Genomic DNA, 288,358 nt, shown 5'->3' on the forward strand with positions numbered 1-288,358 from the left:
TTCAAGACACACATGGTCATTTAAGGGTCCAGGAGATGGTTCTTGTTCTGGTTCTTCATTCTGAACATCCTCATTCAAATATTCAATATGAACCTGAGGATGGGTTTGGGTTAGTATCTTCCAAAACTAAAGATGAATGTCCTGGTAGACTAAGGAAGAGATAAAAAAGGTAAGGTAGGTGGTAGGTCCAGTAGGTTATGTTGGTTGGGCTAACCCCCCATCATTAGGGTTGTGAATAGTTTGTGCAGGTAATTGTGGACAAGGAGGGGATGATGTGGATGCATATTCATCTAATGAGGTAGATTTCGTGGGTGGCTGTATTATGGCTTGTTGGAGGCCTCCATAAGTATAGTTTCTCCAACCTCATTGTCAAAGTTGGCTTGAAGGATGAGGATACATCCATGGTTTTGTTGGTAGACACCATGGCTAAGAAGCATATTGCACATAAGGGTTACTCCAATAAGAATTATAACTTTTGAGACTAGTCCTAAATCATACAATGGGTTTTTTTTTCCATGATATTTCCTAAGCCATGAGATATAGTTATTATGGTTATTATGCTTCCTCATAAACAACTTTCAAAATAGGTGGAGATGGGAAGCTATTTGTGGCATGTTCTTTACTACATATGGCACACACACCTCAATATTATCCAAGGGACATTCCTTTGGTGGGTGTTTTCTTCTTCCTTTCAAGTAAATGATGGCCAAGGATAGCTCTATTTCTCCCCTCTTCTTCATATACAGTGTATCCAATTGGGATCCCAGGTAACCAAGTATGCTAGTTTTGAAGTTTGCAATCATGTTCTCAATCTCCTCTCTTGTCACCCCACTACCAGTAGCTTTCCTAATTTTTTTAGTATGTCTCTAGCTACATTGTAAGGAAATTCATAGACAACTCTGCCTTCCATAAAATTGAGGATCTCAGTATAATCATCCTACATTCCTTTTAGAAATAGGATATGCAATGTCTTGGGAGTTAGGTTTCCTTATCTTTCTCTATTTAGATTGTAGTTGAACCTATCAACATAGTATTTGAGGATTTATTTCTCATTTTGGGTCATTCAAAATACCAATTCCATTCTTTGCTTGTCCTTACAATAGTCTTAGTACTTTTCTAGGAATTTCTACGATGTTTGGTCCCACACACAGATGATACCCTAGATGAGGCTCAGGAAATAGTGCAGTGCTACATGATTGAGGGTGGAAGGGAATAAACTTAAGTTTCGAGAATCTAAAACATAGTCATAGATTGAAAAAATTAGATTAAACTTGAAAAAAAAGGTATCAAGATCTTCCTTAGAAATATCGGAAGTTGGGAAGAGATTAAAGAGGAATGTTTTTCATCTTTGTCTCTTATTCTAAATCAAGAATAGGAAAATCAAAGGTAGTCACTTCCTCTTTGACTTCATGGTCCATCTATATTTGAGGCTTCTCTTCCTTCTCTAAATGTGCTTTAGGAGATTTAAAAAAAAAGTCATCTCCTCGGATTGGAGTTTCTCACTGGTTAGATCCTTAGAAAACAATTTTTTTGTTAGTGTGAAGGACAAGGTTTGTGTCGCCTTGATCTTCTAACTAGACACTTCAAGCTTCTTTTTGGCAGGAGAGATGGTTGTGAGAGTTAAGTAATCTGGTTTCTTGTGCTCTTTCTCATTTTGAGACTGTCCTTCAATGTTATTTTATTGGGTATTTTTGGTAAATCTACCTTATTGATCTCTAGTTATAGGCATGAAATATTAAAAATACATTTTATCTTAAGGTAATAAATTTATTATGTTATCTACTAAAAAAGAAAATAAATATTTTATGCTAAAATAAAATCAAAGACAAAAACCAGGTAGTAAAACAATGACTATAATAGTTGATTGTACTATTGAAAGTTCCTTAGAAATGAAACAAAAGATTAAGGCATTTCAATTAATTTTATAATTTTGTAGAAACAAAACTAAAAGTGTGTTGATTTAGTTGTCAATTTGAGGTTCATTTGGAAGTTGCAAACTGCCATGCACCATTTGTGCTAGTACAATTTGAAGTTGTAGCAACCCAATTGAGTTTCACAAAACAAGATATTGTGATGCTTTCAAAAGTCAACAAAGAAAATATAATTGCAATCCAATCCACACTTGAAAGAATATAAAGAGTGCACTTGCACTAAAGTAAATGTCACACTTGCAAGAATTGGATATCACACTTGCAAAAAATAAATCACACAGGCATCTAAGATGACTTGTTCTAGCATTAAGATGATCTCGGTTACTATAACAGAAATGTAGTTATGGCCCCGAGGGTTAGTTCAATTGGTCAAGCTCTTATTGCTAAAGTACCTCACCATTGGGAGGTCATGGGTTCAATTCTCCTTAACACCCCTAGGGTTAGGCTCTGTTAGTTTGGAAAGCGGGATATGATCCTTCGGGTTAATATTCCTCAATATTCCTTAAAAAAAACAAAAATGTAGTTACACGTGCAATATGATGCAATCACTCAAAATTATTCAAACCACACCCTACTCATAAAATAATTGGGGCTACACTTCAATCCTACAAACATAATTCAATAAAAACAAAAGTAATTATAATTCTTCAAAAGAAAAAGAGTAAATTGGTGTCAGTTTGGAGCTATAACAAAAACCTAAGTCATATTATGTTGTATAAGTCCCAATGATTAGTTCATAACATTAAATAAAAATAAGTCTACACCATAGTTTTGCAGCAGTAGAATTAACAGAGTTGTAGCAATGGACCTACATTACATAATTACAACAATGTAAATGGTCAAAGTTGTATCAATGTGAGTGCTAGCATAACAACAATCAAAATTTAGAGTTGTAGCAATTATAAGGAAAAAAATCAAACTCAGAGTTACAAAAAAGAAATATTAGAGTTACAACAAAATATAGCTAACAAGGTTATAAAAAATTATTTATTAAAGGAATTGCTAGAAATAAAAGAAATACAAAAACATAATATAGCTACTTTAGAAAGTATAGACAATACCTGCTAAGGAGGGGGGACTACCTCCATAGACGAAGCACTAGTTAGGAAAATAGTATGACACTAGGTACTCGTCACAGCATTGACTAAACAGGAATGAAAAATGAATTTTATTACAAAACACTGGAATTACAACAAAAGACTTAGTTTAGACTTAGCTAGCTTAGCTTCCCCAACTTTTAGCTGAAAGAGAGCATTGGTTTTATACATCATATGTTAACCATAGAAGTTGATGGAAAATCATGAATATCAGGTTATTCCATCATGCTATATTAGCTTTTAAAGAAATAGAAAGAATTAAGAACATCTTGACTCATTGATCAATTGTATGATATGTGGCGACCAATTCATTCACTCCCTTTTTAGCACCTATTCACCATTTCCATTTTACCGCATGAGGAGATTGGTTACTTGACTACCTAGATGGACCAAAAATGAAATTTATTTATTTGAATATTTTGTTATTAAAACTGGCGTGAAGTTGTAGCAACATCCATATGGTGTGGGTATCAACAACATTCATATGGTGTGGGTTGTAACAACAACCATATGGTGCATATTGTGGCAATGTTTAGACTTGTAGTAAATGAGAGTTGAAGCATTAAAGCAGTGAGAGTTGTAGCAACAATGAGATAAAGAGTTGTAGCAATAGGAAATTAACAGTCATAGCAACATGGAGTTGCAACAGTAACATCAACCTAGAGTTGTAACATGAGTAATAGTAGTATAACGTCCATATAGGGAATAAAATAAAAAGTAATAGAAAAAATGGTTACAGTGCTATTCTCATTTCGTGGCTAGAGGCATTACTAGAAATCAAAAAAATGAAAAAATCGTTAGGAATCCGAGTTACAAAGGATCAAGGGGGTATGTATATGCCCCAAAAGGTGATTGGAATGCACTAGCTAGTGGTTAGAATGGACTATCAGGTTGTCAGTGAATGTTACAGTATGGTATATGGCTAGGAGGAATGTCTGAGGTCTGCAGCGATTTGGTGACAATAAAATATAAGTATTTACATTCTATGATTATTTATTTTTTGTTTCAATAATCCATGTCTTTTTATGAATTGCATGTGAATTTCAATTTAAGGTTTTGAATTGTGAAAATATATTCTTGTATATGAGTTAATACATTTTTGAATACATTCAAACATGCATAACACCCATACATGGAATAAACTAAAAAGGGATTTTCCTAGAAAAATGGGTTACAATGGTAACAGGCAGAGTGATATCCCTCTTTTGGTGGCTTGAGGTATTAATAGAAGTAAAACAAATGATACAATCATGAGGAAGCCAAGTTATAGAGGGTCATGAGGATATGGATATGCCCGAGCACATGGTTGGAATTGTCAAGCCAGGAGGTGACTCCCTAAATGAAATTTGTTTATTCATTTAGATTTCTCATAGTTATATACATGAGGGACTGACTCTTGGGTTTCATATCCCGATGACTCTTCCTTTTCCATTATTTATTATTTACACTATTTACAAATGTTCACCCAATCCCCGTGATTAGGTGTCAACATTCCCCCCTTAATCCAAAGGGATGTTGGTGAGTCCAAGCATCGTTCTGAATCTTTCAAGATTTTCTTGTCCAAGTGCTTTGGTGAATATGTCTGCAATCTACTCATTAGTGGAACAATGGCATAGATGGATTGTCTTGGCCTCAACATGATGTCGAATCAGATCATATTTTGTATTGATGTGCTTCGTTCGATCATGGAACTTTGGGTTCTTGGCCAACTTTATTGCAGAGGTGTTGTCAATCATGAGTGTCGTCAAATGTACTTGTTTTACCTGCAAATATTCCAAGATTTTCCTGAGCCACACAATTTCTTTTGTTGCCTTAGCTACTGCCACATATTCTACCTTCGTTGTGGAATCTACTAGAACTGATTTTTTGTGTGATCTCCAGGAGAGAGCTCCTAATCCAAGGCTCATAGCATAACCAGAAGTAGATACCCGAGTTTCTTTGTCTCCATCAATGTCTGAATTAGAGTATCCAATTAAGTTGAAGTCACCCACCTGTGTATACTTGAGTCCAAAGTCTTGAGTTCCCTTCAAGTACTTTAGAACTCTTTTTGCAACAGACCAATGTCGCTCGCAAGGCTTTTGCATAAACCTCGAGAGATTTCCAACAACAAACAAAATGTCTGGTCTGGTAGTAGTCATGTAGTTGAGACTTCTTACAAGATATCCATACTTTGTTGCATTCTCAAATTCTTTTCCTTCAATGGATGTGAGCTTTAAGTTTTGTTCCATTGGATTATTTAGAGGATTGCATTCAACCATGCCAAACCTGTTCAACAAATCTCCAATGTACTTCTTTTGAGAAAGGAATATAGACTTTGGATGTTGAGTTACTTCAATACAAAGATAGTAATGAACATAGACCAAATCATTCATTTCAAAACATTTCCTCGATTCCTTCTTTATGGATGCAATGTAGATCTCATTATTCCCTATCATCAAAATATCATCTACATATACTACAAGATATACAATTGTTTTTCCAACTTTCTTGAAAAACAAAGTTGCATCATCAAGATCATAATGTTTAAAATTGAGTTTCAGAAGATGCTTAGTTAATTTTTCATACCAAACTCGCGGTGCTTGCTTGAGGTGATACACGGATTTCACAAGTTTGCATACTTTATGTTCATATCCTTTCACAACAAATCCTTTAGGTTGGAACATAAAAACATTCTCTTTTAGATCTCCATTCAAGAAAGAAGATTTTACATCCATTTGATGGACTTTCCAATCGTTCTGAGCTGCTAGGGAAAAGAGTGTCCAGACGGTAGCCCATTTTGCTGTAGGGTAAAAGTATCCTCATAATCAACACCTTCCTTCTGTGTAAAATCTTTTGCCACAAGCCTGGCTTTGTGCTTGTCAAGTGAGCCATCAACTTTATACTTGTCCTTGTAGACCCAAGTGAGCCATCAACTTTATACTTGTTCTTGTAGACCCACTTGTAGCCAATTGGTTTGGTTCCTAATGAAGGATCAACCAGCTTCCAAATTCCATTCTTTATCAAGGCATCATACTCCTTTTGCATCGATTCTTTTCATTCATCATGAGAAGCGACTTATTTGAAGGAATTTGGTTCAAAATATGTAGACAAATTCAGCACACAATCATAAGAAACATCCACATCAACAAGTGAATCGAAATCATTTACATCACCTCCATTTTTCCTTGTTGAATTTCTTGTTCCTATCCTTCCAACCTCATCAGGATGAACACTTTCAAGTGTCTTTGTCAACCACTTTGGGAGACCTTTATGAGATGGTCCAGGCTGCTCAGTTGATTGAGTTGGGACTGAATCAAGATTGAGTCTCACAATTCTATCAATCACATCTCTCAGAGTATCATAAGTGGTTGGAGTTTCATGTGGGGGAGAGACTGCTTTAGAAGAATATTCCATAGATTGATCCACTATAGCAATCCCCCCTTCAATATGTGGAATCTAATTATCAAATTATTGAAATAATTTTGCATTTGTTAATCTAAGTCTCTGGCCAATAAACTGTTCCCGTGGAAAAAGTTGTATAACCTGAGGATGAAAGATGGAGAGTGACAGAGCATTTGAACGCATTTAATACAGTGATAAGTCAGTTATTATCTATTGATATTAAAATTTCAGATGAAGATAAGTGCATCAGTTTGTTGTGTTCTCTACCAGAATCATGGGATAGTCTGGTTATTGCAATAGGTAGCAATGCATATGCCTTGCAGTTTGATGAAATAGTCTCATCCTTGTTGATGGAGGACATGAGACGGAAAAATATGGAGAGCGAGAATGGTAATGCCTTGTCTATGCAAGGAAGGTCCTAGAACAGAAACAAAAATAAGTCATCAAGTGGGAGATCTAAATCTAGAGAGAGATCTAAATCTCCAGGAAAACCTATAAAGGTGGTGTTCTAGAAATGCAGAAAGGAAGGGCACTACAAAAGGGATTGTAAATCTAAAGCTCCTGATAAAGGAAAGGGATCTGATGATGCCCCTTTTGCAGAGGCAAAAACCACCTCAGATGAAGGTGGGGATAAGCACTTGGCTTATTCAAATACACATGTAGATCATGAGGCATGGTTGATTGACTCAGGTGCATCCTTTCACTTCACTCCCCATAGAGAGTGGTTCTGCGAGTATGAGAAATATGATGGTGGTGATGTCTTCTTGGGGGATGACAGGAAGGCTAGAATCATTGGTCGCGGAAAAGTAAAGTTGAAGTTGCAAGGTGGAAGGGTTAGAACACTTCCAGGTGTTCTGCATATTCTTGCATTAGCCAAAAATCTGATTTTTGTAAGCAAGTTGGATGATGCAGGTGTAAAAACAGTGTTCGAGAAGAATATCTGCAATATGGTTCAGGGGGCACTGGTATTGACACAGGGATTTTGAATTGGAACTCTGTACAAGCTGCAAGGTAACACTGTTGTTGATGGGTGCAACAGTTCTTCTGTGGTTCCTGAAAGTGGAGTAGAAAATCTAGTGATCTTTGGAGAGAAGACCATATTGTGGCATCAAAGGCTTGGACATAATTGAGAGAAGGGCCTTCGAATACTTCATGGTAAAGGCATGGTATAAGGTATGAGTAATAGCTCTCTGGATTTTTATTTTTGTGAAAATTGTGTATATGGGAAGCAGAATTGGGTGAGTTTCCCCTCTGGTGGTAAGAGGGTGAAACATATATTATAACTTGTGCATAGTGATGTGTTTGGACCTGTGAAGTTTCCATCACTGGGTAAGTCTGTTGGCATTATGATGCATGTGTTGTACTTGATGGCAACCCTCTCATAGAAGATCATCTCACTTGTATACATTTAGATGAATCTACAAAAGAAATATCAGATGTGATAGAGTGCATGGGCTACCGGACAGCACAAAGGGATCAGATGACAGTTCACAAGTAAGCTTTGCCATCAAGTCCAAAGGGGGAGATTGTTGGCATTATGGCTAAAGTGTTGTCCTTGATGGCAACCCATTCAGGTGATAGATCACAGTATCTCAAGTCAGCAGCAGAGATTGATGATCAGCTATCAAATATTGAAGAAAATAAGGGGTACGCAGGTACACCTTACAGAAGGTGCGTACACGCAGGCCGGTGTTACATAAAGTGCATACATACCCGCAGCTATCCTGTTCAGGAGGTGCGTACCCCAGTTCACTTACTTCAAGGCAGAGAAAATCACACGTGGGGTTTCTTATGTTTAACCCTTGGTATTTAGCCGACGGTATTGTGTTATTATGGTTTTGGCCCGTGGTATTGATCCATGATTTGAGGAAGAGCTTGCCTATATAAAGCAAAGGAGATCATTTGGCTTAGATATGCTTTTGGGTTGAACATCTTATGAGAGCTAGATCTGAAATATTATGATCTCTTGGGAGTAATGTCTAGATCTAAATAAGGCGAATCTACTGATGGATCGATATCTCTTCGGCGCATGATCAGATCTGTAGATCTGACTGTCTGGGTCATTCTTGAAGTCTTGAAATTATCTATACCCGAAGGTATGCAGGTACAGTGAAAGAAAAGAGCCGAGATACGCAGGCACAGAAGCGTCGCAGGTGCGTAGATACGCATGACCAGAAGCGCTGCAGCTACGGAGGTGCACAGGCAATTCATTGGACACAGAGCGCAGGTACGTGGGAAGTCTTTGAGGCACAGTGTGTGGGTACGTAGGTGCTCAGTTGGGAACAGTGCGTACTGTACGCAGGCATTACATGGGTGAAGCTGCGTACTTCTCTTGAAATATATTTAGCTTTCCATGTTTATCATTGTTGTGTTCTGGGTTTTGAAGTGATGTCTGGTTTCTGATATTATGACAGTATTCTGAGAAGTGATGGAGTTTGTTTCAGTTTTTGATAGATGAATGGATCGGGTTCATAATGACTTATCTTCATGTGATCTGATGGACTAGATCTGGTTGATGACTCACTTGTATATGTATGGATCTAGTGCTTGGGTAATTCAGAAGCTTGTTTATGTTGTTGTTGGGTCCAGTATGAAAATTGGATGAAATGTGGCCTTTCAGATTATGTGTTGTGCTTCAGTGTATCCAGTCTGAAAATTGATGAAACATGGTACCTGGAGGAGAGAATATTGTAGGTCAGCACCTACGTACTAGTATCTAAGCTAGTAAAAGAGCTAAAGGAAATATTTTGAGCATTGTAGCAGGTAGCAGCCTGCGTACTAGTAAATGGATCGGCTAGTACAAGAGCAAAGGGGGTTGTAGCTCCCGTGCTGGTATAAGACTGCACCAGTACAAAATATCGTAAAAGGTTTTTCTTATTAAAGAAGATTGAGATGACTTGGAGCAGGTGGTTTTCTCCCGCATTGGGTTTCCACCTTATATCATGGTGTTCATGTGTGTGCCTTATGTGTGATGATCTATTCTATGTTACTGCATTTGTTAACTGATAATATGGTTGATAATGTTCTAATGCACTCATTAAATATCAATTAACATAATCATAAGAAGTTGTGGAAGTAGCATATATGAATCAGAGTTTGGAAATGAAAATTTTTATAAATGTGATAATACTGATTCACCCCCCCTTTCAGTATTATTTCCAACAAAGTCTGTGTACTATGTATCATTTATAGATGACTTTTCAAGGAATACATGGAGATATTTCCTTAAGAAGAAATCTGAAGTCTTTGACAAGTTTAATGAATTTAAGGCTCTAGTGGAAAACTAGACAGAGAAGAAGATAAAGGTGTTGAGGACAGATAACGGTGGAGATCTTTGCAGTAAGGAATTTAAAGAATTATGTAATATGTGTGATATAGCATGGCAGAAGACTACTCCATACACACCTGAGAAAAATGGAGTTGCAGAAAGAATGAACAAGACATTGATGGAAAGGGCAAGAAGCATGCTCAGTGGTGTCGGGTTAGGACAAGAAATTTGGGTAGAGGCAATGGAGACAACATGTTACTTGGTCAACAGATCACCTTCATCAGCATTGGAGGATAAGACTCCAAAAGAGGTATGGACTCGTACGAAACCCTCTCTTTCACATCTGAGGGTATTTAGATGTGATGCATATGTACATGTTCCAAAGGAGAAACAAACCAAGTTGGATAGTAAGTATAAAAGGTGCATCTTTATTAGGTATAAGGATGGTTTAAAGGGTTATAAGCTTTGGAATCCAGTAACAAGGAAGGTTGTGTACAACTGAGATGTGGTGTTCAGATAGGTAAAAAATGTTATTAGAAATGAATTCCAACCAAAGGAACCTGAGAAGATAGAGTTTAAGCTTAAGGAGGAAGAATCAGACTCTACAATAGAGGAGGAATCAGAAGATGAAGAGCCACAAACTTTGGGTGTGAGAAGATCAGTTCGAGAAAGAAGGAAGCAGTAGATTCAGAGGATGGAAAAATCTGGAAAGAGGCCATGGTTGATGAAATGGCATCTTTGCAAAAAAATGAGGCTTGGGATCTGGTGGAGCTGTCGGATGGAAGTAAACTCATTGGCAGCAAATGGGTGTTCAAGAGGAAGACAAATGCAGAAGGAAAGGTGGAGAAATACAAAGCTTGGTTGGTAGAAAAAGGTTATTCCCAGGTGTCAGGAATTGATTTTGGTGATATTTTTTCTCATGTTGCCAAGGTAACTTCTATTAGATTACTTTTGTCTGTTGCTGTTGCTTTTTATTTTGAGGTAGAACAAATGGATGTTAAGAAAACATTTATTCACGGGGATCTAGAAGAGGAGATATACATGAAGCAACCTAAAGGCTTTGCATTGAAGGGTAAGAAAGAACTGGTGTGCAAGTTAAAGAAGTCTCTCTATGGGTTAAAACAGTCACCAAGGATGTGGTATCAGAAATTTGATACATTTATATAGGGACTTGGCTTCACCAGAAGCAAAGCAGATCATTGTGTGTATTTTAAATTAATTGGTGACCATGTTATTTGTCTAGTCTTGTATGTGGATGATATGTTGCTGGTTGGAAATGAAAAAAAAATTAGGATTTGAAGAGCCATTTGTCCTCCAAATTCAACATGAAAGATCTTGGTGCTGCAAACTATATTTTGGGCATGGAAATTAAAAGAGATTGGACAAAGATGAAGCTTTGGTTAAACCAGAGCAAGCATGTCGAGACAATATGGAAGATGTTTAACATGCAGGATAGTAAACCAATGAAGGTTCCTATTCTTGTAGGTGTAAAGTTATCTGTTGAACAGTGTCCCAAGACACAAGAAGAGGAAGAGGACATGTCCCGTGTTTCATATGCAAGTGTAGTCGGTAGCCTGATGTATGCGATGGTCTGTACTAGACCAGACATTGCACATGCAGTGGGAGTATTGAGCAGCTTTATGTCAAAACTAGGGAAGGAGCACTGGACAACAGTGAAGCGGGTTTTCAGGTATTTGTGTGGCACTAGTTATTATGGTTTGTGCTACCAAAGAAGACCAGGATTGGACAGAGTGTTGGATATTCATGGAATTGTTGATGTAGACTGGGCTGGAGATCTGGATCAGAGAAGATCTACAAGTGGGTATGTGTTTAACCTATTTGAAGGTGCAGTCAGTTGGATGAGTAAGAAACAATCTGTAGGTGCACTATCAACTACAAAGGCAGAATACATGGCAACGATTCATGCAAGCAAGGAAGCAGTTTGGTTTCAGAGATTGTGTTCAAGTATGGGGTTAGTACAGGGAGCTATAAGGATAGACTGTGATAGCCAAACTGAAATTTTCTTGGCAAAGAACGCTGCATGTCATTCAAAGACAAAGCACATTGATGTTCAATATCACTTTGTGAGGGATATGATAGAATACAAAAGGGTGTTGCTGGTAAAGGTGGACACTTTGAAGAATACTGTAGATGCATTGACAAAATCCGTGAGCTCTGAGAAGTTCTCTTGGTGTAGAGAAACAATAAGCGTTGCAGGGCTAGATAAATGACTATGCTCTCTTGTGGCCCCCTGTGGAAAGAAAACAACAAGTGGGAGAATGTTGGGTTGTGTTATATTCTTTCCACGACTAGCCCACCTAGTTAATCGGGGGGTTAGAAGGGGGGCAGAGCTCCCCCTTCGTTGTGTCGATTGCATAGCGGGGGGAGTCACACGGGGTTTTCGATCCATGGTATTGGATGCTTTGGCATGTCTAAATATGTATTGTAACATTGAAAGGAAAATAATGAAAAATCAAGCTGGTAGTCCCGGTTTTGGTATCTAGGGGAAAATATTTGTGTATATGTGTTTTATGTGTTATGATCTTGCATTGTTTATTTTCTGTGTTTTTAGAATTTGTATGCAGGTATGAAGGTGGTTGTGCGAAGCTAGCTGTTTAGAGGCATCGTGTGTGGAGTTTCGAATGTTAATTAAGGGCGTTATTGAGTGCAGAAGTAGATGTGTAGATAAAGTTGTGCATAGGTTGTTGTGCATGTGAAAGTTTTATGCTAAAGTTTTTTTCAAAGTTTACTAAGATAATAAATACAAAATTATATTTTTTAATTGTAATTTAGGAACATATTTCACAACATATAATCATTAATTAATATTAGCTTTGAAGCTAGTTGTTTAGAGGTTTTGTGTGCAAAGTTTTTAAAGTCAATTAAGGTCATTATTGGGCACATAAGTAGTTGTGTGAGAGAAGTTTTGGGGAGGTTTTTGTGCTCGTGCAAAAGTTATGTTAAAGTTTTGTGCAAAGTTTAATAAGATAATAAATATACAAATATATACTTTTAATAATTTTTTAGCTATGTATTTCAAAATGGATAATAATTAATAAATATCAGTTGCGAATGTCAATGGCTGAGGGCGTTATTGATTGTAGAAGTAGTTGTGCAAAGATGGTTGTGAATTTGTGGAGGTTGTGCGGAGAATAAATGCATGTGTGGAATGAGGGAAGTACAAAGGGGTCTTTTAATTGTAATGCATTTTGATATTATTTTTATTATTAATAGATTTTTATGATGCGGAAGTACATACAATGAAAACTTGAAATATTTTTGCACAAAATGGACTGTACTGTTCAGAAGTGGTGTGTGTAGAGAACAAATGCTTCCCACCCATGATATTTGGGTCCCACATTTATTAATATCAATTTCAAATGTCAATGACTAACAAACTAGAGTTGGTGAATTGAATGTTGAGATGAATTGTGTTTATGTGTAGGTCTATTTTCTATTAATCAGATAGTGGACATCGAGACAATGAAAAATATGGACAGTGGTTTTATCTTTGTACCATGTTTCAAACGAAAAATAGTCGTAGGTGCTGATTGCTAGGGAAAAGAGACTGCAAATAATTGATATAGCTAGTATAGTTAGAGGAGAAATGCTACTTGTAGTGATAAAGAAAACAATGGGGCATGTAGCATTTTCTCTTTACAAATTGCATTTAATATCTTGGAGTATTCTGTGAGCTTCTATTGACTTACATAAACTATTATCTACAAAGTTCTGCTTAAACGATAGCACTAGTGCAAAGATACAGATGTTGTATAATACTACAAGCTTCTAAATTGATTTATGTTTTCCATTTTTTCTATTCGCATTTGGAAATAATGCAAGTTTTTGGTTCACCATGCTTTTCTCTATAATACTCTGCAAGTTATGGTTAACGTTTTTTTGCAAGAATGAAAGTAGTTGTGCAAAGGTGGTTGTGTGAAGCTAGCGGCTAAGAGGTATCATGTGTGGGGTTTAAAATGTCAATGAATAATCAAAGGGAATTATCGAGTGCAGAATTTGTTATGTCAACGAAGTTGTGTGGAGGTGGTTACATAGATGGGGGTGATAAATAAATTGTGTTCTTTGTCTTTCTTAATTATTATTTAGGAATGTTTTTTGCAAGTACAAAAGTCGATTTGTGAAGGTGGTTGTGCATAGGTATCTTCTTATTAATGACTGATCAAAGGGTGTTATTGAGTGCGGAAGTAGTAGTGCGAAGGTGGTTTCATAAACGGGGGTGCTAATTAAACTATGCATTGTGCGGTAAAATGAATGTGCTAAAGGCTTTGCATTTTTTAATTATTATTTAGGAATGTTTCTTGCAAGTACAGAAGTAGATGTGTGAAGGTAGATGCTCAGAGGTATCATGTGAGAGGTTTCAAATGTAAATGATTGATCAAAGCGTGCTATTTAGTGCAAAAGTGGTTGTGTGAACGAATTTGTGTGGATGTGGTTATGCGTGTGCAGATTTTATGTGAAGGTTTTGTGCAAAGTTTGTTGGGATAATAAATATACAAATACATATTTCAATTGTTATTTAGGGATGTGTTTCACAATATATAATCATTAACTAATTTAGTTTCCTTTGTGTAGAGGACAAATTATGTGTGGGAGAGGTGGGGTCCTTTTAATAGTGAATCTTGTGATACTGATGAAAAAATGTGGTAATTGGTACAGTTTCATTGTAAGATATGTTCACTATGCAGGAGATGAAGTATGTGCGAGAGGACCAGGGTCTTTTATGTAGATGGGGGTGCTAAATAAACTATGTTTTCAATCCATGTGAAGGAAAAGTGTTGTGCAGTAAAATGAATGTGCATAAGGCTTTATCATTTTTAGTTGTTATTTAGGAATATTTTCACCACTGTGGAGATAGTTGTACAAAGGTGGTTGTGCAAAGCGAGTTGTTGATGTGATTGTAGTACAATGTTATGTTAATGCTCTGTTAAATGATATGAGAATTCATGTGGTTTCAGGTTAGGCTTTGTATTTTTTTATTATGATTTTTCAGGAACATTTTTTGAAACTACAAAAGTGGCTATGCGAAGTGGTTGTGCGAAGATGGGCGCTCAGGGGTATCATGTGTGCAGTTTCAAATGTCAATGACTGATCAAAGGGAGTTATTGGGTGTAGAAGTAGTTGTGCAGAGTTGGTTGTGCATGTGGGGATGTTATGAAATTTTTTTGTGCAAAGCTTGCTAGGATAATAAATAACAAATTTAGTTTTTAATTCTTATTTAGGGATGTATTTCACAACATATAATCATGAATTAATATTGGTTTTGACTGTCAATGACATAAAGCGTTATTGAGTGTGGAAGTATTTGTGCGGCTGAAGTTGTGCTGAGATGATTGTGCATGTGTAAAGGTCACCGGAGAACAAATTCAAGTGTAGAATTTGTGCAGAATGAGGAAAGTGTAGAGGGATATTTTAATTGTGATGCATTTTGATATTATTTTTATTATTATTAAATTCTTCGGGATGTGAAAGTACATACAATGAAATCTTGAAATCATTTTACACACAATGGACTATGTTGTTCGGAGATAGCGTGTTCGAAGAATAAATGCTTGTTGCCCATGATATTTGGGACCCACATTTATTAATATCAGTTTCAATTGTCAATGATTGATGGAATGGTCATTGTCGAGTCTTGATGTGGTTTTGCGTAGATGCACTTACTTTGCTGCTTTGCATATATGCATTTGTGCTATGTTCAAAGTGTATGAACATTATGTTTTTAGATTTGATGTTTTCATGCTTATGTGGTTTTATGAATGCATGAGTAGATGTGTACTCGGTGAATTGAATACTGATATGACTTGTATATATCTTCAATTTTTTTTCTATTAATCAAAGGATAAACATCGAGATGATGAAAAATCAAGATGGCAGTTTTATATTTGTAGCGTGTTTCAGATGCAAAATAGTGGCAGACAGTGATTTCTAAGGAAACAAGACTACAAATATTTGAAATAACTAGCATAGTAAGGGGAAAAATCTATTTGCAGTGATAGAAAGAAAAATGGGGTATGTAGCATTTTCCCGTTTGCAAATTGCATTTAAGAGATTGGAGTATTGTCTAAGCTTCTATTTCCTTACATAAAATGTTATTTGTAAATCTGAGCTTGGACGATAACATTAGTGCAAGGATATAAAAGTTGTGCAATACTGCAAGCTTCTAAACCAATTTTCTTGTTCGCTTTTGGAAATATTTTGATTTTTGGTTCATTAAGCTTTTCTCTATAATACTATGCAGTTTTCTATAAGCTTTGGTTTGATTTACGATACTGTGAGAAATGATTGTGTCAAGTTATTCATAAATCAATTTTGGTTCGGTATTACAAAGTAGTGGGGAATAGCTTTGAATTCAATCCATCATATAAGGTAATTTTTGTATTTGTGGTATTATTGATAGTTTTACGAGTTTCAACTTTTAGTTATTAAATTATCTTGTCAATTTTAAAAAACAAAGACTTTAAAATTAAATGTGTCTGTGCAGAATAAGGTTTGCACTGCATCGTAAATGTGTGTCAAATTTTGCAAGAAATAGTTGTGTCAGGTTATTTGTAAATCAAATTTGGTTTGGTTTTACAAAGTAGTGGGACTAATCAATTCAAATTTTCATGGACAATAGCTGAATGTAGGTTCCAAATTCACCCATAAAGTTTTCTTTCATCGGAATCCGACGATTTTTTTTGCAAAAAATATTTTCATAGGAGTGTTTTAATTGTTTTTTCGATGGTGTAAATGTTTTCAACACCATCAAAAACTCCTTGGAAACCCAAAATATTGAAGCCTAATATCTTTAACCAAGATTTCACAAAATTTCTACTAGATTTTAGCAAAAATCATGGCGGAAATTCCACTATTTTCTAGGTGAATTTGTAGCATATTTAGACTACTCTATATGTCCTTCACACTTTACTATTTGTAGATAATATTGATGGTGTTCTCTATGGAGGATACTAGATAGCTGTTACTAGAATCTCTAACAAAATTTCCGGTTAGAGTGCAATGTTTTGGATAGATTTTTAGGTCTTCAAAATTGATTGGAAAAACAAAGGAAATTAGAGCATGTTGCTGAAAAATATGGCGGTGATTTTTTGTAGTTTGAGGTTACAATTATCAATTTTCATCATCTTGGGTGTTAATTGGATATATTAACAAACAAAAAAATAGTTTGTAGTAATTTTTGGTGCTCTTGCCAAATTTTTTGGATGGGGTTTTTGATGGTGCTAAATCAATTTCCACTATTACGAAAAATGATCAGGGTAAATGGAATTTTTTTTCATGTAGATGAACTTACCGGTTCGATAGAAAATGTCTATTATTTTGTTTCTTAAGGTGCGTATATCAATGATCTTGAAGCGAGAGCAAAGTGTGTAGTAAATGCACATGATGCTTTTGTAATTTCAATTTTTTTTCCTATTATTGTCCATAAATCTTGGTTTTACTGTCTTTAATTACTATTTACTCAGAGCACTATGTGCAATGTAGAAATTCCTTGTAGATTCAAACTGCTAATTGTAATTTACTAAAACAATATACTTGAATCTACTCTACTTATCAGCGAAAACAATCAAATGATCACAAAATCACGAAGCATACAAGAGAAAGAATTTAATCAATGCATTACACAATGATTTCCTGTGGAAATCCACAGCTAAAAGCCCCCACTATATGCATATTTCGTTAGTTAGAAAATATGAGAAGATTGCAATGCCTTGGTCAAGCCTGAGCAACCTCTGCACTATCTCTATCTATTTCACTGCTTCCTAGACAAGACCAGGACAACAATTAACGAAATTTATGCTTGCTCAAGTCCCTATTTCCTTGCTATGTTTCCTTGGGAATTATCCGCTATTAATTAGGGAAATTCCTCAATTGGAATTACGCAATACTCATAGGCCTTCCCTAGATTGCATGCATCACAAGTACAATTCAAATGATTATACAACTGATAGTACATTGTCCCTGAACTCCAATATAAACTGGGTAACTCTCATATATGACATGCATGACTTATTTATGAGTGAATCATCAGTTAACTGGTTGATCACATGAAGCAACACCCCACTGTTTGACTACCTACTAGTTCCTCCATCAGTTGGAACTAGTTTAACTAACTTTAACTCAGTTAAACTGAATTAATTAATTACAACTCAAAATAAACTCAACCAGGGCTCCTATAATGTAGGATACACTCTACATTACTCAAGTTAGACCCTCAAATAGAATTAATTGAGCCAACTAAGTCAAATTAGATTTGTTAACTAATACAAGATGTCATGTGATGTGGAATTACAATTTTATTCCCAATTTAATTCAAGGACAAAATTAAATTAGGATTTTCTTATTGCATTTTCAACACTCCCTCTCAAAAATAAAGAGATTATTTGCTACCTTGATCCTGCCTCTATGGAACTCAAATTTTCCTCCTGAAAATTCCTTAGTCAAGATGTATGCATCCTCTTCCTCTATAGGAATATACTCCAACAACATGATTTTCCTCTACACACATTCTTGTAGATGGTGATACTCAATGTCGATATGCTTGGAATGATCATGAAAAAATGGATCCTTAGCAAGTTTGATACAACTCTGATTGTCACAGTGAATCACTGTAGGATCCATCTGCTGAACAAATAACCCAACAATGATCTACCTCATCGAGATAGCCTCACAAGATGCTCAAATAGCAACCATGTATTCTTCTTTTTCTAAACTAAGTGCAACTGATCTTTGCTTCCTTCTGTACCAAGAAAATATTGCTGACCCAATACTGAAGATTCCCCTGATGTGCTCTTCCTATCTGATGGAATCCCTACCCAATCTACATCTTTTAAGCCTTGAAGCTTCACTCCCTTTTTCCATCTGTACCGAATACCAAACTGAGTGGTGCCTCTGAGGTATCTCAACACAAGTTTAGATGCCTTTTAATAGAGTTTGGTTAGCTTAACCATCGCTTGACTAAGCTGGTTAACTGAAAAACATATGCATGGTCGTGTGTTCACAAAAGACATAAGTGAACCCAAAAGTTTCCTATCAATAATAGTCTCCAATACTTCACCTGAAGTAGCATCTTCCTTCCTCCAATTCCCTGCTAGAGGAGTCTCCATGGGTTTTCTTCTCTCCATGTGGAACTTCTTTAATATCTCATTGGCATACTTGCCCTAAGAGACAGGCAATTCCTCATCTCCTTTCCATACTTCCATACCAACGAAATAATGCATGAGACCAGGTCCTTCATCTTGAATTCTCTTGTAAGATCATCTTTGTAAGATTTAACAAAATTCTCATGACCTATTAGAACTAAATCATCACCATATAATACTATAATCAACAATTTACCTTCAACCACAATATGGTAAAGGTTTGCACTTTCTTCACATTTGGTTAAGCCCAACTTGGTGAAATAATTGTCAATCTTGGTGTACGAAGCACGAGGTGCTTGTTTCAATCCATACAACACTCACTTGAGTCTGCATACATGTGGCTCTCTGTTGAAGGTCCCAAATCCTTTGGGGCACTCAATTTACACCTCTTCCTCAATCTGTCCATTGAGGAATGATGTATTCACATCCATTTGATGTATCTTCCATCCCATCTGCATTGAAAGTGATAGAATAGATATGATTGAAGAGTGCGTTGCTACCGGAGAAAAGGTCTCCTCCTAATCAATTCCATCCAACTAAGAGAACCCTATGGCCACAAATATGGCCTTGTGTTTCTCCACACTCCCATATGCTACCTGATTTACCTTGTAAAGCCATTTAGACTCACCACTATCTTGTTTACTGGTCTTGGGACTATTTTCCAAACATTGTTTCTTATAATGGAGTCATACTCCTCAACCATGGAATCAACCCATATTGGTTACTAAACTGCTTCCTTGAATGAGGATGGCACAATATCTACACTCTCTTTCATCAGAGCCATGTAGCTAGTGTACCAATCTGGTGACTTCCTTTTCCTGTGTTGTGATGTGGGTGCTCCCACATTCTCTCTAGCATCATGCATTAATCTATCAGCCAGTCTGGTGTGCTTCCTTCCATCTCTGGAAGTCTCTACATGAGTGGGTTCTTCCACTCTCTACTCCTTTACATGTGGCTGCTCCACATCATCTTGAGGTTCTTCCTTTGGAGACAAAATCTCCTCATCTGCATGTAACTAAAGCTCCCTCTCAAAGGTACATCTCATGTCCTTCTCACTTCACATCTTTACGAACCACCGTCATCCTATGAGATGGCAGGTACAATCAATAATTGTGAGGTGTATCAGTACCCCACAAGTGTGCCCAACTCAGTTGTTGGTTCTAGCTTTTTCCTTGCCTCCTTGGTAACATGACAGTAAAATGATGAACAAAAGATATTGAAGTGTGCCACATCTGGTTTCTTACTTGAAAAATATTCTCTTGGTGTACTCATCTTGAGAATCTGATGAGGCCTCCTATTTTGCACATATACAACTATGTTGCATGCTTCAACCAACAAGTGCAATGGTAGGCCTTGATCATGTAATATTTCTTGTGAAACTACCACAATACTTCTATTCTTCCTTTCATCAACCCCATTCTACTATGGGTTATGGGGTGCTATTAACTACCATCAAATGCCTTTTGATGCACAAAGTTTCTTGAATTCATTCGACACATATTCTCCACTACTATCACTCCTGAGAGCCTTCACTTTCCTGCTAGTGTCTTTCTCAACAATTGTTTTAAATTCAAAAAATGTAGAGAATGTTTGATCTTTCTTCTGCATGAAGAAAATCTAGCACTTACGTGAGAAATCATCTACAAATATTACATAATACCTGTGCTTGGCTATGGAGGCTTTCGAGAATGGTCCACAAATATTTGAGTGAACTCTTTCAAGGATCGCTTGTGCTTGATTGTCCTTATCATGAAAGGTGGATTTGGTTACATACTTCTCCAATGTACATCTTTTGCATATATATCTCTACTCTAGTGCACTTTTGGGAAGTCTTGTAGAAATATGATGTATCATCTTCAAAGCTCTGTTTTGAAAGTGACCCAATATTCTATGCCACAACTCACCAATATCTCAGCTCTACAACTTCTTTTCTTTTGTGCTCAAGGCATCACAAACTTCTACATCTAATTTGTAGAGGTTCTTCATCCGAACCCCAATCCTATTCACTTGTCTTGAGGCTCTGTGACAAAGGAAATATGTTCCTTTGCTAAATATCACATTGTAGTCATGATCCTCCAACATAGCAATTGAAACTAAATTCTTCTTCAGACCCAGAACATACATGACATATTTTATTGTGAGAGTAGAACCAGACTCCCTCTAAAATGTAACAGTACTGGTGCTAGTTGCACTATACCTTCCATCATATCCCATTTCGATGTGCATCTGGAGGTCCTTCTCATTCAAGTCACTGAAGAATTTTTGTTTCCGGTCATGTGGAATGAGGATCCACTATCCAAAAGCCACACACTACCCATCACCGATTTCACCATGAAAACAATGAGGGTGAAATCCAACTCGAACTGTTAAGCAAGAGCTTCACCTGCCACTCCTCTTGAGAGCTTCTTGTTGAAATTCTTGCGTGCACACTTCATGGCATAATGTCCTAGCTCATAACAATGAAAACATTTAATCTTCAAAAAGTCATTCTTTTTGCCACCCTGATTAGAATCTGATTTGGAATGGGATGAATTCCCTTGTCCTTTATTTGCCTTTCCATCTAAAGCATAATTTTCCTTATCATCATGCTTGGATGAGGATTTATATCTAGTGTTCCGCCAAATCTCTTCTCGCACCAAGTTTGACCACAAACAGTCCCACTCTCATAGGTTCTGCCTCCCATTTATTAAATCTTGGTAGCTATTCTAGCTGTTGGGAAGGCTTAGAAGAGCCAGGTTGACTAGATCATCTTCAACAATTGTAACACCAACACTTCCAAGCTCATCTAGAAATTGGGTGAACTTGACCAAGTAATTTGGTATAATGTCACCCTTCTCCATCTTGATTTTCTTGAGCTTGTCCTTCAGTGCCATATGTAGAAAATCTGTGATAGGTTAACCTGATAATGAAATATAAATCAAAGCATAATTCTATAACCTACTTCTACTATCAACTTGTGGAAGCTTAAGGATTGAGCTGAACAGTATAACCAAAAGAAGAAGAATCAATGGCACAATACACATGAAAATACTTTGGGGAAAGTCTCAGATAAAAACCCCACACTATTGTATTATCATACATGGTGGAAATACGTAGGAATTATACAAAGCCTTAGCTATCAGAGCTAGCCAACTCTTAGTACAATCCTCACAGATACTCACAGGAAATCGTGGCTTCTCTCTAGCCTTTCTCTCTACCCTCGAAGCTCCTATTTCCTTTCGTTGTTCCTTGTGGATGATTAGCCTATTACCAAGTGGAAAACAAGCCTTCAAAACTTTGCAATCCTCAAGGATGAATCCTTGACTGCATGCACAAGTTTTCTCCATGAGAAAACACATGCAACTGATATTACACTGTCCTTGAACATTAATCTCATCTGGGTCTTTCTCAGAATAGACATGCATGAGTTTTTGATGAGGGCATCTTTAGTTAGCTGCAGTAGCACTAGTTGAGTGGATTATTGCATCAATTAACTGTTAACTCCCTATTAGTTCCTCAAACAGTTTGGAACTAATTTAACTGGACTTAACTTAGTAAACTAAGTTAGCTAATTACAACTCAAATATAACTCAATCTTATCTCCTTAATTTAAGGGATAAATCTTGCATGACTTCAGAAAGACTTCTAACTTGAAATTCTCCAACTAATTAATTTAAAATAAATTAATTAATTATTTCCAAGTAGCTGTTAAGACTAAATTCGATTTTAATTCACAATTTAATTCAAAGACAAATTTAAATGGAATATTCTTTTTGCCATATTTCAACATCATCTTCCTATGGTCATTTCTATTTTGAAACAGGTTTGTCAACACCTTCCACATTGCATATGGAGTCTCCTTACCATGGAGGTTCGAGACAATATGATCTTGAACTCATTTTAAGATAATCCTTCTTGCCTTTGCAACACATATTCTCCACTCTGCCAGATCTTGATCATTAGTTGTTGGAGGCTTAGGAATATATTTGTCTATGAATTCCTTAAGCCCATTGTCTTCCAACACTACCTTCATCTTGTCCTTCCAAGAAATATAGTTCAAACTACCCTCAAGGGAATATTTGAGTCTCAATTCATAGAACAACATCATGCTGAATCTGACGAATGATACTGCAAATTCGATTTCACTTGCAAAAGAGAAACTTGTATTATCCTCTTATAGAGTGATTTATGCTCTCATACCATGTAGAAATTCCTTGTAGATTCAAACTACTAATTAAAATTTACTAAAACAATAGACTTGAATCTTCTCTACTCATCAATAGAAACTATTAAATGATTTTCAAATCACAAAGCATATGAGAGAAATAATTTAACTTCAACACATTACACAATGATTTCCTAGGGAAAACCACAACTAAAAACCCTTGCTATTTGTATATTGCATTAGTCATAAAATATGAGAAGATTACAATGCCTTGCTCAAGCCCGAGAAACCTCTGCACTATCTCTATATGTCTTACTACCTCGTAGACAAGCCCAGGCCAATGCTTAACCAAATTTATGCTTTCCCAAGTCCCTATTTCCTTGGTAATTAGCCCCTATTAATTAGGGAAATTCCTCAATTGGAATTTTGCAATCCTCATGGGCCTTCCTCTCACTACATGCACCACCCGTACAATTCATATGATTATACAACTGATATCACACTGTCCCTGAACTCCAATCTCAGCTAGGTAACTCTTAGATATGACATGTATGAGTTATTTATGAGTAATCATCAGTTAACTGGTTGATCACATGAAGCAACTCCCCATTGTTTGACAACCTACTAGTTCCTCCATCAGTTGGAACTAGTTTAACTGACTTTAACTTAGTTAATCTGAATTAATTATTTACAACTCAAAATAAACTCAACCAAGGCTCCTATAATGTAGGAGACACTCTACTTGACTCAAGATAGACCCTCAACTCAAATTAACTAAGCCAACTAAGACAAATTAACTTAGTTAACTAATACAATTTGTCATGTGATGTGGAATTACAATTTTATTCCCAATTTAATTAAAGGTAAAAAATAAATTAGGATTTTCTTGTTGCATTTTCAACATGTAACAATTTTTTACACGATTCATAGTAATAGTAATAGTCAGAATTTGTGGAGAAAATGAGAAATTGTACAGTGGAATGAGATTTGAATACATTATTCATTGATAACATTTTTATTCCTGCGCCGCAAACGAATAATCCAAGGAAATAAGCAAGGGAAAGAGGTTGTTTGAAGTGATATGGTTAACTCACTTGATGAGATTGATGATAGCTTTAACTAGTTGAGAACTTATGAGTGATATCTGAATTTTCCAATAGAACAAAAAACAGGTGACAAGATTTGGAGCACTGGGTTGGAGAATGTTGGGTGTGTTCCAGAGGTATTTGATTTCAAAGAAATTGTTTATCTCTATGCAAATAATTTTGATTTCAGAAATAGGGAAATTAAGCTAGGAGTAATAAAGGTTTCTCGAAATCCTAATGTATTCATATTTTTTTTATTCAAGTTACCGAAACCAAACAAGCGTTTAGAATTGTCTGTTGCAGATAGTTTCCTAGATGCAAAAGGGTGCGCAATTGACATTGTGCAGGAATTCATTTTCACAAGTTTTTTGGTTCCTTCTGATCTATCTCTTTAAAATATTTCTTTGATTAAGAAACCATTTAGGGATTTCGATTGGCTATTTTCCCATGTAGCAGCGATAAAAATTACATCACATGTCCCAAAATACATTTTCTATGTGTTTTGTGAGGCATACAAAAAAAAATGTATGTTCGATTAGGCATGTGTCATTTTAAAGTAATTGGCTTTTTAGTTACATATATTACCCAGGAATAATGGGTTCCTTATGATGTCATATCTGATAGCCCCTCTCGTGTCAAGGCATGTGTTGGACAAGTTTCTCTGTTGTTGGCATTATCGCTTAGTTTTTTTGGTTGGCATTGATGTCAACCTAGTAGCATTGGTATTGGAGGTTGCATTGGTGTTCGTTGGCATTGATGTCAACCTGGTAGTATTTGATTGTATATGCATATTGGTTGCAAACTTTAGCTTGATGGTTGCAGATGTTAGTGCAGGTTGCTGGTTGGTGTGTGGATTCCTTGGCGGTTTATGGATCTACTACACCTAGTTGATAGTATTGGAGACTGTTAAGCCATGCTTATGGTACTTGGTGTATGTATGGATGGTTTTCAACTTGTATAATTAGTTTCCACGTCTGTCATTGATGGTTCTAGATGTTGGAGTAGCTGTGGTGAAGTTTAATGGCTTGAGCATTGGATCAACTAATGGATGGAATTCAAGTCAATCTAGTTTGATATGTGATGATGATGGAGTTGTTACAGTGGATTGCTGGAGTATTGCAGATGCTATAGTGGCTTCCTAAGGTCTATTTGATGTTGATCAAGCTTTGGAAGAAGTTTGGTCAAGTTCTGAGTTTATTTGAGTGGTTTTTAATCATCCTTTGACACAGTCGCATGGAGCCAAGCCTATGGAAGAGCTGAAAAGCTCTAGTCACTAGCTTGCAGGCCTATGGGAGTGACTAAGGAGTTCCAATCACACAAATACTGTGTTGTGGGAGAGGCTATGGTTTTTCACGATAATTCCTCCACATTCCACGCGCTCATCAGGTGTTTATTTTTTTCCGACATATCTTGTTTGGGACTCTTCATGTAAAGGTTAGAAAGAGGTTATTGTGCTTCTAGATGATGGTTGAAGGAGAATATTCAATAGTAAATGAAGATAGTGGCTAGATTGAGTCAAGAAGAAATGAACCAAACCATTTCCAACATATGAAGAAAGACCCACTACATAATTGGAATTTAATTTTTCATAATATTACAAATAGATGGAGATCATGAGTATATTTGGTTGGTTCACTTGAGAAGAAAATGTGATGGTTGTGTGAGCTTGGATAGTGTGAGAAAGTGAATATTGGTGTGCATACTATGTAGGAATTTATGCAGAATATATTCAACAGATCATAGATCACAATGGTAGAAGATGAAAACAAAATTATGTTTCAGCCAAGTTCTTATGCAGTAGTATGGTAAAAGAGTAGGAAAGATTGTAGATCATTTCCTTCATGATTTCTTATCATGTTTTGATCATTTTATATTCTAAATTTACTGCATGTATTGTTGATGGATTTTCGCAGAGAATGTGTGAGTTGTCCATATTTGTCTCAGAGAGATCATTACATTATTTTGAGCCTATATTGTTAGAGTTGTTTTGTTGTTATAGTTAAGCGATTCCGATTGAATTCAGTCTGAGATATTGTGAAACAAGGGTCATATAAACGAGTGGGTTGGGTGCTCCGGCGAAGACAATATTGAGAACAAATTTCTTCATAAGTCAAATGGGTGTTGGGAAAGGTTTGTTGATCAGATGAGTTCTAGTAGAGTTGTAGATGAGGATCATGGTTCTTTCTCATAGTAGCCATTTATATACTACATGTATTTGAATTCCTTGATGATGAATACAATTATTTGAGCAGTGCAACAACAGTAGGGTGATTTTTTTTCCCAGTGAAGGGTTGTCCACCATAAAAACATTGTGTTCTCTTGTGCAAGTTTTCCGTGATTATCTATTATGGTTCTCATGTGTTGATGTATGAGTTAATCTACTAATGTGTTAATGATGATTGTGTTGTAGTCATTGAAAAGGTTTTTAAAAGCTAAGAAACACAATCACTACTAATTTACCCACCCCAATAGTGAATAATTTCCAATAATTGGTCTGAGAGCAGGGATCTCTCCGTGAAGATTGATTGCTTGAGAGAAGATCATGAGACATCAAGGATATTTTGTTACAGATAGAGTTCCTATTCTCCATGGACCAAATTATGCACTATGGAAGTTGAGATTGGAAGCATACTTTATTTTTCTTGATGAGGATGTTTTTTTCTCATTAGAATATAATACGTATGATGAATCGAATGAGAAGGCCAAGAAGATCATTTTGAAGACCCTATTATATCACGATGTTTCTATTGTAAAACACTGTAAAACTGCAAAAGAGATTATGGAAAATGTGCATAGTATGTATGGAAGAGAAGGATTTCAAGATTCAATTTTTTTTGAAGAACCCCATTTCATTCTTGAAGAGAATGATAAAGAAGGTTCCAATTCTTAGTTGTAGTAGATCCAATTTTCTCTCAAGGAGATAGTGGGAGCATCCATGAGAGTAATGATATGCCCATTATTGGTCTAAAAGGACAACATGATGAAGTAATTAAGGAAAATGATAGATTATCAAATCAACTAAAAGATTCTGAGGCATATTGTGCAAGATTAGAAGCTGAACTAGCCTCTTTGAGATGTGAGCTTGAAAAAGTGAAAAATCAGCTATCTCAATATCAAAAATTGGAAAAAAGCACTAGAATTTTGGATGAGATTCTTATCAGTTAAACATCTCCTCTTATCCAAATCAAATTGGGTTTCGAAGGAGAATCATTGCTAATGAAGGAGAAGGAGAAAGCATAGGAGAATCATGTAGCAGAAAATCATAAGCATATAAAAAATGAAGTCAAGCAAAGGACTAGGAAGCGCCATCAACAGATACATGCAAATAACATTCACTACATGTAGCACCTCAGAAAAAAAGGAAGCAACCAAGATTTTATGGTCCCAGAATCTACAATAAAAGGTATCAAAGTTTGTTTTACGATTATTTCTTTTCTTGCAATAGTTTTTGACCTAGAGCAATGGAATGCAAATAATTGGTAAGAAAACAAAGATTGATGTTGAGGAATGAAAAAAAAGGTAGAGTTTTTACTAATGTTGAATGTTTCAAGTGTGGTAACCTTGGCCATAAGGAATTAGCTTGCAGATCTCGTATATCAAAGCCTACAAAAGGTGTATCCCATCCATTAAATACAAGGAAAGTATGGAGGATAAAATACGAGATACAAAGAACTAATCCTCCAAAGGTATTCAAGAAATCACCTCATTATTTGTTAAAGGGGAAAAGAATAGAAAAGTATCGACATGCCAGTGGGTAGCCACACAAGATATGGAGAAGAAAGGAGTAGCAAATCACTCCCACTAAAAACTGACGGTTGCATGGTCTCAGTGGGAGTATATGGTATCATTATGGATTGCATGAAAATCATTAAAATTGCCGCCATATTGGAAAGTTTGAATTAGAATTATGTTGCAATGGTTATGATTTTGTAGCATTGACAATTGTTTGTTGCAGGATATTAATAGAGATGGAAAATGTGCATGGGGAGCATCTCACATGCTTTTATTTTCTAGTGTTTTATTGATGGCATCATAGTCCATGAGATTGTTTGGAGGAGGTTGCTATGTTTCTCATGATTATACATTTATCTAACCTTGGCTATTGTAGGAGCTATTATAATCCGAGGAGAACTTCTTTGAGTTTATATGGCTTATTTGATTCTCCATAGTTTTATGTCAGTTACATGCAATTGATTATTTCTAGGTTGATGGTGTTTATTCTCCATATGCATGCCTATGAGTTTTATGTTGCTACTAATGTTATCTTTGCTAAAGTGAGATTAGGAGGAGAGATGACACATGTTTAGGGGAAGCACTTTATATGCTTCCAATTTTTTATGGCATTATGGCTCCTTGGAGGAGTTTTTTATGCATCTCATGCTATGTGCTCATCCATTGCAAATGTTTATGTTTTGATTATGCATGGATTATATGTTGCATATATGATTTGACATGTTTTTAGCTTGTATCATGCATTTTGAGTTGATGATTTTATGGATGTGTCTATGCCATGAATACTAGTATGTTGATGGTACATGATGCTTATATTTTTTAGTATTGTTGTTGATGTAATGTTGTTACTATCAGTTTTTTCTTATCTTGTAGAGGTTCATGCTCCATGTGATGGTTATTGTTGCTACCATGTATAGATATAGAGAGCTGATATATTAGGATGATTAATGTTATATGTTGCTTCCTGCTGCAAATAGTGCACATATGTTTGACATGTTATTGTTGTTATCATGTTGATGTGTTGGGTGGTGCATCATGAATGATGTAAGATGATGGTCATATTTGTTGCTGCAAGTTCATGGGATATAGTTATGTTGTTGCTATAGATTGGAGCTTTATGTTGCTCAGTTGATGTCATGGTTATATGTTATTATTACTCACTATTTCCTATCTCATGATGATCGGTTACTACTGCTATCAGTTAATTTGATTCTAGATGATGGCTCTATCTTATGCACTTGGATGGTTTTATGCATGATGAGATTTATATTACTGATCATTCATCATCTTGTTTGTTGGATAAAATGTTTTAGTGTTGGTCAAGGAGCATATTTGTGTATATCTTAGGGAGAGGCATAAGTATCATGTTTTGGTCATAAGTGTTGATCATGTAACAACCACATGCTTCATATTGTACCTCATCAGTTTCAGTCATGTATCTTGTTTATGAAGCCATGTAATCAAGTGTTCATGTCATTGAGTTCATATTGTCATGAGTTGGTGACAGGAAGGTTATGATTCATGACAAGTTGGTGTCGTTATGGTTTGTTACAACCATATTTGGGCTATTGTATATCATGTCATAATCACTTTTATAGCCTTGTATCTTACTATACAACCATGTACTACATTGTATGGTATAGCATTGGTCATGGTCATGTTAGAGAGAGAGTCTTGATATCTAGTACTCAATTATGAGGGAAACCATATGGGATGATGGGTGTTAAATTAGTCATATTTTATAGTCATTCCCTTGGTTCTTTAGGTGTAGCCTTCAACTAGAAGGCATTGATTACGGGATGATGATGCTCAAGGGGAGCATATCCAAGATTCTATTGTTGATCAGACATAGTTTTTTATTGTTGCCGCTACACTATGTTGTTGTTGGTTTGGATGAGGTTGATATGGTTGTTACTATTGAGTCGAGTGATGTTGCTGCTCACATTAGATGTTGCTGATGGTTATGCTATGATGTTGCTACTCATGGTATTTTTTTCTATTTCTCATGATGTTGTTGAGTTGTATGCTACTGCTACTAGATGATAGTGGAGTTCATGGAGAGTTTGATGTTGTTGCTTCAGGAGAGAGAGATATATTCCTATTTTTTGATATCATGATACTATGAGGATTGTTGTTTCATGTTGATGCATTATGATCGGAACTTGCTAATGTATATGATGTGATGATATGCTTGCTAGTCATGATATGTTGTTCCCCACACTATGTCTATGGTTATGGTCGTTGTTGTTTGTTGAGACATAACTAGTGTCCAGGGGGAGTAGTGTCTATCTAGCTATGACTATTTGGATGTGGTCAACTGTTTTCCATTGATATAAAAGGGGGAGTGAATGAGGAGTTTTTTAGAGGCCAATTGGTTGGTTTAGTTGGGGTTGCAATCAATGCCAAAGGGGGATTTTGTTGGCATTGAGGTAAACGTAGTAGCATTGGTATTGGAGGTTGCATTAGTGTTGGTTGGAATTGATGTCAACTTGGTAGTTTGTGTTTGTATATGCATATTGTTGCAGACCTTAGCTTGACTGTTGAATATGTTAGTATAGGTTGTTGGTTGGTGTGTGGATGCCTTGACAAGTTATGGAACTACTACACCTAGTTGACTATATTGGAGTTTGTAATGTCATGCTTATGGTCCTTTGTGTATCTATGGATGGTTTTCAACTTGTATAATCAATTTCAGGGCCTATCATTGATGGTTGAAGATGTTGGAGTAGATGTGCTGAATTTTAATGGCTTGAGTGTTGGAGAAACTGATGGATCGAATTAAGGTCAACCTGGTTTGACATGTGATGATGATGGATTTGTTACAGTGGATTTATGGAGTATTACGAAGGCTATAGTAGCTTCCTAAGGTCTATCTAATGTTGATTAATCTCTGGAAGAAGTTTGGTCAAGTTCTGAGTTGATTTGAGTGGTTTTAAGTCATCCTCTACCACATTCACATGGAGCCAAGCCTGTGGGAGTGGCTAAAAAGCTCTAGTTGCTGGATTGCAAGTATATGGGAGTGAATGAGGAGTTCCAGTCACATAAACCTTGTGTTTTGGGAGTGGCTGAGGTTTTTCATAATAATTCATCTACATTCCTTGCATTCATTAGGTGTTTTTTGTTTTTGTTTTCAACATATCTTGTTTGGGACTCTTCATGTAAAGGTTAGAAAAAGGTTATTGTAATTCTAGATGATGGTTGAAAGAGAACATTCAATACTAAATTAAGTTAGTCACTATATTAAGTCAAGAAGAAATGAACCAAACCACTTCCAACATATGAACATAGCTCCACTATAGAGTTGGAATTAATTATTCAAAATATTACAAATAGATGGAGATCATGAGTCTATTAGGTTGGTTCGCTTGAGAAGAAAATGTGATGGTTGTGTGAGCTTGAAGAGTGTGAGAAAGTGCATAGTGGTGTCTGCATACTGTGTATGATTTTATGCAAAATATCTTTAGCATATCATAGTGGTAGAAGATGGAAAACAAATTATGTTTCAGCCAAGTTCTTATGTAGTAGTATGGAAAAAGAGTAGGAAGGATTGTAGATAATTTACTTCATGCTTTCTTATCATGTTTTCATTAGATTATCTTCTATATTTTCTCCATGTATTGTAGATGGATTGTCACAAATATTGTGTGAGTTATGCAAATTTTTCTCAGTGAGATCATTATATTATTTTGAGCCTAAATTGCTAGAGTTGTTGTGTTTTTCTAGTTGAGAGATTCAGATTGAATCCAATCTGAAATATTGTGAAATGATGGTCACATAGAAGAGTGGGGTGGATGCTCTAGCGAAGACAATATTGAGAACACATTTATTCATATGTCCAATAGGTGTTGGGCAAGGCTTGTTGATCAGGTGGGTGTCTATAGAGTCATAGATGAGTATCATAGTTCTCTCTCATAGTAACCATTTATATACTCTATGTAATTGAATTTCTTGATGATGAATATAATTATTTGAGCAACGCATCAGTAGTAGGGTGGTTTTCTTTTCCCGATGAAGGGTTTTCCACCAGAAAAATATTGTGTTCTCTTGTGCAAGGTTTCCTTGATTATCTCTTATGGTTCTCATGTGTTGATGTATGAGTTAGTCTACTAATGGGTTAATGATCATTGTGTAGTAGTAATTAAAAACAGTTTTAAATGTTAAGAAACACAATCACTACCAATTCATCCTCCCTCTCAATAGTGAATACATTTCCAACACCTGTAATCCTATATTCAAGTTTACCAAGGAACCAATGCAGTTTTGGTAAGCTATATTGCAGAAGCATGAAGCTTATTTAAATTTTTATTTAATTCAAGATGTGTTTGTGAGACAACTGTATAGCATGGTAATTGGACAAGAGCCTTCTCGAATATCTATAGAGGCTGAGGTTTTTTTACTTCGTAAGGGGGAATTTGAGGAAATAGAAAGCAATATGGTTATACAAATTTATGGATTTGAAGATAGATTATTGATTTTGTCAATATTTTTTCTAGATAGGTATTTTGTTACTAAAGTTTTTATGAAATATCGCCATTGGCTATCTATATTTGAATAGAAAAAGAAGAGACAATTTATTTCTTTTATGTTTACTGTTGGAAAACTGACTGTGAAGAATACAACTCACGCTCTTGTTTTTGAAAAGTCTTTGGATTCTTTCAACTAAAGTGAACCTGAAGCTATTAAAGGCTTTGATAGAGGAATAATTTTCATTTACCACCTTGGGTTTATGAGGTCCGGGAACTTGTTTCCAAGAAGTAGAGATAAGGGTGAGCAAAGTCATAATGTTGATAAAAAACTCTAGTATATGTTGGACAGGTTGCTCATAAAGAGATCATCGCAATGGGAGAAATACCTAAGGAAAGTGGCACAAACCCTAAGGGGTAATCTCAATCTTGCAAACGCAGTACTGGTGTGACTTCATCTACTAGGAAGAAAAGAAAACTAAGTACTAGAAGTGAAAAACTGGGTCCAACAGGCTATCAGGTAGCGGGGTTGACGAAGGGAATCCTTATAGAGTAACTCTAGAAAGAGCACATACTATTGAATAATTTAGATCCAAGAGTGCGCCTGAAGTCAAAAGTATTGAAGAAATGATGTAAATAGAACTTGATAACGTTGTAATACCTTATTGTATTAGTCATTATTTGTAAGAAAGTAAGAGAATAATGGAGGAAATTGTTGAATAGGACATTAGTTTTGATGAGCGTTTTGTCACAATGGATGATGAAAATTATGACAGAGGCGGTAAGATATTGAATATTGGAAGAATACAATTTTTCAACAGAAAGGTTATTGATAAAAAAGAATTGAATGCTAATATATCTTTGGTTGCAATGCCTAGGTTGATGAAATTTCATCAAGCTAGTGGTGAAGCACATGTAGATTTTGTTGGTCGATGACAAGCAGAAAATCAAAAGCTACAGGGAAAAATAAAATAGGTGGAAAATTATCTAAGCGCAGGTCCTTTGTTGAAGACTCCATTGGAAATTCCTGGTAGATGTAATAGGTTCGAGAAACCTGACAATATTCTGAGTGTAATGAAATTGTATATCATTAATAATATATCCAAAAGATTGTGAATCATTGAGATTGCATGGAAAGTTTCTTTTGATCTTCGAAATTTAAAGCAGAGAACGAGGTCTTCTATCAAATTGATCAAAAGTGAGCTAGAGGGAGATAGAGAATTCGTGAACAATGACCTATTACCTTTTGGTCAGAAGCTTGATTCACTGTTTGAACTAGAAAGAGATAAACAAGGATTTCCTGATGCTGATCAGGTGAATTAGATCAAGCTTGCATGATCTGGGAAAATTAGAACACCATAAGAGATTATTTCTTAGAGTGGAGAAATAGAAAATTGAAAATCAGATGCATATCTCAAGGCGATAGTGATTATTCAGAATTTAAATGGTACACTTATTACATATGAATATGTATTAATTGCAAAGGGGAAGATCATGGTTCATTTGGAGAATTTGAAACATTCACAGGTTACATAGTTCAATGATATAATTGATTTTAGTGTAGAGGAAATTAGCAAATGGCTAATTACTTTTTCTTTTGTTAACTATGAGTGCTCTACCTCGGTTTTTCAATTGCAACAAGAAGAAAAAGAAATTGAGGAGGATATATTCAATGAACGTGTTAAGCGGGACATTACCATTGCTCTGATGAAATAATTCATCGATGCTAAAGTGAAGGAAGCCTGATTGCAAGAGATAGTTGAGAGATGAAGAATATAATACTTTGCTTTTGCATTTTGCAAGTGTTTTAATGCATTGGAACATTTGTTTTTGATGTCAAATGATTTTACTTGTTAGATATTATGTGTGCATTATGATGGAATATTCTAATTCCTAAATGCAATTCCTCATTATCTATTACAGATGACTTCTGGAGATTGCAGTTGATGGGATTGCAATCAAAACTATCATTAAGACACCTTTGTGAATGCAATATTGAGATTTTCATAAGTGCTTTATGCAACAAATCCTATTTCCTGGACCATGGGTTTGTTATTGTAACTTATTTGAATTTTGATTACGGTTTTTTCTATGTTTGCTAATTATGTAAACAATTGTGAGATAACATTTGACACGGGATGTTGTATGGACCTGAGTCCTAGAACATTATACAAAAAATAATAATTGAACAACAATTTACCAATATTTTATTTGCTCTTTTATATATTATCTAGTGTTCTGTAATGATTAATAATTAAAATTATTTTTTTACCCATTATTTAAATAATTCTTAGATTATGTTTTACATGTGAAGTTGTATCTATTGCACCTTACATTACTAGCATTTTGAATATGAATAAAATTCATTATGCTAATAACTAATGATGGTTGTTGGGGTAGAAAGTGTTACTATTCTCTTGCAGTCGTATTTATTTATGAATGCATGTAGAAAAGCGAAAATGACACACATCAATGTTTCATTGTACACGGTTTCCATTATGTCGGAATTAGGACAAGAGTTTCCATAATGCAGGGGAAGCTATCTCGAGTGAAATATTAACACAACAACGTATGATGATAATAATAAACAAGTTACATAGTAGTGAGTACCTGCAGCCTAATTTAAATATAGCTAAATTAAAGTAATAAATAAAATGAGGATTTGGCAAAATGGAATCCTATATAAGTGTATGCAGAAACCCAAATTAGAAGAAAAAGAGGTAAAATTGGAAAATAAGAGATTAGGAAAAAAAGGGGCTATTCAGTTGTTCAAAATATTCATCAAAAAATTATTAAATGGTTATTGGGTTATTAACCATACAATCTAAAAAATAATGCTAATAACATTGAATAAATGTTTGAGAAACTTTAATATGAATATATGTGACATAGACATTTTTCTTAATTTTATAAATTAAAGCCCAAAACAAAACTAGCTTCAATTTTAGCAAAATTCCTAATTATATTGGATTTAATTTTTTGTTGTTATATGAAGTTTAAGTAATTTTTAAATGGTTATTAATTGTGTAAATTTAAAAACTAACATATTATACAAAGTTTATATTCTAGGTTGTAATTTGTGCATTTTATTTCATTGTAATTTTTATATCTATGTTTTCTATTTATTTATTTATTTATTTTTGGATATATATTTTTAGTCAATTTTGTCTAAATTTTAGTAATAATTTGTTGAAATGGTAAATTTAAGTTATATAGTTTTTATCATTCAAAAGTTTCAATTTTCTTGGAGTTAAATTTATTTTTGCATTAAAAATGCAATTTAAATAACTAAAAATTATAATTAAATTATCATACCATAGAAAATTGTGTTACCAAATTTCTATTAAAAACATAAAAAACATAAAAGAATTAGACTGTATTTCTGTCTTTTCATAAAATTCAATTTTATAAAAATGAAATTAACTGAAATTGCGCATTTTTAGTAGGGAAACATACTCAACCATTTTGAAAATTTAAAAAATGTAAACATTATGTCATTTATAAATCTATTATTACATAGGACTACATTATTATTTCAACCTAAATGTAAGTTAAATTGTGGTCCATTATTTTAATCCGGGCAAAAATATGTGAAACGATCTACCTGAGGTTGGTTACATTGTATGTACGACGGATAATAGAGTAGTACAATGTAAATGAATGAATCGTCAAAAAAGATAAGCCATATTTGTTTCTCTTTTAAGGAAGGGATTTAGAACTATCGATACTAGAGTAGTGCATTGTAAATGAAAGAATCCTAAAAAAAATAAGGCATTAGTTGTATTTGTCTCTCTTTTAAGGAAGGGATATAGATGATGGCGGATGGCAAGTGTTAGTATTTGGAAATTACCATAAACTGACAAAATGATAGTTTCGAGTCTTTGACAAATATTTCCAGTTATGACATTGTTGTAGTATTAAAGAAACATGATCCGTGTTGCTAATCTAAGCCTAGATATTTTTCAACCTCTTCAAGGTGAGAATTAGTTAACTAACGGGGGTGATGCCAACACCTAAGGAATCAGGGAGACAATATGTGTGGTTGGAAACTCAACTATAAAGTAGGGTATATTTTTAGGTGCAAATTATTTAAATTTAGTTAATAAACATATAAAAAAATGATACTTACAACAAACTCTATAGAACCATAATATTTCATAACTTTATATTTAGAATTAGTGAATAAAAACATAAAAATTTAATACTTACCATAAACTCTCTTTATATACATAAACTCTCTTTATATATATATGTGTGTAACACCCAAAGACAATGAATTACATGAGGTGATTTGAACTGATTAATTTTCATAAGAATTAGGGAACAAGTTAATAATAAGTACATTTGTTTTGTTAATTAAGTTGTTAATAGTACATGATTATGTTTGGAAATCATGGAAGGAACCAAAACAAATTTCCTAACCACTAGACAATTAAGGAGGAAAACAATTACTCTTGCTCCTTGAGAGAAAGGGGTTGGGCGGTGGTGGGGTAAGGAAAAAAAACACACAGGACAAGTTAAGGAGGAAAACAATTACTCCTACTCCTTGAGAGAAAGGGGTTGGGCGGAGGTGGGGTAAGGAAAAAAAACACACAGTACAAGTGGAAGAGGAGAGAGAGAGTAATCATAACCCAAAGAATTCTTGAGCTGGAAATTGAGCCAGTGGAATATTTGAGGAAACTTCCCATATCGCCCTGAACTTGACTGTGTAGTCTCGACATTTAGAGGGAAAGCCTGTAATCTATTAAACTATCTAGGGTAAGGAAACTCGGGGGGAGCTTGGGCGTTATTTCTAGATTCATGATTGGGTGGACTGGTACCCTCAGTGATTTCTATCATCAAAATTAGAGCATATCTCAGATAATTATTTTCATTGCACTATGATTATTTCAGACATGTGTTTATGTTGTTAATGCTTGCAGTAAATAAGAATATTGTTGCAATACGATTGCAATATGTTGGTTATTTATTAAGAATAGGGAAGATTCCTGAAAATAATTATTATGATGGAAATTCTATTATAAAACAGAGTTGTTTGGTCACTGTATAGTTGCATGGTTTAGAAAGATGGTTGCAAGTAAAGATTGCATGATTTGAAAAGATTGTTGTATGTTAAGTTGCATAATTTAGAAAGATTGATGTAAGTCAAGAGTGCTTGATTTAAGAGAACACTGGAAATGATGGATTCTGAAATTGTTATGGTAACTATGAATGCATCTAGGGTTAACAACTGTTAAAAGCTAATGACCCAGAACCTACTGGAAGATTAAACCTATGAAGGATTGCTCAATTCTGATGCTTTACCTAAGAAAATAAAAGAACAAAAACAAAAACAAAGAAATTCCTAAATTACCGGTTCATGAATTCTGGAGGCTCGGTATAACATTTGTTGAATTTGTCTTTAAAAATTATATAAAGAAAACTCTAGATTTCTGGGTAACCTAACCCAAACTGAGAACTATCAATCAACTGGTTTGACGAGTTATAAAGAATAGTTTGAAGTAATTTAAAAAAAAAAGAAATGGTGATTCAAATCAGTACCCAAGCCATGCTAGACTGTAAGCATGCAGTATGAAAATGAAAACACAATATATATATATATATATATATATATATATATATATACATCTATATACACATCATAAATGTAGTTGCAACAATCACTTTCACATTAAAGTGGTAAATAATAGACAAAACCCGATGCTAGGAGATAATACTTGGGTGAAACATAAAATAAAAAAACATTTCATTGTTGTTCCGATGTCATAGACATAACTGTTGTGAATTAGTTACAAACGGTTCCAACAGTTAAGAGAAATTAAATAAAAAAGGGTAACCCTGACCCGAGAGATGGAGCACAGCACCAGAAATCCGACAGCACTGATAACGATATTGCTAGCAACACTTACATGCCTCAAGCACAAGCCTACTGCCCTAGGAAGCACTTGAGTTAAGAAAAACTGAAGAGCACCTGTATATGAGAAAGTGCGCAAACCAGGAAACATTACTCATGTCGCTGCATGAGCTACCAAATACCTGAGTAGGCTCTACCTGCAAAAAAAAAACCAAGCTTAGTAGATAGCTGAGGAATGGGATTTCTTAAAATAGGAATTGTATGGAAGTCTTACTAGTGGGATGAAAACTTCGTACCGCAAACAATCTTGACACCTATAATGTAACCTATGACAATCGTGAGTAAGTGTTATGGCAGGTAAATCCAAAATAGAAAATAAAAGACCGATTACCTGAAATAAGAACCTTACCTCAAAATTGGCAAGGGTTTCCCGGTTGTCCATCTCTGTAAGATAACTAGAATTGACTCAGACCCAAGGAACCCCTGTTTTAATAATTCCTCTGGAGTTGAAGTCATGGTAGGGAACTACTTAAGGGAGCCCCATGACAGAGACAGAACCCAACAGTAGTCGTAGAGCATAATGAAACTCAAAAACCCTCCTCTGTCACTCGTTAACTAGAACCTAGTTTTTGAAGAGTGAAATGGGGAGAAAAACCGAGATTGGGATGGGAAAAGTAGTTTCCAATACCCCCGGTACCCTCATATCGAACTTGAGAGTAGATGGATAGCCCGATGAGGAACAAGTGTGGGAAGAGGACGATAGCTGGAACATGCAAGATCACACAAGATGATGTTGGGTATGTGGTGGTTGCGTGGAGGTGAGCCATCCATTCCCTTGATCCAAGCTGGCACCTTGGAGTGGGTGATCCATTAATGACTGATTACTCCAGATAACCAAAGCATACTACATTCTATGATGTGAATGTAATTTAAGATTACCATATAAATAATCAAATCCTCCGTATGAATGAATAAATCTCCACAACACTCGATGAAAAAGTAAATTTAAGTACTGAAGACGCATTATTAATTATTAGAGAATGGTCATGAATTTATATAGTTGGTAAATCCATATGCCAATATGTAAAAAAAATATTTGTCGGTTAGTGATACTATGGTTATCTGTGACAAGTGGTATCAGAGCCTAGTGTTCAACACTATGGCCTAACAAGGTAAACTAATTATCAATATTGTTACTATGCATAAAGGAAGAGAGAAAAAAAAAAGAAAAAAGATGCGCAATGGAACCGAACCACGAGCAAAGGGCCATGTACCATATATAGAAACAAACCCAGAAATGTGGGTATAGCTCAGAGAGGAGTCTCAACAAGCAAATGCAACATTTTTGGAGACAGTGCAGCAGCTGCGAGTAGAAATGAACAACCTTAGGGATGATAATGAAAGACTCCGAAAGGAACAAGAGAAGATTTTAAAAACTCTATCATATCGACAAAATCATCGGGTACCCAACCCTAGTGCAGGAAATGGGGGCTCCACAGAGATAACTCATGATGAGGAGTACCATGAGGAATTAGAACAGGGACATAACGATGAATAAATAAGGTTAGGTAATGCCTCCTTTGGCATAGGTCCCAAGAAGTAGAAAATCAAACTGCAAGGAGAATTTAAGAAGATAAGGCATCCAGTGTATGATGGAGAGGTTGAGGAAGTTGTAGAGGTCTGTCTAATTAAAATGAATAAATATTTTCAAGTATATGAATATGATGATAACATGAAAGCTCAATTGCTATTTTTTAGCTATATGGAAAGGCCACCCTGTGGTGGGAAGAGGTCAAAGCTGTCTGGGCAGTTAACGATCCAAAGGTCACATGGAACGAATTCTAGAAGTGCTTCAAAGAAAAATATTTAACTGAACGCTTCTACGATGAGAAGTTAAGAGAGTTTCATGATTTAAGGTGGGGGCTGCTGAACATTGATGAGTTTATCACTAAATTTATGTCCATGCTAAGGTACATTCCGTACCTTAGGGAGGAATAAGCCAAGATACAACATTTTATCAGCAGCTTGCCTATGTTTATGACGGGAAAAATAGAGTTTGATTACCCAAAAACTATGGATGAAGCCATTTGAAAGGCCTGAATTTGTTACCAATAGATGTGTTAGAGCCTAGATTTGTCTCAGGCTGAAAAGACAAGGTTCTAGGTCCACATCAAACCATGCTCAGCCTCGTAGCAAGCCCTACAAGGACAGGAGAGGGCTCTCTCCGGGTCAATCTCGGCAAAAGGTAATCGATGAGGCTCGAGATGACTAAATTGGCAATTGATATTAGGCTAGGTATGAAGTACAAGGAGTTTGAAGTTGAATTTTGAGGTTTTTGTTGAATCAAAAGGAAAGGCAATTTTGGGTGCGGGGATGAGACACAGTTTCTACAGAGGTCTACTTGGGGCAAGGTAGGCGATTGTCTTGATGCTTTTAAAGAAAATGAATGGCTAGATCTGACTGGTGAGAAGCTAAGGAGAGCAAGAAGCTTTCAAGGATTCTCCTTAAACAGATGAAAACATGAAAAAACAAACAAATTCAAAGGCAGAGCATAACAATCTATGGATTCTACCTTAACACTTCATTTGTTCAATTGCAGAAGATGAGAGAAGGAAGATGATACACATAAAAACTTAAAAATACTGAAAGAAGCACACCATTAACACATAAAGCCACATGGATCCCAAATAGTGCTGCAAAACCCTCGTCTTTCCTTTGCCAAAAATGCAGAAGTGAATGTACAATAGAGTGTCAAGCTTTTCCTAAGAGTCCAACCATGAAAATGACTTAGAAATTACATAATATAGGCAAGCCAACCTATTCCCTTGCCTCTAGGGGTTGAGCTCATCATTCTAGGAGCTGTTTCAACCAATTCTAAACAAAGCACTACAATCTAGGCAATCAAAACAACTTGCCTCTATAAGGTAGGAAACTGATTCATTCATTAAATGTTCACTCTTTGGTGAATGAATCTTCTAGAACAAGTAACTAAGTACCAAAATTACATCATGTTCAGTCAATTACATCAAGTGAAGTAAAAAATTACATCCTAAAGAAAAACTAGTCAAACTGGCCGAATTTCTAAGTTGAAAGATGAAAAATTGGGCAAAAAATCTATATGCGTTGCACTGATTTCTATATACATCGCACTACTTTGCTGTTGATTTTGAGGCACTTTCTGAAGTCAAAATTGAGCTCAGGTTGGCTTGTTGGAAATCCCTACCTGTCTACTTTCCAACCCCAGTGGAATTTTCCAATTTGGTGTCCATTTGCCCCTCCAAACGTGCATTCACCCAAGACTGCTTCCTGTGTGTCAAAATAGGGGCAGTGAGGTCATTTTTTTGCATGTTTTTTGACCTTTTGGTAACCCAGAACTTCCCCAAATTTCTTGTCCAAGTACCAAAATTCATGATTTCTCATGACAAATTGAAAACTGCAAGCCATTTTTAATTTGGAGCTCCCAATCCTAAGCGTCGTGCAAGGTGCGTGACGCATATAGGGAAAAAGCCTGTTTTTTGTGCCAAAAATTTCAAAATTGACAAAATTGTCTCCAAATTTCTTGAAATTTGGGCTGGGGGTCCCCAATCAAGTACCATGCTCAGCTAAAGAGGCTTCGGTCAAGATTTGGAGTCGATCGTGCACTTTTTGCTTTTTTTTTCTTTTTGATTGCCTTCTTCAATTTCGCCTTTAGATTCCTTATCCGTGCCTCACAGACCTTGTTCTGCGCCATGTAGTGGAAAGCCATGTGTCTCAGCAATACTTTGTCCCTATCGGCCCTGTTCAGCAGTCCCTTTGACCTCATATCATTCATGTCACTTTGTAGAGTGCCTAGCAAACGTTTTTGCCCCCTTCGATTCAAGGATCTTGACTGAGATATCACTTTGATTTGAAGGTTGATAATTAATCTGCTTTGGAATACCTTGATCATAAATTTTGTGGCCCAAGTAATTAATATTCTGAGAATGGCAACCCAATATCTGAGGAAAAATTTGACTAGAGGCAGAAGACTGTACCTGGCCTAAAGGCTGTCCTTGAAAAATGAGTGTGCATGTTGTGTGAATTGAGTAAGAAATTGGTTATTACTCTGTGACTGCCCCTGACTAGCTAACTCTACATGTGAACCAGATGGAGATTGCATTTGATTGCCTGATTGTGTTTGCATCAAGCTTTGATTTCGTGCCTCAAACTGATTTCTTAGCTGTACATGCAATTGATTTGTGGCTAAAGGTGCCTTTGTCAACAATGGATAATTTCCTTGAAGAACAGAGGATGGTTTTTGATTAAAATTGATTTCCTTGCTTCATTGGCAGACACAGCCTTGATGTCATTTTTGGATATGGGGAATAAGGGGTTTAAGGAATAGTATTTAGATTTTGGGATAACGATTAGGGTTTAGGAATGTGTAACTAGGGTTTGGGAATTTGCATGTGAAATTTTGAGAAATGAGATTTGGGATATGGGATTAGTGAACTTTTTAGGGATATGTGAGTTTAGGGATAGGGAAATCAAGAGAAAAATGGAATAAGGGAGTGGTGACGGAATAAAGGATGGACTTGGTAAAAAAACAATAGTTTGAAACCCTAAGCAGCAATTTGCTTTGAGAAATTTCAAAGGTAGGGTTTGGTTTCTTTTGAACACTCACCATACACCAACACCATCAAACCACCATCAAATTTGGATAAAAAGCAATAACAGAGGGTTAACCTACTTGAACAAGTGATGATCCACAGGTTTTAGGCGATTTGGAGCAAGTTTGTGAAGTTTTTGATGGTGCGGCGCATATGGAAAGCGTGGCGCATATGGAAAGCACAGTGCATATAGCTTCATTTCTCAGTGCAAAAATACACTGGCGTGGTGCATATGGAAGGCGCGACGCATATAGCCTGTGCATAGCACCATTTTGTAGCAGACTTTTGGAGGCCTTCTCGGTGTCAAAATTGAGCTCAGGATAGCTCGTTGGAAAGGTCTCTGAGTCTACTTTCCAACCCAATTGGAAATTTTCAATTTGGAGTTCATTGTCTTTGTAAAAAATCAAATCTCCCTATACTAGTCAAAATGTGCCAAATGAGGCTGCCCAAAGGCAGAGTGCTGTTACAGTCAACTTTTGAATTCCTTCCTCAAATCCAAATTGAGCTCATGATAGCTCATGGGAAATATATTTGTGTCTAGTTATCATTTGACTCATCAAAAAAGTCATTTGGCCAACCAAGCTAGGAGAAAACTTGATTTTACCAAGGTCACTCCAGAGGTGCATTCAATTCTCTTGAGGCAATGGTATTTTTGACATTTCTCTAAAACCATGACACTTGTGTAAAAAGTGAAGGATTTTTTTCTTCCTTGGCCTGTTTTGGACAAAAACCTCTCTCAGTTTTCCCAAATTCATCTTTGATTGCTCAGAAAAATCATTTGAGTAAAACCTACCCCGTTGTGTGGAACTAGAGATTTGACGAAATGAAGCGAAACAAAGGGGATAAGGGGATCCTAAATTCTTGAGAAAATTTTGGGAAGTAGGGAGGGATGTTACGAAGTAGGGGAAAGTGGAATCTCAGAGATTTAGTTGGGGGAAGGGGTCCAAAAGGGAAAAACACAGGCCCAACCTAGAAAATTGCCAGGTTGTAGCAAGAAACTAGGGTTTGTGCGAAAATGAGGAATTTGGGGGATCTCAGTGATGGGAAGTCTTTAATAAGGTACATGAAGGATAGGGGAAGGTGTATGAACATCTGGATACAAGTTTTGCTAATGATTTGACCATTCAAGAGAAATTGCCTTCAAAACCCTAGGAGAGGGAAATGAACCTTGCCACGTGCAACTGAAGCATGAACAAGGTGTAAAATGACCCAATTTAACCTGACATGATAAAGACAACCCTTTGAATGATGATACACTAAGCTGAATGATGACATAGACTAACATTTGGGAAACTTTGAAAGGAGTGAAAGCAAACCCTAGACCTAATGCCTAGTGACCAAATTTTGCTTGAGACTCACTGAAATGACAAAATTTGACCTTGATACTCTGAGACCACTTTCTAAGAGCATATTTGATCATTGGAAGAAGGCTGGAATGACTGACACTAACATTGGCTCCAATGGGGATGACAGCTCCTTGGAGGTGCCAAGAATAGCAGATCTTTGGGAGAGCTAGACAGTGCCTTTGTCCATTGGGCTATGGAGTCCATTATTTCCGCAAATGACACAAGAATTTGACTCATTTATTGACTGAAACCTCACTCAAGCTGACACAATTATGAAACCAACATGACTGAAAACTGACTCACAAATGACTCACGACTGACTTAACTAAAACAAGAACTTACAAAGCTTATTGAAGGGCAGCAATCCATCTAGATTTCAAATCATGATGACAACCACCTGCATACTAATGAGATATGTACAATCATGTGTAATGAGATTTCCAATGTAACCAATCCAGCAGATGGCTACATACCAAATTTCTGCTCTCACTTTTCTCGAGCAGACGGAATGATGAACCTGTAGGCAACTCAAAATAACCACTGAAACCAAAGCTTATGATAATGAACCAGGCAATATTTATCTTTTCTAATGCTTGCAGAAGAACGCCGAAGGGATCTTGAAAATCCTAAAGCACTGGCTTATCTTGAGATCCAGCTGCAAAAATACAAGTACTCCCTCCATTTTGATCTGAAAGAACAATTGATTTCCGAGGGATAGGAATGCACAGAGAGGTATGTGCTTCTGCCATCTGAGTGTTAGCTGTAGGTTCCTTGACCATGAGAAATCCTGGCATATTGTCTCTCTTAAACCAATATTCCTCAACTTCATAGTCTAGGTTATTTGTAAACAAAAAACAATCTTCAAGATTATCAAACATGATAGCCTTATCATCTTTGTGAAAGAAAATATTATCTGTTTGCTGATCTATAAAACTAATTACAAGACTGTTATCATTTTCAAAAGAGGAAGAAGTTTCACCAACAATTTCTTGACCATGTGTGCACTGCAAATCCGCTTTAGCTTGGGCTGTAACATGACCTTTCAAGAGTTGATCTATCTCATCTTCACACAAAGGAGATAATGCTTTTTGTTTTCTTTTGCTCAAACAGTAATTGTCTTCATATGAAATGGCAATCAAATTATCATTTATCACTGAATTATTGAAAGAAGACTTATCACTTACTCGAAAAAAGATCTCATTCTGTTTTTCATGAACTGACTGGATTACCTCCTCATGAAGGCTGTGTTCTAATGAACTGAGAACAATCTCAATGGCAGAGCTCTCCTTCATGGTATTTAGCACAAGGTATTCTTGATCGTCAGTATCTGAATCTAGATCTGAAATAGCTGTCTTGATTTTATCACCTTCTGAAATCAAAACTTGACTTTCCTGCATATCGTCTTCTTCTATGGACAGATCTGAAACAAAACCTTCACTTTCATTATTTTCCATTGTACAAAGATCTTGATCCTGCTGCAAAGTTTCCTGAGCATCTTGATGGGAATCCTCTAGGTTCTCTTCATGTTACTAAAATGGATTCTTGTACAGAGCCTCCATGATTTCTCCGTCCATCAATTCATTATCCCCATAAAAATTCTCAAGATTTTCAATAAAACTATGAACATGGCTACAACAGTTCTGAACTAAAATCAAGGATGGATAATATTATTTATACTTTTCAAAGAACATGGTATGAAAATCCTTTAAACAGTAAATAGAAGCAGATGGAAAACTTTCATACCAAGATCAGGCTTCATTTTCCAGAGTAGCCATAAACATCTTCATCAAGCAGTCTTCAGGAAAGTCAATATTTAATTTATGCACATGAATGTGAAATTTCACCAGATGAAGAGCAACGTCATTACCATCCACATTTATGAACATAGGAAAATTCTTTGACCAATCTACCTTAGGCATTTTATTTGGAAAACCTGGAATGTGATCTCGGCTCATGGGAGCGTATCTTCTTGCAACCCGATCCATCTTGAAAAGCTCAATGCTACTAATCTTCCTGCAATGTAGTCACCATGAAGCATTGATCTCTGGATTTTTCAGTGAATGAATTCGCCAAGTGAATGATTTCAGCCTTCCGGTGTCTGATTGTTGTCCACCATCAACAATCAGATCGAAACTTGATACAGGTACTGGGGCAATTAACAAGTTAGATGTCACGTTTACAAGCTAGACCAGAGATTGACTGAAGCAGCGTTTATCTACTTCCGCTAATGCAAAGCAAAAGCGTTTCGAAGGCTACCTGGAATAACTTCAGGCTCTGTCTGTAGCTTATGAAACAAATGAAATCAACAAGCAAACCATTTTTCTTCCCCAGTATGGTCGCCACTATGTTAGAGCCTAGATTTGTCTCAGGCTGAAAAGACAAGGTTCTACGTCCACATCAAACCACGCTCAACCTCGTAGCTAGCCCTACGAGGACAGGAGAGGGCTCTCTCCTAGTCAATCTCGGCAAAAGGTAATTGATGAGGCTTGAGATGACTAAATTGGAAATGATATTAGGCTAGGTATGAAGTACAAGGAGTTTGAAGTTGATTTTTGAGGTTTTTATTGAATCAAAAGGAAAGGAAATTTTGGGTGCAGGGATGAGACACAGTTTCTACAGAGGTCTACTTGGGGCAAGGTTAGTGATTGTCTTGATGCTTTTAAAGAAAATGAATGGCTAGATCTGACTAATGAGAAGCTAAGGAGAGCAAGAAGCTTTCAAGGATTCTCCTTAAACAGATAAAAACATGAAAAATCAAACAAATTCAAAGCAGAGCATAACAATCTATGGATTCTACCTTAACACTTCATTTTTTCAATTGCAGAAGATGAGAGAAGGAAGATGATACACATAACAACTTACAAATATTGAAAGAAGCACACAATCAACACATAAAGCCACATGGATCCCAAACAGTGCTGCAAAACCCTGGTCTTTCCTTTGCCAAAAATGTAGAAGTGAATGTACAATAGAGTGTCAAGATTTTCCTAAGAGTCCAACCATGAAAATGACTTAGAAATTACATAATATAGGCAAGCCAACCTATTACCTTGCCTCTAGGGGTCGAGCTCATCATTCTAGGAGCTATTTCAACCAATTCTAAACAAAGCACTACATTCTAGGCAGTCAAAACAACTTGCCTCTATAAGGAAGGAAACTGATTCATTCATTAAATTTTCACTCTTTGGTGAATGAATCTTCTAGAGCAAGTAACTAAGTGCCAAAATTACATCATGTTCAGTCAATTACATCAAGAGAAGTCAAAAATTACATCCCAAAGCAAAACTAGTCAAACTGGCCGAATTTCGGAGCTGAAAGATGAAAAATTGGGCAAAAAATCTATATGCGCCGCGCTGATTTCTATATGCGTCGTGCTACTTTGCTGCTGATTTTTAGGCACTTTCTGAAGTCCAAATGCAGCTCATGATAGTTCATTGGAAATCTATTTGTGTCTAGTTATCATTTGACTCATCAATCAAGTCATTTGGCCAACAAAACTAGGAGAAAACTTGATTTTCCCAAGGTCACTTCAGAGGTGCATTCAGTTCTCCTGAGGCAACGGTATTTTTGACATTTCTCTAAAACCATGACACTTGTGTAAAATGTGAAGGAGTTTTTTCTTCCTTGGCCTGTTTTGGAAAAAATCCTCTCTCAGGTTTCCCAAATTCATCTTTGATTGCTTAGAAACATCATTTGAGTAAAACCTACCCCGATGTGTGGAACAGGAGATTTGACGAAATGAAGAGAAACAAAGGGGATAAGGGGCTCCTAAATTCTTGAGAAACTTTTGGGAAGTAGGGAGGGGTGTTAGGAAGTAGGGGAAAGTGGAATCTGAGAGATTGAGTGAGGGGAAGGGGTCCAAAAGGGCAAAACACAGGCCCAACCTAGAAAATTGCCAGGTTGTAGCAAGAAACTAGGGTTTGTGCGAAAATGAGGAATTTGGGGGATCTTAGTGATGGGAAGTGTTTAATAAGGTACAAGAAGGATAGGGGAAGGTGTATGAACATCTGGATACAAGTTTTGCTAATGATTTGACCATTCAAGAGAAATTGCCTTCAAAACCCTAGGAGAGGGAAATGAACCTTGCCTATGCGCAACTGAAGCATAAACAAGGTGTAAAATGACCCAATGGAACCTGACATGATAAAGACAACCCTTTGAATGATGATACACTCACCTGAACAATGACATAGACTGAAATTTGGGCAACTTTGAAAGGAGTGAAAGCAAACCCTACACCTAATGCCTAGTGACCAAATTTTGCTTGAAGACTCACTGAAATGACAAAATTTGACCTTGACACTCTGAGACCACTTTGTAAGAGCATATTTGATCACTAGAAGAAGGCTGGAATGAGTGACACTAACAAGATGAAACAAAAGGGAGAAGGTAACAAGGGGGGCTGAATAAAAAGGGGCAAAAGAACACGTAGAACTTTCGAGGAATGAGATTTCTTAACGTCAAGAATACGAATCAGAAAATGCAGACAAAAGTGGCTGGGAGGAATCAATAGAGAATGGGACAACAGGTTGAAAAAAAACAATTAGAGGTAATAAGTCGATTAGAGGTCAGTCGACAGCCGAAACCCCCTCTGTGTGGGGAGCCTCATTATTTCGAAAACTTCCCTTATCGTGGTCATATGGAGTAGGTCACTTACATTCAAGAAGCCTCTACGGTTGGGGATATAGCCAGAAATATTCCACAGATTAAAGCAACCTTGGACGATGGCCAGGGTGAATATCAACCTACGATGATAGAGATGGAAGGTAAGTTATCTAAACATTCTATTTCCATTTTACTTTATCTAGGTGCAAGCTTCAGCTACATTATCCCGAAATTGGTAGAATTAAGTAGCTTACCAAAGATAAAATTTAAAATCCCTTGGCTGGTGCAACTGGCTACTAGGGCCAAGCGAAGGGTTGCTACTAAAGTGGTAAATTTCTCCTTAGAAGCAGCCAGGCAGCAAATCATAGTTGATTTGAATATTCTGCCTTTGGGTGCATATGATATACTGGTTGGAATGGACTGACTAAAATAACATTGGTTGATAGTGGACTGCAAAGAGAAAACTATGAGCTTCCATGGAGAGAGCGGTGAGAGGCAAGAAATTCAAGGAATTAAGAAAGATGTTAAATTACGAGCTATCACTTCTAATCAGCTAGGAAAGTGCATCCAAAAAGGCTACCACATTTATGCAGTGCAGGTGGGTATACAAATTCTAAGGACAAAATAACCAATCTCGGAGATATATCCATAATTCAGGAATTTTCTTATGTATTTCCAGAAGAAATACCTGGGCTACCACCTAAGAGAAACATTGACTTCACCACATATTTAATTCCCGGTGCAAGCCCAGTGTCTAGAATTCCATATCGTATGACTGTGCCTAAATTATCAAAACTTAAAATGCAGTTACAAGAAATACTTGACAAAGGGTACATACGCCCAAGTGTGTCACCTTGGGGAGTCCCTGTATTATTTATGCACAAAAAGGATGGGACACTACAGTTGTGCATCGATTACAGACAATTAAATAAGCTAACCATTAAGAATAAATATCCGCTGCCTAGGATTGATGATATGTTTGATCAAGTTAAGGGGGCCAAGGTGTTTTCAAAAATTGACTTAAGATCAGGCTATCATCAAATATGAATTAAGGAGGAATATATTTGCAAGACAACATTTAGGACTCAGTATGGGCATTATGAATTCGTAGTGCTACCCTTTTTTCTTACCAATGTCCCTGCCACATTTATGAGCTCGATCAATGGTATATTTCATCCTTATTTAGACAATTTTGTCCTAAAATTTATTGATGATATTATCAGATACTCCAAAAGTGTGGAGGACCATGAAAATCATTTGAGAATTGTGTTGCAAAAGTTGCGGAAAATCAATTATATGCTAAATACAGTAAGTGTGACTTCTATCAAAATCAGATCCAATATCTAGGCCTTGTCATTTTAGCAGAAGGAATTGCAGTTCACCTTGAAAAGATCAAAACCATCTTGGAATGGCCTGTTCCCAAGAATGTTTCCGATATTCAATATTTCATGGGGTTCGTTGGATACTAACATTAATTTATTGAAGGATTTTCCAAAATTTCTTACCCAATTACCTCCCTACAAAGGAAGGGAAAGGTTTTCAAGTGGACAACAGAGTGTCAACAAAGCTTTGAATGTCGGAAATAGTTATTGACTTCTACTCCTATTTTAAGTGTAGCAGACTCGGAAAAAGAGTTCATTGTTTGCATGGATGCATTTCAGAAAGGTGTCCGAGGAGGTACTGATGCAAGATGGGAAATTCATAGCCTATGAATCCCACAAACTAAAGGACCATGAGAAACTATATTATACTTATGATTTGGAACTCACTGCAGTAGTTCATGCCTTGAAGGTATGGCGGCATTATTTGTTGGGTAAGAACTTTTTTCTAATGACGAATCATAGTAGTTTAACGAATTTTTTTACCCAGCCACATCTAAATGCTCGTCAAGCAAGATGCACTGCTTTCTTGAGTGAATTCAAATTTGATATTAAACATCTTAAAGGCAAGGAGAACCGAGTGGTTGATGCGTTGAGTAGGAAATTATATTGTATATATGAAGTCCAATACAGTAGAGTGGAATCAAAATTCTTAGAGAAAGTGGAAGATGCTGCCCACAATGACCTTGAATATACGTTTTTATGGAAACAAGCTAATCAAGCATAGAAATTGGGAAAACAATCTTATTATGGTTTAAACAATGAAGTATTTCTAAATTTTAAGGGAAGAATATATGTTCCTAACCAGAATTATGCTAAACAATTTATGTTAGATGAATTTCAAAGGAGCCTGTATGCTGCCCATCTTAGGTATCATAAACTGTTTTCTGAAAATATTTTTTTTTTCTTTTGGCCTGGAATGAGGAGAGACATCACTGAATATTTGGAAAAATGCTTGGAATGCCAACAAGTTAAGGCAGAAACCAGCACCCCACTAGGTTTCTCCATTCTCTCCTCATTCCGGAATGGAAATGGGATACTATTACACTGGATTTTATAACAGGATTGCGCAAAACCAAAAAATTGCATGACTCCATCATGGTCATGGTGGACAAGTTAAGTAAGACAGCTCACTTTATACCTGTGAAATCCACGTATAAAACAATTGAAATTGCTGATATTTTTATGAAAGAGATATTTCGACTTCATGGTATACCACGAGTGGTGATCTCTGATAGGGATGTGAAATTTACCTTTGCATTTTGGAAAGCTCTATTCACGAGTTTGGGGACCCAAATTCAATTTAGCATTGGATATCATCCACAAACCGATGGACAGACTAAACGGGTGAATCAAGTGTTGGAGGATGTGTTAAGAATGTACTTAATGCAACAACCAACAAAGTGGGAGGTGTATCTCCACTTAATTTAATTTTCTTATAATAATGGATACCATGAATCTCTGGGAATGAGCCCCTTTGTGGTATTGTATGAGAGGAAATGTAGAGTACCTACCAACTAGAATAATCCCAAGGATAAGTTTATATTAAGACCCAACATGCTCGCAGAAATGGAGTAAAGAATTAAAAAGGTGCGTCAGATTCTAAAGGCTACCAAAGACAGGCAAAAGATTTATGCAAACAAGAAGAGAACCTACCAAGAATTCTAGGTGGGAGACCATGTCTATTTACGAATTAAGCCTAAAAGAAGCACCCACTATGGGGCAATTGCACTAAATTGGCACCTAGATATTGTGGGCCCTTCCAAATTCTGGAGCGGATTGGACCAGTAGCTTACCGACTATCCCTACTTTCCCACATTAGGATGCATGATGTGTTCCATGTCTCATTATTAAAAATATATGTCTATGACCCTAGGCATGTGATTAGTTGGCATGATATGCAAGTAAATCACACAATGAATTAAATTACAAAATAAAAACATTGCCAATGTGATTTATATATATATACCATCAACATTTTGGTACAGGTCGAACTAAACAGACAGCTGTTGATAGAACCACTTAAAATCCTAGATCAGAGATAAACATTTCTATAGAGGTGAGTTATCGCCCAGGTTAAAGTGCAATGGAAGCACTTCAGCCCAGATGAAGCTACCTGGGAGGATAAATAATTTATGCGTCAAGCATATCCAAACTTGATTGAATAGTTTGAAACAAACATCGAGCACGATGTTTCGTCTGAGAGGGGGAAAATGTAACACCCAGAACCTATGAGTTACATGAGGTGATTTGAACTGATTAATTTTCATAAGAATTATGGAACAAATTAATAATAAGTACATTTGTTTTGTTAATTAAGTTGTTAATAATACATGACTCTGTTTGGAAATCATGGAAGCAACCAAAACAGATTTGCTAACCACCAGACACTTAAGGAGGAAAATAGTTACTCCTGCTCCTTTCGAGAAAGTGTGGGGGGGGGGGGAAGGAAAAAAAACACACAGGCTGCTATGGAAGAGGAAAGAGAGAGTACTCACAACCTAAAGAATTCTTGAGCTGGACATTGAGTGAGTGGATTCTTCAGAGAAACTTCCCTTATTTCCCTGAACTGGACTGTGTAGTCTCAAGGTTTAGAGGGAAAGCCTATAATCTCTTAACTGTCTGGGGAAAGGAAGCTCGAGGGGAGTCTAGATGTTATTACCAAACTCGTGGTTGGGTGGACTAGTACTCTTAGTGATTTCTACCATCAGAGTTAGAGCGTATCTTAGATAAGTATTTGCATATCATAGTGATTATTTCAGACATGTGTTTATGCTGTTAATGGTTACAGTAAATAAGAATTTCATTCAGTACCATCAAAATACATTGGTTATTTATTAAAAATAGGGAATATTCCTAAAAATAATAATTATGATGGAAATTATGTTATAAAACAGAGTTGTTTGGTCACTGTACAGTTGCATGATTTGAAAAGATTGATGTAAGTTAAGTTTCAATGTTTAGAAAGATGGTTGCAAGTAAAGATTACATGATTTGAAAATATTGTTGTAAGCTAAATTGCGTAATTTAGAAATATTGTTGTAAGTAAAGAGTGCTTGATTTAAAAGAATACTGGAAATGATGGATTCTGGAATTGTTATGATAACTATGAATGCATCTAGGGTTAATAATTGTTGGAAGCTAATGACCCAGAACTTGCTGGAGGAGTAAACTTGTGAACTATTGCTCAATCCGAGGCTTTACCTAAGAAAATAAAAGAAAAAAAACAGAAAAATAAAGAAATTCCTAAAGTACCAATTCATGAATTCTGGAGGCTCGGTATAACATTTGTTGAATTTGTCTTTAAAAATATATATAAATAAAAATCTAGATTTATGTGTAACCTAATCCAAACTCAAAACTATCAATCAATTTGTTTGACGAGTTATAAAGAACAATTCAGAGTAATTTTTTTAGAAAGGAATTGTGATTCAAATCAGTACCCAAGCCACACTAGACAGTAAGCATGCAGTATGAATATGGAAACATAAAATATATATATGAATATATAACATCGATATACACATCATAGATGTAGCTTCAACAACCAATTTCACATTAAAGTGGTAACTAATAGACAAAACCCGGTGCTAGGAGATAGTACTTGGTTGAAACATAAAATAAAACAAGATTTCATTGTTTTTCCAATGTCAGACATAAATGCTGCAAATTAGTTACAAACGGTTCCAACAGTTAAGAGAAATTAAATACAAAAGGGTAACCCTGACCTGAGAGGTGGAGCACAACACCAGAAATCTGACAACACTGAGAACAATCTTGCTAGCAACACCTATGTGCCTTAAGCACAAGCCTACTACCCTAGGAAGCACTTGAGTTAAGAAAAATCGAAGAGCACCTATATATGAGCAAGTGCACAAACCAGGAAACATCACCGTGTTGCTGCACGAGCTACCAAATACCTAAGTAGGCTCTACCTGTAAAAAAAAAAACCAAGGCTAGTAGATAGTTGAGGAATGGGATTTCTTAAAATAGGAATTGTCTAGAGGTCTTACCAGTGGGATGAAAACTCTGTATCGCAAACAATCTTGAGAACTGTAATGCAACCAATACGACAACCGTGCGTAAGTATTATGGAAGGTAAATCCAAAATAGAAAATAAAAGAGCCATTAACTAAAATAAGAACCTTGTCTCAAATTGACAAGGGTTTCCTGATTGTCCATCTCTACAAGATAACTGGAATTGACTCGGACCCAGGGAACCCCTGTTTTAGTAATTCCTCTAGAGCTGGAGTCATGTCAAGAAACTACTTAAGGGAGCCCCACGGCATAGACATTACCCAACAATAGCCATAGAGCATAATGAAACTCAAAAACCCTCCTCTGTCGCTCGTTAACCAAAACCTAATCTCCGCAGAGTGAAATCTAGTGCAAAACCGAGATTGAGATGGGAAAAGTAGTTTCCAAAACCCTTGGTACCCTCGAATGGAATCCTGAGAGCAGATGGATGGCCCGATGAGGAACAAGTGTGGGAAGAGGATGACAACTGGAACATGCAAATCGCACAAGACGATGTTGCGTATGTGGTGGTTGCGTGGAGGTGAGCCGTCTGGTCTCTTGATCCAAGCTGCCAGCTCGAAGTGGGTGATCCATTAATGACCGATTACTCTAGATAACCAAGGCATACTGCATTATATGCTGTGAATTTAATTTAAGATTCCCATATAAATAATTAAATCCTCTGTATGAATGAATAAAGCTCCACACCCCTCGACGAAAAAGTAAATTTAAGTATTGAAGATGCATGATTAATTATCAGAGAATGGTCATGAATTTATATAGTTGGTAAATCCATATGCCAATATGTAAAAAACATTATTTGTCGGTTATTGATAGTATGGCTATCTGTGACAGTATGCTATGCATAAGTTGAAAATTAAATTAAAAATAATATAAATTATATCAAAGAAGCATCCTATATATATTTATATGTATATTTTATAAGAATTTAATATATCATACAAATATATTAGAATTTTGAGAAATTTAATCTCTAATAAATTTGTATTTAAAATAAATCTATACTAATTATATATTAAACATTAAAAAACAAATCATATTCATTTTCCCAATTTAAAAAAATATTATATAAAATAAATTTTAAAACCTGCGTTTTGCTATTTTGATGAAAATGATAATAAGAACTCATTTACATGTTATTTGAAAAACCTTGTTTATTTATTATTTTATTTAAAGAAAGGTAGGTAGGACTTTATTGTTTAAATATCACTTGTGTGATACATATTTAATAATATGTATATCCCTTCTTTGTCTTCTTTCTTTTTTTCATAATCATTTAGTTGAAAATTGATTATATGATAAATGCATAGTATTTTATGTCAATTTGATTAGTTGCGAGATACGTTGGACATTATCAGTAAAATAATATAATATATTTAACTTTAATTGTAATAAAATTGTGTATAACAACATTCTAGCCATATTTAATAAACTGAGAGCTCAAATGAACCTGTGGTCATATTTAATAAACCCAAATTTCAAATAAATTCGTATTTATGTCAAATTAATATAGTGTCATTCCTCGCATCAGTCTACCATCGTGAACTTTGTTATTTATAATGCTAAAGACATTGAATGCAAACAATGTTGAATCAAAGAGTATAAGTGTATCCTCCAAGAGGGTGTAATGATTCCATTTCATCAATCGTTCAGTAAAACAATGACATGTAGCATGGAGTTGTGGGTCTACTGGTGATGTCATTTGATGTCGTGCACATGTCTCCATCAATTTGTTGTTTGAGGAAAATTTTAGAAAATTATATATTACAGAGCAATGGAACACATAAAATATTGCAGAAATATAAACACAGAAAACGCATAAAACAAGAGAGACACGGATATACGTGGTTAACCCAGTTTGGGCTACATCAATGGAGAAATAGCCAGTCCTTCTTTTATTATATTATCTAGCAAACTGAAGAGATGCAACCTACAACAGATCCATTGTAACACCCTCTTCGCTCTCAATCTCCTTTCTCTTCCTCACTCAGAATACAGATCTACATAGACGCAATACAATTCCCTCATATATAGTGAGGGGTTCCCTTCTAGGGAAAAAACCCTAAACTAAACATAACTTCTACCATCAAATCATCTGCCTAATGAATGGCACAGATTGAATAGAAATTACTAGACTTTTACAAGGCAATTTTACATCTATTTTTAGCTTTGGGGGCACTGCCCCCGGACCCCCTAGCCAGGGGGGATTTACCCCCCCGAACCCTCGCGGGGGGGACAAGTCCCCCGCGCACACCCCCACCCCTCCCGCGTGGAGGGGTTTATAGTTTTCCTGGGGTATACATCCAGCTGAAACCTTTGAATACAGAAGATAATCAGGCTCCACACCCAACAATCTCCCACTTGGAGACTGATTAAAGCAACTCCACCGCTACTTCACTTGCTAGACAATGATTCCACTTTGGACCTTGTTGCTTCTCATCTTCTTCATCAAACTTGAAGACCAATTGAAACTGAGTAGATTCTCAGTTTGTCCCTAGTGACAACTTTTGTTAACATATCTGCAAGATTCAGGCTAGTGTGTATCTTTTCCAGCTTCAACTGTCCATCTTCCAACGTTGACCGTATGAAATGGTACTTGAGATGTATATGCTTAGTCTCAGAATGAAATGTAGAGTTCTTTGCAAGATGTATGGCACTTTGGCTATCACTGTATAACCTGCCCAACTCTTGCTTCTTACCCAATTCATCCAGAAACCTTTGTAACCAAATCATTTCTTTACTAGCCTCTGTAGTAGCAACATACTCTGCTTCTATTGCTGAAATTCGAACAACACTTTGGATTTTTGAAACCCAACTAACAGTTCTTCCACCTATAGTAAATACATATCCTGTAGTGATCCTCTTGTTATCTCTATCACCTGCCATATCTGCATCAACATATCTTTGTAGAGAAATGTTTGAACCACCAAAGCATAATGCTTGATTTGTGATACCTCTCAAATACCTGAGAATCCACTTCACTGCCATCCAATGTTCTTTTCTTGGATTGTTCATGTACCTACTTACAACTCCCACTGCATGTGCAATATCAAGCCTTGTGCAGACCATTGCATACATTAAGCTTCCAACTGCTGATGCATATGGAACTTTAGACATATGAGCCATTCTTCCTGAGTATTGGGACATGCTTCCTTACTTAATTTGAAATGGCTAGCCAAAGGTATACTAACTAGTTTTGCATTCTGCATATTAAACCTTTTCAACACCTTTTCTATGTACTCACTTTGAGACAATGTTAATTTGCGATTCTTCCTGTCTCTAGTTATTCTCATACCAAGGATTTGTTTCGCAGCACCCATATCCTTCATTGCAAATGAGTTTGCTAATTTTCTTTTGAGCACATTTATTTCCTGCATGTTAGAACCTGCAAAAAGCATGTCATTTACATACAATAACAATATAATATAGCTGCCATCATTTTACCTTTTGAGATAAACACAATGACTAGAGTGACATCTAATATAACCTTGTTCAGACATAAACCTGTCAAATTTTAGATACCACTGTCTTAGAGCCTGTTTTAAGCCATACAAGCTCTTCTTCAATCTGCACACTAGTTTCTCCTTCCCTTTTACCTCATATCCTTGTGGCTGCCACATATATATCTCTTCCTCCAAATCCCCATGGAGAAAGGTTGTCTTTACATCTAACTGCTCAAGATGCAAATCTTCAACTGCTACTAGACTTAAAATAGTTCTGATTGAAGTCATTTTAACAACAGGAGAAAATATTTCATCAAAATCAGTAGCTTTCTTATGTCCAAACCCCTTCACTACATGTCTAGCTTTGTACCTCTGTTTTCCTCCATCTTCTTCCTTCAGCGTGTAAACCCATTTATTCTGCAATGTTGTTTTACCTACAAGCAACCTGACTAAGTCCCAAGTCTGATTATGTGCTAAGGATTCCATCTCTTCTTTCATGGCTTGCTCCCACTTCTTCCTGGTTTCTACCTGCACTGCTTCTTCATAGCATTCTGGTTCACCAGAATTAGTCAACAATACATAATATAATGAAGGAGAGTATCATTCAAGGAGTCTACTTATCCTGGTAGATCTTCTAACACCACTTTCAGAAGTTTGAAGTGCTTGTTTCTGTTGTGGTTGTTGTTCTGGTTGTTGATCATTATGATTTTCAGGGACCATCACTTTTCCTGTGATATTGTCAAGCACTGTGTATTCTCTTTTTTTTTTTCTTGCCTCTTTTCTACAACTGATTCTTATACAAGACCTTTTCATTGAATATTACATCTCCGCTCCTAATGATTTTGTGATTTTCATAATAATATAAGTGATAACCAATCATTAACACCATATCCAATAAAGGTACATTTCTTTGATTTTGCCTCAAGCTTTGTTCTATTTTCTTTGTTAATGTGGACAAAAGCTTCACAACCAAAAGTCTTTAAAAATGAGTAGTTTACCTTTTTACCTGTCCATGCCTCCTCTGGAATACCACCATTCAAGGAACTTGAAGGCCCTCTGTTTATTAGATAAACAACAGTATCTACAGCTTCTGCCCAAAATTGTAAAGGCAATCCTGCATGCAATCTCATGCACCTTGCACGCTCCATGATTGTCATGTTCATCCTTTCTGACACGCCATTTTCTTGTGGTGTTCCTAGAACTATCTTCTCTCTACGAATTCCATTCTTTGAACAGTACCTATCAAACTCTTTGCTACAATATTCACCTCCATTGTCTGATCTGAGACACTTCAACCTCTTTCTTGTCTCATTTTCAACCAAAGCTTTCCATTTCTTGAAAGTATCAAATACATTAGATTTATTTTGAATACAATAAATCCAAGTTTTTCTGGTTGCATCATTGATAAAAGTAACATAATAACGAGAGCCACCAAGAGACGATACCTGAGCATGTCCCCATACTTTTGTATGCACAAGCTCTAATTTTTCGCTCTTCTTTTCTTTCCTAACTCTAAGGAATCTGACTCTCTTTTGTTTTCCATAAACACAATTCTCACAAAATTTTAAATCAACAAGCTTCAAACCTGGCAACAAATTTCTTGAGTGAAGAATCTGCATCCCCTTGTCACTAATGTGCCTGAGCCTATGATGCCACAATGCTGTATCTTCTCCTATAGAGGTTAAAGCATTAACAGAATTAGAAATACCATTGCATAAATACAATGTACCAACCTTTTCTCCTTTCTCTCTTACCAGAGATCCTTTAGTGACCTTCCAGGTTTTATCTGTGAAAGTACTTACGCAACCTTCACCTCCCAACTACCTATTGAAATTAAATTTTTCTTCAGATCTGGAACATGCCTTACCTTCTTCAATAGCCACTGATTTCCATTTTGCTGTTTTATGAAAAATGTACCCATTCCAACGATTTTACAGGGTTTATCATCACCCAAACGGACTTGTCCAAAATCTCCTTGAACATAGTCATGAAAATATTTCTTATCAGGTGTGGCATGGAATGAGGCCCCTAAATCTACCACCCAGGAATCAGTAATATTTTTGAAAGAAAGAATCAAAGCATCTTGTAACACCTCACCTGTCACATTTGCTTCATGATTGCTTTCTTGCTGTGCATCTCCTTCTTTTCCCTTCCGAGATCTACAATCTTTCTTTAGGTGTCCTTTCTTTCCCCATTTCTAGCACACTATCCCAATCTGGACTTGGATCTACCTTTTGTTGACTTACTGCGATATCTTGGGCTCTTTCATCTTTCCATTTTTCTTCCCCTAGTCTCTACAGTCAAAGCATTACCTGATGTCTCACCGGAGCTTTTCCGTCGCATTTCCTCACTAAGGATTGCACCGACAACATCATCAAACTTTAAAGTACTAGATCCAGAGATAGAGTTACTAATGGCCATAACTAAACCATTCCAACTTTCTAGCAATGAGCACAGAAATAACAGAGCCCTAACTTCATCATCAAAATTTACCCCTACAGAACTTAACTGACTTGTAATTGTATTAAAATCATTTAAATGGTCTGCAACAGATCCACCTTCTGACATCTTCATATTAAATAAATGTTTCATAAGAAATACCTTATTTGAGGCTGAGGGTTTTTCATATAGTTTGGCCAATGCCGACATTAAACCTTGTGTTGTCGTTTCCTTTGAAATATTAAATGCTACCGATGCCGCTAGGCATAGCCATATTGTTCCAAGTGCCTTTCTGTCCAGAATATCCCATTATGTGCTTTTCATACTTGTCAGCTTCTTTGTCTTTCCACTCAATGGTAGGTACAGATCTCTCTGATACAGATAATCTTCCATCTGCATCTTCCACAACTGGTAGTTTTGGCCGTTGAATTTTTCGACCCTAAACCTACCATCTTCCGCCATTACTCCCACTCGAACAGGAACCCTTCTCTCCTGCGAGTTTATCAGCCAAATAGACCTTTGGCTCTGATACCAGTTGTTAGAAAATTATATATTACAGAGCAATGAAACACATAAAATATTGCAGAAATATAAACACATAAAATGCATAAAACAAGAGAGACACAGATATACGTGGTTCACCCAGTTTGGGCTACATCCATGGAGAAACAGCTAGTCCTTCTTTTATTATATTATCCAACAAACTGAAGAGATACAACCTACAACAGATCCGCTGTAACACCCTCTTCGCTCTCAATCTCCTCTCTCTTCCTCACTCAGAATACAGATCTACATAGACGTAATACAATTCCCTCACATATAGTGAGGGGTTTCCTTCTAGGGAAAAAACCCTAAACTAAACATAACTTCTACCGTCAGATCATTCGCCTAATGAATGGCCCAGATTGACTAGAAATTACTAGACTTTTACAAAGCAATTTTACATCTATTTTTAGCTTCAGGGGTGCTGCCCCCGAACCCCCGCCAGGGCACTGCTGGCCCCCAGACCCCCGCGGGGGGGACAAGTCCCCCCTGCACCCCCACCCCCGCATGGAGGGGTGTATAATCTTCCTGGGGTATACATCCGATAAAACCTTTGAACACAAAAGATAATCAGGCTCCACACCCAACAGAAAACACATTTCAATTTGCGGGAATGATCTCAAATTAAAGAGATTAAGTAAGCCAATTTTTACTAATTAAATTGAAAAAATCAATAACTTAAAGTTCTCCTTTTTCTTGTGCCTTCTTCCACTTACTCAAATTTTGTTTAATTGATTGTGTCTTCTTCCACTTACTCAAATTTCATTTAATTGATTATAAATGTGTATTATATTAATAGTCAATTTTATTCACTTAATAATAAATGTGTATTTTTTATTAATACGAGTAAGTCAAATCTCAAGTAGTTGAGGTATGTTTCATAAATGCAAAAATCATAATGTTGAAAAAATATAATTTATAAATCACAAAAATGTAATGAAAATATTTTATATTATTTTATGATTTGTCATTTCATATTTAGGTTGCACCACGATATGATTCCCTATCCCCTATCCTCTAAGTAACTTTAGAGATTACGTGCATAACTAGATGAAACGCACAATAGACGATCGACAATTACATTAATATAAATGTTACATTCATGACTTGTGGAGATTACCCACAAGAAAAATGAGGGTGCTAATGGGATAATGGAATTCAAATAGTGAATTAATGTCAATATGTAAAACCAAAGATTTGATGGTACAACCAACCAAATATTTTTTGGTACACATGTCATCATTGCAAAATAAGGGGTGAACTAATCAAATTTGAGATAAATATATTAGAAAACTTTCAAAAAATAATAAAATTCAATTTCTAATGTTAAACTACGGAGAAAAGTGCAATTTTTTTTGTCAAAGCAAACTAATAACTGGTCAAGCAAAAAACTGAACACAATATATTATACATGCGGCAGGTATAATAATAATAACAATACATTGAACTATGTGATTTGTTTTTCCGAAGCATTGTGAAAAGGTTCCATTTTTTCATTTTGCAATGGTCAATTGTAAAGCATTTTCTACAAGTAATTTGCTTATAGACCTATACAGTTTGCTTACTTAAAGCTAATAAGTTTTTAAATAAAACCTACTGAACATAGAAACTTGTTTTATTGTAGGTATTATTTTTTTTCAAAACATATATCAAAGCTTATGTTGCAAGTCATAAAAGTTACAATAGTTAATTGTAAATGAGTATTTGTTAAACGTTACAGGATACAAAACTAGCTATTGTAAGTGGTTGTGTGTGTGCAAAGGCTTTGCAAGGAACACATGCATCTGCAGAATTAAGTATTTATATAACTCATGTTATATATAGAAACTCAGATCACTGTGATATTTATTAATTAAATGACATTATTTAATAATAAATTTTACAAATTGCAAAAATAAATAATAATAATAATGTTATAGTTGAAGTTTTGCTGGTAATTGTAATCAATGCGAGAAACATATACTGCATATGGAAAAGAGGCAAAATTGAAAATTACGTTATGTAGAAGCAGAGGAAAGGAGAAGAAGAGAAAACACAAAAAAAACTCTTTCATTGTGTGGAGTGCGGTTTCACCATTTTCCTAGATGGTATAATGACATTAATGGTTTTGTACCCTTTGGTGAAATGTACGGATCGACATGTAATCGGAAATGTAACTGCTATTATGTCTACACTGACATCGATATAGTAGTGGATGTGATTGTTGAAAATTCGTAAGCTAGCTACCATTATTAGAAAATATTGACATTTAATTTGTTTCTTACATGGAGTAACTGATTTCTGAATTTTGAGATTTTTTTTTTTAAACTATTTGTACTATTTCTTAGAAACATCTGCTTTACCATTTTTTAATTGTTATTTATTTCGTAAAACACATTTCACATGCAAAATAGTAACATGCATTGGAAATAGAAAAAGGTAGAGAATTTAGAACTATCAACAATTACTCTGGTAGTGAAAAATCTTGCAGTTTGACAACTGTAATCCGATATTTTTAAAAACTTGTGCCCGATTTTCTAAAAATCATGTTGGAATTTCTACTATTTTTTGGCTAGAATTGTGGCATGTTTAGATTATCTGAATTATTTTTTCTATCTATCATAAATGCAGATTTTGCTATACTGAGTTACCATATATTGGAAATTTCCCGTAGAAGGGATTTCATAGACAAAGTAGTAAAAAGTGGTGCTTGTTTGGTATATCGTTGATCTATGCCTATAGTGCATTGAAAGCATTGTTGGTTGACAAAAATGTTTCAAATTTTACTGCAAAAATGGCTCAAAGGGGAAGGAAAGAAGTTATTTGCATTGATACTATTAACTCACTTACGCATATTGGTCAAAGCTTTCAGTGTTCAACTACATATGAACAATATGTGAATTTTCTATGCAAGAGAAGAACAACGATAAGATATAGTCTACCAGAGTAACCAATGCTGCATGCATTCTAGAGGTATTTGATTTTAGTGAAATAATTTATTTATGCACAGATAAGTTTGATTTGGAAACATAAATAATTAAACTACGAGTTCTGAAAATGTAGTTAGATTTATCAAATGAAAATAGTTTTCTAGTATCACAGGAAAATGGCTTGAAAATATTACAAGAGTTCACTTTGCAAGATTTTGAGGTTCCTTCTGATCTTTCCTCTCTAGATATCACTTTGTTTAGAGAAACTTTTAGGGAGTTTTTTGGTTGTATGTGCATTTAATGGGCCTAGAAACTGCTACTATTGTGCCAAGTTCCATTCTCTATTTGCTTTATTACTCATATAAAAATATTTGTGTATTCGACTGAGATGATCTTATTTCAAATGAACTGTGTTTTCAGTTAGTACATTTGCAGAAGAGTAATAGGTTTTCCATGATGGAATATATGATAAGACCCTTGTTTCGAGTCACATTTTAGATGAGTTGCTACATAATCCTAATTTCAGTGTTGACAAAGAACCAATGCATTTCCACTATCCCATATTGTGGAAGCGACAAACTATTTCAATTTTTTTGTCTAATTCAAGATATTTTTATAAAACAAGTTATTTTCATGATAATTAGAAAACAACCTCGTCGAATATTTGGTGAAGTACAAGTTATCCTTTGGGGGAAGAGATACTTGAATAAAGAGAAAATAATATGGTTATTCGAGTTTATGGTTTTCGAGGTGAAGCACTATGTCTTCCAAGAATTGTTATGGACATGTATTTTGTTGCCAAAGTCTACAGATAATATTACAATTTGCAAGTTAAATTTGAACATAAAAAGAAGAAATAATTTATTTCTTTGCCATTTGTCTTTGGGCAAATAACCATGAAGAGTGAAAGTTAGCTTGCAAGGTCTTTGCATTGTTTTAATTTAGAAAAAAATGAAGGTTCGTGACACGTTGATCTAAAAGGTTTATTTGTCAGACATCTAGACACGATCAAATGTGAGATCTTGTTAACAAAAGTTACAAGTGAAATTGAAAATAATCACAGTACTGCAAACAATAACGAAGAAGGAGCAATGACTATTGGATAAATTGTTGAAGAAACAAGTTGCTCAATCTTCTCTTTGCATATTCAAAAATTCTTTGCCTTCATCTTGAAGTGAAAAAAAATGAAAATATATCGAAGTTGCACAATTGATTCATAGTCAGCAATTAGTTGTTGAAAATGACAAGAAGCCTTAATTAAGAAAATGAAAAATCCATCTGCAAATAACAAGCAGTCAAGAAACTATAAACGAGGATATGGAAAATCCACTACCTGATTGGGTTAGTAGTGCTTTGAATGAAAAGCAAAAAATAACGAAGCAATTTGCCAAATAATTTTCTATTTTAAATGATTAGTTTGTCTCTTTTCAAGATGAAAAATATAATAGAGAAAGTCAAATATTAAAAATTGAAAAAGTAAGGGTGCATGGTAAAAACGTTATTGATATAGAAGAAACAAATATTCACATGTCTGGAATTGCAGTCATAGATGTTTTGACATTGTATGAATTTACCAGGAATGCACTTGTAGTGTCTTTTGAGGAATGAAACACAAAAAACCTAGTACTGAAAGAAAAAATAAAGATGCTGGAAAATTCTTTAAATTCGGGTCCTTTTTTAATGACTACAATCGGAATACGAACTTAGAAATCCCCAATTTCCACTTCTCGCACATCTCATGGATCTATTTGAGCACTGTGACTGGTTAATGCTGTCAAATTTCATATAGCCAGTAATATATGCTAGAGATTAGAAATCATTGAACATGCATGATAGATAGTTTTTGTTATGCTACGGTTAGCACAAAAAATCAGCTCATTTGTCGATTTGATAAAAAATAATGTTATAGAATACAAGCATTTCATTAACAATGACTTGCTTGCTTTTGGTCAAAAGATTAAATTGCTACCTGATTTGGACAAGAAAAACAAAGAAATGCCAAATGCTAATCGAATGAGGCAAATCAAAGATGGATGGTCCAAAATAAATCAATACACTAGAAAACATTATTTTTGAATGTAAGAGCATAGAGAATAGAAGAAGTGATATGTTTATAAAGACCATGTAAATTGTTAAAGATCTAGACAGTCCATGTATTATACGAAATTTTGAATTGATTACAAAATATACACTATACACTAGCATTTGAACTGGACAAGAGAAAACAATCATTGGCAAAGAAGTTTGATTTTATAAATGATTTTACTCCAGAAGAAATTGACAAATGGGTAGTTGAATTTGTCAGTATTAATGATAGGAAATATTTGTTAATCTCTCAATTACAAGAGGAGGCAATGTAAATCGAAAAGAAATTATTCGATCAACATGTGAGCTTAGAGATAACAATGGGACCAATGAAAGAATTCGTTTAGGCTTATAAGTTGAAGACATTAGTTCAATAGGCCATGCATTTGGGAGGAAACTAATATTCAAATAATTAGCCTATATGCTTTCACAAACTGTAAGTGTCCTTAAATCTTTTCATATTTGTTTTCTGTTTACTAGTATTCAATCATCATTATTTGTTAATTTTACTAATGTCACATAGTCTACTTGCTAAATGTGGTTGCAGGGTTTCTTTTTCATATTGCAGTTCACATATTTACTTTTGGCAGATGCGGAAGCAAGTACTTAAAGAGAAGATGCCAGAATAACATAGTGAATGAGATAATGAACTGAGCCATTGAGCATTTTCATTATTGATACAATCAATTCACACTCAGAATCAATGTTCTTAATGCTTATCATATGATCTTCTATGCATTTGTATTTTGTTTATTAATTTCACCTATAGCTATGATGATTGAAATTTGAAACTTGATACTATTATTGTTATTGTGATTGCATTACTTAATGTTACAGACTTATGCTTTAAGCATTCATACTATGTTATTGATACATATATGTTAATAACATGAAACCTAAGAATAGTTCTTTTTCTATGAAACATAAGTAATGTTCACTGTAATCATATTTTTAAATTTATCTGGAGTAGGGGTGGAGCTTTTTTCAAACAACTTTTCATATGGAGTATGAAGATTCTGACAATGAAAGATTCAAAGCTTCCTCCGAACAGTGCACTTCATCTACAGTTCCATGTATATGTGTATTTATGCAAAGATAACTATAAAAATGGCGTCGAATTTGCAAAGAGCAAAAACTTTAATCAGTTGATTAGAAAATTATTTTTGTGCAAAAGAAATCATTTTTGACGAAGTGTAGAAATCGTAGTTGGTCTGAAAAAGGTGTTCAGTGACATTTGTGCTTATGCTCAAAGATATTTTTGTTACATAATTTAAGACTCCTCATTTTCAAATAAAAGCCATATGCAAAGATATGAAAATCTGCATGAATTATATTGACATTAGACTATTATCAAACAATGTGAACATTAAACTATTAATGAGAATGAACATTAGACATGTTGCAGTTTCAAATCTAAATATACCTTCTCGTTTTGTCGGTTAACTCAACTAGCAACAAATATATACGTTAAGATTAATATTTTAATGCTTTCAAAATCATAACCAAAGCTTCAAAGATTTATATTTTGGATTAATTTTGAGAATACACATTAATTTTAATATTTCAAAGGTTTTAAAACCATGATTTTATGTTTAATATTTTAATTCCTTGAAATAATGAAGTCAAATAACATTATGAAGTGATCACCATTTTTTTCGTATATATTGAATTGAATTTCCAATGAAACCTTATTGACAATGTGAATGTCATTGCTCATTTCAGAACAAAAAAGCAAAAGTTAAGTACCTTTAGTGTAATAATCAAGTTTTCTCAAGAGAAAAAGGAAATTTATGGAGCATTTCTTGTGCAAATAGATGATGTGCGGAACATGTGAGAAGGGTGGATGTATGGAAGTAGAAACGTAGTAATATATACCTACCTACTAAGTGATCAATAAAGAAAGTGTGTAGTTAGGACAAGTCTAATAATTTAATTAATAACAGTTTCAAATGTCAATTACTAACTGAATTGTGTTATTGAGTATAAAATTAATTGTGTGGAGGTGGTTTTGCGTGTGAACGACCTTTGCAAAGAAAAAATGCATAACGGAATGGGGGGGTGGAGAAGCTACACAAAATTGTTGTGCGAAAATAATTTTATAAATTTCCATATCATATATCATATATCGTATTAATGTTAACAGAGAACTGGATATGTGTAAGAGAACTGAGGATATTATTATCTTTCCTTCAATGGAGGTTTTACTATGCAAAGTACGTAGTATGTGTGGGAGAGCAGTTGCGTAGATGTTTGATTTTAAAGCTATGAATATTTGCGGAAGACCAGGTATGTGCGGGAAGAACAATGGGTGTATAGGTAAGTTAATGAAACTAATACTTTCAACATGATATTATTATTATGTTTCATTGTGGAGAGCTTTGACTGTGCAGAAGATGGGATATGTTTGTCGATTTGATGAACAAGTATTCGCTTAATATTTTTTTGTGCAAATATAATTTTGTGATTCTTAGATCGTATATCATATAAATGTTTATGAACGATGAGGTATGTGCGGGACAATGGCGAATATGATGATGTTTCATTGTGTGGAAATTTTATTGTGCAAAGTACAAACTATGTGTAGGAAAGCAGTTGAGAAAATAGGTTTAGATATAACGTGTGTTGATAAAAGTGGATAGATATGCATTCCACTAAAATATTAGAAAAATATTGTATTAGTCTAACATTTAATTTGTTTCTATTGTGAACAACAAATATGTATTGTTTAATACTAAAATTGTAACAACAAAAGTCTTTGGTGTCAAGTGCAACGAACCACAAATTGAAAGATTTCTCCACACAATGGACTTCCTCTGCAATTTCACACAAATGTCTAATTTGAAACATATTTAGAAATATGAACATATATATTTTTTACAACTAAAATATTATTAATAATATAAACATAAAGTATGTATTCTTAATACTAAAATATATAATCAATTGAATAAAAATTGTATGCATTATTTTCAAGTAAAATAAATCAATAATCTAAACATAGACAATTGTATTAAGCAAATATGTGGTATTTAATACTAAAATATTAGAAATATAAGTCTTTTGTGCTAAATGGGGCGATCTGCACATTGAAATCTTCCTCTGCACAAAATATCATTTTACTAAAATTGTAGAAATAAAAACCTTTAATGTCGCTAAAAATAGATACTTTTACAAATTTCCAAATCGTATACGTATATCGTATGAATGTTGTGTGGATCTTTTACCGTGTGGAGTATGAACTATTTGTAGGAAAGCAATTGAAAAAACGTGTCCAAATATAGCCTGTACGGAAGAAATGTGGACAAAATATGAATCCCACTAAAATATTAGCAAAAATATCATATAACTCCAACATTTTCTTTGGTGCTATTGTGAACAACAAATATGCATTGTTTAATACTAAATTATTAGCAATAAAAGCCTTTAGTACCAAGTGCAAAAAATCACACATTGAAAGCTTTCTCCGTTCAATGGACTTCTTCCGAACTTCCGCATAAATGCCTAATTTGAAACACATTCAAAAATACAAACATATACATTATTTACAACTAAAATATTATTAATAATATAAACATAAAATATTCATTTTTAATACTAAAATATGTCATCAATTGATAGCAATAGTATGCATTATTTTAAAGTAAAATATTATAAATAATCTAATAATAAACAATGTTATTAATCAAATATGCATTATTTAGTACTAAACTATTATCAATATAAGCCTTTTGTTCTAAGTGGGGTGATCCGCACATCAAAAGATTCCTCTACACAACAGATTTCTTCCGCACTTGCGCACATATGCCTAGTTTGAAACATATCCAGAAATATGAAGATAAAGATTATTTACACTTAAAATATCGCCAATAATATCATATACGTCAACCATTTACTAAAACATTAGAAATGAAAGCCTTTAATGCCAACGTATTTATCAATCAATGATACGACTAATCGAAAGGCCTTATTGAGTATGGAGATAGCTTCTACTCTGCGAAAATAGTTATGTAAAAAGAATAAATTAACTAGATTTATGGAAACGAGTTATGTGCAGAAGAATGAGTGGTTTCACAACTGCTCTTACAACGTGTTATTCCTCTTAACAGGGTATTCGACACTTCCACACATATTCCTAATTTGAAACATATTCCGAAATATGAAAAGGTATTCGAAAATACAAAGATGAACATTATTTACAACTAAAATATCATCAATAATATCATATATGTTGATCTGTTACTAAAATATTAGCAATAAAATCCTTTAATTCCAACGTATTTATCAATTAATAACGCGACCTACTAAAAGGAGGAGGATTTTTACTATGGGTTTGTGTGGGAGATTTGTTGTGAAATGTGGCACACATGCATTTGTATTATATTATACACGTGTGTTTTCTATTAACAATAATAAATATGGAAAATGAGTTATGTGCAAGAAAACAACGTGTGTGTTGAACATTTTATTGTGAAGAGATTTTTACTGTCCTGAGCTTTTATATTCAAAATTTTATTCGGTAGTGACAAAATTAGAACACGGTATTTTCAGGAAATTAATTTATTAATGCTAACATGTCATTATTATTATTTTTCATTTTTTGGAGTTTAGACTGTGTGAAAGATGAGGTATGTATGTCGATTAGTCGAGTGCATGCTTATGTTAATCACAAAGGGAAATCACTAATGATTTAGTTTTATAGATAAATGTTTAATGTTTAAAAGTTTGAAGAAACATTGATACTTTTAACAATTGGGCTATAGAAACTATTCTAAAATGATATGCTTTCTTAACAGGGAAAAAAAAAAATAACTCTGTAAATTCATCTAGGAACATGTGGCGTTGATTGTTTTCTTAATTTTTGAAGGAAATACATAAAACTTAAATATTCGAAGTCCAAGATTAATTTTTTCTATTATTATTATTATTATTATTATTATTAGTTTCTATTATCTACCATTCCAAATGTCTTAAGTGTCTAATACATATGTTTAATACTTATATGTTAATGTCACAATACTACTTACTAATTTTCATTGTGTTGTTCGTAGAAGCATTCACGAGGTGTTCATCATGCAATATTTTTAGCATACACATTACAAATGTATGTAAAACTAGTTTAAGAAGCAAAAAAATTCTCGTATGGGTTGTACGATATTGCTCGCAAAATTGCAGACTGTGAGCGACTATCATTTAGAATGAAACTGCACAACGTGTAGCATTAGTGACTAGTTAACAGTGCATTATTATTTCTATATGAAAGTACTAATAATGTTTATATAATATGTGGTATAGTCCTCTGCTAATGATGTACAAAGTTTAAATACTATATGATGCGATAATACTAAAAAACATTTGGACAAAATACGTTACTATCATATAGTTCTTATTTTTGAAGTGCTTCCATGCTATGGAATTATAAACTCTTATTTTTCTTATTTCTGTATATTTGATCTAATTCATGTCGTCATAGCAACGAAAATGAACACAATCATAACATATACCATTAAGGACAATCATAACTCTTCTAAGAGGCACATTTCTATTTTATTTATTGTACTTTAATTATATTTGCATTACACATCGCAATTGTTGCTATTGTTGTTGTTTTTTGCTTTTTGTTGTTGTGTGTGCTCCCATTTCTTTTGGGCCATCTTTTGTAATGTACTATAACTAAAAGCATTTTTTTCCTTAATTTCTAGGAAACACATGACACTTAAATATTTGGATCCAGGACAACAACTACAAGGAAAAAAGTACTTTGAAAATTTCTATAAGACTTGTATTTGCTAAAACTAAAATCTATCTAACATTTTTGTACGTTACTAATGAGTTTTCTTTATCTTATTATGTTTTCATTAGACAATTGTTACTTATTTTCAATTATAGTGTTCTTTTAGGTAGTGGTTTCAGTGTAATAGTTGTAAACAAGAAAAAGTTATCAAATTCGAATGATGTCACAGTAGGCATGGACAACAATGCGGAAATAACAATGATGAGTACTATAGAAACATATATTGCAATAAAAAAAATAAAATCAATGGAAACTACCAAAGAAATAAACATAAATAGGTACTTTTGTGCAAACTAAGTTATATTTGTATCAGTTTTTTCCTTTTTTCCTCTTTTTTTTTTACCTGTCTTCATTTTTCTACTATTTACATTCTTTTTTCTTAAAAAAAACAAAAAAAATATTTCAATTCAATGGAAATAATTAGGAAAAAGGGCACTGAGTCAATGCCATTGTTGATTGAAGGTATGAATAACAATATAACTGGGAAATTTTTTCATGGCGTTGTCTTGGTCACATATCGAACATTTTTTGACAAAACAAGTCAAAAGCAATATTCCGTGCATACTTACCAGATAAGAAAGCAAAAATGACAATAACATTGCATGTGCCAACATCGTTAATTGAACAACACGAGTAAAAATTATTGCAAATGCCTGTGATGCTATTAAAGATTTCAAAATTATTCCAAAGCATAAATATGATAGTGGTCATTGTGAGAAAATTATTTGTCTAAATAGTTTTAGTAGCATAGAAAACATTTTTCCTATTTGCACAGAGTATCGATTTTTTCCAAACATGACAATTGCAAATCTGTCATGCAATGACAATTCCTTTCCAGTAGTCACAATCACAACTATTGCAATTTCAGTAACACAAACAACAACACAAAACGTTTTGGAAATCAAAGGCAGCAATGGAAAACATGATTAGGCTATAGTAAGATTTTTTTTGTTTAAAAGTTTTATTCTTATGAAGTTCATTGAAATAAAAAACAAGCTATGTATATGTAGGTCTCTATATCTCAATGTTCGAGGAAAAAATTGTTCATCATATATTGTACAATTTGCATGTATTGTTTTACAAATATTACATATGTAATAGGTTCGAGTACATGGTAAACTTGTTACGACATGTGTTACAATTCAAAGATATTTGCAACAAAAAAATTTTCCACTCATCTTGATAAAAAATATAGCTAAAAAAAAGAAAAAGTTTTCCGTACTTCACAGTCAACATTCATTTGTGCATTGAACAAAGGAAAGTAATCTGATAGTCTAAGAAAAATTCTTTCCTCGCTAAGTGAAATATGCATAGTAAGATATATCATATTGTTTAAATAAACACAAATAAATAACAGAAAATAAGAAAGACATTTTATTTCATGTTACTATATATCTATTTTTTAGAACATTTTCAAGGATACCTAAAATTAGTTAGCTTATATACGATTCCATTCAAAACTTTATGTGCAAAATGCAGTACTCCAATTACAACTTCCAGAATTATAAAAAGTATTGTGCTTTATTGCGCTTCCTGCAAGAAGCACTCTGGATTTCTTTATTTTCATAGTCTAAATTTCATCATATATGAAACTAACAAGACTGAAAAACAATGTATTCTGAGGGGAGTCAAAGTGGAAAAATTATTACCTGCACTACGACAAGTTTCCTATGACCAATATTGTGCAGAAAAAACATATGCTATTGAAATATTGAGCAACTTCGAATTACATGACACATTTATGATAGACCATCAGAACGTAGATGTACATATATACTGACATGTTTCTTTGTTTACACTATTAAGCAATTCGACAATGACACAATTTTTGTTCATTGCATTTCCAGGAATCCTAATAGATCTTTCATTTTACTGGACATTTGTGATCTGATTTCACATTATCAATAAATATATTATACCCATGCAAACAAGATTACCAATCTACTCATCACATCAACAAGATGATTTTTTGTACCAATGTAAATGTTACTATGACATTGTACATAAACATAATCCAATGAACTATTTTTTTTGTTCTGACTATATGTTTTGTATTATGCTATTTCTTTTTTTTTTTTTTTTTTCCCCTCATTATCATTTTTTTCATTGTTTCCTTGATTTATCAAATTTGTAAGTTCTGTAACTACTTAGGAAATATAAGTTCGTTATGATGCAATTTTCAGTGATATTAATTTACAATAATAGTCTTCTTTGTTTACAAATTCGATATTTTTTTCCTATTTAAACAACTATTCCATACAAGATTTAAACAAATATCCAAATAACTTGTCATACAAAGCTCAATTCTTTTTCTAAAGTGATATAACTTATAAAGCATATTGCATTTATATATAGCTCTGTAATCCAGAATAGTCCAATATGTTTCTATGTGTTAACTCTGTTGACAATATTACAATACATAGCCTTTAACATATACCTAATTTCAAAATCTTTTCAACAAATAACAAAGGAATGATAACACTTTCTCTATTAATTAACCATTATTTCTAGGAACTAACAATTGTACTGATTATGCTGTCAAAATCAAGAACTGATTCATTTGTTCATGATTTGTAATAGCCCTTCTGATAATGTTCTCATGGTATCTAGTTCATCTTCGAGACTCCTAAGCATTTGCTGAAGTTCTAGTATTTTGTGCATTAACATTAAAATATTTTTTCTAAGCATTAAGTTATCTTAGATGAGCGTTAAAATATCTTTTCTTCTTGCATGTACATCTTTCTCTGTGCCCCTACCATTGTTTCTTTAATCCATTTCTTTGGTGTTAGTAACAAATAAAAAAATAATAGACAAATTATAAAGCAATATCTTAAAACAATTAATAGTTTCAGAACAAAATGAACATTGAAAATTTGTTTTTACAAGAAACAAACATATATATAATGCAGAGGAGGAAATAAGTCATCTAAATCATGAATTAACATTTAAGTTCTGAAACGACATTTAACTACTATCGATTTCATTGATATCCATTAACTAGTAATCGTTATCAATGTGGATAGTACTCATTTTTCTAATCTTTAAGGAGAAAATACTATTGTAAAATCTATTACTTTAAATCATATACGTTTTACTTAAATTCCAATTTGACATAGTGCAATTGACATGATTATGTTTCATGATTAATCCTCCTTACACGCTTTAGAAATCAATGTTGACATACTTTTTATTAAAATCATAAATCACATTCTATTTTAATTAACTAAATCTCTTTTGCCAATAAATAAAATTATTTTCTGTAATTATTCACTAAACTAACTATAGGAAATAATACTGAGAGGGGGGTGAATCAATGTTATCAAAACTCTTTTCAATTTATACAAATATTTGAAACTTGTGAATACCTTCCTGACTTATAATTTAATTCATTAATCTGTGTGTCAGAACCATATAATAGTAAACATGAACAAGAAAAGTAGAGCAACCAGTCACACCAAGGAACACAAGATATAAGGTGGAAACCCAATGTGGGTGAAAACCACCTGCTGCAATATGTCTCTATCTTCTTTCAATTAGAAACTTCTTTTTACAATGATTTTGTACTGGTGTAGTCTTATACCAGCACGCAGGCTTCAACCTGCAGAAGGCTACAACCTTCTCTTTTCTCTCAAGGACCTCATTTCATTAATTTTCAGACTGGATCCATGAATATCAATTAACCATCAAATAGATCGGTAATTAACCAACTTCCTTGTGCAACTACTGAATCTATAACTTCTTAGAACACAGTACCAGTAACCAAACACCAATTCAGAACCCTGAACACTACAGTAATAAGCAAAAGTAGGTAAAAAATGTTTCAAGAAAAGTCTGCAACTTCACCAATAGTATCCTGCGCACATCCATGCCTTCTCTGTGTCGAATCTGCAGATATCTATGCCCACACTATGTCGGTTCTGTGAACTTCACACCTGCACTGTGAAAAACCTACAAACCTTCACACCTGCACCTTGATTAGCTTACGGGCCTCCGCACCTGCACTTTGACTACACTGCGTTCCTCTGCATCTGATACTTGACTAGCATGCGGTTCTTCGCACCTGCGGTCCTGCGGGTATAGATAATTTCGAGACTTCAAGCATACCCCAGACTATTAGCTCTACAGCTCTGATCATGCGCCAAGGAGATCTCGACCCATCAGTAGATTCGTCTTCTAATACTTAGGTTCCTTCTTGACTCAAATCTAGCTATCACTCACCAACCGATCATCGGAATTTCAGATCTTGCTAATCTTAAGATATTCAACACATGAGTGCTCAGCCAATTGATCTCCTTCCCTTTTTATAGACAATCCCTTACTCAAACCATGGACCAAAACCATAGAAACCCAATACAAGTGACCCAAAACCTAGGTTCAATACTTTAGAGGAAAAACCATGGACCAAAACCATAGGATCAAAGACGTTGTACAAATACCATGGACCATCCATAAGATTTCCCACGTGCGCACGATTTTCTCTGCATGAAAGTGTGTGAAGTTTACGTCCACACTTTTTGTTCAGAGAACCTGCGTATATGTCCGCACCTTTTGTTCAGCGCACTTGCGGGTCCGCAGCTTTTGTTCGGCGCACCTACAGGTATCTCATTTTCTATCATTTTGAGAGCCTGAACTGTGATCTGCGCTTTGAGTGAGTTGCCATCAAGGACAACACTGAAGCCATCGAGCCAAACTTATGCCAATCTTGTGTCATAATGCCAACAATCTCCCCCTTTGGACTTGATGGCAACCCAAAGTCACTCAAAGTCTTTTCTCCCCCTTTGATATCAAGGGAAAAGGGTTATGCTCCCCCTGAGTACATGCCGAAATCTCTGCTTTGTTGTGCTATCCAAACTCCCCCTGACATATAGGCAAGATCTGCAAGAAGATATTCTACACATTACATTATCCATCCCAGGCATAGTGGGGCAACCAAGATAGGCTGTTACATGACCTTGACAAAAGAAATATAAGACATAGAGACAAAACATCAGTAGCATAATAATGCCAACAATGCATTATTAGAAGAATATATGCTCCCCCTGAACCTGTGCCAGCTGGTCTCTGACAGATCCATAAACCAGCGAATGTATGTGTATACCCCAAATGAAACTCGCGTACAACCAACAATCTCTGAAACAGATAAGATTCAACAGCAAGATGATGCATCAACTACCCCCAGCTTTTGTCTGAGGTATTCAAAGGTCTCCCTGGGCAGTGGTTTGGTGAGAATATTAGTAACTTGTTCCTTAGAGGGAACATACTCCAATTTTACCTTTTGTTCAAGCACTTGTTCCCGGAGAAAATGATACTTGATTGGTATGTGCTTAGTCTTTGAATGCATGACAAGATTCTTTGAAATACTGATTGCACTTGTATTATCACAGAAGATGGAAATAGGTGGAGTACAAGAGATTTGAATGTCTTGCAATGTTTGCATCATCCAAAGGAGTTGTGTGCAGCAAGATGCAGTAGCTACATATTCTGCTTCAACTGTATATAATGCAATAGAACTTTGTTTCTTACTGAACCAAGATACTAATCTAGGACCCCTAAATAATGCACCAGCACTAGTGCTTTTCCTATCATCCACGCTTCCTACCCAATCCGCATCTGTGTATGCATGAAGTGTGAGATCTGTACCTCTAGGATACCATAAGCCATAGTTTTGAGTTCCTTGAAGATACTTGAAGATTCTCTTAACTGCTTGAAAATGATTTTCCTTTGGATTTGCTTGAAACCTTCCAATTATTGCCACTGCATGCATAATGTCTAGTCGCGTACCTATTAGATAGAGCAGACTACCAATCATGCATCTATAGGTTGGTTGATGTACTGTTGTCGATTCATCATTTGCGATGAGGCCGCATCTTTTCACCATAGGAGTACATACTGGTTTCGAATCCTCCATCCCATATTTCTTCAAGATCTGTTTGAGATACTTGGTTTGTGATAGAAAAATGTCGTCTTTGTTTGTTGGATTTGTAAACCAAGAAAATATGTGAGCTCACCAAGCATGGACATTTCAAACTCCTTTTGCATCACCAAGGCAAAATTTTGACTCATGTCTTCTTCGTTGCTGCCAAAGATGATATCATCAACATACAAAACAAGTATTAGCAACTTTTTATTGTCAACCTTTATATATAGATTGCTATTAGTTGAACCTTTTGTAAAGCCTTGTTGATGGAGGTACTTATCCAATCGATAATACCACTCCCTAGGAGCCTATTTAAGGCCATAGAGAGACTTTTTGAGTTTGCATACAAGTTTTGGATCATTTCCAAGAATAAACCCATCTAGTTGCTCAATATATACTTCATCCAAGTCTCCATTCAGGAAAGCAGACTTCACATCCATTTGAAATACTTTGAACTTCTGAAAGCTAGAAAAAGCAAGGAACATCCTTATAGCCTCAAGTCTGGAAACTGGTGCAAACGTATCTTCAAAGTCTATGCCTTCTTGTTGCACATACCCTTTACAAACAAGTCTTGCCTTGTTTCTAACCACATCCCCATTTTCATTCAACTTATTTTTGAAAATCCATTTTGTCCCTATGACATTCTTATATTTTGGTCTAGGAACCAACTCCCAAGTATTATTCTTTTCAATCTACTCGAGTTCTTCCTCCATGGCCTTGACCCAACATTCATCTTTGCAAGCCTCTCTTACATTTTGTAGTTCAGTGGAGGAGAGCAGTGCTAGATAGCTTGAAGCTTCTGAAATGGTTCTTCTTGTTTGCACACCTACCTCCTTCTGCCCCAAAATTTGAGATTCAGGATGATTCTTTTGAACATATCTGGATGGAGTCTTTTCTTCTATCCTTATCTGTTCTTCTAGTGCCTCATGGGTTTCTTCTTCGTCATGAATCTGATTTGATGTTGACGGATAGTCTTCTTCGAAGTCTTCAGATTTTACCTCCCTAGGAGTGTTTCCTTCTTCATCAACCACTACATCAATGCTTTCAACAATTTTACCAAGTCTTTTGTTGTAACATTTGTAAGCTTTGTTGTTGGGAGAGTAGCCAAGTAGAATGCCTTCATCTGCTCTAGGTTCAAACTTGCCAAGATTTTCATCAGTCCTTTTAATGTAGCATTTGCTCCCAAAGATTTTGAAATATTTTACCATGGGAGTTTTACCGTACCAAAGTTCATGAGGAGTTTGAGTGTTGTTTACCCGGACGTTTGTCTTGTTGAGAATAGCAACAGCAGAAAATGCAGCTTCACCCCAGAAGGTTGCAGGAGTTCCAGACTCATCAAGCATAGCATGGGCCATTTGTTGAATTGTTCTATTCATCCTTTCCACTACTCCATTTTGCTGAGAAGTCCTTACAGTAGAAAACTTCCTTCTGATTCCATGTTCCTCACAGAAATCGAAAAATTCATCTGAGGTAAATTCCCCTCCTCGATCAGATCTGAGGCATTTGATTCTGTGATTTGATTGGTTTTCAACCAAAGCTTTGAATGACTTGAAATTTTCGAAAGCTTCATCTTTATACTTCATGAGTCCTATCCAACACATCCTTGAAAAATCATCAATGAACAATATGAAATACTCTTCTCCTCGAGGTGACCTCTTCCTGGTTGGACCACATATATCAGTGTGGACAAGTTCAAGTGGCTTGCTAGCTGATCCTTCCTTTTCAGGGAAATTAGTTCTGGTTTCTTACCAAATTGACATGATTTGCATATTGTATTGTGTGGAATTCTGATATCAGGAAGATCCCGAACTGCTTGATATTTGCATGCTTTCCTTATCTAAGAGAAGCTAAGATGCCCTGGTCTTTTGTGCCATAGCCAGTGTTCATCATTCTAAGGCACTATATGACTGAAGTTTCTCTCTATCACCTGTCATATGTTTCGAGTAGCCACTATCGATGTACCATTGATTTTCTTGTCCTTCCGCATATAAGGCTATCCCACATCTTTCCGGTTGCGCTTCTTTCTTTTTCCATATTTTAGAACTCAATGAAGGTTGCTCCTTCTGAGTTGTTTGTTGAAACCTGCTCCTGAATTCAAAATCTTCATGACTGAAGTTGTTACATATAGAGCATTCTATTTAATTTTCAAGAGTAGAGAAGTTATTGTAGGTTATTTTCATGATTCCTATCATACTCCTTTATTTTTTAGCTTCCCTAGTCATGATGGTCTTGTAGGCAACACATTGAGCAGCTTTATGACCAAAGTTATGACAAGAGAAACATTGGCCATTGAAGAAATTCCTGCGATTATCAAATCTACCAACCATATGATTGTAGTTTCCATCCATTCTTGAGCCAAATTGAGAATGATTTACCTGTGATTTGTTGAGGCTTTTGTTCATTCTTGAAGTAAATTGCCCCCGATTTACTTGCTAATCTGCATTATGCTTTTGTTGTCGATTGTCTACTTGTTCACTTTTCTTTGTTGCATCAAGATAACTTTTGGAGGTGGATGGCTTCTGTGCTTGCTTCTGATTTTGAGATGCTTCTTCGGAATATCTAATACCTATCTTGATTAGAGGAGAGCGCTGCACTTTGATAATCTCATCTAGAGTTTCAGATCCTTTAGCAAATCTGAGATTAAGGGCTTTTGTTTTCTCAATTTCTCTTCTAAGTCCCACAATTTCACATTCTAACTCTTCATTGTGTTTATCTTTTTCAGCAAGTTGGAATGTTAGAGTATCGATAAGAATATTCTTTTCCTCTAAACTAACTTTAAGTTTAGAGATTTCTTCATAAAGCCCTTCTTCATTTGTAGCATCCAAGAAATCATCATCTTCAAAAGCCATCAAAAGTTTATCATCATTACCTGGTTCTTCTTCATCACTATTTGACAATCCATCACTGTCTTCATGAGTGTAATAGCTCTTCTTATTTACATTCTGTTTTCTATTCAATCTAACAGGTTCCTTACCTTTGTGTAGTTTATCTTTATGAGGACATTTTGCAGCATAATGACCGACTCTTCCACAAGCAAAGCATTTGAAAGGAAGCTTACCTCTGAATCTTCCAGATACCCGTTGGAGGTTCTTGACAAAATTTGATTCTTCCTCATCTTCTGACTCATAGTAATCTCCTTTACCTGAAGTCTTGACTACAGCTTCTCTTCTGTCTGATGGTCCTCCTTTTCTCATTTCGTAAGCAGTTAGAATTCTGTGTGGTTGTGACATGGTAAGGCTCTGCAGATTCTGCTTTTCTCCTACGGTAGAAACTTTTGAATCAAACTTAGGAGATAAAGATCTTAGAACCTTTTCAACCAAAACCACTTCTTTTATTTCTTCACCCAAGTTTTTCATACAATTTACGATCTCATCTATACGTAGGAAATAGCTAGCCACACTTTCATCATTATGCATTCTGAGACTTTCATATTGAATTCTAAGAGTTTGTAATTTTTCTCATTTTACTTATTCATCTCCTTCATAGCTCAGAACAATCTTGTCCCATATTTCTTTTGCGCCTTTGAGCTGCATAACCTTGACAACTTATGATTGAGAAAGACTTCCTAATAGGGTATTGATAGCCTTTGCATTTGTTTCATACTCCTTCTTACCAGCTGCATCTATAGGAGTTGTTGATGGAAATGTGTATCTTGTTTCCAAAATGTCCCAAACTTCTGTACCAAGAGATTGAAGATAAGCAGTGATTCTTACCTTCCAATAGACGAAGTTGCTCCCATCAAAAATCGGTGGCCTAATAGATGCTTCTTTCTCGTAGTTGATCATGATGATAGATCTTCCTTCAAGTGATCAAGCTTTTCGTGAACGACCTGCTCTGATACCAATTGTAGGAAATAATATTGAGAGGGGGGGTGAATCAGTATTATCAAAACTCTTTTCAATTTATACAAATATTTGAAACTTGTGAATACCTTCGTGAATTATAATTTAATTCATTAACCTGTGTGTCAGAACCATATAACAGTAAACAGGAACAACAAAAGTAGAGCAACCAATCACACCAAGGAACACAAGATATAAGGTGGAAACCTAATGTGGGTGAAAACCACCTGCTGCAATATGTCTCTATCTTCTTTCAATAAGAAAGTTCTTTTTACAATGATTTTGTACTGGTGCAGTCTTATACCAGCATGCAAGCTTCAACCTGCAGAAGGCTACGACCTTCTCTCTTCTCATAAGGACCTCGTTTCATTAATTTTCAGAGTGGATCCATGAATAACAATTAACCATCAAATAGATCAGTAATTAACCAACTTCCTTGTGCAACTACTAAATCTATAACTTCTCAGAACACAGTACCAGTAACTAAACACCAATTCAGAACCCTGAACACTACAATAATAAGCAAAAGCAGGTAAAAAATATTTCAAGAAAAGTCCGCAACTTCACCAATAGTATCCTACACACATCCACGCCTTCTCTGTGTCGAATCTGCAGGTCTCCGTGTCCACACTATGTCGGTTCTATGAACTTCGCACCTACGCTGTGCAAAACCTGCGAACCTTCGCACCTACACCTTGATTAGCTTACGGACCTCCGCACCTGCGCTTTGACTGTCCCGTGTTCCTCCGCATCTGATACTTGACTGGCCTGCGGTTCTTCGCACCTGCGGTCCTGCGGTATAGATAATTTTCAGACTTCAAGCATACCCCAGACTATCAGCTCTATAGATCTGATCATGCGCCAAGGAGATCTCGACCCATTAGTAGATCCGTCTTCTAATACTCATGTTTCTTCTTGATTCAGATCTAGCTATCACTCACCAACCGATCATCAGAATTTCAGATCTTGCTAATCTTAAGATATTCAACACATGAGTGCTCAACCAATTGATCTCCTTCCCTTTTTATAGACAATCCCTTACTCAAACCATGGACCAAAACCATAGAAACCCAATACAAGGGACCCAAAACCTGGGTTCAATACTTTAGAGGCAAAACCACGGACCAAAACCATAGGATCAAAGACGTCAGACAAATACCATGGAACATCCATAAGATTTCCCACGTGCGCACAATTTTCTCTGCATGAAAGTGTGTGAACTTTACGTCCGCACTTTTTGTTCAAAGAACCTGCATATATGTCTGCACCTTTTGTTCAGTGCACCTGCAGGTCCGCGACTTTTGTTCGGCGCACCTACGGGTATCTCATTTTCTATCATTTTGAGAGCCTGAACTGTGATCTGCTCTTTGAGTGAGTTGCCATCAAGGACAACACTGAAGCCATCAAGCCAAACCTGTGCTAGTCTTGTGTCATAATGCCAACACTAACGTGTATCCAACAAATTTACTATGTAGACTTTCCATGCTACTAGCTAACTTTTACTTTGAAAAAGTAATTTTAGAACCCAGATGTCAATTCACCATTTGAATGTCTTTTTTCCTTTCTCACATTATGCAAATATTAAATGAACTCTATTCACTGAAATAAGTAAATTAGATAGCTAGACATGGGATTCCAAATATTTCTTCTCATTACCACTTCCAATTACCCAAACAAAATCTACAGTAATCACGTAATAAAATATATTATAAACACTAATGTTATACTACACAAATAACGATTATAATATGCAATATCAAATTTGATAAACAAAAACCGATACTACACTTTAGGTTTGAAATTTTTTTTAGCTAAACTCAACACTTATGCATCAATTCCTAGAGAAAAATATACGAAAGCCTTTAATATGAAATACAAGTGTTCGTAGAAGCAAATCTTGAAAGTTTCCTCTACTCAATAGACTACCACATAATCATAAAGAAAGTTTGTGTTCAATGATTAAATTTTCTTCAAATTGCACACAATCTTTTCTCAATTGACTGCTGATATTTGATAATACAAAGATACACATTACTTATAGTTAAAATATTGCAAAAGAAAATACAAAATATTTAATACTAAAATATTAGCAATAAAAATCATTATTTATAATTACAATATTCACAATAATATCGTATCATTCCACCGCTTGTCTCGAAGTTATTGCGAACAACACAAATAAATTCCTTCAATGCGAAGACTAGAGATATACATCTCCACACAATGAAAGCATGAAAGCTTTCTCGTTACAAATAACCTAATTAAAGCTTCAGCTCAATGTTCTGATCATTGATGTTGTTACAAGTTCTTTGCATTCTAGAATGATCCAACCTTCCCTCAATTGAGTAGTGATATTCAAAAATACAAAAAATTGCGTAATTTATAACTCAAATATTGTGAACAACAAATATTCATTATTCAATATTGATAACATTATTTTAGGAACTTGACCTCAAACTGATATTGCCAAGCTCACTTCTGATTAGTGGTACCTACACAACGTAGTCCTTGGCATTCACATTGCTAGTGTGCGGAATTTCATTGTGCACAACTCGTTGTGTCAACCTATGAAAATGAATATTTTTTACAATGATTAATTTTTATAATGTTATTATATAATTACAAGGAAAAGCATAAATGTATGTACAATCCTAATCCTTGTAATGATTAACCATTAATACATATTAACAATAATCATTAACTATATTCTTTTGTTATAACAATAATAGACTATGCATTTGGCAGAAGCAATGAATCAAATGAATTTATAAGGATAATTGGGGCCACCATAAAATAATTTCAATACTTACGGTAAGAGAAATGATGTTTTAGCCTATTTGAATAAAAGGACAGGATGTATCGTAAATACTCACGCTAGTGGAATTTAGCTCAAAACACATGTGGAGGAAGCATGCCCACACATAGTGTACATGAATAAAGTTGTGAAAATTTCATTGTGCAGAGCAAGCTATGCGAAGAAAGCATTAGCTGAGATAGAAGTGTAGAGGAAATTCGAACCTCACTTAATTAGTTGTAGAGAAAGGTAGATACACATGACTAAAGTATTAGCAACAATTGTATAAGTGCACTACTTGCTTCAGTGGTATTGAAATTATTTAATACTAAAGTACCAAGTGCAACGATTTGCACATTGAAAACTTCGTCTGCACATATGCTAATTTGAAACATTATTTACAATTAAATTTTACTTAAATATCAATAGTATACATTATTTACAATTAAAATATCATCAATAATATGTGCATAAACGATTCTATCATCTGCACAATGAAAACTTGAAAGCTTCTTCCGCTACAAACAAATCTTCTAATCAATGAAATATGGTTTTGTACACAACTTTTTTGCACTCTGCACAACTTTGACTCACTTGACTACTGATATGCATTATCTATAACTAAATTATTAGCAATAATATTGGAAAAAAAATGTTTAGTACAAAGTGTGTACATCCACACAAAAAACATTTTTGCATAAGAGCATAAACAAACATATATTCGAAGAATTATTTACAATAAAAGTATTATCAATAATATGAAAATAAACAATTCTATTATCGGCTGAACTTTTACTTAATTGACTACTAATATGCATTATTTGTAACTAAAATATTAGTAATAATATTAGAAATTAGTGCAATTTAGTGTGGACATTCACACAAAGAGCACTTCTACACAAGAAGGTGTTTGAAATATACAAAATATTATCAATAACTTCATTTACATAACCATCTATTAAAATTTGCTCTTGTGGGGTGTCCACATATAGCGTGTACAAAAGAAGTTGTGTAGATAAAGCAATGTAGAAAATGTGGACCTCTCTACACAATAGAGTTACATCTCCAGATATAACATGTATGGATGAAGATGTGTATTCTTTTTTGTGCAGAGCAAGTAGCGTAGAACAAGCATAGGATGAGACAAAAATGTGAATGAAATCTAGATCTCTTCGCACAAATACGATACGAAAGAAGTTGTGTAGTCGTCGTTGTGTAGAACAAGTGGTGCAAAATAAGCATGGGTGGTTGAGACAAGAATGTTGATGAAATACCGACGTCTCCACACAAATATGAAATGATGTTTGGAAATATGAAGATAAGAAAAAATTAAACTTAAAATATTACTATGGGAGGCGTCTTTGTGTAGGCCAAGTAGTAAATGCATATCTCTCCACACAATAGAGTTATGTATCCAAATATAGCATGTACGAAAAAATATGTACAATCATCATTGTGTGAAACAAGCATGGGCCGAGGCACAAATGTGGATGAAATACAAAACTCTCGGCAAAAATACAAAATGATATTCGAAAATATGAATATCACCAATAATATCATATATGTCAATTTTTGGGTTGTGATACTTAGCCTGAAACATCAATATCATTTTTTTACCACGCAAGGATCCAAACACTCTCCAATATCATATGTCAATTTCTTACTAAAATATTAGCAACAAAATCCTTTAGTGAATGAAATGCAGACCTCTCCGCACAATAGAGTTACTTGTCCATATATAGCACAGACGGGAGAACTTGTGCAATCATCGTTGTGAGGAGCAAGCAGTGTAGAACAAAAAATGTGGATGAAATACAAACCTCTCCCCACAAATACAAAAAGATATTCAGATCAAATATGAATGTCACCAATAATATCGTATACGTTAATTTCTTACTAAAATATTAGCAATAAAATCATTTAATACCAACACAGGTAACTTCCACTCTGCGAAAAGATTTATGAAAAAAATCAATTAAATAACAATATAAATGAGATAGAAATGTGCATGAAATGCAAACCTCTCTGCATAATAAAGTTACATATCCAGATATAGTTTATACATAATAAGCAATGCAGAACAAACATAGGATGAGATACAAATGTGGATGAAATACAAACCTATTTGCACAAATGCAAAAAGATATTCAGAAATATGAATATCACCAATAATATCATATACATTAATTTATTACTAAAATATTAGCAATAAAATCCTTTAGTGGACGAAATAAGTAGCAGTAGAGATGTGACAGAAATGTGAATGAAATGTAGACCTCTTCCCACAATAGAGTTACATATCCAGATATAGCATGTACGAAAGAATTTGTGCAGTCGTCATTGTGTGAAACAAGAAGTGTGGAACAAGCATGGGCTGAGACACAAATGTAGATGAAATATGGAACTCTCCGCACAAATATAGACAAATATTCAGAAATGCAAATATCACCAATAATATCGTATACGTCAATAGCTTACTAAAACATTAGCAATAAAATCCTTTAGTGGATGAAATAAGGGCCTCTCCACACAATAGAGTTACATGTCCAGATATAGCATGTACGAAAGAAGTTGTACAGTCATCATTGTGTGGAGAAAGAAGTGTGGAACAACCAATGTGGATGAAATACAAACATGTTCGCACAAATACAAAAGGATATTCAGAAATATGAATATCACCAATAATATCGTATACGTCAATTGCTTACTAAAATATTAGCAATGAAATCCTTTAATGCCAACATAAATAACTTACACTCTTCAAAAATCTTTATACAAAATAATCAATTAAATAGCGGTAGAGGTAGGGACTATGATGCATCACAACTATTCCCCTTTTTATAACATGATATCGAATTTTTAATGTTTTTACTTTTCTACATTCAAGAGAGGTTAGAGTTTTATAGTTAACAATTAGGTGTTTAACTATTTTCTGGAGTTATATATCTCTCTCTATATATATTTTTTAAATTTTGAGAATTATTATTTATATTATAAATTTGAGATGTGTAATTTGCAATATATATATGATTTTCGAAATTATATAATTAAAAATACATTTTAAATAATCAAATTAATGATCACAAGATTATTTAATATTGTGTCACCAACTAAAAGAATCTCAAAATTTATAATAGTAAAGGTCAAATAAAAATCTCGAGCTTTGCACAAAATTTTTTTTGCACCTTAATCTTACATTCATAACTTTCAAAATGTCATGACCCTTGTAAAGTTAGAAAAGTTACAAATTCCTTATTGTATGCTATAACTATATTAAAGCAAATACTCATGCTTAGAAGATAGTGATGTCATGTATATTCAAAGAGCTGCAAGGAAGAGAAAAATTGATTATATTATTTGAAATCCTATTTATATTCCAAAAATCCTCATTCTGTAGAATATTTACCCATCATGAATGGTCAAAATTATGGGTACATTGCTAAACCAAAATCTACATACATTAATCTAAAAAATGAAAGCACATAAGAAAATGAAATATAAAAATAAAGAAAAACAACATAGCACCACCCATGATAATTGTAGACTTACATAATTATTGATTGGAATTTGTTCTTCCTAACTGGAAATCATGTGTTGTGTAGTATGGCAGATGAGTTTGCTTCATTCGTTGTCCAATCAGACACTGCAGCAACCATGGCTTTGTATGAACTACCTGCTTCTTTCAAAATCAACTACTATTTATTTTGTTGTTCAATAAATTAAACACTATGATCCTCTTTTTTTTTATTAAGCTTCAGGTTTTATTCTTAGTTAACCTCTTTAACTCTGTTGAAGTGATGTTGTTTTTATTTGTATGTCTATCTATCTTGATTTTCAGTACAACAATCTATTTTAATTTTGGTTATTCTTTCTCTTAACTGGTGCCTTGAATTTATTTAATCTTCTTCTTCTCTTGTTGTTAGATTAGTTAGCAAATTTAATCAAAGTGAAAAATTAGTTTAACTTGGTTCTATTTTTTTGTTTTTATGCTATGATACTTCATTACGCATGTTGTATCGATTTGCAGTTTATCATTGTGTTCTTTAGTGATTAAATTTCAGTTATGTTTTATCTTAAATGTTTCTTTCATTGTTGATTCTTTGTGTTTTTAATTGATCAATCAGTTAAATCATGCCGCAACTATTTTTACTCTTGACCTTCATGTAAACATCACATGTCACATGCAACTCAAATGCATGCCTTGCATGTTGCATGCCATCAATATGCAAACTCCATATGACACATGCAACTCACATGCATGCCTTGCATGCCACATGCAATCAACATGCAAACTTTCCATGTCACAAGCAACTCCTAAGATATGCTCCATAAACCACCTTTGACATCAATGACAACACTCTTTGACATCAATGATAATTCTTTTCTAACATAGTAGAATAGGAAACCTATGGAGCTAAATCAAAAACATTTGAACAATGCTCTAAATGTTTTATGCTAACTAGTTTTTTAAGGCATATTTTTTTTTTTGTGAAACAATTGCTTCATTAGTAGGCATTTGAAAATTTATTAGACTTCCTTCTTCACCATATCTTTCTTGAATTTTTTCATTTCCTACTCCAACAAGTGAGTGATTGTTGTTTTTTATTCTAAATACTCTAAAATATATGCCGGATCATTGAAAAAAATAGCAATAATACCATCCTCTTCCTACACCCAAAAGCATCTTCAATTAAACTCTTGTAATGGAGCTCTTTCTTCTTTGAAATAGTTATTTGTGTCAAGGAAAAAAGATTATAAGTATTTTCTTGATGTGAAATATTACAACATATACCACGGGGGCTTCACTTGGAGACCAATACCATACCATGTGGGTTCACATTGGGGGATATATATTGAGGAGAAAATGACATAATATACTAGGGAATATATCGGGGGTAAAGGGTTTTTATATTGGTAGGTATACAAAATGGAGTTCAAAGTTAATGAAAAAATATAAAGGTGTATAAAAAATGTTAATGAAAAAATGGATACCTACAATATCTACTGGAATCAGAGGTTTTTTAATTGGGATGGTGTATTGGGTTCATATTGGTAAGGGGTTAAATAATGTGATTTTTAGGGATATTTTCCAATATGTAATCAAATTAGGGGTATTGTTTAATATGTCATGAATGCACGTGATAGGTTAGAGGTTCATTTAGTGAAGCCCCCATGACATATACACCAAATTGAAGAAGAATTATCAACCAAATTTGTAAGAGTAAGTGTATTACACTTTTTATAATTTTTTGTGTAAATATTTTTTGGGAAAATACATAAGACCAATTGGAAGTAGCATTAGATTTATGACCCTTTCATTTTACAACTTTATGAAAAGTAGCCTGCAATGAGACAATTATTTTCAATAAAATAATTAATCATATATATATATATATATATATATATATATATATATATATATATATATATATATATATATATATATAAAGATTTAATTCATATATATTTAAATAACATAAAATAAATTTAATAGAAGTAAACCCAATATTGAAAAAAATGGAAAAATTTAATAGATGCATTACCTATGGGCATCCGCTGAAGGATCTAAAGGATCCAAGGAAATCCTTTTCGAATGGTTGGTTATGCCCTTCGAGTTGAAAAATTCCCCTACTTCTTTTATGAGGCTAATGGATTACATCTTACAACCCTTGAACAACTCATTCCTGGTTTTTTATGTGGACAACATCCTCATCTTCAGCAAGAGTTGGGAAGAACACTTGCAACACATTCAGAAGGTCCTTCAAACCCTGAGACAACACAAAATGTGTGCTAGCTTGGAGAAATGCACCTTTCGCATGAGCCAGGTCCAATATTTGGGTTACATCATAAATGAGCGAGGTGTGCATGTGGTTACAAATAAGATCCAAGTCATTCAAGATTGGCCAACCCTGACCACTCTAACAAAGCTTCACAACATTTTGGGCCTTGAAAATTTTTATTGGAGGTTCGTGTTGGGATTCTCCCATATCACTTGGCTTTTAAGTCAAATTACCAAGGGCAGAGCAAAATTAAATTTTTCTTGGTCTGACTCCCAACAAAAGGCATTCGTTGAGTTGAAATGTCGCCTCTGCTCCACACCGATATTCACATTTCCAGACCTACAACAACCTTTTGAAATTGCGACAAACACCTCTGACTATGCTATTGGTGCAGTCCTCACCTATCATGAGCATCTAGTGGCCTATCATAGTGAGACACTTTCCGACACAATTTGGAAGTACCCACCTATGATAAAGAGATGTATTCCATCGTGAAGACCTGTCGATAATGGAAGCATTACATTCTGGGGAAGGAGACGATCATCCACATCGATCACTGACCTCTTTAGTTTATACAAACACAAGGGAAGTTGCAGAACGATCACCATCACATCAAATATGAAAAGGGAAGCACTAATGATGTTGCAGACTGCCTTAGCTGACCCCCAGTTGTAACAATGACTATTGTTCTCAACTCTTGTGGCCACAAGACCTTTGGATGGCTGCAACTATACAAAAATGATCTAGAGTTCACCTCCACGTACAAGATGCTAGTATATGCCAAGCAAGTTCCTGATTTCCACCTCCACGATGCATTTTTATGCTACCCGAGACACCTTTGTGTTCCTTCAAACGAGCGTTCCAAGTTGATTTTGGAGTCATACAACACGCGATCGTAGGACACTTTGGTGTGGAGAAAATAGTGGTCATACTACAAAAGTACTTTTATTGGCCAAAACTCTAATATGATGTTGGAAAATATATCATATTTTGCACTGCATGCGCCATCACCAAGCTAACCATCAAAAAGCAAGGCCTATACACTCTTCTGCCTACGCCTAACTGGCCTTGGGAATCCATCTTCATGGATTCTCTGTTTAGCCTCCTTCTACCAAGCATGGTAATGACTGTGTATTTGTGGTCATAGACATATTTTCTAATATGACTATATTGGCGATGTTCAAGAAGAGTATCACAATAGAGGACACTGTCAAACTCTTCTTTGAATGAGTGTGGGTACATTTTGGGATCCCGAAGACCATCATGTTAGATCAGGATAGAAGGTTCCTAAGCACATTCTAGTCAATCTTATGGATACTATTGGACACCAAGCTCACCAAGTTGACTGGATTCCATGCCCAGACTAATGGACAGACAAAGGACGTCAACAAGATGATAATGGACATACTCTGCATCTACAAATCCAAGCATCCATGAACCTGGGATGAGAGCCTTCCCTATGTGCATCAAAATTATAACATAGCTCTCCATAACTAGATTGATCACAATCCCTTTCAAGTGGGTCTAGAATTCCAACCATTGTGTCTGATTGATGTTTCCATGCCTCATGCGACTACATAGACATAATCCACACATGTATTGTCCAAGGTTGATAAAGCAACCACATTCATTGAACGCTTTGGGCACATCCACCATCAGGTTCATGACATCTTGGAGAATTCCAATGCCAAGTACAAGAAATGACATGATCAACATTTGGTGTCACACAAGTTTTAGGTGGGCGACAAAGTTTGGTTGCATTTGCAGAAAGAACGTCTTACCAGAGCCCATCAAAATCTCAAACCACTTTGATATGGGCCTTATACCATTACCAAGGTTGTGGGAGACAATGATTTTTAGCTCAAAATTCCCCCATTCCTTAGCTTGCACCCAGTGTTCAATGTAGATTGCCTTTAACCATACTTTCCACCATTACTGAACACATCAGACATTGCAAAACAACTCACGCCAACATAGTTAAACCCAAACTACATGGAACAGGCCACAATTGATCTGATCATGAACACACAAATCAAGAACACTTGCCAACAAAAGATCCAACTATATCGAGTTGTCAACGCTGACCAACTCCTGCACCAAGGCAAGTGGCTCACTAGGGACGAATTTCAATAGAAGTTTCCCCATCTCACGAAGACAGTCAACGCAATGAGGACCATTGCTTTATAAGGGGGGAGGACTGATCCAAGTGGATATTGGTGGCCACCCGCCTATTCCACCTAGAACCCAACCATTGTTTCTTTCATTTTTTTAGTTTGCTTAATTGTAACACAATTTACTATTTTTGGCAGTTTTTTGGGTCCTGAACTTTCGGAGCCATTTTGAGGCCCTAAATATTGTTTTTTTTTAATCGACAGTCATAGCGATTAAATGATGTTTGCAGTGAAAATTATAGTCCTCAGATAGATCTTTCTAACGAGGTATCATGTGCATCAAACAGAGATCGTGTGCCAAAGTTACGACCTCAGGTAGTTGATTTACCAATTTACCCCAACGGGGCCCATAGTTTTGGTGTTTATCTCCTAGAGTTAGGTTTTTGGATGTTTAGGCTTTTCCATTGCTTCTCAATAATAAATAGGCCCTTCGAACCTCATTGTAACACAATTCAGAGACATGTAGCCATCACATATTTTCTTAGAGATGAGCTACCATCCCCGGAGCTAGTTTATTTCCATTCTGTATGTAAGCATATTTCGCTTCTTTGATATTAATGAACTACATCTCTGTTTTTATGTTTATATTTATATTCAATTGCGTTCTTGCATAAGTCCAAATCAATGTACACATGATTAACATTGCTAAAATTGCATGATCACATCTCCTCTCTTGAGAGAGTTAGAGCTGAACCTACTTTGATACCATATTAGAAAAATAATGGAGAGAGAACAAAGTTAACAAAAATCACATACTTATTTTATTGATCACATAACAAAGAACATATATAAGTTTAGATCACCGACTTCTAGATGATAAGATTTGGAAAAAGTGGATCTATGACTTACAATGAATTACATACAACTCACACACATAGAAATATAACTCTCACACATAGAAATATAACTATTTCTAGAATAATATCTTAGGACTCATAATCACAACTTGTACTTTCCTATTTAATATTTTAATTTTGTCAGATAAATTAAGAATATAATATAATAAAAAAATAAAATTAATAATTTTTATAACTTTGTAAAAATAATAAAAAAATAAAATTAATAATGTTGGTAACTTCTCGGAAAGAAAGATTCATACCGCTTCACACTCCTTCTCTAAATAAAAAAACATGTCGACTGGGGCAACCCATATGAGTGAGCAGGTTATAGTAAGATTTGTTTGATTCACACTTCTTCTAGACTCTTATTCTCTTAATAAATAAACGTGTCTACGATCTAGGGCAATAAACATGAGTGAGCAGGTTATAGTCAGATTTGTCTTTATTCTAATTAAGTTTTAGAAAGGTTTCGTTTCTTTCGTTTGGTAATTTTGGAGCACATTATGCCATAATTCCTTCCAACTTTGACATCACCCGTTAATAATGGGACAAACACCGCATCCGTATTCTTGGGTCGTACGCTTATGTTCGGAAAAAGGAAAAACGACGACGGGCACATTGTAGGAGGCATAGATTTATAATATTTTTTAATAAGTAATATATTATTATTATTGAAGTTGAAGGGTATAAATATATGAATTTGGATTTAATAATTTAGTATCTATAATAATTTATATTGTTTTATTTAATAATTATATATATTTCATCATGTTATAATTGATAAAAGGCATTTAAAAAGTTAATTTTATTATTAAAATGTTTTTATAACGAAACTTTTAAAAATATAAAATAGACCCAATTTAATTTATAGATGAAATGACTCTTTGTATTTTTCTAATTAATTTTAACCAAAAGCTTATAAAGGTTTTTAAAAATTTGATTTGAAGTTGTTTAAATTATAAAATTGGAGTCCTGAGAGGTATTTGAGGGCGCTGAATCTATTTGTGCATTCAAAACTGTATTTTAAACAACAAAAAATCAAAAACTTGCTTGAGATTGTATCGTCTGATTCCCGTGAAAAAAACCATTTCCTTTATAAATTAAACTATGCCTATAAAATATACATTCTCTTGTAAAAAACATGTCATTACTTCTGATCTCTAACACAAATGACACAACCAAATTTAAAGAAAAAATCTTAATACAACATCAACCAAACCAAAACCCAAATATTATAAAAATTTCTGATTAACCGAAGGAGTTGTCTTTAGTGCAATTTTTTGGAGTTTGCGATACAGTAGAAGAAATTATGGTGAAATCTTGATTTGTGTTATTTAAACTAGTTTTTTTACTATATATATATATATATATATATATATATATATATATATATATATATATATATATATATATATTCAGAAGAAAAAGCATAATATATTCATATAAAAAAGATTACATAATGCAAATGCAAGAAGCATATGCAGAAGCGTGGACCGAGCCACGTACAAATCTGCTTAAACAGATCCCAAATATAGCCCCGAAAGGCAACAAGGAAAACCCATCTATAAGGTGCAGAAGTGGCACCAAAGCACCAAGCAGACAAGCATCGGAAGACAGCGCAAGATCTGACCGCCCAATACAAAAGAAGAGGCACGAAATGAGGAAGAGAGCAGCAAAAGAAGTCACTCCTTCCCTACCCCCTCAAACTCTCCACCTGAATCAGACGAGAAACAGAGGAAGAACACTGCCTCAATCATCTGCATCTGCCTGCAAAAAAGACCAACAGAAACATCCATAGAAGCGGCACGAAACAGAGCAAAGCACCGTTGTTCCCTCAACGCTCCAAAGGATATTCGGCGGCCAAAACAAACCTAACTGCCGCCGAGAAGGAGAAGACCCACCGGAGCAGAGGCGACATCGGGCGCAGAGGCGGCAAGGGTAGCCACCTCGCCCCTGCTCAGAGAAAACTAAAGAACCAGAAGATGAAACAAGCCTGCAGGACGAAACCCCCTCTGCTTGCCTCTCGCCGCTCGACTCAAGAGAGCCCGCTCCTCACGCCGTTCGCCGCTCGCCTATGGAGAAACCCCGCGGATTCGCCAGAGAAACCCTCGTAGTTCCCCGCCTCTGGAGATGCCCCCGCTACCTGAGGAGAACCCTTGCTGATCGACGCTTTGGAGAAGCCCTTTCTTTTGTTTCTTTCGTTGGGTTTTGTTTGTTCCTAGATAATACGGTATGAAAATTCAGGTTATCCTTTTCCTGGGTTTTAAATAGATTTTATAGTTATCCTTTTCGAGGGGTTTAAATAGTTTGCTAACTATGTCCATGTTTTAGCGTGAATTATACGAATATAAATAATTACCATAGCGTGAATTATATGAATATAAAAAATAAAAAAATACCGTAGCTTCTGCAAAGTGTATGGTCAATAAATCAACGTCAATAGCTTCTGCAAAGTGATTTTGCTTATGCGCGCAACAAAGGCTCCATGCCCGCAAGCGTGGTTTTGTTAGAAAAAATTAAATTGTAAAATAGAATAATATATACTTAATTTTTTATATATAATATTAATTAAGCATTTATTGGGAATTTGAACCAGTGACCTATTGCAAGGAGTGTCTTAACAGTGCACCGATTTACCATCAATCCAAAACCCCATGGGCATGATAATATATTTTATTACTTAATATTATTATTATAATATATTTCCATTTCTAATTTTAAAATAACTTGTATATTAAATATGGATTTCAATTTTTTAAATATAGTTTATTAAAATATTTATAATATATATAGATATATATGTTTTTGTTTTAATGAAAGTGTAAATTTGTTTATTATTTAACATAGAAAACTTAATATATGATATAAAAGTTCATTGTATTCATTATACTATTTAATATAAGCCCATGAAAATTTGTTTTGTTTTTTTTGTCTTTTTAATATTATCACATTCATATTACAATATCTATTTTATATTGAATCAATATCTATTTTATATTGAATTATAAAAACCGTAAATTATAAACATATAAAAACTCTTTAATATAATAAAAAAAATATTATGTGACAAAATTGAAGATTAATTTATTGAGTGTAAGCTATGTAAAAACTCTTAAACTTCATTTCTATTTCATGCTTCTATGTAATTAAGTCTAAATTTTTATATTTTTAAATAGCATATTATGTAAATTAAATAATAAAATAAAAATAAAAAATATTGGTAATTAATATTATATATATCAAATATATGTCTGTAAAATTATCATATATTTATTTTAACTTTAGATTTATCAAATCTGTTGAGATGCAAACATTTCTTCAAATTTTACATTCAATAAAAAACTTTACACTTTGAAAGAACACTCTCTATGGTAGTACAATTAATACAATTAAAAAAGTTATTTCTCAACGCTATCTATGTTGTTACAATTAGAAATGTTACAAATTCCTTATTGTATTATGGAGTTATATTAAAAAAATTATTTCCTGGTGGTGCTATCTATGCTGTTACAATTAGAAAAGTTACAAACTCCTTATTGTATTATAGAGTTATATTAAAGAGTAATTGGAATTTCTCTAAAAAATATTTTAGCCAATTTTTTATTTTTATTGTGTAAATTAAGTTTTTGATTGTATATATAAATTCAACACCTTGAAAAATGTCGAAAATATTTGAATTATAAAAATTTCGTAACTCAAATTTATAATTTCAACAAATTTAATTATAAACTAATTAAATTAGAAAATAAATTTAAAAAACATCTAAAATGTCAAGCACATTAAATAGGGTGGAAATACCCCTGGTTAAAAGATAGTGATGTCATGTAAGGAACTAGAAAGAAAATTAAAAATTTAACGCATGTTTTTTGGCTAGCAAAGGGGGGGGCTACTTGATTACCTGGTTTCAAATCCCATTGATATTCTGAAAATCCTCATTTTGTAGAATATTTACCCATCCTGAATGGTTGACCTGATGTGTACATTGCTAAATCAAAATCTAAAAAATCTGAACGCATAATAATATGAAATATAAAAATAAGAAAAAACAACATAGTACTCCCCATTTGCCATGGGTTCATAGCTCCATCCCTCGGTGGTGGCCTTTATATAGTGGCATAAAACATTATCCATATGCCTCATTTTTTTTCCCTCAATTTATTACTTTTTCTTGCAATCTAAGTAAAACTATCATAATATTCAATGCAAGGTGTTACTTTGGATTTGATGATAACCATAGACTTATGAAATTCCTCATTGGAATTTGAATTTGTTCATCCCCATTGAAAATCATGTATTGGCTGTCGAGTTTGTTGTGTACATTGTCCACTCAAACACTGCAACGACCATGGCTTTCTACGAACCGCCCCTTCTTCCAACGCACTCACTGTCGCCTCCTTCAATTATCTCACTCTCCTCCTTACCCTCATCTTGCTTTCTCCTTCCATCAACTCCTTAACTGCTCCCTCCACTTCTCCTCTCCTTACAAAATCATCGCTTTCCATATTTGCTGGGATTACCATTTTAAAGTCATCAACCAAAAAATAGGCCAATAGATAATTGACATTTTATGTCACATTTGCAGGAAAGTCCCTGCGAATGTCACACTAACAAGAAAGTAGATATCACACTGCATGAAATTTTTACTTAAATCACATAAAAATTTAAAATGACTTGTTCCAATGTTAAAATGATCTTTTCTCATAAAAGAACTGAGGGTACAACCCGACGTTGTTAACATAATTCAATTAAAAACAAAGTAATTATAATTATATAAAAGACACAGAGAAAATTAGTATAAATTTAGAGTTGCAACAATTACCTGACTCACAATCTATTGTATAAAACTCCATGATTTCATAATTAATGTCAATATTAAATAAAAATAAGTGTATGCTAGAGAGTTGCAGCAGTAAGAATTAGTGGAGTTGTAGTAATAGGCAGAATTACAATACCATAAATGGCGAGAGTGGTGCTAATGGCAATGGTAAAGAAATAATAATCAAAATTTAGAATTAGAGTAATGATAGTAATCAAACTTAGAGTTACAATAAAGAAATATCAAAGTTACAATAAAAGAGATAGGCTTATGTTACAGAATTACAATAGCATAAATGACCAGAGTGGTGCCAATGGCAATGGTAAAGTAACAATAATCAAAATTTAGAATTACAATAATGATAGTAATCAAACTTAGAGTTACAATAAAGAAATACCAAAGTTACAATAAAAGAAAAGCTCACAAATTTAAAACTAATTGTTGATTAAAGGAGTTGTTCGAAATCAAAGACATACAAAAAGATACTATAGATAATGTAAGATAACGTAACAAGTATAGAGGGTACCTAGTTGAGGAGGGGGGATTACCTCTTTAGATGAGGTATTGGTTATGAAAATATTATGGTGCTAAATACTTAGCCCACCATTGATTAAAGATAAATTAAAAAGGAATCTAGATTGCATAAAACTAAAATTATAATAGATGGCTTAGTTCTAACTAATTAGCTAGCTTAGCTCCCCCACTTTTAGCTCAAAAAGAGCATTGGTTTCATATATGATATTGTATATCTAAATTAACCAAATCAATTGATAGACAAACATGAAGATCAAGATATTCAATCCTATTATAATAACTTTTCAAGAAATAGCAAGAAGCAAGCACATGCTGACCCAATTTGTTGTATGATAGGTGATGGCACGTTCACTCATTTAAAGTGGCTATTCACCTTTTTCATTTTCCTACATACATGGGGATATTGGCTACCTGATTTTTTGTATGATAGGAGGCGGCTCATTCACTCATTTAAAGTGGCTAATCACCTTTTTCATTTTCCTACATGGGGAGATTGGCTACTTGACTTCTTGGATGGATTTCCATGTAAATATATTGTTTAACACCTTCAATTTCCCCAAAAACTTATATTTATAGGTTCAAGAGAATTATTATAACACTGTATCACATTCTTAATCCTTTAATTTTTATATCTATAGAAAGCTTAGAGTTTAAGGGAATTTAATTATTTTGTATTTTTTAAGTTTTAAACACACAAAATTTTGAAAATATTTATTAAAATTATATAATTTACATATTTTATATATTTTAAAAATAATTTAAAATATTAAATCTATTTATATAATTAAAAATTACCAAACTCACTTTTATAATAAAAAGAAATATTTTAAATAACTAAATTAAAAATTACAATTCTTTGACAAGAAAGCCCAACCTAACCCAAATCTATATGTAACATCCCTACTTCCGTCCCCATAGGAAGCTTATGACAAAGCCCACTAGCCTAAAGTGGTTCCTGTAGGTTAAAGGGGGGAAATAATTGGAAAGGGGACTTAAATATGCCTAGGAGACTTTATTAGAGAAGGGAAAATGACGATATTTCCTAGCCAAGTTGGGGGACACTTTAACTTTATAAAGTGAATGTATCATAAATTGACTTTCTAAAAGTGAAATTAATAAAAAAAAAAAAAAAAAAAAAAAAGAGAAAAACAAAAAAGAATGTGAAGGGGAAAGACAAAAAGAGAAGGGGAAGAGGAAAAGACAAAAAGGGAAGGTGAAGATGAAAAGGTCATCCCAAACTCATTGAAGAAGGGAATTGATGAGGCTCCCTGCATTCGTACATTGTGTGAGTTTGAAGAGAAAACTCTTGGAGAGAGTTGGAAGAGAAATTCGAAGGCTTTGGAGCCCTAGCTGCCATAATAGACTTCGGTGTTGCAACGATACCCCCTAGTCTGCGAGTGAAATCACTCAGATTTCACCAAAGAGCTTCAATGGAGAACGTGATTTCTTAGAAATATTGAGGTACTCAGGCTTTATCAATTAGTTTTATATCCTTATACTATATGTCCCATCTCTTTGACAGGCTGGAAGACTTTCATGGGAGAATGGAGTACCAAAAATAAATTTGAGCCAATAAAGGAATAAGGGTGTTGCAGAAAGTTAATGTTCCTGCTCACTGGGACCCACTAGTTATCAAAAATCTGTGTGTACAATATTGTGGGGCCAGCCAAGAATTTCTATAAGAACATCAAAGAGTTATCATGTTGATAATTAGGGGTTTCTGAAGGAGAAGGGTTTGGATTTTCCTTGGAGAATAAGGGGAACGTAGACAACAGTCTTCTCTGGTCGAATTTGCAGCTCAGAAGGAATGAAGCCACTAGTAAAGACAGGTCAAACACCTTGCTACAATTTTGGAAGGTCTGTGAATAATGTTAAAATAAGCTAATTACTCCTGCACGAGGAGTTGGCTAAAGTTAGAGAGTTAGTTAACTGAGCGTTGAGTCAAGTCGAGATAATTCATAGTCAAACTTATAGTGTGTGGTTTCATGTCAAGTTGTGTGATTACATGTCAAGATATTTTAGGCAAGTCGCTAGTCCGAAAAAAGTTAAATACCCTTCACTGGGTTCATTGTTATTATCAAGTTCCCTGTGATCAATTGAAGAGCCGCAACTCGTTTTGTGTGTGAATTTGTGTTTCAACTTCTCTACCTTTCCAACAAATTGGTATCAGAGCTAAGGAAGGATAACAAGATCCTTGGTGCCTAAAGATCCAGTAAGAAGAGGGCCAAAAAAGAAAGTCGACAATTTCTCTAAAAAATTATGTTACAAATTTGTCAAACAGTTAAAAAAGGCACAAATTTCGTTTAATTATGATTCTCCAAAATATCAAGTTAATTCCACAGTTTATTTAGTGTTGGGGAGCAAGATTCAAAAATTTGTCATTTCATAGGGAGGAAACACGGTCTGTCGAACTGAGTGAGGGGAAGGAACAACCTTTCTTTCTCGAATGGACAGACATGGCCCCACACTTCAAAGTAACTTAGGGGCGAGGTACGTGAAGTGCTCGCCCGAGGTAGGAGAGCGAGGTATGTGAAGTGTTCTCTCCTTATGAGATCCTTATCGCGCGAACTAAGTCAGTCGTTTGTTAAATACTTTGTTTCCAGGAATAAGGCAAGCATCATTACATATAGAATGAGATCTATCTTTGTATACGATATTATGGTACGATCCAATACCAATCGTCATGAAATGGAAAAAAGGCAGACTTCGGGATAATACGAAATCAATATTTGAAGTTTGAAACTATGACGCTTATACGATTCTTTTAAGTGGCTCATTACAAGGCATATGTTTAGCTCATGTGGAGTGTTTTAAAAAAAAAAGTCACGTGGGTGGAAGTTGGTTAAGAATCGATTTTGATTTGAAAGGTTATTTATTTGAAGGGGATCCATAAAGTTTATTGATTTATAAAGGTTTTTTTATATATAATAATTTTTTATAAAAGCTTTTTTTATATGTAATTTTGTTTTTAAAGATTTTTTTTATAAACAAAGGAGGTAATAAGGGTTTTATTTATAAGGATTTCTTTGAGGAGATTTGCAAGTTTATATATATAAAAGGTTTTTGAAGAAGGATGGTTTTCTCAAATTTCCAGTCCCAGTTCCCACCGTTTACAAGGAAGGATTATGATATATGGGCCATTAAGATGGAGACCACCACAGAAAATTTTAAGAGCCACTCTGAATTTATATGTATAATAAATGGGCTAATCCCCATGATACATAGGAAAAATGGGAGGTGATTTTATCAATAATATAATATGTATATATAATTTTTTTGGCGAATCTCTCACCAAATTATATTATCATGTACAGTGATGGAGAATCTTTCACTGAATTATAAAATCCTGTAAGATCTTGGCAAATCTTTTATTGAATAATAAAACATTGTGAATTCTTGGCGAATGTTTTGTTAAAGTATGAAACCATATATGATAATAAGAAAACATATTCATTAAACTGTAATATACTAACATGCATGTTTGGAAAAAGAAACATAATTTTGCTCTTTCTACAAACAACGTTCCAAGTTTCAGTGGCCGTGTTTGTCAAGGTTCTTACAATACACTCTTTCATATCCTTCTATTAGTTTTGATAATATTCCATAACAAAGTTCTTGTAGGTGTTGATATTGACAACACGTTCTGTCAAGGTAGGAGAGATTAATCTTTTCTCTACAACTTTTGTCAAGCTACCACTTTTTTCAAGTTATCAAATTTCATTCTTATTCCATAGACTCCAACTGTGAGATAAAAAAAAAACACATCAAGTTTGTTTACCCCAACACTCCAACAAGTAGCAAGCCTCAACTATATTATATAAGAAAGTATTAGGTATCCCAAGGGCTTGAAGGGGATCTAATTGAAAGAAGTGACCATTGTGAGAATCCTTCCAATTAATATATGAATATATAAATGTAGATTTATTATTATTTTAATTGGAAATCTTCAATTAAATAATAAAATTTAATTACGTCTCTCCCAATCTAAATTGCTTATTAGCATAATTCACTACCCTCATAGGTCTCACATTTTTTAACATCGTTGTAACATGTAGATTAATTTCCTATTGATTTCCTTTTTGGTGAACAATCTCCACCTTTTAGGAAAATATGGTGCAGTGGCTCCAACCCCTATAGATCATTAGGACAAACTAAGAATAGCACATAAGATGAAAGGTTGTACAAGCCAACTTATTTTTCAAACAACTAATCCAACATCAGTACCTAAACTTTTTCATGAAGATATCATATTGAGAATGTTTGAAAAATGGTGAGCAATCTTCTGTGAGGGTGATGCGGAGAGAGTGATAAGGTTTCATTGTTTTGAATTTTTTTTCTTAAATCAGAAAAAGTCAAAAACCAATATTAATGGAGATATTGGTATTTTTTACTAAATTTTGTGAAATGACTAAATGTAGCTTTAACCATTCACCTTAAGATGTTTTTACAATATAATTTCCTAAGTCTATTTAATATCTTCATTATCATACAAACCAACCTATATCCATCTTAACTCCACATCTACCTCTTAGGGGGATGAAATCTATTTTTCCTTTGAGCACTTGGTAGACCCAGAATTAAGATGGATCTAAGATGATAGAATTTCCCCTTCAAATAGTCTATGCTCACATGAATACCATGGTATTACCATGGGTCAATACCATGGGTTATCATAAACCTAGAGCTTAAAAATTACTATTAGTAATTTATAAAAATTAATAAAATTAATAATTAATTTTTATTTTATTTTTTATTTTAACCAAGTTAAAATGTTTAACATACATTAAATTAAAACATCTATTTTTACTCTTCATCCACCAAGCCCCGAGAGGGATCAAATATTTTTTCACTCTATGCTAGTTTGCATATCACGATATTTGATACCTCTCGAGGCTTAGTAGATCTAGAGTAAAAATGGATCAATGTTGGTTTAATTCCCCCATTTAAATAGGCTACATTCCACGTGAATACCATGGGTCGATACCATGTGCCATTTTTATTTTATTAATACTAATATTAGGGTTAATAATGTTTCTTTGCATGGTATTAATAATAATCTAGCCCATGGTATTTGGCCCATAGTATTTTTCCCATAGGTTTCACCTAAATATAACGCATTTTTTGAGTGTTCGTAAATATAAAGTGACTTATGGAGTAAATATAAAAAAAAAAATGTTTTATTTGTTTACCATACCTCTAGTTTATTTATATTTATTAATTTACCATACCTCTTTTACAAATATGGTATTTGGACCATAGGATTCACTTAAATAAAACCTCATTTTTGAGCCTTCATAAATAGAAAGAGGGTTATGAACTAAATATAAAAAGAGGTTTTATTTATTTACCATACCTCCACTTTATTTATATTTTTATTTTTTTACACCCTTGCATATATATAAGGTGACTTATGGAGTAAATATAAAAAATGTTTTATTTATTTACCATTCTTCTCATTTATTTATATTTTTATTAATTTACCATACCTCTTTTATAAATATAGTATGGCCCATAGGATTCAATTAAATAAAAACTATTCTTGAAAATTAAGGCGAATGGAAGGTTGTAACTCCTAATTTCAAGGGTTAAATTTACCTTTTTTACCTTGTCCATTAAAATAAGGTGGGCTATTTGAGGCGATTTGTAAAAATGTACTATGATACAAAATATTCGCTCACCAAAAATTTAAAACCCCTTAATTTCGCCAAAGGGCAAACGTTCACCCCTAAAATTTTCCATGGAGACCACGTTGCAGGCACATGATTTTTGGGATTATGTCTAGTTTAGGTTTTCAGAACCTAAGAATGAAGCAGAAGAATGAGATCTCATTAATGCAGAGAAGGAACAATGGAAGAAGGCCAAAAAGAAGAATGCACAAGTGTTGCAACTTATCCAACAGGGAGTGAACCGAGAATTCTAGAAGATTATGATTACATCTTCAACAAAGGAAGCATGGGATACTTTGGTGAAAAGCTATAAAGGTATGGCCAAAGTCAATATTGTTAAGTTGCAAAATACCAGGAGAGATTTTGAATGTCTGCAGATAAAGGAGACATAGGACATCGATTCTTTCATGAATTAGGTCATAAATGTCATAAATTAGTTAAAAATTTATGGTGAGAAAATTAACGATCAAACAGTGGTTGAGAAGGTCCTCAGAACTTTTTCTGCCAAATTTGATGTTGTGGTAGCAACCATAGAAGAAATCTAGGATTTAGCATCATTGACAGTTGATGGGATCTTTTTTATCACATGAGGCAATGCTAGACATAAATAAGGATTTCCATTAGGGAAAATTTGAGGTCTAAAATGTTGCTCCTAAGGAAATTATAAAATAATAGTGGAAATAATAAAATAAGATTAGATTACATCATTAAATTTTAGAGGGAGAAAAATTAAAAAATTATTTTTCAACTTGTATTTTCAACTTATCTCCTTATGGGTTTACTTACATTTTGAACAAAAACACTTGTTGGATGAAGGATTTGTTTCCTCATCTAAGGAGTACTCATATTGCTTACTTTCGATGGATTTTGCTACATGAAAAATGAGAAATACATGAAAAACATGATTGCAATCACATTTTTCATGTATTTTTCATTTTTCCTGTAATAGGGTCCATCGAACGTATGCAACATGGGTACTCTTTGGATGAGGAATTAAATTTTGCATCTAACAAGTACTCCTGCTTGAATATGGAGATAAGTTGAAAATAAGAGTTGAAAAAGTAGTTTTATTTTATTATTATTTTTAATATTTTTACTTTTTTACTCCAAAAATGTTGAATCATCTCCCATGGTTGACATCATCATCTTGGATCGTATTGGTTCTTATAAATTTTATTTTGTTTGGACATTTTTCTTATGAGGCCCATTTTAGACCTCAAAATTCCCATAATGCACTTTAGAAACTGCTTTCAAAATTTAGGTTTCTATTTCAAGAGACAGAGGTCAAGGCAGAAGTAGATCAAGAGGCAGAGGCGAGGAAGAAGAAATGGTGGTTAGAGAGATGGCCAAGAAGAGCATGAACATGAAAGTGGAAGCAACTATAAAAACTTCAACAATAATCAAAGATGAGATGTTATTATTGCAATAAATTTGGTCACTATGCTCGTGATTGCAGGAAGAAGATAGCTAATCAAGGGAACCAGAGAGTTAATGTCACTATAGAGAGTACTAGCTCCATGTTCCTATCTTTTCATACCATGCATGAACCTTCTGATAGTGTGTGACTATTATATAGTGGTTGCAGTAACGACATGACAGACAACAAAAAATTGGTTGCAAAATTGGAACAATTTGTGAAGACAAAGGCAAAGCTGGGGATTGACGAGACTGTGGATGTAGATGGCAAAGGAGTAGTCAACATTTTGACCAAGCAAGGGGAGCCGAAGAAAATCTCAGAGGTATATTATGTTCCTAGTCTCAAACATAATTTGATAAGTGTTGGTCAATTGACACAGAAATGATACAAAGTTATCTTTCAAGGTCAAGAATGTGTTATAGATGACAATCCCCCAAGAAAGAAACTGATAGCAAAAGTGCAGATGACGAGGAACAAACTCTTTCATCTAATTACGAATTACAGTGATCAAGTTAGTTCTTTTACAGTTTCATGTTCTAATGATTATTGGTTATGACACTTTCGATTTGGACACTGGTTTAAGATTGTTACAGCAGAAAGAAATGGCTAGAGGATTACCTCCCATCAAAGAACCTGCTAGTACTTATGAGTGTTGCATCTTGGGAAATCAACATCGTGAGATTTTTCCAAAGGGTGTTGCATACAGACCAAAACAACCCCTTGAGCTAGTGCATACAAACTTGTGTGAACCTATGAGGACACACTTTATTGGTGGAAGTTGTTACTTCCTCACTTTCATTGATGATTATAGCAGAAAAACTTGGGTTTACATCTTGAAGCAGAGGTTTGGAACTTTTGCAAAGTTCAAAGAATTCAAAGCCTTAGCAGAGAACCAAAGTGTTCGACAAATCAAAGTATTGAGGTCATATCATGGTAGAAAATATGATTCAAAGGCATTCCATGATTGCTGCAAACAACATGGAATTAGAATACAATTTACAACCAGGTACACATCGTAGCAGAGTGGTGTAGTAGAGAGAAAGAACATGACAATTATGAACATGGTAAGAAGCATGTTGAAAGGAAGAAACTTTTCTAATGAGTATTTGGCAGAAGAAATTGCATGTGTTATTTATGTGATCAAAATGTCTCCTACAAAGAGTTTGATGAATAGAGTACTAAAACAAGCATGGTCAGGTATGTCTTGCAATGCATCTCATCCCAAAGTATTTGGATGTGTATCTGATGCACATGTGCCTAAAGAGCGAAGAGGTAAATTGGATGATAAAAGTGAAAAATGCATATTTACTGGTTATAGTGAGCAATCAGAATCTTACAAATTGTATAACCATGTCACCAAGAAGACCATAATTAGCAGAGTCATTGTGTTCAAAGAACAAGAGTCGTGGAATGGTAATATAGAGAAAATAGTTGATGCACAAGTGCTACTGATGGAGGAAGATGATGTAGCAGAAAAGGAGTAACAAAAATCACAGGTGAAGACACCAAAAAGAGACACACGAACAAGGACTCAAAGATTTTCTGAGCAACATGGATCTTCAAGCAGATCAACAGATCTAGGTTCTGCTAACAATCAATCAGGTGAAGAAGCAAGCTATGGTAAGAGAAAAATGAGAAGTTTGAAACATATTTATGATGATTTGGAGGTTTGCCAAAATCTAGAAAGCAACATGATTATTTATATGTAGTAGTTGATCGTTTCAGCAAAATGTGTATACTTATGCCTTGTAAGAAAACTATAACTGCTGAATTATTTTTTCATCATGTATGGATTCACTTTGGTTTGCCTACTTCCATTATTAGTGATAGGGATTCCAGATTTGTGGGGAATTTTTGGTCCAACCTATGGGAGATGATGGAAACAAAGTTGAAGAAAAGTATTGCTTTTCATCCGCAAACAGATGGACAAACAGAAGTTGTGAACAGAACCATTGTGCACCTCTTGAGAGGTTATTGCAGCAAGCATCCCAAGCTTTGGGGTGAACATTTGCACTACATACAGCATGCTTACAACCGTGCCAAGCACTCTTCCACAAACACCTCACCGTTTGAAGCTTGTTTTGGTTACTTGCCAAAATCACCTCTTGATTTCATTTTTGAGAAAGATGTCGCCATTGAGGGACATAGTGATATTGACAAAGCTCGTTCATTCATTTAAAGAATTCACCAAATACATCAGCAAATTCAAGAACAACTTGAGAAGAGTCAAGGCAAGTACAAGGAAAGACACGACAAACGTAGAGTCGATCACAAGTTTCAAGAAGGGGATGAGGTATGGTTGTACTTTAGTAAGGAAAGGATGCAAGAAGAAGGTAAAAAGCTGAAGCCTATTTGTTATGGTCCATTCAAAATCCTCAAGAAGGTTGGAAATAATGCTTTTCAATTAGATTTGCCTTCCTACATGCAAATGTATTCTGTTGTCAATGTGGAGAACTTACGTTTTCATGAACCTCCTTTGATTGCTGATCATGAAAGTGCTGTTCAGCTGCCATCTATAGAAGATTTCTCGCCAGAATTCTTAGATGAGCTGAAAGAAGATACAATCCTTGACAGAAGGACACACACTTCAAGGAGGGGCAATGTAGATTATGTTCGGGTTGGTTTCAAAGGAAGCAAACCGAACAAAGAAAAGTGGATGGAGGTGGACAGAGTGAGGGAGTTGTACCCTCACCTCATTAACAGGTAGTTGAAGGCTTTTGGGGTCCAAAAGCTTCCCAATGGGGAGGCGTGATCAGGTGCTCATTTCCTAAGTTTCGTAAAATGATCAAAATTTAAAATGCTCAGAACTGGTTCAAAGTTAAATGACTGGAAAGTGCTCGTCTTCCTGATTCCGGTGCCACAAATAGTTCGAAAAACGGTCGCCGTATGAGGAAGTTATGGCAAAAAAAAGATTTTGTCAATAACATTGAAAATTTTAATTTTTCAAAAAAAAATTAGAAAAGGAATATTCCACAGAATATTCTTGGGAATATTCCAGGGAATATTCCCTTTGCATAGCCAATCATAGGATGCCACATGGCAGGCCCGGAGGCCGCCACATGGCCCCAGATGACGTCAGCAAGCATTATGGGCGCATATTTAAAATTTTGTGGCATTGGCAAGTTTTGAACCCACAACCTCTTCCCCACCAGCCAAGTGCTTTACCAACGCGCCACAAGCTTCACATGTGTTCATGGAGCGGTGGAATATGTTTAAAAGTTTTAACTTTCTATTGGGCGGGGCCCGAAGGGGGCCAGCCCCCAATCCCATATGACCATGGGCCCATAACCGTGGGCTCAACCGCCTAACCGCTGGGCACGAAATCCGAGATAAACCGCCCGCATTTAATGTAACTGCAGTTCGTTTGGTGGAGATTCTGGCAGGATCGCCAAAATTGGCGGGCCTAACTGGACTCCAACTAAAGTTAGCTGGAGTGTTTCTAGGCATAACTGGAGGAAAACTTTAATTGGCCATAACTTTTGCTAGGAAAGGTGGTTTTGGACGATTTTTTTTTCTGATTTTGGGTATTTTCGACCTTCTGAAGCCATTGTTGCAGGTATTACAGCCATCTGAGGTCATTTGCAGAGGTTTTGGAGCCGTGAAAGTTCTAGGAGCCACTAGGGCCCAGAATTGTGAAGACTGTATAGGGTTGTAGGTATGCATTGGAGGTGAACCAGTAGTCAATCCTGAAGGATTCAAGTGTTCTGAATCCATTTTTACAATCTATTCCACCTGTAGATGCTTCTATTCAGCTGTATATTCAATTTGATCATTTAATGAAAACAAGGACAAGCCCATTTGCGAGCTTTGGACCCAGCAGACGTAGCCCAGGAGGGGTGAATTGCTTTATCAACTTCTTTTGCATCTGTGGTTGATTTATTTTGCAGAAAAAATTCGTTTTAGTGTGTTAAACAGTAAAAGGAAATAAATATGCTATGCTTAAATGGGTCATGAACAGCTGAAATTTTCATTTGTTTTCTTTCTGCAAGACATGGAAATATTTTAAACATGTATATTTCTGAATTGAATACCTTGCAAACAATTTACAAGTAGTTTCAAATTCAGATCATCAGTGGGACGGTAGTTATCATCATTGAACAATATAAAGGAATCCATATCAGAATGGATTGAGCAAATGGGAAAGTTTTGGGGTTTTTCCTCACTACTTACCACATACTTCATCAGTGTTTCTCTATACAGTCTCTTTGGTTGCCCAAAGACTGAAATAGTGGCATTTGACATTGGTTAGGTCTTTTTGATGCATCTATTTATTATTATTTTATAATTTTTAATAATATTTTTAAATAAGATTATTTTATATATTGCCTTTAGGGTCCATTATTTAACTAATTTCTAATTTTTATTAATATTTGTGAACTAAGTACCCTTCAATAATATGTTTTAGTCCTAATTCTTACTAACTAAGCTAATAAAATATTTTTGACCCCGGTCCTAGAGTCAAACTAGTCGTTGGTCAGGAGGCTCTGTTCTGCCTATTTAACTTGCTTAGCTGGATCCGTTTCTTCAACTTGTCCTGACGATGAACCACACTTGTTGGTTTGAAACGCGTCGACAAATGGTATTCCATGTGATTTTCACCGAAAAATCTCTCTAAATTGATATGGATCACAGAAGCCTGAACTCTATTAGGAGAGGTCTAGTTGGAGAGATCCTCGAAGTTTTGCTCCCCAAGATCTTGATAAGAGCATGCCATACTTTGGTGGAATGTCAGCAACCACCACGTCCATTAGGATCGTTTTGTTGGGAAATTGGACTAAAGACACACAAAGGTCTTTGATTAAGCCTGAACGCTTGACCTGACTAGAATCAAATGAGAATAAGTCTTTGTAGGGGCTGGTGACATCAAGGTTTAGCTTCTCCATTACAACTTTGGGCATTAGATTGTGTGAAGCACCTGAATCAAACATAGCACTGTGCAACACTTTATCATGAATGTTCAAACTGACATAAAAGGGTAGAACAGCTCCATGTCCTGATTTACGGTTGACTTCAGGACCAAAAAGTAATTCAGGTTGATTACCTAAGACATTAACATCATCCCTGTTCTCTGGCATTTGCAGTGACCTTTTGATTTGTTGTCTGTACACATCATGTTTGGCAAGCTCAAAGAGAGGAATAGATATCTTTAATTTACCAATTTCTTCTAAATCAAAAGGTTTTTCTAACTGTGTTTTAGTATTGTGACTGACAGATTTTTCCTTTTCAATTGTATCTTCAGTGATCTTCTCTTAGTTATCAGTGATTTCTTGAGATTGTTCTGTTTTGGGAAGGCTTTGGGGAGTGCTATTTACATTGTCTTTTGAGGGAAAGGATATAAAAGGCTGGTTATTATAGGGCTGCATGTCAGATACATCCTGTATGGTCACTTCTTTTAATTTTGGGTCTGTTTTATCAGCAGGTTCCGTGATAGCGGCCTTGTCTTTTACTTTCTTAGGCTGCTTGGCATCCTTTGGGTTGATGGGATCAGACACATCAATGGTTCTTGTTCTCAATTTGTATTGTTTATGGACTTCGTAGACAGCTGAATCATAGCCTTGTTTGAAGTCAAATGACTCTCCAGACTTGGTCTGGAATTGCTTTATATCATGGTCATCTTGGTCTTCTTGGGTTAGGAATATTTGTTGTTCACTCCTCAAACCCATCAAGTTTATGTGAGTGTCCTCTATCTTCTCACTAGATGTGGATGCTTCAGCATAGTTTTCATGAAAATGAGGTCTTATATCCTGGTCAGGACTTGCCCTTCCAACATTTGGGTTCTTTTTTTTTCTAAAGTTTGGATTTCTGATAGGATTGTTTTGTTTTTCTTCCCATGATGCTTTTCTTTCAACAGTTCCCATCCTATTTTCAAAGTTGTCCATACCTTTGATGATTGTGTCCAATTTTTGCTCAAAGGTGGAAGGTTCATCTTTAAAAGTGGTTCTTCTCTCAGCTCTTGCTCTATTTCGCTTGGCAATCAGATTTTCCTCCACACTAACAACTACATTCTGCATGTCTGCTAAGGTTTGAGGGGCTCTTTCCCTTAACTGATAAGCCATGTCTGAATCAAATCCATCAGGGAATTTGTATAAAGCAAGATCAGGTGGAGGTCTAAGGTTTTGTGGAATAGCGTTGTAAACATTGTTAAACCTGGCACAATAGTCTAAGACAGCTTCTTGAGGGCCTCTTTTGATAGTGTCATACTCAGATAATATGTGCAGAGGGTCCTTCTTCTTCTCCCATCTGTTAAGAAATGTCTGGTAAACAGCCTCTGGGTCAGTTATGGAATTTGCAGGAAGAGCTCTAAACCAGGGCCTTACATCTCTTGTTAAACTTTGGACAAAAATCTTCATTCTTACACTATCATCATCTATTTCATAACTCTCAAAATAGTCCTACATTTTCTTGGTATGTTGCAAGGCTGTGCCAAAACTAGTACCCTCAAAATATGTGATTTTGGTTTGATAATTCTGAGGCATAGCCCCTGGATTTGCAGGTAACTGTAAAGGTGCATATCTTTTAGCCATATTTACAGGGATAAGTGGAACGACTGGAACAATTGGAACAACTGTAATAACAGTGGTGGTAGTGGTAGTATGCGCAGTGAATGGAGGTGTGGAAAAGGTGCTTGGAGAGGTGGATGATGAATAAGGGGAAGTGGGGTTTGAACGAAACAAAACTTTAACAGGGGTTGGAAAACAACTTGGATGAACTGTTTCAGGACTAGAATCAGCAAACACTTCTTGTTTTTGTTTGCTAAGGTTTCTAGAGATTAAATTGGGATTTTCAAAAACAGCTGGTGGATTTGGGTCTGGATTTGACCTAGTATTATGTGTTTTCTTCTTGGGAGCCAGATACTAACTTGTTTTTTGGAATTTTCTGAATAAGGTCCCCAATGGAGTCACCAATGATGTTATCGCTCAGGTTGTCCCTTGGCTCCTTAAGGGATACGACCGAGGTAATCACAAACCAATCTTTGAGCTGCAAGTCCTAGCCTACCTACAGTCAGAGAGGGTTCTCTCTTTAAAATTTAGCTTTGTTTTGGGTTGATTTTAGGCTAGTTATGGTGTACATAGGTTTTGTTTGGATTTTGGTGGGAAGGATGATGTTTTCAAGCAGAGTTGGGATATATAGAGTGAGAAGTCCAAACCATTGGGCATGGAGTCATGGATTAGGGCTTGCTGTTGCGTTTTCTTGGTCACAAGAGGAATATAGAGCAGGATAGCTACACATAGAACAATATCAAGCTGGAATAAAGATGGAATGAAGGTCAGAGATGAAAGACAACTAAGAATCTTTCATTAGCTAACAGAAAGGGAAGGTGAATGAAAGTTTGTCTAGGAGCAGTCAAGAATTCCTAAATAGCAGTCATATGTGAAAGAAACAGGGTAAATATGATCATTTAAGTATGCATATTCATAACCATTTCTGAAGAAAACATATAGAAATAACAAGAACTAAACATAGAGTGCAGTCAAGCAAAGCCTAAGTTATTCTTCTTTCTTGCTATTTAGATGGTAACACAATGGTGGAGTAAACATATATAAACTATAAACAGAGGTAAGAATACACTTATTGAGCCATGTAGTAGCACAAGAATTCCACAGTCACTCTTTGGCCATTAAATAAAACAACAGACAGTTCTTCATCCAAAGCATTCCAGCAGTCTTTGATTATAGAGCTCTCAAAATATACAACACAATTCTCGAATGAGGATTATCAACCAACCAACCCTTTAAACAATGAATTAGGGTGGTTTATATAGAGAAAATATCCAAAGATATCTATTACAACAGACCTTAAACAGATCTGAGGGAAATGAGTCTTTTAATCTGATCTTGTACTGAAATTAATGGAAGAAGATATTTATTTCAGATGCGCTGGGGGCAGCTGCATCAAAATGAGTTAATATGGTGTCCTTGGTGGCTCGGTGCAGTGTTTCTCTATAAATATGCCTTTAATCTCTTATCTCCACCTCTAAGGTGGTTCTGCTGCTTTTTAGGCGGCTTTAATGTTCACTAATCTCGATCTGATGAGCTTTGAATGGCCCTTACTGCTTCTTTGACTTGGATGGAGGAATTTAATGTTCACCTGTTTTGATATTGCTGATCTGATACTTTTTTCCGCTTCAATGGTTCTCTTTTATTGAATCTGGGCTTTATCTTTCCTCTGATACTTTTTAACACTTGAATCAGGCCACTTTCTCTCCCTTGATAGGCTTGAAACTGTCAAATCCCCCCTTTTCTGCCCTTTCAAGGCAAAAATAACTGCTACAAATGCTTTTCGTGGCCTCTAGAATGCTATCGGCGCTGGCCAATTGAATACGAACATACATGAAGAAATCCTGTCGAATAATGGTGGAGGAATGCAACCTGATAACTGTGCTGGGCTGAGGCTGGCTTTTAATTTGCATTTTTTGGGCCTGCTCTCCATTTTGAGCAATTTTTCTTAGCGATTAGTGCTAAGCACAATCGAAAACTGCATATGTTTCTCGTTTCAGGCACTGTTTGATGTGATTTTCGCCCTTTGCGCCTTTTCTTGGATGACATCAGCAGCAGGTCCCGGTACAGCAGGGTGACGAGGCAGTATGGCAGGGTGATGTGGCAGAGGACTGGTTTGATGACGTTTCATAGGACACGGTGGTGGGGTAGGGACGGAGGTAGATGCGGTGGCAGCGACGTGGTGCTGACGTCAGGGGCAGAGAGACAGAAGGCGGTTTGTGGTTTCATCGGACCGCCTTTTGTAGGAGGGCGGTATGTGTCAGAGCCCTTCCAATGCAATATAAGGCGGACACGCGTCCTTTGTACGACGGCAAAATCGCCGTGCCATCAGACGCTAACTATCGGATGTCGGGGCGGCTCCGAAATCACCGAGATCCGTCGGATCTGGGAGGGCGGGTCGGAGGGCTGACGGAGCGCGGAGCTGGCAGTAGGTTAGTGTAGAGGGGCCCGCCATATATTTGATTTATTTATGTGGCGGGGGGGGTCAAAACTTTGGGTTTGTGGGTAATGTGGGTTTTATTTGGTTTGTGCGCCGGGGGTAGAGTTTAATCAAATAATTAAACAAAACCCGAAAATGTGAGCACGCAGGGTAAAACATTAAGGTTTATGGGTAAGAGAGGGGAAGGGGATGGTTATTAATTTAACCAAATGCTAAATTAATTCCAGGTTTGAACGCGGATGGGTTAATAGTAGCCCCAGATGGACCATCATTTCCCGAAACCATATATACATAGCTATAATGCTATAAGGTGGGATATGTATTATTTTTGGAATTTTATATAGTTTTTTGTATAATAGGGGATAAGGAAATGATCTAGGGAGCTAGATAATAGAGTTAGGAGTTAATATGAAAATGACAAGAAAGCGCTAAGTTTAGAGATCTTAGGCTACTTAAAAGGGAAAAATGACTTATAGAGTGAATAAGAGTACTCCTAAGCAAAGCAAACCTTTACTTAGGCCAATGATATGACAAATGATGAAACTTTAAGAGATATCAAGCAGATCTTGACCTCTTTGGGGAGGTTAGTGAATGATTTTGGGAATAAGAAGAAGGGGGAGTTAGACATTCCTCGCTTGAGCTCCTCCAAATGAAAAACTACCTCATAATTGTGATCTGAATAGATATAACACTTGAAAACATGAAATGGATCACATAGCTTGATTTTTCAACCAAAAAACTACTTACCCAGCGTACTTACCTAGCATTTTTTCTTCTTTTTGCATGGGTGTGCTTAGACTTGCAGACCCTGATTGTCTTCATTTCTTTTAACTGCCCTCCTATCTAAAATTAACCCTTATCTCTTCCAAGGGCCCAGATTAAGTAGTTGGGCTCCTTCATTTCTCTACCTAGCCACTGATCTGCCAAGCTTAAGCTGTTTGGACAGATATTCATTCTCTATCTTCTAAAATAAGCAATTTAAACCTAGGGAAGCCAAGATTAAGCTGTTTGGCTTTCCCTTATCTGTAAAACTCTTCAAAAATGGTATGTTTCTTCAAAATGGAACTTCTTGGAAATATGGAACCTTGTAGCATGACAAGATGACATATTTGGCATGTAAAACAGTGAATCATGAAATATGAAACCTATTGCAATAGGAGGCTAATACACTGAACCATATAATTCCCACCATGTTGTTGGATCACTTCTGCTCCTATCATACTTTGCTGATTGTGTTCCAAATAACCCTTCTTCTAACCTGTATGCCCTCAACTGACTTCTGATCAAACCTGCAATTTTTGGATCTGGATTTAGCTTCTCAATAGCCTGGATAATTCCATTCATGAATTCTTCATCCTTATGTCTTGGTAACCCAAAAAATATAGGATCCAAATAGCATGCTATTGCATGTAATGGACTATGCATCATCTTCCATATTTGATCAATTAAATCCCATATCTCCTGATAATTAGCTTTCACATTATTAAAATCACTTGCAATGGTCTTTTTGCAACAATCAATGCTTTCATAAACAAAACCCATACAAGGTTTGTCACCATCAACCATGCGAAGCACATTAACCATTGGGCCACATATTTTTGAAACCTTGTTTGCATTTTCCCAAAAGCCATTAATGAGCACTATTTGTTCAACATTTTTCCCCTTAGTTTCTTTTGAAAGGATAGATCTTTCCCACTTAGTATTGCAAAAAACAACTCTTAGGCTCACTTTTTCCTCAACAATTCTTTTCATAGTAATATAAAAAGTGGCAAACCTTGTATCACTAGGACTCAACAACTCTTTTGATGCATTCTTCCTATATATGCTTAAAGTGAGATGATGGTTGATGACGAATTTTGCAATTGTTTTGTCTCTTCGGATTGTCTCATTAACCCAATGAAATTTGGCTAAGTCATGCAATATTAAATCCAAGTAGTGAGCTGCACAAGGGGTTCAATAAATGTGATTATACTTTTCCATAATTAGCTTCCCTACACCAACACAATTTGATGCATTATCTGTAATAACGTGGACCACATTTACCTCCCCAACCTCTTGAATCACTTCATCCAAAATTCAAAAAATATATTTTTATGTCTTTACTCGATCCATTGCATTTACTGCCTTCAAGAAAATTACCCCTTGAAGACTATAAACAAGCACATTGATCAATGGGGGATGACACAAATTTGACCAACCATCACTCAAGATTGTGCATCATGTAAGCTTCCAAGACTCTTTAATCTGAACCAACTTTTCTGTCACTCTATCTTTTGTTTTCTTTAGCAAATTTGTCCTAAATCTTCAGATCTGGGAGGAACATAGCCCTTCCCAAAATCAATGGCCTTTTTAGTTACATTTTTAAAATATGGACTCCTCACCACATTAAAGGGAATTTTACATGCATAAAATAATTATACAACTGCATCATCAACTTCTTGTTTCTCGACAGGTTTCCAGAATTGATTTAATATTTTGGCTCCACTTTTTTTTACTTGAGTATAACTTGATCCACCAATGGTTGAGATTGAATTAATGGTGTTGGAGGAAGACATGGCAATCTCCCTCTCAATTCCCTGCCTCTTATTTTCCCTTTTCTCCTTTTCCATCTTTGAAGTTAAATAGTCTTTCTCCACTGTGGTTTTTTGTTCATCAAAGATCTTAGTGCAACCTTCAACACCACCTCCACATCCATTAATAACACTGAGAAGGTGATCCATTGCTCTAGTTAAAGAGCTAGTGAATTGATGTCCACATAGCTGACACAAAAGTTTTTCCCCCTCTTTTTTGACAAAATTCCATACTACAACAGTTGATTTTAGGGGTGCCATTGGAATTTGAAGGCTCTGAACTTCTAATTGTTGAAGACTGAGGTGAAGGCTTGAAGCCTGAAATATATGAAATTTTGTTTTTAATTTACATTTTAATTAGTTTTATATTTTTTTTGCAGAATGAAATTATTAAAGTTTGAAACTATAATTTATAAAATAAATTTAGAGAGTTTGGATCTCTCAGGCTGAAGCCTGAGAGTCCAGAAACTATATTAAAAAAACTAGTAAATTGTAATTTGTGGCTTACTGATAAATTGTATTTAACTCATAAAAAATAGTAACTTGTATTGAACTGATAAAACAAATGTGTATTTTAATTTTTGACTTACCTAGAGGCTGGAGTCTGGACAGTGCAGCTTGTTGGAGGTTGCTTGAAGGCTTGCTAAGGCTGCTTGAAGGTGGCTCACTGCTTTGTCAGAACTGCAACCCTCAACAAAACTTTGAATTATCTCCAAGTGTGAGTTGCTGCCTTCTGAGGTTGGAACTTGGCCATAGAGATTAATCCTTCAAAACCCTTACGCTGCCTCACGAATGCCATTTTCAATTCTTTTCCAATAGAGCCTCAATGTGTGTATGCATGCACGGTGCAGGAGAAGGCAGTGGCTAGAGCTATTTATAAACGGAAAAAAAGCAACCACTGATAAATTGTATGCATGCAGTGTCGAGCTGTAGTCTGCATTGTGTATCATGGAGTGTTGAGTTGTAGTCTGCACTGTGTATGCATGCAGTGTGGCCGTTGGCCGAGTTGTGTATGTCGACGTGCTGCACTGGTCACCTATAGGTTGTGTATGCTAGCGTTGAGACTCAAAAACCCAACGAAAACCCTTTGAAAACTCATGGAGAGTTGTGTCTGATGTGGACTAGTCACGGTCATGTTTTCACTTTTATGATCACGATTTTGTTTATAAAACAAAACAGAACTCACGGGCCACAAGTTGGAAAAAAACCAAACCCACGGGCCCGCAAACAATGTTTTTTTTTTTTTTTTTTTTTTAAACACAGAAAAGGCCTGCATAAAATTAATTTTCTTAAAATAGAGAAAAAACAAACCTAAACAAATTTAATGGCGTTTTTTATTAGAGTTCAGAATTTTGTTCGTGTTTGGAATTTTATTCGAGTTCGGACATTTTGTTTGGTGAACTTGAATGAATAAATTCGAATTCAGTTGAAGTTCAGCGAATTTCGAAATTTATTCGTTCAAATTCATCAAACCTAGTGACTAAGGTTATGTCTATGTTATGCATATTGTATATTCAATGATTATACCTATGGTGTTTTGTGTATGTTGTACATGTGGTGCTATGTACATATGGTGTTGTCTGCATGATTGTACATGTGACGTTGTGTGCATATGGTGTTGTCTACATGTGGTGCTCTATGCAAGTGATGTTGTGTACATGTTGTGCATGTGGCGCTATATACATGTGGTGTCGTGCATGTGGTGTTGTGTACATGTGGTATTGTGTACACATTGTATAGGTGGTGCGGTGTACATGTGGCATTGTGTATACGTTCTGATGGTGGTTTTGCGTACATGTGATGTTGTGCACAAGTTGTGGAGGTGTTTTTGTGTACATGTTGTACATTTGGTATCGGTGTACATGTGGTATTGTGTGCATGTTGTACAGTCTATGTTGCGGGCATGTGGTAGTATGTATGTGCATTATGTAGATGTGGTATCGTGACATGTGTATTCATTGTATTGTACTCTGTGTACTAATTGTATTGTGGTGTGTTGGATGCCAAGTGTAGGTACATGTATTATGTGGTGTTGTACATCGGGTATAAATGTATTTGTGGTGTTTTACATTGGGTGTAGGGGTATGTGTTATGTTGTGTGTAGGGTGTGGGTGTATGTATTGTGTGGTCTTGTACGTTGTGTGTGGATGTACGTGTTGTGATGTACACTGTGTTTATGTGTATATGATTAAAGAGAAGGAAAGGCACTAGGTGCTTGTTGGGTGTGGCAACTGATCTGGTGTGTGTACAAAAAGAACAAAGGCAGAAGTAAGGACCAATTAAAGGATAAGTATTAGTATTTTATTTTAGTTTTATTATACGATTTGTGATTTTGATTTATAATGATTATATGTGATATATGATTATGGTTTATGATTATTGTATGTGATTCATGATTTTGATCTATGATGGTTGTGTTTTGACCTAACTGATGTGATGTGTTTATACATGATGGTTTGATCAAACAACTAGTTTGACTTGTTATGTCAAGAAGTAAACATAATTTGCAAGTGTACCTTATTGACGGGCCACTAATAAAGTATGATTTAAATTTATTTCAATTCATTTTGAATTTAATAGAAATTATGTGCTTGGTACAAGAAAGCATGGAAATGCCCAGTTTGGGTGGTTGAAACTAACTACAAGAATTAGCAGCAACAACAAAACGAATTGGAACAGGAAGTCATATATTGGTAAAGCACTTCAGGAGTAGAGTCATTGTGAGACACTAGTTCTCAATAGTGTCCATTGATTTCCATGAGCATGCTATGACAGGTAGGATGATTTTGAGGTAGGGATATGCTTTCATTGTTTGAATTTCCGATGCAAGGAAACCTTACCAAGGGATGGATCACCCACGATAGGGGATGTTGGGGAATTCGGAAGGTGAATGACTGCACAAAAGGGGGGTGACCAAATTGCCTGAGGGACTATGTAGCTGAGAAGAAAAGGTTGCGGATGGATTTTTTTTGGTCATTAACATTGTAAGATGGAATCAGATGTACATTACAAGTGTGCCATGGAACAATGAGTCGGCAACTATTCACGAAGAGGACAAGTGGTGTAAGATTGTAGCATTGGACATTGGATGCAACTTTGACTTTGGCAGTGGATTTTGGACTTCCTAGGAAGGAGGTGAATCCTGGTACTACTTTTGAGGGTGGAGGTGTAAGCCTCTAGATTCCCTTATTGCATATGCAGGCATCGTATCCTTTTATTTGTTGGTTGAGTAAATGAGCATATGTGTATATTATTGTAAATAATCTATCGAGCCGGATTTATAAAATCCATAGACAATATGATTATTATTTGATTGAAGCAAATGTGTAGAAGTGTATGTGGTTATTGTAAATGCCATAATAAGCTATGTTATAAATCTCTAGTAAATGGTATGTTTTTTATGGTTCAACGATGGTCATTGTAAATACTACGACGAACTGTGTTATTAGGCTCTATCGGTAGTATCTTTTTCTTTTCAATGGTCTTGGTGGTTGTAAGTGTCATTAAACACCAAGGAGAGTGCTCCCCTAAAGGGGAGGGTTCTGTAATAGCCCTGTAAAAATTCATGTAAAAATAATATAAGATTAAGATCATGAGATACATATTGCAAATTGAATGGTGGAAAAAAAGTCCTAATGGGTGTTCATTTAGATTATTATGGCTAAAGGAAAATGACAAAAGCAATAACAAAAGCTTTAGAAAAGAAAAATAACATTTTTAGCAATTTATTTATGAAAATAACATAAATAAAGTGAAAAGTCGCACAATGCATATTACAAATGGAATGAGTATAAGCAGTAGAGAGGAATATGATCTGTATCTCGCTCCGCACATATCATTTTATTGTGCCATTCCATTCTCTCCTCAGTGGAGATGAAATGAAGGAAGACACTGCGCAAACGTCATCGCTTCCGTAAGCAAGCTTGAAAACGTGGGATGACATCTATCTTTCGAAATTCGTTTTACATATAAACTAATATCGCTTGCTACCATTAAAATTATTTCTGGTTCATCTACGAGTGTTTCCAGTTCATTGAAGGGCAACTTTGAAGCCGCACTGCCATCTGTCCAGTTATTACGTAATATAAATTAAACCTATTAAGCAACTAAGATGAAGGCGTAACCAAAATTTTGATGCCTCTTCATTGATTTATTTTTAATCAAATTCCAGTGGAACAATGCGCACCATTCTACGAATTTTCTTCTTCACTCATTTTAAATACGAATATAAATTCTTGATTCATATTTATCATCAATCTTTTTTTCGAAACTTAAATCTAAAACTCTCTTTTAATTTCAAAACTTATTTATTTAAAATCCTTTTCTAATAAACAAATACATATTTATAAAATTAGGCATCAAAATTTATAAAATAATAAATAAATTAAAGATAGAAAAAGATTAAAAATTCGAAGAAAATGAGAATGAGCTCAAATAAAGGTGATGAAAATAACTCAAGGATAAAAGCTAAACAAAAAGATAAAAAAATAAGGCACAAACTAAGGGACAAAGAACTGCCAGAAAGATAATGAGAGAGAATTTAAGACAACTTAATTAATTTATTAATTATAGATAAAGATATAAATTAAATAAAAAATATTAAAAATAATTAAGAATAAAATGAAAGAATGGATATATAATTAAAGAACAACTGAAGAGAGAGATGTTTTTTTTTTTAAGAGAATAGGGGAAAGTAGTAGAATAAGAGATGAAAGGGTGAGGGAGGAGGATACAGAAAAAAAAAGGGTCAAGGGAGAAGGAGGGAAAGAAAGAAAACTAAGGAAATTATTGATTGAAGTGGCGAATCATAGGTTTCCACGAATGACTAAGTTTGTAGCCAGCTTCACGATTGAAATTATTTGGGTGTTTTTTAATATCAACAACTTCTTAGATAATTCAATTGGTATAGAAGGGTTTTAAAGTAAATATTTTAGTATCACCAAAGCAAATTAGGTCGTTAGATTTATTTGAATGTTCCTTGATGGTTGATTTGGTAAAGCGATTATGATTGGTGTCAACAACATATTCTTTGAGGCAAGTTTCAAAGGATCCACCTATTTAGACAATATAGGATTTTCCACAAGAGCAAGATAGTTGATAAACAACTAAGCCAAGCCTATGATATGTTCTATCTTTAATAAGTTTTAAGAGGTGCTTGAGGGTTTTATAGGGCTTAAACGAAGTTTAAATAGTCATTTTAGAAAGAATTTTGGATATACAAACATTGGTACCATGTATGTAGGGCAAAGAGATGCAAGCTATGGGCGAGGGTGGGGGCACAAAGAGATTGAGGATTTGGGTTGATAATTATAGTTTAGCTTAAAAGCTCTATGAATTTATGAGGAGTAAACACTAGTTCTCAAGGCATTAGATAATTGGGATTTTCATTGAGCAATGAATTGGGGCATAGAGATTCATTGCACTCTAATGACTAGGGTTTGTAGAACATTTGATTTTTGCGCATGATGGTTAGGACAATGGGTATGAAGGTATTTTTCAATATGGGTCTTTTTTTCGATAAACTTGGTGTGTAAGGGTACCATGAAGTTGATGGGAGATAAAAATGTCACGGAAGGGAAGGGAATTGTCATTCTATATTTCCATGGTAAATTGGATGTGCAGAGAAATGATGTTGAGATGGTTGAGGAAGGAACTAAGGGCAGGAAGGCTATGAGGCCAAATGAAAAAAGTGTCTTCAACATAACAATACTGACACTTGGGCTTAAAGGCAGAACTTTTAGGAGCTAATTCTTCAAATTTTTCCATGAAGATGTTATCTATAACAGGGATAATGAGGAACTGATATTTGTGCCTTCATTTTGGTCATATAAGGTACCTTTTAATATATAAAAAGGAAAAGGAGAGGTAAATGTTGCTGAGATTAAGAGTTCCAGAGTCTACAAGATTGGAAATGATGTTATGAGCCTCATGGAAAAGAATTGTAGTGAATAACGAATCTAGATCAAAGATAACCATAATTTCATTCAGATCAAGGACAAAGTGATCGAATTTTAGGATAAAACCAATGGAGTCTTTGATAAAGGAGGAGGAATTTCCTATAAAGGGTTAGAGTTTGGAGGCTAAGAAATGAGAAAGTGCATGAATAGGAGCATTAATAACTTTGTTTATTGTATGAAAGGGGATATCATTTTTATGGATTTTGGGTTTACCATAGACCTTAGGGGTTTGCAGAGTGTGGGGAATTAATTGTTTTTGGGAATTGGAATCTAACGAGGAGGATTTGATAATTTGGTGATCAAATTATTAATGGTTTTGATGGAGTTCTTGGGGAGAGGCCTATAAGATGGGGAAGATAAGAGGTCAAATATTTTGGATTCATAATCACATGTGTTCATGGGAACCATAACATTGCCTTTATCAACTTTGAGCAAGATGATAAAAAAGTTATCATGGAGGAAATCGATGGCTAAAAGCTCATCTTTAGGAAGATTATGCTCAAGGGGTCTAGACGTTCGAAGAATTCTACAACAATCTTGCTAAAAAAATTTAGCTTTATGTGGGGGATGTTGTTTTTCCATGACACTAGAGAATCTAGGTTAGGGTCTTAGAATCTCTGACACTACAAAATCAAATGCCACAACAAACTACTTTTCACAATGGAATATAAATACCAATAAATCAACATGTGCACAAATACACAATATTTTACAATTTTTCAATAACCCAACTTCGTTATATTATCAAACTATAATGCAACATTCTAGGGCTCTCGTACTATGAATCATGGCCCTCATATAATCACGGATACAAGAATAAAAAACAGGGTTTGGTGTCAACAACTATGACAACCAATCTACCTTGAACAAGATACATTGACCAACTAGTTGATGTAGCGTGCCTCACAACTCTGCTTAGTCATACCCTAAATACATATGTTGGTCCTTCTGCTCCCAATTTGAAGCTCTACCTTTATCAATGGATTGTGCTCCTTTAGGTCACTGAACATGACTCTCCAAACCGCCCTCTAGTGGATCATTAGTTCATTAATGAATCAACACATAGGGTCTTCTTGTGAGTTGTCAACAAATCCTTCACTGCCCATAATGTCTCTTCAACTCTTAGGGGCTTATTCACTTTATTTCCTTCTTGTGTTGCTCTAATGAGGAAAACTTAGGGCATGGAGGGCTGCCCTCTATCACTGTAAGATGTCCTTCTCTTAAGAAAACTTTGGTTTGAGACTTCTTTTTTTAATCCTTCAAAGGCTAGTCCTTGAGCATCACATAATTTTCCCTCTCCTAGCAGACCTAATGTCCTTCTTAAGTCTACACTTAAGGCCTCTTTGGACATCTACTTGTTGCCCTCCTAACATCCATAAAATTCCCAACCAATCTTTCTCCAACCTAGACTCTATGCACTAGCAAAACATCAATTCAAAAAGGGTAAACATACCTTGTTCCTCAGAATACTTATCCTCCTTTTGACCTCAGCCTCTATGCACATTTCTATGATTTTCAACCTGTTGTTAGGGATGACTATAAGTATTGTTACAACTCCTCACTTGTCCTAAAATCTCCTGAAAATGACTACGACTAGCCTTCCTCTACAAGTGGCTTCCTTCACTGGCCATGTTTCAACTCATTGTTCAACCTTTTATGCCCTCCAAAAGATACCTACAGGAGTTGGGCCTATAATAGGGAAACCATAGAAGGTTTTTTTAGTTGTGTGTTATGTTCTTTCCACAACTAGTCGCATGTGCAGGGGGTTTCAGGGGGGTGGTAGCCCCTCTAAACAGGGTCTAGGGCAACGACCTCAATTTTTTTTTTTGGACCCTATATTAGGTGGTCAGAACTACCTATGGTTTTGTGCATGGGTTTTTCACATGGTTTTGGGAATGATGGTTTTCTTCCCATGGTATTTTATAGATCTAGTCTTGGGAACTAAGGTTATGTTCTAACCCAGGGTTAATGGATTGGGGTTTATGAATGCTTCGACATGTATATATATGTATTGTAACATTTAAAGGAACATAATAAAAAATCAATATGGTAGTCCCAATTTTGGAATCCAGGGGAAAATCTCTTGTGTATATCTGTATTATGTTTTATGTTCTCACCATTGTTTATTTTTTGTCTTTAAAATTCATCTGTTGGTAATTTTGTACAATATTAAAACCTACATTTGGTATGAGAGTTGTTTCAGCTTCAAGGGGACTCCTTTGCTACTGAGGGGTTTTAGCTTGGGCCTATGGTATACCCTATTCAGTGGGAGATCTACGAGATCTATTATTGCGGTGAAAGAAGATGGTGAGACGTGGAAAGATAGAGATCAAAAAATTTAATGGTCCAAGTTTTGAGTTGTGGACACTCAATATGGGGGATTCGCTGGTGGATAAATATTAGTGGATCACGGTAGATCCACGTACTAAACCAACAACAATGTTAGATGAAGGCTAAGTAAAGTTGGATCAGAAAGCAAAGAGCACAATACGATTGTGTATCTCAGATTTAGTATTGTTAAATGTATCAAGAGAAGCTACGACGAAGGCTTTTTGGTACAAGTTAGTGAATTTGTACCAATCTAAATCTCTCGTGAACAAATTTTGCTTTCTATTCAAATTTTGCTTTATCTATTACTAATGATAATCCTTGAACTGTCAGGGAGGCAGTAGATTTAAAGGATGGAAAAATTTGGAAAGAGGCCATGGTTGATGAAATGATATCTTTGGACAAAAATGAGGCTTGGGATCTGGTGGAGTTTCCAGATGGAAGGAAACCCATTGGAATAAAATGGTTGTTTGAGAAGAATATGAATGCAAAAGGCAAGGTGGAGAAATACAAATCTTGGTTGGTAGCAAAAGGTTATTCCCAGGTGCCGGGAATTGATTTTGGTGATATATTTTCTCCTGTTTCTGAGGTAGATTCTATTAGATTACTTTTATTTGTTGCTACTCCTTTTGATTTTGAGGTATAATGAATGGATGTGAAGACAACATTTATTCACGGGGATCTGGAAGAAGAGATCTACATGAAGCAATCTGAAGGCTTTGTGGTTAAGGGTAAGAAACAACTAGTATGCAAGTTAAAAAAGTCTTAGTATGGGTTAAACCAGTCACCAAGGATGTGGTATCAGAAATTCGATACATATATACGAGGACTTGGCTTCACCAGAAGCAAAGTGGATCAGTATGTGTATTTAAAATTAATTGGGGACTATGTTATTTATTTAGTCTTATATATGGATGATATGTTGCCGATTGGAAATGATAAGGAAATTATCCAGGATTTTAAGACCCAATTGTCCTCCAAATTCTACATGAAGGATCTTGGTGTTAAAAACTATATTTTGGGCATGGAAATTAAATGAGATCGGGAAAAGAGGAAGCTTTGGTTAAACCAGAGGAACTATGTTGAGAAAATTTTGTAGAGGTTTAATATGTAGGATAGTAAACCGATGAAGGTTCCTATTCCTATAGGTGTAAAGTTATATGCTGAAAAATGTCCCAAGACACAACAAGAGGAAGAGGACATGTCTCGTGTTCCATATGCAAGTGTAGTCGATAGCCTGATGTATGAAATGGTCTGTTCTAAACCAAACATTGCATATGTAGTGGGAGTATTGAGCAGGTTTATGTCCAAACCAGGGAAGGAGAATTGTACAACAATGAAGTGATTTTTCAGGTATTTTTGTGGCACTAGTGATTATGGTCAGTGCTACCAAGGAAGACCAGGATTGGACAGAGTTTTGAACATATGTGACTTTTTTGAAGCAAACTGGGTTGGAGATATGGATCAGAGAAGATCCAAAAATGAGTATAGTTTTAACCTATTTTGAAGTGCATTCAATTGGATGAGCAAGAGATAGTCTATAGTGGCGCTTTCAACTACAGAGGTAGAAAACATGGAAACCACTAATGCAAGTAAGGAAGGAGTTTGGTTGTAGAGATTGTGTTCAAGTATGGGGTCAGTACAACAGGCTATAAGGATAGACTATGATAGCCAAAGAGAATTTTCTTGGCAAAGGACCCTTCTTATCATTCAAAGACAAAGAACATTGATGTTCAATATCACTTTGTGAGGGATATATTTGAGGACAAAAAGGTGTTGTTGGTAAAGGTGGACACTTTGAAGAATGATGTAGATGCATTAACGAAGTTTGTGAGCACTGAGAATTTTTCTTGGTGTAGAGAAACAATGGGCATTGTAGGGCTAGATCAATGACCTAAGCTCTCTTGTGACCCATTGTGTGGAAAAGAAAACAATAAGTGGGAGATTGTTGGGTGTGTTTTATATTCTTTCCACGACTAGCCACACATAAGGGGGGACCACAACTGTCATTGTTCGTTGCATCGGGCACATCAGGGGGGTCACAGGGGGGGTGCAGCCCCCCTTGGCAGGGTGTTTCATGGGGGTGGTAGCCCCCCTACACGGGGTCTAGAGAAGCGCCCTGATATTTTTTTTTGGACCCTATATTAGGTGGGTAGACATACGTATTGTTTTGTAGATGGGTTTTTCACATGGTTTTGGGCATGATGGTTTTCTACCCATGGTATTTTGTAGATTTGGTCTAGGAAACTATGATTATGTTCTAATCCAGGGTTAATGTATTGGGGTTTATGAATGCTTCGGCATGTATATATATATGTAATATTGTAACATTTCAAGGAACATAATGAAAAATATATCTGGTAGTCCTAGTTTTTGGATTTAGGGGAAAATCTCTGGTTATATCTGTTTTATGTTTTATGTTCTTCCCATTGTTTATTTTTTGTTTTTAGAATTCGTCTGTAGGTAATTTCTGTATAGGGTTAAAACCTACAGTTTTTAGACCTATTACCATAAGAAAACCAACCACAAACTTGGAAAAAAATTTCCCTACCAAACTTGTCTTCTTCCTCGCTGACTGCTCCTCCAATCTCATCCCAAAAAGTCTTGAGAGAACCAACCACAAGCATACTTCTTTCATTCTTCTCTTGGTCTCTTTAGATCTATGACTATTTCAAAGGTGATATCTCCTCTATTCTGGAACTTTGGATGGTTAAATTATCTTCAAATAATATTCTATTTATATTCCTTCTTGAGCTAACATCCAATCGTTCAAACAAACTCCTTAAGTGAGGTCGAATTGAATCTTTAGGATAGTTAGCCCACAAAAACATATAAAAAATTAATATCTCAGCTTATATAACTCCCATATTGTTGCTTGAAGAAACTCTTTCTCCTCTAAGGATGTTCTTCCATTTCCAAGTGTCAAGTGCTGAAAATCCTCCTTGGTTTCGCACCTACAGGCTTGGGTGAAAAACCTACATCTTGGGTACTTAGCCCACAAATCGCTTTTGTGGTGCCAAATCCTCCACTACCCTATACGCTATGGTTTAGAGTACCTCCCAAGCTACTAATCTCAAAACTCCCTCTTAGTGAGGGAGTTACTCCCAAGACTAGGAAGTAAGTTGTCATCAAATTCACTTCTGGCGATACTAACCCAACTTATGGCACTTACCACCCCAACAAACCCTGTAGCATGAATCACACCCTTCTCAAAATATCACTGTAATTTGAAGGATCTTAGTTCTTATCTTGAAATGCTTTCATATCATTCCATGATTCCTTCTTGCCAGCTATAGAAGCACCCTTTCTCCCCACTGATCACGCACTCTTCTTGGGTTACACATTCTCCCTTTGAACCTGTAAACCTCTAGTAGAAATTTACTCCCTATGAACTTCTAGAAATAGGACCTTCTCCTGTTTCTGCTTCTCATGATCTATAATCTTTCTCGTAAGCTTGTATAGACCAAGCTCCCTAACTCCGATGACTACTCCACCAGAGCTAGAGCCTTTGGGCCCGAGCTTCGCTTTCCCATCCTAGAAAATCATGTCAAACCCTTTCCACTCAATCATTGAGACAAACAACACATTATATCTAAGATCTGATACATATAGTACATCCCGAACTCAAATCAACTAACTTGAATGCATCCTGAATGGCATGACACCTGGTCCTCTAATATTCTTCTGACTCTTGTCGCCCCCCACCATGTGCAACTCCAAGTCCCACTTAGCTAGATTCTCGAACACATTCTGCGAACCTATCATATGCATTGACACACCGCTATCCATGTACCATGCAGCCTTAGTGATGGTACCATTTGATAAATGAGAGGTCAAAGAAAATTCCTCACTCTCCAATCTCCTGGAGGGGTCATCTATCTCAGTAAAGGTGGTGACACCTACAACCTACTTCCCATTCTTGTTCTCATCATCTCACTGCTTCTTCTTTAGTTTTTTTTCAAATAATGACCATAATTTCCACATTTGAAACACTTCAACTTACTTAAGTCCTTCTTTTTCTTTCCCTTCATCCTTGCTGCAAGATCCACGTCATCATTAGAAAAATTCTTCTTTAAATGAAGATTCTTCACTCACAATTATTCCTAAATGAAGTGATCCCACATCCTATTCCATTCTAGTAGCTTCTATTTGGAAACAATCCCTTTAATGAATGGGTTCCATTCTCGTGTAAACCCCTTCAAACAAATCCTTACCATCTCATAATTTGTAATAGTCACTCTAATGGTGACAAGCTCATCTTGAACCTACGAAAATCTAGTCTAATATGAAGTCACCCCTTCACCCTCTGTCATCTTGGTGCCCTTTAAATTAGCCCATAATACAAACTGTCATGGGCAGTGTTTTCCCAAACAAATGAGGTATTAAAGGATCCTTAACACCATATAGGATGATCAACTTGGCGCTTGTATCCATCTCTTCATACACTTCTATCTCCTTACGTTCAGTCGACTTCTTGATCTCTTTATCAGAACATTCCTATATCCTATTCACCATGAGAACCAACTTGATCCTTTACTTCCATAGACTATAGTTGGACAACCCTTCCAACCTGTCCTCATATTGCATATCAATTGTCATCTTAGACATTGCTATTAGCCCTTCAACAACAATGTGAGCAACTTCGTCTTAACATGTACTTGATGTGCACACTTTGATTCATTAGCCCTTCAAAGTAGCTCAGATAACATGTTGTTTTTCCACCACATTATAGAATTTAAGATAGGGTCTTAGAACCTCTGACACTACCAACTCAAATTCCAAAACAAACTACTTTTCATAGTGAAATATATACAATAGTAAATCAACATGTGCACAAATATACAACGTTTTACATTTTTTTCAATAACTGAACTTCATTATATTATCAATCTATAATAAAAAAATTTAGAGTTCCCATACTAGGGATCATGTCCCTCACACAATAATTGATACAGGAATACAAACTAGGGTTTGGTGTCAACAACTATGACAACCAATCTTCCTTTAACAAGATACAAATAACTGACTAGTTGATGTAGCACGCCTCACAACTCCACTTGGTCATACCCTAAACACATATACTGGTCCTTCTGCTCCCAATCTAAAACTCTACCTCTATCAATGGATCATTCTCCTTTAGTTCACTTAACATGAATCTCCAATTTTCCCTATAGCTAATCATTAGTCCATCAATGAATCAACACATATGAGATTTTTGTGAATTGTTCACAACTCCTTGACTTCCCACTACTTCTCCTCAACTCTTAAAGAATTCTTCCCTCTATTTCCTTCATGTGTTTCTCCAATTAGGAAAAATTAGGGCATCAAGGGCTACCTTGTATCACTATAAGAAGTCCTCCTCTTCAACAAAATTGGGCTTGAAAAATTTCTCCCTTGACTTCCTTCTTTTCTCCTTCAAAGATCAATCCTTGGGCATCACACAATTCTACCTTTCCTAGTAGACCTAATTTCCTTCTCAAGTCTGCACTTAGGGCCTCCTTGGACACCTAATTTCTTCCCTTCTAACATCCACAAGATTCCCAACCAATCTCTATCCAACCTGGACTATATCCACTAGAAAAAAAGTTATTCAAAAAGGGTAAACATACCTTATCCTTCAGAATACTTCTTCCCTTCTTAAACTTGGACTTTGTGCACAATTATGATATTTTTGGCCTGTTGTTAGGGATGACAGTAACTATTGTTACAACCCCAAACTCTTCCTTAGATCTCCTCAAAATGAATGTGGGTAGCCTTCCTCTATAAGTACCTTCCTTCATTGGCCTTTAGGAGATGTTTCAACTTAGTGCTCAACCTTTTCAGCCCTCCAAAAGATACCTATAGGAGATCGACCTGTACTAGGGAAATCACATAAAGTTTTAGACTTATTACCATAAGAAAACCAACCACAAACTTGGCACAAAACTACCCTAAAAAACTTATCTTCTTCCTCGTTGGTCGCTCCTCCAATCTATGCCCAAACAATCTTGAGAAAAAAAACCACAAACATACTTCTTACCTTCTTCGCTTGGCTTGAGGAGAAGGAAATGAAAATAGGAAGAAGGAATAAGATGGAATTAGGGGAATTTTGAGGTATAAAATGGGCCTCCTAAGGAAATTATAAAATAATAGTGGAAATAATAAAATAAGATTAGATTACATCATCAAATTTTAGAGGGAAAAAAAGAAAAAACTACTTTTTCAACTCATATTTTCAACTTATCTCCCTATGGGTTTACTCAAATTTCAAGTGGGAACACCCATTGTATACATAATTTTATTCTTCATCCAAGGAGTACCCATGATGCACACTTTCGATGGACCTTGCTACATGAAAAGTGAGAAATACATGGAAAACGTGATTGCAATCATGCTTTTTCACGTGTTTCTCATTTTTCATGTACAAGGGTCCATCAAAAGTATGCAACATGGGTACTCGATGGATGAGGAATTAAATTTTGCATCCAATGAGTACTCCCTCTTGAAATGTTAGTAAAACATTAGGGAGATAAGTTGAAAATATGTGTTGAAAAAGTAGTTTTATTATTTTATTATTTTTTAATGTTTTTACATTTTTACTCCAAAAATGGTGAATCATCCCCCATGGTTGACATCATCATCTTGAATACTATTGTTTCTTATAAACTTTATTTTGGTTGTACATTTTTCTTAGGAGGCCCATTTTAGACCTCAAAATTCCCCTAATGAGGTTGATGGTGGGCACAAAACTATGCATAAAAAGGAAAAGGGCAATGATATAGGAAGAGAGTTACGAGGATGACACTTTGCAGAGTGGGAGGAGGTATCGATGGGGTGATGTAGGAGGAGGTTGGGCAGTGTCGGCACCTACCTAAAGAAGGAGCCTAGGGGGAGTGTCTAAGAGAGGCCATCGCAACACACAGAGTAATGTTAGTGAACAGAGCTATGAAGGGACATAGTTCGACATGCCGCGAATAGAGGAAGGAAAAAGAGACCAACTAAGTCCATGAAGTATGAAATATTCGGAATGGGGAAAACATAATGAAACCATGCTTGACATTGAGTCTATAACCCTGCATGCATTTATGAACCAGGAGGTAAGCACTCAGTGCATGGATATAACTAATGTAGAATGTAATTGTAGTCAGGGAGAAGGAAATAGTAGTAGTAGTGGAATTAGTTAAGTTGTAGCGAGGGTGACACAAGGTATCTAAAATTGGAGTGGTGCATTGTCAGGCTCACAATTTTTGACTATTACAACAAGTGGAAGAGGGATTAGTTATCCAGGAAGTACCACATAGACTACCACGACGAGCGTAGCTTTGTGGATGCCCATGTTTCAAGTTGTCGGGATCGGCGACCCACAACAAAATTTGTTTATATGTGAGGTCATATAGATAGCTAAGTAGGTTAGCACATTGATGTAGTACATGAAATTCAAAAGCGTGACTCTAACTGGATAGAACAAGACATTTATGGAAATGAAACAAGAATCAATTAGAGAGTTATGAAAGCCAAAGTTTCAGTCCCAATGTATTATGAAACTAAAGGAAATCAAGTAGAGTCCGGGAGAGTTGGTGTGGGACTTCAACCAATGGTTTAAATTTTTGAAGGATAGATTAGCATTCGGGATTCCATATGCGCAACATAAGCAATGGTTATTGCAGGACTTCTACCACATATCAGAATACCATTGACGCAACAAAGGATAGGTATGCAGATGAAATCTCTGGAGCTAGTGCTGAAGTTAGAGGCCTCGCCAGAAGGAAACAGGGAGAATACTGGATGGCGTAGGTGTAGTCTCATCTAGATGTGTTAGCTTCCCAAGTTAAAGACCTGAATAAGGGGAAGGAAAAGCAGGAGGAAGTATGGTACACCATCTATTGAACAAAGGGTCACCATATAAATGTGTGTAAATTGTTGATTGATTACATGGCGACTTATGTGGCGAACCCACTTGCACAAGGTGAAGGAATGTGGTGTGAGATCTACCAGGTATGGGACCATATACCATCTAGCTTCCTAATGATGTAAAAGTATGAGGCTAAAACCATGCTATATTCTACGACTTCCATAAATCAGTGGGACATGAAATCCACCACTGCCACAGAACTCGAGCTAATGTGCAAGCGTACTTTTGACTCATTCCGAGTGCAAGGGCTCGAGGGAATGAAAGTTGTGTCAACCAGATGCAACCAACCTAGATATAACCAAGTAGAATAATAAAACTAGTAGGGATGAGGGTGAAGTATGGTGGAAAGAGGACTTGGAGGACCAGGTTGAGTAAGAAGTGGATTTGGGTGAGGAAAAAGCATGATTGTTTGTTACAATTGTGGACAACAAGGTCATCTGGAATGTGATTGCACCAATACCTATGCACTTGTATTTATTTTAAATAATTAGATTATCCAACAAATAACTACCCCTAGATTATCGTCAAGTGGTGGGAGAAGAAGGGCCCCAATGTGTAAATGATCATTGTTGAACCCCACATGAAACAACAATAGGTACACTCGGTAACACAAAGAGGTTTCAAGACAGGAGCCAATAATGCGAGACCTCATACACTACAACACTAGTGGGTAAGGAGAGCACCTGGACCTACTTCAGAGTTTGACCATGTCAAGGAAAATACCACATATAAGAAGGCATGATGAGCAATAATCGTGGAAGAATAGGATATGCTAGAAAGTAGGTGCGAAGTGGCCATGCCAGAGATATTTGATGCCACTATAAGTAGGGAGTAGAGGACAATAGTTGATCCAATTTAGAGTCTTCTACAAAGTTTCTTAGATTTAGTCAATGATATTGATGCCTCAAATATTAAGTTTAGAAGGACGGTGGAACAATGTGCTAATGGAACTGAGGAGACTACTGCACAAGCTTCACAAAGGTTTTGTGAATCAAGTCGCTCACGAAAAAAGAACCAGTGAAGAATTTTAGTTTGGCGCATAAATCATAGAGTATGAGATGGAAAACATTATTTTGGACTTGGGATAATATATACATATTCTACCAAAAATCATGTGGGAAATGATGGGGAAGCCCAAGTTGACTTGGTATCCAATTCAACTCAGATTGGCCAACCAACATTGGATTTTTCCTAACGAATGGTTGTCAGGAGTACTAGTGGACATCAATGGGGTGTCAAGTACCATTGATTTTGAATTGATCGAAGTTGTGGAGGATATTTATCACTATTCGGCTCTTTTGGGGATCAAGTGGGCATTTGATAATCAAATAATTATTAATCTAAAGCAAAGGAAAATGATATTCGAGGGAAGAGGTATGAGAGTAATCGTGACATTGGATTAGTGTGAATGGGATCAATATGACGAACTAGTGAAAAGTGATCTTAGTTGCAAGGAACTAGATAATTTGTATAATGTAAAAACTCGATGGGGTGATTATGTAAATCCTACAACCAATGGAGTGCTGATTTGGTGCAACACTGGATCTTGTGCCTTGAACTCAGAATATGCCTTGGAAAATTGGCAGAATCGACTGCATGAAGTCAATGCCCAGAGTTGTGCACGTGTTACAAGGATGGTGTGCTAGATAGAGATAAAGGTGCACAATCCACTTCACTTTGATGGGTTATTGGTAGTAGATATTTTTGTTCGAGTGCACGAGAACCATATACTAGATTGTTAGAAGATTCTTGCGTTGGATATTGCATTGCACACTACACTATCTAGATGGTGGGCTGTGCATAAAGAGCAAGTCGTAGGATGATGAGAATGTAAAGAATTGTTGAAATTCAGATTTGGGACTGGCTCCAGGGTCCCTGGAGAGAAATATTCAGGTATGGAATGCCCTAAGACTCAGTTGAAGAAGTGTGTTGCATCATGGAATAAGGGACATGTACTATAGAAGTAATGGGTACATTGATTTATACAGACCCTAGATGTCATTCCAACAAAATGGTATATTAAATTGGAAGTGCGAAGAGGAAAGTGGGATTGGGATGAACTGAAACAAAATTTTAGTGGTACCTTTAGCTTTGAAGCATAAGAGACAAAGTTGGATGAAACTCTAAAGGTGTTGTGATGAAATATATTCACTGCTAATGAACTAAAAATGGATATGAGTAGAATGTCATGTGCTAATCATCAACACCTGCAGCGAGTGTAGGAATCCTTAGAGTATTACAATGTCGCAGGGAAAGGAGAGGATGATGAAGATCCCGGAAACATCTAAATTCCAAAATTTCAAGGTGTGCATGCAGTGGAAAGACCACCATTACAGTTCAAGGAGTACGCACAACCAATCAAGACTAGGAAGGTGAACATCATGACTCAATAAAGTCCCTTTGATATGTAATGTATACTTGAAGATGATGTAAAAAATTGCAAGTAAAATTCTTATGTGTTGTAGGCAATGGAGCACTTTGCATAACGCATAAAATAATGGATTTTAAACTTAGTTAACAAAATAAAACATAGACAATATACCATAACAGAAACACATCACAGCAAAAATGATAAAGGAGTTCACCCCTCTCTAGGGCTACATCTCCTAGTCCAACTTCCAATAATGGGCCTCTTTCATTAAGTGACAAAATTTGTGTTTAAATGGATTTATAGTGCCTAGAATGAAAATATTACATCTCTAGTGGCTTCAAAATAGTAAAAAACCCCTAGTCATGCTTTTGTTGGGCTCAATTTGGACAAAAATTGAAGAAATTATGCTCTCTCAAAGTTTCTTTTGTTGACTGCCCCACAAAATGGACTGAACTCCTATCCATCTTACAAATATTCCTTTTCCGGATGTGCCCAATGACAATCCTACCGAGCACCAATGAAATTCGTGCCAAAATTGGTGCATTTTGTTGCTTGGTTTAAATGGCCAGTAAGTCCTAAAGCGGAAATCCCGAGCCACATGGGGCCATTTGTCCGGGGGTTAAGACTAACTGCCCACCCTTATCAGTATATACCCTGGGCCTTTAGTGGTATGTTCCATGAGTGACATAAAACCCGGGTCTATCCCCAAAATTACATGCTTGAACTGTTTAACAACTTCGTTTGTCGCGCACTAGGTCACATGTGGTGCATGATGCCTGGGTTGATCCTTATTTCTTCGTGCCCACCTATTAGCTCCCATCATCAATCGTATGGTAGAAATGTGACTGAGGTTGGTCCCAATTTTCCACCCCCACTATTGTTTAGCACATTCGCTCATGGCCTGTGGTTTGGTGGGTGCAATATGATCTGGGGTTGGTCCCCAAGTTTAGTCCCCACTTTATTCCACACTCCGATGCTACCTTGTGGTCCTGTTTCTCATGTTTGATGGCCAAAACCTAAGGGCTGGGGCTAAGCCCACACCCCTAGCTCCCATGACTACAATCCTATGGGAATGGGGTGGCCTGGGGCCAAGGCTTAACCCTGACCCCATCCCCCATATACATTTCACATAAATGTTAAATATGCATTGTGAACTATATGGTTAAGAACCACCTTGAAAATGAAGTGGTAATGCCCTGCGCTACCAGTCCATAGGTCATACGTTCGATCTTCTGGGAGGCCTGTTTGGCCAAACAAATTTTTGATGCACTGTTGGGAGGTCACATGGTAGCCTTCCATTGGCCCACATGACCTCCATTCATTGGACTACGTAACACATTCAACCACCAATAAAAACACTACAGAATTCGACGAATACGGAGAGGACACTTGGAAACTAATCATTGGCCCTAGAAAACTAGTCAACATGACCTCTCACCTTGCCCATTCAGCGTATGGACTGCCCAGTCAGGAGTTTTGAAACCAATCTGCAATTTTTTTACCAGTTTCAGAAATCGATCAAAATGCGATATCAGGATCATACAATATTAGTTCTGGGTGATTCAAGTTGTGTTGGATTCAAGTCGTCTAGATATATGTACTGGTACATGTTTCGATCACTTTTGAACACTTTGAATTTTGAGAACTTCGTTGATCCCCTAGATCACTCCTACCAACTGGAAGTGTTTGGACTTCCAAATGACTATTTTTAGTTAAACAGATGATGGGATAGGCTCCTCACCCTTCCCTTTTCAACCAATTTGGTTTTACTTGGTTTTGTACCTTTGAACCCCATATGAAGGTGCTTCTCGTTCCTTCTTCTTGAAGTTCTTGTTTCTTTGTCATGGATATGATCTTGCTACAATTATTTAAGATATTTAGAAAATGAAACTTCTATTAAATAAATCTAAACATGATCTCCTATGTCTTCAATAAAATGAGGCTTACCCAATTTCAAGTTATTTTCACCTTGAAGTTTTTCTTTGTTGATGCAAAGCTTTACTTCATTTCCAACCTAAAAACTATGGTCAACATGAAGCTTATCATGTCTAGCCTTGTTTTTGGCTTGAATCTTCACCAAATGTGATCGCCATTTCCATGTTTTATGCTCCTATATCAATAGGTATCAATTTTCATGATTGACATTGATGAGATCTGTAATATGTTCATACCTTTTTTGGTTGAAAAGGTTTTCCATATTTTGAAAAAAAATCAAAAAATTTGAAAAAATGTAAAGAGGGTATGCCCTAAAAGAAAAATCAAAGGGTAAAAAAAAAAAATGGTCAAAAGAAAAGGTGAAAGAAATGAACCCCAAATAAAAATACCAGGAAAGTGTGCAAGTCCAAATGCCACTACTATTTCGTTTTCTGTAAATAGAGCATCATGTACAGATTGTTGAACTTTTTACCACAATTGATTGATGACCAAATAGCTTAATCTGCCAGTTCATGTTTGAATTTCCTTTTTTAGAAATAGAGAATAACAATCTGTCCAAATTGTTTAAACTTGGCAGATAAGTAGATAGGTAGAGAAGCAAAGGAGCTCAACTGTCTAATCTGAGCCCTTGGATGTAATAAGTGCAGATTTAGATAGGCTTACAATGTAAAGAAAAGAAAAATGATGAGGGTTTTCCAGTCCAAGTGCACCCAAATAAAAAGAAGAAAAAATGTTAGTTATAGTAGGCTGGGTAGGCAGTTTTTGTGTTGCAGAAGCAGACTTGTGATTGATTTTGTCTCTCAAGATCTTCATCTTACTGTTATCACAAGTACCACGAGAGCTGTTTGGATGCAGCTTAAGAAAGACATGAACAACTCCCCTTCATCCTTCCCCCAAATCATTTACTAATTTCCCCCAGAAAAATTAATATTTGCTTAAAATCACTAAGCCATCTCACTCCATTCCATATGAATTACCTAAGTGAAAACCCCATTTTTACTTGGGAAATTTGTACAAATATCACAAATAAACTCTTTTTGTCCCTTTAGCCTAAGTTTTTTAAACATTGTGACTTGGCGCTTTTTGATTCATTCTTTCGTATTAACTTTAACTTTATTATTTAAACCCCACCCCAGTACCCTTTCCCTTATTATATTTATAATAAAAATCCCCAATTATTAATATTTCTCGTCCCCCATTTATATAACCATATTCACTGTTTTAAAGGGATTAATAGTTCATTAGGAGCTTATTAATAACCTCTGTCCACATAACCTCGAGATTAATTAACCTTTGGTTAATTAATAACCTAACTTCAACCCCGATCCTTTGGTACTTAGAATTTGATGGTTTAGTCAATAAATTAGGGGCAGGAGCAGGGATTTGGGTACACAATCTATAAAATTATCATGCTGAAGGGTATGCTTATAGATTAAACTTTAGATGCACCAATAATATGGTTGAATATGAAGCCCTCTTGTTATGACTTAAATTGATCAAGAGTTTAGGGGCAATCAGGGTATCAGTTTTGGGAGACTCTGATTTAGTCATTCAAAAGATAAAAGGGAACTTACTCACAAATTATCCCAGATTAATATCTTACAGAGGAACAACGATTGAGATCCTCAATACATTTCTCAAAACACAGCTTGCCAAAATTCCAAGAAAACATAATTTTCATGCTCACAGCTTGGCAACATTTGCTAGCACTTGTAAATTACCATTTGAACACCATCATCAGTTTATAGCTGAGATTAATCACATGCCAGCCATACCTGACAATGTAAAGAACTCGAAAGTGTTTGATAATGATACTTAGATTAACAATTTCTTGACCCTAGAAGAAGAGTTTTCTAGCAGTAATATAGACATGGACATTCTTAGTGAGGTTGATCAAATAGATAAAATTGAAATAGACATTTCAATAGAAAGTGCAAATCAAATACTTCACCCAATGAAATTTACCAATCAAAAGTTGCAAGATCTTAAAGAAGTAGACATCGATGATATTATCGAAGGAGAATCTGAAGTTATTAATTTAAAAGACAATTATTTGCCCACAGGATTAACTCCTTTGGAAGATTTCTTTGATTTTAATGATATCCCAAAGAAACCCAAAATACAACTTCCAAAAGCAGACATTGAAGACTGTAACATAGGAACTGAAGAAAATCCGAAAATCATAAAATTATCCAAGACTTTGTCTCCTGATCAAAAAATTAAATATGTTGAATTGATCAAAGAATTCCAGGATGTTTTTGCCTAGAGCTATGAAGATCTGAAATCTTATGACACCTCTGTAATTCAACATACAATACCCCTAAAGGAAAATAAAAAACCATTCAAGCAAAAGCTCAGAAGAGTTAACCTTGTACTACTCTCCTTAATTGAAAAAGAAATAAAACGAATGTATGAAATAGGGATAATTGCTCTTATCAGGTTTCCAGAGTGGGTGTCTAATTTAGTACCCACTAGGAAGAAAATAGGAGAAATCAGATTGTGTGTCAATTTAAGGAATGTAAATAAGGTTTCTTTGAAAGATCACTACCTGTTACCTAATATGGACTACATTTTACAAAAGGTAGTAGGTGCCTCTAGGATTTCACTTTTGGATGGGTTCTCAGGCTTTAACCAGATTCTAGTCCATCTTGATGACCAAGAAAATACTGCTTTTACAACACCATGGGGAACTTTTAAATATTTTAAAATTCGATTTGGACTCAAGAATGCGGGGGAAAACTTCTAATGGGCATAGCTTTTGCAAAAGAAATTCACGATTTTCCGGTCATATATCAAGATGATCTTACTATGCTTTCTAAATCAGATCATCAGTGTTTTTAAAATGCAGAAAGTTGGTATTTCCTTGAATCCTAAGAAGTCATTGTTCGGTATAGAGAAAGGAAAACTGTTAGGCCATATAATCTCCCAAGATGGCATCAAAATTGATCCTGATAGAATAGAAGCCATTCTACAAATACCCCACCCTAGAAATATCAAAGAACTTCAAGCTTTCCTAGGAAAGATTAAATTTTTAAGAAGATTCATACCTAATTTGGCTGAATTAATTATATTGCTGAAAAATATGTTGACAAAAGATTCTAAGGTTAAATGGACATTAGAAGCTAAACAAGCATTTGAAGAAATTAAAATGGCTTTGACCAGAACACCAGTCCTTACAAATCCAAAGCTTGATAGAGACTTCATAATATTTTCATTTGCATCAGAACACACCATTGCTGTTGTTTTACTACAAAAGGACGATCAAGGATGTGAAAAACCCATAGCCTTTTTCAGTAAAGCTCTTAGAGATGCACCGCTAAAATACCCAATCATGGAAAAACAGGCTTATGCACTTATGAAAGCTATTAAATACTTTAGAGTCTACATATTGTACTCCCATGTAATAGCTTTTGTACCAAGTGTTGGTGTCAAAGACATCCTGACTCAGGATGGAATTGAAGGCAAACGAGGCAAATTGATAGCTAATATATTGGGGTATGATATTGAAATAAAACCTACAAAGCTTATAAAAGGACAGAGATTGGCTAAAATCATGACTGAAACAAACTTTGAAGCCCTGGATATCAATGAGCTGGATAATGAACAAGAGATGGCGACTCCACAAATCATCCAGGCCTTCTTAGAATCACCTTGGTATGCTAATATAACTCATGTATTATTAAACCTGCAAGCTCCTCCAGGGTTATCCAAAACAAAGAAAAGGTTTTTAAAATTGAAAGCTTCAGATTTTTGTATTTTGGATAATGCTCCTTTTTGGAAAAATCATGAAGGTATTCTATTTAATTGTTTAGTAAAAGAAGAAGTGGACAAAATCCTCAAAGAATTTCATGCAGGGGAATGTGGTGGACATCCTTACTAGAAATCAACTGTAGACAAAATCCTAAGGGCTGGATTTTACTGGCCAACCTTGTTCGCTGATGTTAAGAAGTTTGTCATTGCTTGCCACAAATGCCAAATTTTTTAAGGAAAGAGGAAACTTTTACCTCTACCCCTTAGGCCAATTTCCACTGAAAGACCATTTCAACAGTGGGGTTTGGACTTCATTGGGGAAATCCATCCTCCCTCTTCTGGCCAAAATAAATGGATCCTCACTACCACAAATTATTTCACCAAATAGATAGAAGCCATTCCTTCCAGAAAAGCCAATGATACCGTGATTATAGAAGTCTTACAAACCAACATATTGTCTAGATTTGGCTATCCTAAAAAGATCGTAACTGACAATGCTACTACTTTCAAATCCAAGAAAATGATAAATATCTGTAACAAGTACCACATCACCTTAGGCCATTCCACAGCCTATTACCCTCAAGGTAATGGTCTAGCTGAGTCCTCAAATAAAAGCCTGATTAATATTATTAAGAAAGTGTTGGAAGAGAACAAGAAAAACTGACACAAGAAACATACAAATGCATTGTGGGTAGACAAGATTAACTACCAAGAGATCCATTGGGACTAGTCCCTATGAACTAGTCTATGGTATGGAGGTTGTATTTCCCTCATCCTTAGGAGTCCCTATAATAAAATTACTGCAAGAAGCTCAGGTGGAACCTAATGACATTCAAGGAAGAATAAATCAGACCATCCATTTGCAGCAAACCAGCGAAGAGATATATCAAAGATCCCAAGTGGTACAAGAAAAACTTAAGAAAATATTTGATAAGAGGACCAAGGTAGAATATTTTTACCTAGGGGAGAAAGTTTTAAAATGGGATTCCAAGAGAGAAGACAAAGGAAAGCATGGGAAGTTTGACTTCCTATGGAAGGGACCTTTTATTATCCAGGCCTCACAGGGGAACAATACTTACTTTTTGAAGAACTTGGATGATTCAGAAACAGAAGAAGGACCAATTAATGGTCGAATGCTGAAACACTACTTTGATCCAACCTCATGATAAAGGTGAAGCCTGAAAAGAAGGCCCTGAGCCTCATAAGTGTAACTATCATAGATAAAACAAAGCAACCAGTAGAAGGAGATTTCAGAGCACAGTCAAAGTTATGGAGAAGGCCATCTGACCTACTGTTCTTGACTTTCCATCATGGAAAGCCATCCCCAAGTGGAGCCAGTGTTATGCTCCTATATCAATAGGTACCATTTTTCATGATTGACATTGATGAGCTTTGTAATATGTTCATACCTTTTTTGGTTGTAAAGCTTTTCCATATTTTGAAAGAAAATCGAAAAAATTGAAAAAATGTAAAGAGGGTATGCCCTAAAAGAAAAATCAAAGGGTAAAAAAAGAAAAAATGGTCAAAAGAAAAGGTGAAAGAAATGAACCCCAAATAAAAAGACCAGGAAAGTGTGCAAGTCCAAATGCCACTACTATTTCATTTTCTATAAATAAAGCATCATGTAAAGCTTGTTGAACTTTTTATCAAAATTGATGAATGGCCAAATAGCTTAATCTTGGCTAGTTCATGTTTGAATTTCCTGTTTTAGAAATAGAGAATAAAAATCTGTCCAAACTGTTTAAACTTGGTAGATAAGTAGATAGGTAGAGAAGCAAAGGAGCTCAACTGTCTAATCTGAGCCCTTGGATGTAATAAGTGCAGATTTAGATAGGCTTACAATATAAAGAAAATAAAATTGATGAGGGTTTGCCAGTCCAGGTGCACCCAAAGAAGAAGAAGAAAAAATGTTAGTTATAGTAGGCTGGGTAGGCTGTTTTTGTGTTGCAGAAGCAGACTTGTGATTGATTTTGTTTCTCAAGATCTTCATCTTACTGTTATCACAAGTACCATGGCAGATGTTTGGATGCAGCTCAAGCAAGGCATGACTAACTCCCATTCATCCTTCCCCCAAATCATTTACTAACTTCCCTCAGAGATATTAATATTTGCTTAAAATCACTAAGCCATCTCACTCCATTCCATATGAATTACCTAAGTGAAAACCCCATTTTTACTTAGGAAATTTGTACAAATATCACAAATGAACTCTTTTTGCCCCTTTAGCCTAAGTTTTTTAAACATTGTGACTTGTTGCTTTTCGATTCATTTTTTCATATTAAATTTAACTTTATTATTTAAACCCCGCCCCATTACCCTTTCCCTTATTATATTTATAATAAAAATCCCCAATTATTAATATTTCCTGTCCCCTAATTATATAACCATATTCATTGTTTTAAAGGGATTAATAGTTCATCAGGAGCTTATTAATAACCTCCACGGCATAACCTTGGGACTAATTAACCTTTGGTTAATTAATAACCTAACTTCAACCCCGATAACCAATGAAAATCACCCCGACACTATTACAAACCATTGTTAATACATTGCCCCCCATTTTTTAAACCTCCGCCGCCTCCAATGAGTGCCCACCATCCGATCGGTGCCCTCCCATCGGACGGGAAATATGTATTTCGCTAGCCCTCCGTCTGTCAAATTTTAGTGCCCAGGAAATTGGCGGTATTCCCGCCTATACCAGGACACGCGTCAACCACTCATCTTGTTCATTGCCCCCCCGTCCAAAACTGCCCTAGCCCATAAGCGGTACGGGGTAAACCACTTACCGCCCTCCTGCTAACCCCTCGCTAACGTCGCTTGCCACATCACTTGTCCCGTGCCCCCCCCGACATCATGCTGATGTCATTTGCTCAATAAATGCCAAAAATACCCACCAAATCAAATTTCGTTAAAAAATGACAGAATATCATTTTCGCTGTAGTTCCCTTTTTTTAAGCTCCCATGCAAAATAATGACTGGAGCCACTGTATCAGCTTTTTGACCATCACCCGGCCGAAGAGACCACGGAAACGTGCTCTGCAATCCTTCATTCAACCTGCAGTTACTCAATTTGCCTCCTTATCTAGGTATTTATCCATTTTACCGGTAACCCTATAAATTTCAGTTCTCCACTGAAAATTCTACTTGAGAAAGCCAAATTCGAGTTGAAAAATGTCTGTTAGTCCATAAAAAGACTCCTAAACCTACTGTTTAGTCCAAATTTCTGCAAAAATCTCGAGTTCCAATTTGAAAACACAAGAACCAAATATGGAAACCCCTACAGCTCTGAATGTCGCACCATTCAATGCTCCCCACAAAGACTTAGATTATCTGCCTCTTGCAGGCAAATATTTTCAAAAGGACTTAACCACTAATTATAATCATCTTCAGGTCTTCTGCCAAGTTAGGGATAGTTATCTAAGAAACTTTGATATTTTTGGACTGTGGGAATTAAACCTTCCCATGTACTTCCTTCCCTCAGTCCATGTTTTCCCAGATATCATTCACCAATGCTGTGCCAACTATGACCCTGTCCATAGAGCAGTTATGCCACCTTCCCAAACTGTCCTTTTTACCATAACTGCTGAATCCATCAATGAGATGATACATTTCCATTCCATTGAGCCCCTTGTTCATCTTTCCATGGGATTTTTGCTGGAAAAATCTTCTCAATTGCCCAACTCAGAGATAACTCGTATTGCTCAGATGTTCATGATACCAACGCACCAACCTAAAGGCCCTCCTCCTTATCTGCGCGCCTTTTTCACTGAGACTGGAAAACTCATTCTTGACATGATATCCTTGATCTTGGGATTTAGGTCCAGTGAATATCTAGATGATATCACCCTAGTTCTATTACCAATATTTACTCCAGGACAGCCCCCTACTGTCAAGTATGACTATACCACTTTTATTGCCAACAAAATCCATGATCAATTTATAAATTCGGATAGATAAGGAGTTTTCAAATACACATATTTTATATACCATCTCTTGTTATATTATCAGCCAGACAGCTTTCCATTTCCCATCAGAAAATTAGACTCAAAAGGAAATATGAGGTCTGTGATGTTTTGGAGCTCAGTCTTCCATGATACTTATGAATCCCCTTATACTTATAGTGAATTCATTGACTTATTTGTACACCCAGCCTCCACTCTGTTGATAGGAGCTCCTACTCCTAGGATCACTCATGATATGAAGAAGATTCTGCAAATTTCCAAACAGTATAGGATAGGTGACTGGTACCTATACCAAAATTACATAGAGATCAGAATGTATGGGTGTGAACTTTGCCCTTTTAAGTTGCCTAAATATGTGCCCATGAGGTTATTTGCATTAGAATATTTCAGGCAGATCATCAATGCAGATTTAACCCACTTTTGTAATGTAAAGAAGAAGGCTCAACTGAGAATCAAAAACCAGTGAGGCCCTTATGTTATCCATGATAGGGATGTGTGGAAAGATGCTGAAAAGATCTTAGAAGACCACCTTAGATTGAAGAAGAGTTTTGGGTGGGTGCCATATGACCCATGTAGTTTCATAAGTGACAGAAGGGTAAGGTATAGGCTATTAGTGTATGTACATCATAGGATCCCAGAAATTGAATAATATGCAAATCAGGAAGAATGGGTAGAAGGGACCTTAATAGAAGAAATTAGTGAAAAGGAAAAGATGGAAAAAGCTATGAAATATCTTGAAAAAACCCTTGATATGGACTCTTTTCGACATGTATCTTTCAAGCTACCTCAATAATCAGGAGTTGGAACATCCTTTGCTGTAACTTCTTAACAGCCTGCACAGAAAACCAGCACATTAGTCGTAGGGACTTCAAAGTGTAAAGAGGTAGATACCACAGAGCATCCTATAATGACAGATCAGCCAGCAATGTCAAAAGAATAGAATCAGGGGCAAATTCCTCCAGCCCAAACTAAAGCACGAAAAATTCCTGCACTGCAAACTCCTCTAAATGAGGAAAGAAGCAAGAAGAGAGACAGAGAAGAGCCCACACTTATCAGTGGACCTGCTGAACAACCAAGAGCAAAGAGACAAAGACTGAATCCTCTGTCAAAAGAGGAAATCATTGAAGAAATGACAGACAGTCTAAGAGGTGAGAGGGTAGTCAAACAACAAACTTCCCCAGTGATAGAAACATCAACTAGCTCCCATAGGCAGGAGCTAGAAAGGCAGCACAGTGTAGAGGTGTTGTCCACCAGGCCACAAAGTAAACAGGCCTCATACATTAAGAAAAATTTCATAGAGATAAAGGCCAGGAATGATCCTCTGAGAATTGAAATCTATAATCAATACTTGAAAATGTCCCCCTCAACCCAACAAATATTAATGTCTGCCTATGACATTAAAGAAGGAAAAATGTTAAACGAGTTATTTTAAGCCAAAGGTACAACAACCCCAGTCGGCAACAAATTACATAAGAACAAACTTAGAGGTCCTAGCTAAAGACATTCATCCACTGGACCAAATTGAACTTCACAAACAGATGGGGGAAATGGTTTGTTCCACACTAACTGACAAAACAATGTTCGTCCATCAGTTACAAAGTTCCTTAGACAACACAACAGCTCAGTTGCATTAGAAGAAAGCTTCTTCTCTGGCCAAGGATGACAGAATCAAATCCTTGGAAGAGATCATCATGGAATTGGGACATGACCCCAAAGATGCTAAAGGCATAAAGGCACTAATCAAGAAGAAGGAAGAGGACATTGCTGCCCTGAGGAAACAACTGAAGCTACCTCCTTCAAGGCACCCTCAGACTGCAGAAATCATAGAGCATAAATCAGAGGAAGACATGATGGACCTGCTCATGAAACTCAATTAAAGATTAACTGATACAGAGCAGGCACTAGAAAAATCATTAAAGAGAAGTAGGGAGAGTTGACCTCCCAGCCACCTGAGGTAATCCCTATAGTCACAATTGCAGTCCCCTCAACAATTGGATCGACTTTGCCCCCAAATGTCCCAACAGTCACAATAGAGGTAATCACAGGTACATCATCAGCAATAGCAGCACCAGGCAGTAGTACTAATATGAGCACAGAAGAATTGATAAAAGCCATGGAAGAATTGAGACTCCAAGTGTCAGAGCTGAAACAAGTAAAGGAAAAATTGGCAAAAGTAGAAAAGAATTATGATAAATCCAAAATAAGTGTGGCAGAGAAAATAAGAGAGGTTAAAGAATTAGGGAATAAAGTGAGAACATTAGAGAAGGATCTCACTATGGACAAGCCTTTGGCAGAAATCAAAGGAATTATTTGGACCAAGATCAATCAATCCCTAAATAATGTTTGGCCATCTATCCAAACTATTTATGAGCAGATTGACTTAGTGATTGCAGCACATGGAGAAATTCAAAAATCAAGAGCTTTATTAGGACAAATGGCTGATCAAGCCAACCGGCTCATATATTTTTTGAATAACAGAAATAAGGAACAACTGGAACAACTCGGAATCCCAGACAGGACAAGAACCATTTTGGAAATCAAAAGAGTTCTAATCAGGAGAACTTTAATGCAGAATTTGGAAAGAAGATGCCAAGATATGCAAGCAGAAATTAATTCTTTCATGGAAAGGTTTACAGTTTTGCAGGATAAAGGGCTACCAAGTCTTTTAGGAAATAATGACCAGTTTATGAAACACACAGAGTATGTACATAAGTTGAACAAATATGTTGTTGATCAAGTTAGTTCATCAACAAGTGCTTTAGGAGTAAAAGCACTCACCACAAGCCAAGTTCTCTACGACAACTTGGATAACTTATTCTACATTGAACATGAGGTAAAGCATCTATTTCAGCTCCAGCCTAATTTTTTCAGATATACAGAGACTGATGAAAATATAAGGAAACTTCAGAAGCATAAATTGCTAGAGCAACAATGGTGGGAAGACATGTTGGGGATTTTCTAAATTTCTCTTAGGTGAAATGTATATTTCGGGCTATTTTTTCGTGATAAATAGAGATAAATGAGGCTCCAGCGGGTCAAAGTGTATCGAAACAGAAGTGAAGAATATCCGACAAAGATGCAGCAGCTAGCACAGAGTATCAGTGGAAGACATCTATAAACTAACTCGCAGAACCTACCTCCAGTGTATCTGATAAAGATGGAACAACCCGCATAACATCAGCTTATGTTTTCCCTGTTTTCGAGGATGTTTGTCTCTATCGCTTGTAAAAAATGGATTAGTCATCACTAGATATTATCTCCATCAGATATTTTGTATAAATATACCCCCAAACGAAGTATTTGGGGTTGGTGGGCATTCCTAGATTTTGCTGTAATACTGAACTTTGAAATAAAGAACTATTGGAACCATCTGTTGTCTAGCCTACTGGATGAGGAATTGATGCAGAGGACTTGTCACAGAATTCTTGAATCAAACTCCAGATTAATAAGTCCCCTATATCTCATGTTTTACAGCTTTCTTGTTTGCTATATCATCCGTGTTTCATAAGATGAATAGTAAAGAAAAGGATTAATTCAGAATTTTCTTAAACTCCACTCTGTCTTTAGTCTTTATTATTCTCTGTGTTTTCTTCAGAATTAATATAAGCAGTGAATTCTTAATTGCTCCTGCTTCTTGATTTTTACATATTGACTATTTGCTAAGGAATTCTTAACCACTCCTTAACAATAATCATCCATTTTTCCTCTTTCAGTATGTTGAAGGATTCTTAACTGCCCTTCAACCATTTGAGTCCATTCCATCTGATTCTAGCCTTAATTTGTTCCATGTTTGACTACCTTGCTCTATGATACGATCTTCTGTTAAGAAACCTAATCCAGAAAGCTACCTTCTTTGACTCCATCATGCCCAATGGACTGAAATATTCAGTTTGCCTCATTGTTCTATTGAAGCTCACCATCCAAATTCAAAACAGAACCCTTGAACTTCATAACTAGCCTAACACATTTCAAAACAAAGCTAAATCATAAAGAGATAGCCCTTTCTGGATGCAGATTGGTTAGAACCTATACCTAAAAGATTGGTCTGTGGTTACCTTGGTTGTATTCCCTTTCTTACAACTTTTGGGAACAACCTGATTGATAACACCATGCACCATCATTCTTCAAATCTAAAACACTAGGATACCCACAAGAATATGTATTAGAACTAATGTTCCCTTTTTTAAGTAATTCTTGCATCTGCTTCTTGATTTTTTCTTTCTCGAACAATGGCATCTTGTTCAAAAGTGAATCATTCTACTGCAAATGAACTTCATGTTGTTTTCCTCTTTTAAGAGGAAACACATTAGATTCCTAAAACATCTTATCATAACAACTTTAGCTAAATCCAATTTTAATGTTGCATCACATTCTTGTAATGCTTCAGATCATAAACATGTTTATGTTTAATCATCAACAACGCAAAATTCTGACTAGCATTTACAAACCTATTCATTTGTGAAGCATTTACAAGAGATAAATTCAGCTTCTTTCTATGTGCTCTAACAATGTACTCAATCCCATATTTAAACAAGTGATACTCATTCTCATGGTGATGAAAGATGGCTTTCCTATCATATACATATGGGCTTCCCAAAAGAATCCTACAAATGTCAAGTGGTACCACATCAAGTTCTACCTCATTAATAAAATTTGTAGTAATGGAAATCTAAGTATGCATTTTCATGTCACTTGCAACTTAGCATTGCCACATACCTAGCCCAAAGGGCAATGTTTAGGATGATGAATGTTTTACAAATTTAGTTTCTTTACAATGTCTTCAGAAATAAGGTTTGCTTGTGATACTATCAAACTCTACTTTGTTATGTTTTGTGATGACTCTAATATGGAACAACTATATTCTTTCTCTTTCATTTTGAGTTTCAATGGGTTTTATAGAAGAACTAGTACCTGCAATTGAATCCTTACTTGTCAATCCCATGGCTATGATTTTTGCTTCATCTCTAGAATCAAATCCTAGATCTTGTTGTGTAGTTGCAACAATCTTTTCTTTCTCCTTGTTATTAAACAATTTGGGTGTCATCTCAAGATGAAGTTTCCAACAATGATCTTCATCATTGTCTTCTTTATAAAAATGCTTACATGTGATTTTTTCTCCCTTTCTTGACTAAATTATACATACATATACTTTTTAACATAGAATGCTCTGATACCATGTTAAATTTTAGGTATGTTCTATGCTTAGAGCAATTTACGATTCTCAGAATCGCCCAACTCCAATATATTTTAAATTTAAGAATTTATAGGGATTAGATTCAAATTAAAATTCCTAAATTTAAAATATTATGAATAAATACCAGTTTTATTTTATTATAAAAATAATTGCAACATAACAAAGTCAAATCTTTTCTCCCCAAAAGCCAGAAAGTTTATGATGGATGATTCTCGGAATCACCCAACGCCAATATATTTTAAATTTAGGAATTTAGAGCAATTATATTCAAATTAAAATTCCTAAATTTAAAATATTATGAATAAATACCAATGTAAATACTCGTGTGCGATAGGGTAGCTAGGAGTAGGTACATCCAGATTTGTCATAATCTGAAAACACAGAGTTAGTATTATCATTTTTTAATCTAAATCAAAGAAGACTCCAAGTCTTTTAGAGTAAAAAAGCAACTAGACTAAGATTCGAAGTAGCTTTTAGACAGTTAGGACTTCTATATCATGTAATTGATAAGAGATTACTTGATCAAACTATTTGTTCCTTGAATTTATTTTCTCCCTAAAAACATTTCAAATTTATTATGAAGGCATAGATAGCACGATAACAAATCCATATTGATGTTGTGGTCAGAACTAAAATGATTGTAAGTTATATCTATCATAGCTCAAATTATTGTATATGACATCTATCAAATATATTGGAATTTATTATGAGCATTATTTTGAGAAATCATCCAAGAACAACTTGGATGATTCTAATGAAAACAATTTGGATGACTCTGGTGATTACTCGATTAGTGAAGAAAAACTTGGATGATTACAATGAAAACAATCTGGATAACTCTGGTGATTCTCTAATAGTGAATGAATAGATGAAAAGTCACTTATCTCTTAAATGACTTCGCTGTAAATATGATAAACATAACAAAGCTAAACCTTCAGCCTTCCTCTTCCTTTCTCGTATCTAGGCATATTTTGTTTATTTCAAAGGATGTTTATTAAATGTTCTGACAATGGAAAACCTTTAGATACTGAGATCGTAGTACACTAATTAAATGGCTTTAGGTACTGAGATCCTAGTACAATGATTAAATGGATTTATTGACGAAGTTTTATTATTCTAATAAAAAAATTATTTCAAAAACTTTAAACAGAGAGATCCTAGTACAATGATTAAGCAACAATCTCAATGAATAATTAAATATAGAGATTATAGTACAATGATTAAACGACAATTTCCATGAAAGTTTATTATTCTACGCATAGAAATATCTTGATCACACATGCATGAAATTTAAAAAATTGGAATGAAAGATTTGAATGTAAGTATTTTACATAATTTTAAAGTATAACATATTCGAATAAAAATAGATATATAATAATTTGAATTTAAATATATAAATTAAGATAAATTTATAATAAAGTTTATATAGTAGTTAGTAGGTGTCATTTAATTTAAATATATTTTAATTAAATTAAAAATATAATAAACATAGTTTTTATCACAAAAATAAAACAACTAATTAACATTGTGTTTATATTAAGATATCTACACTTTAATATATATATTTAGGTGTTTTATATTTTGTTAATATATATAATTTTTTATAGTTAAATTTATTAAAATATGTTAAATTGGTTAAAGAGTGTATATATATATTGAACGTAAGTATTTTATATAATTTTAAAGTATAACATATTCAAATAAAAATAAATATATAATAATTTGAATTTAAATATATAAATTAAGATAAATTTATAATAAAGTTTATATAGTAGTTAGTAGGTGTCATTTAATTTAAATATATTTTAATTAAATTAAAAAAATAATAAACATAGTTTCTATCACAAAAATAAAATAACTAATAAAACACTTTATTGTTAAATGCCATCACCAAAAATTAAGAAATATGACTAATTAACACTGTGTTTATATTAAAAATAAGCTTTTCATTCCTTTGAAGATTGGGAGCATGAGGGAGGCTCTGATGGCATCTGCGGCGCGCTCGGTTAACCGCGAGGGTTTCGGTTAGGGTATCCAGAAACCCTACCTCCGCAACCTGCAGCATCTCTCAGCCACCTATCGCACTACCGACCGGGCCCGATTTTTCAGGACACAACTGTCGCTGTCGTTTTCACCATGGAGCCAGTTAATGAAGTCATGGACACAAAAGAGGAGATCAATTACTCCGAAGACCCGCACCCGTCTCAGGGAACACAACAACAGTGCCAATCAACTATCCAAGGAGGCTACGACACTTCCGAGAGGCGAGTGGATGATACAGGAGCAACGCGGTGACAATGCATACCAGTACTACCACCGGCCGTATATAGATGCACAGTATCCCCGGGCAGCCAGCCCATGAATATGTTTATGATCTGATATTTATTTTTGAACTATATTGTATATAGCTGAAAATGAAACTACTGATAGCCCTGCGTGGCAACTTATATATATGATGATAACAGAACATCCTATGAGATGCATTTTTGCTCTTTTTGTTAGTACAGAAAGTATAACAGCCACACGCCTATATGGCGGAATGAACATACAGCATATGCTAAACGCATCTACAACATGTAATTTTTTCCATTAATGAAAAGATTACGATTTTTCCAGTGGAAAAAAAAAACACCGTGTTTATATTAAGATATCTACACTTTAATATATATATTTAGGTGTTTTATATTTTGTTAATATATATAATTTTTTATAGTTAAATTTATTAAAATATGTTAAACTGGTTAAAGAGTGAATATATATATAAAATATGTTAAATTGGTTAAAGAGTATATATATATATATAGGGGTATGATGTATTTATATATATATATATAGGGGTATGATGTATTGATATAAACTAAAACATTCAATTTAAAAAAAACATACGCATAATGTTAATATTTTTAATTATTTTTAATGAAATATGTTATGAGCGTTATATAATAAAATAATATTTTTAATTTTAATTTTTTAATTTGAATGAAAATTATATTTATATTTTTATAGGGTAGTGTGAGTCTTTTTTTTTGTTTTTAAAATAAAAATTATTTTTTTAACAATCTTAAAAAAAAAAATCGAAATTTTAAAGTTGAAATTTTAAATTCGGTTTTACTGACATTTTTTAAAAATGTTGAAAATTGACCCTAAAAAAAACTATCATTCCAGTATCAACACATTTCATTTTTACGGTGTTTTTTGCACAATTTTTCCACAAAAAAATCGTTTTCACTACCATTTTTAAAACACGTTCAAAATTTACCCTAAAAGAAAAAAGCATCGTTCCAGTATACACACTTTTCGTTTTTAGCACTGTTTTTCATGTTTTTTCAGGGTTTTTGGGCTAGAGTTCCTATTTTGAGTTTATAGTTCCCATTTCAAAGTTTACATTGAGGCTTGCCTTTGTACTTCTGTTTTCCTTTTTTCTCCAGACTTGAATGACTTCTCACTAGTTTCTTCAGAAACCTTCTTCCCTCTTGCCTCTAAATGAGTTGATTCTAGACAAACTTCATCTAGTTTGTAGGGTTAAACATGAAAATTGTGTGTCTCAAATAACTATGCAATTCTCCAATGTATTTCAATAGAGTATCTTGGGAGGACAAATATATACACAAAATCAAAGATCTTTTCCTAAATTCTTGAGTATAAATTTGCACATTTTGACCTTTAGCTTGCCTAAAGTTTTTCCAATCCATAATATCATTTTTGCATGTATGCTAATGGATAAAATTGCCTTGTTATTGGAACAACAAAATCATTTCAAGAGGAACCAACCTTACCATGTTTCTTCATGTCCTCTTGAGTTTTGGCCTCCCACCAAATAAGTGTTTCACCTTCCAATCTAAGAGAAGCAAGATGAATTTTGGTCTCATCATCCTTGATTCTTTATATCCTACAATACACTTCAATATGATGAATCCAATTATCTAATTTATCAGCATTTACCCCTCCATCATACATAAGCAATTCAAACTTAATGTCAATCTTTAAGAAAGGAGTTTTACCATGTCCATTTGGATAATTTGGAGGTGTTTGTGAAAAGGTAGAAGAAATGGAAGAAGATGAGGATGAAGATAAGGATGAGGATGGAGGTGAAGGTGGTGGGTTATCACCATTCCCTCCATTCTATTTTGGAGGCTTGCCTCCTTTTCCTCTATTTCCTTTGGAGGTTTTGAGCTCTCTCCTTACAAACTTGAATTCCTCTCTTCATAAATAACCTTTACCATTTCATACATCTCAAAGAAAGCTTTTCTTAAAATTCTTTCATAATCAGAAATCCCTTCAGGACCTTCTTCATGTGCCATGACTATTGAAGCTTGAGGTGTGAGTGTTCTCCTCCAAATTAGACATAAATTAAGGCCCATATAAAATTTCATATGCACATGAAGGCTATATTAAACCTATCCTTATACACTTAATAATGTATTTTAGCTTTAATATGCTCATTAAGAAGGTTTATGGATAATTGCATATTTGTGCCTAATATTATTTATTTTTGTAGAATATTGTGAGAATATTGGGCAGATTCTGGAGATTTGGAGAAGATAATTTAGGGACCTGCTCCCTACTACAGGAGGATCAATATTGGATAATAAATCAACAAGATATTATGAAATTATTGCACAGATTCTAGAGCTCCAATGATCGAGAAAATCTAGGAATGTGTTCCTTGTCATTTAATGCAGATTTCTAGTGTTGGGAACCATATCCACCGTTTGAGGGATTTTGGAGGGGAAAGCTTCCTCCTTTCATGGGGAATTATTCCTAATCATTTTTTATAAGTACCAAGTCGAATTTTCCTCTAGGATTTTATTTTTATTAGTCTTCTTGTAGAGATAACTCGTATTTTTGCAGCACCACTTTCATTTCTTGCAGGGATGTTATTGTATTGTTGAAAATAATGAAGATTGGTACCATGTTCAGCTTCTAAATATTAGTATCCTTAATAGGACTCTGATTTTCCTTGGGATTGGCCATCCCAGGAGCCTCAGAGCCCTTTTGTATCAGTTACGTTTCTTCCTTTCACTTCTTATTCACATGCATCTCTTGTTATTGTCTTTTTCTATTTCTTCATTTAGTATTGATATTTCTTGTTGTAGGATTGGGTTAAATGGTTGAAGTAAGTTATTTTGTAGGATAAAATGTATGATTTCATCCTTTAAATAGCTTTGGAAGGTGATAGAAATCATTGAGCTACTTGGATTAATTTTTTTTTTCCCAAATCTAAATTTTTGGAACTCCCTTGTGACAAATAGTAGTAAATTTATGCTATTTTTTAGAACATGCTAAAAAGCTTAAATCGAGTTGATTCCAATTGCATTAAATCACAAAATAATTCCAGTTAATAATAAAATTTATCTCATTTAATTCACACATTATTAGTTTAGGCATTTGATAAATTAACTAGCTCACTAGTTCTCGAAATTTCGAGGTTTTAGACTAGTAATTTTATGCTATTTTTTAGCATGTGTTACCAAGGGTATTTTGCATGATTACACTTCTAATGAAGACCTAAGACATCCTAGTCAATAAAATTATTTTTCCCATCCAATTTGGATTTTCTTTTCTTGGTCATTCGATGAATTATGTCTTCTTGTAGAAAATTGTTTCCTGTAACACTCTTCCAGCATATATATACTTGCCCAAATTTGCTAAAAAAAGTTGGTTTCTATCCCTTAGGGTTTAATCACGACCCCTAGTCTCTAAATAAATGGTTGAGGAGGAATAAAATAAACTTATGATTTGTATTTTTACTCATGCAAAACATCTCAGCTAATTGGGTTAAAAGAAAAATTTATGAATTGGACAATACAATAATGATTTTCTTGATTGCCACATCCAGTGAACTTTTTCAATGGATCTAAACTCTTTGAAATGTAATGATTGATATTTATTTAATGATATTTACTTTATTAAATTAGAATAGTTTTTCCTTCCTTCTATTTTCTTTCTTGCAATAGGTTAAAGTTTCGATTTCGAGCATTTTCATTTCTGCAACTAGTTAGGATTTGGTTTCATTACATCCACTCCATTACATCATGACAGTAAAGGAATGACACATTGTATGTTGCACATGTAGTGTTGATACCTCTTAAGCTTGTATAGACACTGGGTTGATAATTAAAGTTGGTAGCCTTGGGAATTAATACATTCTTGTTGAAATACTGAGGCTTGTCACTTTTTGGCACCATTGTCGGGGAGGTGTCAAAGTATGCATTGTTTTCTTCCCTAGTTGATTCATTCATTTTTTAATTTATGAAAAAACAAAAAATTACATTAGGCATCTTTCATTTCAAGAACAATAAATTGCATTGCATTATCATTCTTATTCATGCAATAACATATAAACAACTAAAATCTGTATATCACTTTAACATATAAGTAGAAACAGTCAAGAGATAAAAGTACCATTTATGACTGGTCCTACTCATAAGCTTCAAGCAAGAATGATTTATCTCTCCTTGCTCTAACATCTACTAAGAGTACAGAAGTGCAACATCAGTAGCAGATATCAAATGCAAACATCAATAAATCTTTATCCATTCATTCACCAAAACCTCCTCTGAGGGTGCAAAAGTGCATGTTCTGAGGACAAGTTTTTGATAAATTTCTGGACCCTTCTCTAAATGCATGAGAAGGGTTTAAATACTACTAACTAAATAACTTAATTACACAGATTCAGGATACGGTTTAAATGACCGCCCTTTTTCTAAGCAAAATTATTTCTAAAAATTAAATCTAATATCTAACTATTTCTGCATTTGCTCCTTAATGTTGTGAGCATTCAAAATTTTCCTGGGTAGAGTCGGTTGATTGTCTTCTGCTTTTTTTTGAGCTAAGCAAACAGAAATGGCTAGTGCTGGCACCATTTTTTCAAGCAAAATAGCAGATATACTTGAGAATCATCTCTGGCTATGTGGATTTACTGTGTATGCTCAGTAATAACCCAAATTCCACCTGGTTAACCCTCAAATTGCCTCTGCCTTTTCTTTCCTGCGTTTTCTGGGCTTACGAGTGACTAAGCAATTAGGGAATTTGCTTTTTGAGAAATTTTCTCAGCGATGCGCGATTAGCGCTAGGCGCTAATCGCACATTGAAAACTGCCTCCGTTCTTTGATCCGAGTCTTTCTAAATACTCTAAAATATATGTCGGATCATTGAAAAAAATAGCAATAATACCATCCTCTTCCTACACCCAAAATCATCTTCAATTAAACTCTTGTAATGGATCTATTTCTTCTTTGAAATAGTTATTTGTGTCAAGGTAAAAATTTTATAAGTATTTTCTTGATGTGAAATATTACAACATATACCACGGGGGCTTCACTTGGAGACCAATACCATACTACGTGGGTTCATATTGGGGGATATATTGAGGATAAAATGGCATAATATACTGGGGGATATATAGGGGGTAAAGGGTTTTTATATTGGTAAGTATACAAAATGGAGTTCAAAGTTAATGAAAAATATAAAGGGGTATAAAAAAATGTTAATGGAAAAATGGATACCTACAATATCTACTGGAAATATAGGTTTTTTTAATTTGGAAGGTGTATTGGGTTCATATTGGTAAGGGGTTAGATAATGTTATTTTTAGGGATATTTTCCAATATGTAATCAAATTAGGGGTATTGTTTAATATGTCATGAATGCACGTGATAGGTCAGAGGTTCATTTAGTGAAGCCGCCATGACATATACACCAAATTGAAGAAGAATTATCAACCAAATTTGTACGAGTAAGTGTATTACACTTTTTATATTTTTTTGTGTAACTATTTTTTGGGAAAGTACATAAGACAAATTGGAAGTAGCATTAGATTTATGACCCTTCCATTTACAACTTTATGAAAAATAACCTACAATGAGACAACCATTTTCAATAAAATAATTAATCTTATATATATATATATATATATATATATATATATATATATATATATATATATATATATATATATATATATATATATATATATATATATATAACATTTAATTCATATATATTTAAATAACATAAAATAAATTTAATAGAAGTAAACCCAATATTGAAAAAATTGGAAAAATTTAATAGATGCATTACCTGTGGGCATCTGCTGAAGGATCTAAAGGATCCAAGGAAAGCCTTTTCGAATGGTTGGTTATGCCCTTTGTGTTGAAAAATTCCCTTACTTCTTTTATGAGGCTAATGGATTACATCTTACGACCCTTCAACAACTCATTCTTGGTTTTTTATCTGGACAACATTCTCATCTTCAGCGAGAGTTGGGAAGAACACTTGCAACACATTCAGAAGGTCCTTCAAACCCTGCGACAACACAAAATGTGTGCTAGCTTGGAGAAATGCACCTTTGGCATGAGCCATGTCCAATATTTGGATTACATCATAAATGAGCAAGGTGTGCATGTAGATACAAATAAGATCCAAGTCATTCAGGATTAGCCAACCCTGACCACTCTAACAAAGCTTCACAACATTTTGGGCCTTGCAAATTTTTATCGGAGGTTCATGTTGGGATTCTCCCATATCACTTGTCTTTTAAGTCAGATTACCAAGGGCAGAGCGAAATTAAATTTTTCTTGGTCTGACTCTCAACAAAAGGCGTTGGTTGAGTTGAAATGTCGCCTCTGCTCGACACTGATATTCACATTTCCAAACCTACAACAACCTTTTGAAATTGTGACAAACACCTCTGACTATGTTATTGGTGCAGTCCTCACCCATCACGGGCATCTAGTGGCCTATCATAGTGAGACACTTTCCGACATAATTTGGAAGTACCCACCTATGATAAAGAGATGTATTCCATCATGAAGGCCTACCAATAATCGAAGCATTACATTCTGGTGAAGGAGATGATCATCCACATCGATCACTGACCTCATTAGTTTATACAAACACAAGGGAAGTTGCAGAACGATCACCATCACATTAAATACGAAAAGAGAAGCACTAATCATGTTGCAGACTACCTTAACGGACCCCGAGTTGTAACAATGACTATTGTTCTCAACTCTTGTGGCCACGACACCTTTGGATGGCTAAAACTATACAAAAATGATCTAGAGTTCATCTGCACTTACAAGATGCTAGTGTATGGCAAGCAAGTTCCTAATTTCCACCTCCACGATGCATTTTTATGCTACCCAAAACACCTTTGTGTTCCTTCAAGTGAGCTTTCCAAGTTAATTTTGGAGTCGTACTACAGTCGGTCGTATGACACTTTGGTGTGGAGAAAATAGTGGTTGTACTACAAAAGTACTTTTATTGGCCAAAAATCTAACAGGATGTTGGGAAATATATCATATTTTTCACTACCTGCGCCATCACCAAGCTAACCATCAAAAAGCAAGGCCCGTACACTCTTCTGCCTACTCCTAACTAGCCTTGGGAATCCATCTTCATGGACTATCTATTTAGCCTCCTTCTACCAAGCATCGCAATGACTGTGTATTTGTGGTCATGGACATATTTTCTAATATGACTATATTGGCGATGTTCAAGAAGAATATCACAATAGAGGACATTGTCAAACTCTTCTTTGAATGAGTGTGGGTACATTTTGTGATCCCAAAGACCATCATATCAGATCACGATAGAAGGTTCCTGAGCATATTCTAGTCAATCCTATGGATACTATTGGACACCAAGCTCACCAAGTCGATTGCATTCCATGCCCAGACTAATGGATAGACAAAGGACGTCAACAAGATGATAATGCACATACTCTGCATCTACAAATCGAAGCATCCATGAACCTGGGATGAGAGCCTTCCCTATGTGCATCAAAATTATAACAAAGCTCTCCATAACTCGACTGATCACAATCCCTTTCAAGTGGGTCTAGAATTTCAACAATTGTGTCTGATTGATGTTTCCGTGCCTCATGCGACTACATAGACATAATCCGCACATGTATTTTCCAAGGTTGCTAAAGCAACCACATTTATTGAACACTTCGGGCACATCCACCATCAGGTTCATGACATCTTAGAGAAGTCCAATGCTAAGTACAAGAAATGACATGATCAACATTTGGTGTCACACAAGTTTCAGGTGGGCGACAAATTTTGGTTGCATTTGTGGAAAGAACGTCTTACCAGAGCCCATCGAAACCTCAACCACTTCGATATGGGCCTTATACCATTACCAAGGTTGTGGGAGACAATGTTTTTTAGCTCAAAATTCCCCCATTCCTTAGCCTGCACCCAGTGTTCAATGTAGATTTCCTTTAACCATACTTTCCACCATTACTGAACACATCAGACATTGCAAAACAACTCACACCAACATAGTTAAACCCAAACTGCATGGAACAGGCCACAATTGATCGGATCATGAACACACAAATCAAGAACACTTTCCAACAAAAGATCCAACTATATCGAGTTGTCAACGCTAACCAACTCCTGCACCAAGGCAAGTGGCTCACTAGGGACCAAGTTTAATAGAAGTTTCCCCATCTCACAAAGACAGTCAACGCCATGAGGACCATTGCTTCATAAGGGGGGAGGACTGATCCAAGTGGATATTGGTGGCCACCCGTCTATTCCACCTAGAACCCAACCATTGTTTCTTTAAGTTTTTTAGTTTGCTTAATTGTAACACAATTTACTATTTTTGGCAATTTTTTGGGTCCTGAACTTTGAGAGCCGTTTCGAGGCCCTAAATAATGTTTTTTTTTTTTTTTTTTCTTAAAATGAAAGTCATAGGGATTTAATTGATGTTTGCAGTGAAAAGTTATATTCCTCAGATAGATCTTTCTAACGAGGTATCATGCACATCAAACAGAGATTGTGCGCCAAAGTTACGACCTCAAGTAGTTGATTTACCAATTTACCCCAACGGGGCCCATAGTTTTGGTGCTTCATCTCCTAGAGTTAGATTTTTGGATGTTTATTCTTTTCCATGGCTTCTCAATAATAAATAGGCCTTCAAACCTCATTGTAACATAATTCAGAGACATGTAGCCATCACATATTTTCTTAGAGATGAGCTACCATCACCGGAGCTAGTTTATTTCCATTCTATATGTAAGCATATTTCTCTTCTTTGATATTAATGAAATGAAGTTTTATTCATGCCGCATCTCTGTTTTTATGTTTATATTTGTATTCAGTTGCGTTCTTTTATAAATCCAAATCAATGTACACATGATTAACATTGTTAAAATTGCATGATCACATCTCCTCTCTTGAGAGAGTTAGAGCTAAACCAACTTTGATACCATATTAGAAAAATAATGGAGAGAGGACAAAGTTAACAAAAATTACACACTTATTTTATTGATCACATAACAAAGAACATATATAAGTTTAGATCACCGACTTCTAGATGATAAGATTTGGAAAAAGTGGATCTATGACTCACAATGAATTAGATACAACTCACACACATAAAAATATAACTATTTCTAGAATAATATCTTGGGACTCACAATCACAACTTGTACTTTCCTATTTAATATTTTAATTTTGTCAAATAAAATATAATAAATAAATAAAATTAATAACCTTGGTAACTTCTCGGAAAGAAAGATTCATACTGCTTCACACTCTTCTCTAGATAAATAAACATGTCGACTAGGGCAACCCAAATGAGTGAGCAGGTTATGGTCAGATTTGTTTGATTTACACTTCTTCTAGAATCTTATTCTCTTAATAAATAAACATGTCTAAGAAATGTTTTGTTTCTTCCTAGATATTATTGAATAAATAAACATGTCGGTTTCTTCCTAGATATTATTGAATAAATAAACATGTCGGGGCAACAAACATGAGTGACCAGGTTATAATCAAATTTGTCTTTATTCTAAGTAAGTTTTAGAAAGGTTTCGTTTCTTTCTAGATATTATGCTATGTAATTTTTGGTAATTTTGGAAGGGTTTTGTTTGTTCCTAGATAATACGATATGAAATTTCACGTTTTTTATAATTTTAGGGTTTCAACTGATGACTCAACATCAAAGATTTTATAGTTATCCTTTTCCTGGGTTTTAAATAGATTTTATAGTTATCCTTTTCCAGGGGTTTAAATAGTTTGCTAACTGTCCATGTTTTAGCGTGAATCATATGAATATAAATAATTATTGAAAAAAAAAAATTACAATAGCTTCTGCAAAGTGTATGGTCAATAAATCGACGTCAACAGCTTCTGCAACAAAATACTGGTATGAGGAAAATTTCGATTCAAGATGAGAAACAAAGGCTCCATGCTTCCGGAGGCTAGGTTTTGTTAGAAAAAATTAAATTGTAAAATATAATAATATAGAGTTACTTGTTTATATACAATATTAATTAAGCACTTAGTGGGAATTTGAACCAGTGACCTATTGCAAGGAGTGCATTAACAGTACACCGATTAACCATCAATCCAAAACCCCATGGGCATAATAATATATTTTATTACTTAATATTATTATTATTATATATTTCCATTTCTAATTTTAAAATAATATCTATATTAAATATGAATTTCAATTTTTTAAATATAGTTTATTAAAATATTTATAATATATATAGATATATATGTTTTTGTTTTAATGGAAGTGTAAATTTGTTTATTATTTAACATAGAAAACTTAATATATGATATAAAAGCTTTGTATTCATCATACTATTTAATATAAGATCATGAAAATTTGTTTTTTTTGTTTGTCTTTTTAATATTATCACATTTATATTACAATTTCTATGTTATATTGGATTATAAAAACCGTAAATTATAAATATATAAAAACTCTTTAATATAACAAAAAAAAATTATGTGACAAAATTGAAGATTAATTTATTGAGAGTAAGCTATGTAAAAACTCTTAAACTTCATTTCTATTTCATGCTTCTATGTAATTAAGTCTAAATTTTTATATTTTTTAAATAGCATATATAAATTAAATAATAAAAAATATTGGTAATTAATATTATATATATCAAATATATGTCTGTAAAATTATCATATATTTATTTTAACTTTAGATTTATCAAATCTGTTGAGATTTTAACTTTAGATTTATCAAATCTGTACCTCTCGCTCTCCTTCTCTCCCCCCTTCTATATGTCTTCCCACTTGATCTCCTCTCTCCCTTTCTCTCCATCTCCCTTATCACTCCCTCTCCCTCCACCTTTATCTCTTTGTCTCTTTCTTCTTACCTCTCCCTCTCTCTCCCTCCCTCTCTGCTTCTCTCTCTCTCACGTCCTTGCTCTCTTCCTTCCTCTCTCTCCCTTTCCCTCCCATCACACTCTCTCTCTCTCTCTCTCTCTCTCTCTCTCTCTCTTAACCCTCCAACTTTGTCACTATCCCCCTCCCTCTCTCTCCCTTTCTCCTACTCCCTCAATCTCTCCACCTCTATCACTCTATATCTTTGTTCTACCCTCCCATATATATCTAAAGTTAACATATATCATGATATATTACTATATATTATAATATAATAAATTTAATATTATATTAATCCAAAATTATTAAATTTAATAATATTAATATTGTCAGGCCAGGAGTAACTCCACAAATGTGATTTTGTTTTGCATTAAGATAGAACATGAATATATACATGGAGATAGATACTATTAAGTTTCATATCCCAATGTCTCTTCACTCCAATTCCATTTATTTTGATATTTACAATATTTACATGGATTTATCTAATCCCAAAAATTCCACCCCTTAATTTGAAGGGATGTTAGTGAGTCCAAGCATCATTCTGAATATTCAAACTAAATTTACCTTCCAAGTACTTTGGCGAAGATGTTTGAAATATACTCATTTGTGGAACAATATCGTAGGTGGATTGTTTTGGCCTCAACATGATGTCAAATTAGATGGTATTTTGTATTGATGTGCTTCATTTGATCATGGAACTTTGGGTTCTTAGCCAAATTTATTGCAGAAGTGTTGTCAATCAAAAGAGGTACTGAATGCACTTATTTCTCTTGCAAATCTTCTAGAATTTTCCTGAGCCACACAATTTCCTTCGTTGCTTTAGCTGCTACGACATATTCTGCCTCAGTTGTGGAATCTACTACAACTGATTATTTGCGTGAACTTTAGGAGATAGCTCCTAATGTAAGACTCATAACATAACCTGGAGTAGATACCCCAGTTGCATCCTCAAATTATTTTCTTCCAGTCGATGTGAGCTTTAAATTATGTTCCATTGGCATAGTTAAAGGATTGCACTCATCCATGCCAAAGCTATTCAACAAATATCCAATGTACTTCTTCTGACAGAGGAATACAAGCTTCAGATGTTGGGTTACTTAAATACCAATATAGTAGTGAACATAGCCCAAATCTGTCATTTAAAACTTTTTCCTCGATTCCTTCTTTATGGATGCAATGTAGTTCTCATTTTTCCTTGTCATCAAAAGATCATGTACATACACCACAAGATATACAACTGTTTTTCCAACTTTCTTGACAAAAACGTTGCATCATAAAGATCATAATGTTTGGAATTGAGTTTCAAAAGATGCTTAGTCAATTTCTCATACCAGGCTTATGGTTCTTCTTTAAGGCCATACAAGGATTTCAAAAGCTTACATACTTTTTGTTCCTGACCCTTCACAACAAATCCTTCTATTTGGGACATAAAAACATTCTTTTTCAAATCTCCATTCAAGAAAGAAATTTTTACATCCATTTGATGGACTTTTCAACCGTTCTGAGTTACCAACGAAAAGAGTGTCCAAATGGTAGCCAATTTTTCTATTGGGGAAAACGTCTCCTCATAGTTGACCTCTTCCTTATGGGAAAAGCTTTTTCTGACAACCCTGCCTTTGTGCCTGTCAAGTGAGCCATCTGATTTATACCTTTTCTTGAAGACCCACTTTCAGCCTATTGGTTTGGTTCCCAATGGAGGATCAACCAACTTCCAAGTTCCATTCTTTATTGAAGAATCATATTATTTTTGCATCACTTCTTTCCATTCATCATGGGAAGCGACTTATTTGAAGGAATTTGGTTCGAAATTTGTAGGCAAATTTAGTTCAAAATCATAAGAAATATCAATATCAATAGGTGAATCAAGATTGTCTACATCACCTCTATTCTATGTGGTCGATATTCTTGTTCCTTCCTTTCCAACCTCATAAAGACAAACACTTTCAAGTGTCTTTGTCAACCATTTTGGAGGACCTTTATGAGATGACCCAAGCTGATTAGTTGACTGAGATGGTGTTGAATCAAGATTTAGTCTCACAAATTCTGTCAATCACATCACTAAAAGTGTCATCAATGGTTGGAGATTCATGTGGGGGAGAGTGCTTCAGAAGAGGATTCCACAGATTGATCCAATATAGGGATCCCCCCTTCAAGATGTGGAATCTCATTATCAAACTCTCAAAAAGGCATTTCATGTTCAAATCTATCCAAGTGATCAAGTTTCGACTCAACAACAATGTCAATCTTGGAAGATTCAAGAAATATCACATCTCTAGATATTATAAAATTCTTATTCACTTCATCATAGATACGGTATGCTTGGAGGTATTTGAATACCCCAAGAATATACATTTGCGACTCCTTGCCATGAGTATGTTTCTATGTTCCTCAAGTATCAAGGCATAACAGGTGGAACCAAAAACCTTGAGATACCTCCCCAAAGGAATGTGACCATACCACATTTCATAGGGAGTCTTGTTTTTGATAGCATGAGAAAGACACCTATTCTTTATATACACAACACATAGAATTTCATCAGCCCAAAACATAAGTTTAACATTCTTGAAAAACATCATGGAATGTACCTTTTTTAAGATTGTCCTATTCATTCTTTCAGTGACTTCGTTGTAATGGGGATTATAAGGCACAGTTGTTTGATGTTTGATCCCATGCTGGCGAAGATAGTTTTCAAATTAATTTGAAATGTATTATTTTCCATTATCAGTATGAATAAATCCAATATAAGATTGTGCATCATTTTCAATCCATGCATGAACGTTCTTTAATGTTTCAAAAGCTTCAAATTTGTTATTCAATAAATAAATCCAGCACATTCTGGTGTAGTCATCAATAAATGTCATCATATACTTATTACCATTTGCAGAATGAACAGACATTGGGCCACATAAATCAAAATGAATGAGTTCAATTTTTCTATGTGCTCTGGAATGAGAATCATGAAAACGTTGTTTTTTTGCTTCCCTAAGATACAAGCATTACATTGCTTAAGTTTCCTAGGAATTGTAGGTAAGCCAATAACACCATTTTCAACAAACAAAGGTTGTCATAGTTCAATTGTCCAAATCTAGAATGCCATAAAAAGACTTGATGGAAATGTAGCTTCATCGTAGTGAGAACTATATGAAAATATCTATGCATGAGCATATGCTCCTTGTAGCTTTAGAAGTATTTATTCTTCTATCCCAGTCATGACAAGTGAGTGATCTGATGCTTTTCTAACCTCAACCTTGCCATCAAATATATGAATGGAGTGTCCTTACTAGCATATGTGGACCAAAGAAAACAAGTTTCTCCTCAACTCCAAGAGGTTTAAAACATCATGTATAAGAAAGTTTGGAAGACTAGGCAATTTGAGCTTGATGGTGCCAAGCCATAATGGATTGAGTTTTTACTTTTCTAAAAAGTATCTGCATCAACATTATCAGTGAATTCTTCAAAGAAATCTCTTTTGAATGTCATGTGGCAAGTTGCTCCTGAATCAAGCAACCAAGCATCTTTACATGAAGCAAGTGAATCATTGAATAAGTATTCAATTACTCTAATGTTGCAATGTACCACAACATATTGAGTAGAATTAGGTGCATTTCCTTTCCCTTTACCATATGTTTTACCCTTTTCCTCATTTCTTTCCTACTCGATTCTATTCCAAGGAAACTTACATGTGGAAGCATCATGTCCATCTCTATTGTATCGTATGCAATGAAGATCATACCTTTCTCCTTGGAAATGTTTGGCTCCCCTGCCTCTAAAACTATTCCTTCCTCTTCCTCTTTTACCACCTATTCCTCTAGAATAATCTCCTGCATGATTCTTCTTTTTTTGTGCAAGGCACACAACTTCTTCAGAAGACTGAGGAATTATCTTCTTCCCAAAATCATTCTCTCTTTCAACAAACTTTGTCTTAAGGGAGTCTAAGGAAATATACTTAAGTTTGCCACTTGCTTGCAATACTCAAGATAATGTGAATAAGTGGTATATAGTGTCTTGACATAAGCTATGAGAGGAATATCTATTTCAACACCAATTAATTTTATGTCATGCATAATCGATCTTACTTTTGATCTAAGGTAAGAGGTTTGTCATTTTAAACTCAAGATTGAACAACTTAATTATCAATTGAACAACTTCAAGTTTAGAGTGTGAGTCATACAATTCCTTCAACTTCCTTAAAGCTTCAAAAGCATTTGAAAATGGGGAAATATGATGACTCACCTCTTCATTTATTGATGCTGCAATCAAGGCATAAGCCTTACTATTCTTTTTTACCCAAATGACAAGCTCCTTGCTTGAAGTGGGTTTTTCAGGTGCATTGTCTCCTTCTCCTTCACAGATTCCTTTCCAAAGTTCATTGAAAATCAAGGTGTGTTTTATCATCCGGAACCACTCATAATAGTTCTCTTTTCTAGTGAGAACTACTCACACAAAAGAGATTAAGGAGTGCATTATGTACCAAAAATACCTCAACTCAAAAGTAAAAAAATATGGTCCAACTCTTGCTACTACTCACACTATATATTAAACATCACATACTTTTAATCCATATCATTTGAACGATATTTCATAATATGTTCATACCTCATGTAATTCATAATACATTTATACCATACATATCTACTTCATAATAGGACAACTGAATGTATGGCTTTAACATATAAATTATGGTCTTAAAGAAATAATCCATATACGGTCTTCAAGAAAAGAGAGGTCATCACACCATATATGTTCAAATGCAGTAATGCATGAACTACCATATAAATTAAATCATAGAGATGAGCCCAACACTCATTCATGGTCTTCACATAATCATGGCTTAAAAAAAAATCAACCCACATATACGACCTTTAATAAAAAACTATTTAGCACATCTTATCGACCACTAAAAACTTTTGACTCAAAAGGTATTCACATACACACTGAATCATGGCCATCAAAACATCAATGCACATAGAAAAACAACGACCTTCAAAACAAACATAACCACCAAAAAAAAATTCAACACATATGCAACATACCAAGTCAACTCTTCATACCATACAACCTTTTTTTTTTTAAATAGCTCAACACAACATAGATTTAAAGAAATAATCCATATACGGTCTTCAAGAAAAGAGAGGTCATCACACCATATATGTTCAAATGCAGTAATGCATGAACTACCATATAAATTAAATCATAGAGATGAGCCCAACACTCATTCATGGTCTTCACACAATCATGGCTTAAAAAAAATCAACCCACATATACGACCTTTAAGAAAAAACTATTTAGCACATGTTATCGACCACTAAAAACTTTTGACTCAAAAGGTATTCATATACACACTGACTCATGGCCATCAAAACATCAATGCACATAAAAAAACATCGACCTTCAAAACAAACATAACCACCAAAAAAAAATTCAACACATATGCAACATACCAAGTCAACTCTTCATACCATACAACCTTTTTTTTTTAAATAGCTCAACACAACATAGATTTAAATATACATACCATGGCCATGACCTTCAATTTAACATGGAATAATGCAACCCATTAAACCAATTTTTTATCAACGCAACAGTCTAGAGTTTTCCATTTTACACAAGACCTTTAAAAATAATTTAACACTCAACATATAAGATAGCATACCATATAGAATTTCAACACATGGAGTTATAGTCTCTGTCTCAAGAGGTTCGACCAAAACGACCAACGCTGGAGCTTCAACTAGAGTTATCCAAGAATTTTCATGTTGTTTGTATTCCCCTGGGCTGGTGTATGCATAGACTTCATGTATTTTTCATCAATATCCCATGACCTTCATGTAGGGAGTGGATAGCAGAGGAGTATTGAAAACCAGATGAACCAATGTATATTCAACTAAGGAATATGAAGGAGCATTCATTCAATAATGGTGAAACTCAAAATGGGTCTAAGTAATAGAGGAATGGTAGACACAGAGTTGAAAGAGAGTTGCCAGAAAAAATGAGAACACGAGCAATAAATAGGAGTTAAAAGGGCAAAAAAACTATTTTGGGAGTTCGCTCTAATACCGTGTCAGGCCAGGAGTAACTCCACCAATGTGATTTATTTTTTTGCATTAAGATAGGACATGGATATATACATGGAGAGGGATACCATTGGGTCTCATCTCCCAACATCTCTTCGTGTTCCAATTCCCTTTATTTTTCTATATACAATATTTACATGGATTTACCTAATCCCAAAGATTAGGTGTCAACAAATATTATAATATACTAATATTCATACTAGATTTGATGATATTTTTTACATGAAATGTATTTTTTTTATAATAAAACTACATCAAATTAATATTTTCAAATATTACAACTTTGACGTGGGAATATTTATGTCTTTAAACATTTTAATATATCCATAGGATATGGTTTTCTTTTAAAGACACATTTTACAAATATTTAATAGAAATAAATATTAAAATATTTTGGAGCAAGATTTTCGATTATTTGTGTTGAATTAATCTTTTTAGTTTGATTTAATAAATGGTATTGAATTTACTAGAGAGTAATGGTGTTTAAAATTTTACCTAATTTGGAATTTTAATGTGGTGAAATTTTTTTCAAAGGTAATTTTACGACCCATTCAAATTCAACGTATATAATAAAACACATGAGATAATTGTATTGAGACATTATTTATTAATGTTTTGTATGGTTATTTAGTTTTTTGTTTTTTAGATTTTTGTTTTAACTGACACTAGCAAAAAATTCAACTTTGTGGATGAATAGACAAACTTACACATCCCCTCCGTACAAGGTTGTAGAATGCGCCTGTGCATTCAACAAACATCTGCTCCATACTGGGCTGTAGAATCACACATGCAAAACTCAACAAAACAATTCTTAGAATGATGAAAATTTTCAGTTAAGAAAAAAACTTGTTAACTGTAACACCCTCCTCCCACATCTACCCAAGTAATCAGTCAACTGGGGTAAACATGTGATGAGAGGCTACATGATATGATTCAACCTCCTAGGTCACCTTAAGGAAGTGGAACCGACAAAACATAACCAAACTAACCATCCACAAATCCTACAAAACCTCCATGAACTACCCCATCTTTCCAGGTGACCAACCCCTGAGGAAACTCAGCAATTCAGGGACCTAGAGCTCCAGTTGCTCCTTTTCCAAGCCATCCAGGCAACTGAGGGTCCTAGTCACTCCCATGAGCCTACCTGAGTGCGATTGTCGCCTTTTTCTTCCAGTGCTATTCCAATGACTGCGATATTTAAGGCTAAAATCCAAGGCTAGGACTCACTCTCCATAACTTCATGGAATTTACAAAAATGAAAAGAAACATAGAGATAATGATGCCAATACAAATTCTTGAACAAAGAATTGACTGAACCCCTACTAGCCATGATAGACATTTCATCAAACATGTCATAATTATGCATTCTACAAGTCTAAACAATAAATATGAGCATAGGGGTCTTATAATTATCTGAGAATCACTAAGAAGCATTGATGCCTTATCACATTAGCTGCATTGTGATATATTAGGTCATAGATTCATTTCTCAATCATTTACAAATGAAAACGCGATAAGGACCATATATTTTCATTGTCATGAAATATATTCATAACCAACATATACACAACAGAAATAACAAGGATACAACAACCATAAGTGCACCATATGAACCAATACATTTTCTCATAAAATACAAAGGAAAGGAAATATTAATAATGAATTCAAAATCCAACTCAGTATTGGACTAACACGCTCCACCCAACCGTAGATTGGTTGAGCCAACTAACTCTTTAGCCAATCACCCCTGTGCCATATTCCAAGCATGAATGTGAGACTCAAACCAAAAGAACAAACTAGGGCTTCTCGAGGTTAAACCACCTCACCCTCATCATTAGAATCAAGCTTTACCACAATCCTCATCAGATCACTAGGCCATGGACAATAAACATATAATACCAGGCTTTACAGTAACCCCCATCAAATCATTAGACCATAAAAAAGCATGGATGCCACCAGATTTCTCCACCTACACCGTGAGGAATTTTCCTGTCTCCTAGTCTCTAGGATTTAGCGAAATCCATAGTCTGATTCAGGGATCACTAGGCCATAATCAAGACACCACCCTCCAAGATTTACAGTATATCCCACCATTCACTAGTAAGGATTCCTAGGCCTGGTCAAGGGAAACTACCTCTAGGCTCTACTATATATACCACCATTCACCGTTCGAGGATTCTTAGACCCACCGAGGCACACAATACCTGGATTTACTACAAACCACAGTCTGGTTTGGGGGTCACTAAGCCAGTGATTTTACCACAATCCAAAGTCTGGTTCAGGGATCACTAGGCCATGTGTTCTTTCATTCAGATATCCACCTCACTCAACTTCAAATCCATCCAGCAATTCAACTCAACCATAACATGAGAACCCCATCTCACCATGACTACCCGGAAATGGAAAGGCAAGGCTAAAAAACAATGTCACACCCGGAAAAACCCATGCCCATGACAATAGGAGAACTAAGAACACATATGCATAACCATGCATGCCAAACCTAGCAAGGAAATCACACATGCAAATCAATACTTACAAGTAAACTTGTTGTAGCTGCGTGGTCTTCCTCTTCCTTGTTTGATCTTTGCTTCCTCTTTGCATTCTTTTCCTTTCTTGATCTAATGTTGAAGTGCTCAAAGAAAACTCTAAGTGTCCAAGGGTGTGAGAGACAGAGAATAGAGAGAAGAATCCAAAATGGAACTGACCAAAAGTCGTGAATTGATCCTCATAATCCTTTTTATTAATGTGGCCTCTATTTTCTACATTTTCCATTATTTTCCTTCATTTTCCTCCTCAAATGAAACTTTTGACATTTCACCTTCCCTTTCTCCTAATTTCCAATTAATGCCATTTTTCCTTTCCAAATCCTTTTCCATTGCGTTTGCCAATTTCCTTAGCCATAATAAACCAAATGAACACCCACACTAGGATGTCTTGCCCAACATTCAACTTGAAATAAGTGTCCCATAACCGTGGTTATTATTTTTCCTTTATTAAATTTTATTACATGGAATTTTCACCAGGGTTGTTATAGAACTCCCCCCTTGGGGGAACACCGTCCACGGTGTTCAATGACACCTATAACCAACAAGATCGCTGAAAGAAAACATACTTCCCATGGAGATTTATAACTTAGCTTGTTTCAATATTTACAATGATTAACCTAATGGGAAGCAAACCAACATGAAAACATAACAACATGACAACCATAATGATATGATACCCATACCACTTGTTTGAGCTTCATAACACAACTCATGGCAGTATTTACATCCATATACATATGTACATATACCAAAATATCACATCAAACATATACCCAAAACATATATCAAGGGCATTTGGTCAGCCAACGAATAAGGATGGATACATAGCCCACATTTGATCTGCCATCTCCCATGTAGCTTCATCGGGCTAAATTGCTTCCACTACACTTTAACCTACTCGATTGCTTGGTTTCGAAGCATAAGTACCTTTCTCTGCAATATACAGTAAGGTTCTAGCTAGAATTCTCCATCTGGATCCACTGCAATACAAACCAGTCAATCACATGATCAACATCTTTAACATACTTCTTAAGCAATGCCAAATGGAAAACATCATGGACTTTCACTATCAGAGGTAATGCAAGTCTATAGGCTACTGGTCCAGTCCTTTTAAGAATATTAAAAGGTCCACACAACTGAGGTACTAGCTTGGCACATGATCCAATCCAAAAGGAGCTCTTCTTTGGCTTGATGCGCAAGTACACTTGTTCTCCAACCTAAAACACCTTAAACAAGCTATTTCGATATGCATAGCTTTAATTCATGCCCCGTGGTTGCTTTAAATTCTTCTTGATTACCTGCATTTCCTGTTCCATTTCTTCTAACATGTCTGGTCCAATCAACACCCTATTAACTAGATCACTCCAATTGATGGGAGTATTACAAATCGGTTCATGCATTGCCTCAAGCGAACTCATCCTCAGAGATTCCTTATACCCATTGTTGTAAGCAAACTTAACCAATGGAAGATACTTTCCCACTTCTACTATTGATGCATCACATACATCCTAAACATGTCATCTAATATCTTGTTGATGCTCTCTGTCTATCCATCTGTTTGGAGATGATAAGTTGTACTGAAGGCTAACTCTGCCTCTAAACCTGTAAACAACTCCTTCTAAAACTTGGAAGTTAACTTAGCATCCTTGTCTAACACAATCTTCTTCGGAACCCCATGCAATCTAAACACATCTCTGATGAACACCTATGCTACATCACTAGCTAAATACATAGTCGGCACTGGAATGAAGTGTGCCACCTTAGTCAACCTTTCCACCACAAAAATGATGGAATCATGCTATCTAGATGTCCTCGAAAAACCCCATGATGAAATCCATTGAAATGACCTCCCATTTCCACTTTGGAATCACAATCGACTATAGTAGTCCACCTAGATTCATACACTCTACCTTTACCTGCTGATAGTCCAAACATCTAGCCACAAACTTTGACACATCTTTTTTCATATTTGGCCAATAAAAAAACTTATTTACTGTTGTCAATGTCTTCTGGTAGCTCGGGTGACCTGAATACAGTTTCACATCAAAATCCCTCTAGACGATCTTCTTAAGCTCACTGTTGTCTTGCACATGTATCATGTCCCTAAATCTGATCAAGCCATCTGTTGAGAGATGATAGTACACATCCTTTGCACCTGTACCTTTACTCTACTGTAATCTGTACATAAGATCTATATACCTCTTATCCTAGTGATATGCCTATAAAATCTAAGCCTGTAAGTTTGTCCCATAAGAACTCATAGCTACAATGTGATTTACCTATATCCGCATGCTAAGAGCACATGCAATCATACTCTCTTTACCCTTGATGTACCTAATCTCAAATTCAAACTCACTGATCATGGACAACCATCTAGCTTGCCTAGCATTCAAATTCGGCTAGTCAAATAGGTATCTCAACTCATTGTGATCACTCATCAATACAAACCTCCTGCCAAGAAGATAGTGCCTCCACATATTGAATGCATGAATTATCGCTGCCAACTCAAGATCATGTGTCAAACATTTCTGCCCATGCTCATTCAATTTCCACAACTCATAACATACTACTTGTCCTTCCTGCATAAGGACTCAACCAAGTCCTTTGTTGAAAGCATCTATACACACTATAAACTATTTTTCCAAGTCTGTAATCTTTAACACGGGAGCATTTGTTAACAATTGTTTTGACTGTTCAAAACTTGTTGCACATTCTTCTCTCCATTCAAATTTCTTACTTTTCCCCTGCAATGATGTAATAGGATATGCAATTTGAGAGAAGTTCCTGATGAGCCCCCTATAATATCCTAGTAACCCCATGAATGATCTTACCTCTTCCACATTTCTAGGAGTTTCCCACTCCATGATATCTCTTATCTTCTCTAGATCTACTACTTTGCCTTCTTTGGAGACAACATGCCCCAAGTAATGTAACGATGTCTGAAAGAAACTGCATTTACTGAGTTTAGCATACAATTTATGCTCTCTCAATAGTCTCAACATTGTTGCTAAATGCTCGGCATGTTCTTCCCCATTCTTAGAATATATAAAATTGTCATTAATGAATACAATAACAAACTTATCTAGATAAGTACGCAACACACTATTCATCAAGCACGCAAAGGTAGATGGAGCATTGGTTAAACCAAATGGAACTACAACAAAGTCATATTGCCCATACCTGGTCCGGAAATATGTCTTGTAAATGTCCTCTTCCTTGATGTGTACTTGGTGATATCTGGATCTTAAATCAATCTTTGAGAATATTGTTGCTCCATTTACCTTATCAAATAAGTCATCAATCCTCCACAACAAATACTTGTCCTTGATGGTCACCTTGTTCAACTGCTTGTAATCAATGCATAACCTGAGAGTACCATCTTTCTTCTTCAATAACAATACTGGTGCAACCCAAGATGATACACTTGGCCTAATGTATCCCTTATCAAGCATTTCCTTCAATTGCAACTTCAATTCTACTAACTCTGGAGTGTTTATCTCATATGGTGATTTTGATGCTGGTGTTGCCCCTGGTACTAAGTCAATGGAGAAGTCCACTTCTTTGTAAGGCTGAAACTCTGAGATCTCTATTGGAAATACATCCTGAAACTACTGTAAGATCAGGTACCTACTCAATATCTTTGCATCCTCATCCTCCTTACCTTTATCACTAGAAATGTATACTACAAATAACGCACACCCTTTTCTATGACTATGTTTTTCTTGCATGCCATCTATCCGATTAACATTCACACATATCGTGTATGGAGGGGGTGGGATGAGATGTGGTAGAGTAGGGCAGCAGGCCATACCATCCCTTGATGTAATGCCCTTAAGTGTCAATGGGTCGGGAGGCTCCCGTTGACATGTGTTCATCCACCCCCATTGGGGATTTTTTTTTAAATTCTTAACATTATTTAATAAATTAGTCAATTTTGAATTTGAAATTATAACTGTGATATCCATAAGCTTTCTCCAATTAAATATAGAAAAAAAGGATGATTGTAAATTTATTTTAAGTCTAAATTTAAATTTATAATACATTGAGAAATTAATTTTTTTGAAATGTCAACTTATTTTAAATTTTTTCAATTTAAACAAATTCTCATCATTAATAAAGTAGAATTTGTTGATCAAGAGTTTTATGCAATGTCTATGATAAAGAAAATGACATATTTGTGATTTAATGGGGAAATGTATTATTTCCATGTGTTATTTTCTAGAGTGTGCATGTGATAAAGAATTTTTTCTATCTAAACAAACTCTCATCATTAATAACTTAGAATTTTTGTTGTTTTCAAGAGTATAATTTTTTCAATCTAAACAAACTCTCATCATTTAATAACTTGGAATTTGTTTATTAAGAGGTTATACCATGCTTATGATAAAGAAAATGGCATATTTGAGATTTAAATGGAAAATGTATTCTTTCAATGTGTTGTTTTGGAGAGTATGTGATAAAGAAAATGACATATTTGTGAGTTAATGAGAAAAATATATTGTCAAAGTGAGTTATATGCATATAGATGTTATTATCATTCTAAATATGGGATATTATTATGTAATGAGAAGAAGAGTTAGGTTACTAAGTATTGTTTCTATTTTTTTATTTATATATAAATTAAATATGAAGTGTATATATATAAATGTTATACGTTAAATCTATATAAATTATACATTTCTCTTATATTAAGTTTTATTAAGTCAAATGATAAAAATAATAATAATAAATTTAACTATAAAATCTTGAAATTTGTTACAATTTATTAATTATTAACATATTGAACATTATGACAAAATATATAAATAATTTTATATTATATTTTTTTAATAGGGCTTTTACAGTTTGAGATTTTTAGAATTTTCGTTTATTATTAATTTTCTTATAATTAATAATAATTGGGCTGAGAGCACTCTATGAAAGAATTGTTGTAATGTCTTGTTTTATAAACATTTTGACTCGGTCAAATTACATAAAATTAAAAGTAAAAATTAAATTAAATAAAAATGACAAAATAAAAATAAACTTATGAAAAATAAAAATAAAAATGACCCATGTTATTGACCTATGGCATTCATGTGCAATATTGCTTATTTAAAGGGGTAAAATTAAACTAGCTTGGATTCATCTTAGCTCTAGATCTACTAAGCACGCACAAAGATCAAATCTCTTTTCACTATAAAAGAGATTTGCATCATATCTGAGGGTAATAATTGTGTGCTCTACAACCTAGTATATAGGTTTATATATATATATATATATATATATATATATATATATGGGGTAGTCTGACTTGCCAAATTAATTTTTTCACCAGAATGGGGTAAAACTATTTCAAGAAAAAATATGATTTTTTGTTGTTTAGAGAAAACATTAATTATGGAAAAATCCATATATAATTTTTTCTGGATAATTAATTTATGAGGATTAGATTGTTATTAAAAAAACATTGTTATTAGAAAGAATACAACAATTAATAGAAAGTAAACAATGAATGATTATAGGTTAATAAATAATTATTGTTAAAAATAAGTGTGATAATGAATGGAAAGAAAATATTAATTATGGAATAATCCATATATTTAATTAATTTATGAGCACATTTGGCAATTAGAGGCTTATTTTTATTTTTATTTTTTTAAAACACATTTTAATGGAGTTGTCTTTAGTGCGACCTTTTGGACTTTCCCCTGTTGGAATGGCAGAAAAATTTGAGTTGAAATCTTAATTTATGTTATTTAAACTAGTTTTTTTTACTGTAAATATGGATTCAGCCCCCTAAAAAAGCCCTAGGGCACTTCAATTGTGCAAGGGTTACCTTCAAAGTTGTTATTTCAATAAATTATTTTAGAGAAATTAAACCCCTAGGGCACTACATTTGTGCAAGGGTTACCATCAAACTTGTGATTTCAATAAATTATTTTAGAGAAATTAAATCGGAAAAAAACCCACCAGAAAAACTTCCAAAAAATAGAATTAAAAACAACTAAAATTTTAATTCTAACACTTTGATTTCAAACAACATAAAATAGTCATCCATCAATCAAAATAATAAAAATAAAAATTTAAAAAAATTTAAAAATTGATTTTCAATTTCTAAAAAACAAATTTAATATTTAAATTTTATGAAAAAAAATATATAATTTCTACAGATAATTTTTAAAAATTTAAAAATTAAATAAAAGTCAAAACATTTTGACCCAAACTTATTACAATACACCCTACTTTCTACCAATATACAAAATAAAAATTTATATTCTACTTCAAAATCAAATTAACTAAATTTTAATTTTAATCAATAATTAAAATAAATATACATCATAAAAAATATACCATAAAAGTGAAAATTAATAACTGTGATTAGAACAGATTAACATAAAAAAGTTTCTATCCTTCCATGTTGATATTTTATTTTCATTCCAATAACTTTATCCATGGCTGCTGACCAGTGAAATCGTACAACTGCTAACGAGTCAAACCTTACAATTTAGATGTGACAATTTAGATGTTATAACTTCCATTTTCACTCAAACAACTTTATCCATCGCTGCGAGCCACTGAAATCCTACAATTTCGCTGTAAACCTAGGCCGTTTCTTCTGCCATAGCTTTTATCGATCTGCATACTACCGTTACTAGGACAGCCTACCAAATCTTAGCCTTGATTCAGGCCACAGTGCCTGAGGTTTTTTTTCCTCCACAAGATCGCACGAAGTTTTCAGAGTAACGAAAACGGTTTTGGGTCGAGTGGACTCTTTGTTCCATTAATTACCGTAAGCTTTAGAGTTTTGCTCTTTCCTTAAATTATTTGCTTTTATCGCACCTTATGTTTGGTAACTCACACGTAGTATGGATTTATTTTGGTAACTAAGATTTTAGGGTTAAATCAGATTTATTATAGGCATAAGTTGATATTCATTTTAAAAAATAGTTTTTTTTTTAAGTTTTAATTAAATTGATTAGTATAAATATGAGTTATTTATTTTTGGGTATGCCATATTAGTATATTGTGGTATTGATCTATGGTAGTGTAATAAATCTGTTTACAAGTTATAATTTTTTATTGTAAAATAGGGATCAATCTCTATGGTTAAGAATTTCGTTACATATTTTTTTTATGTACATATGTTTAACTCATATATTAATATTTTCTATAACAAATAATTTAAAATAAAGTTTAATTTTATTAATTTCTATGATTTTTTTATATCTTAGCAATGTGAAATGTATCATGAAGTAAGTGATTTGATGTCTAGCTATATTTACCAACCATTTCATATAAATGGTTTCATAATGCTATTTTTCAAATGATAATTAATTATTAGGAATAAGATGTAACTTTTTAGATATTAAATATTTGGCATTAACCTTACTCATTTTATTTGATTAACATCAACACATACAGAACTTAAAGAATATGAAGGTCTTTTCCATCACAAGTATAAGTGGCCAACTATTATTGGAGCATACACCTTTGTTTTGTGTAAATATTAACTAGCAATTGCTTCAAGTGTTGCAAAGGAAACACTATAAGTCAGTAGCATATGAGAAAATAGCATAGATGAAGAGTAATGTGATATGTAACACCGTAAGTCGGCGGCATATGAGGAAATAGCATAGATGAAGAGTGATGATATGTTATGCGATCTAAATGTAGGCCAATTTGAGTAAAAGATAAATCTTAATGTTGTTGTCATTGGGTAACTTTTTATAAAGATCACATTTTTTGTAGCATCACTAAAAGCCTCATTGTGCCTTCTGTCAAAGGAAATGTCATAAGTGGATAGCATATGGAAGATGAGCATAGATGAAGAAAAAATTATGCATTAGGAATCCTTAGGTTTGGTTTCAGAAAATTCAATACCAGGTTCATATTCAGTATCACCTTGTCCAATCTCATTCTTTGCAACAAATTTGAGATCCAGGAGTCCACATTAGGCTTTTTGTTTTCCAAAATTGGTTTCACTTGTTTTTTATATCATATTGAGAAGAATGGAATTACCTTAACAATTTAAATCAACAAAGAACAATTTCAAAATACAATATCCATCACATACCATGAAAGGAGAGAGACAATGTATGATAAGTTAAGAAGCAAACCCACAAATCACTAACAATATACCCATTCTATGCTTGTCAGGGTTTAAAGCTGGCAAGTTGCCTCAGTTAAATGAGCTCTAAGAAAATTACAGGAATTTCATTTTATCTCATTTATAAGAAAGCTAAAGATAACCATAAACTCCATGGGGTCCACGCTACAAGTTATTTTAAGTTGTTGACCATTAGGGTGCTCCATTAAACTAAATGCTACTGAAATTTTGTAGAGCATACTGCCAACTTCATTTTCTTGGGGATCCCACAATAATCCAGGAGTAGTTGGGGCTTAGGTGTAAATTGTAAATGAAGTCGAAGAAGTCATGGAGGGTTAGATGAAATTATAGAAAAGAAATGTTAGTATTAATGAAGTTGTGGCATAAGAAGCCTAATATAAGATTTTGCAACATCTTATATAGTGAGAAATTTTTCAACAAGAACAAACCATTGGGATGTCACCATGGAAGAAACTAAATTGGATTGTGAAATATATGAGTTTTAGAGTGTAGCTTCAAATACTTTATTTGGTTAGTTTAGCAAAATTATGTAGTTAATACTTTTATCATTTTGAGCATTATAGGTCATTCATCAGTTCATTGTGCCTATAAAATACAATGTCAGGCTTTGTTTGTAAGATCTAAATTTGGGTCTTATACTCAGTTTTTAAAGGCCTTGCATTGTATTGGTGTCTTTATATCCCAAACTTAACTGGTACATTTGGTACTTTTTAAGAAAAAAATTGTCCACAAAAAACACCACATTGATAGCAGACATTTGACAAAACAAATACATGGAAATTGTAGTATGTTCAATTGCTTGAATGGTTTAATTCTTACAAGGACTGTAAATTTTAAAAAAATATTAAATCTATGCCGTAAGCTATCAGCTTCTAAAGTACATATTTATAATGGTCAAAAATTTATTAACATATTGTTATCCTTTTGTCATAATGTCAATTTATGTAATAAACGAGTAACTTAATCCATGGGGAAACCCACCCACTTATGAAAATTGTCTCAAATCCATCGAAACTTTTACTAGAGTCACAATTTATTGCATTTGAGTAGAACTTGGCCCATGGAATTGCTACGCAGGAAGAACCCACCATTGCAACTACTAGTGTAAGAAGATACAAAAGTGTGGCTTGTGATTTGTCACCCACAGCTTGACATGTTGAGAACAATTAGGAAAAGAACCCTTGAATAGTCTATTGACTAACTTTAGGTGCAAATTTTCCAAACTTCTAAGTACTAAATTGAGCAATTTTACATGAATCCCATGGATATAGTCAATTGAATAAATTCTTATATTTAGAACTTCCCTACAAACACCCTTTCAACTTCTGGACTGATCTAAGCATTAAAACTGATTGTTGAATTCGTATTGAAGTGTTCATAGACGTGGTCATAACGATGGTCATAACAAACTCTCCTACTGATGATTTATCGTTTGAAATATCAACAAAGAATTCTCATTCTTGCAAAGAAAATTTTAAACATCAACATTCATTAACTTCTCATATATGTCTCAAGAAAAGCCAGAATGTTGATGTTAATAGCTTTAAATTCTCGAAATGTAACGACGTAAATCGGTGATGGTTCCAACCTACTCAATGATATTCTAGTCAGCATTAGAATATGTATTATTAAGAATTTTCATGGTGTTTACTATTTTTTCTTTAGTTAATCAATATTTTAGCGATTAGTATAGGACATCACTCTGAAAACAACTTAAGGTCAAACTCTCAAAATCAAAACATTTTTGGATGTTGAGCATTTGAATGTGGGTTAAGAAGATTGACTTTCAAAGCCTAGTTCCCCTCCCTTATCCAAAAAAAACTTCACACGTACCCATAGAACATGGTTTGATGATTAAGTTAACAAGAGATGAAAATATATGATATATACTAAAAGAATTAAGAGACATCAATCATAGATATTCTGATGAAATGCTATACAAGGATTCAAATAGGTGTAAATTAATTTTGCTGAGAAATAATCCTCTTTCCAAGAAAAAAATCTAATAAGATTATAGAAAATTCAATCAAGTTTTAAATAAATAAGATTTTTTACTTTCTAGATGGCTAGATTTCACAAGAACAATTTTCTACAAGATTAAATGACTCCATTTAAATATATGAATATTAGGTTTAGTCAACTACAACAATAAGCACCATGAAAATTCTTGGAGAATGATTTCTTGCTTAGAAATGGCGAGAACTATCACCAGGAAGGTTGGAACCATGAACCATGAATGATTCCAACTTGCCCTAGACAATTCTAGCTAGGCATTTATTACAAGTATGCATGGTGGCACCTAGTAATAAATGTTAACAAGTCAAAATATACTAATATGAAATAGACATAACAAGTCAAAATATATGAAATATACAAAAAGAATTAAGCGACATCAACCATTCATCTTTCAATGAATTGAAATTCAGATGAGTTCACAATCACTATGGTGGATACTGAGAATACGTTACTTGAGCAATGAATTTTGAACATTTTCCTTTATTAACATTTATTACATGGAATTTTCACCAGGGTTGTTATAGAATCCCCCCCCCCCCCCTTGGGGGAACACTATCCTTGGTGTTCAATGACACCTATAACCAACAAGATCACTGAAATAAAACATACTTCCCATGGAGATTTATAACTTAGCTTGTTGCAATATTTACAATGATCAACCTAATGGGAAGCAAACCAACATGAAAACATAACAACATGACAACCATAATGATATGATACCCATACCACTTATTTGAGCTTTGTAACGCAACTCATGGCGGTATTTACATCCATATACATGTGTACATATAGCAAAATATCACATCAAATATATACCCAAAACATATATCGAGGGCATTCGGTCAACCAACGAATAAGGACAGATACATAGCCCACATTTGATCTGCCATCTCCCATGTAGCATCATCGGGTCCAAAGTGCTTCTACTACACTTTAGCTTGCTCGCTTGCTTGGTTTCGAAGCATGAGTACCTTTCTCTGAAATATACAATGAGGTTCTAGCTAGAATTCTCCATCTGGCTCCACCTGCAATACAAACCAGTCAATCACATAATCAACATCTTTAACATACTTCTTAAGCAATGCCACATGGAAAACATCATGGACTTTCACTATCGGAGGTAATGCAAGTTGATAGGCTACTGGTCCAATCCTTTCAGGAATCTTGAAAGGTCCACGCATCTGAGGTGCTAGCTTGGCACATGATCCAATCCACAAGGATCTCTTCTTTGGCTTGATGCGCAAGTACACTTGTTCTCCAACCTAAAACTCCTTAAACAACCTATTTTGATATGCATAGCTTTACTTCAAGCCCTGCGGTGGCTTTAGATTCTTCTTGATTACTTGCATTTCCTGTTCCATTTCTTCTAACATGTCCGGTCCAATCAACACCCTGTTAACTGGATCACTCCAATTGATGGGAGTATTAAAAATACGTTAATACAATGCCTCAAGCGAACTCATCCTCAAAATTTCCTTATACCCATTGTTGTAAGAAAACTTAACCAATGGAAGATACTCTTCCTGTTACACTAAAATTTGTCACCATGACTATCTGCAGTTAGTATGGCTCCATCAACTGTCATACTATCCTCCTTGGCAAGTCTTACACCTTTGCTCATCATGTCAAACTCCAAGAAAGAGAGAAAGTCCTTAAAAAGTCAATTAACTCTGGTTACACAGTTTCTCTTAGCCTTACCTGCGTGTACGCACCCCAAGTTCACAATACCTGCGTACTTGTACGCTCTGTCTGTAAAGGGGTGGGTGCGTACTCCTGTAAAGGTCAAAAGGCGCAAGTTTCACTTCAAAAAAGTTACTTGTGGTCATTTCTAGAGCATTCTAGAAGATGGTTTGACGTGGATTGAGCGCCTCCAGATGGTTCATGCATCCCAATGAAAGAGGAACTTATCCCATGAAGAGGGGAGCTATCCCATTGAAAGAGGGGCTTATCCCATTCATGGTGGACCTGATTAACTTCCTCCAAAGCACTATAAATACAGGCATTGAGCCAGAGGGAGGGGAGGTTGAAAGCTGAACATTCCTAAGGGTAGATGTTGCTGGAATTAGGACTCCCTTATAGAGCTTGAGAGGAGAGATTCCCATCCTTTCTTAGCTTCATTTGGAAGTGGGTGAGCTGATCAAAGTAAAGGAGAACTCTTGCTGGACCCTGGGAGGGACCTGCACAACACCAAGGCTCAGGTTGCAATGGTTTCTTTTGTTTCCACTTAATACAATTAAGCTCATTTTTCTCAACAGATTGTTATACATGATTTGTTTCATATACTCCTTGGTCTGTATGATGAATATGTTTTATTTTATGAGTTATTCAGGTGCTATGTAATCGTTTGCTTGTTAGTGAATGCAGGTTTTGAAGAGAAGGAGGAACTCATCGGGATCGGCGAGGATGGACTACTACAAAGCGTTGGACTAAAGGTATGTTATAAACACCTGATTACTTGTATTCTAAATGCATATTTAGGGATAGGTAGTGTTTAATTGTCTTGTTTGTCACTAGAAAGCCTTAGCTTCTAGGGAGGTCGGTTTTGTCCGCAAAATTGACTCTTTCCGCATGACAATGACAGCAGCATCAAGTAAATAAGATGTGTATTCAAGCTTTGTACTCCTCCTTATCCTTATGAAGATCACCATTTAAACACCATATATGCATCATCAGAGAATCAACCACAAATCTAATCTAAACATCAACTATGTAACCCCAAGAATCATATGAGATTTTGTCATGGATAACTCATAACCATATCATAGCAAGATATATCATTTAGCCATATAAGCATCATCACGAAGGACATAATGCCAACAATGCATTATTAAAAACATAAACTCCCCCTGAACCTGTGCCATATGTTCACTGTTAGATCTGATCATGCATATATCAGCAAGAAGTATCAAGGCATCATCATCATGAAACACTTTAAAACATCTTACAAGTATCAAGAAATTTCCACACATCATCAGCAGATTGTAACCATTATGGACTGAATCATATCAGACCCTTTCTCCTGAGCATGTCCCACTGCTTTTCCTCAAACTATCATATACACGACTGTGCAGTAACTAACTCACGTATATACGTGACTTCCCTTTATTAAACTTGTGTATGAGATTTAGGACACTGAATTTTTACACTTTCAGCTCCCTCTGAGTCTGTCATGTCTGTATATTGTGTTGTGCCACATCTTTCTGTCTGTACTTCCTTCTTCTTCCATATCTTCAAGTGTGATGATGATGTTTTCTCCTTTTGGTATGGTGCCCATACTTTGTTCCTGCATTCCTTTGCTGTATGTCCAAGCTTATTACATGCATAACATCTTACATGTTTCATATTCCTCCTGTAGCAATCAGCAGCTTTGTGACCAAACATATTGCAAGAAAAACAATATCCATTAAAGTACCTAGAATGTGATGATCTTTCTGCATGACGGTCTTGAACCACTCTTCTTCTGCATCTGGCTTTAACATGTCCAACATTATGACATACATAACATTCAACATTATTCATCGGAGGAGTAAACAATTTTCTTTGAAGAATTTCTTTCCTTGGTTATTGATGGGGTTGACCTCTCATCTCCTTGTTGAGAATTTCAGATTTTGCATTAGATTCCTTGTCTTACTTTGTGAAATAGATTCTTCTTCAACAGATTCATGAAAAACAAGACCAGTTTTGATAGCAGGAGACATTTGACTACTAAGAATATCTTTCAAGATCTTACTACTATCTTGAAATCATAAGAGCTTATCCTTTTCTTCTAATTTTTCTTTTAGAATATTTACCTCAACCTGGAGATGCACTTCCTTTTCATGATATTGCTTCTTCATGTTTTCTTTAGCTTTTCTTCCTTCTTATAACTAACGTCTTAGTTCAAGAACTTCATTTTCTTGTTTTTCAAGAGCTTGGAGTAGATCTTTATTTTGCTTCTTTGATTCTTTAAGATCTTCCTTTAGCAAGAGGATCGTAGCTTAAAACCTTTCATAATAACTGGATCTATCTCTGAGTTTCTTGATTGTTGTGCTCCTTTCATTGACTTCATTTCTTAATGAGGTCACTTCATCCTGCAACTTTTGATATTGAATTACCTTGTCTTTGAATATCTTCCTTACCTTGTTTCCTTCCTCTAGTTGAACTTTTAGTTTGGTAACTTCTTCTTTGAAGGCACATCCCCTTTTGTTCAATAGATCTTGTTGATCTCTAATTTTGTCTGTAAGCCTTTTAAATAATGCCTCTATTCGATATCTTTCTTGCTCACCCATAAGTGCAAATTTAGTTGCTTCACTATCACTTTCATCATCTTCACATGGATGGATAAATGTATCACCAGAGGATAACAAATTCATACCTGATAGATCTTGTTCATCTTCATTCTGAAGTGATTCTGAATCTGAAGTGCTTCTTCCACATATTCCCCAATCAATGCTCCCACTGTCATAGTTCTTCTAAGATGTCTTCTTCTTCTTAGGCGCTTTCTTCTTAAGCTTCTTTCCCATTGATCTACGGATCTCCTTCAAGCGATCAAGCTTCTACCAAAGCACCTGCTCTGATACCAATTGTTGGAAATAATACTGCGGGGGGGTGAATTAGTATTATTAAATCAATATAACTTTTTAATTTCCATATTAAGATTCATATATGCTACTTCAGTTAAGGCAAACCGTGTGTATACGCAACTGTGTGTAATGCAACAAGCGTATTTCTAGTAAACTTATGATTTAGTTAGTTGATCCTTAATGAGTGCATCAGAACATTAAAAACAGGAGCAGTAAAATAGAATATATCATCACACACAGGAAGCACACATGAACACCATGATGTAAGGTGGAAACCCAATGTGGGTGAAAACCACATGCTGCAATTCGTCTATATCTTCCTTTAAGAAACTTCCTTTTACAATGTACTGGTGTAGTCTTATACCAGTACGTAGGCTTCTACCTGCAGAAGGCTACAACCTTCTCTCGTTCTCCAGACTCTCCTGGAAGGGAGCTACAGCCCCCTTAGCTCTTGTACTAGCCGATCCATTTACTAGTACGTAGGTGCCGGCCTACTGAAATGCTCTAATCTTTACTCGTTTTCCAGCTGCTACTGGAAGGGAGCTACCACCCCCTTAGCTCTTGTACTAGCTAATGTACTAGTACGTAGGTGCTGACCTACCAAAGGCTACAACCTCCTCTTTCTTCCTCCAGGTACCATGTTTCATGCATTTTCAGATTGGATACTCCTGAAGCACAACACAATAATTTGAAGTCCATGTTTCATACTAGACCAATCAATATCATTGAAGAAAAAAATCAATCAATACTAGCATCATCAATCTCTGAATCACTGGAACACTGAAACCCTCTTAGCAACACAGTCACCAGAACACAGAACAAACAATAGATCTATGCAACAATAACCAGATCTAACTGCAACTTCAAATATCATATATCATAATGTGTACGCTACAATGATGAACCAAAACCGCATACATACACGCTTTCACCAAAGCCAACCTATGTACATATCTACAAATATTTTCTCATAACTTTGCAGATGTTCCAGACATCATTAATACCCATATCATAACATTTAAAGAACATTACATGTGTCAGTATACAGATCTAGACTAAACAAGATTAAACCGTATAGAGATGATTCATTCCAAGCCATTAGATCCTGATCTATCCTTAGATCTTGTTCTCCATCAACCATTGATATTCCTCCTTAGCTTAGATCAAGCAATGCATCATAAACCCATAACCTGCATACTGGATCTCATACTTCATCAGATATTCAAGACTTTCTCAATGCCTTTTCCTAATGATCTTCTTCTCCTTTTATAGTCTTAGGCCTTACTCAATACCATGATCCAAAACCATAACAAATCAATACCATGGACCCAATACTTGGGATCAACACTTCTGACGAGATACCATGGTCCAAAACCATAGGTTCAAGTACCAAGGACTAAATACCACAGACCAAAAATAAGTTATCCCACATGTACGTGCCTTTCTGTGCATGAATGTGCGTGCATACGCATACGCGACTTTGGAATGTCTAACCCGCGTGTATACGCGACTTTGCATTAGTGAACCTGCGTATATACTTTTCTCTCTTCATTCTTCTGGTTTGATCATCAATTCCTTGCTACTGACCTGTTGCACTATGATATGTCATCTGTGTTATTTGCCATCAAGGACAACACTTGTCTCATAGTGCCAAAAATCTCCCCCTTTGGACTTGATGGAAAAGCTAACTTGTCATACTGAGAACTGTCATCTAATTCCTTTGAGCTGTCTGGCATCCCATGCATTCAGTCACATCTGATATGTCTTCTGTACATTCATCTAGTTATAAATAAGTGAGATGTTTTTCTACGAGTGGGTTGCCATCAAGTACAACACATGCATCATAATGCCAACAAATGGATCATTTGATTTAGTCTTCTCTCCATAGGATCGTCTTCACTACCAGCCTCCTAAAGAAGTTTGATTACCAAAGCTGCGAGAGAGGTAGGAAACACTGTATCAACTCCACAAACTAGCTCAAAGGGGGACATACCAATGGATTTCTTCTGACTCACTCAATCTGCCCAAAGTTCATTGACCAACTTCTTATGCCAACTCTTCTTGTTTATTTCCAGCAACGTTTTAATGATGTTGACCAAAGATTTGTTAGAAGAGTTTTCCAATCCGTTGCCTTGTGGATGATAGGCAGTTGAGTGTCCCAAAATGATTTTATATTTGTTACAAAACTCAATCATCTTTTTTGATTTGAAAGCTACTACGTTATCAGTGATTAACTTATTTGAGCAACCAAAATGAGACAAAATGTTATTCTCAAGGAATGAAATTATTACCACATCCATAGCTTGTCTGGTGGGAATTGCTTCAATCCATTTCGTGAAATAATTTTTTGTCGTGAGGATCCATCTATGCTGACCTGAAGAAGCAGGATGAATTTCACCAATGAAATCCAACCCCCACTGCTGAAAAGGGGTACTCACCTCAATGGGCTTAAGTGGAAAAGGCTATAATTTTTGCCTTCCTTCAAAAATATGACATTTATGGCAGCTCTTGACAACCTTATAAACATCAGCAAACAATGTCGGCCAATAGTATCTTGCTCTCAGAATTTTATTTTCCATTGTTTTCCAAAAAAGGTGACCACCACAATCTCCTTTATGGAAATCCTCCATGACCTGCTTCGCTTCTTCTTCCACCAAACAATTCAACAAAACACCACCAGGATCTTTCCAATAAAGTGCAGAATTCAAAATACAAAACTTAGCAGCCTTTAACTTGAAGGTTCTAGCTTTGTTTCTAGCCGTGCTGGGTGGTGGTGACAAATTCTGAAGCACATATATGATATCTGAATACCACGGAGAAAGAACAAATATTTCAGATACCTGAATTGACGAACCTTCCTCATTCTCATCGAACATAGCAGCAATCAGATTTATGTCTAAGACATGCAAATTTGATTCAGCCATTAACTTTGCCAATCCCTATCCTTTAACAAGCTTTGTGGGCTTTATCTCCACATCATACTCCAACAAAGCTGCAATCCACTTGCCTCGTCTTCCTTCTGGATTTGTTTGTACCAAAATATCTTTGACAACAACGTTAGGAACATAAGCCAAAATATGAGAATGCAGAATATATACCCGAAAATCTTTCAATGCTTTTACAGGTGCAAGGGCTGGCTTTTCAATGATGTTGTACTTCAAGGCTACATCTCTTATAGTTCGGCTGAAAAAAGCAATTGGTCTTTCGTGCTCATCTTTTTTCTGCATTAATACAACTGCCATAGTATTCTCCGAAGAAAATCAAAACATTATAAAATCCTGAGTGTAATCCCGGCTAATTACCGTCGGAGCTGAAGAAAGAGCCAATTTTACTAGATTGAAAGATTTTATAGCCTCTTCGGTCCACTTCACTTGGTTGTCCTTCTTAAGCATGTTTGTAATCTCTCTTAGGTGTTCAGCAAGATAAGGCACAAATCGGCATAGAAAATTCATCTTACCATTAAAATATTGTATCTCCTTCTTGTTCTGGGGAAGGTCAATTTGTTGAATCACCTCTACACGTGCTGGATCAATACGAATGCCATCTTTTGAGATAATGTGTCCAAGAAGTTTGCCCTCATCCATGGAAAACAAGCTCTTCTTCGGATTCAGCGACACACCATATTTTCTGCACTTTTGAAAGACGATTTTCAAATGATACATGTGTTCTTAATCTGAATTGGAAAACACCGTCAAATCATCAAGGTACACAACCAAAAAGACATCCTTCTCATTTGTGAAAGCCATATCCATTGCCCACTGAAATGTGGCACCTGCGTTCTTCAAACTGAAAGGAATTTTAGTGTAATGAAAAGTCCCCCATGGAGTGGTGAATGTTTTTTTGTCTCGGTCGTCTTCATGAACCAAAATTTGGTTATATCCCAAATAACCATTGAGTAGTGACATACGACATGCTCCAACTACTCGCTGAAGTATGTGATCCGTTTTTGGCAACGGATAATTGTCCTTCAATGAAACTTTATTGAGATTCCTAAAATCAATGCACAAACGAATCTCACCTGTTTTATTTTGTATGACCACCAAATTAGAGATCCAATCAGAAAATCTGATGGGAATGATGATTCCTGATTTATACAACCTGTTTAACTCCTTCTCAATTGATGGCAGCAGTTTTGGATTTAGCCTTCTCAACTTCTGTCTGAAAGGTTTATGATTACGCTTAATAGGAATAGTGTGCTAAATTATATTGGTATCATATGTCTTCAAGTCAGAATAGTCCCAAGCAAACACATCAGCAAAGGATGACAACAAAATGATATATTTGGCCTTTACCTTTTGTGGCAATGCTTTGGACAACTTTACCATCCTTGAATTTTCAGCTGTTCCAATATTCACCTCTTCGACTCCCTTCTTTGTTGGCTACAATTATGGTTTACGGGCTACGTCATCGTGATCAAAGAGTTCTTCTAAAGGTATCAAGCCTTTAGGAATAATGTTATCCTTAAGCTGCAATACTTACATTTGATTGATCTGCACATCATATTTACCATCATCATGTTCTACATCAATTGAGGTATCTTTAAACTTACATTCGTTTTGTAGAAAATCATTAATCTCCTCGTCATCTTGGAAAACTTGCTAATATATCTAATTTTCTATGGCAGTCGGACGATGTTTCACATGGATTTCAAATTTATTACTTGAGTTCATAGGAATCTTCAAATTAATCGCTACCTTATCAAATGCATCTGCAATGATATTTTGAATACGAGGCACACACGTCAGGGTATAATTTGAAAACAACTTCAGGATATCTAGAACTACATTTCGGTAAGCCCGCATTCGAGGATGCTTTGCTTGATATTCACCTTTGACTTGCTTAATCACCAATTCAGAGTCACCATATACAACAATCCTCTTAGCATTCAGCTTTCTTAGATTTTTTAGGCACATAGGATATAGTTAAGTTCAACTTGGTCTAGTGTAGAGTTAGGTATAGAGTTAGGTAAAGTGTGTTTCTTTACCGTTGTACATTTTGTAACTTACAATTCGACGGTCACGATATGTAGTGATCCGACGGTTCATTCTCTCCTCGGTATTACCGACACTTGATCCGTGGCTTGACACCCGATTGGTCCATGAATTCTATTTAAAGCGCATGGAGGGTCATTTGTAGGGTAATCCTTGCATGAGAGAAGCTTATGTAAATTTTCATTCTTTGATTAGTAAATTGCCTGAAGTGGCCGCGTTGGCTCAGGTCGTGGATTGTTTCCCTCTTTCAAGGTTTTAACCACGTCAAAAATACTGGTGTATTGATCTGTGATCTGGTTGTGAGCGGTGTCCTTTTGGTGTTCTTTCTGAGGAACTTACCCTGTAAATTCCTACATGGTATCAGAGCTATTTGAGGGTCGCGTCCGTTGGTGATCCAAATCTGAAGCCGCTAGAACTGCATCTGACTGCTGTTTCCTAGATCTGTTGTTTCTGACTGCTTTCGGGCCGAGAGGACTGCTCTGTTGTGTTCGGAGCATCTGTACCAGTGAGGAACCCCTTTCGTTTCACGCGAAAAGGTTTTCGGTAGCCCTAGCTGCGTCATTTTTAAGATTTGGAGGTATACAGTGTTTATTTGCGTTCACTGTTATTCTCTCTCTGCTTATTTCGGTTTCGGTTTATTTAGCTTTTTTTTTAACCGGATCTATACCTTTCATTTCTGCGTATGCTCTTTGCCCTGCGACTCTGTGCGATCTGCGCAAATCAGAAACAGAAAGGAAGGATTTTTCTCATGCGTATGCTCTTTTCCCTGCACCTTAGTGTGATCTCGGAAAATCAGAAACATTGAGAAAAATATTTAGTTTTTCGGCTAAAGCTAACTTTGAGCCGCAAGGTTCAATTTTTGAAAATATTTAGTTTTTTGGGTAAAGCTAACTTCGAGCCATAAGGTTCGTTTTCTTTGCATGTCCGTGTTGGGTTTTGTGTTTTTTGTTTTGTAGGAAAAAAAAAAGAGTTTTCTCAAAGCAAGCACGCAACCCAAGCCCCCCCTCTCTCTCTCTCTCTCTCTCTCTCTCTCTCTCAAATTTTTTGTATAGATCAAATGGTTCAAAGCTATTTTAAGAGAGTAGAGGTCTTGGGTTCAAGTCTCCATTTTGTGGGGGCGGACTTTTTCAGTTCCGCACATTCGCGCACTTCGTCGGCAACTTCAACAACTTTTTTTCAAAAAGCCATAACTTCTTCATCTGGAAGCCTTTTTCAGAGCCGTTTTTTTTAAACCAGCCTAATTTTTCGAGATCTATCCATTGGAACACTTACTTTCAGCATCTTCAGCTTCAGTTTCTGTTGAAATGGAAAGTCAATACCAAGTTACCCTTGACAGCACCAACTACTTCCAATGGTTGTCCTACATGGAGGATTTACTTAGAAGTAAAGGTCTCTACCGAATAGCCACAGGCCAAGAAAAGAGACCGAAAGATGAAGACAAGGCTGCTAAATCGGAAAATAGACAAGATCAAGCACGTGGTTTGATAGGGATGTCTATTTCTCCAGATCTTAGATTCCATATTGCAGAACTTGAAACTCCTCATGAAGCAATGGAACAAATCAATAAATTTTTTGGGATTAAAAATGAAATTAGAGCCCATCAACTTGAAAATGAGTTGCTTACATTGGATCCTAATAATTTTTCTTGCATTGAAGATTTCTTGTCTAAGTTCAAGACCCTTAGATATCTTTTGGAAGGTGTTAAAGTTAAGAAAGAAGATAGTAACCTTATTTATTCCATCCTTACTAAGTTGGGACCAGCCTACTCTGTATTTGTTTCCACCTTCTATTCTACAAGAGAAGCCTTCATTTCTCAAGGAAAAGACTATAAGCCCCCTTCCTTTGACTCTTTTTGTGATTCTTTAATAAGAGAACAAGAAAAACTCTTACACCTTGGTCTTCTTAATCTTGGAAACTCTTCCAAGAAAGCGTTAGCCGCCCAGCAGCAACCAAATTCAAAGAATCCTAAGAAGTCATATCCTAAAATGATTGGTCCTAAACCAAACAAGGGTCCTAAGCAATTTCAGCCCCAAAATGAAAAATCATTTCAACAAAATGATAAGTCAAATAAAAACAAATGGAAGAAGACTGATAGACATTGCAATTTTTGTAATCGAGATGGCCACTTAGAATCAAAATGCTTTAAAAAGATGGAAGCCTTGGAAGCAGCAATGAAGAAGCATAACATTCATTTGGGGCAATCTTCAACTTCAACTTCATCTTCAGGAATGGCACTTTCTGCTTGTGGTTGCCAAGCATCTCGGTTTGGCTATGCATTAAATGTATCTTCTTCTTCTCATTCTCATGAGTGGCTCATTGATTCTGGAGCTTCTTATCACATGGCCAAAAACAAAGCCATGTTCTCTTCTTTAAATGATTGTAACACCAAAAATATATATGTTGGTGATGATAGATCTCTTAATGTTGTAGGGACTGGAACTGTTCATCTAGACAATGGTCAGTTTAATGATGTATTATGTGTTCCAACCTTATCCTGCAACCTTTTATCTGTATATCAGATAACTCATTCAAGTGAAGGTAAAATCGTTGAATTTTCACCTCATGATGTTGTAATCAAGGACTTAAAAGATCCCAAACAGATTTTGGCTACTGGCATTGCTGATGATTCTACAAGGTTGTATAAGTTTCACAACTTTGGGTCATCAAATCTTCCCTCAGTATTTGTTGCTCATAACGATGAAGTGAGCAAACTTTGGCATGAGCGATTTGGTCACTTAAACTATCGCTCCCTTCAGCATCTATGTAAGGAAAATATGGTGACAGGTCTTCCTATGGTATCTTGCAGAGATGGTGTTTGTTCCGGATGTGTACTCGGAAAACATCATCGGGACAGTTTTGAAAAACGTGCCTCTTGGCACGCCTCAGCCCCTTTACAGCTTGTGCATAGTGATTTATGTGGTCCACTTCCAGTTGTGTCATTCTCTGGTTGCAAGTATTTCTTAACTTTCATTGATGATTTCTCCAGACGCACTTGGGTATACTTCTTAAAACTCAAGAGTGAAGTATTTAACACTTTTTTGGCCTTCAAGGCCTTTGTTGAAAAACAATCTGGACATCAAATTCTTAAGTTAAGTTCTGATAATGGCGGAGAATATGTTAAAAACACATTCATCAACTATTGCACTGAGAATGGAGTTCAAATGCAACATACTGTTCCATATACTCCACAACAAAATGGTGTAGCTGAAAGGAAGAATTGCACCTTAAAGGAAATGGCTAATTGTATGCTACAATCTAAAGGACTTGGTCTTAGTTTTGGGCAGAAGCAATTAACTGTGCAAATTGCATAATAAATCGCACTCCTACTAAGGCTTTAAAGAATATCACTCCAGAAGAAGCATGGAGCTCAATCAAACCATATGTAAGTCACTTTCGTGTTTTTGGAAGTGAAGCGTGGGCCCATATTCCAGATGAAAAGCATAAAGCTTTAGAACCTAAGAGTGAAAAATGTACTTTTGTTGGATATTCTGAAGATGTCAAAGGCTATAGACTTATTCCATTTAAGTCCAAAAATGTTATCATTAGAAGAGATGTAAAATTTGATGAAAATATATCAGCCTGCGAGCCTAGTCCGGCGGATGTGCCACCTCTCCCTATCTCTTCTACCTTTGAAAACATTTCTTCTTTAGATGATGAAAGTGAGGATGACAATCCTCCCCCACCATCTCAGGATCCTCCTTCAGCTCCTAAGCTTCCAAACTGGGTTCTTGCTACTCGAGATGCAGCAGGTGATCTTGCCGGTGATCCTACAGATCAGCGACGCACACATTCTCAGTTCGAGAGAGCCTCTTCTTTACTGGCTCAAGCTCTAGTAAATTATGATCCTGACACCTTTGCAGAAACTTCAGGCCATCCAGATTGGGAAGCAGCTATGAATGAAGAATATCATTCATTATTGGAAAATGATACATGGGATCTTGTTCCTTTACCAAAGGGACGAAAACTTGTTAGATGCAAATGGGTTTACAGAACCAAGTATGGACCCGATGGGAAAGTTGATAAACATAAAGCTCGTCTTGTTGCTAAGGGCTTTTCACAGGTTGAAGGAATTGACTACCTGAAACCTTCTCCCCTGTTGCCAAAATGAACTCTATCCGCCTTGTTCTTTCCCTTGCTGCCTCTTTCAAATGGGAAGTCCATCAGATGGATGTTAAATCAGCCTTCTTGCATGGGTACTTGCATGAACAAATCTATATGGAACAACCCATTGGCTTCATACAAATAGACTCCAGCCTTGTTTGTCGACTTAAGAAATCCCTTTATGGTCTCAAGCAAGCTCCTCGGGCTTGGTATGCCAAAATGGATAGCTTTCTTTTAGAATCTGACTTTTCTAGTTGTCATTCTGACAATACTGTCTACACCAAGAAAGTGGGCAACTCTCTTATCATCCTTGTTCTTTATGTTGATGATCTTATCCTTACTGGTAGTGATCCCAACCTTATAAACCATGTGAAGTCTAGCCTCAAAAGGAAATTTGAAATGATAGACTTAGGACATTTACACTATTTTCTCGGTCTTCAAGTCTTGCAATCCAAGGAGGGTATTTCCCTTTCCCAGTCCAAGTATGCTTGTGATATTCTACGTCATTTTCACATGGAAGACTGTAAGCCAGCCCCTTCTCCCTTTCAGTCTGGAGTCAAACTCTCAGTCACTTGTACTTCTCCTGAAGTTGATGCTACCTTATACCGTCAACTTGTAGGAAAACTTTTGTATCTAACCCATACTCGTCCTGACCTTTCCTTTGCTGTTGGCCTTGTTGCTCGGTTCATGCAAAACCCCCGTGAAAGTCATTGGAAAGCAGCTAAAAGAATACTTCGTTATGTTCGAGGTACAGTTCAGTTTGGCATTCATTACAGTGCCAAAGCATCTCCTCTATTGGTTGGTTTCACTGATTCCGATTGGGCTGGTGACCCTGATGATCGGAAGTCTACTGCCGGTTATGTGTTCACTCTTGGTTCAGGACCTATTACATGGGCTTGCAAGAAACAGGGTGCCATTTCTCTTTCATCAGCAGAAGCAGAGTATCGTGGTGCCGTAGAAGCTAGTAAGGAAGCCTTGTGGCTTCGTCAGATCCTGTCAGAGTTTGGCTTTGAGCAGCAGCATCCGACTACACTTTCGTGTGATAATCAAAGTGCCATTCAGCTATGCAAAGATCCAGTCCAACATCAGCGCAGCAAACACATTGAACTGCACATGCACTTCATCAGAAAGCTCATTCACGACCATGTTCTTGAAGTGCAATATTGTTCAACAGATGATCAAGTTGCAGACATCTTCACAAAGGCTCTCACAGAGGCGAAGTTCACTAAACTTCGATTTATGGCTGGAGTTCAGGAAGTTGTCACTAAGGGGGGATAGGTTCTAGTGCCTCCTTCCTTCTCCTATTGTGTCATATTTGTAAATCCTTCAATCCTATCCCAAGTTGTTCTTAAGGGGGGATGTTAGGATATTCCGACACATAGGATATAGTTAAGTTCAACTTGGTCTAGTGTAGAGTTAGGTAAAGTGTGTTTCTTTACCATTGTACATTTTGTAACTTACAATCCGATGGTCACGATATGTAGTGATCCGACGGTTCATTCTCTCCTCGGTATTACCGACACTTGATCCGTGGCTTGACACCCGATTGGTCCATGAATTCTATTTAAAGCGCATGGAGGGTCATTTGTAGGGTAATCCGTGCATGAGAGAAGCTTATATAAATTTTCATTCTTTGATTAATAAATTGCCTGAAGTGGCCACGTTGGCTCAGGCCGTGGATTGTTTCCCTCTTTGAGGGTTTTAACCACATCAAAAATACTGGTGTATTGATCTGTGATCTGGTTGTCAGCGGTGTCCTTTTGGTGTTCTTTCTGAGGAACTTACCCTGTAAATTCCTACAAGCTTCGTACTCAGCCTCATTGTTTTAACAATCAAAAGATAGCTTGTAAGAACATACCCGCACATTACTAGGCACTTTATTCGAAGCAGACAAAGGATTGCGTACCCAAATACCAATTCCAGCACCATCATTTCCCACTGCTCCATCGAAATCCAAGGTCCACAGACCTTCTTCCTCTTCTTCTAAGTGCTGAAACTCTGTTAGCTTTGTTTTTTCTGCTTGCTGTCCATTATCTTTATCTGATTGCTCAATGGTATTTTCCTGTTCTTGTCCTTCTTTCTTCAAAACTTCTCTAAAATTCTCTGCTATTTCTGAAATGTCATCTGCTACAACTAATTGACTATTGATATCACTGAAACTATCTGAATACAAAACAAAAGACTCTAAATATGTATGTACATAATTAATCAGATGATTAATTGGTTTCTCCTTGCTTGTAATCATGTATTTCATTTTTTGTTCCCGATACAGTTTTCTCATTTGGCCAAACACAGGAATCATTGCATAGGAGAAATCTAGTTGTGATGTCCCTTCCAATTTTGCTCCCTAGGACCTGGAAAGAAGCATTCCAAATCTGGGAGGAATGTCTGCCACAAAAACATCCATCAAAACATTCTTCGTTGGAATCTGATCCAAACCTACAACCAAGTCTTTAATGATCCCAATACATCTCACCCTGCGAGAATCAAATGAATAAAGATCATGGTATTTCCTAGTGATGTCCAAACCAAGCTTCTCGATGATAGCCTTCGGCATAAGATTGTGGGAATCGTCGGAATCAAACATAGCATTATGCAACACAAACTCATGCAATCTCAGACTGATATAAAAAGGTGGCACATCACTGTATGGAGACTCACCATTTAATGTTGGTCCAAAAATCAGTTTAGTTTGATCATCTTCCACACTCACCATATCAGACATTGGGTCAAAATTCAAAATTTTAGAGACTTGACCTCTATAATTGTTGTTCCTCTTTAGTTCAGTCAAGGGAATGGATACCTTCAATTTAGAAATTTCATTTTCTAGACTAAAAGTAAAAATCTTTTCCACCTCTTTGGCTGGAACATCTTTTCTTTCAGCTTTATCCGTTGATACAATGGGTTGATTTACTCTTTCATTTGCTGGTGGAGACTTGCTAGTAGTAGGATGAACAATTTTTTTTCCTTTCTTTGGTACAACAGGTGGCTCATTCTTAGATGTTGGAACTTCCTTTCTCTTCTGGATTGGATTAATGGGGTAATTTCTATTTCTAAGTGAATACTGACGTTGCTGGGCAGACAAAGCATTCATATAACCTCTTTGATACTCATTCAACTCTTCTTCAAGAGCTGTGTCATTTTCCAAGATAAAATCTGCATCCTTCTGTACAGCTCAATTTTCTGCATACTCATCATCTTTAGTGATAAAGATGGGAATATCATCAGGGGTAAAGAAGTGATTTTCTTCTCCTATTACATTGTCTTCATCATCAGATTCGGGACCAACAAAATTCTACTGAAGAGGTGTATTTACTTGCTATTATTGTGGTGTCAGTCCTTGTGCTTGCTACTCACGTTGTTTGATCCTGAATTGTGGTTGTTGCTGGCCACAGAAATTGGGATTCCGAATCTGTGGCTCAGGTTTATCAAGTGTTATCCTTTCAATCATCTTTTCTACCTTGCGGAGCACTTGGTCTGAGGTAGAAGCTTCTTCCTTTATTGAGACTTTCTTCTCGGCTTTCAATCTAGCTCTCTTGTCATTCAAATTTGCCTCAACGCTAATGGCAATTTTCTGCATTTCTTCTAAGGTAGTCGGATCTCTCTCTTGTAATTGATAAGCCATGTCCAGATCGAAACCATCTAGGAACTTAAGCAAAGCTGACTTTCTAGATGGCCTTAAATCATCAGGAATTGCATTATAAACCGCATTGAATCTAATACAATAGTCTTGCACAAACTCACCGACATTCTGCTTGATCTTGGTATATTCAGAAGCGATTTGAAGAGGATCTTTCTTTACTTCCTAGCGATCCAAGAAATGTCTTTGAAGCTCTTCTAATGTGGGAATACTTGTAGCTGCCAAAGCTCTGAACCATTTTCTTACCTCACCACCGAAAGTTTGCACGAATAATCTCATGGTCATGTTTTTTGCATCAATCTCATGAAGATCGAAGAAATCCATCATTCTGTCCACATGTTGCTGAGCTGTGGTACCATGAGGAGTTCCATCAAACAAAGGAATTTTTCTTTGGTAATCTGCGGGCATATCATCCAAAACTTGAGGCAGCGTTAGAGGTGCAAAACGAGGAGCCATTGCTCTTGGTGGATTTGCAATCGGTCTTGGTGATGTTGGGGGAGTAGGTGGAGCTGATGTATGAGGGGTATGAGGAGGTGTATGCGGAGGTGAAGCAATATTGGCTATTTTAGGAGTAGAAGGAGTAGATGGAGGCAATACGACTGCAGATTGTTAATCAGAAATAGTAGGCTGCGGGGGAAGGGTAGGAATGAAAGGAGGTTCGATGGGAATTCTTGAACTAGATGCAATTACGGATGACCCAAGGGTTGCAGAAGCAGTCTCTAAGAAATCAGTAATATTAGAAGCCATGATGGAAGTCTGGAGCTGGTTCAAAATATAATCATCAATGGATTTATTAGCCCTTTCAGTTTCAAGATTTCGAACAAACTCGGGATTTAAGACAGTGGAAGCGACAGTGCTTTCAGATTTGGTTTCAAACAAAGACAACTCAAACTGCTCATCAAATTCTTGATCCTCAAGATACTCAAAACCAATAGGACACAACTGAGCTTTGAACATTGGAATGATAGAGCTTCCTTGGCGAATGATTCTTGGAATAAGATTGGGATTTTCGTAGACAGGAGGGGGATCAGGATCCGGATTTGCTCTGGTATGTCTTCTGGAAGCCAGTGTGTTATTATTTCAAGAAATCAAAGGGACATAAACAACTTGTTCAGCCTATCAAATTCTAAACTTATCATCCAAAAGCTTAGAATTCTCAGATATACTAGGGTGATCTGTAAATTAGACACTCTGTTTATAAAACTAGACCGGAGATTGACTAAAGTAGCGTTTATCTACTTGCGCTAATGCAAAGCAAAAGCATTTCGAAGGCTACCTGGCTAATCTTCAGGCTCTGTCTGTAGTTTACAAAATGAATAATACCAGCCAACAACGGATTATTTTTCCCCAGTATGGTCTCCACTATGTTAGAACCTAGATTTACCTCAGGCTGAAAAGGTAAGCTTCTAGGTCCACATCAAACCACGATCAGCCTCGTAGCTAACCCTACGAGGATAGGAGAGGTCTCTATCTAGGTCAATCTCAGCAAATGATGATTTATGGGGCTTGAGATGACTGATTTAACAACTAATCTTAGGCTAGGTATGAGGTGCAAGGATTTAATTTGAGTTTTTTGGGGGTTTTGTTGGAACAAGGGAAAGGAAAATTTTGGGTTTGGGGATGAGGCCAAATTTTTGCAGATTTCCGGTTAGGGCAAGGTAAGCAGTAGTTTTGATGCCTTAGATTAAATGAATGGACAGAAAATACCACTGAGGGGATGAAGAGGGCAAGAGGCTACAAGAATCCTCTCCAAACAGATGAAAACATGTAAAACTAAACAAATTTTAAGGCAGAGCACAGCAAGCCAAATGAATTCTACCTTTGTCACTCAATTTGTTTAATTTCATAAGCAAAGAGAAGGGAAATGGAATACATAAAACATCAATTAACTTACAATTACATGAAGAAAAACACCATCAAAACACAAAGCCACAAGGATCCCGAAAAGTGCTACAAAACCCTGATCATTCCTTTGCCAAAAGTGCTGAAAATGAAAGTACAATGAAGTGCCAAGCAATCCCAAGTGTCCAACCCTGAAAATGACTGAGAAATTACATGATATAGGCAAGATTAACTCATTCCCATGCCTCTGGGGGTCGAGCTCATCATTCTAGGAGCTGTTTCAACCATTTCTAAACAAGGAACTCAAAAATAGGCAATGAAACAACTTGCCTCTATATGTTAGGAAACTGATTCATTCAGTCGTTTTTCAATTTTTAGTGAATAATATACTAAAAAACTAAATATGTGCCAAAATTACATCATGTTCATGAAATTACATCGAGGTAGATCAATAGTCACATGAAAAAGTGAAACTGGTCAAAACTGGGTGAAATTCTGAGCTGCTGAGTGAAAAACAGGCCAAAATTCTCTATGCGCCGCACCCAAAATCTGTATGCATAGCACAACTTTGGAGCTGATTTTCGGGCACTTCCCGAAGTCCAAATTGATCCCAAGATAGCTCGTTGGAAAGCCCTACCTATCCACTTTCCAACCGAAGTATAATTTCTATATTTGGATGTAATTTTCCCCTCCAAAGCTTCAATCAACCATGATTTCTTCCTGTGGGTGCAAAAGGTGGCAGAGAGGTCATTTTTAGGGTGTTTCTGAACCTTTAGGCAACCCAGAACTTGATGAAATCCTTAGGTAATCCATGAGCAATCATAAAGTTTGATGAAAAATCCAAAAATGTAAATTTTCCCTCCAGAGGATCTTTTAATTATAAGCGCGCGCCAAGTGGCGCTACGCGTTGGGCAGGAAAATTTGTTTTGAAGCCCAAAAATTCAAAATTGACAAAATTTTCTCCAAATTTTCTAAAATTTGGACTGAAGGTCTATCACTGAGTATCATGCTTAGCCAAAGAAGCTTCAGCCAAGATTTTGAGCCTATCATGCCTTTTGCGTCATTTTATTTCTCTCCTTAGTCTTGCCTTCAGGATTTTGATCCTTGCTTTGCAAACATGATTTCGTGCCCAATATTGATTTTTCATGTGCCTGAGCATGTCCTTGTCCTTTTTTACCTTCGCCAATAGCTTCTCAAGATGAATGTTGACCCTCTCGAGCCAAGTGTCTCGATCAGCCTCTATCTCCTGCTCCAATGAAGTGAACTCTATCCTCCTCCTTTGGGTAGCTTGGCGGTTTTTCCGAATGTTTTGTAACTCCATGGTTGTATGCTAATCCTCCAATTGTTTGTTTCACTCCTCCAAATAGTTTATGACCCATTGAGCTCTCTGCAACTTGTTGGTCAATACATCTATCTCGGCCTTCTGCTCCTAAATAATCTCCCTCAGCTTTGATTTAGGAGAGCTCACATCATCATCGATGAGGATGAAATTAGTGTCTTGGCCTCCACCCCAGGCGAAGATAGTACTCGTCGGGCTACTGCAAACAATCCCCTCATGCCTCTCTGATAGGTGACATATGTCGGCACACTAGTAGTCTCTGCCTCCCGACCTCCATGCTGATATGAAGGTTCACCTGTATGATGGAAAACCTTGTAATGAGCTATTGAAGCTGTGAAAAACTCACTGGAAATGAAGTCTTCCCATGTGATACCCTGCAAACCAAGTTAATGCACAACAATGATCTTGATGAGCGCATAGTGATAAATGTTGTTGTACTGTTGTTCAGGAGTGTTTTTCTGCACAAGAGTAGTCATCCTCTCGATGTTTCGACACATGAAATATGGAATGTTCATCATCTTCACTCTCGTGAAATGCATCAATAACCTGATATGGTATGCATAGAGACATGAGAAGCGGCCTTCACAACTGAAGTATCTGATAATGAGTCTCATCAACGGCGCATAGGATTCTTTCAAAAACTAGAAAGGGAACACCCTACTGAGCTGTCTCACATAGCTAGGTCTAATATATGGTTCATAATGTACTCTTTCCACCTGCATTCTTTTGTTCCACTCCTCACCTACATTCAGTATTCCTGCTGCTTGAGAAATGGTCTCTGGTGTCAAGTTGAAATCTACACCAGCAAGAGTTACTTGACCATCATGAAAATGCAAAACAAATAATCGAGCCAACTCCTGATGATGATGAATCTGAGAAATCATTTCGCAATACTGAAAGCATGACTGTTGTTGGAAACATGCCATGGCAAGTGGGCAGGCCTACAATTGAGTCAAAGAGGTAGGCTCTTCTCTGACATGTCTGCCACCCTTACGAGGCCTCCTTGGTGCATGAAGTTCTGTGGTAGAATCACTGTCTTGTTCATATGATGAATCAGTGTCTGTCATGGTGCTGCAAGGGTGTATATCAAGTATGTTTGATTGGTTTTAAAATGAGAAATAGGTGTTTTTTTTCAATGCCAAATATGCCAAGGAGCAATAAGGAACTGTGAGGAATATGGGACAGTGGGAAAAGTGGATGGTGTAGTTTGTCAAGTGAAATTTTGAAATATGCTAACAGTCACTTGACTTTGTTTAGGGATGTGGGGTTGGGAATTTGCTACAAATGATATGGGAGAGAGAAAATGATAGGGAATGGTATGATTTAGGATAGAGAAAATGAGAAGCAGGGATATGAGTAGTTTGGGAGATTAGGGCGTAGGGATTGACTATAATGATAGAATTATGAAAGGGAAAGGATCACAGGTGGGAAAGGAGACCTGGCACCAAAATCACAATTTCGAAACCCAAAGGAGCAGATTTTGATACAAATATAGGGTTTATATTTTCAAACTTCAAACTTTCAAATCTTCCCTCCAAATCACAACAAACACCATTTAATAGCAATTGCAAAGGCTCATACACTTACTTGGATCATAGAAGATTGAGTTGTTTGGAACAAATTCGGAAGCAATGATGAAATTTTCACTTATCGACCCAGTGCGCCACATGCACAACCCAGTGCACTGCGCACGTTCAAATTTTCACTGTGAATGATGGCTCTATGCGCCACGACCTCCCGATGCAGCGCGACTACCTCCCAATGCACCACGCAACATTCAAACGCACAGTCCCGGCTTCAAACACGAATTTCGCTCCTCCACGATTTAAGTCGACTTCAATTGATCTCTTGGCATACCAATGGGTGTTTCAAACAATGAAAATATCTTATATAGTGATGGGTTTGATTTTTGTTTCTCAAAAACCCACTTTCTTATGTTTTAGTTTTGGCACTTTTTTCATTTTAATACAACTCTGTTCTTCTTGTTTCCTCTTTGATTTTTGGCTGAAATGATGAAACTTTTGTCAATTTTGTAGGGATGTTTGGCATTGAGTTTCGACAAAGGATGACTAGGGCTACATCTGAAATATCCAAGAACTGAAAATTTTGAAATTTACATGGCAATTTATTACAAAGGACGAAATGTCGAATTTTCTTCAAAACAGAGTTTTGAAGAAAAGTCATAGTCTAGCAATATGACGATGAAATTTTTGAAATAAAAACTTGTTTAGAACCTCCCTCTGGCCTACTGGCATTATTGGACACTTTGAAGACTGAATTTGCTAAACCCTAGACCTAATGACTAAAATGACACTTTGCTGACGAAGAGACCAGATGATGACTGTCATTGATTGGAATAAGATTTTTATGGACCTTGATTAAAAGACCTGAGCCAACAGGTACAAGACATGAGGGGAATGAGTGACAAGGTGCTTCCGTAAGATTATGGCATGCCCCTAACGAAATGCAAATGAATGAATTGTATGAGACACCTAAAAATGAAATTCAATAATAGAAATGATCTCAGACGGAGGGATGTAAAGACCGACTCTAACAGGAGGCACCTGGTGACCAATGAATGATAGTTGATCAATATTCACCATTATCCCTTCGTGCAGAACACAAACCACACGGATAAGTGAAGAAACAAGAGCTCCCATGACATAAACATAGTTGCGTCCAAGGAGAATATTGAAATCTAAGGGACCTTGAACTACCATCACATCTATATAGATTGTCTTTCCTCCAAAAGTAATAGGGAACTTCAGAAGGACCCCCAAGGGTTGGTTGGTTCCTCTATTGAAAGCCAACAAATTCTGAGTGATAGGCACAAGCTATGGGGAGCCCAAATCTTGCCAAGTAGTAGAAGACATGATTCTAATAGATGTTCCTTCATCTAATATAGTGCCATGTACTACAATATTATAGGTTTGTACTGTGATCTAGAAAGGCACATAAGATGGAAGGTGGAAATAAGTCAAGTGACTCCATTTGAAAGAAACGACAAAACTACTTGGTGGGGCAATCATATGATTTCCCCCATGCTGTACAGGAATAGGAGAAGGACTCCCTTGAACAACCGAGACAGGAGGGTCACTCTTTGATTCATGAGAATCTGAGGAGACGAGAAGAACACGAGCAGTATTATCACTATGCTCTTCAAGAATAGAGTGAACAATGAAAGGTAGAGCCAAGTCAACACTCTTTTCAACCAATGGTTGGTCGGGAACAGACAAAAGAGAGTCATTCTCGGGAAAAGCGGGATGGGCAAGAGATGAATCCAAGTCAATCTCTTTACCAACTGAGAGAGTGTCAGAAGAAAGCCTCTAATAACCAACAGGAAGTTGGGGTTGAGGAGATATAAGGTTTTCCAAAAATTTGGAAGCTTTATCCATAAGAGGACAAAGGTGAAGAAGATGCTTCCTTCACATAACCTACAGGGGAATCTAATCTTTCCCTTCTTCTTACCATCATTAGGTCAAGGTGTTGCATTGACATGATCTCCAGAGGTCGACAGCGATGGTCGATCCAAATTTTGAAACCATACCTCTAAGACTTTGGGAATGCCAGGACAGTCTCGAAGGAGACGGTCACCCTTGCATAGCATGCAAGGGAATATAACCTTCTGTGGAGGATAAGAAGGTTTCTCTATAGGAAGTTCACTTAGAGCAATAACTACATGGTTGGCCTCTCGCTTATCTGACTTCCACTTCTTCGTCTTCTTCTTCTTCTTCTTAGCCTCCTGGTTACTGGATTTCAAAATTTCACCATGCAATGTAGAAGAGGAGGGTGAAGAAATGGAGGAAGAAGGCGAGGGGTCAACCTTACAATCATCGTGATGTGATTCGAATGAAGGAGATGTTTGGACAGGAGTCCGGACACTTGAGACCACCAAGGTCTAGAAAAATTAGACATGTAGACCAATGGTTAGCCTAAGAAGGGACAATGTTGTCATATAAGGAGCACCAGCATTTCGAAAAGAAGGAAAAGGACCAGGATTCCCATCTGAGGGAAATCCTTGACTAGTAGATTCTGGAAATGTTCTCATTGGAATTGACCCTAAAGAATTACTAACGAATATAACTTTAACGAGGAATATTTTGTCGGAAGTTAATTTTAAAACACTGAAACAAAACTTTGCCTTTTCATGTTCTAAGAGTCAAGAAAAGGATGAAATATGACTGTAGTCATTTTCAGAGTTAACAAGCTCGAAAGGACAGGTGATCGATGATCTTTTCAAATTTGAAGAGTTAGTAAAGATAAAAAATGACTACTCAAGGTACTCTAGGCATGAAGGATTACCAAGTAAACATGAACTGCAAAATACCTCCCAGCAAACCAACAAGTATGGGAAGGCAATCTCCTTGAATGTTGTGTTCGGTGTATCATGCTTACAAGGAAGAAGACTCGACTTCCTATAGATAAAGTATTGCAACCTAGTGGGGTCTCCCTTTATATACACGATGGTACAGAGAGCACAATTCTGTACTAGCACTATCTAGTGCCGAAGTGAATTAAAAATGCTAGGTTTAAAGACGTCGGAACACGTCTCTAGCCTAGACCTGTAAATGTAAGCGTTAATTTTCAATGCTTCCTTAGGTTAATTCGATAAATTTTAATGGTTGACCTTGAATTAGGTTTCAGTTACAAGGCCCTACTAATTTCATCTAACAAAACTCCTACATGTAGCTATATGAGAAAAGAGATCTTTGTCTTCGATGAAAGTCAGCACTAATTGAGAGATAGGGAACACAAAATCAATGCAACAATCAAAGAATGATATCTTTCACTAATGTATGTCCTAAATGCACTTAATCTTCCCTTTAGGAACAAAATAAGTTCCATTTCATTTCCATGCCTATGATGATGCAATTCTAGCTTCTCAATAACGCTACTAATGCAATATTTTCGCTTAAGTAAACTAGAATGATGTTCTTCCTTTCATAAAATGAAAAACGAATCTTTCGCATAAAGCACTTTAACGAAAATTTTCACAATTCCAAACAAATAAGCATCAATCAAATCTAAAGCATGATAAATGAAACTAGAAGCTACTTCTTTCTTGAATCGAACAAACCAAACACATAAGTGCTTCAATCGACAAACCAAGCAATGTAATCTACGCTTGGAACGAGAAAAGAGACACTTGAAATAAGATAACAAATGAGACTCTTTCACTCATTTGATTTAAAATGAAGCAATGAAGATGTTGCGACTGAAATATGGATTAAATGAAGCATCAAGTCAGCAACTTGACACAATGAGTAAACAAACAAATGAATCGTAATTAACCTAGATGCCCTAGGGTTATAGAAACCATCCAAAAAAACTCAACAAATCAAGCAATGAAACTTCAAGCAAATCAATCAATCAAAACCAACAAACAAAGCATCCTAGTCACTTCTGGGAGGAAAAAGAGAGTTTGAGGGTCAAGACACACTGGCATTGAAATGGGATAAATTCTGATTTTTTCGTGACTCAAAGACTAGAGCGACTACCTAACTGACAACTAGCATTGATAGGCATGACTGGCACGACTAACTAGCACTACAACTAGCGCTGATGGCTTCATCGGCGCGACTACCTAACTGACAACTAGCATTGATCGAGCGATTCAAAGAAAAATAAAAAAGAACTTCACATAGGGCCAGACTTAACACATCAGAGGGTGGGCTAAATCAAGAAAGCACACAAACCAAGCTAAATGAAGCTTGCTAGTAAGGGAAAACACAACCTAAGAAAGCTACAAGGCAGAAATCAAGAGAGAAAGACACACTGGTCGAGATTTGGGGTGAACCCTAATCTTCACCTACACGCATCGGCGTGACTGCCTAAGTGACAACAAGTGCCAGAAGGGGGTCAGCGTGACTTTTTCTTAGCATATCACATTGATCGATGCGATTGTGAGTGACATAAGCGCGTTGAGTGAGGATGCAAAGAAAAAAATAAAATTTTCCAAAAGTTGGCACCAGACTTACTACTATGAATTTTAAACCGAGAGTAGTATGAAAAGAAAAGTAGACAGGCCTAAAGGGAAATGACTTAACTAGAAAAGTTCACACAAAACCATGAAATTCCAAGAAACAAACAGAAGGATTGGTTCCCCTCTGGAGTCGCCAATTTGCGGTGAAGTAAAATCATGAGTGTGGACACAAAAAATTCCTCTAGCCCGATAATGGGTCTAGCCACAACTGATACATTCTATGGAATATTTCCTTAGGTTATAACCAATTAAGAGGGCCTACCTCTTAGTAATATTATCTAGTTTGGTGATGGCTTTGCTTGCTTGCTCCAGCTATTTCCTGTTTCCTTCTTCAAATGCTTGCAACAAGTAAACAACAACCATGATAATAGAAAAATTGTAATTCAACCTACTTAACAAGTCAAGAAACATTAAGCCATAAACATGTGAGATGAAACATTATGTATGAAATCAATATATAGTTGCATATATTTTAAATCAAGAAGAGATTACAACCATTGTCTTGACGTTGCTATTCTCCTCTGACAAAACCAAGTTCCCACACACTTCCACTAGCATTCCATGGCGGCCTCAACAATGACAGTTTTAAGGCTCTTCCCTTTATTCTTCACACTAAACCAAACTCACACTTCTCCCTCACACATAACTAGAGAGCTACAACTATGGATAGCTTGTTGTTCACTCCAAACTTAATAAGCACTAGCACACCAATATTAACATTTCAACACTAGCTTGTGCTTGGGAGAAAGGGAGGCTTATATAGCATGAATGGATGGAAGAGTATTCCTCTTCTCATGGGAGAAGGTCTTATCTCTTGAGGTACTTCCATCCTTATAAGGGAAAGGATCCCAAACTGACATCCTCGACTCCATCTGGCTTAACTATTTACCAGATTTCCATTACAAAGCTTTTAGAGCTGGAAGCTTCGGCTCCTTTTTTAAAAACTTTCCAAAAGAGAAACGACACAACTGAAACAAATCTCAGTCACTCTAGTCAGCACTAGGGACAATGTCAATCCCTACGTATCGGTGTGAGGAGGATAACGGTCATCAGCGTTGGTCTTGTAAACTGGGAAAAACATAAGATTTTGGGGAAATGGTGCAAAAGGGAATTGTTCTGCTCATGAAGAGGGACACAATGGGACTTTCTTCATAAAGGGAAAGAATGTAGGGTTCATTGTAAAGGTCCTCCAGGATCAAGGAATGGGGAGTACAGGGATAGTGACAAAATGTTCTGTAACTTCTAGTTGTAGTCATTTTGAGGAGATTTTAGGACAAGTGTGCAGTTGTAAACATAGTTATAGACAACCCTAATAGTTAGTTGAAAATCGTAGAAATGTGCATAGAGGCCGAGGTCAAAAAGGGAAGAAATATTTTGAGGAACAAGGTATGTTTACCCTTTTTGAATTGATGTCTTGCCAGTGGATAGAGTCCAAGTTGGACAAAGATTGGTTGGGAATCTTGTGGATGTTAGGAGGGAAGCAAGTAGATGTCCAAAGAGGCCTTAAGTGCAGAATTAAGAAGTACATTAGGTCTTCTGGGAGAGTGAAAATTGTGTGATGCTCAAGGACTGACCTTTGAGGCATAAAAAAGGAAGTCCCAAACCAAAGTTTGATTAAGAGAAGAACATATTACACTGATAGAGGGATGCCCTCCATGCCCTAAGTTTTCCTCATTAGAGCAGCACAAGAAGGAAATAGAGTAAAGAAGTCCTTAAGAGTTGAAGAGAAGTTATGGGCAGAAGGATTTGTGAACAACTCACAAGAAGACCCTATGTGTTAATTCATTAATGAACTAATGATCAACTAGAGGGCATTTTGGAGAGTCATGTTCAATGACCTAAAGGAGCATAATCCATTTTTAGAGGTAGAGCTAGAGGTTGGGAGCAAAAGGACCAGCATATGTATTCAAGGTATGACTAAGCGAAGTTGTGAGGCACGTTACATCAACTATTTAGTCAGTTTATCTTGTTCAAGGTAGATTGGTTGTCATAATTGTTGAAACCAAACCCTAAATTTGTATTCTTGTATCAGTGATTATTGAGGGCCATGATCCCTAGTATGAGAGCCCTAGAATGATGTATTATAGGTTGATAATATAATGATGTTGGGCTATTGAAAAATTGTAAAATGTTGTGTATTTGTGCACATGTTGATTTATTGTTATTTATATTCCATTTTGAAAAGTAGTTTGTTGTGGCATTTGATTTTGTAGTTTCATAGATTCTAAGACCCTAACCTAGATTCTCTAGTGTCATGGAAAAACAACATCCCCCACATGAGGCTAAATTTTTTTAGCAAGATTGTTGTATAATTCTTCGAACGTCAAGACCCCTTGAGCATAATCTTCCTAAATATGAGCTTTTAGCCATTAATTTCCTCCATGATAACTTTGATATCATCTTACTCAAAGTTGATAAAGGCAATGCTACGCTTCCCATGAACACATGTGATTATGAGTCCAAAATATTTGACCTATTATCTTCCCCATCTTATAGGCCTCTCCCCAAGAACCCCATGAACACCATTAATAATTTGATCACCAAACCATCAAATCATCCTCTTTATATTCCAACACCCAAAAATGAATAATGCCCCACACTTTGCAGACCCATAAGATCTATGGTAAACCCAAAATCCATAAAAATGATATCCCCTTTCATACAATAAATAAATTTATTAATGATCCTACTCATGCACTTTCTCATTTCTTAACCTCCAAACTCTACCTCTTTATAGGAAATTCCTCCTCCTTTGTAAAAGACTCCATTGATTTTATCCTAAAACCCCATCACTTTGTCCTTGATCTGAATGACATTATGGTTATCTTTGATGTCGTTTATTTATTCACTAAAATTCATGTCCATGGGGCTCATAACACCATTTCCAATCTTGTAGACTCAAAAAATTTTAATCTAAACAACATTTGCTTCTCGTTTTCCTTTCTTTATATTTAAAGGTAACTTATATGAACAAAATGAAGGCACAGTTAAGGGTTCCTCATTGTCCCCTGTTATAGCTAACATCTTCATGGAAAAATTTGAAGAATTAGATATTAAAAGTTCTCCCTTTAAACCCAAGTGTCAGTACTGTTATGTTGAACACACTTTTGTCATTTGGCCTCATAGCCTTCCTTCCCTTAGTTCCTTCCTAAACCATCTCAACATCATTTCTCCCCACATCCAATTTACCATGGAAATATAGAATGACAATTCCCTTCCCTTCTGTGACATCTTTATCTCCCATCAACTTCATGGTACCCTTACACACCAAGTTTATCGAAAAAAGACCCATATTGACAAATACCTTCATACCCATTGTCGTCAACATCCTGTGCAAAATCCACTGTTCTACAAACCCTATTCATTACAGCACGGCGAATCTCTATGCCCCAATTCATTGCTCAAGAAAAATCCCAATTATCTAAAGCCTTGAGAACTAGTGTTTGCACCTCCTTGAAAATTCATAGAGCCTTTAAGCTAAACTATAATTCTCAACTCAAATCCTCAATCTCTTTGTCCCCCCACCCTCGCCCATAACTTGCATCTCTTTGCCCTACATACATGGTATCAATGTTTGTATATCCAAAATTCTTTCTAAAAAGAATATTTAAACTTTGTTTAAACCCTATAATACCCTCAAGCACCTCTTAAAACTTATTAAAGATAGAACATATCCGATGCTTGGCTCAAGTATTTATCAAATATCTTGCTCTTGTGGAAAATCCTATATTGTCTAAATAGATAGATCCTTCCAAACTTGCCTCAAAGAATATGTTGTTGACACCAATCATAATCGCTTTACCAAATCAACCATCAAGGAACATTCACATAAATCTAACTACCTAATTTGCTTCGATGATACTAAAATATTTACTTTAGAACCCTCCTATTCCACTTGAATTGTCTCAGAAGTTGTTGATATTAAAAAACACCCAAATAATTTCAATCGTGAAGATGGCTAAAAACTTAGTCATTCTTGGAAACCTATGATTCGTCACTTCAATCAATATTTTCCTCAGTTTTCTTTCTTTACCTCCTTTCCCCCTCGACCCATTTTTTTGTATCCTCCTCCTTCATCCTTTCATCTCTTATTCTATTTATTTCCCCTACTCCCTTAAAAAGCATCTCTATTCATTTGTTCTTTAATTATGTATCCATTCTTTCATTTTATCCTTAGGTCTTTTTAATATTTTTTAATTTAATTTATATCTTTATTTATAATTAAGTAATTAATTAATTAGTCTTCAATTCTACCTTTCTACGCTAATCTTTTGTATTCCCACTCTCTCTCATTATCTTTCTTCCAATTCTTTGTCCCTTAGTTTGCTACTTAATTTTTTATTATTTTGTTTAGCTTTCATCCTTGAGTTATTTTCATCACTTTTATTTTAACTCATTCCTATTTTCTTAAATTGTTAATCTTTTTCTGTTTTTACTTTATTTAGTATTTTATTAATTTTGATTAAAATCCCCATGGCTCTTTGTCCCTATCTATTTATTCTCATTCCCAACACTCCGTTATTATTTTTTGTTTAATTTCTTTTTTTTTAATGCTGGATGATAAGTGAGATATCCATCCTAACCTTTAAACCCTCAATCTAAAAATTATTTTCATTTATTATACTTATTTTTATGACAACATAACTAAATTGTTTAGTATCTTTTCTACTTGAATTATCTAATTATCTATAAAATTAAACTGATAAAAAATAAATATGGTAATATTTTACTATTATTTATATTCTATTTCCTGCGAATTTTACAATATTAAAAATTTATATATTTTTTATTTTAACATTTTTTTAAATAAACCTGACCTAATCAATAACACATCTACACAACCTTTGAGTTTAATAGAATCTAACCCTTACAAATAATTAAAAATAATCAAATCAACATAAATTACATAGTAATATATTTCGATAATCTCATATTTAAAGAATAATCAGTATTCTTTTATGGATAAAGATTTCGATATTGGAAATATCAATAAATATATTCGATTGGGCGTTCCCTTTGACTTTGTAAGTAGCAATAGCAATGTTTTCTACAATCATAAAATAAGGTTTTGGTAAAAGAAAAAAGTCAAAGAAGCACAGTAGTACTTATGGAGGCAAATTGTGCCCTACAGTTTCCCTGGACTTTGGAGCAGCCTTTTTATTTTCTAGATTCAGTTTTCAGGGATAGATACATTATAATTTATAATTTATATCCCTTTGACTTTGTAGGTTAATATCGTTTTCTACGTTCATAAAATAAGATTCTATGAAAAAAGAAAGATAAAAGAAGCCAAGTAGTATATCATTTGTACAAGAGTTTACCTTATAATTTATATTAATAAATACTATAATTTATGCAACTAATACAAAAGATCAATGGACACGGTTGCCCTGATGAATTTTTAGTTGGGATATGTTTACGTTAATGGTAGATTTTAAAAATACTTTAGAATTTGATAGCGGAGAAGTTAATTGTTTCGCCTCTCATAACGAGATTGTGAGGTATTTGAGAACTTTGCAATTAAGGTTGATTCAGTCCCTTATTCATATTTACCAAGTTCATGTTGGATACATGTTATATATATATATATATATATATATATATATATATATATTTGGTTATATTCTTCCTTATTGCTTGTACTAATTCACAGTGAACACCCATGGAAAGCCCAAAACCCCACGTGGTTATCTTTCCCTCTGCGGGTATGGGCCATCTCATTCTGTCGCTGAACTCGCCAAACGCCTCTCCAGCAGCCATGGACTCTCCATCACCTTCATCACCAAAAAATGGCTGTTGTCGCCTGGTCTCATGGCTGCTTATGTGGAGTCCATGGCGTCCTCAGGTCTCGACATCAACATCATCCAGCTCCTGGAGGAAGAGATCGAAGGCGCTCAACATTTGAAAATGGAAACTTACATATCAAAACTTTTGATGAAATCGAAAGGATCAGTAAAAAAATTCTCTCGCATCCCTCGTCGACTCTGCCTCTCCCCTCTCTGCTTTCGTCACTGATGCTTTCTGCCCCCGAGCTCTGTATACCCACATACTTATTCTTCACTTTCACTGCTTCTATGCTTTTAGTGACGTTATCTCTTCCTAACCTTGTCTCGGAGATCCCAATAGTGGTACCGGGCACACCGCCGATCCCTGGCAGTGATATGCCAACTCCCTTTCAGGACAGGTCGGATGAAGGCTTTTATTGGATCCACCACCATTGCTCACGTCCGCAGGAAGTAACGGGCGCTTGGTAAACACGTTCAAGGAACTAGAGCATTAAGCGATCAAATCTCTTGTGGAAGGAAATATATCTAATCCGAGGGAGATTGGTCGAATGCCCCACATTTATCCAGTTGGGCCGCTCATGCCATCATCGCCGCTTCAACACAACGACAAACTTATGGAAAACGGACGGGCCGATTGCCTCAAGTGTTTACACAAGAAGCCGCCTTCGTTGGTTCTCCTCGTTTCCTTCGGAAGCGGAGCCGCTCTACGCAGGGCTCAGGTTACCGAACGCGCCATGGCAAGTCAACATTGCTTCGTGTGGGTGCTCCGCAGTCGGTCCAGCAGCTTTCTGTCCATCGAGGAAACAGAGCTTTCCCAACTGTTACCCGAGGGATTCGAGAGTCGAACCCGAGACCAAGTACTTGTTGTTGCTTCATGGGCGCTTCAGGTTCCTGTTCTCTCCCACCCATCCACCGGCGGTTTACTTTCTCACTGTGGCTGGAATTCTGCGCTGGAGGGCATCTCACATGGAGTGCCGATGATCCGTTGGCCTCTTTTTGCGGAACAGAGAATGAACAGCCTAATTCTGCGCTGGAGGGCATCTCACATGGAGTGCCGATGATCCGTTGGCCTCTTTTTGCGGAACAGAGAATGAACAGCCTTTTACGGGTTAAAGAGTTTAAGGTGGCAATCGCAGCAAAGATGGAAGAATGAATTCATAAAAAGAGGAGAAGTGGAGAGAGCAGTTAGAGAGTTGATGGAAGGAGAAAGTGGGATGAGGGTAAGGGCGAGAGTGAAAGAATTGAAGGAGAAGGCCGTGAATGAGTTCAAAAAATGGTGCAGTTTTAATCACATGCATTGTGTGATTTTTCACTATTATTTTCTCTTAATTTTTTTTATTTTCATAAATAAATTGTCAAAACTGTCATTTTTCTTTTCCAAAGCATTTGTCATTGCCTTTGCCATTTTACTTTAGTCATAATAATCTAAATGCTAGGATTTTTTTTCCCACTATTCAACTTGGAATATTTATCCCATGACGTTGGTCATATATGTTTTTTACATGAATTTTTACCAGGGCTATTACAGAACCCTCCCCTTTAGGGGAACACCCTCCTCAGTGTTAAATGACACCTACAACCACCAAGACCATTGAAAAGAAAAACACACACAACCACCAAGACCATTGAAAAGAAAAACACACAATGACCAGTGTTGAAACATGAAAAGCATACCATTTACTGGAGATTTATAACATCGCTGATTATGGTATTTACAATAACCACATACACTTCTACACATTTGTTTTGATCAACTAATAATCATATTGTCTATGGACCTTGCTCGATACGGTGTTTACAATAATATACGTATGCACATTTTCTCAACCAACAAATAAAAGGATACGATGTCGGCATATGCAACAAGGGAATCTAAAAGCTTACACCTCCACCCTCAAAAGTAGTACCATGATTCATCTCCTTCCTAGGAAGTCTATAATCCACTGCCAAAGTCAAAGTTGCATCCAATGTTCAACGCTACAATCTTACACCACTTGTCGTCTCCGTCAACAGTTACCTACTCATTGTTCAATGGCACACTCCCAATGTGCATCTAATTCCATCTTACAATGTTAATTGACCAAAACAAAGCCATCCGCGACCTTTTCTTCTCTGCTACACAGTCCCTCGGGCAATCTGGTCACCCCCTTTTGTGCAGTCACTCACCTTCCAAGTTCTCCAACATCCCCTATCGTAGGTGATCCATCTCTTGGCAAGGTTTCCACGCATCGAAATTTCAAACAACGAAAGCATATCTCTGCCTCAAAATCATCCTGCTAGTCATAGCATGCTCATGGAAATCAATGGACACTGTTGAGAACCAGTGTCCCACAATGGCTCTACTAAGGCTTTCTTCTCAGTTTGGGTTGGGTGTCCACTTAGTGTGACGAGTGAACAAGGTTCTCATTTCCTAAGTCAAGCTAGGCTATAGCTACCTTGATTTACTTCTTGCGTCTTCTTCCGAGCTGTAGTTAGTTGGCATATTATAATATATAAAGAAGCTTTGACACCTAAAGTGCTTTACCAACATATGGCTTCTTGTTTCAATTCGTTTTTTTGTTGCTACTAATTCTTGTAGTTAGTTTCAACCACCCAAATTAGGCATTTCCATGCTTTCCTGTACCAAGCACATAATTTCTATTAAATTCAAAACAAATTGAAATAAATTTAAATCATGCCTCATTGGTGGTCCGTCAATAAGGTACACTTGCATTTAAGTTTGACTTCTTGTTGTCATAACAAGTCAAATTAGTTGTTTGATCAAATCATCATGTATAAACACATCACATTAGTTAGCTTAAAACACAACAATCATAGATCAAAATCATGAATCACATACAATCATCATAAACCAAAATCATAGATCACATGTATTCATTATAAATCAAAATCACAAATCATATGTATAATAAAACTAAACTAAAATACTAATACTTATCCTTTAATCGGTCCTTACTATTTCCTTTGTTCTTTCTGTACACAGACCGGATCTGTTGCCACACTCGACAAGCACCCAATGTCTTCCCTTCTCTTCAATCACGTACACATACACACAATGTACATCACAACATGTACATCCACACAAAACATACAAGACCACACAATACATACACCTACACCTTGCACACAACATAACACATACACTTACACATAACGTATGATACCACACAATACATACACCTACACCTGATGTACAACACAACACATACATTTATACCTAATGTACAACACCACATAATACATATACCTACACCTAGTGTACAACACAACACAATACATATACTACACAGAGTACAACACAATGAATACACATGTCACGATACCACATCTACACAATGCACATACATACTACCGCATGCCCACAACAAAACATGTACGACATGCACACAATACCACATGTACACCTATACCATATGTACGACATGTATACAACACCACGTGCACACGTGTGCACAACATCAAATGTACACGGCACCACCAGCGCAACGTGTACACAACACCACATGTACATCGCACAACCTATACGATGTGTACACAATACCACATGTACACAACACCACATGCATGACATCTACACGACACCACATGTACACAGCGCTAAATCCACGACATGTACACAACACCACCTGCACACAGAACCACATGTAGACAACACCACATGCACATAACATCACATGTACAATCATGCACACAACACCATATTACAAAGCACCACATGTACAACATGCACACAACACCACATGTATGATCATTGAATATACAATATGCACAACATATACACAACCTTAGTCACTGGGTTCAGCAAACTTGAACGAATAAATTTGAAATTTGCTGAACTTCAATCGAATTCAGATTTATTTGTTCAAGTTTGGCGAAAAAAATTCCAGACTCGAATAAAATTCCAAACACGAACAAAATGCCGAACTATAATAAAAAAATGCCATTAAATTTATTTAGGTTCATTTAGGATCGTTTTTTTCTCCATTTAAAAAATATGAATTTTATTCGGGCCTTTTTGCTGTTTAAAAATTAAAAAAAATTAAGTTTCGATGTTTGCAAGCCCGTGGGTTTGTTTTTGTTCCAACTTGCGGCCCGCGGGTTTGTTTTGTTTTATAAACAGAACCGTGACCATAAAACACAGTGACCATAAAAGTGAAAACAGAACCGTGACCAGTCCACAGCATACACAACTCTCCACGGGTTTTCAAACGGTTTTCAAGTCTCGAAGTCGGCAGATAGAGCCTACAGGTGACTAGTGTATCATGCTGGCATACACATCTTGGCCAACCACCACACAGCTCAACCTCTTGCACACTGCATGCATACACAATGCAGACTACAACTTGACACTGCATGCATACAATTTATCAGTGTTTGTTTTTTTTTTTTTTTTATAAACAACTCTAGCCTCTGCCTTCTCCTATACCGTGCATGCATACACAGGCTGAGACTCTATTGGGCAGGCACAACAAATGGCATTCCTGAGGCAACGTAAGGGTTTTGAAGGATTAATCTCTGTGGCCAAGTTCCAACCTCAGAAGGCAGCAACTCACACTTGGAGATAATTTAGAGTTTCGTTGAGGGTTGGAGTTCTGACAAAGCAGTGAGCAACCTTCAAGCAACCTCTAGCAAGCTGCACTGTCTAGACTCCAGCATCTAGGTAAGTAAAAATTTAAAATACAATTATTATTTTTAATCAGTTCAATACAATTTACTAGTTTTTATTGGTTAAATACAATTTATCAATGAAATACAATTTATCAGTAAGTCACAAATTACAATTTACTAGCTTTTTTAATATAGTGTCTGGACTCTCAGACTTCACCCTGAGAGATCTAGACTCTTTAAATTTATTTTATAAATTATAGTTTCAAACTTTCATAATTTCATTTTGAAAAAAAATAAAAAAATAATTAAAATGTAAATTAAAAAAAATTGCAAACATTTCAGGCTTGAAGCCTTCACCTCAGTCTTCAACAATAAAAAATTCAGAACTTTCAAATTTCGATGGCACCCCCATAATCAACTGTTGTAGCATGGAATTTTGTCAAAAAAGAGGGGAAAAATCTTTTTTGTCAGCTGTGTGGACATCAATTCACTGGCTCTTTAACTAGAGCAATGTATCACCTTCTCAGTATTAGCAATGGAAGTGGAGGTGGTGTTGATGGCTGCACTAAGATCTCTAATGAACAAAAAACCACAGTGGAGAAAGATTATTTCACTTCAAAGATGGAAAATGAGAAAAGAGAAAATAAGAGGCAATGAATTGAGAGGGAGATTGTCATGTCTTCCTCCAACACCATTAATTCAATCTCAACCATTTATGGATCAAGTTCTACTCAAGTAAAAATAGGTGGAACCAAAACATTAAATCAATTCTTGAAACCTCTTGAGAAACAAGAAGTTGATGATGTTGCTGCAGAATTCTTTTATACATGTGCAATTCCCTTTAATGTGGTGAAGAGTCCATATTTTGAAAATATAATTAAAAAGGCCATTGATTTTGGGAAGGGCTATGTTCCTCCTCGATCTAAAGCTTTAAGGTCAACTTTGATAAAGAAAACAAAAGAAAGAGTGACAGGAAAGTTGGTTCAGATTAAAGAGTCTTTTAAGCTTACAGGATGCACAATTTTGAGTGATGGTTGGTCAGATTTGTGTCACCACCCGCTGTTCAATGCCCTCATTTATAGTCCTCAAGGGTTACTTTTCTTGAAAGCAGTAAATGCAATGGATCGTGTGAAGGCACTAGAATTTATTTTTGGAATTTTGGATGAAGTAATTCAAGAGGTTGGGGAGGAAAATGTGGTCCATGTTATTACAGATAATGCATCAAATTGGGTTGGTGCAGGGAAGCTGATTATGGAAAAGTATAATCACATTTATTGGACCTCTTGTGCAACTCACTGCTTGGATTTAATGTTGCATGACTTAGCCAAATTTCCTTGGGTCAATGAGACAATCTGAAGAGCCAAAACAATTGCAAACTTCATCATCAATCATCTTCTCACTTTGAGCATATATAGGAAGAATGCATCAAAAGAGTTGTTGAGGCCTTGTGATACAAGGTTTTTCGCTTTTTATATTACTCTGAAAAGAGTTGTTGAGGAAAAAATGAGCCTAAGAGCTATTTTTTGCAATATTGAGTGGGAGAGATCTACCCTTTCAAAAAAACCTAAGGGGAAAAATGTTGAGCAAATATTGCTCAATAATGGCTTTTTGGAAAATGCAAACAAGGTTTTAAAAGTATGTGGCCCAATTGTTAATGTGCTCCACATAATTGATGGTGACAAACCTTGTATGGGTTTTGTTTATGAAATCATTGATCATTGCAAAGAGACCATTGCAAGTGATTTTAATAATGTGGAAGTTGATTACTAGGAGATATGGGATTTAATTGATCAAAGATGGAAGATGATGCATAGTCCATTAAATGTGGCCGCATGCTATTTAGACCCTAGATTGTTTGGGTTACCAAGACATAGGGATGAAGAAGTCATGAATGGACTTATCCAGGCTATTGAGAAGCTAAGTCCAAATATAGAACTTGCAGGTTTGGTGAGAAGTCAGTTGAGGGCATATAGGTTAGAAGGAGCATTATTTGGAACACAATCAAAAAAGTATGATAGGAGAAGAAGTGATCGGGTAGTATGGTTGGAATTTTATGGTTTAGGGGCACCAAAATTGCAAAATTTTGCAATTCATATCTTAAGCCATGGATCAAGTGCATCAGCATGTGAAAGAAATTGGAGTTCCTTTGACCACATTCATTCCAAGAAAAGAAATAGACTGTTATCTAGAAGATTAGAATATCTTGTTTATGGTCGTAGTAACTTGTATTTGACTTTGAAAAACGTGGCTAAAGAGTCATCCAATTCCTCTACTCCGTGGATTGATTTGATGTGAATTGCATCAATGGATGAAGTTGATTTGTACATTGATTGTGACATTGACAGGGAATTGAGTGATGAATTTGTTGTTGAAGCATCTAGCAGATTCACAGCTCCTACTGCTCTCGATGATATAGAACTTTTTGATATAACAAGTGGTCCACAAGAACATCAAGAATAAAAATTGTGTTCCTGTTTTATATTTCTTGTTTACTTTTTGCATGAACAATTTTCTAAAACTGCCAAGCTACTTTAAACTTTCGAGTTTATATATTTTGAATACTTTTTTTATCAAATTGTTTTTTTATATATGGAATCTGATATGGCTCATGGTTTTGTTGAATTTGATATGGGTGCAAATGTCTATCACGAATTTCTCACCTTGTTTAGTATGTTACATGTATGGAAGTTGGTTCTTTATTGGCACTCGCTTTCATGGTTTAGAAAAATTATGTCGAAATGATTTAAATGTTTGAGCAAAAATCTTATGGGTAATTATGTTATAAGTGAAAATCCAAGTGGTTTTACCCTACCGGGGGTTTCGGTTAATCATTGATTATTGCAGACAACCGTAACACTACTAACTCTTTGGTGGCTCCCCTCGATGCCTCCGCTCCCCTGTAGGCGCCCACTATCTCCGGCGGTTACTTTTCTGTTACAGTTGCAGCATGGAGGATATGGATTTCGAAGCTGTTGATTATTCTCTGTACCCATTTCATGACCAACCTATCTTTAGTTGCCCTAACCCTAAACCATCTCATTCCGCTCATCACTCACCTATCGGCCTGTCTCCATCTCGCTCTTCTCCAGTGGTAACCCTCCATAGGCAATCAGCTTCCTCTCTGCACTTTGAGATTCTCTCCAGTGATTCCCCGACACTTGATTGTCCCCTGCTCTCGCTTGGGACCCTGCATCTACTTGTTGTTGTTTCACCCCCATCTCCTTCCTTTGAGCCAGCGCCTTCGGGGGATATTTTTCAATAGGACATTCCATCCCCTCAGTCAAATCCAAACCACATTGAAGTGATTGAGCATCCAGTAGTGGGTTCAGACATTCCTCTTGGCACTGGATCGGCGATACCATTATATATTCCCCCATTTGATTGAGCTTCGAAACCATTGTCATCAAGGTGAAATCTATGGCTCAACATTTGCAACAGGATGGTCAAAGTCCTACCGATCTACTGCAGGACCATCACATTGTCCCCCGGACTGGGAAAAGAAAGATTAAGTGCATCAAGGCATCATTCAAGGATTTCACCATAAAGTTTGGCGAGGGTTTGTCCACGGGGGAAGTTGCAGACTCGGCCAAAAAAGTTCTGGTTGGTAGGGTTCATGGTTGGGCATATTCCGCAGAATGTCTTGGCCTCAGGGTAAAAGAAATCTGGGGGAACATTTTCAAGGAGCTGCCGAATTTGCAGATTTTACCCCAGGGCTGGTTCACTCTCCACTTTGCTCAAGAAGAATATATGAATATGGCTCTGGCCAAGTATTGGCACATTGAAATGGCCTCGGTTTTTTTGAATTAATGGAGTCCATTATTCTATCCAAAAAGAGAGAAAATTGGGGCTGGACCACTCTGGGTTTGCTTGCTAGGGCTCCCTCTACAATACTGGTCGGAGGATGTTTTCGCTCATATTTGGAATACCGTTGGCACTTATTTAGACTATGATAAATCATACATACAGTCAAAGAATAGAACACTAGCCCACATATTGGTCCATATGGATACCCGTGAAGGTCTGGAGGATAAAATCACTCTGTAGTGGTAGAATTTCATGAGGATACAAATGCTGGACTATGAAGGAGTTCCATTCAGGCGTCATCGGTGTCATAAAGTGGGTCACCTGTATAAATAATGCCCATTGATTCAAAAGAGTCTTGAACCTTCGGGGGCTTCTGAAGGTGTAACGGGTCAGCCGTTCTCATCTCCGGTACAAACGCCAGCAAAGGCCCCACACAAAACCGGCATGGATTGTATTCCTGAGACATCTGGCTATGTTCACAAGCCTCCTTCCCTACCGATGACTCGATCTCAGGCTGCTGCAGAGGCTGCACACAACTCGGGTATTTCTCTTTCCTCCCATCCTGTTAATCCTTTTATGAATGTATGCTCTGCATAGCATCCATCTGCATTTCCTTTGGATAGGTCTATTCCGCATCCTTCCATTCCTAGCTCCATTTCCTCCCACCAGCCTATTTTCTCCACCACTGCTCCATCTTTTCCATTTTCATCCTCCGCCCCTCCATCGCCTCCTCTAGATTTGCCGAATCTGCCTCATCCTTACAACCTTCGCTCTCACACCCACTCTATTGATTCATCATCCTCTCACACAGGTTTGGGTCTCAGACACCCTGGACCCCCCATCAAACCCCCCCGTGAGCGCAAATCCTTCCTCTCCAAAGCTATTCTATGTGTTGGGGATGAAGTTGTAAGTGGTAGATAATCCTCCTTGAATTGGGTTCTTAGAGCTATGAATGCCCTACCTCAGGTTCCCCCATGAAGTGGCTATCTTACAACTATAGGGGTATGGCTAGCACCCCCAAAACGTTAGCCCTTTGTAGACTGTTTGATACTGAAGATGCAGACATTATCATGCTCCAAGAAACCCTAGGAGAAGCATAGAATATCACTCACATTCTAGGATCTTTGAAGCCAGGACGGAAATTCCTCTCCCTCAATGCCTTCGATTGACCTAGAGGCCTTGCTATAGGATACAATCCATGCACTACCAAGCTTAGGGTTTCCTGGGGAGGAACAGGCTTCATCGGCATGGACATTTTTTCTACAAAACTTGGAATAGATCTTAGGGTCATCAATGTGTATGGACCCTGTCAAGGGCGAGAGACATTCTAGAATCGGTTTCTAAATTTATCCATTACCTCGTCGGACAATCTCATCATTGGTGGAGATCTCATTTCTCCCTTGGGTATGGGGAGTCCTGGGGATCCCAAGCTCAGGTGGATCCATTAACAGAATCTATGGAGGAATTACTTGATCAACATTATCTGACAGATGTTCCCATGATTAAACCTCTTCTTACTTGGAGAAATAGAAGATTTGGGGAGGCTGCCCTTGCAAGAAGACTGGAAAAATTTCTGATCAAAGTCCCTTCGCTCCAGAAACTATCTAGATATAAAAAATGGGTGGGTTCAATTGGCATATCTGATCACTCTCCTATTTTCTTGGAGATATTGGGTTCTCATAACAATTCCAAGCCACCCTTCAAATTCAATCATGTCTAGTTACAAGATCTGAGCTACATCAAGTTAATCACTGATTACTGGAAAGCAAATCCTCCTTCTAGATATCAAACTCTAGCTGAGGGTTTCTATCATAACCTCTCCCATCTCAAACAACTTTCTATAAAATGGGAAAAGGAAAAATCACTAAGGGACAATCTTACCCTTGCTCAGATTGAATCATCTCTTGCTGATCTCTTGGATGATTAGAAAAATGGTTTCACATCAGCAAATGCAAAAGCTCAGCTTATTGAGCTGGGAAATCAGTACTCCAAAATTCTTAAGGAGAGGGAGGAAACCTGGCGACTTAAGAGTCGGGCAATCTGGCTACAAGCGGGGGATCACAATACAAAGTTTTTTAGAACTATGCCAAGGGGAGGAAGGCATCCAACATAATCTGGAATTTGCCTATGCTTGATGGAGGCATGGTTGACACTTTCTGTAAGCTCTCTCAATTAGGGTATTATCACTTTCAGAATCTCTACAAGGCTCCTCTAGGGGTTAATCTTACGGAAATTATCCGCATTGGTGGTCACTTCCCCAGATTTGTGGATGAAGACTTGATGGATGATCTTACCTCTCTGGTCTGACTTAATGAAGTGGAAGGGACTCTGAAATGGTTCAAAAAATATAAAAGCCTGGGTCCAGATGGTTGGTCGATTGAATTCTACCTAGCCTTCTATGAGCTCATGGGACAGGATGTGCTCAATGTAGTGGAAGAATGTGGGATCTCTGGGCGAATGTACGAGGCCATAAATTCCAGCTTTATCACCCTGATTCCAAAGACAGACTCCCCCTCATCTTTCCATGATTTTCGTCCTATTTCACTATGTAACTGTCTTTATAAAATCATTGCAAAGATCATTACCAACAGAATCCGCCCCATCCTCTCCCGCCATATCTCTCTTGAGCAATTTGCTTTCCTCCAGAACTATCAAATTCATGAGGCTATTGGTACGACTGAGGAAACTTTTCATTCTATCAAAATCAAAAAATTGAAGGGCATCATTCTTAAGATAGATTCGGCAAAGGCTTTTGATAGAGTCAGCTGGATATATATCAAAATGTTTCTTATTCATATGGGATTTCCTCTTTCCTTCACGGCCTGGATCATGTGCTGTAGCTCCTCTACAACTTTCAGCGTCCTCATAAATGGATAAACCACACATTTTTTCCATGTGGAACGTGGCCTTAGACAAGGATGCCCTCTTTCCCCTCTTCTCTTCCTTATTGTCATGGAAGGTCTCAATAAGCTTATAGCTTCAGTGAAAATGGATGGAAGGTTTCATGGACTGAAAATGAGTGACCTCTACTTCCTCACTCACCTCCTATTTGTAGATGATGTTCCTATATTCCTTGATGGCAACATCCGAGTTTCAGCCACTTTTGATGACATTCTATTCCTATTCTCTCGGGCCACAGGTATGGAGGCCAATCATGGGAAGTCTACTATCTCTCCCACCTACATATCCCCTCATGAACTCAAAGTTTCCCATTAGCATTTCCCCTATAACTTGCTTCCCCTGGAGGAGGGTCTTAAATATCCAAGTTTCTGGATTAAACCACACTGTCACAAGATTGTTGATTGGATCTTGTTGGTGATCAAGATAGAGAAGAGATTACTTAACTGGAATCACAGATTCCTTTCCAGAGTTGGTGCCTTGTTCTAATCAAATCAATGTTGGAAGCCACCCCTATATACTGGATGGCACTGGCATTGATCCCCCATGGAATACTTGCCCACATATAGAAAATCTGCTGCACATACCTATGGAATGGACAACAAGATAACAACATCTTTGTCTAGGTGAGTTGGAAGAAAATTGCACTTCCGAAAAAATGGGGTGGCTAGGGTCTTAAATATCTAGATGTATTTTCTCGAGCTTTAGCTGCAAAAATTGGATGGACTCTTCTAATGTCCCATAACCTCTGGACCATGGTCACATACCATAAGTATGTCTAGCCCCTTTAGCTTATGGACTGGGTATGTCTACCTATCTGGTCGAGAACTGGTATATCTACTGTCTGGAAGGCAATCCTTCAAACCCTGCCTATCATCCGAGAAAACCTGGCATGGAGGATTAATGATGGTCAACAGGTGCGCATTGGTCTGGACCTATGGACAGGGGGAGGCAACAGACATCAACTTCCAAGAGAGCTCATTCAATATTTGCACTAGAGGGATATCGGAGTGGTCGCGCAGATAGTAGATGAAGATCATAGCACTATCTTTCAGAAAGGATAGAGATCTACCGAATCCCTCAACATCCCTCTATAATGGCAACATGTTTGGTATAATTATATAATTGCTCTGTCAGAATCACATGTGTGCATAAAAGATGAACCAGACGAGCTCATATGGACCTTGGATGCATGGTTCCTACACCCCCAAACTCAGCTACCTTGGTTTGATTAAGAATAGATAGCCAGAGACTATCCAAGACTGGTGGAGAATTATTTGGAAGCTAAAAGCACCTCCTCGGACCCAACTATTCATATGGTGTGCAGTCAGCGATAAAGTGCCCATGGGAGACCAACTTCCTCGCCGTTCCTTCCACTGACCACACTAGTGTATTATGTGTAGACAAGACTCTGAAACAATTGACCATCTATTTCTAAAATGCCCGATCTCAGCTCAACTATGGCAAACGTGCACATCCTCGTTGTCCATTCCTGGGAGATGGGAAGGGAACAATATTAATCAAGCTTGGAATAACTGGGCTGAATCACATCGTGGAACCAAAACTCTCTGTCTCCCACTCCTACTGTGCTGGACTATTTGGCTCACCCAGAATAGCATCATCTTTAAGGACGACATTGTCCACTGGCCTATCATCTCTACAAAACTTGTATCTACATTTAATGAAATCTCGAAGACTTCACATGCTCCTCCCTGCCGCATTCACAATCCAGGGCCTATCAATAAATCTATCCCATGGGCATTTTTTGATGGTGCAGTCCAAGGCCATGGCTACGGAGGTGGTTTCATTCTTCACTTGACCGATAACCATTCATACAAAGTCCAGCTTGGACTTGGGGAAGGAACAAACAATTTTGTTGAGCTTATTGCTCTTCGGCACCTTCTACGTTTCTCATTAGCTCATGATTGCATTAATCTACAGATTTTCGGGGATTCCAAAATCACTGTCAATTGGTTCAAAAACTCTAATCTCTGTCATGCACACACACTTAGGAACATATTAGATGAGGTGGTCTCTTTCAAAGCTCATTTTAACTCCATTTCATGTCAACATATTTTCAAGGAATATAACAAAAGCGCTGATAGGCTTTCCAAGGTGACCACGATATTACCCCAATATCAGTGGATGATCCTGGAGCAAGATAGTGCATAATAGTTTCAATACTACCACAAGCCATATATTGATCGAGAATATCATAGGGCGGTCAGGCCCTAAACTTTTTGTGATACGATCGGATACAATTATTATATATTTTGTATTTAATTTTCCTATGTTTTAATCAGACTGACTATATTATCTACTAGTTGGACACCCTGCGTGGTGGAGTTTTCTTTTTCTTAAGTATTTTGATGGTTGCTGCCATAGCTTATAATTTGCTATGATATCTTGTATTGGCCTGAGGCCAACAATTATGCATATACCTTGGGCATCTAGTATATGTAATTTTTCAAAATTAATGAAACATTATGATTTTTCCTTTGGAAAAAAATAATCTTATGTATTTGCAATGTGCATTATGGACTTTGAATTTTAATTTAAATTGATTATATATATATATATATATATATATATATATATATATGTATGTATGTATGTATGTATGTATGTATGTATGTATACACACACACACACACATATATATATATATATACATACATATATATATATATATATATGTATATATATATATATATGTATATATATATATATATATATATATATATATATATATATATGTATATATATATGTATATATATGTATGTATATATATGTATATATATATATATATGTATATATATATATATGTATATATATATATATATATATATACATACATATATATATATATACATATATATACATACATATATATATATATATATATATACATATATATATATATACATATATATATATATATATATATATATATATATATATATATATACATACATACATATATATATATATATATACATATATATATTTATATATTTATATATATACATTTTTTTTCAAACTTATATATGTCGTTTTTTTTTCAAATTTCTATATGTCGAACTTTATCGTCAAAATTTTAGGTGCTAAACTTTATTCAAATTTCAAGGTCACCGAACTCGAACAGGAACACGAACTTGGTGACTTAGTACACAACAATAGAAATTCACATCCAAAAACACATTGTCTCTACCAAGAAACCTTGCTTCCAGTGTCTCTCCGACATACATGCTTATCCTAACATGAAGCGGGTCACACTGTTTTCATTCCTCTCCTGTATCTCTCAGCATTACTAGTCCATAACGTAAACATAGGCATAGTATAAAAACATAATATAAACTCATATCCACATGATAATGACCGCATAAATTTGTCGAGGCTACTCTTCCTACTTGATTCCCATAAGACTAGGAACCTCTTTCATGCCCTTCACTTGCATAAGAAATCATTCCTCCATAGAATGATCCCTGACAACCCTGTCAGAAACTAACATAGATACTAGATACATACATATATATAAACATTAGCATAAAACAATCACGATCTCATCAAAGAACGACATACATAAATACATATATACATATAAATATTATCTTTAAACAATCATGATTTATGACGACCCTGTCAAACAGTGACATGCATATATACATGTATACTTATATAGACATCATCATAATCGTGATGACAACATAATTACCAAATAGTATAAGGTTAAGGTTAATAGAACTCCCTTTATCCATTCACAGCATGCACAACATTGAGAACAACGTTTCCCAACATGGCTAAGGCATTCGACGCCTCAAATACATTTACTTTACCTTTCTGATTACCTTTCTCATGTTTGTATTGCCACCATCCATTTACCACAATGGACCCAACCAGTGCAATCAAATTTCATATTCTTACCTTTAATTGCCCTTACTGATGCACTAAGCTTCATCCGGGCCTTACCTTACCTTTCGCGTATCACACATCTCTCCCTGAGCTCCATTAACTTCCTCGTTCTCAAAAAATTCCCAAGACCCTCAAAACATAAAGGCAAGAAAAAGAAACAAAGAAGAAGAAAACCATGAAACATACAAAGTGGCGACGCCTTGCAACAGACACAATTAAAACCCATAAATCAAGCTCAAACAAATCACAAAATATTGAAGGCACAAAACTCCCAACAAACACCATGATTCAAGCCCATGGATTCTCAATACCTCCAAGGAAAATTCAAACTGATCCTTCTTCAATATTTCATGGAAATCTCTTTTCCATGCAATCCCCTTCATCATACTGCCATAAACACATAATTGTCAGTGCATAAGTAAACATAACAATATACCAGTTATCTTACCTTGTCATGCCAAGCACGTTGCCACATTATACACCTACACATATCATTCCTCAAAGGATTCCAATTCTCTTGACGAATCCAACTATAACTAGAAACTAGTTAATATATCAGTCAAATACATGTTTAGGAATATAACATATATCCATATAATGTCAGACAAAATCTAGGTTAAGAAGACTTACTGTATTCAAAGCATTCATTCATTTGGAATTGTGGTTCCTGAACACAGCCAAATGAATCCTCACCCAATTCCCTTCTTTTACCTTTTCACCTTGCTGCAATCAAGTCTTATTATGTATTGTCACATCACCCCACTATTAGTTATATAAACAATTCAACTATTACCTTTTCATGCTAATACCAGGCATATTTGCCTGCAACTATTTACACATGTCAGCCACATGTTCCAAGGATCAAAACATCACGTCTATTAATTGAAATCAACATTTTCCATGACTAACAACCATGTTGTAATCAATTAATAGTCAAAATCATAATACTACAACTAGCACACACTTACACTCAAGTACATGTCAGTTGTCTTAGCACATAATGTCTTAGTACAACCATCTTAAAACAAGACCATTCATTCGTGCAATCTTTTAGACACATACTTGTATCATGCAATTAATTAAACATTTAAACAACTTGCAAACATACCATGTTAAATAAATCAACTAGATGACATAATCAAACACTCAACCATCAAATAGACGACATAATCAAACTCATACCTTAATGTATCTCAGGGGAGGTTATCTTGTTTGCACAATTAATCTATTTTAGCATGATATAACCTCACAACACATCAACTCAACACAAGTAAGGTCATGATATCCATAATAGTAACTGGCTAACAGGTTCACCTCATAAGCTCATAAACAATTTTCATTCATGCATAACAATCATGTATGAACTAATAGTCTAGATTAGTATGACATAATGTCACAACATATAAATCATACTTGAATGTCATAACCATGATCATCTGCATAGGTCAATCCAAATTAGTGTAAAACATGATAACATCAAGACCTCAGCTGCAATGACCATAATCATTAGGAATATGACCACAATGCATAAAACAACATGTTACTATCATTCATGACTATTTGACACAGGTACGTATGACTACACTAATCAACTAGCTAATTTATCATACATGTAACCATAATGATAGAATGACAAGCATATAAGTAACCCTAATTCTTATAACAACCATTAACCACATACCTGCATGTCAAATATACAAACCTATGTAAAGATCTGATCTTACCCCAAAGTCTAGTATTGCAACCTCGCTTTGATGGTGCACCTCCTACTCTATTTCAACCCATACATTAGCATCCTAACTTACCAATAACATCATGATGACTTAATCGCATATAATGGCCTCATGATGCATGCTTAACCTACTATACATGCATAATCATAACCATGAAAATGCATGCATATCAACACATAGACATTGACATGCATAACAAATGCATACACAACTGATGTGCATTCATGACAAACACATCCCAACAACAACATCATCAACTTTTACATGACAACACAACTATAACAATGGCCACTACCATGCATACCTAACAAGAAAATATACAACTTACATGTAGGAATGATAAACAAATTTTTCCCATCCAATCCAAGTGTTGAACCAAAAGAGGATAAAAACTGGACATTCCCCAAACACCCAAAGAGAACAAAAACTAGACATTCCCCAGAGAGAATGAAACCCGCTCTGATACCATTATGTAACACCATCATCCCATATTTACCTTAACTGGTCCATTGGGATAAGCATGTGACGAGAGTCTACTATGATCTAATTCAACACCCCATGTACAGTTAAGGAAGTGGAATCGATAAAACATAGCCAATCTGACCTTCTACACATGTTACAGAACCTTCATGATCCAACCAACCCTTCCAGGTGACCAACCCCTGAGGTAACTTGACATTTTACTGACCTAGAGCCTTAGTCGCTCCCATGAGATGGGAATGCATGTGAATGAGACCCTCTAGTCACTCCCATAGCAAGGGCATACCAGCAGATGGGGACCTTTTCAGCTAGTTCTTAGCCAATGACCCTGAATTTTGTGCCACTTTTTCAAGTCCGGGACTCAAGCCACTACCAAAAACTCCATGAAACCTTCAGGAAGGATAAATAAAACAAAAAAAGGTACTAATGCAAACATTTGATCAATGACTTGATTGAACCCCTATTAGCCATGACAGGAATTTTGTCAAACATGTCACAAATATGCATTCTACAGGTCATAACAACAAATCTGAGCATAGGGTCTCATACTTATTTGAGAATCGCTAAGAAAAATTAATGCCTTATCACATTAGCTGCACTGTCATCTATTAGGTCATATGTCCATTTTTAGTTCATTTACCAATCAAAACATGATGAGATCCATACTTCATCATTGTCATAAAACATAATCATAACCAACATATAAACAACATAAATAACAAGGATACAACAAGCATAAAATCCACATATAAACCAGTACATTTACACATGAAATACCAAAGAGAAGGAACTCTTATTAATGAATGCATAATCCAACCAAGTATGGGACTTCCACGAACCATCCGACCATAGATTGGTTGAACCAAATATTTCTTTCATCCAATCACCCTTGGACCATATTCCAAGCATGAATGTGGGAATTCATAAGAAAAATAAACCAGGGCTTCCCGAGGCTACACCACCTCACCCTCATCAATTGAACCAGGTTTTACCGCAATCCCACCAGATCACTAGGCCCTAAACAAGCATGGATGCCACTAGATTTATGCACCTACACCGTGAGGAATTTTCTTGTCTCCTAGTATCTAAGCTCTACCTTACATCCCGCCATACAATGGTTGAGGATCCCTAGGCCTAATGGAAACCCCACATATAGGCTTTACCATATATCCTACCATTCATTGGCAAAGGATCCTTATGCTGGACACAAATTGTCCTTGATGTCAATATGGCAATATTCAAGGAGTAGACAGAGCCACCAGAGGAGCAGATGGAGACGAGAGGAGCAGACAGAGCCAAAGAAGAGGAGCACACAAAGCCATTGGAGCCATAGAGGAAGCAGACATAGTTATCAGGAGCTATCGGAGGAGCAATGGATGCGTTTAACAACAAACAAACATGAGGCGCCAGATTTCCAGAGAAAAGATTCGACGGCTACCGGGCAATAAAGATGCATGGGAGATAGCGAGCAGGGACATCGATAAACGGTATTGTTTGCACTGCCTTTGGAGGGTGCGCGGTAATCATACGCGAGCGAGCGATCACAATCACCGGGTGACGCGTGGCAGATGGGACGGGGCAAAATCCACATTATCATGAGTTAACACGTTGGAGGTTCACGAGATCAGGAGGAGCGAACGTCGTCAGATCGCCTAATGAATGATTGGACAACAGGTTTAAATTCACGTGTTTTTTGAATGATGTGATAGGAGAACAGCATTACAATGTGTCAAGTGGACCATTGCGATCATCAATAGTTATTATCACATTGGGAATTCAGAGCGGAAGTCATACAGTGGTAAGTGGCTCCTTTGCGATTGTTGATAGTGTTACAGAGAAAAGTGTCTATGCAGAACTGATAATCCCACTAAGGCGGGTAGCTACCTTAGAAACAAACAAAGTAAAGCTACTTTCATTTTCCTTTATGAAAGATAGATGAGAGAAGAATAAAGGAGACCAACCTCTGTCTCGCGCTTGGTTCCTTGTTCAATTCCTCTCTCTTCTGATAGTTCTTTGCTGCTCGCTTTCTTTTATACCTAGCTTCACAGAGTACTTGTAGAATCAAAGCAGCATAACACTATACAAGAACATGGATCTATTATCATAAACAATCTAGGATCAGATGTAAATTGACCATACAAATGCACAAAATGTAAATTACACAAGAGTATGGAGGAAAACTTGAATAGCTTTATTGATAATCAAGAAAGAGCCAAGAGAGTTACAACCAGTTGTTCTGACCCAGCATCATCCTCTCAGCAAGTAAGCCCTTCTTCACCTCATGCAAAGCTTAGATCACCCAACACTATGATGTTGCCTCAAGAAACCAACAACAATTCCTTACAAGATGCAAAATTCTAGCCTCCTAGATCTCTGGGATGAGGGATCCATTTATAGATGTCTGTAAGGGAGATGAGTTAGCTTGTGATTTGATTAGTGTCTTCCCTATGATAGTTCTTGCTTCCACTTGGATATTGATGATCTCTTACTCATCCTTGGGCGATTCTAAGAGGCAAGTGTCATAGGAGAAGTTTCTGGAAGATTCCATGATCATCCACCTCGCAAACTGTCTCCGCCACTTGTCTTTTCTTGTCCATCGCACCCCATAGAAGGGCTTTTTGAAATCCAACGCACTTCCCGTGTGTACAAGGTGAGATGCATCGCACCCTGGCCATGGAGCAAGTGAAATGATCCAGTTTTGACCAGTTCTGAGTAGTTTTTCATGGAGAACTTCTGGGAGATGTTGTAATCAGTTGACCTTGTTCTTTTAGGGGTTGGAACAAAACCTTTAGGGACTTAGGAGCCCTTGGTTTATGGACATTTATGCTTGGGGTTGCAGTGCCCAAAAATTTCTATAACAGATAGCGATACATATATATGTGGACCTGTCGCAACATTGCAATATACATTAATCTATTATCGCATCCGCCCATCGCAATGCTACACAGAGGGTTGTCCAACCAGAGCGCCGATTGTGATAAAGCATGTGGACTCGATTAAACATTATAACATGGCTTAATATAATATCGCGTCCAATGGTGGATCGGCCGTCGACCATGTTTGGTCAATTTAGTGATGTCTAAATTGCAACTTTTAAATGTCAACCCGGGGCTCGTAAGCTGATGAAGTGATGTGTATTGTATGTACTTAGGCAACTATTTCTTAAGTTTTTGTCGTTTTTAACTTTTTAAGTTTGTTTTCAAATCTATTTCTCCTACAGTGATGTGATGGGAATGAAATAAAGTGAGTGAGGTGTGTGTGATTGTGATGAGTTCTAGATGATTTCTTTAAAACTTTAAAAGTAATCTACAAGAAAGCTTTAAACAACAACTGAAATGAAATTAACTCTTTAAAAGGAAAAATGAAAGCATCAAATAAAAGACTAATGACCTTGGCCCAGTGTCTATGTTGCTGCAAGAAAATGAAGTTGAAAATGACATCTACATTAACTTAAAAACAAGAGCAACTACTTTAATTCTTCAATGAAATCTCAAGCAATGTACAATCTAAGTGACAAATCACACTACTTAATTTTCCCTTAACCTTTCTGCCTTTAGATGGATTGATCATATAAGAAAGAGTTATGAGTGAGTTAGCAATGTGAGTCTTAAACAAAATAACCAAGCTGTGTTAGTGATATTTTGGTCCTCAATAAAGATATTGAATTATAAAGAAGAGACCATCAACAAGTAAACAACTTGATTAGTAAACAATTATGCAACTTAAAGAAATGATAAAAAAGAAATAAAGGCTGCAAACAAAGAAGGTCAGCACCATTAGACAAGATGATCAAAAGTATCACTAGCTGTGAAAAAGAAAGAAGAGAAACTGTCCCGGGCACCTAAGAAATCTGCAAAAACACACTAACCAGTCATGGAAAAGTGTGGAAATATAAATGGACAGAATTCAAAGTTATATATAGCTATTGTACATGATCAAAGCATAGCAATCAAAAGCATTCTGTACAACTATTATACATAAACTGATAAGAAGAAATGCATGAAATGAAAAGCACTGTACAGGCCTTAAGTAAACAGGGGCCCTCTGCCTACTCCAGCCAGCTTAAAGATCAATTACACGCTCAAATGGAGAACAGTCTTCTCATATATTACGTAGCAAAATAGAAAGTACAGTGGGGTTCAAAATTACATATCAGCAGCTAGCTAATCAGCATTCAAATACGCTTTATTTATAGCACAAAAACCAAACTAACTTAATCACAAACTACGCTATTCTAACAGCTGTGTGAAGAACACGTAATCTAGCACAGTCCACGGATTTAGGCAACGGTCGAGGTGGGCATTAAATCTCTGGTTGGATTCATGTTCCCCATCATCTACGTGGTTGAGGAAGAGGCCAGCTGTGCTTCACGTGCTCTAAACCGAACACGCAGAGCCGTGCCACCGTCAATTACCTTTGTTTGACCGAAGTTGCCCCCTCGTTGACCACGGGTGTTTACGACTGTTATGGCTGAGCTGGAAGGACACACACCATGTCCTTAGTGCCACGCACTTGCCCATGTGGCCCTTCTGACCGGAGGACACCTGGATCACGCCGTTTAAGAAAACAGTTGCGGAAACTAGGATCAGCTGCGGAAACTGCAGGTTTTGAACCAAAATTCTAATCCAACAACACAGTCATTAGCATAATTAATAAACCATGTAAAAGTCCTATCATACAATGATTTAAGCAAATTGATGAAGGAAATGAGTGATAAAGGAAGGAAATGAATGGAAAAGGAGGCTGAGAGGATGTCAAAAGGAGTGTTGGCCTGAGGCTCAACATACCCCCACTGTGAGGATGTTGCATGTCCTCATGCAACCAAAACTTTGTTAGTGTTTTTCAGTCCATGTGCTCAGATGCTTCTGCCAAAACATCCAGCCTTCTCCTCTTTCTCCTTGTTGCTAAAATTGTCCTTGGTTTTCTGACTAAACACTTGAATTTCAAATTGATCAAGGCCCTGCTCAGTTTCTTGCATTTTCTCTTCAATTTCCTGTTCTTCTTCTGCCAGAGGCCAAGGTGAAGCATGGTGTTGTCATGGACAATCTTGTCCACCTTGCTTTGTTCTTTCAATGCTTCATTCTCCTGTTTAACATGCCGGTTCAGGATTTCTAGCTCAAATACCTCTTGTTTTAGAGAGTGGACCTGTTCCTCAAGAGGTAATATAGTGCTTGGACCGGCAACAGATTGCTCCAAGGTCTCCAAATAATTATATGCCTCCTGCTGGTCAGGGTCAATGTCAGGTGTTTGTCTTGGCCTAAATTCGAATTCTTGAGGACTGCTTTCTCTTTCTTGTCGGAAGGGACTTTCCTCTCGTGGAGGACTTGGCTCAATATCTAGCTGGATTGGAGTCTTTTCAGGTGTGCCGAAATCAATGAAATGTGACTGCTTTTCTTTAGTCACACTCTTCTTTTCTATAAGTCTACTGCTTCTTCTCACTTGTACACTAGTACTCTTTTGCTGACTGCTTTGTTTTTCTTTTTGTTTCTTCTTTGAGAGGGCAGTAGCTTGGAGTTGTACTAGCCTATCAGCCAAGGTTTGATAGTCCTCTTCTATTGAAGGTTCAGGGGATGAATATGATTCTTGGACAACTACTTTCCCTTTATCCTTTTTCTGTTTCTTAGTTTTCTCTCTCTCCACTTCTTCTTCTTGAGTAGTCTCCTGAGTTTCTATAATCGGAAGATCTTGGGCTACAACATCCTTTTTCATTCTTCTACTTCTTTTTGGGACTCTAGGAGAGCTGCTAGCGGAAGATTCAGTTACCTCTTGAAAATGATTCCTGACTAAAAACTTTTCCCATGTATCATTGTTGTTTTTCAATTGGTCCTCTATAAGAATTTTAATGAACCCATGATGATACAAGTGAGGTTCAATATTGCCTATATTCTTTTGGACGGTAAAACTCATTTTTGTTAGGCTTCTTAACAGAAAATAGGGCAAATTGATGGCATGGCCCTCCATGAAGTTCATCATAATTCTAGCATGGTACATATACATAGTGCCAAAGCGGCCTTCACATGTTATAAACTTTTGAACTAATAACAACAATGCAGTCCATTCTTCTTTTATAACATGTACAAGAATCCCTTTGGTGAAGATTGAAGTGTCCATACCTGGATTTTTAAGCATATTTTTCCATTCTTGATCTTCAACCCCTCTGTTCTTGAACCATCGGTCTCCCACCATAGGTAAATTAGTTGTTGTTGCTATAGAGTTTTCTGTGACTATGAATTTCAGATCTCCTATTTCCACAGTATTTCCATTGAATGAACGAGCAAACGTTTTTGTTACCTCCTTATCATATCCTTTGAATTTCTGAATGAACTTCAACCATTTTTCCTTCTTTAGCGCTTCCTTTGTCTATGGGTATCCTTCTAGATACTTTGAACCTTCAGGCTCAGCTCGAAGCAATTTCCCCATCTCAACTTCGGCTGAAGCTTTGACTGTATATGGATACTCAAGGAGGGTGCTCACGGGAAAGACAGATAGACTACGGCTGTAAGTGAAATAGCCGCACTGTAAAGCGAGGTAATACAGTTTGAAAATGGAACTGTGGAGCTTGAAACAGAGCTGCAGCGTTTAAAACAGAAACGTGAAGTTTAAAACAGAGCTGCGGGGTTTACAGCAAAAACGAGAGTTGAAATGGTGTGAAGGTGAAAGAGTGGAAGACACGTACGGGAATGAGTTCGAATGCGTGCGGAAACGGAGTGATAAGGGAATGAAATAACGGCCAAATCCCTTGGAGTCGGACGGCTTTCATACACGTTTCAGTTTTTGGCTGCGGAGATCGTGGTGGAGAAGAAACGTAGTACGATAGGTCTCTTCTTCCTCGTACGGCTAATTAATGAAAGCACAGTCTCGATTTGAGTTTAAACTAAGGGTGATTATGAGACCGTTATGAGGATCTGAGGTGGATGAAGGATGATCACGGCGGAGAAATGGGATGATCTTTCCTTAATCATTGCATTTAGTGACTCTGTCCATGATTAATAATTATGCACAACATGACATTTGAATGGTTGTTTGGAAAAAAAATTTGATCATACCTTTATGGGTTTACCATCTGTTGATTAAGGTTGTTGATCCATGATTGCCTTTTGATCCTTCAGGTGCCTTCCATCCTTGTTGCCCTCTGACTGTGATTTTTTTGAAAACAGAGTACTGCTGCTGTGGAGACAGAGTGTGCTGGCTGCGGAATCTGGTGCGAGCTGCGGAAACTGGTGCGAGCTGCGGAAACAGTTCTCAGCTGCAGAAACTGAAACAACACCCTTCTGTCTATGCAAAAAGTAGTTAGAGAAGACTTACTAAATGAAATAGCCCTCAGAGGGACTTTTATTGATGAAATGGAGTGAGATGAATGAAGTGGAATGAAAATGAAGTGGAATGGAGATGAAGTGGAATGAAATGGCGAATGATATGGAAAGAGAGAGAGATTTTTTTTTATTTGGAAAATATAAAGTGTCAAGTGCCCCTGATTTTCACCTTATATTTTCTGCATAAGACCGCCAATCCAAGATTGGTTTTCAGGCTTATACAAGAGACCTTTTTTTTTTTTTTTCTCTTTTTTTTTTTTTTTTTTCAACTGAAAGAAACAAAGACTAGGCTGATGGAGGAGAAGAATTCTTCTCCACTAGCCTCATTGCAGAATCTTCTTGGAACATTTTAACAAATTCCTCCTTTGAGAGTGGCTTGTGGTAGACTTTCAATCGGTGGCCATTCACAATGAGAGGAGTCTGAAGCTCATCAATGGTCTTTACTCGAACTGCTCCATTTTTAAAGACTTCATCAATCTCATATGGTCCAAGCCAATGAGTTTGAAATTTTCCCTTGAAGTCCTTAAACTTGGAATCAAACAATAGTGCCCAATCTCCCTTCTGAAACTTTTTCTCTTTGATGTGTCGATCATGCCACTTAGTTCTTTGGCGCTGAACTAGATCAGTCCTTAAAATTGCATCTTGTCTTATTTCATCTAGCTCATTTAGCTAGTCCATTCTGTGCTTTTGGGCTTCTGATAAACTCATCCCCAACTGAACTGCCATCTTGAAGGTCTTGATTTGAAACTCAATGGGGAGCAAGACTTCTTTCCCATAAACAAGTTCATAGGGAGAATGTCCTGTTGTGTTCCTCCATGTAGTTCTATAGGCCCATAAGGCTTCAGGAAGCCTTTCTGCCCAATCTCTTCTGTGGAGATGAACAATCTTGGTGATGATGCTTTCAAGAACTTTATTTGTAGATTCCACTTGACCATTTGCTTGCGGATGGTATGGAGTAGATTTTCTATGCTTGATTCTGTATTCCTCCATCAGCTTCTCCATCAATTTAGATGTAAATTGACTTCCCTAATCTGTCACAATTTCTCTTGGGACACCAAAACGAGTAAAAATATCCTCAAAAAGAAATTGAACAACTGAATTTTCAGTGGCAGAAGGCAATGCCTTGGCTTCTACCCACTTAGTAACATAGTCAGTGCAAACCAATATATACTTATTTTGCTTAGATGGTGGATTAATAGGTCCAACGAAATCTAGAGCCCATTTCTCAAAGGGTTCGATGCATACATGTGGCTGTAGTGGCATTTCATTTGAAGGAGTTGGTCTCCCAACTCTTTGGCAGTTGTCACACCTTCTAACATATTGCTTTGCATCTTTGAAGAGAGAAGGCCAATAATATCCTAAAGAAAGGATTTTATAGGCCGTCCTCTTGTCAGCAAAGTGTCCGCCGCATGGTTCATCATGACATGCCTTAAGGATGTCAGGCATTTCATCTTCCCGAACACATCTTCTGATCATACAATCTGGACCTGTTTTGAACAATTCATTAGAAATCCATGAATAATGTGAACTCTCCTTAATGATTTTCCTTTTCTCATTAGGAAATAAGTGTGGAGGTAGCTTCCTTGTAACTAAATAGTTAGCAATATCTGCATACCAAGGAGTTTTAGTAGTTACTGCAAACAAGTGTTCATCTGGAAACTTATCCTCTACAGGAGAATCTTCGTTAGTGTTTTCGATTCTAGACAAGAAATCAGCTACTGTGTTTTGTTTCCCTGGTCTATCTAACACAGTAATATTGAATTCTTGTAAAAGCAAAAGCCATCTTGTAACTCTGTCATTAGTAACAGGTTCGTTCATAAGATATCTAATTGCAGAATGATCAGTATGGACAAAAGTTTCATAGCCTGTTATATAGTGTCTAAACTTGTTGATTGCATGAACAACGGCTAAGAATTCTTTTTCAGTCACAGTATAATTTAACTCAGTGGGAGTCAAATTTTTACTGGTGTAATAAATGGCATAAGGAACTAAATCCTTTTGACCCAACACAGCTCCTAGAGCTATATCTGAAGCATCTGTAGAAATGTGGAAAGGGAGTTTCCAATTTGGCCCTCTCAAAATGGGTGCTTTAGATATTCTAGTTTTAAAGTTTCAAATGCAGATTGACAGTCAGGATCCCACTTGAATTCACAATCTTTGGTAAGTAATTTGAAGAGTGGAGATGCTATCTTGGTGAAGTTTTCAATAAATCTTCTATAATACCCAGTAAACCCAAGAAAACTTCTAACATCCCTTTAACAATTTGGAATAGGTAACTTGGAGATGACTTCGACTTTTGATCTATCAACTTTGATTCCATCTCCTGAAATATGATGTCCTAAAACAATCCCTTCAGTAAACATCATAAAACATTTTTCATGACTTAATGAAAGATTTGTTTCTTTACATCTAATAAGGACTTTTTCCAAATTTTCCAATGCTTCTTCAAATGAGGAACCATAAACTGTAAAATCATCCATGTAGACCTCTACACAATCATGAATTAGATCGGAAAAGATTCCTAATACTGCCCTTTGAAATGTTGCGGGTGCATTACATAATCCAAAAGGAAGTACTCGGTAAGCAAAAGTTCCCCATGGACAAGTAAATGTGGTTTTGTCCTGATCTTCAGGTGCTACCTGAATTTGATTGTAACCACTAAAACCATCCAAAAATGAGAAATACTTTTTGCCTGCTAAAGTATCTAATACTTGATCAATAAAGGGTAAAGGAAAGTGGTCCTTCAAGGTTGCTTTGTTCAATTCTCTGTAATCAATGCAAACCCTCCATTTACCATTTTTTTTAGGTACTATAACCAAAGGGGAAACCCACCGGCTATCTGAAATAGGGTAAATGAAGTTTACATAAAGTAACTTTTGGAGCTCTTCTTTCACTATCTCCCTAAGATTTGGATTCATCCTTCTTTGAGGTTGTCTGATTGGTCTACTGTTTTCCTCAATGTAGATGTGATGAATGCAAGTCTTAGGATCAATACCTTTCATATCGGTATACTCCCATGCAAATGCAGTAGAATGTCTTTGCAAGACTTTAGTTAGCTCTTCCTGTTGGGATTTTTCCAAGTTTTTGTTAATGTTTAATGTTTTTCCTGGAAAGATCTCAATGGCAGAACTACCAAATTCTTCCATAGAGAAAAGAGACATTTGTCTAGATGATAGACACTCTATGTCAGAATCCAACTGAAATTGTGTGGAGTCATATTCTGAAGATGGTTCAAAATTTTCTAATGTGTTCAGAATTTGACTATCTTCACTAATCTCAGAAATGGTAAAGAAAGGTTGTATAGTATCTTCATCATCAACCCACTCATTATCTCCTATTTCTGTGATTGCTTTTGCTGGAGGATACAGATTGAACTTCTTTGTCGAATTACCATCAGAAATGTACATGTCCCCAGACCTGCAACTTATGAAAGCATCAGCTGTGGCTAGCCAAGGTCTTCCTAAAATAAGAGGATGTCCTCCTAGATTACTCTTGGGAGTTAAAATCATAAAATCCACTGGATATTCCCAAGAATCTAAGGAGACAGGAATGTATTCTAATACACCATCTGGTTTAATAATGGATCGATCTGCAAGTTGCAACAAGGTGGGTGTAAAAAGAAGATTAGGAAGTTTTAGCTGTTCCATAGTCTGTCTACTCATAATGTTAATAGCAGCCCCTAAATCAATCAAAGTATTTGGTATTTCTACCCCATTGATATGTGTTTTGACAATTGGACTACCGGGGTTTACATATTTCTGCATAGTAATCTTTCCCATCATGATGTCTGCAATTTTTCCTACCAGGTGGATCCTTCTGGTATCTCTTGGTTTCCTTCTTGGTCTTTTAAGACTGAACTCCTTTATTGTTTTTGCTAGAATAGGAATTTCCTGAATGGCTTGTAACAAGGGAATCTTGATACAGACATTTTTCAATTCGTCTAGAAAATTATAGTCAGGCAACCAAATTTGTTTTTCCACTCCTTTGTCGATTTGTAATCTTTCAGGAAAAGGAGGTGTGGACAAAGATGTAGGTTGTTCAACTATGGGAGTTGTGGGGGTTGATTCTTTTTCCTTTTCTTTTTGAGTGTTTGGGTTTTGAAGATATGCTTCAGAACCCTTATTGGCTTTAAGAGACTCTTCCTCAGAAATGCTTGGCTGTTGAACATTTATAGAAGGTTGATCTAGGATTCTACCTGATCTGAGTTGTACTTCATTGAGAGGAACAATCATATAGGTAGGAAAAGGTTGTCCTTCCATCATGTAAGCATTTTGAGGATTCTTATTGTTGGGGTTTGGCAATGGCTGAGAAGGAAGTTGATTTGACTTAAGCAAGAGTTGAGAACTTTGATTCTGTTGAGAAGGTTGTTGTTGTTGAGGAAATGGCAATGATAGTTGTGGACTTTGATTTGGAAGTTGTGGAACTTGCTGGTTTTGAAAAGATGGAGGATATTGATATAATTGAGCAAATCTCCCATAAGGATTTTGCATACCGTGTATCCATGATTGAAAAGGATTTTGAGGTTGGGACCAAGGTTGTTGCCAAGGATTCCAATTTGGTTGGGGTTGAAAATTCATAGAGTTGTTAAACCCTTGATTTTGTTGCCCTTGCCAAGGTCTCCTTGCAACAAAACAGAGAGATTTGAGTGTATTTGGATCTTCTTGAGAAACAGCTTTGAGTCCAGGAATTGAAGGGCAATCCTTGGTCTCATGGTTCTCTGAGCAAATTACACATGTTTCTACAACTTTTGCATCCAAGGGACATTCCCTTAGAGCATGTTTCTTCCTACATTTCGGGCAAAAGATGGCCAAAGCCTCAGCTTCTGCTTTCTGTTTATTGTGAATCTTAATGGTGTCTAATTGTTCACTAAGACTCCCTAAGATGTCAGTTTTAAATTCATCAAGCATACTGCCAATTTCAGCTCTACTTACCGATCCAGTTGCAGATTTGTTTGCTCTGAGGAGAGAAGGATCTCTAGGCCCTTTTTGAGTTTTAGATTTCCCCCTTGAGAGATGGACACATAGCTCTGCTATATCATTGAGTGAAAGTTGAGATATATCTCCCTTCCCCATCATGTTCAAAATTTCTATCCATTCATCTCTAATGGCTTTTAACAAAAGGGCTTTCAAGGTTTCCTCGTCTAAGTTGTTCATTTTTGCTCTTTTCAAATTGTATTGAAATCTTTCAAGAAAATCCTCCAAATTTTCATCTTCTTTTTGTACCATTTTGAATACCTCATCCTTGTGATTGGTGGGCATACAATAGTCTAGGTACCTATCCAAAAATGTTTGTTTCATATCATTCCAAGACCTAATGGATTGAGTGAGTAATCCCATGAACCATTTCAAAGCTTGTCCTTTCAATGTTGAAGGAAACAATTTGAGTTTTTGAGAGTCATCCAGATAATCATAAGTTCGACATACGACTTAAAATTCAAATAGAAATGTTTCAGGGTCCTCATTCCTTAACCCATGGAAGTTTGGGAGGACAGATGGTGATATGTTTTTCATAGTGGCTCGGGAGTCCTCATCGACGATAGGGAACCCAAATGAGTTATCCCCATCCCTATTTCCTCCAATGTTACCTCTACCTCCTCCATTGTTTCCTCCTCCTCCTCCTCTACCTCTACCTCTACCACCTCCTTCCTCTGTCATAGTAGTTCCCCTAGAGACTTCAGAGTCTTCTGGTTCTTCTACAAAGGGTGAATGAGAAGGAATTTCTCCCTCTTCTTCAGATGATTCTACTTCTTCAATTACAATTGGTCTTTCTGTAGAAGGAAGGAAAGGATCTCTTTCTGATTCAAATTCAATAGAAGGTGTGGGAGAGTCAATTCTTGCCTCTTGAATTCCAGCCTAGGGCTAGGAGTGTCAGTTGGAGATGAGGGAGGTGTCTCTTGTCTATTCCTTGAAGTAGATGGACTTGTAAAAATCGAACTCTTGGCTCTAGCTAAAAACCTTCCCCTAGAATCTCTAGCTCTATGCATGTCATTTTTTTATTTTTCTTCAAGTCAGGCTAATAATTCTCTTTCTGATCTTCCAGGTCACTCTAGGTGCAAGAAGAGAGCATACTCAAGAAACTATTAAACCAATAACTTTCTCTTTTCTGATCCTCCATATCACTCTAGGTGCAAGAGGAGAGCATACTTTGAGAGGTTATTAATTTTCCTTGAAATTTTCTTGTTTTTTTTTTTTTTTAAGAATTGGCTACCTAATTTTCACTTCCCCAGCAACGACACCAAAATGTTTGGTCAATTTAGTGATGTCTAAATTGCAACTTTTAAATGTCAACCCGGGGCTCGTAAGCTGATGAAGTGATGTGTACTGTATGTACTTAGGCAACTATTTCTTAAGTTTTTGTCGTTTTTAACTTTTTACGTTTGTTTTCAAATCTATTTCTCCTACAGTGATGTGATGGGAATGAAATAAAGTGAGTGAGGTGTGTGTGATTTTGATGAGTTCTAGATGATTTCTTTAAAACTTTAAAAGTAATCTACAAGAAAGCTTTGAACAACAACTGAAATGAAATTAACTCTTTAAAAGGAAAAATGAAAGCATCAAATAAAAGACTAATGACCTTGGCCCAGTGTCTATGTTGCTGCAAGAAAATGAAGTTGAAAATGACATCTACATTAACTTAAAAACAAGAGCAACTACTTTAATTCTTCAATGAAATCTCAAGCAATATACAATCTAAGTGACAAATCACACTACTTAATTTTCCCTTAACCTTTCTGCCTTTAGATGGATTGATCATATAAGAAAGAGTTATGAGTGAGTTAGCAATGTGAGTCTTAAACAAAATAACCAAGCTGTGTTAGTGATATTTTGGTCCTCAATAAAGATATTGAATTATAAAGAAGAGACCATCAACAAGTAAACAACTTGATTAGTAAACAATTATGCAACTTAAAGAAATGATAACAAAGAAATAAAGGCTGCAAACAAAGAAGGTCAGCACCATTAGACAAGATGATCACAAGTATCACTAGCTGTGAAAAAGAAAGAAGAGAAACTGTCCCGGGCACCTAAGAAATCTGCAAAAACACACTGATCAGTCATGGAAAAGTGTGGAAATATAAATGGACAGAATTCAAAGTTATATACAACTATTGTACATGATCAAAGCATAGCAATCAAAAGCATTCTGTACAACTATTATACATAAACTGATAAGAAGAAATGCATGAAATGAAAAGCACTGTACAGGCCTTAAGTAAACAGGGGCCCTCTACCTACTCCAGCCAGCTTAAAGATCAATTACACGCTCAAATTGAGAACATTCTTCTCATATATTACGTAGCAAAATAGAAAGTACAGTGGGGTTCAAAATTACATATCAGCAGCTAGCTAATCAGCGTTCAAATACGCTTTATTTATAGCAGAAAAACCAAACTAACTTAATCACAAACTATGCTATTCTAACAGCTGTGTGAAGAACACGTAATCTAGCACAGTCCACGGATTTAGGCAACGGTCGAGGTGGGTATTAAATCTCTGGTTGGATTCATGTTCCCCATCATCTGCGTGGTTGAGGAAGAGGCCAGCTGTGCTTCACGTGCTCTAAACCGAACACGCAGAGCCGTGCCACCGTCAATTACCTTTGTTTGACCGAAGTTGCCCCCTCGTTGACCATGGGTGTTTACGACTGTTATGGCTGAGCTGGAGGGACACACACCATGTCCTTAGTGCCACGCACTTGCCCATGTGGCCCTTCTGACCGGAGGACACCTGGATCATGCCGTTTAAGAAAACAGCTGCGGAAACTGGGATCAACTGCAGAAACTGGGATCAGCTGTGGAAACTGGGATCAGCTGCGAAAACTGCAGGTTTTGAACCAAAATTCTAATCCAACAACACAGTCATTAGCATAATTAATAAACCATGTAAAAGTCCTATACTACAATGATTTAAGCAAATTGATGAAGGAAATGAGTGATAAAGGAAGGAAATGAATGGAAAAGAGGCTGAGAGGATGTGAAAAGGAGTGTAGGCCTGAGGCTCAACAGGCCAATGGGGATGTCATGAGCCCAATGTATAAAGGACCCCTAGAAGTCTTGAACACCGATTGTGATTGCAAGAGTGGACCCGATGCTATATTTCAATTTGGCTTAATGTCTTTTCACGTCCATCAGCCATAGGCCATCGACCATATGCTGCGACTACTGATTGTGATTTCGCTGCGGACCCAACATAGGTATAGATACGGGTGCAATGATCCTTGAAGTCTGCCCTTTAGCACTTTCACCTGTTTTTGATCATATTTCCTGTGTAATTGATATTTGGCCTGTGCCGGGTTTGGAGGTAGAAATGCAATACGATAACGCTCCCGATAGTTCAGGAGGCTGAAATAATGTCAATGGCGATTGCGATCAGGACGTGGTTGTCTGTTAAATGAAGTGGTCCCTTTGTATGCCTACTATCATGAGAAAACAGGAGTGTTGTTACAGTTTTCTGAATATGTGTCCTTTGTGTATGACTCGGTCCTCTCCATTTATTCAACATGTCCTATGAGCATGAATAGACAAAGGAAACCGAAAGATGGGAAGCTGAAGAAGCAAGCGAGCATATAGGAAATGACAGTGACCATTCAGGAAGTCTAAGAGGCGGAGTAAGCGGAAATGAATGGACAAAGGAATGAGAATGTATAAAACAGTAAAAATAGAGAACTGTTGGTGTTGTTATTGTAGTGAAGAACCAGAGTGTGAGGTAGCAAAAGCAGCAAAGGCAGAAGAGGCAGCAGAAGCAGTGGATCCAACAATTGGTATCAAAGCTGGCTTCTTCATACTAGCCTAACAGCTTGAAGAAGGATCCGCAGCCATGATGAGAAATCACGAAACATCAAGAAGACCTCCTTTGTTCGATGGCACTAACTTTCATTTCTGGAAGAAAAGAGTGACCTACTACTTAATGTCCCTTGGACCTGAAGTCTCGCATTTTTTTCGAAATGAATACAAAACTACTTCCACTCTTCCACCAAACCAAGACGAGAGGAAAGCCTACATCACAAATGCAAAGGCCATGAACTCCATCACTAGTGGAATCACTGATTCCACGTTTACAAAAATCATGCACTGTACCTTTTCCAAAGAAATGTGGGAGAAGCTAGTTGGCTTGTACGATGGAGACTCAAAAGTCAAAAAAGGCAAAGCTTCAAACTCACAGAAGACAATTTGAAAGCTTGATGATGGAAGATGAAGAAGATATTGCAGCATACCTCCTCTGAGTAGCTGAAGTGGTAAATTCCCTGAAAGAATTGGACGAAAAAGTGGAAGAAAGTACCATTGTTCAAAAGGTATTAAGGTCTCTTCCAGACAGATTTGACTCCAAAATAAGTGCTATAGAAGAAGCAAAGGATCTAGATACCCTCAGAATGGATGAACTCCATGGAATTCTCACTGCCTATGAAATGAGGAAAGGTGGCCCAAGCTCCAAAGATGCAGCATTCAAGGCCTCAAAGTCAAAGAAGGGGAAAGAAAGGAATGACAGTAGTGATGAGTCATATGTGGAATCCGAATTAGCTCAATTTGTACGAAAGCTGAAGAGAGTATCTAAGCTTAAAGGCAAGTATCCTCTTATATGTTTTAAATGTGGTAAAATAGGTCATTATGCAGCGAAATGTCCTCATAAACATGACAATGATGATGAAGGAATTCTAAAAGAATGGCACATTAAAAGAAATGGTTCAATAAGAAAAACTTCTTCTCCAAGAAATATGAGTCTGATGAGGATGAGTTTATGGTCATAAAAAAAAATCAGATGAGTAAAGTGATCATGATGAAAGCCATGAAGCATTATTCATGGCACTCGCAGATGATGATGACTCAGGGCTGGAAGGAAATGTAGATGAACTGTTAATAAGTGCCATTGAAGAAAATGAGAAAATACGGAACAAAATCATTTCTCTCAAAGTGGAAAACCTGGAAATAAGAAGGAGAGAAGATCTCTTGGAAGCAAAGCTTAAAGAAAAGGAAGAGACTTGTGAAGAACGCAAGGCTAAAATAGTGTCTCTGAGAAAGGAGTTGGAGCAAATTAAAAAGGGATATAAAAGCTCTCAAATACTTGAGACTATTATGAAAAATCAAAACCTCAACATGACAAGTCTGGAATAGGTTTCAAAGGAGAATCCTCAAGCACTAAGGATAACGCGAAAAGCTATGCCGATGCACTTTCCTGCAATCCAAAAGATGAAAAAGTATGTTATAAAAAGTGCATTCTAGATCCCAAGAATGAAGAGAGAATTACTCCAAACAAGAATGTGGAGTCGAATCATGGACACTATAGCAAATACAAAGTATACTCCACCAAGGGCCCATCGCAAATCCAAAGAATGAGGGAGGAGTAATTCCCAGGAAGGAAATCGACTCAAAATGTGGTTGCTTCGACAAGTACAAAACCATCTTTCTTGGACACTGCTTTCACTGTAAAAGCTTCAGTCATCAAGCTAGACATTGTATGGCTTGCAGAAGTGAAAAGACAAAGCTAAAGGACTGAATAATCAACTCATATGCCCCCAAAAGGTAGGGACAAATCAAAACGATCAATTCATTTGATCCCTTGACCAAATTTGATCTGATTTGCTCTTTCTGCTACAATAATGGACACTATGAACAAGACTGCTCACTCAAAGAAAGAAAGACGAGTAGCAAGAACTCAAACATGGACAAATGCAGCCTGGCTCTATATGCTCAAAATAATGAAAACCAGTGGTTTATAGATAGTGGGTGCTCCAGACGCATGACAGGAGACAAGAGGAAGTTTGTCTCACTAAGTAAAAAGGAAGGGAATGTGTCCTTTGGAAGCAGATTGGGTAGAATTGCAGGAAAGGGAACAATTAATCTGATCAATGGAAAAGGAAAAGCTCAAGATGCTCTACTAGTTGACGGGCTCAAACACAACCTCCTGAGTGTCAGCCAAAACTGTGATCAAGGACATAAGGTCATTTTTAGCACCAAAGACTGTGAAATAAGGAACTCTTCCTTAGGGAAACTTGTGGCAAAAGGGGTGAGAGCATCAAACAACATTTATATTTTGAACAAGATTTAAGAAAATAAATTCTACTTAAGTCAGACATATGAGAGTTGGTTGTGGCACAAGCGACTTGGACATACAAGCTTTGAGAATCTGATCAATACCAGTAAGATCAAAGTTGTACGAGACATCCCAAGGCTATCCAAACCAAATCAAGTAGTGTTTGGTCCATGTCAACATGGAAAGCAGACCAAAACCAACCACAAGACAAATGAGCTCTATACATCGAAGCCCTTGGAGATCATCCATGTTGATGTGTGTGGGCCAACTAGAAATCAAGCACTCCAAGGAGAAAGGTACTTTGTGTTATTTGTTGATGATTATACTAGAATGATGTGGATATATTTCATAAAGTATAAATCTGAAACTTTTGAGTGTTTTAAGAATCTAAAAGCCCTTGTAGAAAATTAAAAAGATTCAAAAACTAAGTGCCTCAGACCAGACAGAGCAGGAGAATTCACATGAAACAAGTTTAGTGAGTTCTGTAATATTCATGGAATCAAAAGGGAATTCTCGGCTACCAAAACACTTCAGCAAAATGGGGTAGTTGAAAGAAGAAACTGAACAGTCGAAGAAATGGCAAGAACTATGCTATTAGCAGCAGACTTACAACCTAAATTCTGGAGAGAAGCAGTAGGAACAGCTGTCCATGCCCTGAATCGAACTCAATTAAGACCAAATTGTGAAAAAAATCCTTATGAGCTATGGAAAGGGAAACCTGCTTCAATGAAATACTTCAAGATATTTGGAAGCAAGTGCTTCATAAAAATAAATGATGGCTCACCCGGAAAGTTTGATTCTCAGGTTGATGAAGGGATATTTCTTAGATACTCTACACGGAGCAAGGCTTACAAGTGCTACAATTATCGACTAAAGAAAATAGTGGAAAGCATTGATGTAAAGGTTGATGAAGATCTTCTAGAAAAGGAAATTGAAGAACATGAAGATGACTCTCTCATTGAAGAAGAAGAACCTAAAGAAGAAGAAATAGATGAGGAAGAAGAAGATGAAGAAGAGGAATGAGAACCACCGAATACCCCTTCAAAGATGAATTTTGTCCAAAGAAATCATCCAGAAGAGAAGATCATTGGCGATAAAGATGAAGGTGTGCAGACCCAAAGAAGGATAACAATTACACCCAAGAGAAAAGTCATTGCCCTCCTATCTATGATAAAACCAGAAACATTTGCAGAAGCAAGTAAGGATCCTCATTGGGTAAAAGCCATGGAAGAAGAAATGACCCAAATTGAGAAGAACAAGACATGGGAGCTAGTACCTTGTCCAAAGGAAAAAAACATAATAGGAACCAAATGGGTGTTCAAAAATAAAATGAATGAGGAAGGGCAGGTTATGAGAAACAAGGCAAGACCTGTCTGCAAAGGCTATTCACGGCTTGAAGAAATTGACTTTGAAGAGAAATTTGCACCAGTGGCCCGTATGGAAGCTATCAGGATGTTCTTGGCATTTGCTTGCTCAAAAGGATTCAAAATCTATCAAATGGACATGAAATTAGCATTTCTAAATGGGGAACTCAAGGAGGAAGTCTGCATGGAGCAACCATAAGGTTTTGATCTAAAGGCAGGAAAGGACTTAGTTTGTAAGTTGAAAAAGGATTTATATGGGTTGAAACGAGCTCCTAGAGCTTGGTATGCAAGACTGGATCACTATCTACAACAACAAGGCTTCAAAAAGGGAGTGGTTGGAAGTAATCTACACATAAAGACAGATCAAGGTAAGTTACTAGCTGATCTTCTTTATGTCGATGATCTGATTTTTTCTAGTAATAATGATGAAATGAGCCATGAATTTTCTCAAAAAATGTCAATGATAGGAGAGTTGTCCCACTTCCTTTGACTTCAAATATCTCAAACCAAATATCTAAAAGACATGCTCAAAAAATATGGAATGGAGAATTGTGCACACATGAGCACACCTATGAACACAAACTGCAAACTGAGCAAAGATGATGACACCGCTCTAGTAGATGAAACTCATTACAGGTCAATGATTGGAACCCTTCTATACTTAACATCTACACAACCAGACATAATGCAAGTAGTAGGAATGGTGGGAAGATTTCAATCTACTCCCAAACAATCCCATTTATTAGTTGTAAAAAGAATTCTCAGATATCTAAAGGGAACTTCTGATTTCGGTCTTTGGTACCCAAAGAACTCAATACTGACTGTAACTACATACACTGACGCTAATTGGGCTGGAAGTATAGATGATCGGAAAAGTACTAGTGGAAATGCATTCTTCCTAGGAGATTGTTTGGTATCCTGGCTTAGCAAAAAAAAGTCATCCATATCATTATCCATAGCCGAAGCCGAGTATATTGCTTTAGTAGACCGTTGTGCTCAGATACTATGGATGAAGGAAGCTCTAAAATATCTCGACATATGTACATATCAACCAATTACTATTTATTGTGACAACACAAATGCTATCAGTCTCAACAAAAATCTAGTGATGCACTCAAGAACCAAACACATACCAATCAAGTATCATTTCCTCCGTCAGCAAGTATCTGAACAAAACATCGTCCTGGAATATACCAGTACAAAGGAGCTGATAGCTGACATTTTCACAAAACCTCTTCCTCAAGAAGCATTTGAACATCTACGTCAAAAGATGGGGGTTATTCCTTTATCATCACTCAAGTTCATTCATAAAGATGCAGTAGGACAGGGGGAGTCTGTATGCATTCCTTTGCCATTGATGTCAAAGGGGGAGAGAGCAAAAGAATATTTACATCAATAACAAAGGGGGAGATTATTGGATATGCATTGTCGTTGATGTCAATATGGCAATATTCAAGGAGTAGACAAAGCCACTAGAGGAGTAGATGGAGACAAGAGGAGTAGACAGAGCCAAAGAAGAGGAGCACACAGAGCGATTGGAGCCATAGAGGAAGCAAAAAGAGTTATCAGGAGCTATCAAAGGAGCAGTGGACGCGTTTAACAACAAACAAACATGAGCCATCAGATTTCCAGAGAAAAGATTCGACGGCTACCAGGCAATAAAGATGCATGGGAGATAGCGAGCAGGGACATCGATAAACGGTATTGTTTGTGCCGCCTTTGGAGGGTGCGCGGTAATCATATGTGAGCGAGCGACTACAATCACCGGGTGACGCGTGGTAGATGGGATAGGGAAAAAACTTCTTTATCGCAAGTTAACGTGCAGGCAGTTTGTGGGATCAGGAGGAGCGAATGTCATCGGATCGCCTGATGAATGATCAGACGGCAGGTTTAACTTCACGTGTTTTTTTACTAATGTGACAGGAGAATGGCATTACAGTGTTTCAAGTGGACCATTGCGATTGTCGATAGCAATACATATATATGCAGACCCATCGCAACATTACAATATACATTAATATATTATTGCATCCGCCCATCACAACGCTACATAGAGGGTTGTCCAACCAGAAGCGCCAATTGCGATAAAGGATGTGGACCCGATTAAACATTATATGGCTTAATATAATATCACATCCAGTGGTGGATTGGAAGTCGGCCATCGGTGATGTCATGAGCCCGATGTATAAAGGACCCCCAGAAGTCTTGAATGTCGATTGCGCTATATTGCGATTTGGCTTAATGTCTTATCGCATCCATCAGCCATCGGCCATCGACCATATGCTATGACTGCCGATTGTGATTTCACTGTGGACCTGACATAGGTATAGATACGGGTGCAATGATCCTTGAAGTCCGCTCTTTAGCACTTTCACCTGTTTTTTCTCATATTTCCTATGTAATTTATATTTGGCCTGCGCAGGGTTTAGAGGCAGAAATGCAATACAATAACGCTCCCGATAATTCAAGAGGATAAAATAATGTCGATGGCGATTGCGATCAGGAAATGGCTATTCGTTAAATGAAGCGGTCCCTGTGTATGCCTGCTATCATGAGAAAACAAGAATGTTGTTACAATTTTCTGAATATGTGTACTCTGCATATGACTCAGTCCTCGCCATTAATTCAACGTGTCCTGTGAGCATGAATAGACAAAGGAAACCGAAATATGGGAAGTTGAAGAAGCAAGAGAGCACAGAGGAAATGACATCGAGCATTGAGGATGTCTAAGAGGTGGAGTAAGCGGAAACGAATGGACAAAGGCATGAGAATGTATAAAATAGTAAAAACAGAGAATTGTTGGTGTTGTTATTGTGGTGAAGAACCAGAGCGTGAGGTAGCAGAAGCAGCAGAGGTAGAAAAGGCAATAGAAGAAGCAAAGGTTGTAGAAGCAGCAGAGGTAGGAGAGTAGGAGTGAGAGAACCTTAGCTGAATAGAGTGCAGTAGCATACTAGTGTATACCAAGATTGGGTTGGAGCCCAAGAGGTTGGAGCCTCAGAACTGAACAGGACTAAAGTCGTTAGGGGTAGGTGATACTAAGTACAGAATCAATGCTAAAAAGAGATGGTGCTCTGGAGGTTGGAGCCTCACTGAAGTCCAAGTTGGAGCTTGGAAACTATTCATAGTCAGATATATACTTATATTGTATTTATTTCATTGTACTGTCTTGAGTTTTAATAAAAGCATTTATTCCAGCTACAGGTTTCTGTGTTCTGTGTATACATATACATATCTATATATGCTTTTGGCAATCACTAGAATAAAAAAGTAAGAAATACTGATTCACTCCCCTCTCAGTATTTCCAACACCTTAAGCATGATTGAGGGCACCCACCTCTAGGATCTACCATATATCCCGACATTCACCTATCAAAGATTTCTATGCCCACCGAGGTAACAAAAAAATTGGATTTATCGCAACCCATAGTCTAGTTCAAAGGTTACTAGGCCAAGGCTTCACCGCAATCCATAATCTGATTTAGGGATCACTAGGCCATGTTTTTCTTCTTTTAGATACCACCTCACTCAATTTCAAATCCATCCTGCAATACAACTCAACCAAAACATGAGAACCCTATAAGACCATGGCTATATCGAAATGGGAAGGCAAGGTTGAAGAACAATGTCACACTTGGAAAAACCCATGCCCATGATAGCAAGAGAACCAAGAACACACATGCATACCCATGCATGCCAGAACTAGCAAGGAAATCATACATGCAACTCAATACCTACAAATAATCCCATTGTAGATGCTTGATCTTGCTTTTCCTTGCTTGATATTTACTTCTCTTTTCCTTCTTTCCTTTCCTTAATCCAATGTTGAAGCGCTCCAAGAAAACTCTAAGTGTCCAAGAGTATGAGAGAGAGAGAGAGAATAGAGAGAGAACTCGAAAACTAAACTGGAAAAATTCTATGAATTGGTCCTCATAAGCTCTTTTATCAATGAGGCCTCTATTTTCTTCAATTTCCTCTAGTTTCCTTCAATTTCTTCCTCACATGCATCCTGTGACCTTTCACCTTCCTTTTTTCCTAATTTATTTTATTTTGATAAATAAATTAACAAAAATTTCATTTTTTTTTTCCAAAGCCTTTTTCATTGTCCTTTAGTCATAATAATCGAAATGAACATCCAGTAGGATGCTTTTCCCACCATTCAACTTGGAATATGTGTCCCGTGACCTTGGTCTTATAATTTTTTTACATGAATTTTTAACAGGGTTGTTACACCAAAACCTCAATTCCGCCCCCCAAGCCCCACCCATAGCCTGCATCTCTTTGCCATACATACATGGTACCATTGATTGTATCTTCAAAATTATTTCTAAAATGAATACCCAAACATTATTTAAACCTTATAAAAACCTTAAACACTTCTTCAAACCTATTAAAGATAGATTTGATTCGATGTCTGGCTCAGGTCTTTATCACATCCCATAATCCTATGGAAAATATTATATTGGTTAAACAAGTAGATCCCTCCAAACTTGCTTCAAAGAACATGTTGTTGACACCAATAATAATCGTAGTCGCACTACCAAATCATCCATCAAGGAACATTCACATAAATATAATCACCTCATTTTCTTTGGTGTCTACAAATCTCTTGGCTTCAAAACCCTTCTATACCACTTGAATCCTCTAAGAAGTTGTTCAAATTGAAAAGCATCGAAATAATTTCAACCGTGAAGATGGCTACAAACTCATCCATTCTTGGAAACCTACAATTCACCACCTTAGTCAATAATCTCCTTAGTTTGCTTTATTTCCCTCCTTCCCCCCAACCCATTTTTTCTTATCCTTCTCCTTCACCCATTCATCTCTTATTTTATCCCTTTCCTTTATTCTCTTTCCTTCCAATTTTTTTCCCTCTCCTCATTGTCCCCTCACCCGGCCTCTCTATTCACTTGTTCTTTAATTCTTGATCAATTTCCTCCCTCTCTTTTAATTTAATTTATATCTTTATCTATAATTTATTAATTTGTCTTAAATTCTCCCTCAATGACTCTCTATCCTAATCTTTTCTCATTCTTGCTCTCTCTTTTTATCTTCCTTTAGCTTCTTTGTCCCTTCTCTTGCTCTTTAATTTTTGAACTTTCTCTTTCTTTATTCATCCTTAGGTCATTTTCATCTCTTTTACTTTAATTTCTTCCCATTTTCTTCCAACGATTAATGCTTTTCCTTAACTTTACTCATTATTTTTCTAAATTTGCTTAAATTTCTCCCCAACAAATCTTTATCCCTATCTAATTATTCTCATTCACAACACTCTCTTATTATCTTTTGTTTGGTTTCTTTGTCCCTAACGATGAGTGAAGTATCTTCCCAAAACCTCAAACATAGCCTTTTCTCACACATAGTTTATATTCAGAAGTAATATCCAACATGAAAAACTATGGAAACTTGCATTTACATATTCTTAACCTCCATGGAGAGGATTGTCTTCGATACATAAGGATCTTTGAGAAGATTCACAACAAAATAGCAAAGAGAGTTCTTGATCTATTTTTTTCCAAAATCATACGTGGATGCCTCCATCTTTCCAAATTTCACTTAATTTTGCCAATCCCATCCCAAAAGGCATAATCTTACATGCATATCCATAAGTGCTAGCCAAGTTATTCTTCGAGTTGAAATTCACTTCATTAAGTGAGCTCTTAATCATCTCTCTATCAAATATTTTCATCTCCATTTAAATATTAGCTCTATTTTCTACTCTTATCTACAAGATAACATTGAAAACATGTCATTTTATTCATGCTCCAAAACTTTTTCTTCCACCTATGATAAACAAATTAAAAAAATTAATCACCTTCTCTCCAAGTTTCTAACCATTGATCCTCCTAGCCACCATAATTTTCCTGACTACCCCCTACTTCATGTCAATCTTCCATCTAAGCATATCATTTGTTTTATTAGATCTCCTCCTCATTACCCTACTTACTTCAAGCCCTCTTCTTTTGTGTGATTCCCCACTACTCTTGATCAGATCTCTTTCATTTCACCTAGCCAGTGTGAGGTCATTTCCCATACTCCTCCCCTCCTTCACACCCTTCCTTCCATTGGTTTACATCTCTATTGGATTTCCATTTCAATGTACCCAATGATGTTGTTGCATTTGCAACCCCACATTGCAATGCCCTAGATTCTTCCTCAACACCATGACTATCCAACTCAGTGGTACATCAAGCACCACGACTGCTTATCCCATTGGCTCCTCCTCTAATGTTGTGGCTTTTTATCCCATTCACTTCATCACAAGTGTAACATCCTCTAAGATTCTCTCTTCATCCCATGCTCCCAACCCACAGTGTGCCTGATCCACCCTCCTACCCTCGCCTCTCTAGCTCCCCAACATATGATCCTTTTAGAATTACAACTCCTCCTCTCTTTTCTCCAACCTGCACAACCTACTCACACCATGCTCCACACAATTTCTTTGCCATATTCCCTAGAATAAATTGTATTTTTCCATTTAATTCATCCCTTCCCAACCATTTGGTTAATGATAATATTAATTTTTATTATTCCTCCCTATTGTTTTATAAAATAGAATAATAATGACCATATTAAAAATGATTCTAACCCCCTCTCGAGTTATTTCTCTAATCATCATACCCAACCATTAGTTTCCTTCAATATTACTCCCAGTAATACGTCCAATTGTTCATACATTGACCATAAAAATTCTGATAATATTAATAACCTTCTTAATAATAATAATAATCACCTTATGATCAATAACAATAATATTGATCATGATTATCGTAGTAATAATAATAGTAACTATGATATGAGTAATGATTATCAGGAAAATTACATTATCCTTCTTGAAAAACAAGGTAGTAGACCGAGAAAGGCTTTGCAACTTGAACGAGGACTGAAATTGACGCTACAGTTTTGCATTTGGGTTCCATGGTGGGACATGAAGGGGGGAGCGTCGCTTCCTCCTATAGGCAGGTAGTCATAGAAGGAGGCAAGGAAGTAGGAGGGAAGCATTTCAAAAAACCATATAGAAAGATTTCAGAAGCAAGAGGCAAGGAGACAGTTGGAAGAAACAAATCCCAAGATCAGGAAGGGAATCAATAGGAAACAAGTAAAGATAAGGAGAAGGGACACGATAGAGGAAAAATGACTTCCAGAAGAGCTACAGGAGTTTGCAAACCCAAATCGAGCACCATTCCTCGGGTCATATTGAGTGATCCTACGATTCAAGCACATGGCGATCATATGAAAGAAAATGCAATCATCTGCAAGTTAATGCAGTTATGGCTAACGGAGAAGGCTTTACACATCTGGATTAGGAGCCATTGGAAGCCAAAGGGAGAAATACATTTACATCTGGGTTCTAAGGGCTTCTTCACAGTGGTGTTCGCAAACCTAGAGGACAAAGACAGAGTGTTTGAAAGGGGGCCTTATTTCTATGCTGTGGCAGGTCTCTACATGTGGCCATGGATGGTGACCTTTGTACCTGAACATGAAACATTTACATCTGTATCGGTTTGGATCAGACTACACTCTCTACCTCTGGATTACTGGCTCCCAAAATGTTTGAAAACTATTGGCAACAAGCTGGGGAACTTTTTGAAGATATCAAAGGAAACTCTCAAAGGTAAATACACCTCCTTTGCCTGAATGGAGCCCTTCTAGAAGCAATAATTTTAGAGGTATATGATGAAGATTGGGTGCAAACAGTGGACTATGAGCTCATACCTTTCAGGTGCCGCAAATGTCATGAACACGACCATTTGTTTAGAGACTGCCCAACAAACAATATGGAAGGCAATGGGAAAACATCATTGGATAGAGATCACGAGGGTTTTACCAAGGTTGGGTCCAAATGGAAAGGGGGTAAACGGCCACACAAGAAAAATAGTGAAGACGGAAACACAAGGCACAATAGTTTCAAAATCCTAGAGGAAGTAGAGGAGAATGTGGAGACAGTGCAAGACAGGGAGAACACATCCAAGGAGCAGGAAATGGAAGCAGAAATGGACGATATCACAACAAACAATTAGAAGAAATAGGATCCACCAAGCTGCGTGGAGATTAGTAAAGACTATGAGATGACTCCAAGTGAGGCAGGAACAGAGGACCATGAACTACAGGAGATTCTAGACAGCGAAAATATAGATCTAAAACTATTTCTAGAACAAGGCAGGAACAAAGGAGTGGACTCCTAGCCAAAAGAAGACTATGATCAAGTTCAAGTCCTCTTTCTATGGAGGGCACAATCAAAGGGAACTGGTGTCAAGAGAAACCATGAAAGCGATGAGCAAAGTGGGGTCAAAATGATGGATAACTCACGGGCACAATCTCCAAAGAACTCAAGAAGGAAAAGAGGAAGGAAAAGATAGAATGAACTGCTAAACGAATGTAGAAAATTATTGATTAACTCAGGTAAGATGAAATATCTTACCAAATATTCCTTTACTAACCTTTCTTAATGAAGCTTATAACATGGAACATTAGAGGTTTAGGTAGTAGAAGGAAACAAAGGAATCCGAGTAATGGAATTAAAGAAGAAAAACCATACATGGTCTTTATACATGAGACTAAATGTTCAATAAAGAAAATAAGAGAAATTCATAATAAATGGTTAATCAAGTATGAGTATTTAGAGGTCAAGGAAAATAACTCAGCAGGTGGGATTCTTACGCTGTGGGATCCACAGAAATTTGGAATCTTGGATGTTGAAGCATCCAGGAATGTTATAGACATTTTTGGGCAGTGCAACCCCAATCAAACATGTCCATAAACCAAGGGCTCCTAACTCCTTAAAAGTGTTGTTCCAACCTCTAAAAGAATAAGGTCAGCTAATTACATCATCTCCCAGAAGTTATCCATGAAAAACTACTCAGAACTGGTCAAAACTGGACCATCTCACCTGCTCCATGGTCAAAGTGCGATGCATCCCACCTAAATGCACACACAAGGTGTCATGCATACTGAAAATCCCTTCTATGGGGTGTGATGGGCGAGAGTGCACAAATGGCAGAGTCAATTTGCGAGGTGGATGATCATGGAATGTTCCAGAAACTTCTCCTGTGACACTTGACTCTCTGAATTCGCCCAGGGATGAGTAAGAGATCATCAATATCCAATTGGAATCAAGAACTATCAGAGAGAGGACACTAATCAAATCCCAGAAGCTGAATTACCCCCCTGCAATCATCTATCTATGGATCCCTCATCCCAGAGATCCAGGGGCTGGAATTTTGTATCTTGTAAGGAAGTGTTGTTGGTTTCTTGTTGGAACATCATAATGTTGAGTGATCTAAGCTTTTCATGAGGTGAAAGAAGGGCTTTCATGATGGAGGATGACGTTGGTTCAGAAAAATTGGTTGTAATCCTCTTTGCTACTCTTGATTATTAATAAATCTATTCACGTTTTCCTCCACATTCTTGTATGTTTGATGATATGTGCATTTGTGTGGTCAATATATATCTGGTCCTATATTGTTTATGATTGTAGATCTCTGTTCTTCGATAGTATTATGCTTCTTTGATTCCACAGGTGCTCTTTGAAGCTGGGTAGACGAAGGAGAAGCGGCAAGGATCTGTCAGAAAGGAGAGGAATCAAGCAAGGAACCAAGCGCAAGACTGAGGTTGGTGTCCTTCATTCCACTCTTATCTACTTTTCATAAAGGAAAACGAAAGTGGTTTTAGTTTGTTTGTTTCTAAGATAGCTACCAGTCTTAGTGGGACTACCAGATCTGAGTGGACACTAGACTTCCTGATAACAAGGAACTATCTATCTCTGGTATGTAGTCCAGTAGGTGATAAGGAAACATATATGATAACAAATGTTTATGGACCCCAGAAGCAAGTAGATAAACTCAAGCTTCTTACCTCCCTGGAAAATCTAAGAGCACGATATCCCAATATGCCTTGGATAGTTGCAAGTGATTTAAATATGATAAGATCTCTTTCGGAAAAAAAGAAGGAGGCACTAGACGGCTAGGCAAAGATTCTGAAGCCTTCCAAAATTTCATCATGAACATGGGACTAGTGGAAACTGAGTCAATAAATGGAACCTTCACATGGAACAACAAAAGGGGAGGGGCATCGCAAGTGGCTTCAAAACTTGATAGATTTATTGTCTCTGAAGATCTCCTCCTCACAGGACCAACCATCACAGCGTCCATTTTGCCCTTTGGAGGTTCAGATCATTGGCCAGTTCAGCTAGAAGCTACCTTTATGGGCAATCCAAGGAACAAGCCCTTTAGATTCAAGAATGCCTAGCTCTCACACCCCAAATTCACCAGTAACATTGACAAATGGTGGAAAGAGGATTTGAATATTCAAGGCACTAAAATGTACATGCTATAGTAGAGACTAAAATATATTAAATCCAAACTTAAAGATTGGAACAAAAAGGAATTTGGCGATATCCTCAAGGCTAGAATTGAGACTAAACAGAAACTACTGGAAATCAATCAGATCAATATCACAGAGGGCTTCAATGAAGAGAGGCAAAAGCTAACTAATTCTTTGCAGGAAGAATGGGAGGATCGATGCTTACAAGAGGAAACTTACTGGAGATAGAAGTCCAAGATTCAATGGATCAAAGAGGGAGAAAGAAATACTAAGTTCTTCCCCAAATCCACTATGGCCCATAGAGCACATAATAGAATCACTAAGATTAAGGATTCTCAGGGTGTTGAGCTTGTCTCCCAGAAGGACATGGAAGAAAATCTAGTACAACACTTATCTAATATTGCAAAAGAGCCAATGGAGGATAGATCTAGGTTCATCAATCAGTTCTCCCAGTATATCCCCAAGTTAGTCACTAGAGAGGACAACCACAACCTCAATAGGCTAGTCTCGAAAGAGGAGGTCAGTGAGGTGATCAAGGAAATGCAAAGTGGTAAAGCACCAGGCTTGGATGGATTCAATGTTGATTTCTTCAAAGTCTGTTGAGATATAGTCAGAAACGATATCCTTGAAGTTGTGGAAGACTCAAGAAAATATAAGAAGGTTATGAAAGCACTAAATTCTTCCTTCATAGCTTTAATCCCCAAAAAGGAAAATGCTATGACTCTGGATGGATTTAGACCCATAGCCTTATGTAATGTAGTGTATAAAATCATCTCCAAAGCGGTAGCCAACAAACTCAAGCCCCTACTACCTTCCCTCATCTCAGAAGAGAAAACAAGCTATGTGGAAGGACAACAAATTCTCAACAACATCATCCAAGCACATGAGGTGGTACACTCTCTCAAAAGAAACAAGCAAGTAGGCATGATTATTCAGTTGGACATTACAAAAGCCTATGAAAAACTCAACTGGTCTTATATCAAAGCTACTTTGAAAGCATATGGCTTTGACCAAAATTGGATTAGATGGGTTATGGCACTAGTCACCACGTCCAGCTATTCCATTCCGCTTAATGGAGCCCCCTCAAATACATTCACTCCTTCCAAAGGGCTCAGAAAATGTGATCTGCTCTCCCCTTTCCTCTTTGACCCCATGATGGAAGGGCTAGGCAGGGCAATCAAAAGGGAAAATGTTGAAGGTCGAATTCAAGGGATCAAGCTTACCCCGGATGGAGAGGCTAATACTCATCAACAATTTGTGGATGATACTATGCTGCAAGGCATACCCACAGCCAGGGAAGCAGAGGAAATCAAAGATATCTTAAATGACTTTGTTATGGCAGTAGGCATAGAGGTAAGCCAAAACAAGGCCAAATCGTTTTTCTTTAACACTAATATTTCTATATAAAGAAACATTACTATAATTTTGGGTTTTTAAAGAGATCAGTTGCCTTCCAAATATCTTGGCATTCCTCTTACTGATAAACCTCTCAACAAGAAAATTTGGGAACCAATTTTAAATAAATTCGGGACAAAATCAGCAAATGGACATGCATATCTTTAAACTTAGCAGGGTGACTTGCGCTCACACAGGCGGTCTTGCAAGCCATTCCCATTTTCATGTTTGCAGCTATCCCTGGTCCTCAAGGTATTAAGCAGCAGATAAGGAACATTCAAAGGGACTTTCTATGTGGCAGAGGGGAAGAGAAAAAAAAGTGGGTCTTAGTTACCTGGGACAAGATCTTCAAGCCCAAAAGCCATGGTGGCTTGGGGCTGCATCATCTATAAATTCTCAGCAATGTTTCGAGAGCTAAGCTTTGGTGGCAATGGATCAAGGAGCCGAATTCCCTCTGGGCCAAGCTTTAGAAAAAAAAGTACGCCAAGCATTAGCAGGAAAAGGATCTTATTAGGATTACAGGACAAAACAAAGGATCATACATATGGAACCTTGCTTGGGAGAACAAAAGCATTGTTCAGCAGCATTGATTTTGGGAAATCTGAGCAGGGGACCGAGCTCGATTCTCGGAGGATAGTTGGCAACAGGAACCCATCCTCAACAGGATTGACCTGGGAGCCCTCAAGAGAGACACAAATAGCAAAGGACTATTAATGGTAAAAGATTTCTGGGACCAGGAAAGGAACAATGAAAATGGAAGAAGTGGAAGGAACTAAGTTACAGTGATGAGAATCCTTTGAAGCCCATGGCAGAGGCTCTCACCTTGGACTTAAAGTACAGAGGGATTCTGGTGTCCTCCTCACACGACTAATTAAGATGGGGGAAGAATAACATAGGTAGCTTTAATCTCAAAGAGGCTAAACAAATAGTCACAAGATTCAAATGTGTTAATGCTGATAAAGTCTAGAAGGAACTTTGGCAAACTCCCCACTGGATGAAAATTAAGCTATTCATCTGGCCTATGCATCAAAGGAAGATCCTAACTTGGGAGAACCTTATAAAAAAAGCTTTCATTGGCCCTTCCAAATGTCACCTATGTGGCTCTCATGAGGAAATGATTGAGCACCTGCTCAACCTCTACTCTTTTTCTACTGAGGTCTGGGACTGGGTGGACTTAAGCTTCCAACAAACCGACATGGACAGTCTCAGCATATCCAACACTCTGAAATACTGGAGGAAGAACTTCTCAGAGAATGAGATAATCAACAAAGCTTGGATGCTAGTACCTGGCTTCGTTAGCTGGAATGTTTGGAAAGAATGCAACAGGAGGATCTTCACAAATAAAGTTAGCGAACCCTAGCATATAATTAATCAAATTCTAATTCAGCTTAAAGAAATAGTCAAGAGCCTTTTGAGGTCAATTCCCTAGAATCCTCCTCTTCCTCAAGAGGAGATTATTATTCTCAATTTGAGTCTTCAATCCTCATGGCATAAGGAAGTGAGTAACATTAGCACAAGGGCCAATAGATGGCAGCTCCCTCCTCAGGGCCACTTCAAAGTAAACATTGATGGAGCTTCTAAGGGAAATACAGGGGACTATAGCTTTGGGGGTGCTATAAGAGATGATCAAGGGCACACAAAATACATCTTCCATGGCCACTTGGAAAAGGGTACCAACAACATGGCTGAACTTATAGCTTTAGACCAATGCTTGGAAATCCTAGTGGAGGCAAATTTATAGAATGTGATCATTGAAGAAGATTCATATTTAATCATCAGAGTTTCCAAAATGATTCAAAATGAAAATTCACCAGATAAAGTGTCGAAGCATTGGAAGCTGTTGCAGGTTTTTCACTGAATCCACTCTCACTTGCAGACCCTCAAAACAATCAGATTTGTTCATGTCAGAAGAAAGGAAAATATGCTTGCAGATTGGTTGGCCAACGAAGGTGTGGCCAATAAGGACAAGGATTCTCGGCGTGCATGGGAATTGTTACCTGAAGGAAAACTGCAAGAGGACGGTATCATCCTGACAACCAAAGATTGGGATTTATGGATGAATAGTGCTGATCGAAGGGATCCGGCAACCTAATTTGTTTACTATTTTGGGATATGGCTGCTCTTCACAATTTGGTTAATTTTAGGATGAATGATGTATGTTTCAAGTCTGGAAATGAAGCAGATCGGACTGCCTGGGTGTCTTTGGCTCAGCGCGTTTCTGTTGGCGACTCCAGGCAGAAGGCTTAGCAAGGCCCACAGGATTGTTCTAGCTTTTTCACACAACCTCGCACTCAATACCACAAGTGGTATTTCACACAAGACTTATATGGAATATGGTATTTGGTAGGTCATGCGATTCCACCCAGCAGGTAACACGTGGCATCGAGAGGTGAGAGAAAACCACTTTCATCATGCAGTTAACCTCCATGCTTTTTATCCGTGCGATATCCCCAATGACCTTTGGATCGGGATTATGTATTCAACGGCTAAGATGGGTCATGTTTGTTGCCTTAGGGTTCTGGAGTTGTTGCTGTTTATTGGACCCAGTTTAGAGCTGCGTTCAGGTCCGTGTGCTAGGGGCAGTAGGGTTCACTTTGGGTTCCTATATGGACCCTGGTCTTTCCACAAAACCATGAACACAAAACCACAAAACCTTGTGTGGTATATCGCGTGGGACATGGCTGGTATTTGGTTTTGCGGAGGATGCATGCGATTCCAGTCAGGGGTAACACGTGACATCAAGAGGTGAGAGAAAACTACTCTCATCGCGCAGTTAACCTCCATTCTTCTCATCCGCGTGATATCCCTACTAGCCGTTGGATAGGGACTTTGCTTTCAACGGTTGGGATTGGTTGTGCTGGTTGCTCGATTGTGGGTCCATTTGTGGGTCCCTTTGCTTGTTAACCGTTGGATTAAGGTTCTGTTTTCAAAGGTGAGGATTGGTTCCTGCCTATTGCTGTAGGGTTTCGAACCTGGTTTGTTCTGTGAATCTTTTACCATTGCCATCGGGTTCGTCTTATGAATGTAGTAGGAACCACTTTGTGTTGTTTGTAAGTTTCTTGTAAGCTTCGATCCATGTTTTTTTTCCGCCCCTGCTATCTGGGGCACTCTGTATATTATGTAATTTGATCAAATTAATATAAGTTTCATCTCTTACTTATCAAAAAATAATAATAATAGTAACTACCATATTAACATTAATAATAATACCATAATTAATAACAACAATACTAATTATCATAATTATCATTTTAATACTCATAGTAGTGTTAATAATATTAATAATCATAGTCATAATAATCACATCCATATCCCATATAATAATAATAATAATATCCAAAACTCTGCAAGTATGTCAATCTCTCCCATTTCCCCCCTTCCCCTTCCCCTTCCCTTCCTCCTTCTGTTATTAATCAACCTTATGTAATCTTGGACTCCCCAATCATGAGTCTCCTTGAGAGAGGTTTCAACTTCACCCTTGCTCGCCACCGGATTTCGAAAGAAGAAATTTTATTTTCTATTGAATTTATTATTTTCCATGTCCACCCACATGAGGATGAATAAATTTAGCAATATTGTGGTATAATTCTTCAACAATCCAGATCCCTTGAGCCTAGTCTTCCTAAAGATGAGATTTTATCCATTAGTTTCCTCAATGCTAACATTGATATTATCTTGCTCAAAGTTGATAAAGGAAATTTTATGATTCCCATGAATACCTATGGTTATGATTCCAAATTCCTTGACCTCCTATCTTCCCCATATTATAGGCCTCTCCCCAAGAACCCCATCAACAACATTACTAATTTGATCACCAAAACTATAAAATCCTATTCTTTATATTCCAACAGCCAAAAACGATTAATGTCGCACACTTCCTAGACCTCTAAGATCTATGGGAAACCCAAAATCTGTAAAAATGATATCCCATTTTGTGCAATAGACAATATTTTTAATGATCCTAGTCATGCACTTTCTCATTTCTTAGCCTCCAAACTCTAACCCTTTGTAAGAAATTCCTCCTCCTTTATCAAATAGTTCAATGATTTTATCCTAAAAACCCATCTCCTTGTCTTGGATCCCAACATTATTATGGTTAGCTTTGATATAGTTTCTTTATTCACTAAGAGTCATGTCCATGAGGCCTATAACATCCTTTCCAATCTTTTAGACTCTAAAGCTCATAGTTTCATCAACATTTTCCTCTCCTTTAGCTTTTTTATTTTGAAAGGTACCTGATATGAACAAACTGAAGTCATAATGATGGGGCCCTCATTATCCCTATTGTAACTAACATCTTCATGGAGAATTTTGAAGAATTAACTCTTAAAATTTCTCCCTTTAAACCCAAGTGTCGGTATTATTATTTTGATGACGTGTTTGTCATTTGGCCTCATGGTCGCCCTAACCTTACATCCTTCCTAAACCATCTCATTGACATTTCTCCCTGCATCCAATTTACCACAGAAATCCATAATGAAAATTGTGTTCCCTTCCTTGATGTCCGTGTCTCCCATCAACCTAATTGTACCCTTACACACCAATTTTATTGGAAAAGGACCCATGTCGACAGACACCTTCATACCCATTCCCCCCATCATCCTTCACAAAAAGGTGTTGCTCTAAAAACCCTACTCACGAGAGCCCTTCGAATCTTTTCTCATCAATTCGTTGTTCAAGAAAATGCTCACTTATCTAAAGCCTTCAGAACTAGTGTTTACTCCTCCTCAAAAATTCATAGAGCCTTCAAGCTAAACCATAATTCTCAACCCAGATCCTCAACCTCCCCTCGCCTAACCCCCCCCCACCCTTGCCCATATCTTACATCTCTTTTACATGGTACTATTTCTAAAAAGAATAATCAAAGTTTATTTAAACCCTATATAAGACCTCAATCACCTCTTGAAACCTATTAAATATAGATTAGATCCAATGCTTAGCTTAGATGTTTATCAAATCCCTTACTCCCGTGGAAAATCATATGTTGTCCAACACAAGTAGATCCCTCCAAACCTGCCTCAAAGAAAATGTTGTTGACACCAATCAAAATCGCATCACCAAATCAACCATCACGAGACACTCACATAAATATAACCACCTCATTTGCCTCAGGGATACTAAAATAGTTACTTTAAAACCCTTCTTTACCACTTGAGTTATCCAAGAAGTTGTTGATATTAAAAAAAACCCAAATAATTTCAACGGTGAAGATGGATACAAACTCAACCATTCTTGGAAACCTATGATTCACCTCCTTAGTCAATAATTTCCTTAGTTTTCTTGGTTGCCCTCCTTTCCCCTCAACCCATTTTTTCTTATCCTCCTACTTCACCATTTCATCTCTTATCATTTTTTCTTTCCCCTATTCACTTCAAAAAAAGTCCTCTTCTCCCCTATCCCCTCTCTTTGTTCACTTGTTCTTTAATTATGGATCCATTTTTTCCTTTAATCCTTAGGTCCTTTTAATCTATTTTAATTTAATTTATATCTTTGTTGCATAGTCTAAACATGCCACAATTTCACTAAGAAAACAATAGAAATTTTAGCATGATTATGAGAAAATCTTTTAGAAATTTTTGAAAATCCAGGTTACAATTGTCAAGCTTTAGGATTTTGGGTGCCCCAGTGGTTCTTGATGGTGCTAAATCCATTTATGCTATCAAAAAAGTGATTTAAACACTACCACAATTAGGTTTCTTTAAAAATCAAAATGTCGATTTTTGGAGATAAATTCATCATCTTGACGAAATTGTGGTGATGCAGGAGCATCCTGCTCAGAATATTATTGTTCATTTGGTTAATTTAGGGTGTGGTTTTTTAATGTATTTTAGGAATCTTATATAGATTGAGTGAGAAATCTATGTGTCAAGTCTATGTGAGAATATCAAGGATAATTGATATGGGTAATCTCGTAGAGATCTTAGGGATTACAAGATCCTCGAATAGGAATTAGTTGAGTGAATTATGGAAAATATCATGGATTTAGTATAATCCATAATTATGTAATTATGCTATAAATGTAAGCCCGTGAGGAGAGTGTGGAAGATAGAGGTTATAGTTTTAGAGAGTTAGAGAGAGCTAAGTAGTGGAGTGAATAGATCAGAGCACGATTTGTTTTCAACATATATGTAGATATTGTTATGAATGAAGAAATGGGTTTTGTGTTTAAAAGTGGTTTCTGCATGGTTTGTATTATGTGATTTGATTCTTTAATCATAGGTTGACTCTCTATTAAATCCAGGAAATTGTGTGTGAAATTAAACCTTTAGTGGAGTCTTTGTTTGAAGATTGATGATGTTCACTGGTGAATGCGCACACACTTTAACATAAGAAACAAACCTGAAACATTATAAGATCGAGTTGATTGATAAATTCATGAATAAACCTAGAAGAAGATCAAGATCTTCCGATTGACAGATCCAATAGATCTACGGTCATCATGTGCCAACAAGCGCGGAGGTTAATTCCAAAAAAGGATGCAGTATTTTATAAAACTGAGTTAATAGCTCAGTTAATCATGAACGTCTATTTGAAGAAGTTAGATTGGATGGTTATTTAATCCAGATTTTGGACGCGATAGCATATGGACTATGATTTAATACAGTTTAATTCTGGATCGATCACATCCTTTCGTTATGTATGAATGACATCCGACGGATATCGCTGCGGAAGACGTGAGATGATTAATTTAGAATTCAGACCCGAGAAAGTTATGAACTGGAATTTTATTTCCTTTCAGTTTCGTGGGTAAAAGTAAAGGTTTGCCATATATCGAGAAATTTAAATAGTTCTACCATTTTAGCAGAATAGCTTAATTTTGAGTCCACGCAAGAGATCAGGGTTTGATAGTTAATTAAACAAGGGTTTAATTATTTTAGCAGAATAGCTTAATTTGGAGTCCACGCAAGAGATCAGGGTTTGATAGTTAATTAAACAAGGGTTTAATTAATTTAATTTCCATATTTATGTAAACATGTGGTTTTCTGTCATCAAAGTGGTATCAGAGCAGAAGAATATTCTACATGAAGTATGATTATATTGCAGACTTGTTAACATTAGTATATTTAATTTTCGTGCAGAGTAACAACAGAGGAAGGTGATAAGATTTGTAGAAACCTAGAGAAAGGGGTTCTCATATGGTTCTAGGGAAGGGAACCAGAGAGATTCCAAAAGACTGAGCTCAAAGGAGAGAAGCTTGGTGAGGTATCGTGTAGCAAGGAGAAATTGTTACTGCAGAGGTTTTGTTGCAATTAATGAATGTTGTTACGAGAGATCAAGAAATCATATGACAAGGAAAATCAGAGGCGCAACAAAAGAAAAGGGAAAAAGAAGAGGAGTGAATTTTAGGATTTGATTGAGGTAAATATTTTCTTTTATTGAATCTTGAATATTGATTTGAGTTTGAAGAATTAGTGAAAATGAACATGGAGGAACTTAGGAAACTTTCAAATAAATCTCAAATGAGTCATGAAGAATGTAGGATAAGTATTGCAGTGATGAGGGCAAAGTTGAATATACTACAGGAATGGTTTCAAGAGAAAGAGAATGAAGACCAAAGACATGGATGGAGAATAAGGAAATGGGTCAAGTGGAATCTATTGCAACAGAAATGGAATGTTATGTTGATGAACAAACTTGAACAAATACATATTTCTTTGTTGGAGAAGGTGAGACTCATAGGGATTGAGTCACAGCAAAGAGGATTTGCCAAAACCCAGAAATTCCATGGTGGGAATTTGGTGCTTGAAGCATCAAAAGAGACTGAAGGGTCTAATATTTTAAAAACTCATAGTTTGTCTATGTATGCAGGTATGGTATAAATAAGGAATTTGTTGCTATAGAGATAGCTAATGACCATTGTTATGATGAAGAAGTCTTTTTTGAAGCTGAAGGAAATTGGGATGATTGTTTTTCATTCCATGAAGTTGAGTTTGCAACTCAATTGGAGAAAGAAGCAGAAGACAAAGAGCCAAAGGCCAAAGAAGTTGAAACTAGAGAAATTGTAACAAAAGGAGGAAAGGATACCATAGAGAACATCAACTATGTTGATGTAATTAACAAAGAGGAATTACTCCTAGAGCATGGTGGAGGAAATTGCTTTACAAATTTATAGAATTTGGTTGATAGATCGAGTAATGATGGTGGTGAACTTTTAGAACTAGTTCTTACTAATCTTAGCATGACAAAGTTACCTTGCAAAGCTATAGGTGGAGACGGTGAACTAGTTCGAGACTCATCCAAAATTTGGAAACCAGGAAAATAGATATTCAAGTTTCCACATGCAGTTCACAAGTCTGTATTTCCAAAAATAAATATGGTGTGGTATGGAAAATCGAGAGTTACATCCAATAGTGTTATGAAAATACTATTCCTGGAATTCTGTGCAAAATTACAGAATGGAGTTGATACTTTGAAGAACCATCAGAAAAACAGAGTTTGGAATCCTGGAGGTAGCAAGTCATTTAGACTTGTAGCTATCACATCACTACAAAAAAGTGACAGACCTCATAGACAGGTGTCTATGATTTTTTTCTACTTCAGGAGTCTGATGCAGGAGCATCCTACTCAAAATATTATTATTCATTTGGTTTATTTAGGGGGTGATGTTTTTATATATTTTAGGAATCTTTTATAGATTGAGTGAGAAATATATGTGTGAGGTTTTCAGCTATGTAATATTCTCAACTATGTGAGAATATTAGGGATAATTGATATGTGTAACCTCGTAGAGATCTTAAGTATTACGAGATCCTCGAATAGGAATTAGTTGAGTGAATAATGGAAAATATCATGGATTTATAATAATCCATAATTATGTAATTATGCTATAAATGTAAGCCTGCAAGGAGAGTGTGGAAGATAGAGGTTACAATGTCAGAGAGTTAGAGACAGCTAAGTAGTGGAGTGAATAGATCAGAGAACAAGATGTTCTGAACATATATGTAAATATTGTTATGAATGAAGAAAGGAGTTTTGTGTTTAAAAGTGGTTTCTACGTGGTTTTTATTATGTGATTTGATTCTTTAATCATAGGTTGAATCTCTGTTAAATACAAGAAATTGTGTGTGAAATTAAACCTTTAGTGGAGTCTTTGTCTGAAGATCGATGGTGTTCACTGGTGAATGTGCATGCACCTTTACACAAGAAGCAGACCCAAAACATTATAAGATCAATTTGATTCATAAATTCGTGAAGAAACCTGGAAGAAGATTAGGATCGTCTGGTTATCGCACGCCAGCAAGCACGAAGGTTAGTTCCAAAAACAGACACAATATTTTATAAAACTGAGTTAGTAGATCAGGATATCATGACCGTCTATTTGAAGAAGTCAGATTGGATGGTAATGGCGTCAGAAAATGAACGAGGTTTAATCTAGATTTCAGGCACGATATCATATGGATTGTGATTTAATCCAATTGAATTCGGGATCGATCACAACCATTCGTTATGTATGAACGAGATCCCACGGATATCGCTCGGGAAGATGTGCACTGGTTAATTTAGAATTCAGACCCGGGAAAGTTATGAACTGGCATTTTATTTCCTTTTGGTTCCATGGGTAAAACTAAAGGTTTTCCATATATCAGGAAATTTAAATAGTTCTGCTATTTTAGCATAATAGCTTAATCTGGAGTCCACGCAAGAGATCGGGGTTTGATAGTTAATTAAATAAGGGTTTAATTAATTTAATTTTTCTATTTATGTAAATATGTGGTTTTTCGTCATCATGTGGCCTCGATAGGCAATGCCCATCTTTATTTCTAATTTGATAATTCATTTGTTACCCTGTCTTAAATTCTCCCTCAATGGCTCTGTATCTTAATTTTCTCATTCTCACTCTCTCTCATTATCATTCTTAGCTTCTTTGTCCCTTCTTTTGCTCCTTAATTTTTATTTTAACTCATTCCCATTTTCTTCAACTTGTTAGTCCATTTCCTTATATTTAATTATTTATTATTTTATTAATTTTGATTCAATTCTCCTCCAATAACTCTTTATCCCTATCTATTTATTCTTATTTCCAACACTCTCTTATTATATTTTGTTTGGCTTTTTTATCCTTGATGATAAGTGAGGTGTCCACCCTATAAATACCACTCTCAATTTAAAATTTATTTTATTGTTGTTATACCTATTATTTTATTACTATCTTAACCTCTCTAAATTGTTTTATATATTTTCTAAATTGAATGGGTAGAAAATAAAATATTGTACCATTTTCCTATTATTTATACTATATTTCATTATAATTCTAAAATTAAAAAATGACACTAATAAAATATAAATATAATTTCTATTTTATGTGTATTGTTTTTTATATTCTATTTCATAATAATTTTAAAATAAAATATTCACAATATTAAAATTTTTAAATATAATTTATGTTTTATATGTCTATAATTTGTTCTTATTTATTTGGACATTTTTTTTGACATTTTTTTAGTATGACATAATACATGAAACACCTACACTACTTTGAGTATAATAAAATCTAAGCCAGACACAATTAAATCTAGAAAATTAAAAATGATGAAATCAACATAAATTACATAATAATATGTTTCAATAATGTCATAATAATATTTTATATTTAAAGACTCGTCAGTATTTTATAAGGTATCGACAAGATCCTCTTTCATTAACTAAGGAACATCAGGCCCTAACTCTTTCATTAACCAGACTCCTCGTTCACTTATAAAGAGTCGCTCAGGTCAGAAATCAGTATTGCTTCTATGCTTTCAGTCACGTTATCTCTTCCCAAGATTGCCTCGGAGATCCCAATTTCGTTTAAGGTTGTAGATTTTCCAATAGTGTTATCGGGCATTCCGTAGATCCCTGGCAATGATATGCCGACTCCCTTTCAGGACAGGTCAGATGAAGGCTTTTACTGGTTCCTCAACCATTGCTCACATCTGTGGGAAGTAATGGGCATTTTGGTAAACATGTTCGAGGAACTAGATGTTGGGAATTTCTGATGATTCCAAACAAAATGACTGAACATAGAGTAATACTCTGTTTTGAGCACAGGGAAGAAAAAACTGTTTTCTGAAGAACAAAGTTTTACATATACACAGAGAAATTTATATTCATTAATAAAACTGCCTGTTACACAAATATTCTTCCTCTATTAGAGGGATTACAACTAGGGAATGCTTCAGTTCCACAAAAAAATTACTCTGTCTTCTCCTAAAAAATACTCTGTCTCAACTGCAAATTTTTCATTCACGCTGCTACATTACAAAACAAAACTCTGTTGTATATATTTACACTGCTGTGTAAAAATTCTTCACATGTGCGCTGTTGCATGATTCCCTTACATTACATATGAAATGAAAAACAAAACATTACATTCAACCTGCTGTAAAAAAAATTCTTACATTCGCTGCAGCAACTTTTTCCCTCTTTCATATGCAACTCCAGAACAACTAAACATTACATAGTCAACGGGCAACGTAAAAACAAAACTACACCCGTGAAAATAAAAAAAACAATAAAATTAAAACTTTTACCAACATTCTACGAACCGGAGTAAATATTCATTAATTACTTTACTGACAAAAATTGGCGGTCAATGGGAATTTACTTCACGTCAAGTCCATATGGTGCACGCTTGTACACAACCGTTGATTCAATCGAATGGTTGACGGTAATTCCTTGGAGGTCAAAATCGCATGGACTTTATGTGCCGGGGAAAGGCTATTTTGGAAAGGATTGCCCAGACACGTGGCAGTAGTTGATTTTGATCGCTGCCCTCCGATGAAATACCAACGATCATCATAAGGCGATGCGGGGAAGCGTACGATGGTTTTTGCGCTGTACAAAGGCAGATTCTGGCAAACACGACAGTTTAAATTAATATTTCAACACTCCCCTTTAATTTCAACTGCTAGGTTATCAGTCATACCCAGACATTTCCTCAAAAACTCAAAACTTTTCTACCCCAATGGTTTGGTCAGAATTTCTGCAACCTGCTCCTGAGTTCTGCAGTGTTTTAAAACAATTTCACCATTGTTTACCAATTCGTTGATGTAATGAAACTTTGTGTCAATGTGTTTCATTCTCTTATGAAACACAACATTCTTGGATAATGCAATCGCTGAACTATTGTCACAAAAAATCACAGTTCCTTTTGTTTTCTCTTGGTATAAACTCCTTAACATCCTTCCAATCCAAACTGCTTGACATGCTGCTCCTGTAGCTGCCACATATTTTGCTTCTTCCTTGAGCATTTGCTGGACTATTTCTTCCACCTCTATTTTGGCTTCTATCCATTTCCTATCCTTAATTGCTTCTTCGAAATGAATAGGATCATCAACATGACAATGTAAAGAAAGCAAAGAGTTCATACCTTTATTTGCTGCCTCTTGTTCATAAATGTCACTTAAATTTCTGAACTTCTTACCTCTTTCATTTGGTGTACAAGTGCTTGAAGAAGCACTTGAATTTCCTCCTTGTGATGTGATTGGAGAAGCACTTTCATTTCTCCTCAAGGGTGTCCCTTGCTCTCCTTGTGTTGGTGCTGCTGTTTGGGGATGTATTTCAGTCATCTCCTCATCATCTTCATCATGTGACAAAGATTTTTTAACATTCAATGTTTTCTCTATGCTTCCATCCCAAGCTTCCTCCTCAATGAACTGAACATCTCTACTCACAACAAGCTTCTTGGTGGATGGGTTATACAACCTGTAAGCTTTGGATTCCTCATTATATCCAATGAAAATACTTTTCTCCCCTTTGTTGTCCAACTTCTTCCTTAGTTGATCTGGAATGTGTGCATAGGCCACACATCCAAAAGCTTTCATGTGGGTGACTCCTTGCTTTGTCCCACTCCATGCTTCTTCCGGCACTCTGTTCATGACTGATTTTGTAGGGTATCTATTCAAAATGTACGCTACACAGTGTACAGCTTGAGCCCAATAATCATTTGGCAAATGCTTTTCCTTTAACATACTCCTCGCCATATCCATGATTGTCCTATTCTTCCTTTTGGCAACTCCATTTTGCTGTGGAGTGTACCTAGTGGCAAACTACTTATGAATTCTATTTTCTCTACAAAAACACTGAAATTATTTAGAGATATACTCACCTCCTTTATCAGTTCTTAAAACTTTGATATGCAGCCCACTTTGGTTTTCTACAAGTGCCTTGAAATTGCAAAATCTTTCAAACACTTCACTTTTTTTCTTTAGGAAATAAACCCAAGTTTTTCTTGTAAAATCATCAATGAATGTTAGAATATAGTGGCTACCTACATGTGATGGAGTTTGCATCGGTGCACATAAATCTGAGTGGAAAATTTCTAAGGGTGCTTTTGCCGTTATGCTTTTCCCAGATAGAAAACTTTCTCTGTGTTGTTTCCCCAAGATACAACCTTCACAAAGGCTGTCTGGTTTCTCTATCAATGGTAATCCTCTTACCATTCCTTTTCTATACAACAAGTTAAGACCTCCAACGTTGAGATGTCCAAATCTCAAGCGCCACAACCAATTTTCATCCTTTGGTTCGCTTTGGAAAGCCTCTTGTGTCACTGCTGCTATTTCTTCATTATTTTTTAAATTTGCTTTCATTCTGAGAGGGAACATCTTGTTCCTTGTCATATTTACGTCAGCAATACATTTTTTGTTGGGTCTTTTATCCATGATGGTGCATACATAATTCATAAAGAAAACACTGTAACCCTTTTGAACAAGCTGTCCAATACTTAAGAGGTTACATTTCATTCCGAGAACATAATAAACATCTGCTATGGTTTTCTTCTCACCTTTCTTTGTTAAGACTTTTACTTCTCCTTTTCCCATAAAAAAAACTTTATTATCAGTCCCTAGTGTGACTTGTGACTTCACACTCTGATCTAACTTAGAAAACAGGGCTATGTTTCCTGTCATATGGTTACTGCAACCGGAGTCTAGAAACCATACATCTTCACTCTTTTCTTCAGCCATATTACAAGCTAAAAACAAATTATCTTGGCTAATATTTTCTCTAGTGAGATTTGCATTAGTTCTATTACTCATATCATGCTGCTTCTTCCTACATTCATTTGCATAATGCCCATATTTTTTACAATAGTGACATTGGACATTGGATTTATCATACCTTTGTCCTTGAGCATGATGTTGTCCACTTTGTTGGCTGCTACCTTGGCCTTGGTTCTGATTTGGATTACTGCCTCTTCCTTTCTTGTTTCCTCTGCCTTGACCTCTTCCTCTTCCAAAGAAAATCTGGGTCTTAAAGGCATGCTCTAGAGATGAGTTTTCATTCCTACTAAATCTTTGCTCATATGTTATCAGTGATGCATGTATTTCATCAACTTAGAAGTTTGTGAGATTCTTTGTCTCTTCTATGGTGGTGACAATCACATCGAACCTTGAGGGTAAGATTCTCAATAGTTTCTCCATAATACTCCTTTCTTCAAGAATCTCTCCATGAGACCTTATCTGTGTGACCAGACCAATCACATGTGTAAATAATGAGTCAATATTATCTGACTCCTTCATGAAAAGAGTCTCAAAATCTCTCCTCAGCAACTGTAGTTTTGCTGTCTTCACTTTCTCCATGCCTTGATAGGCTATATTGAGAGTTTCCCATGCTTCTTCGGATCTCTTAGCTGCTACTATCCTTGGAAACACACTCTCATGCACTGCTTGATACAAAAAGTAGAGGGCTTTAGAATCCTTCTTATTGTTATTTAACAGTTCTTTCTCTTCCTAAGTCAAATTATTAAACTCATCTTCATCTGCTGGTTCTTCAAAACCATACTCCACAAATTCCCATAAGTCTTAGGAAGCAAGCAAAGCTCTCCTAGTTATTGCCCAACAGTCATAGTTTTTCCCATTAAATTGTGGGAGTTGAGTATTACAGATACCCATGCTAGTGCTGGCTCCAACCATTCTTTCACTCTCAACTATGATTCAAAATACTTGACTGTGTATTTAAAATAGATGACTGTCCTCAATAGTAACACAGAAAACTAACTTGAGAAATACCTTGGATTTTTTTTTATTGAGTCTTCACTCTGCTGGAGAAGCTGTTGCAGCAAGAAATCCTTCCTTCAACTTCTTTGACACCTTCAAAGAGCCTGGAAAAGCTCTGATACCATGTTGGGAATTTCTGATGATTCCAAACAAAATGACTGAATAGAGAGTAATACTCTGTTTTGAACACAGGGAAGCAAAAACTGTTACATGAAGAACATAGTTTTACATATACATAGAGAAATTTATATTCATTAATAAAACTTCTTGCTACACAAATATTCTTCCTCTATCAGAGGGATTAAAACCAGAGAACGCTTCAGTTCCACAAAAAAAAATTACTATGTCTTCTCCTAAAAAATACTCTGTCTGAGCTGCAAATTTTTCATTCACGCTGCTACATTACAAAACAAAAGCTCTGTTGTATATATTTACATTGTTGTGTAAAAATTCTTCACGTGTGCGTTGTTGCGTGCTTCCCTTACATTACATATGCAATGAACAACAAAACATTACATTCAATCTACTGTAAAAAAAGTTCTTACATTCGCTGCGGTGAGTTTTTCCCTCTTTCATATGCAACTCCAGAACAACTAAACATTACATAGTCAAAGAGCCACATAAAAACAAAACTACACCCGTGAAAATAAAAAAACAATAAAATTAAAACTTTTACCAACATTCTATGAACAAGAGTAAATATTCATTAATTACTTTGTGACAAAAATTGGCGGTCAATGGGAATTTACTTCATGTCAAATCCATATGGTGTAGGCTTGTACACAACCATTGATTCAATCGAACGGTTGACGACAATTCCCCTGAGGTCAAAATCGCATGGACTTTATGCGCCAGGGAAAGGATGTTTTAGAAAGGACTGCCTAGACACGTGATAGCTGTTGATTGTGATTGCTACCCTCTGGTGAAATACCAGCGATCAGCATAAGGCGGTGCAGGGAAGCGTACAATGGTTTTGGCGCTGCACAAAGGTGGATTCCGACAAACATAGCAGTTTAAATTAATATTTCAACATTAGAGCATGAAGCGATCAAAGCTCTAGTGGAAGGAAAGATATCTAATCCCACGAAGGAGATTCGTTGAATGCCCCACATTTATCCAGTTGGGCCCCTTATCTAATCATCGCCGCTTCAAGTCGGCGATGAACCTGTGGAAAATGGATGAGCAATTTCCTCAAGTGGTTAGAAAATCAACCGTCTTCCTCGGTTCTCTTCGTTTCTTTCGGAAGCGGAGCCGCTCTGCCCAGGGCTCAGGTGATCGAACTCACCATGGGATCAGAAGCAAGTCAACATCGCTTTCTGTGGGTGCTCTGCAGTCCATCCAGCAGCTTTCTGTCCATCGAGGAAACAAAGCTTTCCCAACTGTTACCTGAGGGATTCGAGAGTCGAACCCAAGACTGAGGACTTATTATTGCTTCATGGGCGCCTCAGATTCTTGTTCTCTCTCACCCATCCACCGGCGGTTTCCTTTCTCACCATGGCTGGAATTCTGCCATAGATAGCATCTCACATGGAGTGGTGATTATCTGTTGGCCTCTTTTTGTGGAACAGAAATAAACAGGCTTCTATTGATGAAATAGTTTAAGGTGGCAATAACAGTAAAGATAGAAAGCGATGATTTCATAAAGGGAGGAGAAGTGGAGAGAGCAGTTAGGGAGTTGATGGAAGGAGAAAGTGGGATGAGGGTAAGGGTGAGAGCAAGAGAATTGAAGGAGAAGGCCATGAATGCGTTGAAAGAAAGGGAGAGTTCGTACAAAGCCATGGCCACTGTAGTGTCTGACTAGAAAACGAATGCAGCCAACGCATGCTTTCCAGTAGCGATGAACTCCAGTCAGAAAATATGTAAGTCTACAGTTCTCATCAATCCCAATGTAACACCTTGCCCTGCATAGTGTGATGGTTTTATATTACTTAGATTAGAAGAAAAAGGAATAAAGTGAGGGAAAATATATGACACCTATGGACATTGTACGCCACCACATAAAGGCCACATACGGAGGGACTAGTGAACCCCTGGCAAATGGGCTATGCTATGCTTTTTTCTCTGATATTTATAATTATTTTATTATGTGCTTTTATTTTTAAGACTCATGTATGTAGATTCTGGTTTAGCAACGTACCCTCATTTCAACCCTTCAAAATGGGTAAATACTCTACAATTTACATGACACCACTATTTTCTAAGCATGAGTATTCACTCTAATATAATTATAATATAAAATTAAGGAATTTTTAACTTTTGAATGTACATGCCATCACTATCATGTGTATTTACTCTCATTAATATAATTACAGTCTACAATAAGGAATTTGTAACTTTTCTGTGCAACAATCATATATTTTGAAACTTATGAATGTAAGATTAAGATGTAACAATCATTCTGTGAAAATTTCTAGTTTTATGTATAATTTTATTATTATAAATTTTGATGATTTTGACTTTTTTGGTTATTTAAAATGTATTTTCATTATAGCATTTTAAAAGTCATTGAAATATGTTTATATAAACATTGCAAATAACACTATTCAATAATAGAAATATTTCAAAACTTTAAACTATATATTATTAAACAACTAATTGTTACCCATAACACTGTAACCTTCCCCTGGCCATACAAAAGTCAAAGCGTTAAGAATTTGACATCATGTTATAATCATCCTCGTTAACCTATAAATTTTTTAGCACATATTTAAGATGTTAAACAACATATTTAACGAGGTGGATTGCATATATGCATTAAATATGGGATGAAAAATAGCCTACTAGATTTAGCTATTGCTTATATATTCACTTTTTTTTACTCAATATTTGGTGGTTTTTTCTAAGATTATTTTATATGATTGAGTCTAGAGACAGGTTCATTTTACAACCTAGTTTGATGTGGCTCATTTTACAGCTCAGTATGATGTATAACAATATCCGTCCATCATCAAAATTGAATTGAAATTTTGCTTTCCGCCAAAATAAAAATTATGAAAAATCTAATATATATATATATATATATATATATATAATATAAGCTCATAAGTTTTGAATCCTTCTAAACTAATATTAGATCCATATTTAAGATGAATCTACACTGATTTAAATAAATACTAATTAAAAATTACTAAAAAAAAAATTATATATTTTTATTTATATTTTATTCGAATTAATTATTTATTGAAAAAACATAAATTATTCTTTTAATAAATCTGATCCATTATTTTAATAGATATTTTTGTTTAATGCCTCAGTGCAAATTATTTGTCATAAAATTATAAAAATGAAGAGAATCACGCTACTTCCCATGGACCTTTACCTTATATACTTTCTATGTACCTTCTCGAAGAGATTTACTCAACAAAAAGTTAAAAAAAAAGTTAACTCACTTAGTTTAATTAAAATGTTTTTCAATGTAGGAGGAGGATGATATGTTGCTAATTTTTTTCAATAATCTCACACAGATTTTAGAGAATTTAGAACAATAAACCATAATGATTCACTTTTTATATGAGGAAATGACAAGTTAAGAAATATATGGTGAAAAAGGAAATTTTATTATATGGTGAAAAATCCATGTAATAAAAGTTAATAAATGCAAAATAATAACTATGGTTATGGGACACTTATTATAAGTTGAATGTTGGGCAAGATATTCTAGTGTGGGTATTCATCTGGTTTATTATCGCTAAAAAAATTGGCAAAGACTTTGAAAAGGAAAAACAACATTAATTGGCAATTTATTTATGAAAATAATGGAAATTAGGAGAAAATGAAGGTGAAAAGTCACAGGTTATATGTGAGGAGGAAAATGAAGGAAAATAATGGAAAATGAAGAAAATAGAGGCCACATTAATAAAAAAAATTCTATCAGTTCATGGATTTTGGTTAGTTCAGTTTTGGAGTCTTCTCCCTATTATCTCTCTCTCTCACACTCTTGGACACTTAAAGTTTTCTTGGAGCACTTCACCATTGGATCAAGAAAGGCAAAGAAGGCAAAGGGGAAGCAAAGATCAAGCAAGGAAGAGCAGGATCGAGCAGCTACAACAGGTTTACTTGCAAGTATCGATTTGCATGTGCGATTTACTTGCTAGATTTGGCATGCATGGTTATGTGTGTGTGTTCTTGGTTCTCTTGTTGTCATGGGCATGGGTTTTTCCAGGTGTGACAGTGTTCTTCAACCTTGCCTTCCCATTTCTGGATAGCCATGGTGAGATGGGGTTCTCATTTTTTGGTTGAGCTAGATTGCCGAATGGATTTGAAGTTGCGTGAGGTAGATTTTTGAATGAGAGAACACATGGCCTAGTGATCCCTGAACCAAAATGTGGATTGCCGTAAAGCCACTGGCCCAGTGAACCCTAAATCAGACCGTGGGTTGCAGTAAAGCCAGATATTGTGTGTCTTGGTGGGTTATGGCTTAGTGATCCGATGGGGGTTACGGTAAAGCCTGGTATTATGTATTTATTGTTTATGGCCTAATGATCTAGTGAATGTTGCGATAAAGTCTGATTCTATTGATAATGGCGAGGTGGTTTAACCTCGGGAAGCCCTGATTGGTACTTTTGGTTTGAGTCACACATTCATGCTTGGAATATGGCACAAGGGTGATTAGTTGAAGAAAGCCCTGACTCATCCAATCTACGGTTGGGTGGAACATGGTAGTCCCATACAAAGTTGGCTTTTACATTCATTATCAAGAGTTCCTTTCCTTGATATTTTATCAGCAAATGTACTAGTTCATATATGGAACTTATGGTTTTTGTATCCTCATTATTTTTGTTGTTTATATGTTGGTTATGAATATGTTTATGACAATGAAAATGTATGGTTCTCATCGTGTTTTGATTTGTAAATGATTGATCAATAAACCTATGACCTAATACATGACAATGTGGCTAATGTGATCACACATCAATGCTTCATAGGGATTCTCAGATAAGTATAAGACCCCTAGGCTCATATTTGTTGTTTAAACTTCTAGAATGCATATTTATGACATATTTGAGGAAATGTATGTCATGGCTAGTGGTGGTCTAGTCATGTATTTGTTCAAGAGTTTGTATTGACATCATTGTCTCTATGTTTTTTTTTTTTTTCATTTTTGTAAATTCCATGAAGTTCTAGGTAGTGACTTAGTCTTAGACTTGGAATTTAGCCTTAAATATCGCAGTCGTTGGCATAACGTTGGCAGAAAAAGGTTACAATCGCACTCAGGTAGGCTCATGAATAAACTGGGACCCTCAGTCGCTTGGAGGGCTTGGCAAGGGAGAAATTGGGGCTCTAGGTCCCTAAAATGTTGAGTTTCCTTAGGGGTTAGTCACCTGGAAAGGTGGGATATCTCATGGAGATTTTGTAGGATTTGTGGATGGTCATTTTGGTTGTGTTTTGTTAGTTCCACTTCCTTAAGGTGACCTAGGAGGTTGAATTAGATCATGTATCCTCTCGTCACATGTTTACCATGGTTCCCCAGTTACTTGGGTAGATGTGGGAGGACGGTGTTACAGAGTGGTATCAGAGCATTTTTCACCCCTTGGAATGGATAGGCGGTATTTTTTTCATGCATTCACATCAGTTGCATATGTATTCTCATGTTTGTGGTCTATGTATCAGTTGTGTATGCATGGTGTTAGTTATGTTTGCAGTGGTGTTGTCATGTGAAAAGTTAATGTCATTGTTGTTGTATGTGTTTATCATGAGTTTATGTCAATTATGCATTGGATATGCATGTCAATGTTTGTATGTATTGTGTATGCATGTGTATCATATATATTTGTTATGTTCACAATGATATGGTTATAATTTCCATGCATGAGGTCATGATGTGTGGTGGGTATGGTCATGTATTAATGACTGGATAATGGTTGAGATGATAATTAAATGTTTATATAATTATGTTTGTATATGTATTATGTTAATCTGGTTGGTCTTGCAGATGAGATATCCTTCATGAGCTACACTAAGGTACATTGGTTTGTTTATGATTTGGTTTAGCTAACATAGTATGTCTTACACGAAGAGATCAAGATGACCAGCAAGATAGTATGCTACAAATATTCTCCCTATGAATCAAATGAGCAGCGTGGTGTTGGGAACACTTCTGACTTAGCAGAAACATTGAGGAGTTTGAAGGAAGAAATAAGGATTTGTAAAGAATATAATGACATCATCATGCAGGCACAGGAGAAACAAGAAGAAGTCAATGCAATAATCTTCAGAGTTTTTTAGAATTGCAGAGATAGGTACAACTCTGAATCAACTATGGACATCATAATGGGACTAATGGGGCATATAGGAGTAGGTCTCATGGTCATCACATGTTAGATAGAGATGACACAATAAGAGATGGTAGATTCTTGGATACTCTGGATAGGAGAGGTGATGGACACATGTACTATTCTAGTTCTAGTTTTGACAGACACTATGATCGTCATCGTTATCACCCTTATAGGAGGAGTGATAGGGGATACTTGTTGGAAATAATACTGAGAGGGGGGGGCGTGAATCAGTATTATCAAATTCTTATCAATCTATCTTCCTTATTTATACTTTGAATAATTCTTCAAATATTGATCATTACTTTGTATGTCAGTATCATAAAATAATGAGCAGGAACAAGAAAAGCAAATAGTCACACAAAAGAACACCAGATATAAGGTGGAAACCCAATGTGGGTGAAAACGACCTGCTGCAATATGTCTCTATCTTCTTTCAATTAGAAACTCCTTTTACAATGATTCTGTACTGGTGCAGTCCTTTACCAGTATGCAGGCTACAACCTGCAGAGAGCTACAACCCTCTCTCGTTCTCCAGCTTCCCCTGGAAGGAAGCTACAACCCCCTTAGCTCTTGTACTAGCCAAGATACTAGTACGTAGGTGCTGGCCTACTGAAGGCTACAACCTTCTCTTTCTTCCAGGGACCACATTTCATAAATTTTCAGACTGGATCCATGAACATCAATCAATCATCAAGTATATCTGCATCAAACAATCTCCTTTCCCAATTAGCACTGAATCAAGTAAACACTTCTCTGACAGCTGTACCCAGAACACAGTAACAGTAACCACACACCAAATTCTGAACCCAGAATACTGCAGTAATAGATAGAGGCAGCTAGATCATAATTTAAAGATATACGCTACTTCAACAACCTGAAACCTGCGTGCAGATCTATAAAGGATAATTCCTTCTTTCAAATATTCAGACACTATTTAACCCAGATTATCAGATTTATAGATCAAGCATGCGCCTCATATAACAGATCAAAATCATGCAAAGATACTATTATTCAAGCATAAAGATTATGACCCATCAAAAGAACTTATCCTTCTTTATGCGCTAAGGTTCCTCCTTCATTCAGATCCAGATCTGCACCATAACCCAATCACAAATATTTCAGATCTAGCACTTATTAGATATTCAATTCATTCGATGATACTTTGCCAAATGATCTCCTTCCTCTTTTATAGTCTTAGGCCTTCCACAATACCACGGTCCAAAACCATAGGATCAAAAAACTGTTGGACTAATACCATGAACCAACCATGAAAGTGCGTGAGATCAACACTTTTGGATGCAATACCACGAACCAAAACCATAGGATCAAAAACTATAGGACTAATACCATGAACCAACCATGAAAGTGCGTGACATCAACACTTTTGGATGCAATACCACGGACCAAAACCATAGGATCAAAAACTATCGGACTAACACCATGAGCCAACCATGAAAGTGCGTGAAATTTTCTCTTCATGAAAGGAACTTTTCTCTGCATGAAAGTGCATGAACTTTTTCTCTACATGAAATAAACTTTTCTTTGCATAAAAGTGCATGAACTTTTCTCTACATGAAATAAAATTTTCTCTGCATAAAAGTGCGTGAACTTTTCTCTACATGAAATAAACTTTTCTGTGCATAAAAGTGCGTGAACTTTTCTCTACATGAAATAAACTTTTCTCTGCATAAAAGTGCGTGAACTTTTCTCTACATGAAATAAACTTTTCTCTGCATATAAGTGCGTGAACTTTTCTCTACATGAAAGAAACTTTTATCTTCATGAAAGAAACTTTTATCTTCATGAAAGTGCGTGAACTTTGCTGCACTATAATTTGTCATCTGAGATGAGTGGGTTGCCATCAAGTACAACATATGTATCTTAATGCCAACAATACTTGTCAGTTGAATTAACAAAAGCGAAGCCACTTAGTTTTGATGGATATTTGAAGAATATTGAGGATGCAGAGGCTTGGATACTTGGCATGAATAACTTATTTGAACTGCATGAGTATACAGAGAATATGAAGGCCAAAATAACTATCTTCATCCTGAAAGGTAAAGTAGACATCTTGTTGGGAGATGTAAAATGGGCAAGAGACATCATGACAAACGATTTGAGTTGGCATGAATTCAAGAGACTCTTCAGAAATAAGCACTTGTCAAAAAGGTACTAAGACAACAAAGCCAAGGAATTCTATGAGCTCAAAATGGGATTGAAGATAGACGAGGAGTATATGACCAAGATATTAGAGCTATTGAGGTATGTATTGTATATTAAAGATGAAAATGCTAAAGTTCGGAGATTGGTTAGTGGATTTCCATTAGCATTTAGATCATATTAAGTACGATGAGCCTTGGTCACTTGAAGAAGTTATTGGGAAACTAAAGCATTGCTATGAATAGTCAAAGCATAAGAAATGATGGAAAGGGAAAGATAAAAGTAAAGGTAAATGGAAGCCGAAAAGAACAACGTCTCAGAATGCAGAAGAAAAATAGAATGTTGCACCACATAAGAAGTTAAATGCAACTAGATAGGGACACAGGGCACAACAATAGAATAAAGGTGATGGTAGAGGATGATTGGAGTGTTGGACATGTGGTAAGGAGCATCTTAAGAGGGATTGTATGTAAAATCAGAGTGTTCGGCCTCATGTCTATATTACACAGGACGCGCAGATTGTTGGGGATGTTGGGCAAAGTATTCCTCATATCTATGTAGTGTTGGATAACAAAAAGGCAAATCATAAGGAATCTATCATTGAGATGGAAGGTAAGCTTTGTGATCAATTTTTTTTTATTTTTTTATTTTGATTGACCGTAAATATAATTATAGTTATGTTAACCCTGACTTGGTGGATAAGTGTGGTTTGAATAAAGAAGTGCATGAAAATATTGGTTAGTGCAGTTGGCTACAGGTACCAAGAAGAAAGTCCATCATTGGGTAAGAGCTTTTACATTTGAGTTGAATGATATGTCTACTTCAGCACATTTGAATGTATTACCATTGGGGTTATATAGTATGCTTTTGGGTATGGGTTGGCTATATCTTCATAGGATCAAAGTGGATTGTTATCATAAAGACATTGCGTGCTTGGATGACAATGGTGAGAAGAGAATCTTACATGGTAAAAAGAAAGCAACATCAGTTAGGATGGTCATAACTATGCAGGCAAAATGTAGTCACAGAAAAGGGTGTGTGTTATTTGCAGTATACATTTCTAGTGATAAAGGTAAGGAGGATGAGGATGCAAAAATGTTGAGCAGGTACTCGATCTTATAGTAGTTTCAAGATGTGTTTCCAACAGAGATCCCAGAATTTTGACCTTACAGAGAAGTGGACTTCTCCATTGACTTGGTACCAGGGGCAACACCAACATCAAAAGCACCATATCGGATGAACACTTAGAGTTAGTAGAATTGAAGTTGAAATTAAAGGAAATGCTTGACAAGGGATACATTAGGCCAAGTGTATCACCTTGGGGTGCTCCATTCTTGTTTGTGAAGAAGAAAGATGGTACTCTTAGGTTATGCATTGATTACAGGCAGTTGAACAAGGTGACCATCAAGAACAATTAATTTTTTTTTAGGATTGATGACTTATTTGATCAGTTAAAGGGAACAACGGTATTCTCAAAGATTGATTTGAGATCCAGATATCACCAGGTATGCATCAAGGAAGAGGACATTTACAAGACAACTTTCCGGACCAAGTATGGGAAATATGAGTTTTTTGTAGTTCCATTTGGTTTGAATAATGCTCCATCTACCTTTGTGTGCTTGATGAATAGTGTGTTGTGTCCTTATCTAGACAAGTTTGTTATTATATTAATTGATGAAAATTTGATATTTTAAGAATGAGGAAGAACATGTCGAGCATTTAGCAACAATGTTGAGACTATTGAGAGAACGTAAATTGTATGCTAAACAGTTAATACAGTTTCTTTCAGACATAGGTACATTACTTGGGGCATGTGGTCTCCAACGAAGGCATAACAATAGATCTAGAGAAGATAAGAGCTACCATGGAGTGGGAAACTCCTAGAAATGTGGATGAGGTAAGATCATTCATGGGGTTACCAGGCTATTATAGGAGGTTCATCAGGAACTTCTCTCA

The 288,358-nt window shown here is 36.0% G+C and overlaps 1 protein-coding gene and 1 long non-coding RNA gene across 6 annotated transcripts; one reads left to right on the forward strand and one right to left on the reverse strand.

The window, feature by feature from the left end:
• Nucleotides 1–37,948: 37,948 nt before the first annotated feature.
• Nucleotides 37,949–38,850, reverse strand: LOC149158421 (uncharacterized). Of its 5 annotated transcripts, none has more exons than XR_016262036.1 (3): nucleotides 38,523–38,850; nucleotides 38,410–38,427; nucleotides 37,949–38,310 (listed from the first exon to the last, which is right to left on the reverse strand). It is a non-coding gene; the product is annotated as an uncharacterized LOC149158421 (long non-coding RNA). The 5 variants fall into 5 exon arrangements; XR_016262037.1 differs by having other exon boundaries at nucleotides 38,388–38,427; XR_016262038.1 differs by having other exon boundaries at nucleotides 38,388–38,439.
• A 175,290-nt stretch (nucleotides 38,851–214,140) lies between these two features.
• On the forward strand, nucleotides 214,141–215,290 carry LOC149158422 (UDP-glycosyltransferase 72B1-like). Its single transcript, XM_089433978.1, has 2 exons — nucleotides 214,141–214,601; nucleotides 214,705–215,290. The coding sequence occupies exons 1-2, from the start codon at nucleotides 214,141–214,143 to the stop codon at nucleotides 215,288–215,290; spliced, it is 1,047 nt and encodes a 348-aa protein (XP_089290104.1).
• Nucleotides 215,291–288,358: the final 73,068 nt, after the last annotated feature.

Source organism: Pinus tabuliformis, chromosome 5_2 (genome assembly GCF_031772625.1).
Source record: "Pinus tabuliformis cultivar Carrire ecotype Pingquan chromosome 5_2, CPIR1, whole genome shotgun sequence".
Lineage (NCBI taxonomy): Eukaryota > Viridiplantae > Streptophyta > Pinopsida > Pinales > Pinaceae > Pinus > Pinus tabuliformis.

Excerpts from the sequence above, each read along its gene's own strand:
- LOC149158422 (XM_089433978.1), top strand. The coding sequence starts at position 214,141 with ATGGCTGTTGTCGCCTGGTCTCATGGCTGCTTATGTGGAGTCCATGGC. Across the intron at positions 214,602-214,704 it reads CAGGAAGTAACGGGCGCTTG|TTGGGCCGCTCATGCCATCA; the intron begins GTAAACACGTTC and ends ACATTTATCCAG.